Source organism: Pinus tabuliformis, chromosome 8 (genome assembly GCF_031772625.1).
Source record: "Pinus tabuliformis cultivar Carrire ecotype Pingquan chromosome 8, CPIR1, whole genome shotgun sequence".
Taxonomy (NCBI): domain Eukaryota; kingdom Viridiplantae; phylum Streptophyta; class Pinopsida; order Pinales; family Pinaceae; genus Pinus; species Pinus tabuliformis.
This window is the reverse complement of record NC_142294.1, coordinates 491,288,134-491,576,491: the sequence shown is the minus strand read 5'-3', so window position 1 is coordinate 491,576,491 and position 288,358 is coordinate 491,288,134. Positions and strand designations below refer to the sequence as shown.

Genomic DNA, 288,358 nt, shown 5'->3' with positions numbered 1-288,358 from the left:
ACATCTCTCCGGGGTAGCAATGATGTCGTAAGAAGATCGGGTTGTCTATTTCTCAGGTTTTTTTTTCACCTACCATCTGTTTTTAGCGTGCCAACCAGCGATTAACATCTCTCTGGGGTAGCAATGATGTCGTAAGAAGATCGAGTTGTCTATTTCTCAGGTTTTTTTTTCACCTAACAGATACCATCTGTTTTTAGCGTGCCAACCAGCGATTAACATCTCTCCGGGTAGCAATGATGTCGTAAGAACTAGCAATCTAGATACAGCACTAGCAATCTAGATACAGCACGTGTGCAGGGAAGCTTTGCTGTTGAATCCAAGCCTGTACAATACAGACAGTTCGCTTATGATAGCTTATTTCTTTTTAATTTTAATTTAATTCTAATAAAGATAATAAACGGATATCAGAAGTTGTAAAAATTTGTTTTGGTGATTTGTTCAATTCACCTGACTCTTGGGCTCTTTCGTTGGTTCACATGATATTATATATGGAGACATGGCTACAGCTGAGAGGAGAAGAGTGGAAAGACCATCGGGTTCCAAACTATTTGAATTATGGTTCTCACTATACGTGCTGCAAAGACAGAGAAAACCACTGAACTATACCGTTCCATAATTCATGTAGATTTTGAGCGTTGTATCAAAGAGGTTTATGAATTAACCTGACCAGCTTGAACTTGAGAGAAAAATCTACTCGTTAAATATCTAAAGATTACAGAAGTAGTTAAATTGGATTATAATCAAGATATGGCTGAGCAGGACTTTTGGCAAAGTATTCTGGAGTATTGCACTGATGTGCAGGCTACAATTCCTGTGCTGGAATCGGTGTCCAGGTTAGTTGTTGCGATTTGAACGAAAAAGTTACTAGCACTACTGAAATTTCATGAACTAGAATTTATAATTAAATTGATATCTTAAACCATACAGCTTCTATATTTCTAATTAATTATAAAAATGTTTCCTGATCCATCACATTATCACATTAATATATTGTTAGTTGAGTACCTTACATCCTCATTATTTATCTTTTTTGGCAGGAATTCCGAGCTGATTGATATTACCAATTCTCAGACGATCTAAACAATGTAGACGATATCTTCGAAAAGAAAGGTCTTCTGGATCCCGCTGACTCTATTCCAAGCCTTTGTGAGTCTTCAGACATAACAGATCCGGCTTCGTGTACCCTTTCCAAACCGTTATCGCTCCAATCAAATCCTCCCGAATGGGATATCTCTAACTGGAGCACAATTCTGATGGCTTCAATGGTTAGCCACATAATGGACCCAACGAACGTAGAATTTCCTCCAGAAGATAAAAAGATGGCTGCAGATCATGTCAAGCAAAATACCGAGCTTTCTTGGAATGACAAGCTTCCAGAGATAGAGATCTCAAGCCCTCATCATCTGCCCGGGAGTTTCGTCATATATATATATATATATATATATATATATATAATGTGGAAGGGAGCGTGTAACAAACAAAGATTCGGTTCAGCGAAGAGCGAAACAGGTTTCTGGTCGATCGGCCATTTTTTCAGGAAACGTTCAGTGTATCATGCTTTCACAACGACTACTATCACTGCACTCAATTATGGAATAGGCAATCAAATTAAGCTGTCCCGGTGCACTGTCAGCGATATAAAATTTTAGAAAAGAAAAAACAACATAAAATGCACTGAATGCGTACTGCCCTTGCCATCGTCAACGTCCCAACGAAGACACTTTTTGGCCGGTAATAAAAAATGGGGAACAGATTTGGTGGCCTACTAGTTGCAGGCAATGATACACACTTTAAGCTCTGTAACCAAAAGTGAGTAGAGTAGATTTTTATTATTTAATTAAGTTTTTTTTATGTGGAGGAACGTTATGAGTAGTAAATAAAATGTTTTATAAATATCAATTTGATATTTAACTAAATATATTTAGTTTTTTGTTTTAATTTTTATATCTTATTTTCAAAATTATCACATATAGATACAACAACTAACTACCACATGTATACGTATTTTATATATATATATATATATATATATATATATATATATATATATTAATTATATTGAAAAAAATTACATTTGTTATGGTTGAGGGTATTTATGTCACCCTTGAACACCTTGTATCGTTTGGTATCCTCCTTCACGTTTGCAAATCCTAATAATAGGTTACTTATCTTGAAAAAAGGGTACTCTGGAACGAGCCCATGCTCAATTGTTGTGGACGACTTAGATCCACTTTAGTTGTGGGATCAACATTAGAAATAAGCAAGAACCAATTGTTGTGGACTACTTAGATTCGCTTTAGTTGTGGGATCAACATTAGACATAAGCAAGAACCATGCAACACTGTGTTTCAATCTAAGTTTCTATATCGCATGTCTCTTGTTTTAAATTTTTTTAAATGTTACTTTTCTAAATCAAGCTATAAACCTATAGTACTACAGAAAACGTTGTAGCTCTTCAAATTATTGAGTTTTGGTGTGTTAATTCATTAATCTTTGGTTATTTTCCTTTTCCATTTTGGTTACAAATTTTGGAAAATTGTTTAAATTAGGAAAATTGGTAATCTAACACAATTGAATTAGAAAAAATATTTAATTTATTGTAGTGGTTGTTTTTATTATAAATTTTAGAATATTGAAATTATTAACCCAATAAATTTGAAATAAAATTAATCTCTATAAAAATGAAAATTGGATCCTGATCATCTCACAGGTTCGCTCCTGTATATATTTAATGGTGAATGCAACTTGCTAAACCCCAATGGTGTCCCAGAAGTATTATTGAATATCATAATTTTTTAAATCTGGTTCTGATAACAGTGGATTCTACGGGTGTCAGCTGTGGTTCAAATTAGTTATCGTTAAATGTTTTCTGCAATAATCTGTACAATCTTAAATTGTTAATTTTTCATTGGTAAACATATTTATCAAATATAAATGCAATTAAAATAGGCAGGTGCATTTTTCTAACTTACTGTTTAATAATGTCAGATGCATTTCATGGTTTAACAAGAGATGCATAATATGACTTCTTTTGATAATAAAAAATGCAGGCTGCATACTGGCATTTGCCTCTCAATTGGACTATTTAATGGTTATTGGACTATTTAATGGTTATTTTCCACAAGTAAATAAGCAGTGTTCATTTCATGCATGTGAAACTAAGCTGCCATGTTGTTCCCTTCTATCCATTGTATAAGACTTGTGTAACTGGTTCTGTTTCCTTGGTTAAGTGCAGGTTTCAGTTGGTCAAATAAAAGCTGCAAATAAGTACAATGATGACACCATCTATGCTGGAGAAAAACTTATAATTCCTTGAGAGGGATATGGGAGCTCAGATTATATTTGAAAGTTTGTAGTACAGGTTGTCATGGAATGTGTATGCAGTAATTTGCACAACAGCCTCAAGTCCCCAGTCTTGATTAGATATAAGAGGTCGGCCAGTCCAGTTTGAGTTTTGGATTGTTTATGGTAGGTTATCTATCACAAATTTTAAGGAAATATGTGATAAGCTAGTTGGAAATGTATTTGTTTTGTTTATACAGGTTTCTTTTAGATTTGTTACTCAGGGGTATGATGTCATGTTCTAGAGATACCCTGTCCATGTATCTTTACTATCTCGTAAAATGCAAGTTGAATGCTAATCATGCCAGAGTCCAGTGATTCTTTGGAAACTCATGTAGCAAATGGGTGATTGGTGTGCCCTGCATGACAATGCTACCCTGCATTTATTAATAAGCTTTATCGTTGTATTGAACTCTTGTATTTTGGTGAGTGGTTTGACTCTATTTATCAAGTATCTTTATTCTTTGTTCCACCTTATTGTAGAGCATTTATTAGCGTAGTTGCTGTTCAGCTTTTTGAATGCATGTGAAACTAAAGTTGCCATCTTGTTCCCTTCTATCCATTGTATAAGACTTGTGTAACTGGTTTTGTTTCCTTGGTTGAGTTGAGGTTTCAGTTGATCAAATAAAATCTGCAAATAAGTACACTGATGACACCATCTATGCTGGAGAAAAACTTATAATTCCTTGAGAGGGATATGGGAGCTCAGATTATATTTGAAAGTTTGAGATTATATTTGAAAGTTTGTAGTATAGGTTGTCATGGAATGTGTATGCAGTAATTTGCACAACAGCCTCAAGTCCCCAGTCTTGTTTAGATATAAGAGATCGGCCAGTCCAGTTTGAGTTTTGGATTGTTTATGGTAGGTTATCTATCACAAATTTTAAGGAAATATGTGATAAGCCAGTTGGAAATGTATTTGTTTTGTTTATACAGATTTCATTTAGATTTGTTACTCAGGGGCATGATGTCATGTTCTAGAGATACCCTGTCCATGTATCTTTACTATCTCGTAAAATGCAAGTTGAATGCTAATCATGCCAGAGTCCAGTGATGCTTTGGAAACTCATGTAGCAAATGGGTGATTGGTGTTCCCTGCATGACAATGCTACCCTACGTTTATCAATAAGCTTTATCGTTGTATTGAACTCTTGTATTTGGTGCCTCCAGAATTATTAATTTCCAACCCTTATTGCGATGTGAATGATTAGTATTTGTCATTTGGTATGCATAACAAGCTTTAACTTCTTTTGATAATAAAAAATGCAGGCTGCATACTGGCATTTGCCTCTCAATTGGACTATTTAATGGTTATTTTCCACAAGTAAATAAATAGTGTTCATTTCAGATGGCATTTTCTCTTTGAAACTGTGCCTCTGGACAACAGCCTGCTAACTTAACTGAACATTCATAAAGCTCTGCCAAATCTTAGTAGTTCATGGCCTATTTTAAATTCTATCAAACTTATTCGAACTAACACAGTATTTACTTAAGCGGGGTCATTTCACACTGCTTAGTACAATAGAATGATCTTTCTTGAAATAGAATAAGTACTTCAAAAAGTACCTATGAATTTTACTCATAGTTATTTGACTTTAACCTTAACAGAATCCTCTGCGGAATCCCTATATGTCTTCTGGTACAACGTGTCCCTTGTTTTACCCAAAAAAAAAAAAAAAAAGCAGCAAAAAGGTCATCCTGGCCTTACACAGCCCGACATTAGAAGCTCTGCTGGATTGTTTGAGAAAGAGAAGCCCTCGTAGCCCTTGTACACGTACCCTTCAATTCTCGAATAATAAAACCCTGGGACAAACAGGATTGTTCCCAACAATGCAAACAACATACCTAAACAACAATAAATAGAAATCCCACAAAAATAAAATCAGATATAACCCTCAATCTTCAGCAGTAAGGCAACACCGATATAAGAGGCCAAAAAATCCAAAAACGGATTTGAGAAATAGAAGAAAAATGAAATGCTTTATTTCCGAATAAAAATCATAGACAAACCATGGGTTCTGTCACCACCGATGTGCTGAGAGAACATGAAGAGGCCAATGGCAATGACGATGGTGCCGAGGATTAACAGTGCAACTGCCAATGATATTTCCTTTCTGGGGGGCTTGCTGGGTACAATAAATGTACCGCTAAAATCATTGTTGTTTACATAAGCCATGGACATGGATGGAACAAATCAAACCTCTTATATTCGGCCTTATTATGGCAAATTGCTCTCCATCAGATCTGTTCGTCCCAGAGATATTCAATATCTATATATAGCCACTATGATTGAACTTAGCTCCAAAAGTCGCTTTCTCTGCAAACATCTGCTTGTGACAAGGAGAGTAACGTGCATTAAAGCTTCTCCCAAACGCCTTGTTGGAAGCCTTACCTTGGAAGTTGATCGTTCATGCTTCAAACCTCATTAACTTAAAGCTATCGATGAAAATATCAGCGTAATTTTGGCGGGGTAATAATTTTGTTTAATTACGCCGTAAGGCGTTTCTCCTCTTTGAAATGGGTAGGTCAAATTGACAGATCATTGAGTTGGAAGGTTTGTAATAGTCCTCGTAGAGAGATATTTCAAATAATTTTTCAGTATTGTGCTTGAATATAATGAAAATGGATAGAGAAACACCTAGAGAAATCTTGGGGTAGAGTTGGTGCCTTTGCTTGTGACCTTCTGAATCGCAAAAAAATAATTTGTGATGAGTCATATTATGATTTACACGCAATATTAAATATAAGATAAATATATAAGAGTAGCATGTGAGTGTTAGATTTATAAAGAATATTCTTTTATTATTAATAAAAATATAGATAGTTAGTTTCATTTTAAAGGGTTATAAATATGAGTTATAAATACAAGACTTAATAGGTTGTAAATATTTAAAGTGTTGTAAATATGAGTTATTAATTGTTTTTACTCAAAATCTGATAAATAGCAATTTAGTAATTTCTTTATAATGGAGTGACTTAAATTCATGTTTCTTTAGGTTGAAGGTAAAGCCACTAAAGTGCAAAAATTGTGATGCCAATAATTAGAGGGATTGTCATCATGGGGTGATAAGAAATTTAATATTCCAAGAAGAGGAGGTAGTAGTAGTTTCTAAATAAATTAGCAATGCAACAACATAAATGTTTGCAACAAATTTAGAGAGATCCACCTTGTTGAATAATGCACACACTACATGGATAATGGATTTCCGCACTTTATGCCTTACGGCGTTTTCTTTGCAACATCTGGTGCAAATGCTAGTATTTAATATTTTAGAATCATCATCAGAAGATTTCCTATTAATGATTGTTTTGTGAAGGGAATCTTGAGTGGTGTGTTGCTACCATCAAGACTCTTAAAGTGAGATTAGCTGAAAACTACTATTGACATTAATTTCAAAATGATAAAGAGAGATCTCCCACGTGACGCTATGCTCATCTAAATTTAGTATTTGGTTGTCTTTGTTGTTAATGTTTATTTTTTTTATGTAAATGTTTATTAATGATTTTATAGAACTTACAATATGTTCAATTTCTAATGGTCAAATAAAATTGCATTGAGTGTAAAATGCTATAGAACTACACAACATTTGTTTTATGATTGAAATTTATTTTCAATGGACTAATTTTCAATTCCACAAATTAGTGTCATGTGGCGCAAACTTCTAATCCAAATTCCTTTTATGTTTTAGAAAACATCAACAATTTCAGCCTTCTTAACATTTCCTTGCTACAATTTAACCTTTTTAAGAGAAATGTCATTCTTATGATCCAAGGATATTCACTAGACATGGAACTATTATTACTTTAGAAATTAGAGCATACAAATGCTCACTCACCTTCCCTAGAAAATAGAAAAATGTTATTAAATTTGGCTCAATCATCTAAAATATCATTTCAATATGCATTTGTCATTCATTCATATTGGAATGTGTACTTCCAAGGATTATGTTGCATGTTAATACTCAACATATAAAGATTGTAATTTGTTGTATATTTCCTGAGTCTAATAGCATGTTTAAGCCATCTAAAGAGCCAATTTACAACTTAGATATGAAAGTTGGGAAAGTATAGGCATCATTGCCACCTTTAGTTCTAGAAAAGGAATGGAGGTTTCCATCATGTCATGCACTCCCAAGTAATCATGGGGCATGTTGTACCCCATTTGAACAATCCAAGGGGAAATCCCTAGGAATAGGAATTTAACATTATTGAGAAATTCCTTTCAACTTTATCACAGGTCAACTCAAGCACAAAACACTTGAAAATATTTTGAACTGTCTTATAGTAGGTTCTTCTGTGGTTTCATTAGGGGAATTTTGAGGTATAAAATGGGCCTCCTAAGGAAATTATAAAATAATGGTGGAAATAACAAAATAAGATTAGATTACATCATCAAATTTTAGAGGGAAAAATGAAAAAACTATTTTTTCAACTTATCTCACTATGGGTTTACTCAAATTTTGAGTGGAAACACTCGTTGGATGAAAAGTTCGATTCTTCAACCAAGGAGTACCCATGTTGAATACTTTTGATGGACCTTTCTACACAAAAACTGAGAAATACATGAAATGTGTTATTGCAATTACGTTGTTTCATGTATTTCTCATTTTTCATGTAGCAGGGTCCATCGAAAGTATGCAACATGGGTACTCCTTAGATGAAGAATTAAATTTTGCATCCAACGAGTACTCTTGATCAAAATTTGAGTAAAACCTTAGGGAGATAAGTTGAAAATACGAGTTCAAAAAGTTGTTTTATTATTTTTTTATTTTTTTTATCTTTTTACTTTTTTACTCCAAAAATGGTGAATCATCCCCCATGGTTGACATCATCACCTTGAATCCTATTAGTTCTTATAAAGTTTATTTTGGTTGTACACTTTTCTTAGGAGGCCCATTTTAGACCTCAAAAATCCCCTAATGAAGGGGATGACAAAACTTGATAGAAAGGAACCACCTTTAAAGCTATATGAGGGGAAATAACATAAGGTGCTCCAATATATTAGTTGATTGTTTTTTAATTGACTCCCCTGTTAGAAAATCAGAAAGGTAGAAATATTTTCTTATATAGATAATTACTTGTGATTCTTTTATCTCTATGTTCTTATTTTATCTTTTAGTTCATCAAGCAATTACCAAAACAATAACACAAGGACAACAGATGTAGGCGGACAGTTAGGGAAGAACCCCTATCTAGGGGAAAACCCAGTCAACAATTCTTCTTTCAATAGTTTCTCGAGATAATCCAAGAATGTTGATTTAGACAAATACTTCCTCCACACCAAGTCAGTCCCCAATATTTCTTGCAGATGATAACCCTTCAAAAGCAACTTTGACCTAGCAGCTTCGACCCAGAAGCAGTAGCGGTAGCAGCTTCGACTAGACTAAAAAAAACTTTGATCTCCCTTTGTACACTTCAGAAGTGAGAGAGAGTTGGCCCAAAATTTCAAGTTTTGTGTCTTCTATCTTCTTCCACAAACTCTCACTTCTTTCCAGCTCTCTTTCTAGCCCTTATCCAACTTCGCACTTCCCAGCTTCCAGCTTCAAATATCGAACTATGAGTGAGAGAGTGATGTGCTCCAAGTGAATTCAAACTGCCTTGTATATATAGCCTTCCCAGGAGGTCGAAATACTCTTCTTGAGGCTGGCTTGGTGTGGAGGGGACTAAATTCATTTTTGACTCAAAAATAATTCTTTTTACATGATTTGAAAGCCCAAGAAGGGTCTCTTTAAATGTACAATGACTCTAATGACTCAGAATAAATCCTAGAAGTCCTCAATGGGGACTTTGACCTAAAACATGATGACCCAAGCATGAAACCCATGTTTTAATAAGTCATAATAATAATAATAATAATTTCTTCATTCTTTTGATAAGTACATTTCGTTGTGACTTCAATACATTTATGAAGACTGAATATCTTTACAAATTTCAACACTCCCTCTTAATTAGGGAGGTATTTGTTGGGTGTGGAGCCTGATTATCTTCTGTATTTAAAGGTATAGCCACATTGGACCCTAGTTGGAAATGGGGTGGCAATGTCGCCCGTAAAATATTTGCTGTAGGGGGGGTCCAGGGGGGGCGGCTGTGACCTTTGGGGAGCCCCCCCCCTGGCGGGGGGGTTTCAGGGGTAGCGCCCCCGAAGCTAAAAATAGATGTAAAATTGCCTTGTAAAAGTATAGTAATTTCTAGTCAATCCGGGCCATTCATTAGGCAGATGATCTGACAGTAGAACTTATGTTTAGTTTAGGGTTTTTTGCCCTAGAAGACAACCCCTTTCTTTGTATGAGGGCATTGTATTGAGTCTGTATAATATATGTGTATTCTCCGAGCGAGAAACAGAGAGGTGAGACTGTGAGAGAAAACAGAGGATATTACAGCGGATCTGCTGTAGGTTGTGTCTCTTCATTTTGTTGGATAATAGAAAGGAAGGACTGGCTGTTTGGGGTGGACATAGCCCAAACTGGGTGAACCACGTATATCTGTGTCTCTCTTGTTTTATGCATTTTCTGTGTTTATATTTCTGCAATATTTTATGTGTTCCATTGCTCCGTAATATATAATTATCTAACAACTGGTATCAGAGCCGAAGGTCTATTTGGCTAATAAACTCACAGGAAAGAAGGGTTCCTAGTTAGAGTGGGAGCAATGACGGAAGATGGTAAGTTTAGGGTCGAGAAATTTAACGGCCAAAACTTCTCGCTGTGGAAGATGCAGATGGAAGATTATCTGTATCAGAAAGATCTATACCTACCATTGGGCGAAAAAACAAAGATGTTGACGGGTATGACAGATGAAGAATGGAACCTTCTCAATAGAAGGCACTCGGAACAATACGGTTGTGCCTCGTAGCGTCAGTCGCCTTCAACATTTCGAAGGAAACAATGGCAGAGGGTTTGATTAAGGCTTTGGAGAAACTATATGAAAAACCCTTAGCCTCAAACAAGGTATTTCTTATGAAACGGTTATTTAATATGAAGATGTCAAAAGGTGGATCTATTGCAGACCATTTAAATGACTTTAATACTGTTACAAGTCAGTTATGTTCTGTAGGGGCAAACTTTGATGATGAAGTTAGAGCTCTGTTATTCTTGTGCTAATTACCAGAAAGTTGGAATGGTTTAGTAATGGCCATTAGTAACTTTGTTTCTAGATCTAGTAGTTTAAAGTTTGATGATGTTGTCGGTGCTATCCTTAGCAAGGAAATGCGACGGAAAAGCTCCAGTGAGACATCAGGTAATGATTTGAGTACAGATTCTAGGGGAAGAAAAATGGAAAGAGGAAAGAGCTCAGGATATCGCAGTAAATCAAGGAAAGGTAGATCCAAGTCTAGATCGGGGATAGTGTGCTGGAAATGCGGAAAGAAAGGACACCTAAAGAAAGACTGTAGATCTCGGAAGGGGAAAGAAGGAGATGCACAACAAGAAAGCAATCATGAAGCAAATGTGACAGGTGAGATGTTACAAGATGCTTTGATTCTTTCTTTCGAAAATATTATTGATTCCTGGGTGGTAGATTCGGGGGCTCATCCCATGCCCATGCCACACCTGATAAGAAATACTTTCATGACTATGTTCAAGGAGATTTTGGACAAGTTCGTTTGGGTGATGATAAACCCTGTAAAATTGTTGGAACGGGGAAGGTTCTTGTAAAATAGTAGAATGGAAACCAATGGCTGCTAAAGGAGGTAAGGCATGTTCCAGATTTAAAGAAAAATCTGATTTCAACAAGGCAGTTAGGCAGTGAAGGTTGTGTGACAACTTTCACAGATAAAGCTTGGAAGGTTACCAAAGGAGCACTGGTAATTGCAAAAGGCGAAAAGGTTGGTAAATTGTATTTATGCAATGGTATTTCTAACTCTGTTAATGCTTTAACTTCTAAAGGAGCAGATGCAGCATTATGGCATCATAGGCTCAAACACATGAGTGAAAAGGGGATGAAGATTCTTCACTCGAGGAATTTGTTGCCGGGTTTGAAGAATGTTGATTTGGACTTCTGTGAGAATTGTATTTATGGAAAATAGAAGAAAGTTAGATTTCTTAGAGTTGGGAAAGAAAAGAAGAGCGAAAAATTAGAGCTTGTGCATACAGATGTATGGGGACCTGCTCACATATCATCTCTCGGTGGCTCTCATTATTATGTTACTTTTATTGATGATGCAACTAGAAAAACTTGGATTTATTGTATTAAGAATAAATCTGTTGTATTTGATACTTTCAAGAAATGGAAAGCTTTGGTTGAGATTGAGACATGAAAGAAATTAAAGTGTCTCAGATCAGATAATGGAGGTGAATATTGCAGCAAAGAGTTTGATAGGTATTGTTCAGATCATGGAATTCGCAAAGAGAAGACAGTTCCAAGAACACCACAAGAAAATGGTGTGTCAGAAGGGATGAACAGAACAATCATGGAGCGTGCAAGGTGCATGAGATTGCATGCAGGATTTCCTTTAAAATTTTGGGCAGATGCTGTAGATACTGTTGTTTATCTAATAAATAGAGGGCCTTCAAGTTCCTTGGATGGTGGTGTTCCAGAGGAAGCATGGATAGGTAAAAAGGTAAACTACTCTTTTTTAAAGCCTTTTGGTTGTGAGGCCTTTGTCCATATTGATAAAGAAAATAGAACAAAGCTTGAGGCAAAGTCAAAGAAATGTACCTTTATTGGATATGGTGTTAATGATTTTGGTTATCTCTTATATGATTACGAAAATCACAAAATCATTAGGAACAGAGATGTAATATTCAATGAAAAGGTCTTGTATAAGAATCAGTTGCAGGAAAAGAAATAGGAAAAAGAAAACAAGGAATACACAGTTCTCGATGAAATCACTGAAAAAGTAAAGGTGCCTGAAAATAATAATAATCAACAACCACAACAACGACAAGCACCACAACAACAACAGGCACCCCAAACACCTGAAAGTGGTGTTAGAAGATCTACCAGGATAAGTAGACCCCCTGAACGATACTCTCCTTCATTATATTATTTATTGTTGACTAATTCTGGTGAACCTAAATGTTATGAAGAAGTAATGCAGGTTGAAAGCAAGAAGAAGTGGGAGGTAGCTATGGAAGAAGAGATGGACTCCTTAATGCATAACCAGACTTGGGACTTAGTCAGGTTGCCTATAGGAAAAAATACATTGAAGAATAAATGGGTTTATAGGCTGAAGGAAGAAGATGGAGGAAAACAGAGGTACAAAGCTAGACTTGTGGTGAAGGGATTTGCACAGAAAAAAGGTATTGATTTTGATAAAATATTTTCTCCTGTTGTTAAAATGACTTCAATCAGAACTATTTTAAGTCTAGTAGCTGCTGAAGATTTGCATCTTGAGCAGTTAGATGTAAAGACAGCCTTTCTCCATGGGGATTTGGAGGCAGAGATATATATGCAGCAGCCACAAGGATATGAAGTGAAAGGGAAGGAGAAACTAGTGTGCGGGTTGAAGAAGAGCTTGTATGGCTTAAAACAGGCTCCAAGGCAGTGGTATCTAAAATTTGACAAGTTTCTGTCTGAACAAGGTTATACTAGATGTCACTCTTATCATTGTGTTTATCTGAAAAGCAAAATGATGGCAGCTATATTATATTGTTATTGTATGTAGATGACATGCTTGTTACAGGGTCTAACATGTAGGAAATAAGGAAAATTCATTTGCAATGAAGGATTTGGGAGTTGCAAAACAAATCCTTGGTATGAGAATAACTAGAGACCGGAAAAATCATAAATTAACATTGTCTCAGAATGAGTACATACAAAAGGTGTTGAAAAGATTTAATATGCACAATGCAAAACCAGTTAGTACACCTTTTGCTAGCCATTTCATACTTAGTAAGGAAATGTGCCCAAAGACCCAAGAAGACATGGATTATATGTCTAAAGTTCCATATGCATCAGTAGTTGGAAGCTTAATGTATGCAATGGTTTGCACAAGGCCTGATATTTCACATGCAGTGGGAGTTGTAAGCAGGTACATGAACAATCCAGGAAAGGAACATTGGATGGCAGTGAAATGGATTCTCAGATATTTGAAAGGTACCACAAATCAAGCATTATGCTTTGGTGGTTCAAACATTTCTCTACAGGGATATGTCGATGCAGATATGGCAGGTGACAGGGATAATAGGAGGAGCACTACAGGATATGTATTTACTATAGGTGGAACAACTATCAGTTGGGTTTCGAAAATCCAAGGTGTTGTTGCACTTTCAACAACAGAAGCAGTGTATGTTACTGCTACAGAGGCTAGTAAATAAATGATTTGGTTACAAAGGTTTATGGGTGAATTGGGTAAGGAGCATGATATGGGCACGTTATACAGTGATAGCCAAAGTTCCATTCATCTTGCAAATAACTCAGCATTTCATTCTAGGACTAAACACATACAGCTCAAGTACCATTTCATACGATCAGTGTTGGAAGATAGAGAGTTGAAGCTGGAAAAGATACACACTAGCCAGAATCCTGTAGATATGCTAACAAAAGTTGTAACCAGGGAGAAACTGAGAATATTCTCAGTTTCAATTGGTCTTCAAGGATGACAATGAAGATGAGAAATAGCCAGGTCCAAAGAGGAGTCATTGTCCAACAAATGAAGCAACGGTGGAGTTTCTACAATTAGTCTCCAAGTGGGAGATTGTTGGGTGTGGAGCCTGATTATCTTTTGTATTCAAAGGTATAGCCACATTGGACCCCAATTCGAAATGGGGCGGCAACGCCGCCCGTAAAATATTCGCTGCAGGGGGGTCTGGGGGGGCAGCTGTGACCTTTGGGGAGCCCCCCCCTGGCGGGGGGGTGGTTTCAGGGGCAGCACCCCTGAAGCTAAAAACAAATGTAAAATTGCCTTGTAAAAGTATAGTAATTTCTAGTCAATCTGGGCCATTCATTAGGCAGATGATCTGACAGTAGAACTTATGTTTAGTTTAGGGTTTTTTTCCCTAGAAGGCAACCCCTCTCTTTGTATGAGGGCATTGTATTGAGTCTGTGTAATATATGTGTATTCTCCGAGCGAGAAACAGAGAGGTGAGACTGTGAGAGAAAATAGAGGATATTACAATGGACCTACTGTAGGTTGTCTCTTCATTTTTCTGGATAATAGAAAGGAAGGACTGGCTGTTTGGGTTGGACGTAGCCCAAACTGGGTGAACCACGTATATCTGTGTCTCTCTTGTTTTATGCATTTTCTGTGTTTATATTTCTGCAATATTTTATGTGTTCCATTGCTCTGTAATATATAATTATCTAACAGTATTCATAATGACAAGTACAAGGAATATCTCAGAACACATGAACCACGAATAATTTAGGCACCGCAATGCCACGAACTAGATTCATGACCAAGGAAATCTATCACAAGCCCTCCAACAATTTAGGCACCACAATGCCATGGACTAGATTCCTGACCAAGGCAATCTATCCAAGTGGGACTAACATGGACCAAATCTTTTAGCCTCTCTAGTTACCATCAAGCTTACTTACTAACCATCAACCCCGGGATTTAGGTCTGTATATGAGGTTAGAGCTCCATGACCAACACCACCCTCCCTACTTCGGGAACTAGACATAAACACAAAGTACCATGCAGATGTCCTCCCAGGCAATGTCTCACACACAAAGCCTCAACTTCCCGATTATTCCAATTGGTAACAAATCCTCTTCAATCAAACATATCAACAAAAAATCTCTCCCCACCAAACTGATCGGTAACCCTAAGCATGCAAAACATGGTATCAAACCTTAAAGAGATTTACTTGTACAAACACAACCCCAACTAGTAACAAACTTCCAAATGTACATATATAACCACAAACCTATAGGGTCTTTCAGACATCTTGATGTTTCTTCTCAACTTTTCACACTAGGACTTAGAGCTTTCCAAATCAATCTTAACTTGAGATTCCTTAACCATACATCTTCCTTTCCTACTTTTCACACAACAACATAAATAGACCTGCCTCTTCTTATCTCAGTTGACCTTCAAAATACATTCTCCAATTTCAAGGTGTCCATCATGACTGTGATATGACCTAGGGAGATTCCCTTCCTCTAAGCTCCCTCTTAACTTAGGGAGATTTATTTTTTTCTACGATATCGAAGAATCTTTCATGGATTCCAACTTTCTCATCATCATTATTCATATAACTTTCTTCTTCATGCTTGTCAACGAACATCTTCACCATTTTGAAGATTATGTACCTGCACAACTTAGATAGCAAGTACAACCAAAACTATAGAAGCATGAAGTTAACCATATCAAAATCATATAAAGGAAGCATTCATCTTTAGACATCAAATACTCACACTTGGTTACAAACAAGAGACACATACACTTCAATTTCTTGCTAGGGTTTTTGACATGAACCCTAGACTACTTTATCAAGACTTTGACCATTTCATAACAACTTCTATTACGTCTAGGATTTTGAATGTTCCTTCAAGAGGTATGACATACCCTACTACAACATATTGCAAACCCTAGAAAAAATTCAAACAAATATAGATCTACAATGTATCTAAAAACTTTAGAATTCACATGTTAAACTTCCTACTAGGATTTAGTGCAAAACCCCTAGATTTCATACGTGAACTTTTAACAATTAAACCAATCACAACTCAATTGAAAGTAATAATATGACTAGCTTCCACTAGGGTTTGTTGTAGACCCTAAATTTAAATAATTCTGAACAATCAAATTGATCACAATACAATTTCACGTTTTTATTAACCTTTCATAAATCCCAGATTATCACATTGTTATCATATATTAGAGATTTTCACTTCTACTAAGGTTTAATTACAAAACCCTAGAATTCACAAGTACTATCACATTAGAGAATCAAACTTCGACTAGGGCTTAGTTCCAAACCTTGGGACTCAGGACCATCAACAATTAGGTCAACACATATATCTCAAACTTTATCATCATGCACAAGCATATCATATCATATCTTAGTCAAACCCAAAGACACAAAAATCAATAAAATTTAGACATATAACAAACTTGATCAAACTAGGGTTTGATCAGACAAACACGCACACGCCAAGGATTTCATTTCTAAGACTAAGGGTCTTTCTTATACACTCTGCCAAACCCTAATGATTTAGGGTTTCAGTCCAGAACATAGAAACCCCTAAATTATCAATACTTTAAAGGTTCGGTATTTTAGACATTACCACTCAACCCTGACAAGTTAGGATTTCCAGGCCCATACCAAAATGACATCATCAAAGCATCAGCCAGTTTCTTTAGACTTTATCAATAACCCTAAGTATGTTATGGTTCCACACATAATCATCAACATACCCTTAAGTTATGGTTTTCACAACGAACCTTTCTAGGGTTCCACAAGAATAATCAAAGGTATGAGGAGAGTAGATTTATCTAATGATGAATCACCCAATCAAGAATCTTTAAGATTCAAGAAATATAGACAAAAGGATGATAGTAATAGTTTATCAAGAATGAATATGAAGATAGAAAAAACTTGTATTTCAAAACATACTTCTTGTTTTTTAACAAACTTTGTAATTTCAATGCTTTTTCTTGTGAGGCCTTCTTCCTCGAGTCTTCAATAAGTTTTCCTAAACAAGAAAAATAAAAGTAGAAATGTGATTAGTATTTAATACAAACAGAACTAGATAAGTAAGGAAAACTAAAAATGGAAAAGGTAATAAGATACTTATCTTTAAAGGTTGGTGAGGGCTCCCTCCAAACTTGAGGTATACCTATAACCTTAAGAATAAATAAAAATGTTTTTCCAAAATATGTTAAACCTACAAATACTAAAAATCAAAAATAAAATAACTAAAGCTTAGATCAAAGGACTTAGTAACGTACATCCCTTATATCTAGTTCTTCGGGCTTAGTCTTCTTTAGAGATCCTTCTTCAACAACATTGGCTTGGTCTCTGCTTCTTTTCTTGTTCTTTGGATTGTCAGGACAGTCACTTCTATAGTGACCCATTTTGTGGCATTGGTAGCATTCTATCTTGGACATATCGACGTTCCTTCTTGGCCCTCTTGACTTCTTGGAGTGTCTTTTCTTGTGAGAAGCGGAGTATGCATTTGAAACCTTTTCTTCCTCATTGTTGGATACTAATGATATTCTCATCTCTTCTTAGGTGCAAGCATTCCACAATTTCTCAAAGGTAGGAGCTTCTTTCCAACTATTGAGACCTGAAGCAAAAGAACTCCAACTAGGTGGTAATCCCAATAATGCGATTACTAGCTCCTTTTCTGGTACAATTTCATCTATGGCTTGAATTTCATCTCTAATTCTAAATATCCTTACAAAGAAGGAAGCCACAATATCATCCTTTGTCATTTTTGTAGTCCTTAGCTCATTCTTCAAACTTGCTACTTGACTGATGTTCTTGATAGTGAATAATTTTGACAAAGCTTCATACATTTCTTGAGCATGGTCTATATTGGAAATGTATGGGACAAGATTGTCCTTTATGCTTATTATCATTAGTATCATAGTCAATATCGTTGATTCTATATACTTCAACTTGTCTGCATCACTAGATTCTTCAGTAGGTCTTGACCAAATCCAAGACCTTGTTCTTTTCAAAAATGAGGTCAATTATCTTCTTCCAAGATTTATAGTTTGATGCTCGTTCCAATTTGTTCTCACTCTTTATTGTGTTAGACATTGTCCTTGAAGATAGTGACCTTATACTTTTCTAAGAGCTCATTATATGATCCCTTTATTAATCCTTTAGATTCTTTCTAGTAGATACTCAAAACTGCTTTTTTCCTCCTTCACCTTAGCTCTGAAACCATGTTAGAAAATAAAAAAGGTATAAAGATTTTTTTATATAGATAATTACTTGTGATTCTTTTATCTTTTAGTTCATCAAGCAATTACCAAAACAATAACACAAGGACAACAGATGTAGGTGGACAGCCAAGGAAAAAGCCCTATCTAAGGGAAAACCCAGTCAACAATTCTTCCTTCAATAGTTTCTTGAGATAATCCAAGACTCTTGATCTAGAAAAAGACTTCCTCCACACCAAGTCAACCCTCAATCCTTCTTGCAGATGATAACCCTTCAAAAGGAACTTCGACCTAGCAGCATCAACAGCAGCTTCGACTCAATAGCAGTAGCAGCAACAACTTTGACTAGACTAGAAAAACTTTGATCTCCCTTGATACTCTTCAGAAGTGAGAGAGAGTTTGCCCAAAATTTCGATTTTTATGTCTTATGTCTTCTTCCACAAATTCGCACTTCTTTCCAACTCTCTTTCCAGCCCTTATCCAACTTCGCACTAGAACACACGAATTTAGAAATTGACAACCATAATATATATTTTATTAATAAATGAATAGATGATGTTTACATTTTGTGGGAGGCCCTAGCTATATACTGCCTTGGGTGCCTCTTGGTGAATGGGCATGATATTTGATATTTCCCTTTGCCTAATAACTTATGAGCTAACTAATTTTTTATATAACATTGCCTTCCTCTCAAAAGAATGCTTTGTCTTCAAAGCATACGTAACAATGAATGTTGCTAACGAAACACTTCAGTTTCCCAAGAAGCTCCTTCTTCTGGTAAGTCCTCCACTTGATCAAGTATTCCTTGATTACACGAGATTGAAGCTTCCTTTCTCTAGTAGTTATGATAGCTTTTGGTTCTAAAATGAACCTTCCTTCATCATCTAGGGATGGAAGCATTGTTTGCGCTAATTGATGATCGCCTAGTGCACTTTTAAGGTAGGAAACATGGAAGACGCTGTGAATACGACTTTTCTCTGGAAGGCTTAAACTATATGCAACTTGGCTGACCTTTTTATTGATCTGATATGGTCCATATAACTTCGGGGCCAATTTATTTTTTCCTTTTTGTTTCAAGGACAACTATTTGTATGGCTGGAGTTTGACAAATACCCATTCTCTGACTTTAAATTCTCTTTCGATTATGTTTCGGTTTGCTTGTTGCTTCATACAGTTCCTTGCATTATTCAAGTTTTCTTTTAGGGTTTGGACGATTTTTTGGGTTTCTTCTAGTTGGTTTTTAATAGCAAGAAGATTCTTCTAGACAGTAGCTAGATCCTTCCATTTTGGAGGTTCGTATCCATACAAAGCTTGGAATGGAGTCATTTTTTCTTATGTATGATAAGTAGAATTATACCACCATTCATCGATATGCAACCACAGAGCCCACTTATTTTGTTTTTCTGTAGCGTAGGCTTCCAAACATTTATTGTCAACCTCTGTTTGTCCATTTGTTTGAGGGTGATAAGCGGAACTCATATTTAGGTAGGTTCCTATGTGGTTGAACAATTCCTTCCAGAAATTACCCTTGAATTTGGAATCTCTATCACTCACAATGACTTTCGGAAAACCGTGTAATTTATATATATTTTTGAAAAATATTTCCGTGATTTGTTTAGCTGAATCTGATTTCTTTATTGCCATAAAGTGACAAATCTGGTGAGTATGTTGACCACTACGAAAATCTTGTCCTTTCCTTCAGATACAGGTAATCCCTCAATAAATTCCATTGATATTTCTTCCCATTTCTGATTCGAAATGTTTAAGGGGTGAAGTAATCCAGGTGTCATAATATTTTCACTTTTGTTTCTTTGACATGTGTCACATTCTGCTGCATACTTAATATCGTGATCCATCCCCTTCCAAAAGAATGATTGACGTGTATTATAGTAAATTTTAAAGAATCCTACATGTCCGGCTGACAGTGAATCATGTGACTCCTTGAGTATCTTGGATTTAAACTTGGAGTCTGCATTTAGATAGATTCTTCCTTTGTACCATAGAATATCATTCTTCCATTCAAATTTTGAGTTGTCTGGAAGGTTATTGATTATCGCAGTTATTTTTGGATCCTTTGCATACTCACTTAGAATCTCATTAAGCCATTCAGGAACAACAACCGAGGTTGCAAGTAATGATGGTTCTTCGTCCTTCCTAGATAGGGCATCTGCTGCTACATTGTCTTTCCCCTTTAATGTATTATCTCCATGTCAAAAGCGGCAATTTTTGCAATCCATTTTTGTTGTTCTTCCGAAAGTGTTTTTTGTTGAAGGAGGTGTTGGACACTGTTATGGTCCGTTTGAATGGAGAACTTACTTCCCAAAAGATATTGTCTCCACTTAGCTAGTGCATGCATAAAGCGAGCATTTCCTTGTTGTATGTGGAATTGAGACATTCTCTTTTACTGCACTTCCTTCTTTCAAAAGCTATTGGATGCCCTTCTTGCATTAATACTGCTCCTATAGAAAATCCAGAAGCATCACACTCAATGATAAATGATTTAGAGAAATCTGGAGTTGCCAATACCGAGGCGTTATACATAACTTCCTTCAACTCTTCAAAACACCTTCATGCTTCCTCATTCCATTGAAATGAATTCTTTTTTAAAAGGTTTGTTAGAGGTGCAGTTATATGTGCATAGTTTTTAATAAATCTTTAGTAATATCCCATCAATCTTAAGAACCCTCTTATCTTGGATATATTAACTGGTTTGGCCCATTCCTTTATAGCTTTGATTTTATTAGGGTCCACTTTTACGCCTTCATGTGATACGATGTGTTCGAGATATTCTACTTCTTCCTTTCCAAAGGTGCATTTGGATTTTTTTACGTAGAACTAATGCTCTTTCAGTAGTGTAAGAACTTTATCTAGATGTTGTAGGTGCTCCTTCCAAGTTTTACTATAAACTAAAATATCATCAAAGAATACTAACACAAACTTCCTAAGATATGGACGGAATAATTCATTCCTAGTGGCTTGGAACGTTGTTGGTGCATTGGTTAACCCAAATGGCATTATTTTAAATTCATAGTGACCTTTGTGTGTTCGGAATCTCATTTTTGGTATGTCTTCCAACTTGATTCTGATTTGGTGATAGCCTAACCTATAGCCTAACCTTAAGTCCAATTTTGAGAAGTATTTTGCGCCATGTAGTTCATCCAACATTTCGTTTATAAAGGGAATTGGGAATTTGTTTTTAATCGTTATTTTGTTTAATCCTCTATAGTCAATGAATAGCCTAAATGAACCATCCTTCTTCCTCGCCAATACCACTGGAGCAGCATACGAACTCTTACTTTTCTAGGTGATCCCACACTTTAAAAGGTCTTGGATTAATCTCTCAATTTCCGTCTTTTGGTGATGTGTGTTGTAGCATTTTTTGGTTTTGGTAAGTTAGTATCAATTAGTCAAAAATGGAAATATATTTCAAAAAATGTTAAGTTAGGATATGTACAAAAAGAATATTAAATAAAAAATGTTAGGGATATTTTATGAATAAGTCCATATCAAATAAATTGTTAGAATAGATGCCCAAAAAAGTGGAGGCAAAAATAAAATGTTAGGTTAGAAAAAAAAAACAAAAAACAAAAAAAAAAAAACTCTGAAAGTGTTGCAAATCCAAACGCCACTACTCTTATTCAATTTTATTTTTGCAAATAAAGGTTGTGTGCAAATTGTTTAAATGCCACACCTAGTTCATCTAATCCAATTGTATAGTTTAATCATGATTGGATTTGAATTAATTTTTTGTCAATAGCTAGCAAATAAAATTGGCTCAACAATTTAATCTAAGACAATGGAGGAAATAAGGGATAGAGGTAGATTAGTCATTAAAAAGAAATATTGAGTTGCTAGCCTAAATGCACTCAGATGAATAAATGAAAATATTAGGAGTATAAAGGATAGGTAGACATATGAGAAATAATTGGAGCATGAAAGGATTTTATCCTAAGTTGTAACATTGGATAATTCTTGCATGCTATGTTGCATTTTGAATTAAGTATGGACTCCAAGTACCAATGTATTTTGCAACATCCTAACATCAAACATTAATTCGCCATAACACCAAACGGTCACATCCGTCGAAATCGTGACCCCACCATCACTTCTGCCTCACATGTTAAATCCCTTCCACCTTACTTTTCATCCTGCATGCCACCCCCAGATCCTATAGCCCACATCCCTCTTCGGTCCTCATTTGTTGTCTGAACTTTATCAACGGGGAGGGGGTCTGAAGTGGGTAGTTTCCGAAACCGCCACCTTAAACCACCTTAGCCTCATTTAAGTCTTTCGGGACTCAAAATCCCGAAACGACTTACCACCTCAAGCTGCTCCCAAACGTGGTTTACATGCGACCGTTTACCACCACCTCCATGTCACCATCCACGTCCGCTCCACGTCATTTCTCCATCCAATCAACTGTCGCATATTCGTTGTTCATTCAATTCACCATCTCCCACGAATTTATGTCCCAAATACCCGTTAATTAATCCCGTTGGATAATTAATGTAGATTTAACCGTTCATTCAATAGCTTCACTCCAATTTTTCCATTAAAAGCCCTGTTCCTCCATGAAAACGGTTACATAGTACATTTTTGTGACCAAATTGATCACTCACAGTTTGCCTCCTTACAGCTCAAAGATGATCTAACACTTAAGCAGCTATTTTGTCCTATTTAGAAGAAAGTAGACATCCAGGTCCACTTGTCTCTTTTTCAGTCATGTTGTTTTTACTTTGAGCACCCTGTTTTAGACCAATTTTTCCATTTATATCATTTTCAGCCTGCAAATTCATTTGATAAAATGCCTCCTAATGGAAAAGAAGTTGCAGAAATTCCAAATCCTCTTGTACATCCACAAGTTGACTTCCACCATACCCCCCTGGTCGACAAGGATCATTTAGACTTCTTCTCAATTTGATTTATATGAAATTTACTGCTGGATGGAAGATCAATTAATTGATCAGACTGATGAAATGGGACTTTGGGACTCCCTCCACAACATTTTCCCTCAAATACACAAAGCACCTAAATTTGTTAGGAAATGCCATGAATCCTATGATCCCAGCCAAAGAGCAATCATTTCACCCACAGGAGAAATCCTCTATTTAATCAACGATCAGTCCATTGAAAAGATGTTGCAGGCCCCTACTACTACACCAACCCATCCTTTTTCCCATGAAATCCTGATAGAAGCCTATCAGAAACTAGATTTTACTAAAAGATCCCAGACCCTTGAACTTTTCTTAGCCATTGATAGTCCTTTGCCTAAAAGAAACCATCCTTGTGACTCATCCATGTTCCCTGATAGAACCAAGCAAATCACCACTATTTTGTCCTATCTTCTTGGTTATAAATCTGATCAATACGTTGATGATTCCATCCTAGGTTTCTTGTCTATCTTTTCTGTTGATTCCAAACCCACCGTTATTTATAATTTCAGCCAATTCCTAGTTGAAGCCATACATGAGCAATTTGTCCAGTTTAACACTGAAGAAACATTTAAGTATGCTTCAGTACTTGTATACCTTTTCATATATTTCTAGGGAGACAAATTTCCATTTACCTTATAGAAGCTAGATGAGGAAGCAACCAACAATCAATGATCTTTTGGCCTAAAATGGGAATGAAGGAGAAAGAAGAGTTTACCTATAAACAGTTCATAGAATTGTTTATTCATCCAGCTATCAGTCTTATGAGAAGCACTCCAGTACCAAGAATCAGTGATGAGATTGTCAAAGTATTGCAGCTGGTTGACCAAGCCACAACAGGAGATTGGTATCTTTACCAAAACTACACAGAAATCAGGGTTTATGGTTGTGAGCTTCCACCCTACAAACTTCCCAAGTACCTCCCCATCAGAATCTTTGCACTGGAATATATTAGGCAAAGGTTAAATGCAGATGAAGTACACTTTGTGGCAGCAAAGAAGAAATCTCAATTCAAGCTCAAAGCTCAGGTTGGTCCATTCATCTGCAATACCAGAGTAGCAGGAGAAGAAGCAGATAGGTTGCTAAAGGAAATGAAGTTTGGTCTCAGTTTCACTTGGTCTTATGACCCAATGGGAGTGATTTCTAAACTCAGGGTGGAAAACAAGTTTACAGCATATCACCACACAGCCAGGCCAAAAATAGAACAATACAAAAATCAGTTGGAGTGGACAAAGAACACCCTCCAAGAAGTTGAAGAGCGGGCAGTTTCCACTTCAAATGCGCAAACTCCACTTGCACATGAAAAGGCAACTAAAAGAGAAAGGCAAGAACAATCATCCCCTACAACTAAAGCATAAAGTCAGGGCTATAGGATTGTGCATAGGAAAAAGAGACCTAGGATCTCTGTGACTGTTGGTGCAACACGAGTCTCAAAAAACCACATTTTATGGACTTGGAGAGACTATGCTTTATACACAGTCTACTTCTCATGAACAGCAGGTAATTCAGACCAATGGAAGCATTCAGAAGGGACAAGGAGGAGGACATCTTTCATGTTTTCAGTGAGATAAAAAATAAGAATGAAGAGTTGAAGTTGAACACCTACACATAGTTCTGGAAACATTCCTCTAGCTCTTAGGCTAGACTTCTTTCAGTATTTGATTCTGAGAAGGGTGAAATGCAAATGGATTTTCTGTAGGCTCAGATTCCACAGCCTAGGACTGTTGCACATTATCAGAAACAAACCTCTTTTGTTAAAATTGCAGGTTACATTAGCAAACATACCGTCACAGCTCAAGTTGGAGAAATTCTCCTCATTAGCAAAGGACACAAAGATAAAATCTTTAGAAGATCTCATGCTGAAGATGGGATATGATCCCTCCAATATAAATGTTGCAGAAGAACTTGTGAAGAAGAAAAATGTTGAGCTTTTAGCATTAAGGAAGCAGCTCAAATTTCCAGCTTCTGAGGACCCGATGACTAAAGAGATTGAAGAAACTGAAACTCAAAAGTCTAACATGATGAAGCTCATCATGGAAGAGAATCTGAAAATAAAATAGATGGAAGAGAAAATGGAGAAATTGGTCAAGGAGAAAGAGGAAGCTTTAAAAAGAGCTAAAACTCCAATGGATATAGTACCCCTTGCAGCAATCCCTGTAACCAGGGTTTCTCCTGCAGCCACAACATCTGCTACAGGTGCAACAGAAGGAGTTGAACAACTTGCTAAAGTTGTTCAAAACCTGTCTATTCAGACATGAGAAATCAAGAAGTTGTAGAATGAACTCAAAGAGTTACAGCATATGAAAATAGTTGCAGACACTTCACATGCAGTTGAGTTGTAGAGAGCAAAAGGTCAGATTGAAACATTGTAGAGGGAACTCAAAGAATCTTACATTGGAAACAAATTGGGTTTGGCAAGAGAAATTTTGTGGGAAGGAATTACTGAAGAAATTAAAGATATCCGGCCTGTTAAATTGGCAACTAGGGCCAAACTCCATGTGGGTCGGCTTATTTATGGCAGCTGATATTTTTATTGGATCCCTCTCGTCGAGAGGTGTAGGATTGATCCAAAGATCATCCGATTCCGATAAGTATTTATGGAGATATGAATTTATTTTGTTTATATAATTATTATCAAGCCAACCAACTCTTGAGTAGGCTCAAAAGCCCAATAGTCATGCCTATTCATCACTTACGTTTTAGTATAAATTGGCAAGGACTTGAAGTCATTTCACACATGTATTCTTGAGGTGATCTCCTCTCCACGTCTTGGGTTTTTGGAGAAGGAGAGAACATAGAATACGCTGGCCTAGATGATGCCCTAGCTCACACGCAGATGATGCCCTAAATTACAATTAGTATGCAAATCTATACGCTGTTCATGATGAATCTCTCTACGCTGTTCAGGAAGTGAAACCCTACGCCGTTCATGGAAACATTTCTTACATATACGCATGGCATTACGTTGGCCATACGCCTAGCATTACGCTGGCCATATGATAAACGCAGTGAAAGGAAGCTTATATACGAAGCCCTTAAGGAACTTCTATACGCAGTCTAGGCTACCACTGTCATCAAGCCACGGTGGTAAAAGAAGGCATAGCAGCAGTTGCAATGGAGCCATCCTAACTCACGCAAAGGATCAATGTAGTCTTGTTCACGTAATGGATACTCGCAGTTCTATTCATACAACGGATACATGCAGTTCTATTCACGCAGTTTTGTTCATACAACGGATACACGCAGTTCTGTTCACGCAGAGGTTATATACACGCAGAGGTTATATATCACGTAGAGGTTATATATCACGCAGAGGTTATATACATGCAGAGGTTATATACACGCAGAGGTTATATATCACGCAGAGGTTATATACACGCAGAGGTTATATATCACACAGTCCATTCTGGGTACGCACAGGACCATACAAAGTATGCATAGTCATACATTGCAGTTATTGTTATATACATTCGCTGGACAGTCATGTACACATCGCAAAAGTTATATATATACATGTAGAGGATGTCGAAGACTCTTATATATACTCACAAATGTCTCTTATGTATATTCGCTGATGCCACAGAGGTTTTTCGCTTTGGTATATGGTCTCGCATTCGTCTCTCTAATGTGGTATGGCATTCACATGATATCCCTGGTTATAATGGCATATGATCACAATACTGTGATGGTATATGATATTGCTCTGGTATGAAATCTGATACAAAGATGTATGGCATCAACGTTATATGACAGGGTCTCGATATGTATGATCTTGCTCCAGTTGTATATAGGGTCTTAAAATGTATGTGGTCTTGATATGTATGGTCTTTATATATACGATGGACTGTACATATGATGGGCAGTAATCACTGGACAATATACGCTATGAGTTATATATATATATATATATATATACACTGGACACATATATATAACGCAGTCTTGGGCAGCAACATGATATATTGTGGATGGGATGTGCAACGAATACATGGAGCATCGGCAGCAGCATGATGGGCAGCACTATGAGATCATGTGCATGGGCAGCACAATGATACATCAGCAGGGGCAGCAGCATGATGATGATGCACATTAGTTTGAGCAGTGTTATGATGGATAAGATCATGGACATGGACAGCCGCATGAGGTAGTATGCAGTGGTGCAACTAGAGAACTAGATGCAGCATGATGATAGGTATCAGTTGAAGCAAAATGTCTTCAACTGATCTCATCATTATAGGAGATGATCTATGCTCAGATCTAGATAAGTCAAAGTGTTGACTTATGTTGTAAATGTACTCTCTCTCTCTCTTTCTCTGCTGAACTTTGAAGATAAAAGAAGATTTGATCAAAGGGTTTCCCCACACATTGTGGGGTTTGTCCCTGGCTCGCGCCATATCTTGTGTCCTCTTGCCTTGGCTTGTCTTCTGCATTTTATATTTATGTTCTATCTGCAGTTTATCGTAATGCTGATGTGATTGCTAACCGTGAAAATTTTAATAAATTGCTCTAGCATAGAACATACCTAATCTTAACATGGTATCAGAGCTTAGGTGAAGACAATGCCCAAGCAAGAGTGAAAGAGCAATCACCAAAGACAGTTGGGACAAGACAGAAGGATCAATGGGTTCCTCATAATTCACCTAGGGTGAAGTCAAAGCAGAGAATGTTATCAAAATGGTGCAGCGGAAGTTTCTGAGGGCCCATCTAAAGATCACTTCATTGGGAAGTTCGGATCTAAGGGTGGAAGGAAAGGCGGATGCCTTGTTGAAATAAGTTCGTTCGTTATGCGAAGGAGTGTCCAAATGGCAGAGACACATCTCTTGATGAAGATAACAATCATTCCTGGGACATATTCAATGATCAAAAGAATGACTGGTAATGCAGGTCATCAAGGAAATGGTCGCCTCTTCCACGAAAGCAAGGAACCCCAAAATCTCTTTTATGTACCTGATCGAACCTGATGTCCATCTCGGAAATGGAAGTCAAAGGTTGCAGGGTGGCACTTATCGATGGAAAGGTACGTGTTTGAAAATAGATCTTTTAAAGATGTTTTTGAGTTTAGGGTTGTATCAAGTTGCAGGAAGTCCACTGGGGACCATGTCCATTGACTCAGCTCTAGAGGTCTGTGAGTCAAATGGTGACTAGGATGCCTGAATTCAAAAGGAAGCATGAAGGTACATGTCTGAAATGTACCAAAGGAAAATATTATAAGGGTACCATTCCCCTCATGCAGCAGGTTCACAGGTTTAGAACAACCCGAGGAGTTTGAGAATCATGATCAAGGAATCTCATGTATACAGGTGGAAGAAAGCCCTCTATGGATTGAAGAAAAACACCTCGGGCATAGTATGAGAGGATTGATAGTTGTCTAATGCAGCTGAGATTCACTAGGAGTGAAATCGATCCAAACCATTACTCGAAAGTTGTGGATGATAAACCTCTCGTACCAGCCCTATGTCTGACAGGTGCAAACCCTCTCATTTATAGGAGACAGAGGGAGTTGGATTCGGAATGTGGGAAGATAAGTTGCAAGCTTGTGACTGCCTCGAGGATCTTAACTTTCAGAAGTTATATGGTAATGATGTCAGACCGGATTTGGGAAATGCCTCTGAGTTTCATAAACTCATCTGTGTTGATGTTCTTGGAGAACCTCCGTCCGGACATCTGTGTTGCAGTTAGCATGGTGAGCTCATATTTGGTTGAGCCTCACTTGATTGGTGCCAAGAATCTTCTAAGATATCTTCAGGGCACAATCTCTCATGAATTGAGATACACTGCCGGAAATATGAAACCACATGATTATTCGAATGATGAGTGGGCAGGAAGTATGGAGGATCACTAGAGCACTTCTCAGTGTTGTTTGGAATCTGCCTTGATATCCTGGATGAGCAGGAAGTAGAAGTCGGTGACTCTGAGCACCACCAAGGCAGAATACATTGCTGATAGTATGGCCTTCTGTGAGGCAGTCTGGTTGCTGAAGCTCTTCAGTGAGCTGTTTGTACACATGATGAATACCACTGTGAATCTCTGTGACAACCAGAGATGGGATTCGATTATTGAGGAATCCCGTATTTGACAATTGCTCCCGCAGACAGACATCAGATACTGTCTTATCTGGGATATGGAAATTTGATGAGCAAGGAGGCTCCATCGCACTGAGATGATGTACAGGTCGCTAAAGCCCTGGGGGAAAGATCAAATTTGTGATTTTCCCGAATGACTTGGAGTCGTAAAAAGACCTTTTTAAAAGGGTCCTGCATGTTGCACACATTGAGCTCTAGGAGCTTTGGGGGGCTTGCAGTTCTATTGGAGCAACATACGACCACAGGGTGACTCACCCTCCCCTGGTGGTGCGCACTGAAACAAGATGATTCGCTCTCTTGTGGGACAAGATGATTCGCTCTCTTGTGTAGCAGGATGATTAGTTCTCCTGTGAGGCCTGGATTGATGTGTTCTCCATGGTGATTATAGCAGGATTGATGTGTTCTCCTGTGAGGCCTGGATTGATGTGTTCTCCATGGCGATTGTAGCAGGATTGATGTGTTCTCCTGTGAGGCCTGGATTGATGTGTTCTCCATGGCAGCCTGGATTGATGTGTTCTCCATGGCGATTGTAGCAAGATTGATGTATTCTCCTGTGAGGCCTGGATTGATGTGTTCTCCATGGAGATTGTAGCAAGATTGATGTGTTCTCCTGTGAGGCCTGGATTGATGTGTTCTCCATGGCCGCCTGGATTGATGTGTTCTCCATGGCGACTGTAGCAGGATTGATGTGTTCTCCTGTGAGGACAGGATTGATTAAGTTCTCCTGTCGAGGCTTCCTACCCATGCAATCTGGGACTCATGGGAAGTACCTCTCATCTGATCAATGAGCAGGGAAATGAAGTTAGGGACCATAGTAATACCGATGGACGCATCGTTGTATCTACCGTACTCCCTACGCTAGGATGTCCTCCATTGATCTGGGATCAATGATACTGGTCTGGGACCAGTGGTAGGAGTTGTACATGCTATGACGCTGACTTCGGGTCGGCTGAGACTGGTCTGGGACCAATGGTACATACTCCAAGACTGACTTCGTTACAGTGCAGTACTGGTCTGGGACCAGTGAGAGTGGTACATACTATGATGCTGACTTCGGGTCGATTGAGACTGGTCTGGGACCAGTGGTACACTCTCTGAGACTGTGATACTGTTCTGGGACCAGTGGTAGGAGTGGTACTTACTTTGACGCTGACTTTGGGTCAGTTGAGACTGGTCTGGGACTAGTGGTATGCACTCTGAGACTGACTTCAGGTCAATGGAGAATGATATGACTCATTCTCGATCAATTCTTCTTCTTCATAGTTTAGCGGAGATGAGAAGAGCAGAGCCAAGCCAGCAGAGCTGAGCAGAGCAGAGCAAAGCCAACAGAGCTGAGTAGAGCCAGCAGAGCTAGGCCGAGCAGTGCAAGGCACTAATGGCAGAGATAGTACAGTTGTACATATGGATCAACGGATGGAGTTCCCCCTAGTTGAGAGGGAGTGTTAAATTGGAAACTAGGGCCAAACTCCATGTGGGTCAGCTTATTTATGGCAGCTGATATTTTTATTGGATCCCTCTCGTCGAGAGGTGTAGGATTGATCCAAAGATCATCCGATTCCGATAAGTATTTATGGAGATATGAATTTATTTTGTTTATATAATTATTATCAAGCCGACCAGCTCTTGAGTAGGCTCAGAAGCCCAATAGTCACGCCTATTCATCACTTACGTTTTAGTATAAATTGGCAAGGACTTGAAGTCATTTCACACATGTATTCTTGAGGTGATCTCCTCTCCATGTCTTGGGTTTTTGGAGAAGGAGAGAACATAGAATACGCTGGCCTAGATGATGCCCTAGCTCACACGCAGATGATGCCCTAAATTACAGTTAGTATGCAAACCTATATGTTGTTCATGATGAATCTCTCTATGCTGTTCAGGAAGTGAAACCCTACGCCGTTCATGGAAACATTTCTTACATATACGCATGGCATTACGTTGGCCATACGCCTAGCATTACGCTGGCCATATGATAAACGCAGTGAAAGGAAGCTTATATACGAAGCCCTTAAGGAACTTCTATACGCAGTCTAGGGTGCCACTGTCATCAAGCCGCAGTGATAAAAGAAGGCACAGCGGCAGTTGAAATGGAGCCATCCTAACTCACGCAAAGGATAAATGTAGTCCTGTTCACGCAATGGATACTCGCAGTTCTATTCACACAATGGATACACGCAGTTCTGTTCATACAATGGATACACGCAGTTCTGTTCACGCAGAGGTTATATACACGCAGAGGTTATATATCACGCAGAGGTTATATATCACGTAGAGGTTATATACACGCAGAGGTTATATACACGCAGAGGTTATATATCACGCAGAGGTTATATACACGCAGAGGTTATATATCACACAGTCCATTCTGGGTACGCACAGGACCATACAAAGTAAGCATAGTCATACATTGCAGTTATTGTTATATACATTTGCTGGACAGTCCTATACACATCGCAGAAGTTATATATATACATGTAGAGGATGCCGAAGACTCTTATATATACTCACAGATGTCTCTTATGTATATTCGCTGATGCCACAGAGGTTTTTCGCTTTGGTATATGGTCTCACATTCGTCTCTCTAATGTGGTATGGCATTCGCATGATATCCCTGGTTATAATGGCATATGATCACAATACGGTGATGGTATATGATATTGCTTTGGTATGAAATCTGATACAAAGATGTATGGAATCAACGTTATATGACAGGGTCTCGATATGTATGATCTTTCTCCAGTTGTATATAGGGTCTTAAAATGTATGTGGTCTTGATATGTATGGCCTTTATATATACGATGGACTGTACATATGATGGGCAGTAATTGCTGGACAATATACGCTATGAGTTATATATATATATATACACTGGACACATATATATAACGCAGTCTTGGGCAGCAACATGATATATTGTGGATGGGATGTGCAACGAATACATGGAGCATCGGCAGCAGCATGATGGGCAACACTATGAGATCATGTGCATGGGCAGCACAATGATACATTAGCAGGGGCAGCAGCATGATGATGATGCACATTAGTTTGAGTAGCGTTATGATGGATAAGATCATGGACATGGACAGCCGCATGAGGTAGTATGCAGTGGTGCAACTAGAGAACTAGATGCAGCATGATGATAGGTATCAGTTGAAGCAAAATGTCTTCAACTGATCTCATCATTATAGGAGATGATCTATGCTCAGATCTAGATAAGTCAAAGTGTTGACTTCTATTGTAAATGTACTCTCTCTCTCTTTCTCTGCTGAACTTTGAAGATAAAAGAAGATTTGATCAAAGGGTTTCCCCACACACTATGGGGTTTGTCCCTGGCTCGCGCCATATCTTGTGTCCTCTTGCCTTGGCTTGTCTTCTGCGTTTTATATTTATGTTCTATCTGCAGTTTATCGTAATGCTGATGTGATTGCTAACTGTGAAAATTTTAATAAATTGATCTAGCATAGAACATAGCTAATCTTAACACGGCCCTATATCAAAATAGTATTTGATCAAAAAGACCTTTTGGAGAAAGCCCAGCAAGTTGTTGAAACTATTTCTAAACAGCTTGAGGATATGTCAAAAATTGCTTCTGATATAATCAAGTTCCTAAATTCTAAAGACAGCTATGAGCTTGAAGAATTAGGGATAAATGACAGGACAACAACTATTCTGGAAGTAAAGAAGATCATCACCAAGAAGAACCTCATCCTTCAGTTGGAAGAAAAGTGCAGGAGTGTGAATACAATAGTTCAACGATTTTTCAGTAGGGTTGAACCCTTGACTAGCAAGGGTTAGCCATCTAAGATTGTAATTAACTACAAATTAATGCCTATTGAGGATTATGTTCGAAATCTTATAGAGGTAGGCAGCTGTTAGGATTCCAAGAAACTCTTCTAGGTTGTAGCTCGGAGATGCCTGGTAACATATAAATTCAACTATTGTTGCAGGTTTAATGGAAGGAATGATGGTTTGTTCAAGCCAGATAACCACTTCTACTTTGTTTCACTCCAGACATGCGTGAACACCCCCAGACTACAAGGATTTATAACACCAAATTCTCATAGTTTAGAGATTAGGTGAAAATGGAGAATACTAACCACACCAGCAGATGCACAAGACCATGTGATGGCCGGCTGCAACTAGTAAAGAAACCTGTAGATCTATTCTACTAATGCACAGACAGGATGGCAGCTCTCTTGCATTAGATAGAAAGAACCCTGAGTAACCAATTCACTGATACATTCAACAATCTAACACAGAGATAAGATGACAATTATCTAGTGCTAAACCTCAAAAGATCAAGAACACAACATATCAGGCACAAGCTTAGAACAGAGGGAAATGGAAAATGAGCATTTAACAGCAAAAGAAGCTTGTATTATCTGAAAATGAAGACGAGACGCTGCAAGTGGAAAAATATCTACAGTCGTCTGGTTTCTGGGTATTTATAGATTTACATTACAAGGGAACTTAGCCATTTGGGTATGGAGGGGCCATAATTGACCACCAACTGCATTTTAACTACCTGATGGAGTCTCTGGATGACGTGGTTTGTTTCAGTGGATGAATCTGAACTGCTCAGGTGTTGTGCTATCCTTTTTAGTTGTTGGAGTGCTCGTACTAGTGAAGTCCATGACTGATAAATGCAGTTATAGGGTCATGCTGCATCCTTTTCTCCCTTGGCCATGTTTTCTGTTAAATATGGTGGTTGGGGGGTCTGACTACGACTAGTACTGGCATGTATGGTCATCTCCCTCTTCGGGCAAATGGAATGGTCAGGGACGTGGGATGCATGGGCCAACAGACAGTTGGGACGAGAGGGAAAGATGACCATCAAATCAAAGAAACGGACGGTGGAGATGGCTCGACGGAGGCTACCGATCGAGGTGAGAGCGGGGTAAGTTGGGGCCATCAAATCTTCGGCAGGCAGATCGGATGGTCATTAGGCGATGGAGCTGCACGGAAGTTTAACGGGTGGGAAGAATTGGTCAGGCGGTAAATGGTATTCATCGCACCACTTTCGAGCGTTGAGTGGTAAAAGGTCGGGCACGCGCGATTCCATTGAGCGATCAACACTTAGCGGCAGATGAGAGAGAAAAATTGCTCTCATCGCATGCTAACGTTAGATCAAGTCGCGAGCGCGATGAAAGCGAATGCCGTCGGATATTGACGGAGATGATCTGACAGTGGGGAATGATCGAGCGGGTCACTTTATCGGGCATGACGGGAGTTGTTAGATCGGCAGGGAAGATCAGTGGCAGAGATGAAAAAGCGATGAGTTATGACAGCGCAAAGTCATATGGTGAGGTTCTATGGTGGGTTTGGGCTTTGCGCCTGGGGCTAAGGCCAAAGGAGGTTAATCTGTCAGGTTTTAGAAGAAGAATAGAGAAATGGAAATGGAGGAGGGTAAGCGGGGTAGAGAGAAAGAAGGGAAGAATGACCAAAAGTGAACACAACCAGATAGACCAAATCCCTTCCCAGCATTAGAAAATCAGCGCTGCATAGAAGAGCTAACAGCAGCAATGCAACTTCAGTGTTAAACATAAAAGGCGCAGCAACACCAAGAGTGGTGTTAAATGCACTTAGGGGCACCTTCTTCATTTTATATGAGATTAGGCATATATTTCTAGTAAAACCCACTTTCACAAAGCATACAGAGATGGATGAAATTAATAGAAGGATAACCAAAATATCTATCCTAGATAAGAAGCGTTGGGAAGTATTAACTGATTTACTTGACTAGAGGGTGATCAAACAGCATTCAACCTTTACAGGAACAATCATCACAAGTTCAACAGTTTTCAATTTTTTCAGCAACAGTCATCAAATAACGCAGCACCAAAATAGTGCCAGATCGGCTAGCAGTTTATATTCTTGATTTTGTAATTATCTATTTTTGTAAAATAGTTTAAGATATTTTCTCAGTTCTCAGATTGTATAAATAACTCTCTTTCACGAGTTATTAAGGGTTGCACCCTTGAAGAAGCATTTCTAAGCATTGAATGTACTTGACTTTTTCGAATCACTAATACAAAAGAAAATGGATTTTGAATTCTGATTCAAACAGTTTTGTTTTTTTGTAAGTTTTTCCAGTTTTATTTCACAGTGTTTTCTTCATGTTTTTATGTTTAACAAAGATAACCAAGTAGGAGTAATTGTATCTCAATTATTCTTATAAGCTTCTGAAGTGATCATCTATAAAGAGAATGAATTATATAAACTGTTTGTTTTATTAATTCCCTCTAAATCATAATATCATCAGCATCTGTTGTAAGCTTAAGCATATTTTGTTAAACCTTCTGAACATAGTTTAAAGGTTTTCTTACTTATGATTATTTAATCTTCAATTTGAAGACTGTGATAGTTATACCACCTCTCTATTTCTGCTCACCACCATGCAAGCTATATCACTGTGTGAATTTTAATAGCAACCCTCTATTTAGATATTAATATTATTCAAAAGGTTAGGCATCATTGTTTTAAATCTATTTCCTACATTGGTCCTCCAAATTAAAACAAAACCCTCAAAACAATTATCTTAGATGCCCTGGCATGATAGCTGACCATTATCATCTCAGAGATACAACATCAATTTGGCACCATTGCCGGGGATTCGAATTTCATTAAGTTTTCTTGGGTTAACGATATTATTCATATTCCTTTAAGGTGATTAAGGGTCTAGATAGGTCAAAATCTTGCACCTGGAAACTCCACTTTATCAAACTGACACCTTCTAAGCACATTAGATCCCATTTTGAATCTGACACAGTTAGTCCTCTATCAGGTCCATAAAAACTTGTGAGAAAGGCGAGTTCCAGAAGAAGACATAAACCATCTTCTTCTACTTCAGCCTTGTAGTCTGAAGATATATTACAATTTGATCCCTATAGTAACATTCCATCCAATCCAGAGTACACTCACCTATCACCTAGGGTTGTTGAACTCCTAGACAGGGGAGTTTATTTCAAATCAGCTTTCCTTATTCATTCACTTGAATCTCATCCAGAACCCCCACTTCCACCGAGATCACCTAAATCTGAGTCTGACCTAGGTGTTCATCTACCTGAATACAAACCTACAGACTTTATTTCCCCCACCACTTATTCATTTCATTCCACCTCTGAACCACCAAAATCTTCTACTTCTAAACAACTTGAAGAGTCCTTTGCTATATATTCAAATCCACTCTTTGAAACTGAAGAGGATATTCATTCTCAGGTCCACAAGTTGGTGATTAAAACTCCTTTAAAATCATTCAAGAAGTCTCCACCTTCTTTATCTCCACCTTCTTTATCTCCTCCTTCTTCACCCCCACATACTAATTCTCCCCCTCTTTCACCATCTCCCTCTTCCTTATCATCATCTTCACAAACATCTCATTCATCATCGTCTACTATGGCATTTCAACCCATTGTATAGACAAGATATGCAGCGTTAGTTTTACCTCCAGTCCTTGATGCTTTCCCTAATGGATATTAAAGCACCTTGTTACACAGTAATTTGTCACTGTTTATCACCGTCCTCGTTTCTCCTCTCCCATACATTGGAGGACTCATTCCGGGACTTGTGAGAAGTGACATAACCTCTTGCATTATATTCCTCTAAGTGTGAGCTTCATATGCCCTGAAGACATCTCCTGCAGTATACCCATAAAAGCAACCCTTTTTGCATTAGCGCGGGTCCACAGTGTACTGCTCGCGCCAATGGGAGAAATCCTCTAAAGAGGGCGCGCCAGTTGGTGCTCTGTCTCAGAGTCACACTCGCGCCAACCCAGTTGGGTAAAGTTTTTAACGAACAAACTTCCGAAGGTTCTCCTAAACCCATTCACCAACTGAATCCATGATGAGTTAGGATGGTTTGGCTTCGAATCTCCATAGAAGGGAAGTGGTTTGCCACCTTTCATGGAAGCTTCTAAGTGATAAAGCCAATCCCATGGAAATTGTGATTGATCTTATCTGCTTCCCCTCTATCTATAAAAGCTTGTCTTTATGCCTTGGGCAAGCTAGTGCTAGTGATAGGGAGAATTCCAGAAGTTCAAGAGATTGAAGTTGCAAGAGCCTTCTTTGCATCCATAAGTCCAAATCGAAGTGAGGATATTCTTGTCACCAAGGAGAGAGAGGCTTGTTTCCCATCCCAACAAGATTTGCAAGACTTGTGTAGCTGATCACCTAGCCAAAGGAGGATTTGACGTCAGAACTATGGTTGTATTCTTCTTTGTTATTTATCAATAATAGATGACTATCATTATGGTTCCACTCTCATTGTCCTTTGTAATGATTGATGTCGAGTTATATCTTTTCTGACTGATATATAATTGCATCTATTGGATTTTATGCTTGTATTTGTGTTGTTCTTTGCATGTGCAGGTGTCCAATCACGGAGATCGTGGGGATCATGACCGACCGAAGCAAAGGAACGAGAGCGACGTCTCTTCTACGAGTATTAGCATTGGAATCCAAGTAGGTTCTCATCATCCACCTTTAATTTTCAATTAGGAACTTGTGTGATAGCATTGTTTGATTGTTGCTAGACCCGGTCTGGGTTAGTAGGGATCGCCTCTGTCCGCAGAGGGGATTTATCTCCACAACAATTTGGCGACTCCACTGGGGAATTAGCTTGTTGTTTGATTTGTAAACTTTAGACGGAGCCTGAAGTACGGCCAGATAGCCTTCGAAACGCTATTGCTTTGCATTAGCGAAGTAGATCAAAGCCACTTCAGTCAATCTCCGGTTTGGTTTGTAGACTAAACAACTTGGAGTTTGTCTTGTCTCTTTGTTTTTCTCTTGTTTGGATTGCTTAGATAGCTTTCTGGGTTGGATTTCTTGTTGTCTCTTGCTTCCTGGTCTGCCTGGATACTGTTAACCAAGCCTTGGACTGCTTGTTTTTATTTTTGACCTAGCAAGCTTGATTGGTGCTCCTTTTTGCATGACAGTCGCGCCAATTGGCGCCACTTGCCAGTGTACAGCCTGCGCCAATCCTCAATTGGCGCTAGTTTTCCGCCTGACAGTCGCGCCAGGCCTGTGAACTTTTCCAGTTTGCTTGTTTGCAGCCTTCCAAGCTTGGGTTTTGTGTCTAGCTACACCTTTTTCAATCACTTGAGTGTGTCAGAGTCTTGTTTGACTGGTTTTGAGTTTTTTTGGCAAATTATTAATTTGATTTCCTTTGATCATTACTTGGAGGTTTGTCTCAGTCTTTTCACAATTTTGCATCTTTTTGCTTTTGTTTTTGCAAAAAAAAATTCTCCTCATTCGCCCGGGGGGGCTAAATTGTGTATGAGTGTTGATCGCCTTTGAGTGTTTTTAGTTTATGATCTTCGGAACTCACACCCGTTTTTCTTGATTTTCACTTGATTGGTTATTAGATTACATTAGAATCATCGTGTGTTTGAGAATTCTCATTTTCAGGATATGAATGAAAAGTGTGCATAGATTACATTTGCATACTTTGGGTGTTTGCCATTTTCCACCGATTTCACATTTTAGCCCTAGGGCATCTAGTGGCTTTGTGCATCGAGCCTTCCTTAGGATTTTTGGTCTTCTGTTGGTCCAGTCAACTTTTTGGTTACTCTCTTGCACTTGTTCAGTGATTGTTGAACTTTTTATTGCGTTATTCGAGTGATTCTCTTCTTTTCGCTTGGATTTCGCTTGGCTTCGTTTGGGCTTAGATCACATAGCTCATAGAGGTCTTCGTGTTTTCTTTTTGGTTTGAAGGACTGCCTTGGTGTTTTGGGGACTTGATTGCGTTCTCATTGAGTGAAGTTTGTCTCTTTTACTCGTCGTTATTATCTCTCAAAATTTGTTTAGTGCACTTTGCCATTGAAAAGAAAACAAACAATCTCTTTTGCTTTGAATTAGTTAATGGAAATTAGAGCTTTTCGTTGTTGTTAGCGATTAGTGACTTTAAAGAAAAGTTTCGTTAATTGCCATTAGTTGCATTAGGGTTGTTGTTGATTGTTTTATGGACATTTTGTTTGATTGAAAAGTTCTCAACTCTCTCGTAGTTAGTATTCATCGAACGAAATGATACTTTTTGGCATATAGCTTGCATTTAGGGAATTGTGAGAGATTACATATGGTAGGACCTGGAAATAGAAACCTAATCAAAGATCAACCGTAAAATGAACTGAATAAACTTAACAACGCATTGGAACTTAATGCACACATCTAGAGGTCTAGGCTAAAGACGTGTTCCGCCGTCGTTAAACCTAGTCACTGTTGTTTCACATTATGGTTGGGTGATTCCTCCTTTTGTGATTCGATAGTGGTCTAACACGGATTTGTGCTCCCACGTACCGTCGAGTATATGGGGAGACCCCACTAAGTTATCATATTTTATCCACAGGAAGCCGTGTCTGCCGCCTTACAAGCCGTAACGCACCGAACACAGCATTCGGGAAGATTGACTGCCGTACGGGAAGTCCTTGGTTTTCATATGATTCCGAAGGTGTATATGCAGTTTTACAGATTTGTTTGGTAAACCCTTGCCTAATTTCTCTAGAGTAGTCACTTTTGATCCTTTTCGGACTCCTTAGAAGAAAAGGCTCACTTGAGCAGTTTGTCACTCCAGGCTCACTAAACATTCGAAGGAGACTAGAGTCATCTTTTTGTCCTTTTCTCGACTCTTAAAACATGAAAAGGTCAAGTTGTGTCCTTGCGTCTTAAAATTTATTTGGCCGCGATTAACATTACCTGGTTAGATCTTGTTTGCGTTAGCTGGAGTAGGCTTCTTTTTGTTCTCGATGGCAACTTTTCCGGGGTTCACCAACCCAGGGATCCCCTCTGACGGGAACCCTGGCCATTTTGCTCCTTTTGGAAATGTCGGTGCTCCTTATATGGCGACATTGTCCCTCCCAGGGTTAACCGTTGGGTTGCTGGTTTGGTTGTTCTCAACCTCTTTGGTCCCTGCCGTCTCACCGTCTAGTCAATCCGTCCCTCCACCTAAACAACATCATGTTGATTCTAAGGTGGATCTCTCCCCTTCTACACCCACTTCTACGTCCTCATATTCTACTTCACCTGGTGAAAGTCTAGATTCGATTAACCAGGTGGCTAAGAAAAAGAAGAAGAAGACGAAGAAGAAGCAAGCTCCTAAGGGAGAGGTTACAAGTGTAGTTACCCCCTCGAGTACACCTGAAGTCGGGCCCCCTTCCGCTCCTCCGCGGAAGGTCAAGTTTCCTTGTCGATTATGCAAGGAGGACCATCTTCTTCGTGATTGTCCTGGCATTCCCAGGGTACTAGAAGTATGGTCTCGCGATCCGGCCCGCCCCTCATCGTCCTCTGAAGCTCACGGCGATGCTACCTTATCAGTCGGGAATGGTAAGGGAAAAGGGAAGATTCGAATCCCCTGTAGACTTTGTGAAGGCAATCATCCCCTTCACCTTTGTCCACTCATGGATAAAGCCTCCGTTGTCTTGGAAAGTCTTACAGCTCCTTCACCCCAACTTCCCGTTGGTTATCAACGTCTCTCTGTAGCCGCAGATCGTTCCCCTGCTGACAAAGAGATTGATTCATATTCTTCTCTTGTCCAGCCTCCTCTTCCCGAACCTGGCTGTGCCCAGCCTGTTCCAGACCAACCATTGGTCGGAAAGAGTGTCGACTCGAGTTCACCACCTGTCGATCACTCTGTTTCAGAAGACCATCACTCCCATGTTCTTCTCGTCTCCTCAGATTCTCCTGAGTCCGGAAATGACTCTCCTAACCCAACTGCTCCCGAGAGTCCTGCTTCAGTTCCTTTAGAGCAGGGGGTCAATCATATGATTCCCCCACCAAGTAGTTCAGTCGTTTCCTTCGATTGGAGTCGTTTGATTACCTCCTGCCTTCCATTCCATGTGCCTTTTTGGTCACGGTACATGCCTATAATAAGGCGCTACCTGGAACTGTGTTGGATGAGGGAGCATCGGTTAGTCTTATGCCTACCACTACTTGGCAAGCCTTGGGTTCCCCACAGATTGTGCCAGCCGCACCAAATCTGAGGGCTTTTGACGGAGGAACTAGTCAACCATTAGGGATCCTTCCACAGTTCCCTGTTACTTTGGGAGGCAAGACCATCTATCTAGACGTATCGGTTACCCAAGGTGCTTTATACTTCAGTCTTCTCCTTGGTCGTGACTATGTTTATGCCATGGGGGCCCTGGTCTCTTCACTTTTCCGGGTGGTTTGATTTCCACACGATGGAAGAATAGTGACGATAGATCAATTATCGTTCGTCCGTCCCCGAGTGCCTCCTGTGCAGTTGTCATCCCCTCTTGGTTTTCATCCACCAGTTGCATCTGCCCCATCATAGATCAACTACGTGGCCACCTATCCCGTGCCTGGATCTCGTGATGTCGCTGTCGTGCATAGTGTCATGGAGGCATTGGACCCTGACTTCCACGATGTTGGCCTTCCATCAGGAGTGGCACTCTTGGGAGCCTCAACTTCCCATTCATTATGGTGAAGTTCCATCGGAGCATAGTTCCTTTCCTATGTCAAGCTCCTCGAAAATGAAACTAGGCTTGGTCAGAGCATAGTTCCTGATCTTGTGTCAAGCTCGTTAAAAAATGAAACAAGGGTTATGAAGATAGTTCTTTTACTTTGTCAACCTCATTAAAAAAATGAAACAACTCCCTTTCCAAATCGAGTCTTTTGATTAAGATCTCGTAAAATACAAGTCGAGTCTTTCATCGATCTCGAGAGTGAACCTTCATTCCATCCACTTTGTTGAATGCAATGAAGCTTGGGGGACATGTACCTCGATTTGCGTCATTATGTTGGGGGCATGCGAGCTTATAACAAGCATATTTTTTCGTTTCAAGCTTGTGTAAACATGAAACCGAATCCAAGCAGAGTTCTCCATGGTTCAAGCTTGTGTAAAAATGAACCCATACTCGATTTACATCTCGTGATTTTCGTTTATCCATTAAAATTAGATGAGCCTTGGTTGTTTCTTTCCATCGCCACCATCTCTTTGGCCGATCATATACTTTCACTTGGTTGTTTATCCTTTCCTGAGGAACCGCATCAATGAGTGGTTTTGTTAGCCAACCTCTTAACCATTACATGTTTTCAGTAATTCCACCATTAGTGGAACCAGTTGCTACCCTTTATATCACTCGTTCCTCCAGGACGAGTCACCTTTAAGCTCTTTTCTGACTTGTAAAATATGAAAAGATTGCCGAGTATTTTTCCCTTTTTGACTTGTTAAAGAGAATAAAAAATGGAGGTCTGCTTTCAGTGCTTTTCCAACCGTTTAAAGATGAAAAGATTGTTGAGTTCCCTCTTGACTCGTTAAATGGAAATAAGAGGCAGTCGTCTTTAAAACTCTTTTTCGACCGTGTAAAAAACAAAAAGATTGTCAGGTCTTTGTCATTTCAGGCTCGTTAATGGTTACGAAACGACGTGATATCGATCGCTTTTTTACTTTTTCAGGTCGATGTCACTACATATGAAAAGTACTCCTCGATCGTAATGATCGGGCGGTTCTTTCGAGCATTATTTTATACTTTTTCGGGCTCGCGAGACACAACTTTATGAAAAAGGACACCCCTGGAGTTTTCTTTTCTGCTGTCTTTTCAAACTCTCTAAACATGAAAAGGCGCCGAGTTTTTCCTTTGTCAGGCTCGTTAAAACCTGATGACATCGGATCCCGTCGGAATGACGCCTCACAAGCATATGCTATCCCCGTCAAGCTTGTCATCAAAAAATAATCGGGGTACTCGCCAGAAATGGTGGGGAAAATGGAACCATAATCATTATTGTGTCGGCAGTATGTCGCTCTTGAACATGGCACTTGTCTGCATTCGTGTCTGGGTGGGAACCTCTCATCTTGTTTTACACTGGCCTCCGTGGGTTTGGGTTATCCTGTTTGACCTCTCATCTACTCATTGCCTCGTCACCATGACCTTTGATCTGTTGATGTCAAATACTGCCAAGTCCACTGTCGTTCCGCTGATATGTTCAAGAGAAGTTGACCTTTGCAGTATTACAACCTCCCTCTGATACCTCACATAATTCTGATTCACCACAACATTCTTCCTCTGTCTCGTGTCAATGATGTGGGAAACACTATGGCCCACCTTTGATCAAGGTCACTTCCTGTCGACTTCAACTCATTATCCAGGAAGCTGATCTAGAGACTCCCTTCCGGTGCCTTGGAGCCTGCATGCCTCAATGGCAGGTTCTTCGTGTTCGACGAGAGGTTTTCATCATTGGCCTCCGATCGAATGATTCTACGGGTGTTCGACGCCAGCTCACTCATTCGCACGCCGTAGATTGTACCTATAGTACCTTGAGGGCCATTGTCATTATTGGTGGTACCTCTCGCGTCTGTTAACAATTTTCATCATTGACTGGTAATCAGACGATGTTCTTGCATGTTCGACTTCAACCCTCATATTCACATGCTTGAACTTGTACTTTGTTCGGGTCGAGATGGAGCACAAGACCCTGGATTTTGTTTGTTGGAATCCAGGCTGCGATTTGTGGCTTATTATGATCATTACATGACTCATTCACTGGATGGCTACGACCATGCCTGAGTCTATTTATTGATCCACACTGGATGGTTGTGCCCATACCTTGGATCTAGATTCTTTTGTGCTCTGTTATGGATGGCTGCGCCCATACCACATATATCATGTACTTGAGATATCAATTGTACTTCTTTACGCAGGTTCTCCGGTGGTAGTGTTTTCAGTTACGCATGTTCTTGTAAAAGCATTTCACCCCTCCCTCTCCCTCGGGCCTCATGCTTTAGGGGACATATGTTACACAGTAATTTGTCACCGTTTATCACCGTCCTCGTTTCTCCTCTCCCGTACATTGGAGGACTCATTCTGGGACTTGTGAGAAGTGACATAACCTGAAACCACTTGCATTATATTCCTCTAAGTGTGAGCTTCATATGCCCTGAAGACATCTCCTGCAGTATACCCATAAAAACAACCCTTTTTGCATTAGCGCGGGTCCACAGTGTATTGCTCGCGCCAATGGGGGAAATCCTCTAAAGAGGGCGTGCTAGTTGGTGCTCTGTCTCAAAGTCGCACTCGCGCCAACCCAGTTGGGTAAAGTTTTTAACGAACAAACTTTTGAAGGTTCTCCTAAACCCATTCACCAACTGAATCCATGATGAGTTAGGATGGTTTGGCTTCGAATCTCCATAGAAGGGAAGTGGTTTGCCACCTTTCATGGAAGCTTCTAAGTGATAAAGCCAATCCCATGGAAATTGTGATTGATCTTATCTCCTTCCGTTCTATCTATAAAAGCTTGTCTCTATGCCTTGGGCAAGCTAGTGCTAGTGATAGGGAGAATTCCAGAAGTTCAAGAGATTGAAGTTGCAAGAGCCTTCTTTGCATCCATAAGGCCAAATCTAAGTGAGGAGATTCTTGTCACCAAGGAGAGAGAGGCTTGTTTCCCATCCCAACAAGCTTTGCAAGACTTGTGTAGCTGATCACCCAGCCAAAGGAGGATTTGACGTCAGAACTATGGTTGTATTCTTCTTTGTTATTTATCAATAATAGATGACTATCATTATGGTTCCACTCTCATTGTCCTTTGTAATGATTGATGTTGAGTTATATCTTTTCTGACTGATATATAATTGCATCTATTGGATTTTATGCTTGTATTTGTGTTGTTCTTTGCATGTGCAGGTGTCCAATCACGGAGATCGTGGGGATCGTGACCGGCCGAAGCAAAGGAACGAGAGAAACGTCTCTTCTACGAGTATTAGCGTTGGAATCCAAGTAGGTTCTCATCATCCACCTTTAATTTGCAATTAGGAACTTGCATGATAGCATTGTTTGATTGTTGCTAGACCCGGTCTGGGCTAGTAGGGATCGCCTATGTCCGCAGAGGGGATTTACCTCCACAACACACCTTCCTAGATATAATGGAGAAATAGGTCCCTCAGCTGAGGATCACCTTCAAGCCTTTCGAGACTTTGCAGATAACATGAACATAGAACAAGAAAATGTTTACATGAGATTGTTTGTTCAGTGTCTTGAGGGAAATGTGAGGACTTGGTTTAGGCAGTTACCTGCAAATTCCATTAGAAATTGGGAAGAAAAATCAATGGGGAGTGAAGAAAGATACTCTTTACTTTTTTACTGAGTTTGAAGAACTTAAAAGAAACTTTGGTGAACCTGTCTATGATTTTATCAAAAGGTTCAACAAATTTTATCATAAGATGCCCCCTGATTGCAAACCATCTGTAGCGGTAGCCAAATCTAGGTTTTCAAAAGCTTTTGAAGACGATTTTGCTGTGATGTTAAGAGAAAAGACTTCAAGGACTCTTGAAGACATGCAAACTAATGCTATAGAGGTGGAAGCAAATAGGTCTGCCTCAACCACTTTAAAAGCTAAAGAGGAAAAAGCCCAGAAAAAACTTAAGTCAAGTCAAGAGGCCTTAATTTCCTCTAAGGCTAAAACTGGAGACTCTAAAATAGATGAAATAACTTCACTTCTTAGAAATTTGTCCAATAGAATTTCCAAGATTGAAACTCAACCTATAATAGTTCAAAAAACGGTCACTCGACTCCAAAATCAAAATCAAGGTCAATACAAAATAAATCCACCGTTACAAATTCTTTAAAGGCCTAGTAATGATCAACAGGTTCCAACTCCTTTATTGATAGATGATCAATAGCCTAATGACAAGGCTATGACTATAACTGAAGATATTAATAATATGGATACCTCTTTTGGTCAGATTGTTATTATTCCTCTCTCATAACAAAAGCATGTTCAACAAGATCAAGACTCCTCACAGGCTTCCAAATACCATGCCTTTTCTGAATTCCTAATTGCAGAACTAAACAAAAGATATGATATTAGGCCCAGACCTAGTCCTGGAAGACCCCCTAAGGAACCTCCAACAATTGAACCTCGTACCAAAATTGTTGAAACTCAAACAATTACTGTTCAACCATTAAATCAGTCAACTGATACTACTCAAATTGAAAAAACTATTTTAACTGCATATAATGTTGAAAAGGAGTTAGAAAGAGTTAAAATCCCTATACCACTTTCAAAAATTTCTAAACACCTTGGATATAAAAATCTAGTCTCCAAATGGATACAAAATACCTCGGTTGATGTTGAAAGTGATATCATTAGTCTTCAAGATGAAAAACCAGCAGTTGTTTTTGGTCCTAGCTCAGATATGGTGGATGAAATAGTACCCCCTTTCTATGTGACTCTTAAAACAAATGATTCTATGTTATACAATTGTATGCTTGATTCTGGAGCATCACATAATCTTATGCCAAAAACTATCATGGATCATTTAAATCTTGACATAACTAGATCCTATCATGATTTGTACACCTTTGATTCCAAAAGGGTGCCTTGTCTAGGATTGATTAAGGATTTAGTAGTCACTCTCGCCCAAATCCCAGTAAAGAGTGTAGTGTTAGATATAGTTGTCACAGATATCCCTCCCAAATTTGGAATGCTCCTTTCAAGGTCTTGTTGTGCCAAATTAGGGGGAACTCTTCAGATGGACATGTCTTATGCCACTATTCCAGTTTATGGGGGAGAGCAACTAAGGCTATATAGAGAGGTCAGATTTGTGCACACTGTTTGCAAAACAGATCAACCAAGAAACCATCCCATATATGCAATTGATCAAGATTTTGGTTGTTTCCAACTTTCTTCAAACCAAACACATGAAACTCAAGCAAAAATTGAAGATGTAATTGAAAGACCTGTACCAAATCAAACTGATGTCTGGAAGCTATTCTTTGATGGTTCTTGTACAAAAGATGGAGTAGGAGCTAGGGTAGTTTTAATCTCACCAGAAAAAGAAAATATTACACAATCATGCAAACTTGATTTTGAAGTTACAAATAACGTGGCTGAATATGAAGCTTTCCTTTTAGGACTGCAATTAGCCAAGAGCTTAAAGGTTCAAAATTTGAGTGTTTTCACTGACTCAGAGCTCATTGTTAAAAAAGTAAGAAATCTTTTCCAGAAAAAACATCCTAGGCTTAGATCTTACCGAAATGAGGTTTGGGATTCAGTTGAAAATTTCTTCAATGCTTTTAATTTGACTTATATCCCAAGGGATCAGAATATTCATGCAGATTCCCTAGTTGTTTCTGCTAGTTCATTTAAAATCCCTGATCAAACTAATGTGCTCTATCAAATACAAGTCAAATACAGGCCATCCATCCTAGACAACCTAAAATATTGGCAGATATTTGAAGATGATGAGCAGTTAAAATCTTTTCTACATGTTATAGATGAATTTTCAGTTCTACAAATTGATGAAAATACAACAGAAACAATTGAGAATGCAAATGAAAATGATAATTCAGATTTCAACTCAAAAATTGTCAATCATGATATCATTTAGTTGTCTAACAATTTCATTCCCAAAGGACTCATTCCTTTAGAAAAATTGTTTGATCAAAATGATGTCCATAGAAACCCACAGTCAATTTCTCCACAAGATGACATAGAGGAAGTAAATATTGGAACAAATGATGACATTAGGAGCATCAAAATCTGTGCATCCTTAGATCCCGAAATTAAAGCTCAATACCTTAAGTTATTTAAAAAATACAAGGATGTTTTTGCATGGAACTATGCTGATCTAAAAACTTATGATACATCATTAATTCAGCATAAGATTCATTTAAAACCAAAAGCAAAACCTTGTCAACAGAAACTTAGGAGGATTAATCCAGCACTTCTGCCAACTGTAGAAAAAGGAAATTAAGAAAATGCTAGATGCCCAGACTATTCTCCCTCTTAGATATTCTAATTGAGTTGCTAATTTAGTAACTATTAGAAAGAAGAATGGAGAAATCAGACTTTGTATGACTTTAGAAATTTGAACAAAGCATCATTAAAGGATAATTACCCTTTACCCAAAATGGATCAGTTACTTCAAATGGTTTGAGGAGCACAAAGACTTTCTATGCTTGATGGTTTTTTAGGTTACAATCAGATAAATGTTGATCCAGCAGACAGAGAAAAGATAGCTTTTACTACACCCTGGGGTACATTTATGTATTCTAGAATGCTTTTTGGCATATCCAATGCTGGAGCAACATTTCAAAGAACTATGGACATAGCTTTTGTGGTTCAGGTAAAAAAATTTGTAGTCATTTATCTTGATGACATAACTATTTTTTCTAATTCTGATCAGAAACGTCTAAAGCACTTGATGAAGGTTTTTGACAGGTGTAGCAAATTTGGAATATCCCTCAATCCTAAAAGTCTCTTTTTGCTATCAAAGAAGGAAAGTTGCTAGGCCATATAATCTCGAAAGAAGGAGTGGTGATTGATCCCAAATGTGTTTCTGCAATAAAAACATTGTCATTACCTAGAAACAAGAAGGAGATCCAAGCTTTTCTAGACAAGATTAATTTTTTAAGGATGTTCATCCCAAATTATGTTGAAATTGTGAAAGACATAATTGATATGCTCCAAAAGGATCATGAAGTTAAATGGACTGTCTCTTCTAGGTATGCATTTGACCAAATCAAGAAATCTCTCTAAAGCCCCAACCTTGGTCAGTCCTGATTATACCAAACCATTCAATATATTTTCCTTTGCCTCTGAAACAACCCTTGCTGTTGTTTTATTACAAAAGAATGAAGATTCCCATGACCAACCTATAGCCTTTTTCAGTAAGGTTATGAGAGATGTCGAGCTTAAGTATGACATAATTGAAAAGCAAGCCTATGCCCTAATACAAGCCCTGAAATCATTCAGGATGTATGTCCTACATTCACCTATTACTGCTTATGTTCCTAACAGTGTTGTCAAGATTGTTTTAACCCAACCTGACACTGATGGGAAGAGAGGTAGATGGATCACTCAAATACTGGAGTTTGATCTAACTATCAAAACTACAAAGCTATTCAAGGGTCAAGGATTAACTAATCTTCTAGCTTGATCAAACTGTAAAGTGCTTGGAATCAACTTAGTTTTGGAAATACAAGGGGAGAATCCACAAGAACCTTCTCAAAGTTCAGATAAGAAGAATCCACAAGAACCTTTTGTTCTGGCAGAAGGGGAGAATCCACAAGAACCTTCCCAAAATTTGAATGAAGAGAATCCACAAGAACCTCCTCACCATCCTGAAGAAAAGAATCCACAAGAACCTTTACCTTCAGATCAGGCCATATCTCTACACATTGATGAGAAATTTCTTTCTTCAAATTGGTATCAAGATATTGTAAATTTCTTGATTCATTTTGAATGTCCAACATCATTTTCCAAAAGTCAATGTAAAGCTCTCAAATTGAAGGTAGTCAAATATTGTATCATAAATGAAAATCTTTACTGGAAGGACCCACTAAATATCCTGTTATTATGTTTGACAGAATCAGAAACTGAAGGAATTATTGATCAATTTCACACAGGATTTTGTGGAGGACATTATGCTTGGAGAGCAACAACATATAAGATATTAAGGGCAGGATTTTATTGGCCCACATTGTTCTTACAAGTAGGAGCAAAGGTCAAAAGTTGTGTCCCTTGTCAAATGTTTGCTAGTAAGAAAAAACTAGTAGCTCTTCCACTAATCCCAACAATAGTCTTAGCACCTTTTCTCCAATGGGGACTAGATTTTATTGGAGAAATTCATCCTACTTCAAGAAATCAACATAGATGGATTCTCACTGCAACAAACTACTTTACCAAATGGGTGGAAGCAATTCTAGTAAGAAATGCTACTGATTCAGTAGTAATTAAATTCATTGAAGAAAATACCTTATCTAGGTTTAGTTGCCCAACACAAATTCTTACTGACAATGCAGCAGCATTTTCCAATGTTAAAATGATTGAGTTTTGCTAGAAATATCAGATTTTGTTACATCATTCAACTCCTTATTACCCTCAAGGTAATGGTCTTGCAGAATCCTCAAATAAAATTCTGGTAAAGGTGATCAAAAAGACTTTAGCAGATCATAAAAAGAACTGGAATTCTCATCTAATTTATGCAATATGGGAAAACAGGATTACTCCAAAGAGGTCTACTAGAAAGTCTCATTTTCAGCTAGTCTATGGGAAAGATGCAGTCTTCCCTACCAACTTGGCCTTCCTTGTTTTAAAATTCCTGTAGGATTCAATTGATGAACCTGATGAATTTTCAAGGAGAATAAATCAAATTATTGAACTAAATGAAAACAGAGATGAAGTTCAATATAAATTGAAAAATTATTAGAATAAGATGAAGAGCCTGTTTGACAAAAGAGCCAGGGAAAGGAACTTCAAGGAGGGTGATCTAGTTCTAAGATGGGATTCCAGAAGAGAAGATAAAGGAAAACATGGCAAGTTTGATAACATGTGGTTTGGACCTTTAGCTATTGCTGAAGTAAAGGGAAATAACACTTTTGTGCTTCAAAATCTTGAGGGACTATATTTCACTTACCCTGTTAATGGAAGGTTTCTCAAACATTACATTCAGTACTGAGAAGTTGAAGTAGATTTCATTACTATCATTGTAAAAACTCCGGTTTATTTTACTTTTCAAGCTGTCAGTGTGATTTTTTACAACAAAGACTCCATAACCCAAGGGGAAGGTAGATGGATCTCCAAGTTCTCTGCATTCTACAGGAGAAAGTAGTGCCCAGTTGGAGCTGATGTTGTAGCATTTTTTGGTTTTGGTAAGTTAGTATCAATTAGTTAAAAATGAAAATATATTTCAAAAAATGTTAAGTTAGGATATGGACAAAAAGAATATTAAATAAAAAATGTTAGGGATATTTTATGAATAAGTCCACATCAAATAAAATGTTAGAATAGATGCCCTTAAAAATGAAGGCAAAAATAAAATGTTAGGTTAGAAAGAAAAGAAAAAAAAAAAAAAAAACAATAAACTCTGGAAGTGTTGCAAATCCAAATGCCACTACTCTTAGTCAATTTTATTTTTACAAATAAAGGTTGTGTGCATATTGTTTACATGCCACACCTAGTTCATCTAATCCAATTGTACAGTTTAATCATGATTGGATTTGATTTAAATTTTTGCCAATAGGTAGCAAATAAAATTGGCTCAACAGTTTAATCTGAGCCAATGGAGGAAATAAGGGATAGAGATAGATTAGTCATTAAAAAGAAATATTGAGTTGCTAGCCTAAATACACTCAGATGAATAAATGAAAATATTAGGAGTATAAAGGATAGATAGACATATGAGAAATAATTGGAGCATGAAAGGATTTTATCCTAAGTTGTGACATTGGATAATTCTTACATGCGATGTTGCATTTTGAATTAACTATGGACTCTAAGTACCAATGTATTTTGCAATATCCTAACTTCAAACATTCATTCACCATAACACCAAACTGTCACATCCGTCGAAATCGTGACCCCACCATCACTTCTGCCTCACATGTTAAATCCCTTCCACCTTACCTTTCATCCTGCATGCTCCCTCGAGATCCTGCAGCCCACATCTCTCTTCGGCTCTCATTTGTTGTCCGAACTTTATCAGCGGGAGGAGGAGGGGTCCAAAGTGGACAGTTTCCGAAACCACCACCTTAAACCACCTTAGCCTCATTTTATTCTTTCGGGACTTAAAATCCCAAAATGACTTACCACCTCAAGCTACTCCCGAATGCGGTTTACATGCAACAGTTTACCGTCACTCCATGTCGCCATCCACGTCTGCTCCACGTCATTTCTCCATCCAATCAACTGTCACCTATCCATTGTTCATTCAATTCACCATATCCCACGAATTTATGTCCCAAAGACCCGTTAATTAATCTCGTTGGATAATTAATGCAGATTTAATTGTTCATTCAATAGCTCCACTCTAATTTTTCCATTAAAATCCCTGTTCCTCCAAGAAAACGGTTACACAGTACATTTCTATGACCAAATTGATCACTCACAGTTTGCCTCCTTACAGCTCAAAGACGATCCAACATTTAAGCAACTATTTTGTCCTGTTTAGAAGAAAGTCGACATCCAGGTCCACTTGTCTCTTTTTCAGTCATACTGTTTTTACTGTGAGCACCCTATTTCAGACAAATTTTTCCATTTATATCATTTTCAATCTGCAAATTCATTTGATAAAATGCCTCCTAAGGGAAAAGAAGTTGCAGAAATCCCAAATCCTCTTGTACATCCACAGGTTGACTTCCACCATACCCCCCTCGTCAATAGGGATTGTAAAATCGTTGAGACTTCTTCTCAATTTGGTTTATATGAAATTTACTACTAAATGGAAGATCAATTAATTGATCAGACTGATGAAATAGGACTTTGGGACGACTCCTTCTCCACTACATTTCCCTTAGATACACAGAGCACCTGAATTTGTCAGGAAATGCCATGAATCCTATGATCCCAGCCAAAGAGCAATCATTTCACCCACAAGAGAAATCCTCTGTTTAATCAACGTTGAGTCCATTGAAAAGATGTTGCAGGCCCCTACTACTACACCAACCCATCATTTTTCCCATGAAAGCCTGATAGAAGCCTATCAGAAACTAGATTTTACTAAAAGATCCCAGACTCTTGAACTTTTCCTAGCCATTGATAGTCCTCTGCCTAAAAGAAACCCTCCTTATGACTCATCCATGTTCCCTGATAGAACCAAGCAAATCACCACTATTTTGTCCTATCTACTTGGTTATAACTCTAATCAATATGTTAATGATGCCATCCTAGGTTTCTTATCTATCTTTTCTGTTGATTCCAAACCCATTGTTATTTATAATTTCAACCAATTCCTAGCTGAAGCCATACATGAGCAATTTGTCCAGTTTAACACTGAAGAAGCATTCAAGTATGCTTCAGTACTTGTATACCTTTTCATATATTTTCAGGGAGATAAATTTCCATTTACCTTACAAAAGCTAGGTGAGGAAGGCAACCAACAATCAATGATCTTTTGGACTATAATGGGAATGAAGGAGAAAGAAGAGTTTACCTATAAATAGTTCATAGAATTGTTTATTCATCTAGCTATCAGTCTTATGAGAAGCACTCCAATACCAAGAATCAGTGATGAGATTGTCAAAGTATTGCAGCTGGTCAACCAAGCCACAACAAGAGATTGGTATCTTTGCTAAAACTACACAGAAATAAGGGTTTATGGTTGTGATCTTCCACCCTACAAACTTCCCAAGTACCTCCCCATCAGAATCTTTGCACTGGACTATATTAGGCAAAGGTTAAATGCGGATGAAGTACACTTTGTGGCAGCAAAGAAGAAATCTCGATTCAAGCTCAAAGCTCAGGTTGGTCCATTCATCTGCAATACCAAAGCAGCAGGAGAAGAAGTAGATAGGTTGCTAAAGGAAATGAAGTTTGATCTCAGTTTCACTTGATCTTATGACCCAATGGGAGTGATTTCTAAACTCAGGGTGGAAAACACGTTTACAGCATATCACCACACAATTAGGCCAGAAATAGAACAATACAAAAATTAGTTGGAGTGGACAGAGAACACCCTCCAAGAATCTGAATTGCAGGCAGTTTCCACTACAAATGTGCGAACTCCACTTGCACAGGAAGAGATAGGGAAAAGAGCAAGGGAAGAACAGACATCCCCTACAACTGAAGCATCAAGCCAAGGCTTTAGGATTGTGCATAGGAAAAAGAGACCTAGGATCTCTGTCACTGTTGGTGCAACACGAGTCTCAGAAAACCACATTTGATGGACTTGGAGAGACTATGCTCTATACACAGTCTGGTGGATAGTCTACCCAGTCCCCAACTCATTCCACTACTTCTCATGAATAGCAGGTAATTCAGACCAGTGGAAGCACTCAGAAGGACAAGGAGGAGGACATCTTTCATGTTTTCAGTGAGATAAAAAAGAAGAATGAAGAGTTGAAGTTGAACACCTACACACAGTTCTGGAAACATTCCTCCAGCTCTCAGGCCAGACTTCTTTCAGTCTTTGATTCTGAGAAGGGTAAAATGCATATGGCTTTTCTACAACCTCAGATTCCACAACCTAAAACCGCTGCACATTATCAGAAGCAGACCTCTTTTGAATTTAATGTAAAGGATGTGCATCCAATTGATCAAATTGAGATGCACAAACAAACTAGACAAATGATTTATTCTACTTTAACTCATACTACCATGAGTTTGTCAAAATTGCAGGTTACCTTAGGAAACATACAGTCACAGCTCAAGTTGGAGAAATTCTCCTCATTAGCAAAGCACACAAAGATCAAATATTTAGAAGATCTCATGCTGAAGATGGGATATGATCCCTCCAACATAAATGTTGCAGAAGAACTTGTGAAGAAGAAAAATGCTGAGCTTTTAGCATTAAGGAAGCAGCTCAAATTTCCAGCTTCTGAGGACCCGATGGCTAAAGAGATTGAAGAAATTGAAACTTAGAAGTCTAACATGATGAATCTCATCATGGAACAGAATCTGCAAATAAAACAGATGGAAGAGCAAATGGAGAAATTGGTCAAGGAGAAAGAGGAAGCTTTCAAAAGAGCTCAAACTCCAATGGATATAGTACCCCTTGCAACAATCCTTGTAACCAGGATTTCTACTTCAGCCATAACATTAGCTATACGTGCAGCAGAAAGAGTTGAACAACTTGTTGAAGTTGTTCATAACCTATCTATTCAGACAGGAGAAATCAAGAAGTTGCAGAATGAATTCAAGGAGTTACAGCATATGAAAACAGTTGTAAACACTTCACATGCAGCTGAGTTGCAGAGAGCAAAAGGTCAGATTGAAACATTGTAGAGGGAACTCAAAGAATCTTACATTGGAAACAAATTGGGTTTGGCAAGAGAAATTTTGTGGGAAGAAATTACTGAAGCAATTAAGGATATCTGGCCCTATATCAAGATAGTATTTGATCAAAAAGACCTCTTGGAGAAAGCCCAACAAGCTGTTGAAACTATTACTAAATAGCTTGAGGATATGCCAGAAATTGTTTATGATATAATCATGTTCCTAAATTTTAAAGACAGCTATGTGCTTGAAGAATTAGGGATAAATGACAGTACATCAACGATTCTGGAAGTAAAGAAGATCATCACTAAGAAGAACCTCAGCCTTCAGTTGGAAGAAAAGTGCAGCAGTGTGAATACAATAATTCAGTGATTTTTCAATAGGATTGAACCTTTGACCAGCAAGGGTTTGCCCTCTATGCTTGTAATTAACGACAAATTCATGCCTATTGAGAATTATGTTCGAAAGCTTACAGAGGTAGGCACCAATGCAGCTTCAGTGTCAAACATAAGAGGTGCAGCAACACCAAGAGTGGTGCTAAATGCACTCAAGGACACCTTCTTCATTTTAGATGAGATTAGGCATATATTTCCAGTAAAACCCACTTTCACAAAGTATATAGAGATGGATGAAATTTACAGAAGGGTAACCAAAATATCTATCCCAGATAAGAAGCGCTGGGAAGTATTAACTGATTTACTTGACTAGAGGGTGATCAAACAACATTCAACCTTTACAGGAACAGTCATCACAAGTTCAACAGTTTTCAATTTTTTCAGCAACAGTCATCAAACAACTCAGCACCAAAATAGTGCCAGATCAGCTAGCAGTTTATATTCCTAATTTTGTAATTATCTATTTTTGTAAAATAGTTTAAGATATTTTCTCAGTTCTCAGATTGTATAAATAACTCTCTTTCACAAGTTATTAAGGGTTGCACCCTTGAAGAAGCATTTCTAAGCATTGAATGTACTTGACTTTTCTGAATCATTAATACAAAAGCAAATGGATTCTGAATTCTGATTCATACAGTTTCGTTTTTCTGTAATTTTTTCCAGTTTTATTTCACAGTGTTTTCTTCATGTTCTTATGTTTTACAAAGATAACCAGGTAAGAGTAATTGTATCTCAATTATTCTTATAAGCTTCTGAAGTGATCATCTATAAAGAGAATGAATTATATAAATTGTTTGTTTTATTAAGTCCCTCTAAATCATAATATCATCAGCATATGTTGTAAGCTTAAGCATGTTTTGTTAAACCTTCTGAACATATTTTAAAGGTTTTCTTACTTATGATTATTTAATCTTCAATATAAAGACTGTGATAGTTATACCACCTCTCTATTTCTACTCACCACCATGCAAGCTATATCACTGTGTGAATTTTAATAACAACCCTCTGTTTAGATATTAATATTATTCAAAAGGTTAGGCATCACTATTTTAAATCTGTTTCCTACATTGGTCCTCCAAATTAAAACAAAACCCTCAAAACAATTATCTTAGATGCCCTGGCATGATAGCTAACCATTATCATATCAGAGATACAATAATGTGGATATCGATATGGTTTGATGTTGACAGGGTCTGACCTAGCTTTGACTTCTATTGTATGCTCAATTTCCCTGTTAGGAGGCATTTTCATAGGCAGGTCTTGAAATACCTTTTCATGCTTTTGAATTAGATCTTGTATCTCTGGTGACTCTTCACTGATCATGTTTGCTGAAAACATTTCTAATTGGTGACATTGTACTACATAAGCTGCTGCTCCTATTTGAATCATCTTCATCATCTGAGATGACGATACGATTTGATTCTCTGGTGCTTGGAATATGTATAACTTGTACCTCTGCCCTTCCCAGTTAAATCTTATGAATTGTACTTGATGGTTGGTAGAATAAGTGCCTAGGGTTTGCAGCCATCGGATCCCTAAGACCACATCTACTCCAAATGGTACAGTGAAGAACGGGAATTCTAAATTAAAGCCTTGTATCTGCAATTTAACCTTATGGCATTTCCCTACCTTTTCAATCTTCTTACCGTCAGCTAGCATCACCTTCATGTTCGGTATGTGAAATGAGAAAATGTTGAGTGTCTTTGCCACGGTTGCATCTAAAATATTATGGGTGCTACCGGAGTCGATGAGAACCACTACGTTGTTATTTTTTATATGTCCTTTCAATTTTAGAGTCTGAGGTTGTGATATACTTGTCATTGCCGATAGTGACACTTGTGGAATACTTATGTCATGTAATTCTAGAGAGAATTCTGGGGCATCTTCTGTTTCTTCTATGTCGAAATCATCACTATTTGAATCATTTGTTGCTTCACAGTTATATAGGTTCTTTGATTCTTTTCCTTTTGCACACCTATGTTTAGGGTCCCACTTCTCGCCACAGCGTTTGCATTTGCCTTCTTTTATCCTTTGCATTTCTACATTAGATTTTTCACCTTCACGACGATGTGATGGAACATATATTGTATTATCCATATCCACAAACTAGGGCATTTTTCGTCTCGAATATACCTTTTCCGGTTTTGACCACAGTATCTATTCGAATTTCTTTTCAGCAACTTTTGCATTTTGTCTTGCTACTTCTATTGACGTGATGTCATGAAGCTCAAGTTCTACTCGTAGATGAGTTTTAACTCTGGAGATCTATGATTGAATTAGACGAGATTATGATAACCCAGGTACTCGTGTTGCTAAGGTCTCCCATTCTCAAGTGTACTCATCCACATTTCCTTTTTGTCGCAATCTGATGAGTGTTAAAAATAACTTTTCTTCCTTTACACCTTGGAATCTTTTAAAGAATGCATCCTTAAATTTTTTCCAACTGATGGTGATTGTCGTCTTCTTCCACCACATATACCAATTATATACTTCTCCTTCCATTTCATGGAAGTGTGCCTAATCTTTTCGTCATCATTGTCGATGTCATAGATCTCAAAGTATTCTTCTGCTTTATTCAACCACACAACCCTTCATTTTTCGTTCCCATCGAATTTAGGCAGCTCGATTTTTGCCATTCCCTGATACGTCGCTAATGGTGGAGCGAAAAGAGGGTATTGATTAGCGAATGAATTCCAGAGTTGCTTATTTGAAAAAGTCACATTATTATTTCCTTGATGCTGTGGATGATTTTTTTGGAGACTCTGCATTTTCATGAGAATCTATTGAATTTGATGAATTGTGCCACTGATTACCTCCATCATCTTGGAGTAGTTGTTCGGGTGTAACCTTCCTCCTTTCACACAAAGTGTTCAGCAACATCATTTTCTGATTATGATTCATTTTGGATTGGATATGGTTCTGCCCGAGCTATAGTTCTATCCGATTTGTCGTATCCTGAAGCTTCTTGATATCGTCGGAATGTCTGATAACCCTACTCTCGAGATCAACTAATTTTTGGTTGAAATCATCGGAGTGGCTAGTAATCCTATTCTCCAGATCAATCAATTTTTTGCTGAAATCGGCCATTGACATCGATGACATTGAACGGGTTTGTGGGGGTGTATATTTGTCCGCAACTTAACTTTCTTCCTTAAGTTGACTAATTTTTTTTTAATTTTTTTTTTAATAATTAAATTAAATTAATTAATTAATTAATTATATATATATATATATATATATATATATATATATAATAACTAAATTAAGTAATTAATATCATATAACTACATGATTTAAGTTAAACACCTTTATAGTTATATACCCAACGTGACCTTATATGATGTGTAGACGTCAAGGACTATGGCCAGTGTTGACCGAGATCGAAAGTTGACTGGAACGCTTAGCACTGTGCAAAGGGTGTAGAAGATTGCATGGAAGTGAACGATTGTGTGGAAGTGAACGGAACAGAGGTGGAACCAAAAGCGTGGTACACAAATGGTTGACGGGGATGGACGCAGGGATGGAGGATGAAAAAAAAACGCGAAAGGCTTCGACGAAGATAGGAAATGATGGCGGGGAGATGGGGCAACAGACTTGTGACAACGCGGATGCTGGACGTTGCAAACAGCGAGTGAGGCAGTGCAGCATGGGACAGCGACGAAGGCAACAATCCACTTGCTCTGATACCAGATGGAACACACGAATTTAGCAATTGGCAGCGATAATATATATTTTATTAATAAATAAATAGGTGATGTTTACATTTTGTGGGAAGCCCAAGCTATATACTGCCTTGAGTGCCTCTTAGTGAATGGATCATGCCCTTTGCCTAATAACTTATGAACTAACTAATTTTTTATATAACACACACTTCCCAACGTCCAGCTTTAGATATCGAACTATGAGTGAGAGAGTGTTGTGCTCCAAATGAATTCGAACTACCTTGTATATATAGCCTTCCAGGGAGGTCGAATTACTCTTCTTGAGGCCAACTTGATCTTCTTGAGGCCGACTTGGTGTGGAGAGGACTAAATTCAGTTTTGACTCAAAATAATTCTTTTTACATGATTTGAAAGCCCCAGAAGGATCTCTTTAAATGTATAATGACTCGAAATAAATCCTAGAAGTTCTCAATAGGGACTTTGACCTAAAACATGAAACCCATGTTTTAATAAATCTTAATAATAATAAAATTATTTTCTTCATTCTTTTGATAAGTACATTTCATTGTGACTTCAATAAATTTATGAAGATCGAATATAGTTACAAATTTCAACATCCCCAAGCCACAGTGAGTGTATTGGTGTGTTATGTTTGAGCCATGAGTTTCGCCAACTCAAAATCAAAATTAATAACTTTTAAAAGTTTCCTTTGGCTTCCATCTTCATTTTAACATTTATTGGAAAGGTCAAAAAGCTGCTGCTTACAGCTTCCGCACAATTGAACGATTACTAGAGTTCATTTGTCCCAGTCAATCGACTGCACTCTCTTATGTTTCAAACTGTACCAGAATGGTCTGAAATCATCTTCCTATTGCACGCAATGTAGCAACTCCGCATGATTCAATCAGGTAACCCTTGAGGTTGAAATGAACACACAACTTCTAATTTGTGACCATAAGGTTTTCGTCTTGTCTGAATTCCTACACTAAAAGAACTGGCTTGTCATAAGATGAGCATATTTTACTTATAGAAGGCAACTTGTGGGTTAACATCTGAAAAATCAACATTTAAAGATTTAGTATGCATTCTTAGCCACAGTTGGAAATAAATTAAAGGGTCAGATATTATTTTCATTGGTTGGTTGATCCCTTGATAAAGTAACCCTTTCCAGAGAATTAAGCAATAAAGATTTAACCATCTAAGAATGGGATATAATATATTGAAGATCTTCATCTTGATCGATTCCAATGATTTAGTTCGAGTCTAACTACACTAGAAACATCAAATACATTTTTGAAATAGCAGAAAGGCCACACCACTGCTCTTGCTTCAAGCTTCGTGATATACAAAAATTTAAACAGATTTACTAAGGATATTCATCTTACACCTTATATTATCTATTCGTTGAGAGTCTATAGTTCTACCAAACATTGTATCTCTCTAACTAATAGAATCTATCTTCTCTCCTGACTCCAATCAAATGGGCATGTGCATTTAATCACATAAATTTATGTATCAAGCCCCATTTGGTCTGCGTTAACAACATAAATGACAAGAGAAGTGATGAAGAGAATATAGCATCATTGTCACTTTGCTGTGCCCACAATTAGTATGAAATCGTGAGAATCATGTTAATTTGCTAATTCCCCTTGAAATAAGAGAACCAGCTGCTCCTGAAGCTGTTGAAACAACACCTGTTGTAACACCTGGCTTTGAAAGATGCAGAAGCCTGCACAAACATGAGTTTGTATAAATGTCATCAGTCCCAGAGAACATAGCATACACCATAAAGTTTTGCAGCATTTTTTATTATGGAACTAGTTAAAAGAGAGTAGAGAATAATACGGGGACAGAAACTCAGAAAATGCTGAAATTGCTGTCACAGCGTCATGATAATTGTCAGAGGTCGATGGTGCAGATACTTCCACCAACTGGAGTCCCGGTGCCACCGGCACAGCTTCATCAATAGCATGGAGCTTGGGAATTTTATGAACAGAAGTTACTGAGACTGTAATCCTGAAGCCCCTTTGAATGTGGTGGAATGCAAATCCAACCCTTAGAAGTTCATGGTCAAGTTTGTACCCTAATGCATAAAAGAATCTCAGGGCATTACTACTCACTTTACTATCCTCCCTATTTCGCACAAGGGCTGCAACCTGCTCAGAGGCAGCACCTTTAAGAGCTCCGCCAATAAGGGAAACAGTCCTACAACAGCAATACAAACAAACCTTCAGAAGAAAAAAATCAATAAGATTGCAGCAGCCTGAACTCAAAAGAGAGATCCCTCTGTTATGACAGTGCAATTCATAAAAGCATTACTAAATTGAAGAACATAACTTCAGTCCAAACGCCTACCCTGTTTGACAATAATAAGGTTATTATGAATCAAAACATGAATTGTATAATTCCACTGTTGTTCTTTCTAATAAGGGTATATGATAAGGCTCTGCCAATGTTAATTCAATACCATCAATTTCGATAATGCCTTCCATTGAGGACGATCCTCAAAAATTGCTTCTAAAAAGAAATAATTATTTTTGCTCCAGGCATGTTTCTACTCCTACTTATCCCGTAATTCTAACTTACTTTGGTTATTACATATAGAGGTTATTTGACAAATCAGCCACCTCTTGGAAAAGAGGTTACCAATTCCAAAAATGGGTAAAGGTAAACATTCTGTATTGTAATTGGTCTATCATTGTTGTTCCTTCTGAGTTTCTGATAAAGATTCCTAGAACATTATCAACGTTGAAAAATCAGAGCACTCCCAAGTTTCAAACAACTAAAAATGAATATAAACAAGTATTTCGCCGACTTGAAGTAAACTTGAGATAGAATTTAGGAATCTCTCACATAGACAGTAATACTCCATAACTTCTTAACATGAGAATAGGCAGTTTATGAGGTATTAATGAAAGAGATCAATACAAGCTCTCTCAAATTACTATCTTTCTATAAATGGGAAAACTTTAGCATTAGATTTTTGTATTCTAAGATGACTTGTAAATAAGCGCAAGCATTCAAAAAAGACAGAATTTTCTAACTTCCCCTCACTTCCTATCATAGTTACCAATGCCATAGTCAACGAGTGTGACAGAGTCACTAGTACTTGTGAATACGCTGAGTATGGCATTTGGCTGTGTACTCACATTCGTACTTGCGAGTATGGCATTTGACACAGTACTCAAATTCATACTTGTGAGTATTGTTGAAGATGTGTTATATTCTTTGCATGTAGACTGTGCCTCTATGCATGATGCATTAGCTGTAGCATGTGGACTGTGCATGGTTCATGGCAGCACAGCTAAAAAAAATGGGGCTGCTAGTTGCTTTTTGCTTCTGTGAGTTTTTGGCCCATCATAATCTTATCCCAGTCAGGGGATTATGGTTGTAATCTAAGATAAGGTAGCAGATTTGAATTTTGGATGCTGCAGAATAGCCAAACATTGTATTGTGAATGGTCAAGTTAATACACTGAATAAGATAGAGATGTGGCTCTAAGTTAGACTGGTTTTCCTGGTTAAGGGCTTCCAACTTAAATCTTTGTGTACTGTGTGCCATTGTTGTTCTTTCTGTTTTGCCTGAAAATCTGTATGCATTTCTTCACTTGCAATGGTTTAAAACTTACAAGAATGTGAGAATGGCATTGGTAGAGTATTCAGATTTTTACATCCTTTATTCATGTTGACTGAGAACGGGGCAGTCGATACTCACTGTACTCATTAGTGAGTACTTGAGAACTATGCTGAGTATCCCCAGCCAACACTCTCCCTACTAATAAGTATCTTTTCCTGCAATGAAAATGTTTATTTTGTGTTTCTCCATACTGCCGAGTCTTCCGGGTATGAGCATGGTAAGTACCTTGAATCAACTGCCTTGGTGATTACCACTCAAGTATGAGTATGGTAACCATGTTTTGCATGTTAAGGTTCAATATCATAAATTTTAAAATTTATCCTTGACCCCCTTAAAAAATCATAATCATGAAACTCGTTATCTCTCAAGTTCATCCTTGAACCCCTCAAATCATCACTGTGAGAAACCAGATTGGTAACAGTTAGTTCAAAAATTTATTGACATCTAAGCTCAAATAGCTGAAATGCTCACACATACCACAAAGGTTCTGGCTGTTCTAAGGAGCACAAAAGTCGAACCTCTGATGGCGATATTCCTGCAGATTGAAATCCAGCAAGCAGTCTTGTAGATTAAAACACCTACATGCTTCTTTAAAAAAAATGACAAGAACAATCTTAAGCAAGAAAATAATGTAGTCTAATTTGAGTGCATGAACTGAGATAAACCTCTAACTGTCACCATGCCAAATGATTACATATACTTACCAATGTTTGTTCCACTCTTGAGAAGCAATTCATGCACTTTCAATTTTTCCTTTTTCACCCCACAAAGACCCTGCAAAAGGACTTCCAATGCGTCCACATGCTGAAAAATTGACACCATAGGAATCAGGATTCTGAAGTTCTTAACAGAAGATGTCAAGAACAAAACCCAGTTAATATTTGTGATGAAATTAATCTATGTACTAGTGCATTAAACAATATATACAAATCCAAATTAGTAGAAAGTGAAACCAATTTCAATGTGAAAATAGAGTCAATCCAAAAACTGAATTTATCAGATAGAGTCATTGGAACCACTTGCTTTTAGTAGTGCATACTTGATTTTGTCAATACTGAAGTATTTTGCAAGCCTTTCACAACTAGAATCACTGGGGAGAAAAATACGATTCAGTTAGACCAAAAAAAGCTAGGTTACCACGATTCAGATACGGATCCAGATCCAGATCTGGATTCGCTAGATTTTTTAAAATCCAAGATCTGGATACGGCAACAATACGTCAAGTACAAAAAATATAATTATATTTTTAAAATTTTTAAAGACCTTTTAGAGTTCAAAAATCAAATCTATTTATAAATCACAACATTTAGAACTGAAACTGTTAGATATATTATATGATGACTGAAACACTGAAATGATGCATCCTCATACAAAAAGGATAATATCATAAATGATAATAGTAAGTACAAAAATGAGTGTCTCATCCATGATCACTCTACTAATATCATAATGTGCAGTAGGTTTAACTACATATCCTCAAATGGATCTACATTCTCTTCTGCATATTGCAACTCTACATCATGAATAGATGATGGGAGTCCTGGAATGTAGGACGTTGCATTAGTAGGTTGGACTGGTGGAGGAACAATATCCTCAAGTAGGTTGAGGTGAGTGATGGCATTCAGTGTTAGGTTCAAGTCAGAGATCTTAGGCTCCACATCCCACATCTTGCTCGGACCTTTTCTATACTCTGGTTCAACATGTGATAGAAGACGGAGGTTGGAATGAACATACACAAGATCCTCAGCCTTTGCCGCTCCTCGCTTATTTTGCTTCACTGAGTGGATGAAGCCATATGTACTCCAATTCCTTTCAGTTAATGAGGAACTAGCAACACGTGATAACAACCTAGTGACTAGAGTCGAGAGATGAATGCTATCCCCACCATGGAAGCCCCACCAAGTAATAGGATCAAGATTCCCTCAATCACCCATAGCTACTGGATTTGAAAAGCTACCAGTAAATTGTACAAATCCTCCAAATTCTTGACGTACATCCATTGCAACTCCCACATCTCTATACATTTTCCTCAAAGTTGTCTTGTATCCTTGTGTTGAGAAATCAAGGTGCAGCAATATCAGGGTGACTTCTCTTTGACAACTACTTGTGATGTATTTTTAGTTTTCTTGATTTACTTCTTCTTTCCTCTATTATAATTAGTGTTTTCTATCCTCAAGAAGGCTACCAAAACATAAAGAACAATGAGACAATAGGACACAAGATGTAAGCGAATAGCCAGGGCTAAAACCTCTCCAACTTGAGAGGAAAACCCACCAGAATTCTTTCTCTTCTTATAGACATTTCAATTGACAAATTCCAAGACCTTTGACCCTTTGATCAAGAACCTCTAAGACCAAGTCAAACCTTGCTTTTAGCAACTTTTGCAAATTCTGACTTCCATTAGCTTTTTCTACAACTTCGACCTGCCCAACAACTTCTTCTACAGAAACCCTAACCATAGCACATGTGAGAATGATGGTGTGATCTTGTTCCTTTCTCCTTCACTTGGGTAGATTCTCTCTCCTAGAGAATTCGGTTACCAAAATAGCTCTTCTTGATGACCTAACTTTACTTTTGTAACTCGACTTCACTGTAGTAGCAAGAACCCTAATTCCTTTGCACTTGTGGAGAGAAGTGGCCTAGAAACAATCCCAAAAACTCGATTTTCTCTTCCTCCTTCGTCCTCTTCTCCTTCGCACTTCTTCTTGTCCTTGTGATCAAACTTGTGTATATGAAGTGAGTCTCCCAAGTGAAGTCGATGTCTCCTTTATATAGCCTTCTTTATTGTATCGAATTACTCCTTTTAGGCCAACTTATCCTTGAGTGTAGGCCGACTTGAAAATTGCAACATGACTTGGTTTTAGAGGGTTCTTTGACATGACTTTAACTCAAATAAATTATTTTTACAATATGTAACATGCCCAAATGGGTCATTCATACATGACAATTGTTGATTTTGGGTAGCATCGGACGTGCTCTAGCCATGAAATTTTGTGGAGAGGCTAAGGCACATGAGATCTCCAAGACCTAGAAGTCCTTTGGAAAAATTCCACCCAGATGAAGAGATAATAAAATAATTAATATTTTTAATGAGTCCCTAAGTCTAAACTTAGGAAAATTAAAATATTCATGTGTATTAATATAAAATGGGTGAAAAAGTTCTAAGAGACAAGGATCAAGCCAAATCTAATCTTAGCTGTTGATTAGGTACTTAATCTCAGTCATTGAATTGTCAATAGGAAAATTATAAGAGGAGGCTTGAGGGTCATTTGGAGACACACCAAGAGAGATCAAGAATTTGATTTTCTGGGGGTGGGTGTGCTAAGGAAATCGAGTTAGAGATCAGTTGCAGTGAGGGGCAGTTCAGCAAAGGATTTCAATCCAAGGCTGAAGAATACATATCAGAGAGGCAACAAAGTGAGGGAAGGGCAGTGCAGAGCCTAGGAGGGTTGACGTAGAGGCTGAGGAGGCCAGTGCAGAGGAAGTGGAAGCCGAAGAGGCAGACACAGAGGACGCAGACGCTGACACAGAAAGCCACAGAGACTGACGCAGACAACGCAGAGGGTTGTAGAGGTTGACACTGGGCTGAAGAGGTAGCGCTGAGGAGGTTCTGTGGGGCAGACTAAGAGCAGATCGATCGAGAGAGGGTCACACAGTTCCAGAAGAGTGCTTGGAGTAGCTTTTGCTGTCCAGCACAAGGAACAGCTGGAGTCACTGTGGGATCATTCATCCAGTTGTTGATTTGTCGGAATATCTGTCTCCGGATAGAGGTACTACGGCCGAGGATATTCTCTGAAGGGTGAGCCATTTTTTGCACCCTAGTTGTATTCATAAATCTGCTTAATAATAAAATCCTCATATATGTTGCAGCGGTTTTCCCACATTGGGTTTTCCCGGGGACGATTGTCCAAAAATAACGATGTCCCTTGTGTGATTGTCTCAGTTCATTTCAGTACTCGATCTGTATATCTGTGAAGGCTGCATTTGTGTTTACTTCGATGTTTATGCAATTAAATAACATGTTAATGTAAAGAACAAGTAGGAGATAGTAAACCAGAAATTGCAGTAGGGGTTTCTGATGTGTTAGATTCAGGTATTTTCACATGGTATCAGAGCGATTGCAAATCAAGGAGGACTGAAGACACCAGCCGAAGAAATCTGAGAATTTGCAACAGAGAAGTAGTTGTCTCGAGAGACAGCATTGTTCCAGAGCTGAAGATGCAAGAGGAGTGACGCAATTCTGAGAGGGTGACGTAGAAGCTCACGCGAAGCCTGCGTTAGCATTCTGAGCCAGAAAAAGGGCCAACGCAGAGGTAGAATGGGACATAACAGGTTCATGCAGAACCATGTCATCTTTCTCAGCCAGGAAGGATTAACACAATTAGTCGGGAGGAGCAGATTCAGCCCAAGCCGTGATTGTGCAAACACTGAAGGGATCAAATTTTTCAGTTGCTGGGGCTAAGGAAGTTGTGAAGATTGTGAATTGAGGAGCTAGTGGGACGATGTTTGTGTCTGTGCAGAACAGTGTCTAAGGGGACTGAATCAAGGTAGTGGGAAGCACTAGCTCAACAGATTTCTAGCCAAGAATTCTAGATCCGAGTTGCAGTGGCAAGGAGGATTGGAGAGGAGTGATTCGATAGTTGGCAGGAGGATTTCCAGGAGGGAAATCAGGACTCAGAGGGAGTCTAGCGGAGAAGAGCAGAGATGGAAGTGAATGGATTGAGGGATCAAGACAGATTGGACAGGGCTTCCAATTTTGTCATCTGGAAGGCCAGGATCCTGGCAATCCTGGATAAACATCGCATCAAGGACTATGCCTTGAAAACAATTGTTGACCCAATTGACCCTTATGCAAATGAGAAGTATGAGGAGGATATGGCGAAGGCGAAATGCATGATCCTAGACAAGGTCAAGGATCATATAATACCACATATTGTTGAGAAGTCAACAACAAGGGAGATGTGGGAGACCCTAACCACCTTATACTAGGGCTCTTCCGTGTAGCGGAAGATGTTATTGGAAAATCAGTTGAGGTCATATCAGATGCAGAAAGGAGAGGAGATAGATCACTTCCTTCTCAAGTTGCAAGGAATTCGCAACCAGCTTACTTCTGTGGGGTCTACACTGGATCCAGAGTTTATGGTCAGGACTGCTTTGAATGCAGTCTCCGAGGACTGGGAGACGTTTGTCCAAAGCATTTTGGGTAGAGCGACTCTCCCCAGTTGGGAGGAGATGTGGGTAGCTCTTCGACAGGAAGAGATTAGGAGGTTGACCAAGGTGGGGAGTAGCAGTAGGGAGTTCGATCAAGAAAGAGGAGGAGGAGGATGCAGTTCTAGCATCTGTGGAACAGCAGGGGGTTCAAAAGAGGAAGAAGAAGGACATCTCCAAGGTCAAGTGCTTCAGTTGTGGGGAGCTGGGACATTATGCCTCTCAATGCCCCAGGAAGAAAGGCAAGGGAGAAGCTTCCGACTCAAATGCTACTCTAGCAAAGGTGGAGAAGGAGGTTGATACTGATGACGATTGTGCCATGAGTGCTCATGTGCCTCTAGAGAAGAGGTGGGGAGACATAGAGTTGTAGTCGAGAGGACTACAGAAAAGGGGCAAGATCCTTGAGGTGCCCAAACTCTTGGATCACATCTAGCTACGAGAGCCTTTAACGACAGTAGCATGATGACAGGTGTCAGGTGAAGCAAGGTGTGATGGAGCGACAAGGCAGTGCTAGAGTGTAGAAGTCTGTAGCAGTGCAGTGGAGGTTGCAGCAGTGCGAGAGGCACAGAAGAGGTTGCAGCAGTGCAGTGGCAGCAGAGGTAGCTTCAGTGTCACGAAGCTTCCAGACTGACCAAGATGTTAGTGTTTGGGTGAAGTCAGTTACTTACTTCTCGGTAACTAAGTTACAGTGCAGCGATTAGCAATGGCAATGCTATGGGCAGCATGAGGCAACATGTTGAGAGGGAGTTGCAGTACAGATGTAGCAACGGCAATGGCAGTGTCATGGGCAACAGTACAAGAAGCAGCAGTGCAGTGGATGTGGGGCAGCAGGCCTAGCATCAGCACAAAGGACCGATGTAGATGATCAATGTAATGCTTCCATGGTGAAGTGTTGCTAGAGCACATTCCTCGCTAAGAGGGAGTGTTGATTTTGGGTAGCATCGAATGTGCTCTAGCCATGAAATTTGGTGGAGGCTAAGGCACATGAGATTTCCAAGACCCAGAAATCGTTTGGAGAAATTCCACCCGGATGAAGAGATATTAAAATAATTAATATTTTTAATGAGTCCCTAAGTCTAAACTTAAGAAAATTAAAATATTAATGTGTATTAATATAAAATGGGTGAGAAAGTTCTAAGAGACGAGGATCAAGCCAGATCTAATCTTAGCTGTTGATTAGGGACTTAATCTCAGCCGTTGAATCGTCAATAGGAAAAGTATAAGAGGAGGCTTGAGGGTCAGTTGGAGACACACCAAGAGAGATCAAGAATTCGATTTTTTGGGGTTGGATTTGTTGAGGAAATCGAGTTAGAGATCAGTTGCAGTGAAGGGCATTTCAGCAAGGGATTTCGATCCAACGCTGAAGAATACATATCAGAGAGGCCGCAAAGTGCCTAAAGAGGTAGCGCAGAGCCTAGGAGGGTTGACGCAGATGCTGAGGAAGCCAATGCAGAGGACACAAAAGTCGAAGAGGCAAATGCAAAGGACACAGAGGCTGACACAGAAAGCCGCAAAGGCTGACGCAGACATCGCAGAGGGTTGTAGAGGTTGACGCTGGGCTAAAGAGGCAACGTTGAGGAGGTTCTGTAGGGCAAACTAAGAGCAAATCAGTCGGGAGAGGATGACGCAATTCCAGACAGGGTGACGCAGTTCCAGAGGAGTGCTTGGAGTAGCTTTCACTATCCAACACAAGGAACAACCAGAGTCACTGTGGGATCGTTCATCCGATTGCTGATTTGCCAGAATATCCGTCTCCGGATGGAGGTACTACTGTCGAGGATATTCTCTGAAGGGTGAGCCATTTCTGGCACCCTAGTTGTATTCAGAAATCTGCTTGATAATAAAACCCTCATATATGCTGCACCGATTTTCCCGCATTGGGTTTTTCCAAAAATAACGGTGTCCCTTGTGTGATTGTCTCAATTTATTTCAGTACTTGATTTGTATATCTGTGAAGGCTGCATTTGTGTTTACTTCGATGTTTATGCTGTTAATCTAGGTTGTCATTGATGTCAATATGGCATTGACTGAGATGTCAATATTCCTGAGATGGCTAATGATAGTCAAGAATCTTGATTGACAAGGATACCATGAATGAAGATGTCAAGCCATTAAGAAGAAGTCTTGTCCTAGATGCCTATTGTTCATAATGGATCACTGCACTATCATGAATCATGATGACATGGAAAATGAAGGAATTAGAGATCACTTGATGACATGATGATTAAAGACTTAAGAAGTGGAAACCTCACTTAAAAACACTTGGTGACAAAGAAGAAGCCCATACTGTCCTAATCATTTTTGCACTAAATAACGATCAGTCACATTAAAAAATAGTTTCGCCTCCTGAGAGGCAGATTCTCATTATGAGGCCTAGACCATCTCTTAGAGAATAATTTTGCCTTTCCAATGAGCTATTACACAGCCCGAAACTCCAAGCGATTTGAAAGTTCTGAATTTTTGAAGTTAATTTATTAAATCTGAACATGGAGCCAACCTGAGCAGCCTACACAAGTCGGCCTCCAAACAGAGGACGTGACTGTTCATTTCAAGGACGAAAAGGGTATATAAAGAGAGGCTCGTACCTCTGTTTTCCTCAAGTAATTTCGGTGAAAACACAGAGAAAAGGCACAGAAATTACAGGAGGCCGAGAGGACATAAAAGTTTAATGTTTGGGCTAATTTTTGTGTTGGGTTATCACTCAAAGCTAAATATACATAACTCAGACCTGTTTTATTTGCCTCAAGCTCGGATCTAGGACAGTCTTCATTGCAGCAAAACCTGTGACAAAGTCTTGTGAGAGGCCAGAACTGTGAAGAGGCTTGGACAGTCAAATCTAGAACTCGGACCAGTAAAGACTGCCCTCCAATTCACATCTCTGTGATAATTTGAAGCTGTTTAAGAAGACCAGTGTCACTTACAAGCTCAGATTTGTTCAAGGCTTCAAGCTCAGGAACAGTGGACAGCTCGGTTGAAGAAGTGAAGACCTCAGAACAGTTCTATCTTGGACCTGTGTGTATATCTGTGGAAGCCAAAGTTTTAAGGACTGCTTTGTGTGTTTGTGGCATCATATGACAGCCACATCCAAGCTGTCACCTCACTGAAATAAGGAGACAGCAGCAGTAAGGGCAGAGGTTCTGGAGCATTGTTGAGAACTTAGGAGTTAACTCAAGGACAACCATCTTGAAAAAAAAGGCTTGGACTTGTTGAAGCTCAGATTACAGTAGTAGCATCACACTCTTTGGACTTGTTTTGGGCATCATATTTAGAGCATACATCCTTGCGCTTGGAGCTGACATAGAAGGTTTCTTTGGAGCATCCATTGAAGACATTTTTGAAGCTGCCTTGGGAATATGTTTGAGGACTTGAAGCAGACTCTTGGAACGAATTTTTGAGGCATATCTAAAGCAATCTTGTAGCAGATCTGGAGCAGCCTCATTGAAGAATTTTTGTGTTGACTTGAAGACTGTGTTGGAGCAGATTTGTTGAATACTTATTGAGCTGATATAGAGCAGGCATCTTTGTCTACATTTGGAACACTATTGGAGACAATCTTGAAAGGATTATTGGAGTTAATTTGGAAGCAGCTTGGAGCACTAGTAAAGGGTGTTTTGGAAGCACTATCAAAGATATCCTTGGAAGTCTATCTCTTGGACTTTTGAGCGTTCTTAAATATTTGGAGCACACCTTGGAAAAGCCTTCATTTCTTGGGACAACTAGTTGAAGATCCCTTGAAGTCTTGGAGACACCCTTGGAGACCATGATGCATTGAAGCAATCATGAGATGACTTTGGAGATCTTTGCTTGGGTAATATGAAGAGCAGTGGTGACACCTTCTGAGAAAGTGATTCGGAGAAGGAATTGTTGAGGATATTGGCAGGGCTCGGTGAAGAAGACATTGGGAGACGTGAAGTACAACTAAATATATCTTGACGAAGTAAAGCAAGGGTTGGAGCCCAAGAGGTTGGATCCTGGAAAAGACAAGGTTGGTGCCTTGGAGGATAGGGTTGGAGCCCTAGAGGATAGGAGTCCTCAAGAGACCAGGTTGGACCCTATACTAGAGATAGGGTTGGAGCCCTAGAGGTTGGTGCCTCAAAGTGACAAAGTTGGAGCCTTGGGAAGTCCAAGTCGGTGCTTGGCAAACTACAGGTTGGAGCATGGGAGATAGAAGATTGGTGTCTTCATCTAGGTCTGGAGACCTACACATTATTGTATTGAATTTATTGTAAAGAAGAAATTAATAAAGGTATGTATTCTTATTGTTCATTTTGTGTTCTAATTATAAGTGACCTAACTAGTAAAAATAACAATTGAAAAGGAACACTGATTCAGCCCCCACCCCCCCCCCCCCTCAGCATTTCGAACATATGCAATTAAATAACTTGTTAATGTAAAGAACAAGTAGGAGATAGTAAACCAGAAATTGTAGTAGGGGTTTTTGATGTGTTAGATTCAGGAATTTTCACAACAATGACTCATAAGCCCTATAAGCTCTCAATGGGAGCTTGACCTATAAAATAAATTCCTCTTGAGCATGAAACCCCCAGCCTCAAGAAAACAATAACAATTTTATTTTTCTCTTTACATTAAATACATAGAATCATGATTGCATATGTCATTATGAAGACCAAACCTAGTTACATATTTCAACACTCCCTCTTAACTAGGGAGATGTTCATAATCCATACAAGGTACTTCGACATTCTCAATCTGAAGAATTCTCATAAGAAGAGTCAGATTGGTAACCTATTTGTGTAGCATCATATCATCCAACATTGTCACATAGCAAGGCCTTGACTAACAACTCTATCTCTCCACAAAATCAAAGCACAATGCTGGCGAGACCAATGACTTATAGACACCATCATCATTGTCTCTCAAGGCACATACCCCACCTATGTGTTCACAAGGTATGTCTCTACAAGACTATTCTTATCTTAGATTCTCAGTCCTCAAAGAATATCGGTCCTCTTCGACTACTCTTGTCTTGGATGCCCTACCACATCCTCAAAGAGTATTGGATGCCATATGCTTACCCAATCCTCCATTCTTTCTTCCAAAGTGAAGACAAGAATGATGTGTTTATCTCTCTCTCTTAACTAGGGAGGATATACCCATTCCTATGAAGGAATGTACCCAAGATCCCTCTTAACCAGCGACTTTCTTTCAACAACAGCTCTCTGCTTTTGGTGGAGATTATGGAACCTTCTGCTGCTTGTAGAGCTCCTTCATTCGATGTCATGAATTTCATTTTTTAATATTATGTAGCCTTCATATTTTGGGACTTCTTCGTAGGGCATCGGCCACCCATCACTTTCCTTCTCCAACCATGTCAGTCATGTCATCCTTCCTTTCATTGGAAAGTGATCTACTAGACCATATCTTGCTTTTCTTCATACAACTACCTTTTCCACATCATGTTTCCTTTAGGATCTTTCATCCCATCACATGAGTACTAGTTGTAGGTGACATCCACAACTCTCTTTCGGTAGCCATGTATTAGCCCATCCAAATATGTTTCAAAATAAAAAATGAACATCAAATCAAAATTACCTTTTGTGATGGCCCTTCATCATGGAATCTGCTTGTTGCAAAATCAACATCTTGCATACATATTGACACATCTCCAAGATATTCAATTTGTCAAGGGTCTTCTTTCTTTTCAGACTTTTACCAAGGTCTTCATATCTTTCCCATGGAGATATCATGGCCAATTCTCCTAGTTATCGGATGTTGATTTTTCTATGTGACCATAGTTGCATCTTTCACGATCTCTTCTTCCTTTCTTCACATATTGCTTCCCAAGAACTTCCATTCGTAGTTCCTTCATCTTTGTCAACCACCTCATTTTCCATATGAGGATACATTATGTTGATTTCATTTAGTTAATATGTGAATCATGCCTTCATGCATCTCTAGAAGAGAGCCCTTTTCTTCGATCATACTCATGAGGTAGAGTATCCATCCATGCTATCTGCAACTATATGATGACCTAATTTATTAAACATATGCATACATACTTCTTTTCTTCTTTTGGTCATCTAGACTTCCTTCAGTAGCTTCTTTTCCTTGATTTCAATCATCTTGGCATGTTGCATTCCTTTGTCATAATACCATCATTCTTCCAAACAATAAATCCCATCCAAGGTAGAATTCTCAACAAGACAGTTAAAAATGGAAACTAGGGCCAAATTCCACTTTGGATAGCTCCTTTGAGAAAGAGATTTGCAGCATTGAATTCCTCTTTTCGAGAGGACCAAAATCGACCTAAAGATCATCAAATTTGGTTAAGGAGAAATGTGTTTTTGATTTTATGCACTCTCATATGTGAAATGGTCAAGGTCGGCTTCACCACCTTCAAGTCCAAACGACATGTCTTTTGACCCTCTCCAATTCCTATATATAGAGGTGCTTCCAACCTCATTTGATATCTTTGTTTGGGTACAAATTTTTGTGGAAGAGAGGGTCGCAGTTGTTTGGGGTTTGCCATAGCCAACAAGGAGGCTCGGAGGACTGTTTGGAGGCAGTTTAAGGCTTCGAGTGCTCTTCTATTTCAGGCCGCAGTTCAGAAAAGAAGTGACAGTTCTTTCTGTTTTGTACATATCTCAGTTTGGGCCGCAGATAGGGTTTCCACTACAGCATGTTTGAAGGCACTTGTGGAAGGGCCGATGTATCCTCCATCTTAGCCACAGTCAAGGAGGGTAGGCCGCAGTCAATACAAAGGGTGTAACCTTTGTCTGTGAGCAGTCTAATGCTACTACAGGACTGAAGACTTAAGCCCCATATTGCAGACATTAGACAACAACTCATTGACCTTGTTTGACTGTCCATTCTTGGACTATCTTGAGCTTATTCCATTCAGGAAAGAAGACCGCATCATATGATCAAGGACCGAGTTCCTTTAGGATATCATTCTGTCATTGCTTAAGCTACTCCTGATCTCTGGTTAGTATTTGTCTGCTGCTACTTGAGGACAAAATTGCATACTTGATTGGGCTGCCTCCTTGGCATTTGGACAGTGGTTCAAATCATCATTCATGGCAAGTCAGTTCTGACTTTGATTGTACTCTCTCTGTTGATCATTTGATTTTGATAATAAGAAGAATTGTTCAAGGGTTTTCCCCATCTTGGGGTTTTTCCCTGGCTTGAGCCAATCCTTGTGTTCTCTTGTCTTGGCTTGTCTTTTGCATTTACATTGGATGTTCTTTCAGTCAATGGTAAATATGATTTGTAATGGAATAATAGAATTAATAATGGGCTAATGAAGTGATTGACTTAAGAAAGGAACATGTTAATCCAAATTTAACATGGTATCAGAGCTCAGGAGAGGACATGCCCAAGCAAGAGTAAAAGAAAAAGAAATCACAAGGAGAAGTTTATTGACAAATCTCCTCCCTCTGCAAAATAAGACAACATGAAATGGACTATGAGTGCACATTTTCTGTGTCTGTCTTGCTGGAAGAAACCTTTTGGGAAGCCCTTGTTGTCGCGCAGATTGACACGACAACGCTCAGACCAGGGACTGTCACTCTGATCCCCGATCTCTCCGTTTAAGCCTGTCTCCCGCGGCTAAGGGGGGTAGACCCTACGAGGTGAAAGAGACCAACTATCGACCAGTTGGTTTGGGAGACACGAAACGCTAAAATGATTTTATTAATTTAGCGGACCAGTGCCTAAAGAGATTGATATTTAAACGATTACTTGTTAGATGATGTAAAATTATAAACCATGAACAGCAATCATTTATCATCAAATAACTAGAACAGATGTAGGATATTCGATAAACACACAGAGTTCTTATAATGACCAGAGCTCAATAACGATATTCAATAAATAAATTTTTTGAAGAGATGAATGCTTCTAAACAACAACGCAAATCATGAATCGTTAACCAGATACCATATGCAGCTAAACTTTAAGATGTGCAGACTTGTCTAAAACTTTCATTCCACATCAATAAATTTGAATCTCAGCGTGAAAAATATGACGTGATAATTTCCCGAGAAAAACCGAATCTGGCAAAATTTCCCACAATATTTTTATTTGCTAGATCTAAATCTAAACTTAAATTTTTATTTTTTTTAAAGTAAAATTAAAACTAAAATCTAAACTAAATAAAATTTATTCTAAAGTCTAACTTGAACTAAATCAAAAAGAAACCTTTATTATTTCTTTTTCACCTTCTTTTTTTTTCTTTTTTTTTTATATTTAAATGAAATCTAACTATTTAGCCAAACAAATAAAAATCAAACTAAATTAAATCAAAATTCTAAACCTAAACAAAACCTACAAAATCTAATCTAAAATAAAAGGAAACTTTTGATATATATAAAAAAAATGAGCCAAAGCTTAAACGAATTAAACTAAGCCTGATTTTAAAATAAAATTTCAAACCTATATAAAAAAAAAAAAAAAAAAAAAAATCGAAAGGCTTTATTTTAAAATTTTATAAACTTAAATGAAATAAAGAAACCTACACTAGATCCCACTTATGAAACAAAATGAAATTCAAAATTTAAGCCAAGATGACTTTACCACTCGACGCAAAGAAAATGACCTACGCTAAACTTCAAATTGCATTTGCTGAATCAGAAAAAAAAAATGACTGTAACAACTCACCCAATGTATTACCTGGCTTGTAATGATAAAACGTGTTTACTTATAGTGTGTTTTGCAAGAGACGGCAGATCTTTTCCCTTTTATGCGCAGGTCGAAACCGTTCGCGTGATGAGGATCAACTGGCCTGAGCTTTTCTGAGTTGAACAACTTCGATTTAAATCTGGTTTTGCTACTGCGATATGAAGAGATCGTCCAGAATAACTCCGCGTATGTATTACAGCCTCAGACAGGACCGCATGGTGGTTTTCAGAACGCAGAGAATCGTTGAATAGTAAATCGCTTGAAGGGATCGAGCTGCACACGTCTTAACTCCCAATTTCTTCGTCTATCTCGTCTTGTATTATGCGTCCTGAGACCAAAACAATTGCACAGTCCTTCCAAGATGTATCAAATGACTAGTGAAATAAAGAAAATCGTGATCTCTTATGGCCTTTGCAGGTGACGGCGGGAGAAACAGCGATAAATGGTCCGGTTGCAAATGAAAAATGCATGAAGAAAATAAGGAGCGGACAGATGCAGGCAGAAGGGGGACGATTTTTTGCAAGGAGATTGGAGGATGAGGGTTTGAATGACAGATTTCGCAGCGAATGGAATTGATGTGAAAATTTTTTAGATCTGCAAAACCCTGACAGCGAAATGACAACCCTGCAGAACTTAATTTTTCCTCCAGATCTTATCTCAGGCGTGTAACCTGCAAAATAGACAACAAAAGCCCGGCAGATATATGCAAAGTTTTAAAGTAAAACCCTTCGAAACTTTCAGAGAACACCCTGCAACCTGCTGAAGAAAAGGGCAAATCCCTATATTATGTATAAACAAAAATGAAACCCTAGATCAACCGAGTAATTTACAGATTTTGGCCCCTTAACAGCCAGATTTAGCAATAACCACAGTAATATTATCAAAATTTAATTTAAATGTAAAATGCTTCAGAAAACCCTGCATGCATTAATAAAAAACATTTCGAATGATAAGCCCGGGATCAAGAACTGGCTGGGCTCTTTCAGAAAACACAACCCGGGAGTTGGCTGGTTCAGCCGAGAACTTCCCCTAACGCCCGGTAATCTAAAAAAAAGGATTTCCCGCACAGCTTAAAATCAACCATCAACCTAGAAGGAGAAAACAATAGTGAAACCCTGATCAAATGGAGATACCTGCCAATATATTTCAGAATCTAAACTATCATTCAAACCCCAAAGATCAGACAAGATACCTGTGCCTAGATCAATCTTCATTAAGCTATCATTAATGGCTGAAAATAAAATTATGCAGAACAAATAGAACAATCTTACAGCGTTTTCAGAAGAGTAACACCAGCAAGATTTTTAACCCCAAAGTCTTCTTTATTGCACAAGAAAAATGAACTACAAGAGAGCTTCTTCAGCACAAGACTCACAGATCCAATCTGATTTCAAATGACCCCTAGCACCCTATTTAAAGGAAAAGATCCCAACGGCTAGTTCGAGTGATCCATGTTGAAATGATCTCGACTGTCGATGGGGATCAAGACATCTCTTGATCTCATCGGTTGAATTTGTTAATTTATTAAAAAAATGATATTTTGCATGTATTTACTCAAAATATTATTATTTTATTATTTTTTAGGGTTTTTGCTTTATTTTAAAAAAAATTATTATTATTTTTTTTTTCAGTTATTTATTTATTTATTTTTAATTTTTTAATTTTTAATTCATTTTTAAATGGATCCTCGAACTTAGCCTTTGGAAAAAATTCCCTAGGACCTAGGACTTAGGACTTATGAGGGATTAAAACATTTCCTAACCCTCAAGACACTTTACATCATGACTTTAACAATTTTACATCTCAAAGGGGAAAACCCATTTGACATAGGCCCTCATAAATCACCCAGTTCTGCGACACAACTATAATCTAGCAGATTAACACACTAGGATTCTCCTAAGATTCTAGTGACAAAATCCATCCCAGCTTTGGGGTTAGGCTGAAGGAAAACTCTACCGATCATGGATCGGTGAGACGAAAAACCTTCCGAGACGTAGATTATCACTTAGAAAATTAGGTCCACCTAGGAAATTTACAAACATGACTCATATCTGCTAAGATTATTTACAGTTTATACATGCAGACTGGGTTTACAAATAAATTGATCAAGCTGCTGATGACTGCAGAATGGCACGGACACGTTTATCAAGTACTACCCCTTTTTGCAAAGAAAAAGGGGGTGTAGTGCATGGGTAGTTGACCGGTAGTGGTCAACATTTGGCTCTACTTGGGGACACGTTGCTGCTCTGTAGGAATGTGAGAATCCAGAATCTGCATCCATACAACACAAAAATAAGTAGCATCCATCCAAAAATCATCATATACATTAAGCACAGGAAAGATAAAAGCTCTTCATTTATTAACTATCTAGAAAAGTAAATCTAATCCTAAAACAGAAATAAAAATGCGGAAAAAACAAGGAGAAGGGTTAGAAATACAATACAAAGGATGCCCCATGGCATCAGATGTGTTAAATATAGTGTATACTGAGTATTTGCCTGCTTTCAGGCAAATCTGTCGGCTGCTTGTCGGATGTGCCATGTCCAAGTTTGCATATGGTAGGACTTTTTCCTATCCGAAAATCAAGCTGCTCGCGGCCGTCTGATGCATCAAATCTTCGTCTCATTCTCTTTCTCTTGCGCTTTTTCTTTGTGGCAGGTTGTATCACTGATGACATGGAACTTTCTGTTTCAAAACTATCGGATGAAGTATGTAAGATATGCGTGATATGTCTTTCTTTATCCTGCATCTGATCTTTATCATTTTTAAGTCTATCTGGATCACCTTCAATTAACCATCTTTCAATCGAACCAATGACCTCCTCATAATAAGATGGAGCTTGTTGCGGCAAATGAGAAGGCTCCTGATCTATTGATGTTTCCTGGTTTCTTTTATCCTCTGACCATTGTTGAAACTTTTGAACCTGTATTTTAATGGCATCCATCTGACTAGAGTGTTCAACCTTTATAGCACTGATTTGCCTGGCATGGTGTTCTTCCATATCTTTTATTACTTTATCGTTCTTTTCCTTTATGTTCATCAAACAATACTGCATGGAGTTTATTTCTTCTTTATGATTTGCTTGCATGGTAGCCAACTGATTATTATGATCAAACGTCATGATAGTCATTTCTTCATCCATAGTTAATAACTTGTTTTGCATAGAATTAATTTTCCTATCATGATCAGCTTTCATGGTCATCATATTTTCTTCTAAGCTTGACATTTTGCTTTGCATGAATCTAATTTCTGTGTCATGATTAGTCTTCATGGCCTCAATTTCTTTAGCATGCTGATTTTGCATAATCTCCATCTCCCTATTACGTTTTTCCAGGTGGGTGCATAAAGTTCTCACATCATTGACGTAATTAGTTTGATTAATCTCCATATTTTTTACCAGCAGCATTAGTTCTTGTATAATTTGCTTTTGATCTTCCTTTTCGTTGTCATTTGTCCCTGCTTTTCCACTATCATGGACTTGATCTGAAATAGTACAGGTGGACGAAGAATCGTCTTGGAATATTTCACCGACAGCTGGACCTTTTATCAAATTACTTTCATTCTGTTGCTCAATTTTAGGGGCAGAAGGCAAGCTGTTTGGATTACCATATCTATCTTTAAAAGCATTGACAATGTCTTGTAAAGAAGTGAAAGAATCCTTAGGAAAATTGTTAAACCAATTCAAAGCATCACCCTCTAAAGAAAATACAAAAAGACGTATATTGATATCTTCATGATTAAACTGAGGGGGTCTACAATATATGATCACTATACGAGCAAACAAGCCTAGATGCCTTTTAAAAGCAATTGAATCACCACCCGAGAACACAGGTAATTTGGAAATGGCCTCCTCCGGAAAATCATGGAGACGATCAGTAAAATGACATGGTTTAAATGAATAATCCATGATGAATAATAAGGGATCAAATGGATGATAGAACGAGATCTCTGCTCAAGAAAATCAATAGATGAAAGAAATGGAGTCGCCACTTGAACAATGAGTTTAATTCTAGGATCCAAAAAGGAAACACAAGCAGATATGAGGAAGGCTTCTTGTCTGGGAAAAATGAAAAATGGAGTCGCCACCCAAACAAGAAACAAACCGAAGAGATGCTGCTGATATGACGAAAAATAAGGCAATAAAAGATCCAAATGATAACCCCAAAGGTTGAATCTGCCAGCTCAAATGAGAGATGAGAAAGATGAGAAGATGAATGATAAATTTCGTTGAAACACCAGGGCCCGAAAAACTCTGTCCCTGGCAACGGCGCCAAAAAATGTTGTCGCGCAGATTGACACGACAATGCTCAGACCAGGGGTTGTCACTTTGATCCCCGATCTCTTCGTTTAAGCCTGTCTCCCGCGGCTAAGGGGGGTAGACCCTACAAGGTGAAAGAGACCAACTGTCGACTAGTTGGTTTGGGAGACACGAAACACTAAAATGATTTTATTAATTTAGCAGACCAGTGCCTAAAGAGATTGATATTTAAACAATTACTTGTTAGATGATGTAAAATTATAAACCATGAACAATAATCATTTATCATCAAATAACTCGAACAGATGCACGATATTCAATAAACACACAGAGATCTTATAATGACCAGAGCTCAATAACGATATTCAGTAAATAAATTTTTTGAAGAGATGAATGCTTCTAAACAACAACACAAATCATGAATCATTAACTAGATACCATATGCAGCTAAACTTTAAGATGTGCAGACTTGTCTAAAACTTTCATTCCACATCAATAAATTTGAATCTCAGCGTGAAAAATATGACGTGATAATTTCCCGAGAAAAACCGAATCTGGCAAAATTTCCCACAATATTTTTATTTGCTAGATCTAAATCTATACTTAAATTTATTTATTTTTAAGTAAAATTAAAACTAAAATCTAAACTAAATAAAATTAATTTAAAATTTATTCTAAAGTCTAACTTGAACTAAATCAAAAAGAAACCTTTATTATTTCTTTTTTCACCTACTTTCTTTTTCTTTCTTTTTTCTTTTTTTTTTCTTTTTTTTTCTATATTTAAATGAAATCTAACTATTTAGCCAAACAAATAAAAATCAAACTAAATTAAATCAAAATTCTAAACCTAAACAAAACCTACAAAATCTAATCTAAAATAAAAGGAAACTTTTTATATATATAAAAAAAATGAGCCAAAGCTTAAACGAATTAAACTAAGCCTGATTTTAAAATAAAATTTCAAACCTATATAAAAAAAAAAAAAAAACAAAAAATCGAAAGGCTTTATTTTAAAATTTTATAAACTTAAATGAAATAAAGAAACCTACGCTAGATCCCACTTATGAAACAAAATGAAATTCAAAATTTAAGCCAAGATGACTTTACCACTCGACGTAAAGAAAATGACCTACGCTAAACTTCACATCGCATTTGCTAAATCGAAAAAAAAAAAGACTATAACAACTCACCCAACGTATTACCTGGCTCATAATGATAAAACGTGTTTACTTATAGTGTGTTTTGCAAGAGACGGCAGATCTTTTCCCTTTTATGCGCAGGTCGAAACCGTTCGCGTGATGAGGATCAACTGGCCTGAGCTTTTCTGAGTTGAACAACTTCGATTTAAATCTGGTTTTGCTACTGCGATATGAAGAGATCGTCCAGAATAACTCCGCGTATGTATTACAGCCTCAGACAGGACCTCATGGTGGTTTTCAGAACGTAGAGAATCGTTGAATAGTAAATCGCTTGAAGGGATTGAGCTGCACACGTCTTAACTCCCAATTTCTTCGTCTATCTCGTCTTGTATTATGCATCCTGAGACCCTAATTGCACAGTCCTTCCAAGATGTATCAAATGACTAGTGAAATAAAGAAAATCATGATCTCTTATGGCCTTTGCAGGTGACGGCGAGAGAAACAGCGATAAATGGTCCGGTTGCAAATGAAAAATGCATGAAGAAAATAAGGAGCGGACAGATGCAGGTAGAAGGGGGACGATTTTTTGCAAGGAGATTGGAGGATGAGGGTTTGAATGACAGATTTCGCAGCGAATGGAATTGATGTGAAATTTTTTTAGATCTGCAAAACCCTGATAGCGAAATGACAACCCTGCAGAACTTAATTTTTCCTCCAGATCTTATCTCAGGCGTGTAACCTGCAAAATAGACAACAAAAGCCCAGCAGATATATGCAAAGTTTTAAAGTAAAACCCTTCGAAACTTTCAGAGAACACCCTGCAACCTGCTGAAGCAAAGGGAAAATCCCTATATTATGTATAAACAAAAATGAAACCCTAGATCAACAGAGTAATTTACAGATTTTGGCCCCTTAACAGCCAGATTTAGCAATAACCATAGTAATATTATCAAAATTTAATTTAAATGTAAAATGCTTCAGAAAACCCTGCATGCATTCATAAAAAACATTTCGAATGATAAGCTCGGGATCAAGAACTGGCGGGCTCTTTCAGAAAACACAACCCGGGAGTTGGCTAGTTCAGCCGAGAACTTCCCCTAACGCCCGGTAATCTAAAAAAAAGGATTTCCTGCACAGCTTAAAATCAACCATCAACGTAGAAGGAGAAAACAATAGTGAAACCCTGATCAAATGGAGATACCTGCCAATATATTTCAGAATCTAAACTATCATTCAAACCCCAAAGATCAGACAAGATACCTGTGCCTAGATCAATCTTCATTAAGCTATCATTAATGGCTGAAAATAAAATTATGCAGAACAAATAGAACAATCTCACAGCATTTTCAGAAGAGTAACACCAGCAAGATTTTTAACCCCAAAGTCTTCTTTATTGCACAAGAAAAATGAACTACAAGAGAGCTTCTTCAGCACAAGACTCATAGATCCAATCTGATTTCAAATGACCCCTAGCACCCTATTTAAAGGAAAAAATCCCAACGGCTAGTTCGAGTGATCCATGTTGAAATGATCTCGACCATCGATGGGGATCAAGACATCTCTTGATCTCATCCGTCGAATTTGTTAATTTACTAAAAAAATGATATTTTGCATGTATTTACTCAAAATATTATTATTTTATTATTTTTTAGGGTTTTTGCTTTATTTTAAAAAAAAAAAAAAAAAAAATTATTATTTTTTTTATTTTTTTTTCAGTTATTTATTTTTAATTTTTTAATTTTTAATTCATTTTTAAATGGATCCTCGAACTTAGCCTTTGGAAAAAATTCCCTAGGACCTAGGACTTAGGACTTATGAGAGATTAAAACATTTCCTAACCCTCAAGACACTTTACATCATGACTTTAACAAGTTTACATCTCAAAGGGGAAAACCCATTTGACATAGGCCCTCATAAATCACCCAGTTCTGCGACACAACTATAATCTAGCAGATTAACACAATAGGATTCTCCTAAGATTCTAGTGACAAAATCCATCCCGGCTTTGGGGTTAGGCTGAAGGAAAACTCTGCCGATCATGGATCGGTGAGACGAAAAACCTTCCGGGACGTAGATTATCACTTAAAAAATTAGGTCCACCTAGGAAATTTACAAACATGACTCATATCTGCTAAGATTATTTACAATTTATACATGCAGACTGGGTTCACAAATAAATTGATCAAGCTGCTGATGACTACAGAATGGCACAGACACGTCGATCAGGTACTACCCCTTTTTGCAAAGAAAAAGGGGGTGTACTACATGGGTAGTTGACCGGTAGTGGTCAACAGCCTTGATCAGTGACTAAATTACAATCAAATGAGTAAAGATCAAGTACCCATGATCCCTGTGCTAGAAGTCGAAGAAGATAGTCAAATTGCCATTTAAAGTTGAGCATCTTATCAAAGGAAGCGTTCTGATATGAGAAGTGATCCAAATCCATTCAAGTGACCAATCCTGACCTGCTAATGGACTATAGCTCGCATCTGTTTCAGGTCTATGACTCGTATACTTCAGAAGGGATCTGTGTCAGAGATAATCCCTCCATTCAAGATTCATTTTCCCTGCTACATATAAATTCAGATGATCACAGTACCTTCAGAATTTGAGTATCAAGTTTCTCCGAGAACAGTATAGAACTCTATGTCCCTCTTTTAGAACAATCCTTTAACAACATCGGGACTTTGCATACAAACTTCAGGAGCCAACAGAACTTTATAGAGGAACATCATCAGAACTTCGCATAGGAACTTTAATGGTTAACAGACCTTCACAGGGGAACTTCAACTGGTCAACAAATCTTTGGATGACTTTCTCAACACAGAGCTTTAAGTGTCAAACCTTCGGATGCCTTACATCAGAATTTCAAATCTCTTGTAGAATGATATTCACAGAAACTTGGTTGACTATCCTTAGAACAAAACTACAGAGCCTTCTTTATAACAGAACTTGGATGCCTTCTTTAAACAGAACTTTCAATGCCTTGACTTGACGTGATAGTAATATGAGTTTTTGATGTGTCCAAGGCAAAATAACTGTGATATGAGGGGACCGCTTTGTAATGACTCAAGTCTCCTATCTTTATCCGAAGAACAAAGTTCATAGGCTCTAAGATACTATTAAAATACTATTAAAAGGTATACTTCATGTTGCCAGATGTTACAGTGAGTATGCTGCTCCAAGTTGTTCTAAGGTGACAAATGCTACAATTGCTTGATCCACGCATTACACAGTTTATATGATCCAGTGTCAAAGTTTTGTTATATGAAGTGCTCAAATTGCATAGAGTATATAGCATGTACAGCATAATATGTATGTGATGCAAGTGGTATGCATTTAATCCAAGCCATCTCCTAAGGTACGACAATGTATGATGTGAAGCATTATCCAAAGTTGCTATTGTATGGTTGATTTATATAACTATTGCTAAGTAATGATGAGAGTTTGTGTACACCCTTATAGTATGTATGCCATTAACAGTGACAAAGACATGGCTGACAATATATATGACATGGCAGACACCCTAGATATGTATGTCATGGCAGACAATATGTATGTATGATATGGCAGTCATCTTTATGATATGTGTGACATGGCAGACAGGATCCTCATATGAATATGGCACATTATATTAATCGCAAATAGTATCCTCATATGAATATGACATATTACATGGCAGACAGGATGCTCATATGAATATGGGCCATATTCATATGGCATATTACATAGCAGACGGGATCCTCATATGGATATGGCAGATCATATTACATGGTAGACAATGTTTTAAAAACTGATTGGTCTGAACCGGTAACCAGTCAAACCAGCCGGTTAGCAAGCCTGCCAGGTCAAACTGGCAGGAAAACCCGGTTTGACCCACCATTTTGCGTAAAAACTGCCCTAACCAGTCCTAATCGGCCGGTTTAGGAAAGCACTGGCCGGTTTGTAGTCAAACCAGCCGGTTCGTGGTCAAACCAATCGGTTCCGTCCTAAACCAGCCGGTTAGCTGCCACAGCCGCGGAGGACCCACGCAGCACATTTTTCCAAATTTTTAGGCTGTTTTGGAGTGAAAGTAAGGGTTCTTTCCTTCCAAAAACACCCTCTCCAAGCCTTTAAAAGGCCCTTCTCCCTCCCATTTGTCTCACACATCTCATTAGGAGTATTTGTGAGTTTGATTGGGAGCTTGAAGAGTGTTGAGTTTTTGTGGAGTAGGGAATAGCAAAGAGTTTAAGCTAAGTAGTAGTCATCATGCCTCCGAAAGCCAAGGATACTGCATGGGCTCATTGTGATATGATTGATGGCAAAATGATCTGCAAATATTCCCAAAAATTTATTGAAGGAGGGGGTATTAACAAGTTCAAGCAACACTTGGCTGGGATAGGAGGCCATGTAAAGCCATGTGGAGCACCAAATTAAGTAATAGGTCATATTAGGGCAGAACACCTTCAGAAGTTTGAGACTCAAGTCATTGAACCAATAGAGAAGTTTGTGACTCAAGCAGTTGCAAAGTTTGGGAGTCGAGACTCAACCAACTGAGTTTGATCATGACGACTCATGAGAAGTTTCAAGTGATAATGTTGATCACTATTATAATCTATGTAGACTTGTAGTAGGCCACTGGCCCCATAGTTTGTAGGCTTTGTTTTTGCACTCTAGAGGCCATTTAGAGCCTCATTGCTTATGTATTTTGTCAATCATATGTATTGCACTCGGTGCCCTTTTGATATATTCACCTTTACATGGTATATAAATGAGCAATCTTTGCATATTTTGTCTCTATTGGCTTGGAATCATGGTTTTAAATCTTAAAAATAGTTTTTTTCATTAAAAATTAATTATTTAATGTATTTTTTTAAAACCGATTTGTTTAGACCTGACCAGTCCCAATTCGACCGGTTCCGGTTCGAAACCCGGTTCATTAGGTGGACTGGTCCAGTCACCGGTTCCGGTTTTTAAAACATTGATGGCAGACAGGATCCTCATATGGATATGGCACATCATATATGTCAGACAGGATTCTCATTTGGGTATGGCACATTATATTAACGGCAGACAAAATCCTCATATGACATTATATTAATCATATGGCAGACAAAATGTTCATATGATGAGAGATCTCATCTTTCATAATGGCAGACTTACTATTCGCTTAGCATGGTAGACATGATACTCCTGTGTTGGAAGAATAGGCTAGTCATAGAAGGGCTAGGACTAAGAGGAAGTTGTCCAGATTTCAAAAGATAAGTATTGTACATCTCTTTTATTGTCTTTTATCATCACTAATGTTTCTTGATGATGATGTAAAGTCCTTAATGATGATGGTGATGATATGAACCCATAGAATGATAAATGATACGTACTCCTTGTTGATAAGTACTCCTTGCTGACTATGATTGATGTCATGAATAATGTGATTGGACTCTTTAATGGTGATTTGAACTCCTTGATACTTACTCTTTGATGATGATAATCTAGATAATGATGAATTAGATGATATAGTTGATCTATTTGGCCTATTTGGCTTTGATGATGCTATCAGGGAAAGGACCCTCTTCATGCAATGTAAGTGACAAGTCATCACTCATTAGAAATTAGAATTTTCAATTTAGAATTTCCTTACTTATAATTCTAGTTTTTTAAAATTCAATTATGTAACTTTTATTTCAAGTTTAATTATGTCTTAAACTTTTAAGTTTTTGAATTTTTTATTTCTTTATTTTGTTGTAGATATTTGGTGGCGAAGCCATGGTGCAAGGGCACCAAATTTGCAGAAATTGGCCATAAGAATCTTGAGTCAAACATGTAGCTCTTCGGGGTGTGAGCGCAATTGGAGTGTATTTGAAAAAATACACATAAAAAGCGCAACAGGTATAACTTTGAGCTCCAGCCTTCAGTTGAGCAATTACACTTATTGTAATTTTTAATTTTTAATTTATGACCTTCAAGTGTCAAGAGTCAAGACTCAAGACTCATTGGTTTTTTTAACACTCTTACAAGTTGGAGTTTGCATGCCTCAATGATTTAGTGTATGTGCATTACAATATCTGACTTCGAGTGACGCAAATAGAAGCACCAATGGATCCAGATGCCATTTCCTTAGACAATATTGATGTATTGTCTCAGTGGAGGGTTGAGTCTGAGGAGCCCATCTTGGAGGAGTCACCTTCATGGTTAGAGCCAAATGATCGATTAGAACAAGGGCAGCAAGAGGAGGAGGAGGAGCACGAGGAGGAGGAGGAGGAGGAGGAGGACACTATGGGAGTGTTGACCACTACCGGTCAATTGCCCACAGCAGTACACCCCCTTCTTTTGCAAAAAAGAGTAGCGCTTGATCGACATGTCCGTGCCATTCTACAGTCATTGGCAGCTTGATCAGTTTATGTTGTAAACCCAGTCTGCATGTATAAGTTGTAAATAATCTTAGCAGATATGAGTCATGTCTGTAAATTGCCTAGGTGGACCTAATTTTCTAAGTGATAATCTACGTTCCGGAAGGTTTTTTGTCTCACCGATCCATGATCGGCAGAGTTTTCCTTTAACCTAACCCCAAAGCCGGGATGGATTTTGTCATTAGAATCTTAGGAGAATCCTAGTGTGTTAATCTGCTAGATTATAGTTGTGTCGCAGAACTGGGTGGTTTATAAGGGTCTATGTCAAATGGGTTTTCCCCCCTTGGGATGTAAAGTTGTAAAAGTCATGATGTAAAGTGTCTTGAGGGTTAAGAAATGTTTTAATCCCCTCATAAGTCCTAAGTCCTAGGTCCTAGGTGATTTTCCCAAAAGCTAAGTTCAAGGATCCATTTAAAAATAAATTAAAAAAATAATAAATAAATTAAAATAAAATTAAAAAAAAATATATATATATATATATAATAAAGTAAAAAACTTAAAAATAATAAAATAATAATATTTTGAGTAAATAAATGCAGAATTTCAATTTTTTGATACATTAAAAATTCGACGGATGAAATCAAGAGATATCTTGATCCTCATCGACGGTCGAGATCATTTTGACGTGGATCACTTGAACTAGTTGTTGGGAACTTTTCCTTTAAATAGGGTGTTAGGGGTCATTTGAGATCATTCGATCTTGGAGTCTTGTGCTGAAGAAGCTCTCTTGTAAACTTTTCTGGTGCTAATAAAGAAAGACTTTGGGGTTAAAATCTTGCTGGTGTTACTCTCTGGAAGTGCTGTGAGCTATTTTATTTTCTGCATATTTTGATTTTCAGCCATTAGTAACAGCTTATTATAGAGTATTGTTGAGCACAGGTATCTTGTTCACTTGCTAGGGTTTGAATGGTATTAGGCTTTCTGAAGTAATGGCAGGTATCTCCATTGCTTTTTGAGATCTGGTATTATTTTTTCTCTCTTTATTGATGGTTGAAGTGAGTTGTGCAAGAAACCCTTATTGAAGAAGATCAGTGGGCGTTTGGGGAAGTTCTCGGCTGAACCAGCCAACTCCCACAAGCATTTTCCTGCAGAGCCCAGCCAGTTTTGATCCTGGGTTTTATCATTTAAGTTATTTTCTAATTTGCATGAGAGATTTCTGAAGTATTTCATAATAAATCTGGAACTTTGATCATATTACTGTTGTTTATTGATAAATCTGGCTGTTTAAGAGTCAAAAGTTGTAAATGCTGATCTAGGGTTTTTATTCTGTTTATGCACATATTTTTTTTGGTGATTTTCTATTCCAAGTTGCAGGGTTGCTGAGGAGTTTCAAGGTTTATCTACATTATTTTGTTGTGCAGGGGTTTTGAATATCGGTTGTTCTCCAGATCTAAAGGGTTTTCATTGCATATGAGGAGGAAGTTTCTCAAGGGCGTTTGTGACCTGGGCAAATCCCTTGCCGATTGGCCAACTAACTGTTCTATTGCTGCCCATCCTTCTCTATTTTCCACGCATTTTTTCTTATCTATCTCATCATCCGCCCCCCTTCCAGACCATTGGCTGCCCTTCAAACAACAATCAGTTCCACATCATTAGCCATTCATGCGTTCACTGCTACGCCGCCATTCAGACTTCTTTGCATTTACGTGCTGCCATCCCTCAGCCTTTCTCTGTCGCATCTATTTTTCAGCACCCCGTGTACCCACGCTGCCTCCAAACATCGTCCACGCTAGCCACCTGCGTAGTTCTATTATTCCTCACGCCCACGGTTTTCTCTGCTCGGTTCTCTCTGGCTTTCGATCCCTGCAAAAGGCATTGTCAGTTTCAAACGCTGCCCTGTGGATGCAAATCGCAGTCCCAAATCGCAGTCTGAAAATCGCATTTCCAATCCTAGCCGCATTTTTTCCCTGCGTCTCCATTCCACGCTGCTCTCTCAGCCTGCAGCCATCAGTCCCTCACGCTGTTGGCAATCTTTCCGCAGCTCTGCAAGCCGAAATCTTCTCACTGCCTCGTTCTGTTGTCGTCGACCATCCTCCAACCTCTCATCGAAGTTCATCCCGCCGTCAAACCTGCACGCTGTGAAACAAAAATACATCCTTGCGTTGAATGCGTTGTGTTTGGTTAGCGTCAGCATAGTTTAGTTTAGTATGCAATAGTATATTACATTAAAAAAAAGGAAAAGTAAAATACGATTTCATTTGTTTTAGAATAGATCATTTAAATTTTAGTTTTTTTTATTTTAATAAATCGTTTTCCTACGTATGCTATAGCTAGGGTTTATTTTACTCTTTTTTTAGGGTTTAGCACTTAGCATATTTGTTCTTTTCGTTAAAGTTTTAGTCTCATTTAAATTAAAAAAAATAAAAAAAATAGAAAAATATATACATAAAAAAAGAAAAATAGAAATAAATAAATTTTCATTTTCTTATATAGATTAGATGTTAGATTAGAGTTTTAGATTTAATTTTTATTTTTATAGTTTAGTTAATTTTCATTTTACCTAAAAAAAAAAATTTAAATTTAAATTTTTTTAAAGGTTTCCTTTTTATTTTAAATTTTTGGATTTAAAGTTTCATTTACTTAGGCTTTAGCTCTGCTGTATTTGAAAAACATAAAAATATTTTGGAAATATTTTTTGGTCTTGGCTCAGGGGTTTATCACGCTTTATTATCTTTGCTAAGGCTAAAATTTTTGATGTGGAATGAATGTTTATCATTTTATGTGAGTTGGCATGCATGAATGATCATTTTGAAGATTAGCTACATGAATATGATATCTGGTTAATGTTCATAATTACGTGGTTGTGTATCAAGCTTTATCTTTCGAAGTTTTAAAATTGCTAGATCATCATCGTGAATTTACTGGATATCTTATGATAAATGATTGTTGTACATGGTTTATATTTCTACAACATCTAGTAAGTAATCGTTTAAACATCAAGTCCATAAGGCACTGGTCCATTAAATTAATAAAATCAATTTAGTGCTTGTTCCATCGTGTCTCCCAATCCAACTGGTTCACAGTTGGTCGTCCATTTCCCTACAGGGTCTACCCCCCTTAGCCGCGGGAGACAGGCTTAAACGGAGAGATCGGGGATCAGAGTGACAGCCCCCGGTCTGAGTGTTGTCGTGACAATCTGTGCGACAACAGGGAGCATCGGCATCAACACCATCTGCTATAGAAATAGGAGAGCACAGCTCCATACCTAGCACTCATTATTTGACATTAGGTGCAGAGGCAGGGCCAGGGCCTTCTGCTACTAGGGGCAAGCCTGGCAAACAACCCATTATGTTTTCTCGTAAAAGGGGGAGAGGGTAGTGATTTCAGATAGATAGCTGCTAGTTTTATTTTTTTTGCTACATATAACTCATGATGATGACATACTCTTATATATGTGATGTTATTTTGTATTGGTTCTCCACATTTGAGTCCTTGATTGGACAATTATCAGGGATCAGCAGGATTTGGTATCGCCTTTGATGTATCATTTCTATTTGACATCATATATATCAGTGCTTTCTTCATATTTATGTGCCATTGTGTTTATTTCATGTTGTTATTGCTTTATATGTTTAAAAATCTTAAGAAAAAAATGAATATATTATGCAATTTTTATGCTTGCCAATATTTGCCGATTTTCACCGATATTGCTGATAAGATGTTTTCTGGACCCTCGCCGATATTTTGCCGATACTGATATTATCAACACCGATTCCAGCAGTCATAGGGAGCAACAACAGCTCATTGTTTGGTTGAGCAGATTCCTTGGTTGGACACAGGGGGTTTTGCAGCAGAATCTGCGTTGAGTGTAAAGAGAAAAGCACACACAGCAGAGGGAAAATTTCTCTCAGGGGATGTCGAGATTTAGGGATCTTATTTTTCTAGTTGCAGATTCGCAGTAGTTGTGAACAGATCTTCTCACTCCAGAAAGGAGTGCGAGTATCAAATCCATCAGTCGAACAACGGGAAAGAGGGAGATTTTCAAGTTTATTTTCCCCAGTTTTTTGAGTTTCACAGATTTTGCAACTTTGCAGGGATTGTCATACAAGAAATGGTGTTGATTTCTCTTGAAGGTCTTTCTCCTATTTGGAGACTTTTATCACCACCATCAAGAATATCAACATTATTCTCAAATTTGATGAGCTCCTGGGAAATTGTATCCAAAAGGAGGCCAGAATGATTTCAGGAGGGAGAATTTCACATCATGAAGAAGGAGAACCTACTGCATTTTCAGCCTATGACAAGGGAAAGAAAGGTAATAAAAAGAAATATGCTTTCAAATCAAATAAAAAAAATTTAGATGTTGTAGCTCCTAGAAACTGCCCCTGTGGATTGAGGAGAGACCAATGCCGAGGACATCTTAATGAGTGTTTGCAGGATTTGCTGAAATTGTTCACTTACACTCAACATTTAACACATTTTAAAAAACATAATTGGTTCAAAACCTCTTTCAAGAGGGCAAATGTAATTGATAGTAAAGCAAACTCATAGAAGAATTAATATCCAACTCTGGTGGCTAAACTTACAGAAGCACATAGTTCATTTTCCATTGTAGTAAGTGAGTTAGAAGACTATGAAGAAATGAAATCAAATACATAGGGCTAAATGTAGAATCCAATGCACCAAACTTCAGCAAGAAACGGATGAGTGAAACAACGAATAACATATCAGATTACATGGAGCGCATATTAAGGATGTTAAATCTTACTAGCCACAAGCATCTTAAATCAGCATTTAGACTTAGATGAATCCATGATCACATAAAGATACACCCAGCAGCTACAATTACATGTCATCTGAGAAGAAAACAAGATAGATGGAGTAAACACAAAAGAAAAATACATACTACAGCTTCATGTGAGCCAAAATCACCAAAATTTTTATTAATCTTCAGACAGAGCATACATTTTCCATTCTCTTCATTCACAGTGCTAGAGCCCCTTTGAAAATACAAAATTTGGAACCTTTGATAATGTATCATAAATTGTTTTTATAGGGCCTCAGGACGAGAACCCCTTACAAAATATTCCTTCTTGATCTCCTAGTGATTCATCATAACAAAAAGATGTGAGCGTGCTAGTAGCACAATTGTACTAACTAAACCCTAACTAACTGGAGTTCATTTCTTGAAATAAAATATTTACAGAAAACATAAAATAGTGAAGTGTCATGATTGACACGATCAAAAAAATCTTCATTCATGGTAGACCAGTTCAGGAGGAAGAGTTGTTGGATCGATGATCTGGAGTAGTGGAGGGTTGATGAACTGGTCACATCTCTGCCATAGTGCTGGACTCGGTTGAGGAGAGCGAAAGAAAACCTAATAAGCGACCTTAAGACCTGTGAGCCCTGTATAGTTTGGCCTAGAGTGAAACAAGGTCTTCACCAGCCCTAGTAGTTGGAAATCTCTCCTTAGATAGTTCACCATTGTCTTGCCCTTTAAGGTGGAGGTCTTTTCGTGGGAGGAATCAACTCTACTCTTAGTCTCTACTAGCATTTGACTGTACTATTCCCATGGGATTAATCCTCCTACGAGATCCCAACAACTAGGCAGTCTTGCTTGGACCCTCTGCTCTCTAAATCAAAAGCAGCTACATCCTTCGATACTCTCTCGACATTCTTCAACTTTGGCTTTGGCATCTTCTTTTTGGACCACTTTGGAGACCTCCATGATTGCAGACACCCGATCTACCACATCTGTGGCCCTCAACTAATTGAGTGGTTTTTCACTGACATATTGGATGAATCTTTTCGTTGTTTGAGCATTGTTTTCACCCTCCTCCTTGGCAGCTAAGATGAAGAACTCATAATCCTTGATTACAACTTTTTGTTCTACCATTAGAGTGATATACTCCCAGTTATTCTTCATATCTTCTATCACTTCATCCCATATTAGTTGTTTAGCCTAGAGGAGAGACATGTTTCCTTTCAATCTGCCTTTTAGTTCAGTGATTTCTTGATTTGTTGTTTGCAGATTTTTGCTGATCAGTTCTGCATTGGTCTTGGCAGTCTCCAACTGCTTCTCCTTTTGTGCAAGAGCATATTTGGCATTGTCTAAATCCACTTGTACCTTCTTGAGTTCTCCTTCTGAGAGTTGCAACTCAGTAAGAGTTTTAGTGAGTTGTTCTGTAGGATTCTAAGGATTCTCTAGTACGATCACTACACAAATGCGGGAACCAATTTTCTAATGAAGCTCAACTACCTTTTGCTTGGAGCCACCACTTCGTTATTCTTGTCTATTATCTCCTTAGCCAACATCTCTTTTTCTTCCTCCACCTGTGCTAGTTCTTTGGACTGCACATGTTCACTAGCAGGCATCTTTAGCTTATGCCTCAGTTCTTCGATTTTAGCTTGTGAACCTTGGATAAGAGTTTCTAAGACAACTTTGTCTTATAGATTCACTCCCAACTTCACAATCAATGCCTTGAAATTCTCGTTTTTCATGTGTAAGGCTCTAGAGTTAGCCCTCTCTTGTTTCAGGTTCGTTGTAACCTTCTCCAACAACTTTTCAGCTTTACTAATGGTCATGGCATTCCTGCTTAGCTCACTATACAACATTTCTCCCACCTGCATGTGAAAGTTGATTTTATCAGGCAGAGGGACACTTGTCAGGTCTAGAGACACATCCAAAGCCTTGAACTGTGAGCCTGATGGGAAGGAATGTGCCAAGGGGTGGCGTAGTGAAAACTTTATCTGATTCCTCTCCAGGTCCATGACAACCAAGAGTCTGGTCTGGTAAGGGACCGAATGCAATGTCAGTTGTTATTGCATCTCTTCCCTCACTTTCTTGTTACTTTCCTCTATCGCCTTCCCTGTAGGCCAACTGGATTTTGTCATTGTTGAACTCACTATAGAACTCATAAGGGCTACCTCTGTAGATGAGGAAGCAGAAGCTTGTTGTGGGTCTTCTAGGGTCACCTGGAAGCCTGGTTGGTCTAGCTTTATCTCCATCAACCTGGTTTCAATCTCCTCTTCCTCTACTTCTTGGGTCCTGGCCCTTTTGCTAGTGTGAACGTCCTCCATCTCCACATCTCCAGTCTCATCCACACTCCTTTTCTGTGTCTTGTCCTTTGTTGTTGGAGTCTCAATCTCCATTTATGTGTTAATAGGCCATGAATCAAAGTTAGCTTTCCACTCAATCTCTGGCCTGTATTCATGATCATAGGTTGAAGCATTAATTCTTTTTCTTTTCTTTGCAATGACACCATGAGGGTCATAATGCCAAATATCTCCCATTTCAAAATTCATTTCTTTCAGCAAATTTTCAATTCGCTGAAAGACCTTATTGACAATCAAAGGGCCTATAGGCTTGGCCAATTTGAACATATAACCTTTTTTAGCAAGGACAAAGTGGATTTGATCCACATGTAGGCTTTGTCTGATAAACTCAAGGGCAAATATTCTCATTGGCATGAACACAGGTAGACGATAAGGAGGGAGCTCACACCCATAGACCTTGATTTCAGTGTAATTCTCAAACAAATACCAATCACCCACCCTGGTGTCCTTACTGAGCTGAAGGATCTCTTTTTGTTGAGGCAGGATTCTTGGTGGGGAGACATTATGAATGATTTTATATGCAATAGCCATATAAGAGGATATGAATTGAGAGTAGCCCTCATTGTTGGGTTTCTGCCTAACAGCAACATCCCAATCAAAGACATACTTTCTCTACTTGTTTGAATCCATTAGACTAAGACCCAAGCACTCAAATTCATCAACATGAGTGTATAGGAACAAATAAAACATTAGGGAATAGTATTTGAAGAATGACGTGGTAGAAAAGTGGTGCAGCTGGAATTTGATGGACTCAGCCAGGAAAGAAGGTATATCAAATAGATGGCCTGGCTGCATCATCTCTCTTAGAAACCCTACGGTGGCTTTAGTAGCAATATTGCCATCATCTTCCCCAAACAAATGGGCAATTACAGTGATGATGGGTTGCACTGCCTCTGTAAATGTAGATATTTGGAAAGTATCGGTAACAGGCAAGGATTGGTGGCCAGGGGCCAAAATCATTTGCAAGAAGGCTTGTTGTTCCCCAGTTGAGAGGGCAGTGTAACTATAAAATAAGGTGGTTTCAGTGAATTTTACTGGCTCAGTAGAGACTAGGTATACTAAGACTTTTTGAATCAACTCTGGGGTCACCTCCAAGATTTTGGCTCCAATAGAAGATATGAAGCAATTCTTCTTTTCAACGTAAGACACAGTTAGCCATGAAATAAACTTGGGGAAATGATAGACAGAAGACACAATTTGCTAATAAAGCCCTAATTCAACTACTTTGAAAGGGTCTTCCCCATGACCTGGTGGCCATACAGGTTGAACTAGAGGTCCGACTGTGGTAAGACAGGATGGGTTGAAGATTTGTGCCTCCGTGTTCATCAGTGGCTCAACATAGGACGAGGGTTTGACTACCCGTGCTTTGGGGGTCTTTGGGGTCGGTTTCTTCATTTTTAGCATGGAGACAAAAATTTCATGTGGGAAGCTAGCGAGTTACCTAGTTGATCGGGTGAGAGTTAGCTAATGGCGTTGGTGAGAGCTCTGGGCAGTGCAGTGAATCAATGGCATCGCGAACCAGTCGAATGGCGGGAGAACTCGGCTACAGGGAGAACAAGTTTAAACTCAAACGGCTAAATGGGAGGGGCTTTTATAAGCGAGGAGAAACAGTCATATGACGCCATACAAGGTCAGTAGGGAGAGACATGTGGAGGAAGATGATAGGAGGGGTGACAGGTGGACGAATGGGAGGGGGGACTTTAACATTACCTTCGATGCTCGCTTTCTAGCATTGTCGGCGATTGGATGCATGGCAGGCATGGTCCCCACCTCTCTCCAGCTGGTGAGGGAGCAGAAGGCAAGATCAAGTTGAGACCCCCAAGAGTTAATCTGGGTCGTCAATCGGCTGATCCCACCCCACTGACTTTTCAACTTTGGGGGGGTGGTGCCCATGTATTGGTCGCGCAAGGCCCCCCCCCCCAAAGTGCCTCCAGGGGGTCAATCTAGCAGAGATGAACGACAATCCGCCCCGGAAACTGCTTGTTAATTTTAAGTATGTTCTATGCTAGAGAAATTTATTTAAATATTCAAAGTTCGCAATCACATTAGAATTAAAGTAAACTGCAGATAGAACATAAATATAAATTGCAGAAGACAAGCCAAGACAAGAGGACACAAGATGTGGCGCTAGCCAGGGACAAACCCCAATGTAGGGAAACCCTTGATCAATTCTTCTTTTATCTTCTTCAAAGTTCAGCAGAGAAAGTGAGAGAGATAGTACATTTACAAAAGAAGTCCATACTTGACTTTTGATATCACATGAGATCAGTTGAAGACATATTGCTTCAACTGATTCTCTAAGGTGACTCCTTCACCTATCATAATGCTGCCTCTCGTTCATATTACCGTGTGACACCTTGCTGTGCTGTCATATGTGTTGAACCTGACGACTAAGCTGCTCTCATCTTCATGCTGCATCTTCCATGGTCTTATTCATTATCAAGCTGCCCATGCTCATGATCTCATTCATCATCATGCTGCCCATGGTCATATCATCATGCATCATTATACTGCCCATGCTCATATCATCATGCTGCTCATAATGCTGCCCATACATCATGTTGCTCATAATGTTGCCCATACATCATGCTGCTTATGATCTCATACATCATGCTACCCATAATCTCATACATCATGCTGCCCATGATCTCATACATCATGTTGCCCTTGTTATCCTTCTGTTGCTTCATTATTTAGTTCATATACATATCAACCTTAGCCGCTTGCTATGGCTTGCAACCTAGCAAAGCATCTAGGCTATAGTTCCAGTATCCTCTACACAAACATGCTATCATCAGCTTCCTTGCACACAGTCCTATCATGCCCAAACAGTGCTTGAATAGGCTACGTTGTCACCTACAACAATGTGTTATTACCAACGTATAAGTGTCTCTACAACCTGTGCATAAGAATCTCCATGAACTGCGTATGACTGCGTATAGAGTGACTGCGTATAGGGTCTCCATTGCTGCGTATGACTTGCGTATTCATAACAGCGTGTAGAGTCTTCGTTGTTGGATCAGTCTTCATGACTGCGTTGGTTCATGACTGCGTTTCGATGTTTCCATGGCTGCATATAGATGAGTCTTTATGATTGTGTGTAGATGATTCCATGGCTACATATAGATGAGTCTTAAGACTGTGTATGAGTCTTAAGACTGTGTATAGAGTCTCCAAGAACATCGTATATATGTCACCATGATCTACGTATCATTGTCTCCATGACTGCGTGATAGGGTGTCTTCATTTGCCGCAGATAGATATCTTTATGACCTGTGTATATGTCTCCATTGCTTGCGTGTAAGTAACTCTATGCCCTGCGTATGAAGTCTTCAAGACAGTGAGTGAGAGACTGTGTTTATTCCTTCCCTTACTACAGCTTGGTGTCTCTATTATAGCATATAAATTAGGGTTGCATATAAGACCTTCATCACTGCGTTTAGGGCATCATCCAGTGTATATTCTTGGTGTCCCTCCTTCTCCAAAAACCCAAGATGTGGAGAGGAGGAGAACACATGAAGAGGATGTGTATTCCAAATGATTTCAAGTCCTCTATATTTGTACTGAAACGTAGATGATGAATAGACATGTCTATTGGGCTTCTGAGCCTACTCAAGTTGCTCGTCGGCTTGATAATTTTTCCATAATCAGAATAAATTCATATCTCCATAAATACTTATCGGCATCGGATGATCTTTAGATCAATCCTACACCTCTCGACAAGAGGGATCCAATAAATATATCAGCTGCCATAAATAAGATGACCCACATGGAGTTTGGCCCTAGTTTCCAATTTTAACACTCCCTCTCAACTAGGGAGAACTCCATCCGCTAATCCATATGTCTGACTGTACTGTCTCTGCCATCAGTGCCCTGCACTGCTCTGCTCAGCTAGCTCTGCTGGCTCTGCTCAACTCCGCTAGCTCTGCTCAGCTCTGCTGGCTCTACTCAGCTCTGTTGGCTCTGCTCAGCTTTGCTGGCTCTGCTCAACTCCGCTAGCTCTGCTCAGCTCTGCTCTACTCAGCTTGGCTCTGTTGAACCATGAAGAAGAAGAATTGATCGAGAATGTTTCATACCATTCTCCACTGACCCGAAGTCAGTCTCAGAGTGCATACCACTGGTCCCAGACCAGTCTCAACCGACCCAAAGTCAGCATCATAGGGGGTACCACTCCTACCACTGGTCCCAGACCAATATCATCAGTCTCAAAGTGTGTACCACTAGTCCCAGACCAGTCTCAACCGACCTGAAGTCAGCGTCATAGTATGTACCACTCTCATTGGTCCCAGACCAGTCCTATACTGACCCGAAGTCAGTCTCAAAGTATGTACCACTGGTCCCAGACCAGTCTCAACCGACCCGAAGTCAGCATCATAGTAGGTACAACTCCTACAACTGGTCCCAGACCAGTATCATTGATCCCAGATCAATGAAGGTCATCCTAACATAGGGAGTATGGTAGATACAAGGATGTGTCCATCGGTACTACTATGGTCCCTATCCTCATTTCCCTGCTCATTGATCAATGAGAGGTACTTCCCATGAGTCCCAGACTGCATGGGTAGGATGCCTCGACAGGAAAACTTAATCAATCCTGTCCTCACAGGAGAACTAATCATCCTGCTACACAATTTCCATGGAGAACACATCATCCAGGCGTCACAGGAGAGCTAATCATCCTGCTACATAATCATCATGGAGAACACATCATCCAGACCTCGCAGGAGAACTAATCATCCTGCTATATAATCGTCATGGAGAACACATCATCCAGACCTCACAGGAGAACTAATCATCCTGCTACATAGTCATCATGGAGAACACATCATCCAGACCTCACAGGAGAACTAATCATCCTACTACATAGTGGTATCCAAACAACTCACTAAAGAGCTTTTGTAACCAGACTGCCTCTCAGGTAGCCATGCTAGCGGCAATATACTTTGCCTCGGCAGTGCTCAAAGCCACTAACTTCTGCTTCCTACTCATCCAAGATATCGAAGCAAATCCCAAGGAGAACCAGCACTGAGAAGTGCTTACCTGCCCACTCAGCATTTGAAATATTCCAGGCAGTGTATCTCAATCCATGAGAGATTATGCCTTGAAGATATCTCAGAAGATTCTAGGTACCAATCCAGTGAAGCTCAACCAAATATGAGCTCACCATGCTAACTGAAAAACGTATGTCCGGACGGAGGTTCAACAAGAACATCAACGCGAATGAGTTTATGAAACTCAGAGGCATTTCCCAAATCTGGTCCGACATCACTACCATGTAACTTCTAAAAGTTAAGATCCTCGAGGTAGTCACAGGCTTGCAATTTATCTTTCCACATTCGGAATCCAACTCCCTCTGTCTCCTACAAATGAGAGGGCCTGCACCTGTCAGACATAGGTGTCGGTATGAGAGGTCTATCATCCACAACCTTCGAGTAATGGTTTGGATCGATTTCACTCCTAGTGAATCTCAGCTTTATCAGACAGTTGTTGATCCTCTCATACTATGCCCGGGGTGATTTGCTTCAAGCCATAGAGGGCTTTCTACCACCTGCATACATGAGATTCCCGATCATGAATCTCAAAATCCTCGGATTGCTCCAACACTGTGGACTTGTGGCATGAGGGTAATGGTCCCCTTATAAGATTTTCCTTCGGAACATCTCAGACATGTACCTTCATGTTCTTTTTGAATTCAGGCATCCTTGTCACCATCTGACTCACAAACTTTCGGTGTTGTGTCAATGGACATGGTTCCCAGTGGATTTCCTGCAACTTGATACAACCCTGAACTCAAAAACATCTTTGAAAAATCTATTTTCAAGCACGTACCTTTCCATCGATGAGTGCCACCCTGTAACCTTTGATTTCCATTGCTGAAATGGACACCAGGTTCTTCTTGCGATCAGGTACATAAAAGAGATTCTGTAAATGAATCGAGTTACCCTCACTCAATTGAGGGTAACATTCCCTGCACCCTTTTTGGGATAGGTGGTATCGGCTCCAAGTGTAATCCCATGATTGTTTCCATCTCTACCAAATTAGAAAGTGCACCCTTCTATCCAATGAAGTGCCTTGAAGCACTACCATCAATACGCCAGATTCCAAAGAATCTGAAGGAGAGGGCCAATACAAGATAACACTTCTTTATCTTATCAAAATAAATATGTGATGCTTTCTTTGAAGAGTCGACCATTTTTCCTTGATGAACTGCATTACTTGTCATTCTTTTGAAGATGTTCCTATTGTCTTTGGTGATTGCTCTTTCACTCTTGCTTGGGCATTGTCTTCACCTCAGCTCCGATACCATGTTAATTTTAGGTATGTTCTATGCTAGAGCAATTTATTTAAATTTTTATAGTTAGCAATCACATTAGAATTAAAGTAAACTGCAGATAGAACATAAATATAAATCAAAGAAGACAAGCCAAGACAAGAGGACACAAGATGTGGCGCTAGCCAGGGACAAACCCCAATGTGGGGAAACCCTTGATCAATTCTTCTTTTATCTTCTTCAAAGTTCAGCAGAGAAAGTGAGAGAGATAGTACATTTACAATAGAAGTCCATACTTGACTTTTCATATTGCATGAGATCAGTTGGAGACATATTGCTTCAACTGATTCTCTAAGGTGACTCCTTCACCTATCATAATGTTGCCTCTCGTTCATATTACCGTGTGACACCTTGCTGTGCTGTCACATGTGTTGAACCTGACGACTAAGCTGCTCTCATCTTCATGCTGCATCTTCCATGGTCTTATTCATTATCAAGCTGCCCATGCTCATGATCTCATTCATCATCATGCTTCCCATGGTCATATCATCATGCATCATTATACTGCCCATGCTCATATCATCATGTTGCTCATAATGCTGCCCATACATCATGTTGCTCATAATGTTGCCCATACATCGTGCTGCTTATGATCTCGTACATCATGCTACCCATAATCTCATACATCATGTTGCCCTTGCTATCCTTTTGTTGCTTCATTATTTAGTTCATATACATATCAGCGTTAGCTGCTTGCTATGGCTTGCAGCCTAGCAAAGCAGCTAGGCTATAGTTCCAGTATCCTCTACACAAACATGTTGTCATCAGCTTCCTTGCACACAGTCCTATCATGCCCAAACAGTCCTTGAATAGGCTACGCTGTCACCTACAACAATGTGTTATTACCAATGTATAAGTGTCTCTACGACTTATGCATAAGAATCTCCATGAACTGCATATGACTACGTATACAGTGACTGTGCATAGGGTCTCCATTGCTGCATATGACTTGTGTATTCATAACAGCGTGTAGAGTCTTCATTGTTGGATCAGTCTTCATGACTGCATTGGTTCATGAATGCGTTTCAATGTTTCCATGGCTGCATATAGATGAGTCTTTATGACTGTGTATAGATGATTCCATGGCTGCGTATAGATGAGTCTTAAGACTGTGTATAGATGATTCCATGGCTGCGTATAGATGAGTCTTAAGACTGTGCATAGAGTCTCCAAGAACAGCGTATATATGTCACCATGATCTACGTATCACTGTCTCCATCACTATGTGATAGGGTGTCTTCATTTGCCGCAGATAGATATCTTTATGACCTGTGTATATGTCCCCATTGCCTGCATGTAAGTAACTCTATGCCCTGCGTATGAAAGTCTTCAAGACAGTGAGTAAGAGACTGCGTTTATTCCTTCCTTCACTGCGGCTTGGTGTCTCTATCACAGCATATAAATTAGGGCTGCGTATAAGGCCTTCATCACTGCGTTTAGGGCATCATCCAGCGTATATTCTTGGTGTCCCTCCTTCTCCAAAAACCCAAGACGTGGAGAGGAGGAGAACACATGAAGAGGATGTGTATTCCAAATGATTTCAAGTCCTCTATATTTATACTAAAACATAGATGATGAATAGGCATGTCTATTGGGCTTCTGAGCCTACTCAAGTTGCTGGTCGACTTGATAATAATTCCATAATCAAAATAAATTCATATCTCCATAAATACTTATCGGAATTGGATGATATTTAGATCAATCCTACACCTCTCGACAAGAGGGTTCGAATAAAAATATCAACTGCCATAAATAAGATGACCCGCATGGAGTTTGGCCCTAGTTGCCAATTTTAACACTGCTTGACCTTTAACAAAAGACCATTCCCCTTTAGTTTTTGCATGTTCCACTGTTGCGCCTGCTCAAGGAGAGATTTTTCTAATGTGACCTCTTGCCTAAAGACCTTTAGTGTACTGCTAGCACCAAAATTTTATCCACTTTGTCCAACCTAGACTGATCTACATATCTTTGTACCAAGGATGTAAAATGAAACCTTTCGACACCCATACAAAAAGGTATGGCAGATAACAACACTAGACATGTCAAAAGTTAGATGTTTTAACTGTCTAAAGCATGGTCACTTTGCTCGTGATTGTAAAGAAAGAAGAAAAGCACCTAGATTCAAAAGCAAATATGATTATAGAAAAAACTTCTCTAAAATCAAAGAAAAGGCCATCCTAAGAAAACAAGAAATCCAAGGTATAGAAATAATGCAGCGGAAACTCAATCAGAATATTTTCTTGTTTCAGCTCTTTCCAGTTTTTCTTCTGCAAATTCATTTGATATATGGGTAGTTGATAGTGGTGCTTCCAAACATTTTACCGATTACAAAGAGCACTCTTTAATCTAGTTAAGAGGGAGACTAATTTAAATGTTATCCTTGGAGATAATTCTACTCACTAAGTTAAAGCTTATGGTTCAGTTTCATTTCAGTTAGATGATGGAAAATCTATTTTTCTGCAAGAAGTTTTGTATGTACTTGGTTTGAAAAAGAATCTTGTATCCATATCTACTCTAGAAGATAAAGGAATGAAAGTTGCTTTTATTAATGGAAAAGTTCTAACTTGACCTTTGAACTCGAGTATGAGAAAAGCCTTCACTCTTGGATCAAGATGTGAAGGGATTTGCAAAGTCAATGGTAAACCCATTCATGCACTGGTCCATGATACCGATCTTCAATGTGAGCTATGGGACAAAAGATTTGCTCACCTACACTAGATAACCTTACCTCACGTAAGGAAGATGGTTTCTAGAATGCTTGAGATCATAGTTGATCATGGAGGAGTTTTCCCAAGATGTGCAAGTGGAAAGCATATAAAGGGACCATTCCCTTCAAGTAGAACAAAAACTAGTCAAGTACTTCAACACATACATTCTGATTTATGTGGGCCAATGCTTGTTACTTTTTTTGGTGGCTACTTGTATTTCATGATTCTTGTTGATGATTTTTCTCGCAAGACATATATATTCTTTTTGAAAAAGAAAGGGAAAGCATTTGACATGTTCAGATATTTCAAGGCTCTAATTGAAAATGAAATTGGAAAGTTGATCAAAGCCTTCAGATCTGATTATGGGGGAGAGTTCACCTCCAATGATTTTAATGATATTTGCAAAGATGTCGGAATAAAGAAAGAAACCACTCCATGGTACAATCCACAACAAAATGGTGTGGTTGAAAGGAAGAATAGAACCATTATGGAAGTAGTCAGAGCCATGCTACATGATCAAAACCTGCCAAAGTTTATGTGGGGAGAAGCTGCAAATACTATCGTTTATGTGCAAAATAGAACTCCTCATCAGGACTTAGATAATAAGACTCCTAAAGAAATCTTCACTGGTTAAAGGCCTAAAGTGAGTCATTTGAGAATCTTTGGTTGTCCTGTATACTTTCATTTTCCAAAAGAGAAAAGGAACATACTGGAAGCTTAAGGAAAGAAAGGTACGTTTGTTGGCTATTGTGATAATTCAAAAGCTTATAGAATTTATGTACCTAGTCAAAGGACTATAAAGTTTAGCAGAGACGTAACATTTGATGAAGATGTAGCTCTCAGAAAATAAAGAAACTCTCCTCCTCCTGCCATTGCTAAAAGGAAAGTTGTTAATGAAAAAGAGCCTGAATCTGAGTCTAAACTGGAACCTGAGAATAAGCTTGTTGATAATCCAATGGGTTCCATGGATCCTCTAGATCCTCCACCTCATGATCCTCCTACTGGAAAGAGACCACTATGGCTATGAGATACCTTGCAAGATGTTGAACAACATGTTGCCCCAAGAGGAACGTTTAGAGAAAGTAAGAAGCCAAGTCGGTTTCAAGGGTATGTTGTTGCCATAACCAACATCATTCAAGCAGAACCATGCACGTTTGAAGAAGTTGCAAAAGAACAAGTCTGGAAAGATGCCATGACTGAAGAATATGAGTCCATCATCCATAATGATGTCTGGGAAGTGGTTCCTAGACCTCAAAGTAAATTTGTTGTCACTTCCAAATGGTTGTTTAAGATTAAACATGGTGCAAATGGTAGTATTGAAAAATATAAGGCTAGATTTGTAGCTAGAGGTTTCTCTCAGAAATGTAGGTTTTAACCCTGTACAGAAATTACCTGCATACGAATTCTTAAACAAAGAAAATAAACAATGCGAGAGCATAATCCATAAAACACATATGCAGAGAGATTTTTCCCTGGATCCCAAAACCGGGACTACCAGCTTGATTTTTCACTATTTTCCTTTCAATGTTACAATACATATTTATACATGCCGAAGCATCCAATACCATGGACCGAAAACCATCGCGTCCAATACCATGGACCGAAAACCATCGCGTCCAAAAAACATGTGCGAAAATCATGCACAAAACCATAGGTGGGTCCACCCAACCTAACATATGGTCCAAAACCAAAATTTTCCGGGGTGCTGCCCCGGACCCCATAAAGTGGGGTTACGGGTGCCCTTCAAACCCCCTATTAACTACGTGGAAAGAATATAACACAACCCAACAATCTCCCACTTGTTTTCTTTCCACAGGGGGCCACAGGAGAGCTTAGTCATTTTTTCAGCCCCTGAGATTCCCATTGCTTCTCTACACCAAGAGAAATTCTCAGAGCTCACAGATTTTGTCAATGCATCTGCAGTATTCTTCAAAGTGTCCACCTTTACCAGCAACACCTTTCTGTCTTCTATCATATCCCTCACAAAGTGATACTAAACATCAATGTGCTTTGTCTTTGAATGATAAGCAGGGTTCTTTGCCAAGAAAATTGCACTTTGGTTGTCACAGTCTATTCTTATAGCTCCCTGTACTAACCCCATACTTGAACACAATCTCTGCAACCAAACTGCTTCCTTGCTTGCATGAGTGGCTGCCATGTATTCTGCCTCTGTAGTTGATAGTGCCACTACAGATTGTTTCTTACTCATCCAACTGACTGCACCTCCAAATAGGTTAAACACATACCCACTTGTAGATCTTCTCTGATCCAGATCTCCAGCCCAGTCTGCATCAACAAAGCCATGAATATCCAACACTCAGTCCAATCCTGGTCTTCCTTGGTAGCACAAACCATAATCACTAGTGCCACGCAAATACCTGAAAACCCGCTTCACTGTTGTCCAGTGCTTCTTCCCAGGTTTTGACATAAACCTGCTCAATACTCCCACTGCATGCGCAATGTCTGGTCTAGTACAGACCATTGCATACATCAGGCTACCCACTGCACTTGCATATGGGACACGGGACATGTCCTCTTCCTCTTCTTGTGTCTTGGGACACTGTTCAGCAGATAACCTCACACCTACAGGAGTAGGAACCTTCACCGGTTTACTATCCTGCATATTAAACCTCTGGAGTATTTTCTCGACATACTTCCTCTAGTTTAACCAGAGCTTCCTCTTTGACCGATCTCTTTTAATTTCCATGCCCAAAATATAGTTTGCAGCACCAAGATCTTTCATGTCGAATTTGGAGGACAATTGGGTCTTCAAATCCTGGATAATTTCTTTGTCATTTCCAACCAGCAACATATCATCCACATATAAGACCAGATAAATAATACGGTCACCAATTAATTTAAAATACACACAATGATCTGCTTTGCTTCTGGTGAAGCCAAGTCCCCGCATAAATGTATCAAATTTCTGATACCACATCCTTGGTGACTGTTTTAATCCATACAGAGACTTCTTTAACTTGCATACTAGTTCTTTCTTACCCTTCACTGCAACTCCTTCAGGTTGCTTCATGTAGATTTCCTCTTCCAAATCCCCGTGAAGAAATGTTGTCTTCACAACCATCTGTTCTACCTCAAAATCAAAAGCAGCAGCAACAGATAAAAGTAATCTAATAGAAGTTACCTTGGCAACAGGAGAAAAAATATCACCAAAATCAATTCCCGGCACCTGGGAATAACCTTTTGCTACCAACCGAGCTTTGTATTTCTCCACCTTTCCTTCTGCTTTTGTCTTCTTCTTGAACACCCATTTGCTGTCAATGGGTTTGTTGTCGCGCAGATTGGCACGACAACGCTCGGATCGGGGGCTGTCACTCTGATTCCCGATCCCTCCGTTTAAGCCTGTCTACCGCGGCTAAGGGGGGTAGACCCTGTGAGATGATGAGACCAACTGTCGACCAGTTGGTTGGGAGACACGAGATACGATAATAAAAAGCACTCGAAAGATTTGTTTAATTTAGCAGACCAGTGCCTTGTGGAGTTAATGTTTAAATGATTACTTGTTAAATGATATAAAAAGATAGACCATGAACAACAATCATCTATCATCAGCTAAAAACACAATGCTCTTAGAATGACAAAAACGATATCCGGCAACTGAAAATTTTGAGAAGATAAATGCTTAAAATCACCACAAGAATCGTACATCATTTACCAGATATTATGTTCGCATCTCGGCTTGAAAATTTTAGATTTCAGCATAAAAGATATAACGTGAAAGCAACTTTCACTGAAACTGGCAAAATAAAATTTCCGCAAATTTTTTTTTTTTTTTATTTATTATTATTTTTTTTTTTTGTTTTTTTTTAATTTTTATTATAAAAATGAAAATCTAAAAAATTAAAATTTTAAAATCTAAATTCTAAAAAATAAAACTAAACAAAAAAAATATATTTTTTCATTTTTCATTTAAAAAAAAAAAAAAAAAAAAAATCAAAAAATTAAAATTAAAATCTAATTAAAGCTACATCTAAAAAAAAGAATCTAAGATCTAACTAACATTAAAAAAACTAACACATGAAATAAAATTAACTAAACAAAAACTAAAATACAAAACACATTTTTTATGATTTTTTATTTTTTTATATTTGAAAATCTATAAAACCAAAAAAAAAACTTTAATCTATTCTAAACATAAAATTAAATTAAACATTAAAATCTAAAATCTAAAAAGGAACTAACCTAAACTAAAGAAATACATTAAAAATCTAAAAAATTAAAATACATCACCACTTCAAATCCTAAACTAATTCTATGCCAAACCTTTTGAATTTTATTTGAAATACAAATTAAACAAAATGAAAACAAAACTATAACGTAACCCTCATCTAAAACCTACGGAAAAAAAAAACGTGGAAAAATTCTATAATCGACGGAGCGTAACATGATATTTCAATGGCGATTTTACCTGCGGATTTCGAATGGAGCACGTAACTTCCAGAAGGCACGATGAGAGACGGCAAACGACTTTATGCTACAGCAAATGATAAGCTTACCGACGCATATACCTTTCACCTTCTGCCTTTGGTCATGCAGAGAACCCGTCTGAGCGTGATTTACCTGGTCTCCACGATTTGGCAGCGGAAATTTTTATTTGCAGGTTATTTTGACGGCGTGGAAGCAGTCTTCTGGTCCAGAAACGAAACTGACGGAGATCTTGAGCCGAAAATCGTATATCATCAAGCATTAAGCAGAACGTATAACCAAAAACGCTGAAAGGTAACACGATGCCGGACAAATGATGAAATCGAGTTCTGTAATGGCGGATTTATTTTGCGGTTTTGGAGAATGCTAAGGCTCAGATTACACGCAGTCACGAAATTTCATTTCCATCTAGTCGCTGGCCTTATGTCAATAGAAATTTATTTTGAAATGCTCCGATGTGTACAGGCCTACGATATCTCAGGATATAATGCTCGATGCAGTGAGGGTCAAGGAGATTGACGGCGGTCCTGCAAAAAAAAAACAAAACCCTATATCAAAACTGTACAAAGCAAACTCTTGAAACCCTAATAAAAAAAAATTGTGAAAAGCAGAAGCTTGAAAACCCTAAAAAAAAAAAATGATTAATGTACAGATTTAGCCCCTTAGCAGCCGGATTTAGCAGTAAACACAGAAAATTTTTAAAGATAAGAAATTTCAGATTGTCACTGTGAAAAAGCTTCAGAAATTCTCTCATGCAGATCAAAAAGATAAAACCGAATAATAAACCCAGGATCAAATCCACTGGGCTCAGCAGAAAATGCTTGCGGGAGTTGGCTGGTTCAGCCGAGAACTTCCCCGAACGCCCACAAATTCCTTCAGAAAATGTTATTCTGCACAGCTCAAAACAATCGTCAATAAAGAGGGCAAAATGCTGCTAGATCTCAAACAGTAATGGAGATACCTGCCATTACTCCTGAAACCCTAGCAGCACCCAAACCCTAGCAAGTGAGCAAGATACCTGTACCCACAATACTCTAGAAAAGCTATTATTAACAGCTGAAAATAACATATGCAGAAAATTAAAACAATCTCACAGCATTTCAAGAGAGTAACACCAGCAAGATATGGACCCCAAAGTCTTCTTTATTAACCAGAAACAAATTTACAAGAGAGCTTCTTCAGTCTTTGACTCACAGATCGAATGATCTGAAATGACCCCCTAAGACCCTATATAAAGGAAATGAACCTAACGGCTAGTTCGAGTGATCCATGTAGAAATGATCTCGACCGTTGATGAGGATCAAGACATCTCTTGATCTCATCCGTCGATTTATTAACTTAAAATATTATTATTTTATTAGTTAGGGTTTTTGCTTCATTTTTTTAATTTTTTATTATTTTTCATTATTTTATTATTTTTATTCATTTTTTAATTTTTTAAATTATTTTAAAATGGATCACTGAACTAAGCCTTCGGAAACATCACCTAGGACCTAGGACCTAGGACTCATGAGGGGATTTAAAACATTTCTCGACCCTCAGGACACATTACATCATGATTTTTACAAAATTACACCTTAAGGGACAAACCCATTTAATACAGACCCTCATAAACCACCCAGTTCTGCGACACCACGATAATCTAGCAGATCAACACACTAGGATTCTCCTAAAGTTCTAATGACAAAATCAATCCCGGCTTTGGGGTCAAGTTTGAAGGAAAACTCTGCCGATCCGTGGATCGGTGAGACAAAAAACCTTCCGGGACGTAGATTATCATCAGAAAGTTAGGTCCACCTAGGCAAATTACATACATGACTTCATGTCTGCTAAGATTATTTACAATTAATACATGCAGACTGGGTTTACAATCAGAAAGATCAAACTGCTGATGATGGCATGGCACGGACATGCTGATCAGGTGCTGCTTCTTCTTGTCAAGAAAAGACGGGGTGCACTGCATGGGAAGTTGACCAGTAGGGGTCAACATCTGGCTCTACTTGGGGACACGTTGCTGCTTGCAGGAATGTGAGAATCCAGAATCTGCATCCATACAACACAAAATAAGTAGCGTCCATCCAAAAATCAGCATATACGTTAAGCACAATAAAGATAAAAGCTCTTCATTTATTAACTATCTAAAACAGAAACGAAAATGCAGAAAAAAACAAGGAGTAGGGTTAGAAATACGATACAAAGGATGCCCTACGGCATCAGATGTGTTCAATATAGTGCATACTGAGCATTTGCCTGCTTTCAGGCAAATCTGTGGGCTGCTTGTCGGATGTGCCATGTCCAATTTTGCATATGGTAGGACTTTTTCCTATCCGAAAATCAAGCTGCTCACGGCCGTCTGATGTATCAAATCTTCGTCTCATCTTCTTTCTCTTACGCTTTTTCTTTCTGGCAGGTTGAATTACTGATGACCTGGTACTTTCTGTTTCAAAGCTATCAGATGAAGTATGTAAGATATGCATGCTATGTCTTTCTTCATCTTGCATCTGATCTCTATCATTCTTAAGTCTGTCTGGATCACCCTCAATCAACCGTCTTTCAATCGAATCAACAACCTCCCAATAATAAGATGAATCTTGTTGCAGCAAATGAGAAGGCTCCTGATCTGTTGATGTTTGCTGGTTTCTCTCATCTTCCAATTGCTGAAACCTTTGAACTTGTATTCTAATGGCATCCATCTGACTAGAATGTTGAACCTTTATATCACTGATTTGTCTGGCATGGTGTTCTTGCATGTCTTTTATTACTTTAACATTCTTTTCCTTTATGTCCATCAAGCAATGCTGTATAAAATTTATTTCTTCTTTATGGTTCGCTTGCATGTCAGCCACTTGATTATTATGGTTGAACGTCATGATGGTCATTTCCTCATCCATGGTTAATAGCTTGTTTTGCATAGAGTCAATTTCCCTATCATGATCAGTTTTCATGGTCACCATATTTTCCTCTAAGACTGACAACCTGCTATGCATGTTTCCAATTTCTGCTTCATAATTAGTTCTTATGGCCTCAATTTCTTTAGCATGCTGGTTTTGCGTGACCTCAATCTCTCTATTACGTTTCTCCAGATGAGTGCATAAAGTTTTCACATCATTGACATAATTAGTTTGATTGATTTCCATATTTCTTACCAGCATCATTAGATCTCGTATAATTTGCTTTTGCTCTTCTTTTTCATTGTCATTTGTCCCTGATTTGTCACTATCATGAACTTGATCTGCAATATTTTCGGTGGATGACACATTTTGACATGAAGAATCGTCCTGGGATCTTTCAGTTGGACCTTCTATCACATTACTTACATTCTGTTGCACAATTTTGGAGGAAGAAGGCAAGCTGTTTGGATAACCATATCTATCTTCAAAAGCATTGATAATATCAGCCAAAGAAGAGAAAGAATCCTTAGGAAAATTGTTAAACCAATTCAAAGCATCATCTTCTAAAGAAAGGACAAATAGACGCATTTTGATATCACCATGATGAAACTGAGGGGGTCTGCAATATATGATCATGAAGCGAATAAATAAGTCAATATGCCTTTTAGCAGCGATTGGATCACCATCTGAAAAAATAGGCAATTCAGGAAGGGCCTCCTCCGGAAAATCATGGAGACGGTGAGTAAAACGACATGGTTTAAACGAATAATCCATGATGAACAATAAGGGATGATAGAACTAGATCTTTGCTCAAGAAAATCAAAAGATGAAAGAAGTGGAGTCGCCACTTGAACAACAAATCTGATTCTAAGATCCGAGAAGCAATCAACAAACAGATATGCAGTAGGCTTCTTGTCTGGGAAAAATGAGAAAAATGGAGTCGCCACCCAAACAAGAAACAAAACCGAAGAGATGCTGCTGATATATGATGAAAAGATGCCAAAATATTGAATCTGCCAGCTCAACCGAGAGATGAGAAAGATGAGAAGATGAATGATTGAAAGTCGTTGAAACACCAAGGACAGAAAAACTCTGTCCCCGGCAACGGCGCCAAAAATGTTGTCGCGCAGATTGGCACGACAACGCTCGGATCGGGGGCTGTCACTCTGATCCCCGATCCCTCCGTTTAAGCCTGTCTCCCGCGGCTAAGGGGGGTAGACCCTGTGAGATGATGAGACCAACTGTCGACCAGTTGGTTGGGAGACACGAGATACGATAATAAAAAGCACTCGAAAGATTTGTTTAATTTAGCAGACCAGTGCCTTGTGGAGTTAATGTTTAAATGATTACTTGTTAAATGATATAAAAAGATAGACCATGAACAGCAATCATCTATCATCAGCTAAAAACACAATGCTCTTAGAATGACAAAAACGATATCCGGCAACTGAAAATTTTGAGAAGATAAATGCTTAAAATCACCACAAGAATCGTACATCATTTACCAGATATTATGTTCGCATCTCGGCTTGAAAATTTTAGATTTCAGCATAAAAGATATAACGTGAAAGCAACTTTCACTGAAACTGGCAAAATAAAATTTCCGCAAATTTTTTTTTTTTTTTATTTATTATTATTTTTTTTTTTTTTTTTTTTAATTTTTATTATAAAAATGAAAATCTAAAAAATTAAAATTTTAAAATCTAAATTCTAAAAAATAAAACTAAACAAAAAAAATATATTTTTTCATTTTTCATTTAAAAAAAAAAAAAAAAAAAAAAAAAAAAAAAAAAAATCAAAAAATTAAAATTAAAATCTAATTAAAGCTACATCTAAAAAAAAGAATCTAAGATCTAACTAACATTAAAAAAACTAACACATGAAATAAAATTAACTAAACAAAAACTAAAATACAAAACACATTTTTTATGATTTTTTATTTTTTTATTTTTGAAAATCTATAAAACCCAAAAAAAAACTTTAATCTATTCTAAACATAAAATTAAATTAAACATTAAAATCTAAAATCTAAAAAGGAACTAACCTAAACTAAAGAAATACATTAAAAATCTAAAAAATTAAAATACATCACCACTTCAAATCCTAAACTAATTCTATGCCAAACCTTTTGAATTTTATTTGAAATACAAATTAAACAAAATGAAAACAAAACTATAACGTAACCCTCATCTAAAACCTACGGAAAAAAAAAAACGTGGAAAAATTCTATAATCGACGGAGCGTAACATGATATTTCAATGGCGATTTTACCTGCGGATTTCGAATGGAGCACGTAACTTCCAGAAGGCACGATGAGAGACGGCAAACGACTTTATGCTACAGCAAATGATAAGCTTACCGACGCATATACCTTTCACCTTCTGCCTTTGGTCATGCAGAGAACCCGTCTGAGCGTGATTTACCTGGTCTCCACGATTTGGCAGCGGAAATTTTTATTTGCAGGTTATTTTGACGGCGTGGAAGCAGTCTTCTGGTCCAGAAACGAAACTGACGGAGATCTTGAGCCGAAAATCGTATATCATCAAGCATTAAGCAGAACGTATAACCAAAAACGCTGAAAGGTAACACGATGCCGGACAAATGATGAAATCGAGTTCTGTAATGGCGGATTTATTTTGCGGTTTTGGAGAATGCTAAGGCTCAGATTACACGCAGTCACGAAATTTCATTTCCATCTAGTCGCTGGCCTTATGTCAATAGAAATTTATTTTGAAATGCTCCGATGTGTACAGGCCTACGATATCTCAGGATATAATGCTCGATGCAGTGAGGGTCAAGGAGATTGACGGCGGTCCTGCAAAAAAAAAACAAAACCCTATATCAAAACTGTACAAAGCAAACTCTTGAAACCCTAATAAAAAAAAATTGTGAAAAGCAGAAGCTTGAAAACCCTAAAAAAAAAAAATGATTAATGTACAGATTTAGCCCCTTAGCAGCCGGATTTAGCAGTAAACACAGAAAATTTTTAAAGATAAGAAATTTCAGATTGTCACTGTGAAAAAGCTTCAGAAATTCTCTCATGCAGATCAAAAAGATAAAACCGAATAATAAACCCAGGATCAAATCCACTGGGCTCAGCAGAAAATGCTTGCGGGAGTTGGCTGGTTCAGCCGAGAACTTCCCCGAACGCCCACAAATTCCTTCAGAAAATGTTATTCTGCACAGCTCAAAACAATCGTCAATAAAGAGGGCAAAATGCTGCTAGATCTCAAACAGTAATGGAGATACCTGCCATTACTCCTGAAACCCTAGCAGCACCCAAACCCTAGCAAGTGAGCAAGATACCTGTACCCACAATACTCTAGAAAAGCTATTATTAACAGCTGAAAATAACATATGCAGAAAATTAAAACAATCTCACAGCATTTCAAGAGAGTAACACCAGCAAGATATGGACCCCAAAGTCTTCTTTATTAACCAGAAACAAATTTACAAGAGAGCTTCTTCAGTCTTTGACTCACAGATCGAATGATCTGAAATGACCCCCTAAGACCCTATATAAAGGAAATGAACCTAACGGCTAGTTCGAGTGATCCATGTAGAAATGATCTCGACCGTTGATGAGGATCAAGACATCTCTTGATCTCATCCGTCGATTTATTAACTTAAAATATTATTATTTTATTAGTTAGGGTTTTTGCTTCATTTTTTTAATTTTTTATTATTTTTCATTATTTTATTATTTTTATTCATTTTTTAATTTTTTAAATTATTTTAAAATGGATCACTGAACTAAGCCTTCGGAAACATCACCTAGGACCTAGGACCTAGGACTCATGAGGGGATTTAAAACATTTCTCGACCCTCAGGACACATTACATCATGATTTTTACAAAATTACACCTTAAGGGACAAACCCATTTAATACAGACCCTCATAAACCACCCAGTTCTGCGACACCACGATAATCTAGCAGATCAACACACTAGGATTCTCCTAAAGTTCTAATGACAAAATCAATCCCGGCTTTGGGGTCAAGTTTGAAGGAAAACTCTGCCGATCCGTGGATCGGTGAGACAAAAAACCTTCCGGGACGTAGATTATCATCAGAAAGTTAGGTCCACCTAGGCAAATTACATACATGACTTCATGTCTGCTAAGATTATTTACAATTAATACATGCAGACTGGGTTTACAATCAGAAAGATCAAACTGCTGATGATGGCATGGCACGGACATGCTGATCAGGTGCTGCTTCTTCTTGTCAAGAAAAGACGGGGTGCACTGCATGGGAAGTTGACCAGTAGGGGTCAACAGGGTTTCCTTCCAGCCGGCAACTCCACCAGATCCCAAGCCTCATTTTTGTGCAAAGATGCCATTTCATCGACCATGGCCTCTTTCCAGAGTTTTCCATCCTCTGAATCCACTGTTTCCTTCACAGTTCTGGGATCATTATCAGTAACAGACAAAGCAAAATTTGAATTGAAAGCAGATGGACTATACCTTTCTGGTTGTCTTCTTTCTCGAACTGATCTTCTCACAGCCGGAGTTTGTGGCTCTTCATCTTCTAATTCCTCCTCTGCTGCAGAGTCTGATTCTTCCACCTTTGGCTCAAACTCTATCTTTTCAGGTTCCTTTGGTTGGACTTCATGTTGAATAACATCTTTTACCTCTCTGAACAACAGATCTCGGCTGTACACAACCTTCCGTGTGATTGGGTTCCAAAGCTTATAACCCTTTAAACCATCCTTATACCCAATAAAGATGCACTTTTCAGATTTACTATCCAACTTGGTTCGTTTCTCCTTTGGAACATGTACAAATGCATCACATCCAAATACCCTTAGATGTGAAAGAGAGGGTTTCTTACCAATCCATACTTCTTGTGGAGTCTTATCCTCCAACGCTGATGAAGGTGATCTGTTGATCAGGTAACATGCAGTATCCACCGCCTCTGCCCAGAATTCCTGTCCTAACCCGGCACCACTGAGCATGCTTCTTGCCCTTTCCATCAACGTCTTGTTCATTCTTTCTGCGACTCCATTTTGCTGAGGTGTATATGGAATAGTCTTCTGCCGTGCTATACCACACTTCTTACAAAATTCTTCAAATTCCTTGCTGCAAAATTCTTCACCATTATCTGTCCTCAGCACCTTTATCTTCTTCTCTGTCTGATTTTCCACCAGAGCCTTAAATTCTTTAAACCTGTCAAAGACTTCAGATTTCTTCTTAAGAAAATATATCCATGTATTCCTTGAGAAGTCATCTATGAATGATACATAGTACACAGACTTACCCAGTGATGGAACCTTCACATGTCCAAACACATCACTGTGCACAAGCTCTAATATCTATTTCGTCCTCTTACCACCAGAGGGGAAACTCACCCGATTCTGCTTCCCATATACACAATTTTCACAGAAATCAAAATCCAGAGAGCTATTATTCATACCTTCTACCATACCTTTACCATGAAGTATTCGAAGGCCCTTCTCTCCAATATGTCCAAGCCTTTGATGCCACAACATGGTCTTCTCTCCAGAGACCACTAGATTCTCTACTCCATTTTCAGGAACCATAGAACTATTGCACCCATCAACAACAATGCTACCTTGCAGCTTGTACAGAGTTCCAATCCGAACTCCCCGCATTAATATCAGTGCTCCTCGAACCATCTTGCAGGTATCTTTCTCGAACACCGTCTTTACACCTGCATCATCCAACTTGCTTACAGAAATCAGATTTCTAGCCAATGCAGGAATATGTAGAACACCCGGAAGTGTTCTAACCCTTCCACCTTGCAACTTCAACTTTACTTTTCCCCGACCAATGATTCTAGCCTTCCTATCATCTCCTAAGAAGACATCACCACCATCGTATTTCTCATACTCGCAGAACCACTCTCTATGGGGAGTGAAGTGAAAGGATGCACCTGAGTCAATCAACCATGCCTCATGATCTACATGTGTACTTGAAGAAGCCAAGTACCCATCCCCACCTTCATCTGAGGTGGTTTTCGCCTCTGCAGAAGGAGCATCATCAGATCCCTTTCCTTTATCAGGAGCTTTAGATTTACAATCCCTTCTGAAGTGCCCTTCCTTTCCGCATTTCCAGCACACCACCTTTGTAGGTTTTCCTGGAGATTTAGATCTCCCTCTAGATTTAGATCTTCCACTCGATGACTTATTTTTGTTTCTGTTATGGGACCGTCCTCGTACAGACAAGGCATCACCATTCTGGTTGTCCATATTTTTCCGTCTCATCTCCTCTGTCAGCAAGGCTGAGACTATTTCATCAAACTGCAAAGCAGTTGCATTGCTACATATTGCAATAACCAGACTATCCCACGAATCCGGTAGGGAACACAACAGACTGATGCACTTATCTTCATCTGAAATTTTAATATCAACAGATAATAACTGACTTACCACAGTATTAAATGCATTCAGATGCTCTGTCACCGAGTCTCCATCTTTCATCCTCAGGTTATACAGCTTTTTCCGCAGGAACAGTTTATTCACCAGAGACTTAGATTGGTACAAAGTCCCTAACTTGACCCACAAAGCCTTTGTCGTAGCTTCCCCTAATACATTCAGCAATACTGAATCCGAGACACACAGTCGTATTGTGCTCTTTGCCTTCCGATCCAACTTCTTCCATCCTTCATCGGTCACTCCTGATGGTTTAGTACCCAGATCTACCGCGATCCACTGATCTTTATCCACCAACAGATCTTCCATCTTGAGTTTCCACAACTCAAAATTCTGACCATTGAACTTCTCAATCTCTATCTTTCCACTGCTCGCCATCTTCTTTCACCACCAGAATCGATCTCGCAGATCTCCCACTGAATAGGGTCTACCACAGGCCCGAGCGAAACCCCTCAGCAACAAAGGCGTCCCCTTGAAGCCAAAACAGCTCTGATACCAAATGTAGGTTTTAACCCTGTACAGAAATTACCTGCATACGAATTCTTAAACAAAGAAAATAAACAATGCGAGAGCATAACCCATAAAACACATATGCAGAGAGATTTTTCCCTGAATCCCAAAACCGGGACTACCAGCTTGATTCTTCATTATTTTCCTTTCAATGTTACAATACATATTTATACATGCCGAAGCATCCAATACCATGGACCGAAAACCATCGCGTCCAAAAAACATGTGCGAAAATCATGCACAAAACCATAGGTGGGTCCACCCAACCTAACATATGGTCCAAAACCAAAATTTTCCGGGGCGCTGCCCCGGACCCCATAAAGTGGGGTTACGGGTGCCCTTCAAACCCCCTATTAACTACGTGGAAAAAATATAACACAACCCAACAAGAAAGAGGGAATAGATTACAATAAAAATTTTGCACCTGTAGCTCGATATACTACTATTTGATCTGTTGTTGACTTAGCTACTAGCCAAGGATGGACTCTTCACCAAAAGGACGTGAAATCTACTTTTTTTGCATGGCTTCCTCAAGGAAGAGGTATTTGCGGAACAACCACAAGGCTTTGAAGAGCATGCCAAGGAAACTCATGTATGCAGACTGAAGAAAGCATTATATGGGTTGAAGCAAGCTCTTTGTTGATAGCTACTTGATAAAGCTTGGTTTCACAAGAAGTAGTGCAGACCCAAACCTCTACTTCAAGATAGTCCAAGGTATTCCTTTGATTTTGGTATTGTATGTTGATGATTTATTCTTAACAGGAGGAGAACCTGTTATCCTCCAGTCTTAACGCATTACTTTCTGGGCCTAGAGGTCTGGCAAAGAGTTAGTGAAATTTATCTTTCTCAAGGAAAATATGTTGTTAAGCTTCTTGAAAGTTTTGCTATGGTAGAATGTAAGTCCATGCATACTCCAATGGAAATGAACTTTAAGAAATTATGTGGCAAAGCTACAGGACCTAGTCTGGCAAATCCCACATAATATAGACAGCTCATTGGTGCCTTGATGTTTTTGATAAACACTAGGCTTGACATATGCTTTGTTGTAAACACTTTAATTCAACATATGTTTGACCCCTTTCATGCCCATTGGATTGTTGCAAAACATGTGCTCAGATATTTGCATGGAATTATCAATCTCGGATTGAAATACACTGCTAAAAATGTAAGAATTCATGAATATTTTGATGTTGACTGGGCTGGTAACTCTATTGATAGAAAGAGCACTTCTGTGTGTTGCTTTAGCTTGGGATCTGCCATGATCTCTTGGATGAGCAGAAAGCAGAAAATTGTTGCATTGAGTACAGCTAAAGATGAGTACATTGCTGCTAGCATGGCTAGCTATGAGGCAGTTTGGCTAAGAAAGTTTTTTGGGGAACTATTTGAGCAAGTTTCAAACACAACAGTTATATATTGTGACAACAAGAGTGGGATTCATCTTGCAAAAAATCCTGTGTTTCATGATAAGTCCAAGCATATTGAGATCAAGTATCACTATATCTAGGATATGATGCAGAGAAGAAAAGTGAGGCTCCATCACATCTCCACTGATGATCAAAAAGTTGACATTCTTACCAAGCCTTTACCGAAAGGAAAGTACTTGGTTTTTAAAGAGCATCTTGGACTCATGAACGTGACCCTTCTGGGAAGCGGTCACAGCTAATTGAAAACACTAAGCTGCCTTCCCCCTGTCGGAGCTCACAGGATTAGGGAATGATGCCAGAAAGTTCCTGAGGATGAAGGACCTCTTGTATAGTGTGTGCCTCAAGAGTAGGTCTCAATATGCATTTGACCCACAGTCTAGGATGTGGGAAGAGCCACCTATCTAGCCAATAGGTGTAGTGAGACTTGTCTGTGTGACTTGTCTAGGATGCAGGTGTTCCACCACTTAACACTTGGTTGTGTTTGAATCTTGTATGTGTGACTTGTTTGAGTCTTGTCTATGTGATCTATGTGTTCTATCACCTAATTTTTTGAGATGAAAATTGGTTGAGTGTAATCCTTTTCTAGGTGACATGTGATGATCTTTTCCTTTCCAAATTTTTGTCAAGTGGATGATTCTTCTTTAGATTGTGACTTCATTGTTACAGATGTTACAGAGCAGAGTTGAGTTGAAATGAATGAAAAAGTTCAAAGGAAGCAAAGATCTTTGATGCAGAAAGAAATTCCTCCCTAGCTGAGGGAGCGTTAAAATTTGGCAGCTCAGCGATGAATTTTTCCTAGAAGAAATCACATCTTTCAATTCTGTTTGAACCTCCTACAATAAAATTTCATTTTTGACAATTCTAATATGACTTTCCAAAAATAGTAAATCACATCTCAATTTGGAAGTGACACACCTATTCCACCTAGACCTCCAGTCGATTCCATTTGTTTCCTTGATTATAGCAGCATTTACTATTTTTAGCAGTTTTTCGGGTCCTGAACTTCCAGGTTGGTTTTGACCCCCTAAACGACATTTTTTTAAGGTCTGCAGCAAGCCCGTAACCTTAGGCAAGAGCTTGCCGCAAATCCTATAGTACTCAGAGAGATATTTCCAACGAAGTATCGTACGCGTCAAATGGAGATCATATGACCAAGTTACGACCCCAAGAAATTCGTTGCCCTACTAACCCCAACGAGGCCCACAAACTCTTGGCGTTCCACCTCCTAGGGTTAGGGTTTCGTTGTTTAGGGTTTTCCCTTGTTTTTCAATAATAAAAATGCCCTTGAGTCATTGTAACACAGTTCAGAAGCATGTAGCTGCCACATCTCTTCTTAGAGATAAATTACCATCGCCCGAGCTAGTTTACTTCTATTTTGTATGTAAGCACATTTCAGTTATTTGATAGTAATGAAATGAAGTTTTATTTATGTTGCGTCTCTGTGTTTATGTTTATATTTGTATCCTGTTGCTTTCCTGTATAATTCTAGATAGGTGGTATCAGAGCAATCTGCTCTTTCCCTATTTTTCTTTGCATGTCCCTAACGAGGTCAGGGTATAAGGAGTTAGGGCTCAAACTGGTTGAACCTTTGCAAGACTAGCCTCACAAACCCTGATGGCATCCCATGGCAGATGAAAAGAAAGACGTGGGAGCAGGAGATCCTTTTAAAATATTGCTCGAGGAAACCCTCAAGCGACAGAAGAACGCGATGATGGATAATTTTTCCTAGATCCTTCGGCGGGTACCCATAAACGACTCATCTTCATCCAACAGCCACTCTGGAGGTGCCACTCCCTTTAAGGTTGTTAATTTTGAGTTAACATGTTCTTTGCTTGAGATAGTTACTTCATTAGCCCATTATCAAATTCTTTTGGACCATTAGCAATCATATTAATCGTGACCATATTACAGAAACTAATGAAAGAACATTGAATGAAAGTGCAGAAGACAAGCCAAGACAAGGGAACATAAAGATATGGCTCAAGTCATGGAAAAACCCCAAGATGGGGAAAACCCTTAGACAATTCATTTTATTATCAAATACCAAATGTTTAGCAGAGTATGAGAGTACAATTAGAGTCAAGCATGACTTGCCAATAAGATGATCAATACCTCTGTCCTAATGATCAAGAAGCAACCCAGATAAAAAACTTTTGTTTAGCCTTCAAACAGTGAAATACATACTTTGTCCTATACAGAGGTCAATGATAGACAAAGTGGCTCCAAGTCAGTCTCCTGAAGAAGCTTAATACTGAATCAACAAAAGTGAACTTCCTGTTGATGACCGTGAACCCAAATAATTCAAATCTTGAGAAGATAGTAGGTCTAGTTAGGGCATGCATCAGACCTAACATATAGCAACAAAGATGTGAGATAAACCCTCAAAAGAGTTCGTACTTTCTTGTAGAGATAGCGGCTTAGAATGAACTGCTTTACAATCTCCATCAAATATAGGTTCAAGCCCTGCAACCTATGTAGTTGGCACGTGAAAATAAACACTACTAAGACTGGCCTTAATTGACCATAAAAAGAGCCCAGATATGCTTTAATGGCCTCAGCCACCCTTCCTGTGGAACACAGTCCATCCAACAAGTAAATACAGTCCAGCGGCCTAACTAGACAAAGCCTCCCAAGTGCAGCAGCTTATCTAAAGTGGGAAGGTTCCAAACAAACAATCCCAATACATTGTTTGCACTGGCCAAAGCTTCCCTCAAGACCTGCGGTTGTCCAAAAGTATCACAGCATTCATGTAGAAGTAGACCCAAAGACAAATCACCCTTCGTCCTCTTCTTCTAAGTGCTCGGTTGCCTCAAACATTTCTCCAAGAGTTGGATGATAAAATGAGGTAGGACACCTCTATTTATATAAGACGGAGAGGATGAATAGACATGTCGGTTGGGCTTGATGAGCCGACATAGAGGAGAGGCCGACCTTGATAATTTGTATGTGAGAAAACAAAAAATTCAAAATCATACTTTCGCTTGACCAAATGAGATGATCTTTATATCGATTTTGGTCCTCTCGAAGAGAGGAATTCAGTGCTACAATAATCTTCCCCATAGGAGCTGTCCAAAGTGGAATTTGGCCCTAGTTTCCAATTTTAACACTCCCTCTCAACTAGGGATAATTCCACCTGCCAATCCATCCATAATCATGCCATCCAATCGATATGAACCATCTTTGTCATCTCTACTTTGCCTTGCTCTGTTGAACACTGATATGAATAATGAAGAAGAATCGATTGAGAGTGAGTCACAAGACCTTACCACTCTCCACTGACTAAAGTCAATCCAAAGGTAAAACCTCAATCAGACTTGATCCCAGATCAAGTGGTTAAACACCATGCATCCTAGTCATAGGGAGAATAGTAGTACCCGATGCGTCCATCGGTAGTGCTATGGTCCCTAACCACTTTTCCCAACTCATTGGCTAGATGAGAGGTACTTCCCATGTGTCCCGTACTACATGGGTAGGTTGATAACAGGGGAAGAATGTATCACATCCTTCTCACAACCACACGTAGGAAAGGACGAACCACATCCTACAATCGCACATCACAATTACCCGTAGGGAAAGGACGAACCACATCCTAAAATCGCACATCACAATAATCAACCATAGGAAGGATCCTACACGTGGGGAAAGGATGAACCACGTCCCACCAACATGTCAAACAATAATCGTAGGGAATGAGCATCCCACATGAGGGGAAAGGATGAACGACATCCCACTGACATGTCAACAGATGCCTATATGCATCTCTCACTGGGTATCCGTAGGAGAAGGTGAACCACTCATCCTGCTCATATGCCATAGGAGAAGGTAAACCACTCATCTATTGCATATATCATCAACAGTAGGGGAAGGTGAACCACTCACCCAAAGGTCGCTCATAGCTCATTAAGTACCCCAAGCCTCTCGAGAGCTCCCAAAGCTCAATCTTCAGTCAATAATATAGGGAATAGTGCCAAGCTTTTTTCTGAAAAATCAAACTTAGATCAATAGGAGCCTCATAGCTTCATTCAGCAGCATTACAGATGTATATATTAAGCAATCCTCAGCTTCTTGCACATGCTGATCTTCCTTCTTCTCACTGGTCTTTCAGAGCTCAATGTATAGTCGAGACCCTCATAGTAGGGTCTCTCCATGACTCCCAGTCTCCTTTCTGAAGAAAGATAATCTTGATCTTACCAAGATAATAGGGATTTGCCCACTCAATGAATAATGATGAGTCTAGGTGGCTCTCCAATGTACTGAATCAAAAAAAAAATAGATCTTTGACTTCCACCCTTTCTTTAAAGGAAGATATCAGCTTCCTCTTATATGAGAGGATCTCAATAAACAGCATGGCTTCCTTTAAACATCAGAAAAGTATGCTTGTTCGGAGCATATCCATCAAGCCATCTGCACCCTGCTATTCATCCTTCGGTCTATACACCAAAGTCAGCCAATCATGCTGCCTCTTAAGTAACAAGGATATCATTTTTAGTGTCATCAAATATCATATTATAATTAGCTATCATTGTTGGAAATAATACTGAGAGGGGGGGTGAATCAGTATTATCAGAGTAATCAAACTTTTTCTATGCCCAGAAACATATACGCTACTTCAGTTAAGTGAACCAGCGTGTACACGCTACTGTGACGAAGTAAAACAGCGTATAAGCAGAAAACTCACAATTTAGTTAGCTTATTCTTCAATTAAGTGCATCAGGACATTATTCATCATATTAACAGTAAACATGTGCAGTATAACAGAACAGATAAAAAGCCACACACATGAACACCAAGATATAAGGTGGAAACCCAATGTGGGTGAAAACCACCTGCTGCAAGTTGTCTCTATCTTTCTTTAATATGAAACTTCAGTTTACAATCTTTTGTACTGGTGCAGCCTTATACCAGTACGCAGGCTACAACCTGCAGAAGGCTTCAACCTTCTCTCGTTCTCCAAACTTCCTTGGAAGGGAGCTCCAACCCCCTTTGCTCTTGTACTAGCCAAGATACTAGTACGTAGGTGCTGACCTACAATCTTCCTTCTTCCAGGTATCACTTTTCATACATTTTCAGACTTGGATATTCCTGAAGCACAACATTACAATCTGAAGACCACAATTCATTCAATTTCCACAACAGATCATTGAAGCATAAGACAACCAAACTTTGAATCACTGAACCACTAAACCCTGTCAATCACCAGTTACCAGAACACAGAGCAGACTACAGAACTCTGCAATAACAGTCAGACCCCACTGTAAACCCAAAATCAAGCTTCAAAAGATATACGCTACTTAATGAGCCGAACCCGCGTGTACACGCTCTTTTACCGAAGCCAACCTGCGTACAGATCTAAAAATAAACTTTCTCAATTTGCAGCTGTACCAGATATTAGTTAGACCCAGAACGTAACATTGCGACAATATGCAGATCTAGAAATACGCATAATCAACCATATCATGATAGTGCATTTCAAACCATTAGATCCCGATCTATCCTTAGATCTAGTCTTCCATCAACCGATGTGATCTCTCCTTGACTTAGATCAAGCAACTCAGAACCTGCATATCAGATCTCTTTCTCTCTTAGATGTTCAAGCCTTGTCGAAAGATGATATTTGCCTAATGATCTTCTTCTCCTTATATAGCCTTAGGCCTTTCTCAATACCAAGAGTCAAAACCATAGTAACACAATACCATCAACTTTAAAACTAGGGATCGACACGCCCGTCGAGACATAATGGTCCGAAATCATAGGCACAACTTCCAAGGACTAACCACCATGAACCAAAGGAACCTTTCCACATACACGCGCTTTTTCTGAATCGAACTAGCGTGTACACGCGACTTGGGCTTAACGAAACGGCGTGTATGAGCTTCCTTGGCATGCTGTACTGAGATCTGTCTTCTGATTAAGTTGCCATCACCTGTACCAACCTCTGAGCACCTGTACCATCCACTGAGTGAGTTGCCATCAAGGACAACACTTGAATCATAATGCCAACAATCTCCCCCTTTGGACTTGATGGCAACCACCACACCAAGTCACTCTCCCCCTTTGACATCAAGGGCAAAGGGCTATGCTCCCCCTGAGGACATGCTGATACCTCTGCTTGGCTGTGCTGACTCGTGCTCCCCCTGACAGTAGGCCCGATCTGCAAAAGATGTTCTTAAACAAGAACCAAGACTTATACACCATAAGGGACCTTTCTATCATCAAGGACTCAATACATACAACCATAACATATCAGAAACAACCACTTTATATTACAGCATTCATCCCAGGCATAGTGGGGAAACCAACAAAGGCCGTTACATGACCTTGACACCATAAAAGAGACAAGAGAGATACATGACATAGAGACAACAGATCTAGACCAAGACTTAGGAAAGACACCAGTAGCATCTGATAAACATCTTGTTAGATCAGCAACTAGAATTTCTTTCTGAGCTCCTTCTCCTGAAACCAACAACCAAAACATCTGAATGCCAACAATGCTTTATGAGACTTTTGAGCTGCTCCCCCTGAACCTGTGCCTGTTGCACTCCCTGAAACTGTGCCTGAATAATTCTGACATTCCCATTGCTGTTCAGAACTTCAGAGTTTTCCCTTGCTGTTCAGAACTTCATATACGCGCTTTATCCTGTATAAAACAGCGTATGTACGCGGATATTCTTTCTGCAACAAGCGTCCAGAATACACGCAACTTACCCATCATGAATCCGCGTGTATACGCGCATACCCCTTCCGTAACCTGCGTATACCAACTTTTCTGTAGAACAAACAAATTTCAACAACAGGATGAAGCATCAACTACTCCCAGCTTTTGTCTGAGATATTCAAAAGTTTCCCTGGGCAGTGGTTTTGTGAGAATATCAGCAACTTGCTCCTTAGAAGGAACATACTCCAACTTGACCTTCTGCTCAAGCACTTGTTCCCGAAGAAAATGGTACTTGATTGGTATGTGCTTGGTCTTTGAGTGCATGACTGGATTCTTTGAAATGCTGATTGCACTTGTATTATCACATAAGATAGAGACAGGTGGAGTGCAAGTGATTTGAAAGTCCTGCAAGGTCTGCATCATCCAAAGAAGTTGTGTGCAACAAGATGCTGCAGCCACATATTCTGCTTCAGCTGTAGATAAGGCAATCGAACTTTGTTTCTTGCTGAACCAAGATACTAATCTGGAACCCATGAAGAAAGCACCTCCACTTGTGCTTTTCCTATCATCCACACTTCCAGCCCAATCTGCATCTGTGTAAGCATGAAGAGTGAGATCTGTATTTCTAGGATACCATAAGCCATAGTTTTGGGTCCCTTGAAGATATTTGAAGATTCTTTTGACTGCCTGAAGATGAGTTTCCTTTGGGTTGGCTTGAAATCTTCCAACCATTCCTACTGCATGTGTAATATCTGGTCGAGTACCTGCCAAATAAAGCAAACTCCCAATCATGGATCTATAAGTGGGTTGGTGAACTGCTGCTGATTCATCATTTGCACTGAGGCTGCATCCTGTAACCATGGGTGTACATACTGGTTTTGACTCTTCCATGCCATACTTCTTCAAGATCTGCTTGAGGTATTTGGTTTGAGACAAGAAGATACCTCCTTCATTTTGTTGGATTTGCAATCCAAGAAAATATGTCAATTCTCCAAGAAGTGACATTTCGAATTCTTTCTGCATAACCAAGGCAAAGTTTTGACTCATAGTCTCTTCATTGCTGCCAAAAATAATATCATCTACATAAACAACAAGAATTAGCAATTTGTTATTTTCAACTTTTATATAGAGATTGCTATCTGCTGATCCTTTTGAAAAGCCTTGTTGGTGAAGATATTTGTCCAACCGATAATACCAAGCCCTTGGAGCTTGTTTGAGCCCATAGAGAGCCTTTTTCAATCTGCATACAAGGTTTGGATCATTCCCAAGAATGAACCCATCTGGCTGCTCAATATATACTTCTTCTTCTAAGTCTCCATTCAGGAAGGCTGATTTCATGTCCATTTGAAATACCTTGAAGTTTTGAAAGCTTGAGAGAGCAAGGAACATTCGGATGGCCTCTAGTCTTGCCACAGGAGCAAAGGTTTCTTCAAAATCTATTCCTTCTTGTTGTGCATACCCTTTACAAACAAGTCTGGCCTTGTTTCTAATTACTTCTCCATTTTCATTTAACTTATTCTTGAAGACCCATTTTGTTCCTATTACATTCTTATCTTTTGGTCTAGGAACTAATTCCCAAGTGTTGTTCCTTTCGATTTGCTCAAGTTCTTCATCCATTGCTTTGACCCAACATTCATCTTTGCATGCTTCTTTCACATTTTGTGGTTCAATGGAGGAGAGTAGATCCAAGTAGCTTGAAGCTTCTGCAAGTGTCCTTCTTGTTTGTACTCCTGCTTCTTTCTGCCCCACAATCTGAGATTCTGGATGATTCTTTTGGACATATCTGGATGGAGTCTTCTCTTCTATTCTTGTCTGCTCCTCTGGTTCTTCTTGAGATTCTTCTTCTTCTTGAGGTTCTTCTTCTTCATCATTTCGCCTTTGAGAGTAACCTTCATCTTCTTCATGATGAACTTGCCTAGGAATATATCCCTTCTCATCAACCACTATATCAATACTGTCAACAATTCTGCCAAGTCTTTTATTGTAGCACTTGTATGCTTTGCTATGTGGAGAATAACCAAGAAGAATGCCCTCATCTGCTCTAGGTTCAAGTTTGCCAAGTTGCTCATCAGTATTCTTAATATAACATTTGCTCCCAAAGATTTTGAAATGCTTCACGGAAGGAGTTTTACCACTCCAAAGCTCATGAGGTGTTTGAGTGCTGTTTACTCGGACATTTGTTTTGTTAAGAATGATAACAGCAGCATGTGCAGCTTCACCCCAGAAGGTTGCAGGAGTACCTGATTCATCGAGCATAGCGCGAGCCATTTGTTGGATAGTTCTGTTCATTCTTTCCACAACCCCATTTTGCTGAGGAGTTCTAGCTGTAGAGAATTCTCTTCTTATCCCATGTTCATCGCAGAAATCGAAAAATTCATTTGATGTGAACTCCCCACCTCTGTCAGATCTGAGGCACTTGATTTTGTGTCCTGATTCATTTTCAGCCAATGCTTTGAAGGATTTGAATTTTTCGAATGCTTCATCTTTGTGCTTCATAAGCCCTAACCAAACAAACCTTGAGAAATCATCAATGAATAATATCAGATATTCTTCTCCTCGAGGTGTCCTTTTCCTAAATGGACCACATACATCTGTATGGACTAGCTCAAGAGGTAAGCTAGCTGATCCTTCCTTCTCTGGAAAGTTAGTTCTGGTTTGCTTTCCAAACTGACAAGATTTGCATATGGTGTTGTCTGGAATTTTGATATCTGGAAGATCGCGAACTGCCTGATATTTGCATGCTTTCCTTATTTGTGAGAAGCTTAGATGTCCCAACCTTCGATGCCATAACCAGTGCTCTTCATCCTTGCTAAGATAGCATTGTTGTTGTCCTTCTTCAAATATGTACAGATTATTTGGAGTTCTTTTGCCTTTGAGAACTGTTTTACCTGTATCAAGATCACGAACAAGACATCCATTCGATCTGAAAATAACCTCTGTTTTTTGATCACACATCTGGCTGACACTTAGAAGATTATGCTTCAATCCATCAACATACAAAACATTTCCAGCCTTGACCTTTTCTTTCAAAGGAGCAATACCTTTTCCTTTTATAGTTGCAGGAGTATCATTTCCAAAAGAAACTTTCTTTCCTTTTTCTAAAGTAGAATAAGATTCAAGTTTTTCTTTATCACATGTCATATGTTTCGAACATCCACTGTCAATGTACCATAGATTTTCTTGTCCTTCTGCATAAAATGCTATCCCACATCTTTCTGTTTGAGGTTCCTTTATTCTCCATGTTTTGGTGCTTGTGGCTTGTTCCTTTTTCTCCTGAAACCTGCTCCTGCATTCAGAGTCTTTATGACCAAAATTATTGCAAATAGAACATTCAACTTCATTTTCAAGCACCGAAAAGTTGTTATAGGTCCTTTTTGTAATCCCTGTCATACTTCTTTGTTTTTGAGCTTCCCTAGTCATGATTGTTTTATATGCAACACATTGAGCTGCTCTGTGACCAAAGTTGTGGCAAGAAAAGCATTGTCCATTGAAGAAGCTTTTGCGGTTATTGAATCTACCAGCCAACTGATTGTAATTTCTATTTTCATCTATTCTTGAGCCAAACTGAGAAGATTTTACCTGTGGTTGGTTGTAGCTTTTGTTCATCCTTAAGGAGGATTGTCCCTGATAGTTTCTGTTTGTGATTCGTCCCTGCTTTACCTGATTATCTTCATTGTTCTTCCGCTCATTTCCTCTTGCTGCATCAAGATAACTTTTTGAGGTGGATGCTTGAGAGGTTTCTCCATTATAGCCCAAACCTGTCTTGTTTAGAGGAGACCGCTGCACACTGATAATCTCATCCAAAGTTTCAGATCCTTTGACAAATTTAAGATTAATAGCTTTTGTTTTCTCAATTTCTTTTCTGAGACCAACAATTTCACCTTCTAGTTTTTCAAGATGTTTTTCCTTTTCATCAATCTGAAATTGCAAAGTATCAATGATCACATTCTTTTCTTCTATGCCTCTCTTGAGTCTAGTGATTTCATTATAGAGATTATCCACATCTATAGCATCCTCATAATCATCATCTTCAAATGCCATTAACAGCTTATATTTATTACCTTGTTCATCTTCATCACTGTTTGATAAGCCATCACTATCTTCATGGGTGTAGTAGCTTTTCTTATTTGCACTTTGTTTCTTGTTCCATCTAGCAGGTTCTTTTCCTTTATCCTTATAAGGACATTTTGCAGCATAATGACCTACTTTCCACAAGCAAAGCATTTGAAAGGTAGCTTACCTCTGAACCTTCCAGAACCCCTTTGAAGATTTCTGACAAAATTTGATTCTTCTTCCTCTTCTTCTGGAACATGGCTTGCTTCATAGTAATCTTCTTTTCCTGATGCCTTAAAAGCAGCTTCCCTTCTGTCAGATGGACCTCCCTTTCTCATTTCATAAGCGGTTAGAATTCCATGTAGCTGAGACATAGTGAGAACACGGAGATTTTCTTTTTCTTCTATTGCAGATACTTTAGATTCAAACTTGGGGGATAAAGATCTTAGAATCTTTTGAACTACTATAGTTTCTCTTATTTCTTCACCCAAATTTTTCATACAATTAACAATCTCATCTACCCGAAGAAAATAATTAGCCACACTTTCATCATTATACATCTTGAGAGTCTCATATTGAATCCTGAGTGTTTGAAGTTTAGCTTGCTTTACCTGTTCATCTCCTTCATAGCTAGTGATCATTTTGTCCCATATCTCTTTTGCTGATTTGAAGTGCATGACCTTCATGAATTCTGTTTGAGATATACTTCCTAATAGAGTACTGACTGCTTTTGCATTTGTTTCATATGCCTTTTTCTCAGCTGGATCTGTAGGAGTAGCTGAAGGAAAAGCATAGCCTGTTTCTACAATGTCCCAAACTTCTGTACCAAGAGATTGAAGATATGCAGTAACTCTTACCTTCCAATAATTGAAATTTGTTCCATCAAAAACCGGTGGCCTGATTGATGCTTCTTTCTCGTAATTGCTCATGATGAATGATCTTCCTTCAAGCGATCAAGCTTCTCTGAAGGACCTGCTCTGATACCAATTGTTGGAAATAATACTGAGAGGGGGGGTGAATCAGTATTATCAGAGTAATCAAACTTTTTCTATGCCCAGAAACATATACGCTACTTCAGTTAAGTGAACCAGCGTGTACACGCTACTGTGACGAAGTAAAACAGCGTATAAGCAGAAAACTCACAATTTAGTTAGCTTATTCTTCAATTAAGTGCATCAGGACATTATTCATCATATTAACAGTAAACATGTGCAGTATAACAGAACAGATAAAAAGCCACACACATGAACACCAAGATATAAGGTGGAAACCCAATGTGGGTGAAAACCACCTGCTGCAAGTTGTCTCTATCTTTCTTTAATATGAAACTTCAGTTTACAATCTTTTGTACTGGTGCAGCCTTATACCAGTACGCAGGCTACAACCTGCAGAAGGCTTCAACCTTCTCTCGTTCTCCAAACTTCCTTGGAAGGGAGCTCCAACCCCCTTTGCTCTTGTACTAGCCAAGATACTAGTACGTAGGTGCTGACCTACAATCACTTTTCATACATTTTCAGACTTGGATATTCCTGAAGCACAACATTACAATCTGAAGACCACAATTCATTCAATTTCCACAACAGATCATTGAACCATAAGACAACCAAACTTTGAATCACTGAACCACTAAACCCTGTCAATCACCAGTTACCAGAACACAGAGCAGACTACAGAACTCTGCAATAACAGTCAGACCCCACTGTAAACCCAAAATCAAGCTTCAAAAGATATACGCTACTTTAATGAGCCGAACCCGCGTGTACACGCTCTTTTACCGAAGCCAACCTGCGTACAGATCTAAAAATAAACTTTCTCAATTTGCAGCTGTACCAGATATTAGTTAGACCCAGAACGTAACATTGCGACAATATGCAGATCTAGAAATACGCATAATCAACCATATCATGATAGTGCATTTCAAACCATTAGATCCCGATCTATCCTTAGATCTAGTCTTCCATCAACCGATGTGATCTCTCCTTGACTTAGATCAAGCAACTCAGAACCTGCATATCAGATCTCTTTCTCTCTTAGATGTTCAAGCCTTGTCGAAAGATGATATTTGCCTAATGATCTTCTTCTCCTTATATAGCCTTAGGCCTTTCTCAATACCAAGAGTCAAAACCATAGTAACACAATACCATCAACTTTAAAACTAGGGATCGACACGCCCGTCGAGACATAATGGTCCGAAATCATAGGCACAACTTCCAAGGACTAACCACCATGAACCAAAGGAACCTTTCCACATACACGCGCTTTTTCTGAATCGAACTAGCGTGTACACGCGACTTGGGCTTAACGAAACGGCGTGTATGAGCTTCCTTGGCATGCTGTACTGAGATCTGTCTTCTGATTAAGTTGCCATCACCTGTACCAACCTCTGAGCACCTGTACCATCCACTGAGTGAGTTGCCATCAAGGACAACACTTGAATCATAATGCCAACAATCATGAATCAACACCCTTTGACATGGTTATCTTTCTTGAAATAATCTATGGCTCCCTCTGAGGCCATACGTCAGATGGTCATTTAGCTTTCAACAATGAGCTTGCTAAATGATTTCTGCCATGTGCATGAAACTACTCGATAAGGATGATTTTCTCATCCAGCCATTTGTATCCATATGACCATGACAAGTGACTTTTCTCTGCCTTCTGAATTTCATCTTCTTCTTTTGAATTGAGGAAGTATAACATCAACTACTGTATGAGGAATAAATAGAGTTGCTATATCAAGGATATCCAGTTTCAAATCATCTGCTGAGATGAGCGATTTGCCGTAACCATTCCTAACCAGGATATTCCTTTAAGTTGTATTCCTCCAAAAACTTGTCACGCAGCTACTTTTGTACTTCATCAAAAATCCTTTGTGCAAGATGTCAAGGACAAAGAGCTGAAATAGATCTGTCCTGAAATTCATAAGACTGTCTAGAACTTACACATCTTGTTCACAACTTCGATTGTGAACAAGATCCATTGTCAATGCTTCTGTCATTGATGACCTTCCATGCTTGATGTTAGAATTTCTGAATATTATCACTGTTGATGAAAAGTAATGATGTAATACAGATTGTTGAACTGAAATGAAGGGACTGAGCTTTCATACACACATCTGTGATGCCATCTTTCGTAAGAATTCAACCATGTTATTGTAAGCCAAGGCCCAAGATAAGAATGGCAAAGATCAATCATACCACTGAGATGGTATACCACTGTGATGCCAATATAGCTAACACTGAGATGCTATAACCATAGTGATACCAAGCGAAGAGGAATAACATAGTGATGCCAAAATCATGAGAGCGATGACCATGGCCATACGTAGAACAGTGAGAGGAGGGTGAGCCTTTTTTTTCAATCTTGATGTATTACCAGGAATTTTGAACTGTCTTAGAAAGTCGGAAAGTTATAGATGGGGTATAACCTTTGGCTACTTATGGATGGAATTAACACTTTTATGGCAAATGGATTACCTCATTACCTCAGAACCACCTGTAAATGTGTTCAACGAAATCCTTAAAAGAATGAAGTAAGCTACAAGCTCATAAGCCCTTTCAAAATTTGTCTACTCACCAAATCTTTTAAAGTTCCTCAAGGCCATACGTGATTTCAGAGAAAGAACAATGAATTCTTCTTTTGTCAGTGCCAATATTGGTCGGTCTACTGAAGGTATATATGCTAAGTAGAATTGTACTGAGAGAAGGATCCGCAAAGAATAGAGATTGACTTCAAATGATCCTTCTTGCACCTGATCTTTGCTCTTCTTCAATTAGTTGTCACTGAAAGTTCATCAGAAAGATACAGAGTACAAGATCTCATAAATTAAGCTATCCAAGATGTGAATCAGTCTTGTTCACAACTTCGTTTGTGAACAAGACTACTGTATAACACATTCATGGTCATACGAGCTGTAACATAGCTATCATCACTGGTTCAGAACTGTAACTATATAGATTTGACAAGCATCCAAACTGAGCTACACATAATTACATAGGAGAGATGTAAATCCAAGTGCACAATGCCAACTTATCAGAGACCAAACCTAACAGTGATGACAATTTCAACAAGGTTTCTGAGTTTCCATACCATCATAATAACTACTTCACTGAGATGCCGATGTGCTGAGGTATTGTCAAACAGATATCAATACTACAGATCAATATTACTATGATGTCATTGTCATTAGATCTGAGGGATAATGTCAAGCACAGGGATGACAAAACATAGGGTCGAAATCACTATTGTAAATTGCAATTATAGATCCTCAAGGTATGCACAAATAAGTAGTACATGGCAGTCCGGTCCATAGAGCTGAAGTCTATCATCTGCAATGAGAATGAGCCCAACAAATCTCTTCAAACTCAATAGAATATCCATTGCAATTTGTGTTGATCCAAAAGACCAATAATACCCACAAAAAGTCATTTCTTAATTCAAAAATTGAACAATCAGTGAGGGGAATTAGAAAGATGGAACCTGATTGTTTTATAGTACACTATAAGTAAACTCTTAGAGTCTGCCCAGAAATTGATATACAAACACAACGCTTCATAACGGTGCTTGTATCACCATCAAACCGCATAAAGTTTGTTCCTGGGATAGCATACAATCCAAACAGAGAAGCTACAGCAGCATTGGAGTGTACAGGAATGATCTTCGTCCATCTTAGTATGACTTCCAGAACTTGTGGTTATGTACAGGAATTGAACACGGCCTCTACGAAATTAGTTTCGTGCCCAACATATGTAAAATGTTCTGCCTGTAGTGCTTCACCCCCACATGCACAAGCCATCAACTGATACGCAACTCATGAAGAGAGGAAAACTCGTTATGCTCATAGCCTTGACTGGGTATTCGAGTTGCCCCTCCAAAGAGTAAATCGAACCATAGGCACCTTCAACGATACAAACTCATCCTCATAAGAGCAGTCATCCTGTGACTGGCCTCAGAAGATAACTTCATAAGATGATTGCTTTCTTCCTCTCTCTTGCTTGGGCTTATCCTCACCTGTGCTCTGATACCATGTTAATTTTGAGTTAACATGTTCTTTGCTTGAGATAGTTACTTCATTAGCCCATTATCAATTCTTTTAGACCATTAGCAATCATATTAGTCATCACCATATGACAGTAACTAATGAAATAACATTGAATGAAAGTGCAGAAGACAAGCCAAGACAAGGGAACACAAAGATATGGCTCAAGCCAGGGAAAAACCCCAAGATGGGGAAAACCCTTGGACAATTCATCTTATTATCAAATATCAAATGTTCTGCAGAGTATGAGAGACAATTAGAGTCAAGCATGACTTGCCAATGAGATGATTAATACCTTTGTCCTAATGATCAAGAAGCAGCCCAGATAAAAACTTCTGTTCAACCTTCAAACAGTGAAAGACATACTCTGTCCTATAAAGAGGTCAACAATAGACAAAGTGGCTCCAAGTCAGTCTCCTGAAGAAGCTTAATACTGAATCAACAAAAGCGAACTTCTTGTTGATGACCATGAACCCAAATAATTCAGATCTTGAGAAGATAGCAGGTCTGGTTAGGGCATGCATCAGACCTAACATATAGCAGCAAAGATGTGAGATAAACCCTCAAAAGAGTTCGCACTTTCTTGTAGAGATAGTGGCTTAGAATGAACTGCTTTACAATCTCCATCAAATATAGGTTCAAGCCCTGCAACCTATGCAGTTGGCACGTGAACGTAAACACTGCTAGACTGGCCTTAATTGACCATAAAAAGAGCCCAGACATACTTTAGTGGCCTCAGCCACACTTCCTGACACCTGTGGAACACAGTCCATCCAACAAGTAAATACTGGCCAGCGACCTAACTAGACAAGCCTTCAAGTGCAACGACTTATCTAAAGTGGGAAGGTTCCAAACAAACAGTCCCAATACATTCTCTGAACCGACCAAAGCTTCCCTCAAGACCTGCAGCTATCTAAAAGTATCATGGCATTCATCAGAAGTAGACCCAAAGACAAACCACCCTTCGTTCTCTTCTTCTAAGTACTTGGTTGCCTCAGACATTTCTCCACGAGTTGGATGATTGAATGAGGTAGGAGGACGCCTCTATTTATATAAGATGGAGAGGATGAAGACACGTCAGTTGGCCTTGATGAGCTGACATAGAGGAGAGGCCGACCTTGATAATTTGTATGTGAGAAAACAAAAATTCAAAATCATACTTTCGCTTGACCAACTGAGAAGATCTTTCTATTGATTTTGGTCCTCTCGAAGAGAGGAATCAATGTTGCAATAATTGTCCCCAAAGGAGCTGTCCAAAGTGGAATTTGGCCCTAGTTGCCAATTTTAACAAAGGTATAAGTCAACTTTGACATTCCCATGTTTGAAGGCCAGATAGATGTAGACGTCATAGATAGATGGTTAAATCTATTGTAAGGATATTTTTAGATTCATGACTTTTCCAATCGGGAAAATATTACTTTTGCACTCCTCAAAGTCGCCCCCCATGTCAAGGACTGGTGGGAAACCTACTGTGAACAGAAAGACAAGAGAGAACCCTCACTGTTTTCAGCCGCACCCACTTGCAATTCTTTCCAAGACGCCATCAATGAATAAATATTACCCTATTGGGAGCTATGAAGATAAATACATAAAGTGGACCACGTTGCGGCATGGAAGGGACCAAAACGTGCCAAAGTTCACAAATATTTTTCATACCCTTTGCACAAAGTTGGATATCAAGGGTTCTGGAGACATTTGGTACTCAAGTACCGTGGCTGACTAAACAAATACATCCAAGACGAGATGGAGTTCCTGGACATCACCTCGCTTGGCGCCGCCTATCGATATGTTGTCCAAATCAAGCATAAATCTAAATAGAAGAAGTGAGACTTTGGATCTACAAATCTGAAGCAAGGGAAAGGCGCCCCCAAACCACAGAACAAAGGATAAAGCCAAGGTGAGGCGACCTAGGACAACCCGCCAAAACCGCAAGCAAAGAACAACGCCACGAAGACAAAGGACATAGTGTTGATTTTTGTGGCTTGGGAGGTACTCCAAGCCTTGAGGATCGAGGGTTTGGAGTAAGGAGCTACACAAGTGGCCTTGTCGGCTTGATGTTAAAATTTCTAAGTCTATCCGTTGGAAATTTAATCTGTATTCTTCTGGTTTATTTCTTCTACTTGTTAATTCTGAACAAGTTATTTAAAACATATAAATAACAAAAGAAACACAATATAGTCTCAACATCTACATATCAACAGCTGACAGAAAACAAACACACAAGTGACACCGTTGTTTTTGGACAATTCGTCCCCGGAAAAACCCAATGCGGGAAAACCGGTGCAGCGATTCTGAGGGTTTATTATTATGAAATATTTCCTTGAATACAACTGGGTGCCAAATTGGCTCACCCAACAAAGAAAAACAACCGGCAATAATACCTCTCTATTCAAAAACAGGTATTCAGAAAACCTGTCCCACAAAACCCTCTCCAGCAACTCTGAAGCACTGCGCTGGCCCTTCTGGCCTCTGTGTCAGCCTTAGAACCCTCTGAGGCACTGTGCAACCTCTGGGACCCTCCGCGTCACTCCTGTTGCCCTCTGTGTAGATGATGCAAACCCTCTAGCCTCTGCGTTGTCTCTGTTGGGCTCTGCATGGCCTGCTCAGGCTTCTGCGTCTGCCTCTCTGCTTCCGCGCTGGTCTCTCAGCACTATCTCTGCCTCTTTATCCAGTACTCACTGCCCCTCATTGTTGATCATTGATTCGACTTTACTTAGCAAACTCTGCTCTAGTAAATCAAATGACTGATCCCTCTGGTGTATTCTCCAACTAACCCTCAAGCCTCCTTTTATACTTTTCATGTTGTTCCTTCAACAACCGAGATTACATCTCTAATCAACAGCTAAGATTAGATTTGGCTTGATCCATGTCTTTGGGAACCTTCTAACCTAGTTTTATATTAATACCTATTGATATTTTATTTTTCTTAAGTTTAGACTTAGGAACTCCATTAAAAATATTAATTATTTTAATATCTCCCAAACCAGTTAGAATCTTCCCAAACCATTTCTGGGTCTTGGAGATCTCATGTGCTTTAGCCTATCCACCAATTTTCATGGGTAGAGCACATCCGATGCTACCCCAAATCAACACTTGAAACCCAAGTTTAGGGTTTTGCACCCATTCATGTTGGGAACAAAATCATGGAGAGATTTCGACATGTGGTGGATGAGGAAAATAGTGCACATCGAGATGAATCTAATGCATCGAATCATTTAATTCTAAGTTGTCGTTGAACAGTTAAGAATTTTAAAAGTTATGATATTGGCTTGTCGCATAAAGGACAAGTCAGCCTTATCTTGTAGAGATGCCCTTTAGGGCTAGACGTTGCCACATGAGATTGGTATAAATAGAGCTCATGTGTGGAGGCTTATAGACATCCAATGGGCAATCTCATCAAGAAAATACCTCTGAAATTACAACAAAGATCTGAGGCTAGCGTGGAGCAAGAAGGACGAGTTTCAGAGGAGTTTCTCTCTATTTTAGGGTGCAAACTTCTTCCAGGACTAAGCCACAAGCTTGAGAAGAGGTAAGGGTACTTTATGTGCTTGTATTTGCTTCTATTTTGGCTATCGATGTGTAGATGATACAGTAGCATGTGTGGAGAATTGTTGGAGAGTTGAGAAGCCTAGTGAGGGTCCTCTCACGCAGCCACAATCTCTAAGAAGCCACTGCAACCTAAATAGAGGGTGTTAACCCTTGAATAGTGAGTAGACTCCTTGTTGTAGCTTGACCACAAGTTGTAGGCTGATTTGAGAAGGATTCTAAGGCAAAACAGTGTTTGGAAGAGGCCTAGAGAGGGACAGCAATGAAAGATAATGAGTTGAAAGGGAAAACCCAATGATTGGAGCATTTCTTAGGTGTTGTAGTAGTGTGATTTTAGCCCTAACCAGGGCTCAGGTAGCACAGATCCCAAGGACAATAGCACACTAGTAGCATGTTGGAGGATGTGCTCTCTTAATGATGATATTTGCTAAGAGGATGGGTATCCTAGGAGAGGATAGATTGTAGGAGTCTATTGGAAGCCAAGAGGAGGGGTTTCCTAGATGTTTGGATGCCCTAACCTGGAGCAGATGCTACAGCAACATTAGTCACTCGTGGTTTGCTGGATGGCAGTGTGAGAGTGGACCAAGTGTGAACATGGATTGGGCATTTATGGTTTGGTGGAGGACAGCGTGATAGTGCCCAAGTTGGAACCTGGTGTGCACCATTTTCATGGACCTACACGGTTTCTAGAGTGGCAGAAGTTGAGCTCAAGGTTTGATCAGCCAAAGGAGCAATGGACCAACCCTAGATTTGTGTGTGGGGGACTTCTACAGCAGATGACGGGTAGTCCTCCTAGCCCGTGTTCATTGTAGCAGATGGACATCTTGCAGCGATAAGTGGCAGCCCTCCATGCCCTATGTTGGTCTTCATTGGAGCAGGCACGAATACCATAGTGGGCTGAAGTCCCTGAGTAGCTCAGGAGCAGCAGTAGGCATATTGTGAGTTGTTCACAAACGAAGTTGTGAACAACTCAACAAGAGTCTCAAAGTGTTTTGCCCTTGATGGACTAAGGCACAACTAGTGAGCGAATTGGAGAGTCAAGGTTCAGTGGCTGGATGGGCTTGGATCATTGATAGAGATAGTATTGCAGATCAGAAGCCGAAGGACCGGGCAGGTACAGCATACGGCCAAGTTAGCTGTGAGGAGCTCTACATCAGCTAGACGGTCAGAGTATCTTGTTGAGGGTAGATTGCTTGTTGATAGATTGACACCAAGCCCCAGTTTTGTATTCTTGTACTAGTGGATGTATGAGGACCATTATCCCTGTTACAGGAGCCCTTGAGTGTCGTATTACTCAGTTGATTTAATATAACGAAGATTGGGTTGTGGTACATATTTGTACAATATTTTGTAAAAAGTTGTTTATATTTTGTGCACTAGTAGATTTATTGTTGTTTATATTCCGCTGTACAAAGTAGTTCCACTGTGATTCTTCGTTTGGTAGCGTCAGAGATTTAATATTCTATCCCAGATGCCAAGGTAGTGGAAAAACAACATGGTATCAAAGCATGTCTGAACTACTTTAGGAAACAGTGAATTAGAGTGTGCACAGAGAAGCAACTCAGAGGGAGTTGTGGGTGTCTAGATCATGGAGCAGAAGGTTCAACTGAAGACATGGAGATGTGGTCTTGACTGGCTTGCCAGCAAGATTGGCTAGGAGTTCTGGTGGATTGGTGGAGAGGTTGGTCAACAACAGTTTGTTGTAGGGTGGATTGTTGATCATCGACTTCCGTTGATTTGCCATGGATGGTTGGGACAGCTTGAGGATTGCTTTGGCATGGACGTGATTACTATGATTGAGACTGCTTCATGTGATGGACTACAAGATGGCAGGCTAGAGTCTTCATCAGATCGTAATGTTGCATAACCAAGATTGGAGGGCTTTTCACGAGTATTTGATCCAAGAGCATGAGTGTTTACAGCACTGAGCCAGTGGAGATCATATAGGCTCAAAGGAAGTCTAGCCTTAGAGGGAGCAACACTATGAAAGTTTGGGATCTTTAGGTTATGATGTGATGACGCAGAGGCACTACCGAGATTGTCAGGTTCACTCTACAGAGCATGCTGCAGAGATGAACGGCAGATGGCTTAGTGTCGCCGGATGATGATGGTTACTTCCTAGTCTTGGAAGTACCTCTCTTGCTAAGAGGCAGTGTTGATTTTTGTAACTTGGGAGGTACTCAAAGCCTTGAGGATCAAAGGTTTGGAGGAAGGAGCTCCACAAGTGGCCTTGTAGGCTTGAAACCCAAGCTTGGGGTTTTGCACCCATCGATGTTGGGGACAAAATCATGGAGAGATTTTGACATGTGATGGATGAGGATGACAGTGCACGTCGAGACGAATCTGACGCATCGAAGATCATTCAATTCCGAGTTGTCGTTGAAGAGTTATGAATTTTTGAAGTTATGATATGGGCTTGTCGCATAAAGGACAAGTCGGCCTTGACTTGTAGAGATGCCCTTTAGGGCTAGATGTTGCCACATGAGATTATCATAAACAGAGCTCATGTGTGGAGTCTTATAGACATCCAATGAGCGATCTCATCAAGAAAATACCTCTAAAATTACAACAAAGATCTGAGGCTAGCGTGGAGCAAGAAGGACGAGTTTGGGAGGAGTTTCTCTCTGTTTTAGGGTGCGGACTTCTTGCAGGACTAAGCTGCAAGCTTGACGAGAGGTAAGGGTGCTTTATGTGCTTGTATTTGCTTCTATTTTGGGTTGTCGGTGTTTAAATGATACAACAGCATGTGTGGAGAATTGTTGGAGGCTGAGAGGCCTTGTGAGGGTCCTCTCACCCAGCCACAGTCTCTAAGTAGCCACCACAACCTAAATAGGGGGTGTTAACCCTTGAATAGTGAGTAGACTCCTTGTAGCTTGACCACAAGCTATAGGGTCCTTTGAGAAGGATTCTAAGGCAAAACAGTGTGCGGAAGAGGCCTAGAAAGGGACAACACTGAAGGATAATGAGTTGAAAGGGAAAACGCAGTGATTGGAGCATTTCTTAGGTGTTGTAGCAGTGTGATTTCAGCCCTTACCAGAGCTCAGGTAGCATAGCTCCCAAGGACAAGTGCACACCAGTAGTCGGTTGGAGGATGTGCTCTCTTGTTGATGAGATTTGCTAAGAGGATGGGTGTCCTAGGAGAGGACAAATTAGGAGTCCGTTGGAAGCCAAGAGGAGGGGTTTCCTAGATGTTTGGATGCCCTAACCTAGAGCAGATGCTACAACAACATTGGTCACTCATGGTTTGTTGGAGGTCAGCGTTAGAGTGGACCAAGTGTGAATGTGTATTGGGCATTTATGGTCTGGTGGAGGACAGCGTGATAGTGCCCAACTTGGAGCTCAGTCTGCACCATTTTCATGGACCTACGCAGTTGCTAGAGTGGCAAGAGTTGAGCTCAAGGTTTGATCAGCCAAAGGAGTAGTTGAGCAACCCTAAATTTTTGTGTGGGGGACTTCTACAGCAAATGATGGGCAGTCCTCCTAGCCGGTGTTCATTGTAGGAGATGGACATCTTGCAGCAATAGGTGGCAACCCTCCATGCCCTATATTGGTCTTCATTGGAGTAGCACAGGAAGACCATAGTGGACTGAAGTCCCTGAGTAGCTGAAGAGCAGCAATGGACATATTGTGAGTAGTTCACAAACGGAGTTGTGAACAACTCATCAGGAGTCTCGATATGTTGTACCCTTGATGGACGAAGGCACAACTAGTGAGCGGATTGGAGAGCCAAGGTTCAGTGACCAAATGGACTTGGATCATTAATAGAGTCAGTGTTGCAGATAGGGAGCCAAAGGATCGGGCAAGTATAGGGTACAGCTATGGTAGTTGTGAGGAGCTCTACATCAACGAGATCGTCAAAGTATCTTGTTGAGGGTAGATTGTTTGTCAATGGATTGACACCAAGCCCCAGTTTTGTATTCCTGTACTAGTGGATGTATGAGGGCTATTATCCCTGATATGGGAGCCCATGAGTGTTGTATTACTCAGTTGGTTGAATATAATGAAGATTGGCTTGTGGTATATATTTATACAATATTTTGTAAAAAGTTGTCTATATTTTGTGCACTAGTAGATTTACTGTTGTTTATATTTCGTTGCGCAAAGTAGTTCCGCTGTGATTCTTGGCTTGGTAGCGTAAGAGATTTAAGATTCTATCCCAAACACTAGGGTCGTGGAAAAACAACACAATATCAGTGTGTCTGAGCTACTTTAGGAAATAGTGAACCAGAGTGTAAACAGCAAAGCAACTCAGAGAGAGTTGTGGGTGTCTAGATCATGGAGTAGAGGGTTAAGTTGAAAACATGGAGATGCAGTCTTGACTGGCTTGGCAGCGAGATTCGTTGGGAGTTTTGGTGGATTGGTGGAGAGGTTGGTGAACAACAGTTTGTTGTAGGGCAGATTGTTAATCATGGACTTCCGTTGATTTGCCATGGATGGTTGGGACAGCCTCGAGGATTGCTTTGGCATGGACAAGATCAGTATGATTGAGACGGCTTCATGTGATGGACTATAGGATGGCAGGCTAGAGTCTTCATCGGATCATCATGTTGCATATCCGAGATTGGAGGGATTTGCACAAGTGGTATTTGATCCAGGAAGATGAGTGTTTGCAGGATTGAGCCAGTGGAGATCGTGTAGGCTCAAAGGGCGTCTAGCCTTAGAGGAAGCAACCCTATGGAAGTTTTGGATCTTCAGGTTCAGATGTGATGAGGCAGAGGCACTACCGAGATTTTTGGGTTCATTCTATAGAGCATGTTGGAGTGATTAACAACAGATGGTCTAGTGTCGTCGGATGATGATGGTTACTTCCCAGTTTTGGAAGTACCTCTCTCGCTAACAGGGAGTATTGATTTTTGTAGCTTGGGAGGTACTCTAAGCCTTGAGGATTGAAGGTTTGGAGGAAGGAGCTCCACAAGTGGCCTTGTGAGCTTGAAACCCAAGCTTGGGGTTTTGCACACATTGATTTTGGGGACAAAATCATGGAGATATTTCGACATGTGATGGTTGAGGATGACAGTGCACGTCAAGACAAATCTGACGCATCGAAAATCATTCAGTTCTGAGTTGTCATTGAAGAGTTACAAATTTTTGAAATTATGATATGGGTTTGTCGCATAAAGGACAGGTCGGCCTTGGCTTGTAGAGATGCCCTTTAGGGCTAGATGTTTCCGTGTGAGATTAGTATAAATAGAGCTCATGTGTAGAGGCTTATAGACATCCAATGAGCAATCTCATCAAGAAAATGCCTCTAAAATTACAGCGAAGATCTGAGGCTAGAATGGAGCAAGGACGAGTTTGGGAGGAGTTTCTCTCTGTTTTAGGGTGCGTACTTCTTGCAGGACTAAGCCGCAAGCTTGAGGAGAGGTAAGGTTACTTTATGTGCTTGTATTTGCTTCTGTTTTGGGTTGTCGGTGTGTAGATGATACAGCAGCATATGTGGAGAATTATTGGAGGGCCAAGAGGCCTAGTGAGGGTCCTCTCCCCCAGCCATAGTCTCTAAGTAGCCACCGCAACCTAAATAGAGGGTGTTAACCCTTGAAACGTGAGTAGACTCCTTGTTGTAGCTTGACCACAAGCTGTAAGGTGCTTTGAGAAGGATTCTATGGCAAAACAGTGTGTGTAAGAGGCCTAGAAAGGGATAGCAATGAAGGATAATGAGTTGAAAGGGAAAACGCAGTGAATGGAGAATTTCTTAGGTGTTGTAGCAGTGTGATTTCATCCCTAGCCAGAGCTCAAGTAGCATAGATCCCAAGGACAAATTGTAGGAGTCTGTTGGCAGCCAAGAAGAGGGGTTTCCTAGATGTTTGGATGCCCTAACCTGTAGCAGATGCTACAGCAGCATTGGTCACTCGTGGTTTGTTGGAGGGCAGCATGAGAGTGGACCAAGTGTGAACGAGGATTGGGCATTTATGGTTTGGTGGAGGATAGCATGATAGTGCCCAAGTTGAAGCCCGATGTGCACCATTTTCATGGACCTACGCGGTTGCTAGAGTGGCAAAAGTTGAGCTCAAGGTTTTATCAGCCAAAGGAGCAGTTGAGCAGCCCTAGATTTATGTGTGGGGGAATTGTATAGCAGATGATGGGCAGTCCTCCTAGCCTATGTTCATTGTAGGAGATGGGCATCTTGTAGCGATAGGTGGCAGCCCTCCATGCCCTATGTTGGTCTTCATTGGAGCAGCGCAGGAAGACCATAGTGGGCTAAAGTCCCTGAGTAGATGAGGAGCAACAGTGGGCATATTGTGAGTTGATCACAAACGGAGTTGTGAACAACTCAACAAGAGTCTTGATGTGTTGTACCCTTGATGGACTAAGGCACAACTAGTGAGCAGATTGGAGAGACGAGGTTCAGTGGCCAAATGGACTTGGATCGTTGATAGAGGTTGTTATCACTGAAAATATTTCAAAGGAAAAGGAGAGCAGAAATCTTCATCAAATTCAAGCAAGGCAGCTCCTCAATTAAGCAAGGTATTTTCTTCCAAGTTGTTTTGTCTAAAGAAATTTCAAAGGAGAAAATGTCAAAAGAAAGGAAAATATCATCATCAGCACTGTTAGCGCTTGAGATTTCACCCTAGGCTGAGGAAGGTAAACCTTCAAGGCTACATCAAACCATTTCACCTCGTAGCTAGCCCTACGAGGTATGAGAAGGCTCTCTCGGGTCAGATTCGGTAGATCTTTCAATATGATAAGCTGACCAATTAGGAATAAAGATTTTAGGCTAGTAAATTGATAAGGGGGGTTGATTTAAAGATTTTTGGGGTTTTTGGTGGCAATTGGAGGGAGTGCAATTCAGGGTGCGGGGATTGGGCTCAGTTTTTGCAGGGGGATCTTTGGGGCAAGGTAGGAGTGAGTGCTGATGCCTTAATCTGAGATGGATGATCAGGAATGATAGAGGAGGAGCTAAAGAGGGCAAACAACAACTTTGAATCCTCTTTAGACAGTGGAAAACATAGATATTGAACAAAATTAAAAGCTGAGCATGGCATGCATGAATTCAAACTTTATCACTTCATTCGTTCAATTAGCAGCAAAGAAAGAGATGGAACACATAAACACACTTACAATAACATGTAGAGAACACACCATCAACACAACAATCCACAAGAATCCACAATGATGTCTGCAAAACCCTGGCCTTCCTTTTCCTTAAATTGCAGTAATAGATGTACAATATACAATAATGCTTCTCCCACAAGAGTCCAACCATCAAAATGAGAAAGAGAAGGCATAATATAGGAGATCCAACTCCTTTCCCCACCTCTAGGGGTCGAGCTCAGCTTCCTAGGAGCTGTTGCAACTAATTCTAAATCAGTCACTAGATAATAGGCCAGCTCAACAACTTACCTCTAAAACTTAGGAAGCCTATCTATGCATTAAATATTCACTATTTACATCAAAGAAGCTTCTAGAAGTGGTAAAGAAGAGTAAAAGTATCTAATGCCATGACATTTACACAAGAATCCATCATTTACATGCCCAAATAGTCAACCAAAGTGAAAACAGTGCTTTGCTGGCCGAACTGGTCAAAAACTGGCAAATTTTGCTTGACTGGTCGCACCTCTGGCTTGACTAGTCGCACCTTTTTGCAGCTCTGTTTGAGGGCCTTCCCGGAGTCCAAATCAGGTGCAGGATAGCTCGTTGGAAAGGTCTGGAAGTCTACTTTCCAACCCAACCGGAATTTCTGAATTTGGAGTTGATTTGACCCCTCAAAAATCATTTCTCCCAAGACTGCTTTCTGCAACTCAAAAAAGGGGCAGAAAGTCAAAATTTGCATGTATTTTGAGCTTTTGGCTGCCCAAATCTTCACAAAATTTGAAACCCTTCCATAGGCAAGTGTACTTTTACAAGACAAATCCAACCATGTAGAGTTTTCCCCGTTCTGAGCTGTATCGACGACTCGTCTCGTACGGGGTGAGACGAGTCGAGTGGCCAAAACCTGTAAAATTCCAAAAAAATGCCAAAAATGCCTCAAAATCCTCAAAATTTCTTGGTTTTGCTGCTAGAAGAAGGCTAGTCAGTATCATGGTGAGTAAGAGAGGCCTCAGCCAAGATACGGAGTGGGTTGGTCTTCTTCTTCCTTTTGGGAGCCTCGGTCAACCTCCTTTGAAACATTTTCATCTTCGCCTTGCAAACATGCATCCTAGCCCAATTAACCTGTGATGACCGCCCTTTCCACCCTTATGAGGCCTCCTCTGTACCTCAACCTCTGTAGATGATGAATGGTCATCACCTTGCTCATAAGTCTCAGTATCTGGCATGGTTTTTAAAAGAATGTTCAATGAATTAATTTCGAATGAGCAAACAGCTCAATCATAATACAGAGATATTTACAATAATAGAAACATCAGGTTTCTATGTAGAATATAGAAACACTCAGTTTCATCAAAGAAACTGCTAAAAGAATATAAATAGTAACAGCTAAAAGGAATGAGCATTAAATGCTAAATAGGAATATTCTAATATATTCTAATACCCTCCCTTAATGCTCAATCTATTTACAACACCAATAGACCCTCTGAATTTTACAAATTTATCAGGACCAAGAGGCTTGGTGAAGATGTCGGCGGGCTGCTCTGTTGTGGGAACATATTGCAACTGAACTGAGCCGTCTTCAACAAGCTGGCGAATGTAGTGACAATGAGTTTCCACATGCTTTGTTCGTTCATGAAAGACAGGATTCTTGGCAAGTTTGAGCACTCCCTGATTATCACAAAACAAAGAAGTAGGCCCTGTCTGAGAAACATGCATATCTGCCAGCATACATCGAAGCCAAACTGCCTCACGGGATGCCTTAACTGCTCCCCGATACTCGGCTTCTGTTGAGGAGAGAGCCACTGCCTGTTGCTTCTTACTAGTCCAAGTAACAGCACCGGATCCTAGATTAAACACATACCCAGCTGTAGATTTACGGTCATCAACCGAACCGGCCCAGTCAGAATCAGTGTAACCACTGAGAATAGGATTGGAACTTCGAGTGTATAGAAGGCCATAATCAGAAATGCCACGCACATATCGTAGCACACGCTTTGCTGCTTGCCAATGATCAGCTTTAGGAGCAGACATGAAGCGAGAAATGTAGCTTACTGCAAAACTGATGTCAGGTCTGGTAGCAGTAAGATAGATGAGACTGCCCACTAATTGTCTGAATAAAGTTTCATCCACAAGGGGAGAGGATGACTGAGCTGAAAGTTTGAGCCCTGGTTCCATAGGAGTCGTGGCCGGTTTGCAATCCTGCATTCTAAATCTGTCCACAAGATTTTTGGCATACTTGGACTGAGAGAGAAAGATCTGATTTTCAGTCTGCCAAACTTCAACCCCCAGACAATAATGAAGAAGCCCCAAGTCTGTCATCTCAAAAGTTCTGCATAAATCTTGTTTGATCCCATGGATCAAATGTGCAGAGCTGCCAGTAATGATAAGATCATCCACATAGACAACCACAAACAAGATATCATCACCAGTATGCTTGATGTACAGGTTTGCATCAGAAGGGCTCCGCTGAAAACCCTGATCTGTCAGGTACTGATAAATTTTCATGTACCAAGCCCGAGGAGCTTGTTTCAATCCATAGATTGCTTTAGCTAACCGACACACTTTCTGTTCTTGACCAGCAACCTTAAATCCTGGAGGCTGCGTCATGTAGACTTCTTCTTGGAGATCACCATTTAGGAAAGCACTTTTTACATCCATCTGATGAACTTTCCAATTGAACTGAGCTGCTAAGGCAAGAACAAGCCTTATGGTACTCATCTTGGCTGTAGGAGCAAAAGTCTCCTCATAGTCGATGCCTTCCTTCTGTGAAAATCCTCGAGCCACAAGCCGAGCTTTATACTTGTCTATGGTTCCATCAGCTTTGTATTTCACTTTATACACCCATTTGCAGCCTATGGGTTTTTTATCTGCAGGAAGATCAGAAAGTGTCCATGTGTGATTCTTCTGAAGACTCTGGAATTCGGCTTCCATAGCCTGTTCCCACTCAGATGTACCCTTAGCCTCTGAATAGGTTTGAGGCTCAAAAGTACTGTGCAGGTTAGCCATAAGAGCAAAATTGACTGTAGACTGTTGTCTGCTCTTATGTCTAGAAGTTCTGCCTTCAAGGAGCTCATCATCCCGGAGATCACCAATGGTTTTAGCCCACCATTTTGGTCGAAGAGTAGAAGAAGTAATAGCAGAAGTAGAGGAACCAATATCAGGAGGAGGTGGAGGAGACTCAAGAACAATAGGGGCCGCAAGAGGAGGGTTATTTTCTGGAGGAAGCTCAGATAGAGTATGATCAAATACTGATGCTACATCATCCCTCCCATCAGGTGGACCGACCGGAAGAAGAACACTGTGAGACTGATCCTCAGAACACTGCTTAGAAGAAGAAGACTGAAAAAATCCTCTGTCTTCATCAAATACTACATCCCGACTGAAGCTAAGGCGACCAGTGGCTATATCTATCAGCCTATAGGCCTTGTGATGATCACTGTACCCTGTCATCATGAGTTTCTGGCTTTTGGAATCCAACTTAGATCGCTTAGCAGCTGGAATCCAAACATATGCAACTGAGCCAAAAACTTTGAGGTGACTGATCTTAGGCTTTCGGCCAGACCAAACCTCTTCAGGAGTCTTCCCTGTAACAGCCTGAGTGGGTGATCTGTTAAGAAGATAAACAGCAGTAAATACTGCTTCAGCCCAGAATTTGTTTGGAACACTCCTGTGTTGTAGCATGGAACGAGCCATTTCAACAACCGTGCGATTGCGACGCTCGACAACACTGTTTTGCTGAGGAGTGTAAGGAGTGGTTAATTGACGTTTGATGCCATGGATATCACAGAAGTTGGCAAACGCTGAAGAACAAAATTCCCCCCCATTGTCTGTCCTAAGGGTCATTATGTTACAACCAGATTCTTTCTCCACTAAAGTTTTAAACTTCTGAAAGGTACTAAGAACATCAGATTTATTTTTTAAAAAATATACCCACATCTTTCTACTGAAATCATCTACAATAAGTAAAAAATATTTGCAAGCAGTGATAGAAGCTGTATTCATAGGTCCGCAAATATCAGCATGAAGTAACTGAAGTACCTTAGATGCGCGCCAAGATTCCCCATTTTTGAATGAAGACCGATGTTGCTTTCCCGCTTGACAGGCGCTGCATACCCCCAACTGCTGAGTCTGAATATCAGGTAATCCAGACACAAGTCCCTCCCTAGAGAGCTGAGAGAGATACTGCATATTGAGATGCCCATATCGCTGATGCCATAGAGTGCTGATAGGAGAAATACGTGCTGCTAGAGCCACTTCTGAAGAGTCACCGGTGTCAAGTAGCCTGTATAAACCATGATCTTCTAGGCCAACAGCAACTGTTAACCTAGACTCCCTGTCAATAATGGAGCACTTGTGGGTACTGAACACTACATCAAGTTGAGGCGAATTTCTCATAATCTGGCTGACAGATAGCAGATTAATTTCCATACCAGGAACATAGTATACATTCAGAAATATAAGTGTGCGCCCACCAGACTGAATTTGAACTGTACCTCTGCCAGCTACTGTGTACTTTTCACCTCCGCCAAATACCACGGAATCACTGAAAGGTGAGAAGTCAATAAACCAGTCACGCCTGTGAGAAAAATGACGTGATGCGCCAGAATCAATGTACCATGCAGAGGAAGGAACATGATCTGAAGACCTTTTAGCCATAAAGGCGTAAAAGGCAGACTCTGTCTGCTCGGAATGTTCTGCAACATTTGCTGTCTGATGTGGCCCGCCCTGTTTCCTCTGTTCAGAAGCAATCCTCTGCCGGCAATCTTTCTTCGTGTGACCGAACTTGTGACAGTAATTACACTGCACACTTTTCTTCCTAGCAGGATCAAAAGGCTGAGAGGAGCCTTTCTGCTGAAAGGACTGAGAGGACTGATATTTTGCAGAAAATGCATTTTCCGAGGACACTGATGAAGCACTACTACCAAACTGTTGTTTCCACCGATCCTGCTGCAGAAGTTTGGTACATAAATCTGGAAACTTCAGATCAACATTTGTGGTGGTAATGTTGAGCGTTTCAATGAAGTGTTCATAAGATTTCGGTAGACTCTTCAGAGTAATGACTACCATATCTTCTTCCTCCATGGTCCGACCAATGGCTTCGAGCTGATCTCGAATGTCTTTAATTTTGTTGAGATGTTCTTGTAAAGACATATGTTCATCCATCAAGATGGAGAACAACTGATTTTTGAGAAAAAAAGCTCTGCTTTTATCAGATGTCTCATGCAATTCTTTCAACTGTTGCCAGATTTCAGCAGCTGTCTTGCCAGAAGGGATCTGTGGTAACTGATCATCAGCGACAGAGAGCTTGAGAAGCATAACAGCCTCTCGATTTCGATCATCAAATTTATCTTGATCGGTCCCGGCTGTACCTGGACGAAGCTCTTTGCCCAAAATGAGTTGATCAAGACGCCTGTACTCAAAAATGGTCAACATTCTTTGTTTCCAAATGTTATAGTTGCTGCCATTAAAGCGTTGATTTCCTTCTAACATCAGATTGGTAAGTGTGGCCATTTTCACAAAGAAAATACAGAAGTATGACACACAAGAACAATGTAGCTGACTGTTTATCCTGGTGAAAATTTAAAGAACAGACTTTGACCTGCTAAAGAATATCTCTGCTGTCTAAAACAATAGTAATACTGCTAGCACAGAGTACAGTTCTGAAAATACAGTTTTCCACAAGATAATACCGGTCTACCATAAGAGTATACTGATGCAATAACCAAATGTCACAGGTCTGAGTTTGTAATGAAGAATGTGCTGTCTTAGTTTCACACTTCTGCTGAATGGTAACCTACTGCCGGCAAACACCACGGATATATATATTTCTCAGGTATCAAATTGGCCCACAGAAAATACACAAAGATGTAAACAATGGCCCACGTGAGCTATCCAAGCATCACGTTACTTCACGCTCAGCTACAGGTCATATGCTTGAAATAGAACCACGTGAGTTATCAAACCTGCACGTCCCGTCTCAGCTATGTTTATAGACGTGTATATAAAGGCCACAGGTGAATACGCTTGATATTGAAGTGATCACACACGTATACAATGAACCACGGGTTACGTAACAGCGTTTGCAACAATACAGCGTTTGCAAAATACACCGGTTACGTGAAATATAATGAGCCACGGGCGTATAACAGAGATATAATGAACCACAGGCGTATGACAGAGATACACTGAACCACGGGTTACGTAACGGTGTTTGCAAAATACAGCGTTTGCAAAATACACAGTTTACGTGAAATACAATGAACCACGGGTTTTTAAATATACTTCCAAGGGTTTAACGCACACGGGTTTGACGCACGTCACTTGACTTATAAATCCACGGGCGTTTCAAAATCACGGGTTTGACTTATAAATCACGGGTTTCAAAATATATATCCTCAGGTACATAATCCACGAGTTTGACAGCGTTTTAGCAGTAGTTAAAAAATGACAGATGCCCGCAGATCGACTTTTCAAAACACAACTCCGATTTTCAAACAGACAAATGAGATTTGAGAGAAAAACACCTGGATCACGAATGCTGGGAAATTCCACGGTGTGGTCGAGTAGCCGCCCGGTGAAGAAGAAGATAGCCGGATCCGCGATTCCAAGCAAAACTGGCCAGCCAAAAAAAAATCCCGCTCCCACGAAAACATTCACCGCCACAGAGTTATTTCTTTAATAAAATGATCATGCAAGAGAAGAATCCATTTCTGTATCGAGATGGACGACTGTAAGCTTTTATCACAGCGAGCAAAGCCGAGGCTAAGACTCAGTGAAGGCTGCCTGGCTTACAGAGGGCTCGACCTTAGAAAGGACTCAAGAGATTACGATGCAAAGAGAATTACTGTTCAAGAAGAATCTCTTAACCTTGCTCTGATACCATAAAAGAATGTTCAATGAATTAATTTCGAATGAGCAAACAGCTCAATCATAATACAGAGATATTTACAATAATAGAAACATCAGGTTTCTATGTAGAATATAGAAACACTCAGTTTCATCAAAGAAACTGCTAAAAGAATATAAATAGTAACAGCTAAAAGGAATGAGCATTAAATGCTAAATAGGAATATTCTAATATATTCTAATAGTTTTGGAACCAGATGAGCAAACTGAAGGACAAATTGGACTGCTGCCTCTGCCTGCAAAAGCACTGAACTCTATGCTGTTTCAAGGGAAAAAAAAAACATGAGGGGAATGTTAGGGGAGGGAACTTCTTAACAAGGAATGGGAATATATGATAATAACAGGGAATCTTCAAGGGAAACTTTACACATTGTCATGCATATAGGAACCGTTTTAACATTGGGAAATCACTTGCCAAGAACATCTCATATGGGACAAAACATGTATGATAATGAACATGGAAGGGGCATACATGAATCAAGAGGGACCTAGGGACACCATACACCAAATTCACTGAGGAGTTCATGTGTGTTATAAGGCAGATTCTGCTCTTTTTGTTCTTTAAGAGTTACATGCACATTAAGGAGTACATACTCATCATTTTCACATGAAGGGAAAGTGTTTCATGTATAAGGGGATGTCAAGGATATATAGGGGTTTGTACATGCTTTTAAATATACAGCACATTAAATTTACATGACTCTCTTCAGTCTTTACAATGTATCTTTTCTTTTTGTTTTAGTTTTTTGCATGTGTATGGTAGAGGAAATTAGGGTTTGAGTGCTTGTAAGAGGGGTAGGGTTTATAACTTAGGGATGGAAGTAGGGAAACATTTATGTGCAAATGAAATAGGACAGAGATGCAAACATGATTATTAATGAAAGAGTGAAAAAAGGAAGGGATCAATGGGACAATAAACACTTGAAACAGTCACAAAACCCTAGCATTTTACAAACATTAGCAACGGCCATATTAATCCATTCACTTGCAACTTTAAATGATAAAACCATGACACACATCATTATTTTCACCATCCATATCATCATTCATGAATTGAGTGCCTACCTTGATCAATTTAGCAAGCAAGAGGGAAATTTAGTAAATTTGGAGTGATTCTGTAGAAGACAGCTTGAGTGGTCGCACCCTGCCTGAGTGGTCGCACCCTTGAGAAAAATACACTGCAGAGGGGTCACTGAGTGGTCGCACCCCGCCTGAGTGGTCGCACCCTTTCACAGCCTTGTTTGAGGGCCTTCCTGGTGTCGGAATCGGGCGCAGGATGGCTCGTTGGAAAGGTCTTTGAGTCTACTTTCCAATCAAAGTGGAATTTTTCAATTTGGAGTTGATTTGACCTGTCAAAAATCAAATCTCCCAAGACTGGTCAAAAAGTGCCAAATGAGGCTGCTTCAAGGAAGAGTGCTGTTGCAGTCAACTTTTGAATGCCTTCCTCAACCCCAAATTGAGCTCATGATAGCTCATTGGAAAGCTCTCTTTGTCTAGTTATCATTTTACCCATCAATCAAGTCATTTGGCCAACCAAGCTAGGAGAAAACTTGATTTTCCCAAGGTCACTTCAGAGGTGTCTTTGATTCTCCTGAGGCAACGGTATTCTTGACATTTCTCTCAAACCATGACACCTGTGTAAAAAGTGAAGGAGGTTTTTCTTCTTTGGCATGTTATGGACAAAAACCTCTCTCAGTTTCCCAAAATTCATCTTTGACTGATCTGAAACATCATTTGAGTGAAACTTGCCCCGATGTGTGAAACAAGGAATTTGGTCGAAATGAAGCGAAATGAAGGGGATAAGGGGCTTCTAAATTCTTGGGGAAATTTTTGGGAGTAGGGAGGGATGTTAGGAAGCAGGGGAAAGTGGAATCTCAGAGATTGAGTGAGGGGAAGGGGTCCAAAAGGGCAAAACACAGGCCCAACCTAGAAAATTGCCAAGTTGTAGCTAGAAACTAGGATTTGTGGAAAAATGAGGAATTTGGCGGATCTAAGGGATGGGAAGTGTTTTATAAGGTACTTTAAGGATAGGGGAAGGTGTATGAACATCAGGATATGAGTTTTGCTGATGATTTGGCCGCCCAAGAGAAATTACCTTCAAAACCCTAGGAGAGGGAAATGAGCTTGCCTAGGCACAACTGAAGCATGAATAAGGTATAAAATGACTCATTAGACACTGACATGAAAATGACAACCCTATGAATGATGATAGGCTCAGCTGAATGATGACATGGACTGACATTTGGGCAAACCCTAGACCTAATGCCTAGTGACCAAATTTTGCTTGAAAACTCTTTGCAATGACAAAATTTGACCTTGACACTTCAAAATCACTTTGTAAGAGCACATTTGATCACTGTAGGAAGGCTGGAAAGACTGACACTAACAAGTACAACCATCACCAATGTACAAGAATGACAGAAACAAGGCAGCCAGCAGTCAAGAAGAAAGACAGAGCTTTGAGGAGGATAAGGAGAAATTTTGAAACTAGCTACGAATCCACGTTTTCGTAGCGCAGACAGTGTAAAAATCCTGTTTTGCGCTACGAAATCAGTGTTTTCGCAGCGCGCTGCGAAACCCCTGTAGCAGCCTGTTTCAGCTGAAGAAACTCTGTTTTCTGCTTTTACTAGTCAATTTCTAAAAGCTTTCCTGAGCAGCTGAGAACTTAATTTTGCAAACTGAAAGAGGCTTTTCTTCCTAACATGCTGCACTACAAAAACCTCTTTCCGTTTCTTCAAATTCGTTCTGAGGTGGGAGTAATTTATGGTTAAACTTGCGCTACGAAACTGCTGAAAGTCAAGCTTTGTCTACTGGTTTTAGTAGTGTTTTTCAAAATCAGTTTCTGGTCACATGAAAGGCTATCTTGGAATTCTGAAGGAGGTTTCTCTTCATAACATGTCCAGCTACAATAACCTATCTCACTTTATTCATATGTGTTTTCAGTTGGGAGATAAGAAGCTTTCATTGAGACCCTACTTTCAGAAAACGGATTTTTTTCCTGTTTGCCACGTGTTTTTCAAGGACAGTTTCTGGACAGCTGGAGAAATGTTTTCAAAAACCAGGAGAGGTTTTTGTTCTGGACAACATGGGCTACAAAAACCTCCTTCAGTTTCGTAAAATGTGTCATGGATGAAGAGATAAAGGCTCTGCAATTTTCAAGGATCTAACCCTAAAAACAGGGAAACATGTTCCCTAAATTCTAGGGTTTCTCATCAGCAGTTGGGTGACCACGTGGGAGGCTTCATCAATTCGACCTCATGGAGTCTTAGGTGTCAAAGAATGCTTTAAATGTTTAGATAAGTTTGTTGTAATCATAATAAGGAGTTACACTCCTAGTTGTATTAGGTCTCTAGGACTCCTAGTTAGTTGTCCTTTGCATTTAATAGTTAGTTTTGAGTGTCATTAGGTGTCAGGTCAGGTAGAATTCGAATTTTCCTCATCCTAGAAGAGGAATCTAAGTTGTGTAAAGAGCTCTATATATAGCAAAAGAGCTGATGTACAAAGGGTTGGAAAATGTTATAGAAAAAGACTACTTTTGTAAATGCTATGGAGGGATTGATATATACAGAAGCAGTTGGACTTTTCTGAAGCTGAGATTCTTAGTGTACTTCAGTGAGCTTCATCTTTTATCTTTGATATGCTTTACTTCCATAGTCTTAATGCTTATTACTCAGAATTCATGGTGGAACATGCTCTGACTTCCTTTAAGTGTTAAACTATGGTGAATTGAGTTTTTGAGTCCTATCTTTGGATGTTTTTCTTCAATGTTTTAATACTTATTACTCAGAATTCATGGTTATTCATGCTCTGACTTCCTTTAGGTATTAAACTCTGATATATCACTTTAAATTCTTTCCTTTTAAATACCTTGATGTATCATTACTCAGAGTTCATGCCCACATGCTCTGACTCTATGAACTTCAAGTTATTGAGACTTTTTTGAATGTGTCACTCTTTCATTGAAGTATATACAAGCCTCAGTTTTATAAGAAGAGTTATTTGTTATCCTTATCTCTGTCACTGACTCCATAGCCCAATGGTAGAAAGTCTCCATCTTCCAATCTACAAACATATAAAATCACAAACCATAGAGTTAGCCATCTATCCATATCTTTAATCAATATCATTAACCCTTTGAGAGAGCCCTCTCAGGCTAAGGAGGCTAAGCCTCAGCCAAAAGTTTGGTTTGAAATAGTTACTCAAAGTCTTCCTGATCAGCAGCCTATCAGGGGCATGATTTTGTGATAACATTTTGGTGCGTCTGCCGGGAGCCTGAAGTCTATTCATTCCCGAAATCAATGGTTGAACTTCTGAAGGTAGCAGGAGCTCAAACATCTTTGAGGCTGCAAAACTACCTTGGCGACTCCACACATTGAATAAGAAATTGTAAGGTGACTCCACTGCTAGAAGATCAGTAGCTTGATGAAGTTTCAAAATGAGTTCCACTGCAAGAATGAATGCCAGGTATGCTCCTATGAATCGGTCTCATATCCCTGGTTTTCCAAATCCTATGCCAAAGGTTGATTGGTTAGAGGATCTTCCGATATTCAAAGATGAAAAGAAAGACAATGCTGCTCTTCATTTGGTTAGGTTTCATATGCATGTACGCAGTCTTAAGGTTCACTTTCCTGAGGATTGTCTCATGAGGATGTTTATGGCCACTTTAGAAGGAAAAGCATGGTCTTGGTATAAAAGTTTGGAAAATGGTTCATTATCTTCTCTTGCTGATTTCCATGATGTCTTCTATGACATGTATAAAGAATGTCATCCTTCCTTATTGTTGCTCAAAGATTGCTGTAGACATTCTTTAAGTCTTATTCAGTACTTGGAGGATTGTTATGATGATGATGAGTTTATGGATGAAGAAATTTTAGAGGCTCTTCATAACAATGCATTTCAGCACCAAGAAGAAAGTACAACATCTCATGAAATGCAGCATGAAGATCAGCAGGGGTTTACTTATGAAAACCATGTTCAATCCTCTGATATTGATGTAGAGATGCAGCAGACTTCTCAGTCTTCGAATCATAATGAAGATGAAAATGATTACGCACAGCAAGAAGAAATGTTGGAAGAAATTTTTTATGACCCTCAGGCAGAGGAAAAGGTTGTTCATTTTTGTGATTCCTTGCAGCAGCTTGCATCAAAGAATGATCTTTATAATGAGGAAAACTTCATTGTTTGTGAGCATCATTCAGAAAGGCAGTTGGATAGCATATCAAATAAATTTGGTGTGGTTGAAGATAAGTTGTTGGAAGATATAGAATGTTATGAGAATCAGCAAACTAACCATGTGTTTTTTGACCCTATAGCTGAATACATGGAAAAGATTTACTGTTCAGGCTTCCAGTTATATTTTCATCTTGAAGAACAGTTACACCTCATACTGCATTGGTTACTTCAGCATCTGGTTTATTTTTGTTTCAAGCACAGCCAAAGGATTCAAGTGTTAGATCAGATCGATGACTGGATTTATTGGAAGTTTCATGTTCCTTGAGCTACAAGTGGAGCTTGCAGCTGATAGGGTAGGTAGGTAGGAAAGTGCAAATAAGCTCAAGGTGACTGAGCATTTTTATTTTTCAGTAGATATAGACTTCTTTCTCCTACAGTGATCATCAAGCTTAAGCCTGAGGTGAAGGCCCAAGGAACTTAAAGAAGATGTTTGTCAAATAAATTTTTGTTCATGATAAGAGGATAAGGCACTGGAACTGCAGGTTCTTAGTGTACCACAAGGGCACACTATCCCAAGTGGAGCCACTGTTATCACTGAAAATATTTCAAAGGAAAAGGAGAGCAGAAATCTTCATCAAATTCAAGCAAGGCAGCTCCTCAATTAAGCAAGGTATTTTCTTCCAAGTTGTTTTGTCTAAAGAAATTTCAAAGGAGAAAATGTCAAAAGAAAGGAAAATATCATCATCAGTACAACCATCACCAATGTACAAGAATGACAGAAACAAGGCAGCCAGCAGTCAAGAAGAAAGACAGAGCTTTGAGGAGGATAAGGAGAAATTTTGAAACTAGCTACGAATCCACGTTTTCGTAGCGCAGACAGTGTAAAAATCCTGTTTTGCGCTACGAAATCAGTGTTTTCGCAGCGCGCTGCGAAACCCCTGTAGCAGCCTGTTTCAGCTGAAGAAACTCTGTTTTCTGCTTTTACTAGTCAATTTCTAAAAGCTTTCCTGAGCAGCTAAGAACTTAATTTTGCAAACTGAAAGAGGCTTTTCTTTCTAACATGCTGCACTACAAAAACCTCTTTCCGTTTCTTCAAATTCGTTCTGAGGTGGGAGTAATTTATGGTTAAACTTGCGCTACGAAACTGCTGAAAGTCAAGCTTTGTCTACTGGTTTTAGTAGTGTTTTTCAAAATCAGTTTCTGGTCACATGAAAGGCTATCTTGGAATTCTGAAGGAGGTTTCTCTTCATAACATGTCCAGCTACAATAACCTATCTCACTTTATTCATATGTGTTTTCAGTTGGGAGATAAGAAGCTTTCATTGAGACCCTACTTTCAGAAAACGGATTTTTTTCCTGTTTGCCACGTGTTTTTCAAGGACAGTTTCTGGACAGCTGGAGAAATGTTTTCAAAAACCAGGAGAGGTTTTTGTTCTGGACAACATGGGCTACAAAAACCTCCTTCAGTTTCGTAAAATGTGTCATGGATGAAGAGATAAAGGCTCTGCAATTTTCAAGGATCTAACCCTAAAAACAGGGAAACATGTTCCCTAAATTCTAGGGTTTCTCATCAGCAGTTGGGTGACCACGTGGGAGGCTTCATCAATTCGACCTCATGGAGTCTTAGGTGTCAAAGAATGCTTTAAATGTTTAGATAAGTTTGTTGTAATCATAATAAGGAGTTACACTCCTAGTTGTATTAGGTCTCTAGGACTCCTAGTTAGCTGTCCTTTGCATTTAATAGTTAGTTTTGAGTGTCATTAGGTGTCAGGTCAGGTAGAATTCGAATTTTCCTCATCCTAGAAGAGGAATCTAAGTTGTGTAAAGAGCTCTATATATAGCAAAAGAGCTGATGTACAAAGGGTTGGAAAATGTTATAGAAAAAGACTACTTTTGTAAATGCTATGCAGGGATTGATATATACAGAAGCAGTTGGACTTTTCTGAAGCTGAGATTCTTAGTGTACTTCAGTGAGCTTCATCTTTTATCTTTGATATGCTTTACTTCCATAGTCTTAATGCTTATTACTCAGAATTCATGGTGGAACATGCTCTGACTTCCTTTAAGTGTTAAACTATGGTGAATTGAGTTTTTGAGTCCTATCTTTGGATGTTTTTCTTCAATGTTTTAATACTTATTACTCAGAATTCATGGTTATTCATGCTCTGACTTCCTTTAGGTATTAAACTCTGATATATCACTTTAAATTCTTTCCTTTTAAATACCTTGATGTATCATTACTCAGAATTCATGCCCACATGCTCTGACTCCTATGAACTTCAAGTTATTGAGACTTTTTTGAATGTGTCACTCTTTCATTGAAGTATATACAAGCCTCAGTTTTATAAGAAGAGTTATTTGTTATCCTTATCTCTGTCACTGACTCCATAGCCCAATGGTAGCAAGTCTCCATCTTCCAATCTACAAACATATAAAATCACAAACCATAGAGTTAGCCATCTATCCATATCTTTAATCAATATCATTAACCCTTTGAGAGAGCCCTCTCAGGCTAAGGAGGCTAAGCCTCAGCCAAAAGTTTGGTTTGAAATAGTTACTCAAAGTCTTCCTGATCAGCAGCCTATCAGGGGCATGATTTTGTGATAACAGAGGCAGTGTTGCAGATCGGGAGTCGAAGGACTGGGCAGGTACAGGGTACGACCAAGGTAGCTATGAGGAGCTCTACATCAACTAGACGGTCAGAGTATCTTGTTGAGGGTAGATTGCTTGTCGATGGATTGACACCAAGCCCCAGTTTTGTATTCTTGTACTAGTGGATATATGAGGGCCATTATTCTTGGTACGACAGCCCTAGACTATTATATTACTCAGTTGGTTTACTGTTGTTTATATTCCGCTATGCAAAGTAGTTTCGTTGTGAGTCTTGGATTGGTAGTGTCAAAGATTTAATATTCTATCCCAAACATTAGGGTCGTGGAAAAAAAACACATAGGGAAATGGTGTGAGTTCCATAAGAGCCCCATTCACAACGTGGAAAAAAAAACACATAGGGAAATGGTGTGAGTTCCATAAGAGCCCCATTCACAACACAAGTGAATGTTGAGCAAAGCAGTGAGTAGTGGCCGAGTTGAAAGCTTTCTAACAGATGCATGTTTTGACTCTGAATCAGAAACTGACAAAGGGAATGACAAAGGGAAGCAGATTATTGATGCGGAGCCCAGTGCCAACGTTGCCACCACCAAGATCCAGAAGATTGAGCCTGAAGATCGAGTGGAGGGAGAGCAGCTCTTCCACTCACAGATGTGGCTGAAGAGTTCTCCATTGTAGTTCATTGTCAACGACAGAAGCCAAAAGAACCTCATTTCAACAGAGGTCGTGAAGCGGTTGTGCTTACCGACCACACCACACCCGCAGTCGTACACCACTTATTTTAATGTTTGTTGAAGGGATTTCATAAATAGTTTATTGTGAAGAATAAGTAGGTGAAATAAATCAGTTGCTGCAGTACAATTTTAGGTTAGAAATTTTCACATCTTAAATGCGTAAGTTACAAAGGCATACATACCTCTCCTTAGATGCCATTCGTTACCCCTCTCTCCTTAATGGCATGAGTTACACTTCCTAAAAGGGCATGAGTTACACTCCTCAAGGCATGCGAGATTCCTCCATTGAAGGCATGTGTTGTCTCTCTCCATAATGGCTTAAGTTACTCTTACCTATTTGGCATACGAGTTACTATAAGGCATGCTCCTCCTTTATGGCATGAATTTGTTGCTCCTCCTATATATGTGTGAAAATTTCTAAACTGAAATTCTATTACTGCAACAACTGATTTATTTCACCTACTTATTATTCTCAATATGTTATTTATGAAATTCCTTTAGCAAATATTAAAATAAATTCTACTGCAGCTATCACATAATTACCCAGAGAAAAAATACATGCACAAGAATCAATCACATCGACACAATTATTTTGGACAATTGCCCCCAGAAAAACCCAATGCGGAAAAACCAATGTAGCAGATGAGGGCTTTATTAATCTTCAACAGCAATTGCTTTTACAAGGAATGATTTTACAGAGAAACTGAAAGAAAACACCTAAGACTTTCCCTCTGAGACCATCTGACACTTTGGAGACCCTGCTCCCACTTCTGCGTCACCCCTACGTCACTCTGATTGACCCAGCATGGCTCTGAGTGGCTTTGCGTCAGCCTGCGTAGGCTTTGTGTCTCTCCTCTGGACTGTGTCTCTCTTTCTGTGTTGTCTTCCACTGCCCCTGCGTCACCTACTCCTCGATCATTGCTTGTTGTTGAAGCCCTCCTCTTCCTCCACCCTACAACTCCCTCTGAAATCGATCTCCCCTTCCTTGAGAATCGAATTACCTTGAGATACTAAATATCTATCGGTGTGTCTCCAAATGACCCTCAAGTCTTCTCTTATACTTTTTTTGTTCATGAATCAACGACTGAGATTAAGTACCTAATCAACGGCTAATATTAAAATAGACTTGATCCTCGTCTCTCAGAAGCTTCTCATCCTTATCTTCATTAATACCCATTAATATTTTTATTTTCCTAAGTTTAGACTTAGGAACTCATTAAAAATATTAATTATTTTAGTAACTCCTCATCCGGATGGAATTTCCCAAAACGATTTATGGGTCTTGGAGATCTCATGTGCTTTAGCCTCTCCTCCAAATTTGAAGGCTAGAGCACATCTGATGCTACCAAAAATCAACAATATGTACCCCATATCTTCTGCCCTCACTACTTGTGTATTGTGAAAGAAGGATTCGAAATTGAGAGTGTGTTGGAGAGACTTGAAGAAGATTGTGAGGAAGAAATACTTGGAGAGTAAGACCAGAACTTGAAGGTTGATTTAGTGTTTGCATCAATTGTTGCCATTAGTGATCATGCTACAGCTTGTTCAGATTTGGGTGAACTCACTCATTCTCTTCATCTCTCATTGTACTTTGTATCTCTGTTGAACAATTGATATCTAATAGAAGAAGAATCTAGTTGGGTTTTCCCCTTATGGGTTTTTCCCTAGCCATTTGACCTAAATTCTCTGTGTCTCATTATGTTCTTGGTTGTCTTCCATTGTGCATTTGGTTTATGCTCTATCTACAATTGCTTAACTAATATTGCAGCATAAAGAAGTTTTGTAATAAGTGATTGTTTCAGCATAGAACATCAGATTTTCAACATGCTATCAGAGCTTTGTTGAAGACAAGCGCAAGAAGATAAGAGTTGTCATCCTTCTATTTTTCGCTGAAATATCACTTGTTCCTTCTATTTACTGTTGAAATATCACTTGCTAATCCTTCTTGATGTTGAAATTTGTTTGACTAGACTAAGATGTCTTCTTCTTACTTCAAGAATGAAGAGAAGAATAATGCTTTGAATTTTGGTCCATGGAAAGAAATATTGGATATTACTCTTAAGGAACATGATGTACTAGAATATGTTGAAGGTGAGGTAGCAGAACCACCAAAAAATTCGAATGTTGTTATCAAAGTTAGGTACAAGAAAGGAGAAGTCAAGGCTAAAGAGATTATCCTTGATTCTCTTGGAGACCATCTCATCACCTATATCTCCAACTTGAAATTTAAGAAAATGTATGACAAGTTGATTGGAATGTATCAAGTAAACAACTTGAGTCAAATCCTTGCTTTGAAGAATCAACTCAAGGACATTAATGTGAACAAAGGAGAGACCATTCAAGCATACTTCATGAGGATATCAAAAATAAAAAATCAGTCATCAATAGTTAGTGAAATTGTATTTGATAAAGAGTTGATGTTGATTACGCTTGGAGGTTTTTCTCCAACTTTGGAAATTTTTATTACTACCATCAACAACAATGATAATTTTCCCGCATTTGATGAGGTCATGGGAAAGCGCAGTCAAGAAGAGGCCAGAATGATTTCCAGAGAAAGAATTCCCAAGCATGAAGAGGGAGAACCTACCACCTTTGTTGTCCAAGACAAGAAGCAGAAAGGAAGAAGAGGTCATCAATTTTCAAGAAAGAATACTACCAAATCCAACAGTTCCTATAAATGGAACAAAGACTTATGAAAAGCTCAACGCTGCAACTACCCTAAGCATGGCCACTATGCCCGTGACTGTCCAGAAAACAGAAGAGCACCAAGATCCAACTACAACAATCGTAGCAACAACTTTAGATCTTATTATAGAAGAAGAAGAGAAGCTCCTGTTGTTCATAAAAAAAGCCATCATTCTTCCCAAACTTCAAGGAACCCAAGGTATGGTAATAACGCAACTGAGGCACAATCAGAGTACTTTCTCATTTATGCTCTTTCTAGTTCCTCTCTTGCAGATTCTTGTGATAGTTGGTTGGTTGATAGTGGTGCTTCAAGACACTTTACTGATTATAAAGAAGTTCTCTCAAATTTGGTTGAGAGGGAGACAGATCTGAAAATTATACTTGGAAATAACTTTACATATCCTATAAAGGGATCTAGTTTTGTTTCTTTTCATCTAGATCAAGGTAAGACTATATCTCTTCAAGAAGTTTTGTATCTACCTAGTTTGAAAAAGAATCTTGTATCTATATTTGCCTTAGAAAATAAAGGAATGAGAGTTGTTTTCATAAATGGAAAAGTTCTCACTTGGCCAATGAGACCTAGCATGAGATATGCTTTCACTCTGGGATCGAGATTTGAAGGTCTTTATAAATTTAATGGAAGACCAATTCATGTGTTGATTCATGATAGCAATCATTAATGTGAAATTTGGCACCGAAGGTTCACTCATCTGCACTATAAAGCTTTGCCTCATGTGAGAAAGATGATTTATGTAATGCCAGAGATTAGAGTGGATCATGATGGGGTCTACCAAATGTGTGCAAGTGGAAAGCATGTAAAGGGACCATTCCCTTCAAGCAAAAGCAAAACCAGTCAGGTACTTCATCTTATACATTCTGATTTATGTGGACCTATGCCCATAACTTCTCTTGGTGGATACTTGTATTATATAATCTTTGTGCATGATTTTTCTCACAAAACTTGGATTTTCTTTTTGAAAAACAAAAGTCAAGCATTCAAAGACTTTAAAGCTTTGGTAGAAAAACAAACTAGAAAGCAGATCAAAATCTTTTGATTTGACAATGGAGGAGAGTTTACTTCAAATGATTTGAATGACTTCTGTAAAGAAGCTGAAATTAGGAAAGAGACCATTGTACCATGTAACCCAGAACAAAAAGGTGTGGCCAAAAGAAAGAATAGAACTATCATGAAAGCAGTGAAAGCTATGTTTCATGATCAAAAGCTACCAAAGTTTCTTTGGGAAGAAGTTGCCAACACCGTTTTCAATGTCCAAAATAGATCTCCACACCGAGCCTTAAACAACACGACGCTTGAAGAAGTCTTCTCTGCTGAAAAGCCTGAAGTTGGGCACTTGATGATCTTTAGTTGCCATGTCTACTTTCATGTGCCAAAGTAAAAGAGGACCAAAGTGGAAGCTTCAGGTAAGAAAGGTACATTTGTTGGTTAATGAGAAAATTCTAAAGCTTACAAAATATAGGTGTATGGTTAAAGAACTATAGAGTTTAGCAAGGATGTAACAATTGATGAAGATCTAGCTCTTGGAAAGGCAAGAGACACTCCTCCTCCTACTACTAAAGAAAGTCAGGATAATGCCTTGGATGCTTAAAAAGATCCTGAGGCTAAGCTTGATCTTATTAATGAACCCATGGACGCCATGGACCCCTTGTATCCTCCTACAAGTGATCCTCCTACTAGAAAGAGGCCATTATGGCTTCATGACACTCTACAAGATGTTGATAGACATATTGCCCCCATAGGAACCTTCAAAGAAAGTAAGAAACCTTGTTACTTCTAGGGATATGATGTAGCCATGAGCAACATTATTCACGTTGAACCATACACTTTTGAAGAAGCAGTGAGAAATCAAGTATGGAAAGATGCAATAGCTGAAGAATATGAGTAGATCATACATAATGATGTATGGGAAGTATTTTCAAGACCTCAAGGTAAGTCTGTTGTGACTTCTAAATGGTTGTTCAAAATTAAACATGGTACAGATGGCAGTATTGAAAAATATAAAGCTAAATTTGTGGTTAGAGGGTTCTCTTTGAAAGAGGGAGTAGACTATGATGAGATTATTGCACCTATTGCTTGATATACTACAATCTGATCTATTGTGGCTCTAGCTGCTAATCAGGGATGGACTCTTCACCAAATGGATGTGAAAAATGCTTTTCTACATGGTTTCCTCGAGGAATAAGTATTTGTGGAGCAACCACAAGTCTTTGAAGTACATGACAGAAAAACTCATGTATGTAGACTAAATAAAGCTCTTTATGGATTGAAGCAAGCCGCAAGAGCTTGGTATGCCTGCATTGATAGCTTCTTGATGAAGCTTGGTTTTACTAGAAGCAATGTTGATCCAAATCTCTACTTCAAGACGGTCCAAGGTATGCCTTTGATTTTGGTATTATATGTTGATGACTTATTCTTGATTAGTGGAGAACCTATTATCCTCCAGTGTACGAGGGAGATAGCTTTTGAATTTGAAATGAAAGATCTTCATTTGATGCACTACTTTATGGGCCTAGAGGTATGGTAGAGACCTGGTGAGATTTTCCTTTCTCAAAGAAAATATGTTGTCAAGCTTCTAAAAAGATTTGGTATGATAGAATGTAATTCCATGAACATAACAATGGAAATGAATTTCAAAAAGTTATGAGATGAAGTTGCAGGACCTGATTTGGCCAGTCCTTCTGAGTATCGACAACTGATTGGGGCATTGATGTTCTTAGTGAACACTAGACTGAACATATGTTTTGCAGTCAATACTCTGAGCCTATATAAATAAGCCATCACATGCACACTAGATTGTTGCAACGCATGTACTGAGATAGCTGCATGGGACCATCAATCTTGGATTAAGAAATACTGTTGGAGATGTGAGACTACATGGGTACTTTGATGTTTATTGGGTTGGTAACTCTGTTGATGGGTAATCTGATGTTGATTGGGTTGATTGCTTTAGCTTGGGATCTACCATGATATCTTAGTTGAGCAGAAAACAAAAGTTTGTAGCCCTTAGCACGGCTGAAGCCGAGTACATTGCTACTAGCATGGCTAGTTGTGAAGCAGTATGGCTGAGGAAGCTCTTTGGAGAATTGTTTGAGCATGTGCTAGATACAACAGTAATATAATGTGACAATAAGAGTGGGATTTGACCTGCAAATCATGTGTTCCATGACAAGTACAAGCACATGGATATCAAATATCACTATATTCAGGATATGGTGCAGAGAGGCGCAATAAGACTCCATCATATTGCAACTAATGTTGAGATAGTTGACATACTTACCAAGCCTTTGCTAAAAGGAAAGTTCTTTTTCTTGGTATCAGAGAGGAGCTTGGATTGATGGATGTGAACCTTCCTCATGGGAGCGGTCATGGATTATCGAGAACACTAAGCTATGCTCTTCCCTCTTGTTTGAGCTCCCGAGTTGGGAATTGAGCTAGGAGAGCTCTTGGGGTTAAGGGAACTCTTGACTGTAGGTTGTGTGTGATCCTTGTCTTTCTGTTGGCAAGTGGTAATCCCCCCTACCATCAAGTCTGGGACTTGCCAAGAGTATACCATAGTATGCATCCTACCCACAAGTTGCACTTGTTGGGAGTACCACCCATATGGCCAATGGGTGTTGTAAAGCTTTGTTGGGTGCGATCCTTGACAAGTGGTAATCCCCCCAAGCAGAGGTGAGACTTTGTTGTGCACAATCCTTGTCAAGTGATAATCCCCCAAGCAGATATGAGAATTGGTTGTGCATGATCCTTGTCATGTGTTTGTTATTTTTTGGTAGCATCGGAAGTGCTCTAGCCTTGGAAATTGGTAGAGAGGCTAAGGCACATGAGTTCTAAACAACCCAGAAACCGTTTAGTGAAATTCCACCCGGATTGTATTTTATTAAAATAAATAATATTTTTAATCGAGTTCCTAAGTCTAAACATAGGGAAATTAAAATATTAATGGGTATTAATCAAAATATGGGTGAGAATGATCAAGAAGGTGGACCAAGTCGAGTTTTAATCTTAATCATTGATTAGAGACTTAATCTCGGTCGTTGAAGACTCAACAAGAAAAGTATAAGATGGAAGCTTGGGGTTCATTTGGAAATATACACAGAGAGATTGAGGAAATTGATTTTCTGAGGTGAGAAGTTCTCAAGAGGAAAATTGATTGGGGCGAGCTTGCAGTTGAGGGGCAAATAAAATCCGGGAGGACTTTCCGAAGAATAACGAACAAAGAGGCAGAGAGAGCTTGCAGAGAGGCAGCCCAGTAGCCAGGAGCGCTGACGTTGGGCTAGTCTGGGCCCACGCAGCCTTGACGTAGAGCCAGAAAGGTCTACGCAGAGCAGAAAAGTTGCCTATCACGCAGAAGCTTAAACTATCGGGAATAGCCGAAACTGTCGAGAAATGTCGGAACAGCTTGGATCGTTGAAGCCTAACGCAGAGGGCGGAAGAGGTGACGTAGGGCCAGGGCAGAAATAGTCGAGGTTAGCCAATGTTGGGCCAGAATTCTGTTGGGTGAAGTGAGATAAAACTCACTTAGATTTTCCGCCAATATCTTCTCTGTAAAGGACTGCTTGATGAGCATCCTAGATTTGTATTCAGATATTTCTCCTGCATAATAATAAACGCTCAAAACTGTTGCACCGGTTTTCCCGCATTGGGTTTTTCCGGGGACCATTGTGTCCAAAAATAAATGTGTCCTATGTATCTTGTTCTTTGCTTTGTTTTCTGTTTCATGAGATCAAATATTAAGTAGTGTAGGCTGCAAAAGTAATTTACTTCAATATTCAGAAGAATAACTTCATGAATGTAATTTAAAAATCAAGTAGGTGAAGTAGATTCAGATTTGTTGCATTAAGGGTTCCTAAAGTGTAGGAATTTTCACATGGTATCAGAGCATTGATTTTGAAACAGGAAGAGCAGATCCAGTATTGAGCAGTGAGGCTAAAAGTTGCACTTGGCAGCGATTTGAATCCCCTAGAAGGGATTGCGCAGTCCTTGCCGAGAAGCAGATCCGAGGAAATCTCTTTGTGAGTGAGACGACAGAGAGGTACAATTTCCAATTCATGAGTTTGCAGAGGCAAAGGGAGTGACACAAAGCCTCAACGCAGTGCTTGGAGGGCGCAGTTTCTATCGGGGCAGAAATCCACTGGAAAAGAACGAAGACACATAGAAGGGGAAATTTTTCCCTCGAATAATAACTTTCCACTAGAAAGTTTGAATTTCTCACTTGCTGAGCAACTGAGCAGTGCTAAGTAGTGACTAGAGGAGTCAGTTCGACAGTTGGGTGAGATGGCATCGCATGGGCTCAGAGATCAAGACAGGTTGGACGGAGCCTCCAACTATGTCATATGGAAGACCAAAATCTTAGTTGTTCTGGAGGAATATGATCACGAGGCCTACATCAAAAGTGTTGTAGTTGTTCCTACTGACAATGATTAAAGGAAGAATTACAAGGCCAAGCAGGGGAAGGCGAGGAGGTTCATTCTCGATGGAGATCGAGATCATGTGGTCTCACACTTGCAGGGCAAGGATACACCCCGAGAGATGTGGGAAGCCTTGTATTCTCTGTATGAAGGCTCTTCCGAACGGTGGAAGATGTATTTAGAGCAGAAGTTGCAGTGGAATTTGATGCAGAAAGGAGAAGGGGTGAACCTATATCTTCAGCGTCTTCAAGACACTAGAGATCATCTTGCTGCAGTGGGGTCCACTCCTCAGCCAACTGCGATGGTGAGGATAGCCCTAAATGGAGCCTCGAATGAATGGCAAGTTTTCGTCCAAAGCATATTGGGCAAAAAAAATCTACCCTCATGGGAGGAGATGTGGGTCACTCTTCAATAGGAGGAGTTAAGGAGGGACCTAGTGAAGGTCAACCTCAATGGCAGCAGTGGGAGTGGCACAAAGGCGAAGGAGGAGGAGGAGAACGCAGCTCTAGCATTGAAGGGATAGCAGAAGCCGAAGTGAAAGGACATTTCGAAGGTGGAATGTTTTAGTTGTGGCGAGATGGGCCACTATGCATCCTAGTGTCCTTTGAAGAAAAAGGATAACGATGAGAAACATGATCCTAAGGCTGCTTCAGCAAAGATTGACGAGGATGAGTTTGCCATGAGTGCCCACACATCTCCAAGCAGGAGATGAAGCAATATTGAGCTGTAGTCGAGTGGACTACATGTGGGCAGGATCATTGAGGAGTCCACCTCTTGGATCAATTCCTTGCTACGAGACCCAAGATTCAGCAGTAGCGAGATGACTTAGTGTTAGATGATGCAGTGGAGTGTTTGGAGAACAAATGCAGTAGCTGGGGACCAGAGATTGATCAACGTAGAGCAAGGTTGGCAGGAGTGCAGGAGTCAGCAACAGCGCAGAAGATTCAGAGGGTCAGAATCGAGAGCAGTCAGATTCCAACATTCATTGTATTATGCTGAACACAGTTAAGTTCAGTTAATTTTGGATGTTTTTCAGTTGCTTCTCTCAGAAACTGAGTTGCAGTACGGAAGCAGTGTTAGCAGTGGCAGTGCTAGCAACATAGCAGATGTAGCGTTTGAGAGGGAGTTGTAGTACAGATGCAGCAATGGCAGTGGCAATGTCATGGGCAGCAGTACAGAAGCAGCAACAACACAATGTTAGTGGCAGCAATAGTGTAGAAAGGAGATGCTTCAAAAGCAGAGCACCATGCAGGTGGACATTGTAGTTAAAGCACTTTCCTCGCTAAGATGGAGTGTTAGTTTTTTGTAGCTCAGAGGTGCTCTAGCCTTGAAAATTGGTGGAGAGGCTAAGGCACGTGAGTTCTGAAGAACCGAGAAACCGTTTCGTGAAATTCTACCCGGATTGTATTCTATTAAAATAATTAATATTTTTAATGGAGTTCCCAAGTCTAAACTTAGGGAAAATAAAATATTAATGGGTATTAATCAAAATATGGGTGAGAATGATTTAGAAGGTAGATCAAGTCATGTTTTAATTTTAGCCGTTGATTAGAGACTTAATCTCGGTCGTTGAAGACTCAATAGGAAAAGTATAAGATGGAGGCTTGGGGTTCATTTGGAAATACACACAGAGAGATTGAGGAAAACAATTTTTTGAGGTGAGAAATTCTCAAGAGTAAAATCAATTGGGGAGATCTTGCAGCTGAGGGGCAGAGAGAATCCGGGAGGACTTTCCAGAGAATGTAAAACAGAGAGGCGGAGAGAGTTTGCAGAGAGGCAGCGTAGTAGCCAGGAGAGTTGACGTTGGGCTAGTCTGGGCCCACACAGCCTTGACGTAGAGCCATAAAGGCCTACGCAGAGCAAAAAAGTTGCTTGTCACGCAGAAGCCGGAACTATCAGGGACTGCCAAGAACTGCCGGAACATCCAGGATAGCTAACACAGAGGGAAGAAGAGGTGACGCAGGGCTGATGCAGAGCCTGAAAGGTTGATGCAGGGCCAGCGCAGAAATAGCCACGGCTAGCCAGTCTTGTGCCGGATCATCCGAAATTCTGCCAGGTGAAGTGAGGTAAAACTCACTCAGATTTTCCGCCAATATTTTCTTTGTAAAGGATTGCTAGATGAGCATCCTAGATTTGTATTCAGATATTTCTCCTGCATAATAATAAACCCTCAGAACTGTTGCACCGGTTTTCCCGCATTGCATTTTTCCGGGGACCATTGTGTCCAAAAATTAGTGTGTCTTATGTATCTTGTTCTTTGCTCGGTTTTATGTTTCATGAGATCAAATATTTAATTAGTGTAGATAGCAGAAGTAATTTACTTCAGTATTCAGAAGAATAACTTGATGAATGTAATTCAAAATCAAATAGGTGAAGTAGATTCAGATTTGCTACAGTAGGGGTTCCTAAAGTGTAGGAATTTTCACAGTGTTGACAAGTGGTAATCCCCCCAAAGTCTGTGGACGCAGATTTTCTACCACTTGACTCTTATGGTAAATCTTGGTTGAGCGCGATCCTTGTCATCTATTGACAAGTGGTAACTCCCCCAAGCAGAGGTAAGACTTGGTTTGTGCGTGTAAGGAACAAAGTTTCTATACTCAGAGGAATGCTTCGATACCAATGTAACAACCAAAAGACGTATATGCAACGAAAATCTTTAAAATACTTCAAAGATGTAAATGTCCATTGTAAAACATGTAACTATATATTGAATTGATGTAAGATATGAGATGATTACGAATGAGAATGAGGGCCTGCTTATATACCCTAGGCAGGTGCCCTTCCATGAATGATCATGTCTCTAAGACATGCCTCTTCATTACTAACTAAATAACCATTAGTTAATTAATTATTATTTATTATTATTATATTTATATTTATATTTATTATTTTTATATGAATTATATTCATAACATTGCCTCTCTCTTTAAGAAGCTTTGTCCTCAAAGCTTACTAATGAAAGATTGGATCTCTTTTTTCCACTTGTCGTAGAATTGTCATCTTCATTGTTACAAGAAGATATGATGCTCTGAGTGATAGACAAAATTTTCGTACTAAGAACGGATCAGACCATCCTAGATTAATCTTTTGTGGAATCTTCTGATCTCCGAAAATTTGTGATGAATAGTTATCATAGGACTGGATTCTGCAAACTTCAATATTTTTGGGAACATAAATTTGTCATTTATGTTCTGAGTGATACTACTACATATATTGATTAAGTCTGCTCTTGTGATTCAGATGTCAATAAATAGTTCTTCTGGTTGGACTTTCCTTTATCATTTTGGCAGCTTCCTGATTTCCTTCAGGTGTTGTTGTTGTTGAGTTGGCTACTTAATCTTCATTTGGAATGCCTATTGTTTAAACTGCAACTTCTAAATATGTTTTAACTTCTCTAGATTTCTCTTCTTCTTTACTTGTGATATCGACTAGATCAGTGTTTATTTCTTTATCTTCAACTTGGACTAGACGACTTCAATACTTCATTTTGAAGTTGTTCTAACCTGTCATTTACTGACCTCCTGTCATTTTTAAGCTTTTTTATTTGTGTAAGGCTTGGTTATGACTCCTTAGACGTGAAAGTTTGCCATTTTTTTAATTGTTGACTTTTTCCTTAGAATCTTTCACTTTAAATTTTAAATTTTTTATTTGCTCTAATAATTTTTTATTAAGGGTTTTTAGGCACAGATTTTCTTTTTCTTTTTCTAATATATTTTCCTTTAGTTCCTTGTCAGAACTTTCATTTTCTTGTTTTAGTCTTTGTTTCTTAACCTAGGATTTTTTTCTGTGAAAGTAATTTCCCACTATCCGTTAGACGCCAAATTTCTTCGTTGCTTTCTGTTGATTTTTCATGAAACAAATCTTCGAGATCTTTATATTTCTTCTCTAATGCTTCGTTGTTTTGTTGAAGTTTTGTGATTTCTTCCTTTAATCGTTTTATTGCATCTGCTCATTGTCTTGATGTTCTTCTGTACTAAATAATCTTTCACACCTTGGACAACGTAAATTGAACTTTTTTTTAATATATGTATATCCAATTTCATCTAGACAACTTGGACATTTAGTCCAAAATAGTGATTGTTGTGTGGGACTCATCTTGACTACTTCCTTCATTATTTTCGAATTAGGCTCCATTTTTCTTGACTTGATAATCTTCCTTGGTAATTTACTTTAATTTAATTTTTTTTATAAGAGATATATATATATATATATATATTCTCAACACTTTTTTTCTCTTAAACTCTCTTCTTTCTTTTATAATTTCTTTTTACTTTATTTTGTTTTTTTATAAACTTTTTTTCTATATATATTTACAATCCTCTTTTTTTTTCTTTTTGAAAAGTTACAACCCTAGTGAAATGTGGCTATTCACTTCTTTGGGGTATAATATAGAATATATGTCCACTTATGTGCCTTTGACTTGGTTAATTTTCTCCACTAAAAAATAAAACTTACCGTTCACATAAAGGGATTTTGTATTCCTTTTGTTCTTCTTTTACCTTGAAAATACCATGGCCAATTACAATGGGCTGCTAAAACCATGACCTTGTAAACCACTTAATGAAGAATCAAGATAATCTTATCTACTCTTCCTTCTCTTACGTATAGTTTTAAAGATATTTGGAGATATTCCCTTTTGGCTTTATTATGAACTTTTTATCAATCATGTAGAACCTTTTTATATATATGAATGTTCTCCTTCAAAACTCACATTCGACTATTTTTTTAACTAGAAACATTGAAATGTCAATGGCCAAAGGCCTTAGTATTATTATTTTTTTTCAATTAGATAATTTTATTTTTTTATAATCTTTTTTCCAATTCCTTTTTTTTTAAGTGGCGAAAGCCCTGACCGAAAATGGAGAAACTCCAACCCGTGTAGCGAAATGCTTTAGTTACGATGACAAGTTGATAGCGAAAAGCTGAGATCTACCAACGTGGCTCTAATACCAATGTATCGAACAAAGTTCGTATACTCAGAGGAATGCGTCGATACCAATGTAACAACCAAAAGTCGTATACGCAACGGAAATCTTTAAAATACTTCAAAGACGTAAATGTCCATTGTAAGACATGTAACTGTATATTGAATTGATGTAAGATATGAGATGATTACAAATGAGAATGAAGACCTACTTATATACCCTAGGCAGGTGCCCTTTCATGAATGGTCATGTCTCTAAGACATGCCTCTTCATTCCTAACTAACCATTAGTTAATTAATTATTATTTATTATTATTATATTTACATTTATATTTATTATTTTTATATGAATTATATTCATAAAAGCGTGATCCTTGTCATGTGTTGACAAGTGGTAACCCCGCCAAGCCTATGTCACGATGGGAAGATCAGTGGATATAGGGTAATAGATGAATCTCCCCTATGATGCTTCTTCTTCATTAGATTGTGACATCATTGTTCCAAAGCAGAGATGATCAGAGATGAGTAGAGAAAGCAAAGATCTTTGTTACAGAAAGAAATTCCTCCCTAGCTTAGAGGGAGTGTTGAAAATTGGCAGCTCAAGGATGAATTTCCTTAAATTAAATTCATTTCTGACAATTCTAGAGTGACTTTCTAAAATTAGAAAGTCATGTCTAGCATCTCAAACATGACTTTCCAAATATGGTAAATCACCTTGTATCAATTGGTAATCAAATATAGTTGATGGAAAATCACCCAACCTATCATTAATCAATCCTAATAGTTCATTTTTTGACTTAATCATCAATATTATCATTTATCATTATCCTTGTGATACTATGATATTATTATCAAAAAGAAATTCAAGTCACCTTACCTCCATACTTCGCACCCCTCTCCTTAATGTCTCACATGAATCTACATTACACTCTCATTAAAGACTTGGCATATTCCTCTTTCACACTCATTGAAGGCATGTCATAAAAGACTCCTCTTACGCACTCTTTAAAGCATATGTTACACTCTCTCCTGAATGCGTAAGTTACAAAGACATACATGTTGGGCATTGGATAATCCAGCGCTCCCTGTGTGTTTCGTGACATGTGCTTAACCACCTCTCGAGGATACATTAACTCTGGCAATGTGTCTATTTACTAATACTTGTAGATTTTGGTGTAACGGCAATCATGAAACCAACAAGTGGTATAAGAGGCAAAGATCTCAAGTTCGAATATAATCACAGTCAAAGGGTATACAGATCCCTCTGAATTTCGAATGGATAAGACAGCAAGACAGTTTCAGATCTCCACAAAAAGGTCTTTTTGTATTTCTGACAGTATGGGTAACTGAATGTCGAATGGAATCAGATCCCTCTAGAAGCACGGACCCAATGGCAACAAGTCTAAGGTGGCAGCAAAGACAGAAGCTCGGATCACAGTGGCAATGAAGAGGTTTGGATCAATCAGTCGAAGGAAGATAAAGGGACAACTAGATGCTACCTTACAGTGATATGTACCTCTATCTCGGTGTCATATCAAAGTGCAGTAAGGTGTCATATCTCTGTGATAAGAGACTCGTAAAAGGAAGCAATGATGAAGATCTCGGTATCAAGGGTCTTGGTCTTGGTATTCATCAATTGGAATCTCTATAAGAAGAATTTGTGTGGGTTTTCCTCTCAAAGAGTGAGAGGTTTTGGCCCTGGCTCATAGCCTACATGATGTGTCTCTTGTGTATTTATGTTTATGCATTGGTTACTATTTGATGAAGAAGAACACTAATAACCTAACATGTAGAAGATCCTAATCTAAACAAGTAAAAAGCATTCACAAGCAATCACTACTATAAGAGAAATCACCTTATGCCCTAGATTTCTCAACATGGTATCAGAGCTAAGGTGCTAAAGTCAAACGAAGGGCATCTAATCAAAGAGACACTCAAGGATCGAGTTTCAAGAAAGGCATCTAAGCAAGTCAAAGGTTATCAAAGCAAAAGATCAAGATCTACATTGAAGAATAAAACCCTAGATCAAAGAAGCAGTCTACAACAGCAAAAGTTTTGGATCCTCTAGTCATCATCAAAAGACCACAAAAACCCTCATCAAGTTATCTACAAAGCAAGGTAGCTCAAAGGACTTTAAAGTCAAAGATCACATCATCTTGGAGAAAGTCAAAACCCTAGAAGCAATTCTGATCTACACTCATTCACTACCAAAGTAGTTGAAATATCTTGAAAGCAAAAAGGCATTATCATCATCTTCAAGGTTATAAGGCAAGCAAGGATCATCTCCTTGTCCTTAAAGAAGATCATCCGAGGAAGCAACAAAACATCCTCATTAATCACCATCATCAAAAGGAGCTAGATCAAAAGGCGTTGTCATCATAAAAGGAGCAATCTTCTTTATTGAAGAAAGGCTTTTTCATTTGGAAGAAGATCATCCAAAAGGGAGCACTAATACATCTTCTTCAACCATCATCAAAGTGATCAAGATGAAGATTTCATCTTCACTTGTCAAGTAAGTATCTTTCATTCTTTAATCAAATTTGGTAAAATGACTTCGTGTTTGCAAGGAGATCTATAAGTTAGCCGGGTCATCGAAATTCCTTGCATGAAAAAGGAGGATAGACATAGTCCTCAAAGAAAGTGAAGTCATTGAACACATCAATGAAAATGTCTCCTCTAAATACATGGAAAGGGATTCTTATGAAAGGTCCCCTCATATAGCAATATTGGAGACATCAAATAGATGTATATGATAAGCTCGTAAGACTATTCTCTGAATATGAGATAAAGAAGGTCACATGACTTAGATTTGATCTACCTAAATTTGAAGGTATCAAAGAATGAAGGGATATATTCATAAGATCTCAACTACGAGATCTAGGAGAGATGATAAGAAGATAATCATCATTGTTCTAAATGCACTAACTGATGAACAAGGTAACAAATATCCATGGGGATAAGAAAGTTACCTCATTCGACAACTTGTGGTTTCTATGCAAGATAGAAGAAGACAAGTTGAGGGCAAAAGTGTTGAAGGTTAAAAGACTCAAACATTTGTAGGAAGGAAAGGGAAATTTGGAAAATTTGTTCCTCAGAAAAGAAAGAAGAGCATAGCTGAGATTCAATGCTATGGATGTAAAAATTATGGACATTACAGGAAAGATTGTCCTAAAGAGACAATATCAAAAGAGGAAGAGAAGAAGCCCATATCACTGAAGAAGTGGAGGAAGCCGAAGAGAAGAAGTTCAAGGAAAGAGGAAGTAAGAGATCTCTACTATGCTAAGATAGTCTCCCTCACAAAAGGTCTTGACATAGCTTCTAAATCTTATGTTATAGGATATGGCTATAATAAATAATAAGATGCATCGTGGCATCATGGAAGCATTAGAAACAAGAGCTCGTGACATCACCATAGGAAACATGAAGGATGTCTAGAACAAAATCCATGGCAGTCAAATATGAAGGATATAGCTCTTGGGAACCTCATTGCAAACTTAAGGAAAGGAAGAAGTCATCCAGGACAAGGCTCATCATACATCAAGTCAAAAAGGAAACATCTATCGGATAGGGATATACAAGATCCTCAAGATTCTCTGATGGAATCCTCATCGGAGGGTTCACCGATCTAGAGAGGAAGCAAGTGTTTCATCAGGAACTCCAACTTGTGGAGTTCATGGGATGATGGTATGATGACATAAGAGATGTAGCAAATAAAGGGGTTGAAGATCTTTTCAATCAAGGAAGTTGCTGAAAGAAGCCTAGATGACCTAAAGGTAAATGAGGTATGTATGCTTGTATTTAATATTATAATGTCATGTCATATGGTTGCAGGTAACATGGATCACTACTTCTATCTTGATAAGCGTGATCAAGGGAAAGGATCTCCTTCTCTGAAAGGATGCATGAAAGCATAGGTCACACTAGATGAAATCAACATAATATGTCCTCATATGAAGTATGAGGTGGTTGACTACAATTAAGGAACTTTGATTGGAAGCTCCTAGGAATGGAATGTGTGAAGAAAGAAAGGAAGAGATCGTGAGATATGCAACCATGATAAAGGCAATCAACATCCAAAAGACCAAGAAGATTTGACTAGGAAATCTCCTGGAAAGATATGAAGACTTTGATGGAAGTCTGAAAAAGATGAAGACCCTTGACAATGGATATCTTTGGGAGATGTGTCAACATGTATGCAGGATGTTGATACCTACAGGAAGATGTCATGATGAAAGACCATCACAAAGGTAATTTTGATTTAAGTGTTCATTTCTTATTTTTGAACAAATATCTGGATGGGCTTATGCAAGACTGCCAAAGGGAAGAACTATGGATGACTTCCAAGAGGACCATATAGAAGGATGTAAGATCCTTCCGGAAAATATGGCATGAAGAAAGCAACATGACATGAAGCAATGCCAGATGAAGACTGATGGATCACTTTCTGATGAAAGGAATGATGACATGACTAACTCGTGGATGAAAGTGATGGATGGTATGTGCCCTATGAAAGAAGCCACAAAAGATGAAGACTCCTAGACAAAGAAATTCCTGACATCGAAGGAAGGAGCTCTTCAAGCAGCTGGTCAAGGAGTTGTTATAGGTCCCTAAATAAGAGGGAGCCTGGAAGCAAGTTTTTTACTTGGGAGAAACTTGGAAATTCCTAAGCCAAGAGGGAGCTTAGGTATATTTCTTGTGTAGGAATGAGTACATTCCTTTATTGGAATAGATATGTCCTCCCTAATTGAGAAGGAGAGATAGACACGTCATTCTCATCTTCACCTGGGAAGACAGAATGGAGGATTGGGTAATCATCTGGCATTCGATACCCTTTGAGGATGAGATAGGGCATCCAAGATAAGAGTAGTTGTGGACCAATATTCTTTGAGGACTGGCTATCCAAGATAAGAATAATCCAAAGTAGGTCATACTCTGTGAACACGCGAGTGGAGTATGTACCTTGAGAGACAATGATTATGGTGTCTATGAATCATTGGTCTCGCTAGCATTGTGCTTTGATCATGTGGATAGAGTTGTTAGTCAAGGCCTTCCTATATGACAATGCTGGTTGATATGATGCTAGACAGATAAGTTACTAATTTGATTCTTCTTATGAGAATTCTTCAGATTGAGAATGACCAATTATCATTATGAATACCTCCCTATTTAAGAGGGAGTGTTGAAAAGTGTAACTAGGTTCGGTCTTCATAATGACATGTAATTATGACTTTTGTAAATGATGTAATGAAGAAAAAAAAAATTGCCTTGCTTCATGGGTTTCATGAGTAAGTGATTTTATTTTAGATGGCTCCCATTGAGAGCCTTAGAATTGGTCATTAAAAGTCAAAGATTCTAGGGCATGTATGAAGAACCCTTCTTGGGGATATAACAATGTATTTGAGTCTATAATGTGTCTAAATAGCCCTCCAACGACAAGCACACAGTCCTCTTCCTATGTCGGCCTGCAAAATGAAATAATGACTCATGTCGGCTCACTTAAGGAGGCACATCACTATATATAGGAGGCTAGGCTCCTCTCATTACCACAGAACAAACTTCACATGACTCTGAGTTTTTCAATGGAGAAGGCAGAAAGGAATTCTGATAGGATTTGGATGGGTGCAGTAAATGGGTCAAATATAATCACAGTCAAACAGAATATGGATCCCTTTGTATTTCGGATGGATAAGACAGCAAGACAGTTTCAGATCTCCACAGAAAGGTCTCTATGTATTTTGGACAGTATGGGTGACTGAATGTTGAAGGGAATCGGATCCCTCTAGAAGCACGGATCACACTGGCAACAAATCTAAGGTGGCAGCAAAGATAGAAGCTCGGATCACAGTGGCAGTGACGAGGTTCAGATGAATCAGTCGAAGGAAGATAAAGGGACAGCTAGATGCTACCTTACAGTGATATGTACCTCTGTCTCGGTGTCATATCAAAGTGTAGTAAGGTGTCATATCTCTGTGATAAGAGGCTCATTAAAGGAAACAGTGTTAAGGCAGTGATGAAGATCTCAGTATCAAAGCAATAATGAAGATCTCGGTGGAAGAGGAGTCAAGAAGAGGTTTGACAAGAGAACATGTGTCTTGGTCTTGGAGTGGCTACTAGGTCAAGGGTCTTGGTCTTGGTATTCATCAATTAGAATCTCTATAAGAAGAATTTGTGCGGGTTTTCCTCTCAAAGGGTGAGAGGTTTTGGCCCTAGCTCATAGCCAACATGTTGTATCTCTTGTGTATTTATGTTTATGCATTGGTTACTGTTTGATGAAGAAGAACACTAATAATCTAACATGTAGAAGATCCTAATCTAAACAAGTAAAAAAAATTCACAAGCAGTCACTAATAGAAGAGAAATCACCTAATGCTAATGCCCTAGATTTCTCAACACGTTACCCCTCTCTCCTTAATTGCATGAGTTATACTTCCTAAAAGGGCATGAGTTACACTCCTCAAGGTATGCAAGATTTCTCCATTGAAGGCATGTGTTGCCTCTCTCCATAATTGCTTAAGTTACTCTTCCCCATCTGGCATACGAGTTACTCTAGGTCATGCTCCTCCTTTATGGTATGAATTCATTGTTCCTCCTATATATATGTGCCTTATATCTTCTCCCCTCACTACTTGGGTATTGTGAAAGACGGATTTGAAATTAAGAGAGAGAGTTGGATATGCTTGAAGAAGATTGTGAGGAAGAGAGACTTGGCGAGTAAGAGAAGAACTTGAAGGTTGATTCAGTGTTTGCATCAATTGTTGCCATCAATAATCTTCATGATACAGAGTGTTCAGATTTGGGTGAACTTACTCATTCTCTTGATCTCTCATTGTACTTTGTATCTCTGTTGAACAATTGATATCTAATAGAAGAAGAATCTAGTTGGGTTTTCCCTTGTGAGTTTTGCCCAGGTCATTGGACCTAAATTCTCTGTGTCTTATTTTGTTCTTGGTTGCCTTCCATTGTGCATTTGGTTTATGTTCCATCTACAATTGCCTAACTAATATTGCAGCATAAACAAGTTTTGTAATGAGTGATTGTTTCAGCATACAACATCAGGTTTTCAACAACATGCAATGGAAACAATAAAGATCATAGAAAGACAGACATGCACAATCGACACAACAATTTTACCTTGGGAAACCCAACCTTAGGAGAAAACCTTATTAGAAAATCAGAAAGGAAGAAATATTTTCTTATATAGATAATTACTTGCGATTCTTTTATATTTTAGTTTATCAAGCAATTACCAAAACAATAAAACAAGGACAACAGTTGTAGGCGGACAGCCAAGGCAAAACTCCTATCTAAGGGAAAACCCAGTCCACAATTCTTCCTTCAATAGTTTCTCGAGATAATCCAAGACTCTTTGACCTAGAAAATAACTTCCTCCACTCCAAGTGAGCCCTCAATCCTTCTTGGAGATGATAACCCTTCAAAAGCAACTTCGACCTAGCAGCATCAACATGCAATAGCAACTTCGACCTGGTAGCAGCAACAGCGGCAGCGTCGACTAGACTAGGAAAATCTCGATCTCCCTTGATACACCTCAGAAATGAGAGAGAGTTGGGCCAAAATTTCAATCTTGTTGTCTTTTATCTTCCTCCAAAAACTCACACTCCTTTTCAGCTCTCCTTCCAGCCCTTTTCCAACTGCGCACTTCCCAGTAATTCCAACAAACTGACTTGCTGATTTACATGCAACTACAGTGAATAATGCGGCCAAAAGCAAAGATTTAGAGCATCACTAATGTATATTTGTTTCACATAAAAATTTTCTTAAAATTGGCAACTAGGGCCAAACTCCATGTGGGTCATCTTATCTATGGTAGCTGATATTTTTCTTGGACTCCTCTCATCAAGAGGTGTAGAATTGATCTAAAGATCATCCGATTCCGATAAGTATACATCGAGATATGAATTTATTTGTGTTATGGGACAATTCGTCAAGGTTGGCCAGCAACCCAACTACCCCCACTTGTGCTCCACGTTTTAGTATAAATACAAGTGCCTTGCAAGTCATTTGTACACACAACTCTCTTGAGATTTCTTCTTCTCCACTTGTTTTGGGTTTTAGTGGAAAGAAGAATCTCTAAGGGAAAAACACAATCCTAGAGGATGATGCCCTAGCTCATGAAAGCCATACGCTATCCAGAGAAAGGTCTAAAAACGCAGACATGAAGATGATAATGATGCCCTAACTATACGTTGTCCAGAGGAAGCCTAAAACACAGTCATGTTATGAAGAAGATATACTCTAATCCTCTACTCTGTCAAGAAAGACAGCCCTTGTCTAATATGTTGTCCCAAGGGTGACCCTAACCACAGTTATGGAGATGCCCTGAATCCGCAGCCATGGAAATAAAGGAAAGAACCCTAGCCGCAAGACTAAGCGAGAGGAGATGCCCTAAACTTAGTTGCTACGCTGACTAGTGGAGATGCCACTTAAACGTTGTCTTAGAAGAGTGTTCTACACATGGAATGCCCTCGCTGTCATGGAAGGAAAAACCCTCATCCTACACACAGTCATGAAAGGTATACCCTCGTTGTCATGGAAGGAATGCTCTCACACTTAAACGCTGAGATAAAGAAGCCACACCTTCAGCTATCCTTAACGTTGTTCTAAATAAGGAAGCTCTAACTGTTGTTTTGATTGAAACACAGTCATGAATGATAGATCCAATCGCTGTCTTAACGGAAACCTATTGTTGTCACTCTAACGCTGTCATAGAGGAGAAGACATTGGCATTGCTATGTGCTAGGCCGCAGGCCATAGCACTATAACTAGCCATCTTGGTCTTATGATGAATGCTGTAACATTATATACAACATGGTATATGACTACAAGATGCATAGTGTAGAATAGTGCACATAGTAGCAGCGATGGGTACAGGATGTATGGTGCAGCATGGTGTAGCTCAATGATGCTGGACATAGTGATGGTGCAGCATGGTGTAGCTTAGTGTTGCTGGATATGGTATGATGGTGCAGCACAGTGATAGGCTCAACATGGTGATGGAGTCACCTTGGAGAATTAGTTGAAGCAGCATGTCTTCAACTGAGTCCAGCTACCTCATGTATCATCTTCTTAAGAGATGATCTCTGCTCGTATTTAGATAAGTCAAAGTGTTGACTTTTGTTGTATATGCATTATCTCTCTCTCTCTCTCTCTCTCTCTCTCTCTACTAAACGATTGAAGAACATATAAGAAGAATTGATCAAGGGTTTCCCCACATTGGGGTTTGTCCCTGGCTAGCGCCACATCTTGTGTCCTCTTGTCTTGACTTGTCTTTTGTGATTCATGTTTATCTTCTTTCTGCAATTTACTATTATCCTAATGTGATTGCTAATCTGGAAAAGATATCAAGCTAACTGTGAAAATTGAAATAAATTACTCTAAGCATAGAACATACCTAAAATTAACATGGTATCAGAGCTGAGGTGAAGACAAAGCCCAAGCAAGAGCGAAAGAGAAATCACCGAAGACAGCTGTAAAGGACAAAATGGCTCAATGGGTTCTTCGTCCCTCTTCAAATTCACCACGGGTGAAGTCGAAGCTGAGAATAATATCCGAGTGGCACAGCGGAAGCTTTTGATGGCCTACCTAAAGATCACTTCAATGGGAAGTCCAGATCTAAGGGTAGAAGGAAAGGCAGATGCCTTGCTTGCAATAAGTTCGGCCATTATGCGAAGGAGTGTCCAAATGGTCGGGACATATCACTTGATGATAACAATCATTCCAGGGACATCTTCAATGATCGGAGGAATGACAGGTAATGCAGGACATCAAGGAAATGGCCGACTCTTCAAAGAAAGCAAGGAACCCCAGGTATGAAGAATCAAATGTTGTTATATTGGCCCTCTCCTCCAGACTCTTTGGGAATCTGGCTTATTGATTGTAGTGCTTCAAGGCACTTCATCGGATAGAAGGGTGCTCTCTCTAATTTGGTAGAGATGGAAACAATCATGGGATTATACTTGGAGTCAATGCCACCTATCCCGAAAAGGGTGTAGGGAATGTTACCTCTCAATTGAATGAGGGTAACTCGATTCATTTAAAAGAAGCTCTTTATGTACTTGATCGCAAGAAGAACCTGGTGTCCATTTCGGCAATGGAAGTCAAAGGTTTCAAGGTGGCATTCATCGATGGAAAGGTATGCATTTGAAAATAGAATTTTCAAAGATGCTTTTATCCTTGAGTTCAAGATTGGAAATTTGTATCAAGTTGTTGGAAGTCCATTAGGGACCATGTCAGTGGACACATCTCATCTCTAGCACCAGAGGTCTGCTTATTATGGGGCCCCACCCAATGTGAGTCAGATGGTGACAGGGATGCCTGAATTCAAGAAGAGCATGAAGGTACATGTCCGAGATGTACCAAAGGAAAATCTTACAAGGGGACCATTCCCCTCATGTAGTAGGTCCATAGGTTTGGAACAACCCGAGGGTTTTGAGATTCATGAACAGGGATCTCATGTATGTAGGTGGAAGAAAGCCCTCTATGGCTTGAAGCAAAACACCCCGAGCTTAATATGAGAGGATTGATAGCTATGTGATGAAGCTGAGAGTGAAGCGGATCCAAACCATTGCTTGATGATTGTGGATGATAGAACTCTCATGCTGGCACCTTATGAGGACGACCTCTTTCTGACAGGTGCAGACCCTCTCATTTGTAAAAGTAAGAGGGAGTTGGATTCCGAATTTGGAATGGTGAACTGCAAGCCAATGACTACCTCGATGGAAACTTTCAGAAGTTATGTGGTAGGGATGTTGGACCTGAATTGGGAAATGCCTATGAGTTTCATAAACTCATTCTAGCATTGATGTTCTTGGAGAACTCCCGTCCGGATATATGTTTTGCAGTTAACATGTTAAGCTCATATATGGTTGAGCCTCACTGGATTGGTGCCAAGAATCTTCTGAGATATCTTTGAGTCACAATCTCTCATGGATTGAGATACACTAGCGGAAATGTGAAGCTACATGATTATTCGAACGCTGATTGGGCAGGCAGTGTGGAGGATCGCAAGAGCACTTCTGAGTGCTGGTTCTCTTTGGGTTCTGCTACAATATCCTAGATGAGCAGGAAGCAGAAGACGATTGCTTTGAGCACTGCTGAGACCGAATACATAGCTACGAGTATGACCTCGCGTGAAGCTGCCTGGTTGGGGAAGCTCTTCAATGAGCTGTTTGTACACATGATGGATACCACCGTGATCTTCTGTGTCAACCAGAGAGGGATTCTATTATTGAGGAATCCCGTATTCTATGATTGCTCCAAGCATATAGACATCAGGTACCACTTTATCTGGGATATGGTACATTGATGAGCAAGAAGGCTCCATCGCATTGGGACTGATGTGCAGGTCGCCGACATTCTATCGAAGCCCCTGGGAAAGGTCAAATTTGTGACTTTCCGAGAACGACTAGGAGTCGTGGAGAGACTCTCTCCTAAGGGTCCTATATGATATGGACATTGAGCTCTGGGAGCTCCGAGGGGTTGGGGGTACATCATGGAGCAATGAGCAACCATAGGGTGAGTGGTCCAGCCTTCCCCTAGTGGTTTGCTATGTAGGCAAGATGAGTGGTTCATCCTTCTCTTGCCAAGACACAATCATAGGGTGAGTGGTTCAGCCTTCCCCTGGGATACCCCTTGTGACATGTAGGCAGGATGAGAGGTTCATCCTTCTCCTGCTGAGACATCCTACCCATGCAGTCTGGGACTCATGGGAAGTACCTCTCATCTAGCCAATGAGCAGGGAAATGAGGATAGGGACCATAGTAGTACCGATGGACGCATCGTGTTACTACCGAACTCCCTATGCTAGGATGATATTGATCTGGGATCAATGAAACTGACTTGGGGTCAGTATGAGTGGTTTGAGACACTCTCTTGTGATATTGATCTAGGATCAATGAAACTGACTTCGGGTCAATAAGAGTGATGTAACTCACTCTCTTTTGGAACTAATCTGGGATCAATAAGGATGATATTGCTCACTCTCTTTTGGAACTAATTTCGGATCAGTAAGAGTGTTATGAGACACTCTCTTTTGGGATTGACTATGGGTCAGTGGAGAATGGTATGAGACATTCTCGATCACTTCTTCTTCTTCATGGTTCAACCGAGCAGAGCATAGCAGTGCAGGGCACTGATGGCAGAGATAGTACAGTCTGGCAGATGGATCAGCGAACACAGTTCTCCCTAGTTGAGAAAGAGTGTTAAAATTGGCAACTAGGGCCAAACTCCATGTGGGTCATCTTATTTATGGTAGCTGATATTTTTCTTGGACTCCTCTCATTGAGAGGTGTATGATTGATCTAAAGATCATCCGATTCCGATAATTATTCATGGAGATTAGAATTTATTTGTGTTATGGGACAATTCGTCATGGTTGGTGAGCAACCCAACTGCCCCCACTTGTGCTCCGCGTTTTAGTACAAATACAAGTGCCTTGCAAGTCATTTGTACACACAACTTTCTTGAGATTTCTTCGTCTCCACTTGTTTTGGGTTTTAGTGGAAAGAAGAATCTCTAACGGAAAACACAGTCCTAAAGGATGATGCCCTAGCTCATGAAAGCCATACGTTGTCCAGAGAAAGGTCTAAAAACGCAAACATGAAGATGATAATGATGCTCTAGCTATACGTTGTCCAGAGGAAGCCTAAAACGCGGTCATGTTGTGAAGAAGATATGTCCTAATCCTCTACGATGTCAAGGAAGACAGCCCTTGTCTAATATGTTGTCCCAAGGGTAACCCTAACCACAGTTATGGAGATGCCCTAAATACACAGCCATCGAGATAAAGGCAGGAACCCTAGTCGTAGGACTAAGGGAGAGGAGATGCCCTAAACTTAGTTGCTACGCTGACTAGTGGAGATGTCACCTAAACGTTGTCTTAGAAGAGTGTTCTACACATGGAATGCCCTTGCTATCATGAAAGGAAAAACCATCATCCTACACACAGTCATGAAAGGTATACCATCGCTGTCATGGAAGGAATGCTCTCACACTTAAACATTGAGATAAAGAAGCCACACCTTCAGCTATCCTTAATGTTGTTCCAAATAAGGATGCTCTAATTGTTGTTTTGATTGAAACACAGTCATGAATGATAGATCAAATCGATGTCTTAACGGAAACCTATTGTTGTCTCTCTAACGCTGTCATAGAGGAGAAGACATTGGCAGTGCTATGTGCTGGGCCGCAAGCCATAGCACTATAGCTAGTCACCTTGGTCTTATGATGAATGTTGTAACATTATAGACAACATAGTATATGACTATAGGATGCATAGTGCAGAATAGTGCACACAGTAGCAGCGATGGGTACAAGATGTATGGTGCAGCATGGTGTAGCTCAGTGATGCTGGACATAGTGATGGTGCAGCATGGTGTAGCTCAGTGATGTTGGACATAGTGATGGTGCAGTATGGTGTAGCTTAGTGATGCTGGACATGGTATGATGGTGTAGCATGGTGCAGCGCAGTGATAGGCTCAACTTGGTGATGGAGTCACCTTGGAGAATTAGTTGAAGCAACATGTCTTCAACTGAGTCCAGCTACCTCATGTATCATCATCTTAGAGATGATCTCTGCTCGTATTTAGATAAGTCAAAGTGTTGACTTCTATGTTGACTTCTGTCTCTGCTGAACTATTGAATAACATATAAGAAGAATTGATCAAGGGTTTTCCCACATTGGGGTTTGTCCCTGGTTAGCGCCACATCTTGTGTCCTCTTGTCTTGGCTTGTCTTCTGCAATTCATGTTTATGTTCTATCTGCAATTTACTATTATGCTGATGTGATTGCTAATCTAGAAAAGGTATTGAGCTAACTGTGAAAATTGAAATAAATTGCTCTAAGCATAGAACATACCTAAAATTAACAAATTTGGATCAGAACCACATGAACTCAAAAGTAAGTCAATAATGGTCCATCACCAAATAAGTTTACATCAAACATCTATAAGGAAATATGTACAGAAAATTGATCAAATGTTGCTCTCCAACCAATCAACCAACTATTTTATCATAAGAGAGTTTCCACTAAGCTGAGGAAAGGATAGAAACATGGGATCACATGCTATCCAGATTACAACAAAGCTTTCTAATCCCAAGAGATCTATCTAATAACGATCCCAAAACCTAAAATATCAACCATGATAAGAAGGGCTCTCTGCTAGAACAAATAGACTCCTTGTTAGACACATCGACCACAAAAAGGGAAGAGTTGTTTCTGCTCAACTGTTTCTATCCCATCAACTCATGCTAGGCACACCTACTAGATCATCACCTCCTTGATATTGAGATGTGTCTTCATTGGTCTACTATAACGCTATAAATATTCAGTAACCTGATAAATATAGAAATGAACCCTGGCATGGCTTCTCTACTGAACTAAAAGTGTATAATTCTTCATTATGGCTATGCAATATTTGACCAAACTGTTGTACTGTGGAAACTATTATATAGGAACAACCACAAGCTAGAGAACAATGTCATCAAAACCTACCTTGCAAGAACTCTGAAAGTGCCAAGCACCTCAAGTTCTTTGTTCCTGTAATGACCGAAAATGAACCTCTATGATGGCAACATTCATACCCTGTAGTGATCAAAAGTAAGTAATTCCCCCAAAACCCATATCTTCCTTAGCTTGGAAGAAACCAAATCAAATGAGGTGGAACAAAAACTTAAATGAAGAACACTGCAACCAACGGGACAATAGAATGAAAACAATAAAATGATAATGAATTTATTAATATGTATATCAGAAATCAATTAAAATATAGGAAATCAACCTGTGTCTCTATGATTCCTTGCACTATGCACTCCTTGGCTTCTACTTTGGGCTTCATGATATACCTGGACACAAAAGGAGATAAAAACGAAAATTTTAAGAGAAAACTCTAAAAAGAAAAGTCAACATATGACGTAGTTGAACAGGCAGATTCGGAAAGCAGAGAAAAATCCATTCCCTTTTTCTTTGAAAAGAGCAGTTTCTAGAAATTGATAAAAGTAATCCTAAACCTTCCAAAGAAACTTGACAAACAAAACTACTAAGATAGTCTCACGTGATTTACAAAAGACTTTAACCTCCTTTTATGAGTATCGATTTCATCTTTAATACTAGAATTCAGAGAGCCATCTTTCCATTGACTTCAATCATAATTCTTGAAAGACAGGCCCATAAGAGTACAAAGTTTACTTTAGGAAAATGTGTGAATTCTGATCATAATAGTTCTTTGAATTATTTGTATACATCATACTGAAACATATCCTTGCCATTGTATCACTGTTTTCAAAACAATGTACAAGTTTTGAATTCATTTCATAAATTTGCACGCTATGAAGAGCGAATCTCTCTGATTTGATCATTCCCTTATTGCTAAATTATCTACTTTTGTGCAAAGCATAGAACACATTACCATTTATTTACAAGTAATTCCAACTACTGAACATAACTGCTTTATACAAGACAATGTTGGAAACCTATACATCTGAATTTCATCATTTCTATTGTCAATGTATCATGGTTATCAAGTACAAGAGAAACCTAAGATAAAGATAGATGAAAATATTGTAATATGATATTAAGAACATTTTAGGTACGGTCAAAAAGGTTAAGTGTGAATGCATTTATTATAAAAGAATAATCTTAAATTCATTGCAAGAAGAATGACCAAAAGGATTTTAGTGGCATTTATCTCAACAATTAAAGTTGATTAAACTTAGTATCTCTTCTAGCAATTTCTTCTTCACTTGTTATTTTCTCTTCCAAAACTTTTAAGAACTCATTAAAATACATATTTTCAGGACTGGGAGATTCCATTCCACTATTTTTCACCATCCTAACCAGAAATACCTTGCAATCTTCCTGAGTGAAGTGCTCAAACACAAATCTCAATCTCTCCATGTGTCATCAAGAATGGAGACCCTCAAGAGGATCACCTCATACTAGTTGTCCCATTTGATTGAGGCAACAAGAGAAAGCAAAGATCCACGATAAAGTATACTATTGAGATTCTTCAAAGATTTGGGATGATGGACTGCAAATCCATGGACACTCCCATGGTGACCAATTTCAAGAAGTTGAGAGGCTCTAATTCAGATTTGGTGGATCCCATGATGTACAGGCAATCAGTGAAAGACGAAGAACCATTCTTCCAAGTGGATGTCATGAAATTGTCAGACTAGATGCGCAGAGATGGGAGGTCTCTAAGAGCAATATGCCTTCTATGACTGGATAGTGGACCATGTCAGACAGCAGATATGCTTCAGTGACTAGGAAGCAGCAATCGCAGAGGGGGCAGCCAGGGTTGCCACAACAGGATTTGTTTCAGAGGGAGCACCCAGTGAGGGTGACCACAAAGCAGTTGTGGTGATGGATCTAGTGAAGAAAGTCGATTAACTTATCGTTGAGCCAAGGCATGATGCACCACATGTGTTGAGGTACTGACATGGTATGTTTGGATATGGATTGAGGTATGTATCAAATGTTGAAGTATAGCTGCAGGACGCAAATCCAAATTTGGCAGAGAGTGTAGAATATAGGAAGAGCACATCAGGATGTTGCTTCACTTTGGGTTCTGCTATAATATCCCGGATGAGTAGGAAGCGGACATCTGTTGCACTTAGCGATGCAGAGGCTAAGCATATTGCAGCTAGTTTGGCGAGTTGTGAAGCAGTGTGGCTTTGGAAGCTACTCGTAGGATTGTTTGATCAGGTGTTGGAGACAACCATGATGACAGGTCAAAGCACATTGAGATCAAGTACCAAGACATGGTACAGAAGGGAGCAGTATGGCTCTAGTACATTTCTACAGACAAGCAGGTTGTTGACATTCTCACAAATCCTCTATCCTAGGATGAAGTTTGTTTACTTCAAGAACAAGCTTGAAGTGGTTGAGAATGCTTCCCTTGGTTAGAGGAAGTGTTGATGTTGTAGCATCAATGGGTAGATATTCTCCTGATGTCAAGGGTATTGACCGAGAGCCATGTATTGTGGCTAGGGAGATTGGCCAAAGAGCATTAGGGCTTGGAGTGCTCCTTCGGTCATAAGGTTCTGACCATATGTCTAGTCAATTTAACGTCTTAAATTGCTCTACATAAATTATCAATCCGGGTATCGTAAACTGATAAAGTGTGGTGCACCATATGTGCTTAGTTAACCTTTTTCTTACTTCGTTGTTTTATAGTTTTTGTTTTGTTTGGGGGTTTTGTTCTTGTTGATCTCCTAAAGTGTCTAATGCAAATGGAAATCCTATTCCTAAGTCTCTAGAAGGCAAGTATGGATACAGATTTTAAGGCAATTATGTCCTCTATAATGATTTCCAAAACTTAACACTTCAGAAGGTCTTAGAATGTACTAGTGATGACAATAATGCTTGAACAAGAATGGAAAATGTGCTGCTATTTAAAACAAGTAAATAATGAACTACTGATCATGAAACTATTATCTTTGTTGTTGTCTAAATACAGAAAAGTTATTTAAGCTACTCAAAGAAAGAAAAATGATTTAAGCTACTGCACTCAAAGAAATTAAAAATTGCAAGGAAAGTAAAACTAAAATCAAATGACACATTCATAATTCGATCCCTCGCCGGTAGTCCAGCTATGGCTTTCGGAGGTAACCGACAATGATATGAACAATTTAATATCTAATTGCAGAAAAGTAAAAGTAAAATCAAATTACACATTCATAATTCGATCCCTCGCCAGTAGTGTAGCTATGGCTTTCGGAGGTAACCGTCAATGATATGAGCAATTTAATATCTAACTGCAGAAAAATAAAACTAAAATCAAATTACACATTCATAATTCGATCCCTCGCCAGTAATCTAGCTATGGCTTTCGGAGGTAACCATCAATGATATGAGCAATTTAATATCTAATTGCAGAAAAGTAAAACTAAAATCAAATCACAACATTCATAATCTGATTCCTCGCCAGTTAGTCTAGCTATGGCTTTCGGAGATAATCATCAATGACATGAGCAATCTGATATCTACTTGCAGAAAAGTAAAACTAAAATCAATTCACAACATTCATAATCTGATCCCTCGCCAGTTAGTCTAGCTATGGCTTTCGGAGGTAATCATCAATGACATGAGCAAGTTGATTTCTAAACTAACTAACAAAGCAAGTAAAGAAGACTGAAATCAAAACAAAACTGGAATTAAAAAAAACTAAGAAAAGCAAAGTCAGCAGAGAGGTTAATCTCATCTCACTAGTTAATGCAAAAATATGTAAAGAAAAATTAATCTACAATCAACCAGTTGAACACACTTACATGAATTAAAATTGCATGAATGGAAAATCTAATCTATCAAACTTGTAAGTAATCAAATGACATAATGAAATCAAAGCAACATTACAAAATGAAATCTACTCTACCTTATATTCTAATATGCTCCATGACATCTACTTCACATCTCCTTCCATGTTGAGAACATCAAAGCTTTATTTAAATTCTTCAAAATTACAAAGTACAACAAAGCTCTCCAAAGCTTTCCAAAGCCATCTCACAAGCTAACAAGCTTAGGAACTAACAAGCTAAGACTAACAAATGAAGGAGAGAGATCTCCTATTTATACAAAAAAATGAAAAGCCATCTCATTAATGAGAGTCCATGAATCTCTCCCTCTACCTCTAGAGTTCTAATCAAAATAGGCACTAATAAGACACATGTCTTCTTAGAGTTTCAATACAATTAGGAGATGTGACACATATCCTCATGATCCCATGATTCTTTCCACTCAAATTCGAATTTGGCCTTAGAGTGCCACATAAGGGTCTTCTAGAAGTCTCCTTTTGACCTACACATGTCAACAATCTCAACCCACTTGTTAGGTATAAGCATATGCACATTATTTTCTAATTTTTAACCACAAATTCACTTAAAAAGGCTAAGAATTAATAAAGATTGGAAAAACATAAATGTGGCCCAATGATAATGAAAGTGGGATGAATGTGGTGACATAGTAGTGAAATGGAAGTGATATAATGGACATAATAGTGAAAGTGTAATGGAAATGAATGACATTTTCAAGACTCAACATACCCCCCAACTGAAGTTATTGCATGTCCTCATGCAATATATATTACATTAACTCTTTTGATCCTTGAGCTTTAGCTTAACTTTGCATGATATCATTTGATAACTTCATATTTTTGCAAAGTGTTTTACTTGAATTGCAACATGGTTGGTTCTTGTGTTACAACCAATTTTTTTTTTTTTTTAATCTTTGAACTTTGCATAATGATATTTTGATTATTGTTGCAAAATATATCTTTATTGGATTGCATGATGGTTAGTTCTTGTGTGACAACCATGATTTTGTTTGTATCCAATTTATCCTTTAAGCACTTTTTGAAAAGCCATTGTATGCTCATAATAACAATGTAATAGTTAATATATGTTGGAAGTATGTGGGCTCCTGAGTATGATATGGACATGGCAAGATATGAAGATGAATGTATTCCCCCCCCCCCAACTAATGGTATTGACAATTTTATGAAATGAAGAAGAGAAATGTTTTTCCAACAATTATCATTCTAGCTTTTTATGGAATTCTATGGTCAAAAGTTAGAAAATGAAGTACCTTAACTTACCCTTTGGAATGGATGAGTTGTATGTGTGGTGGCTGCAAAATTCTTATCATATTCTTCTTCAAGTGGCTGAACAAGAGGAGTCATGGATGAAGAGATAAGATGACTTTTTATTGCTTCTACTAAAACTTGTTGAATCTGCTCCAAAATGTTGAAAATAATAGTCTTCATGTCTTAAAAACTCATTGGCACAATTCTTATTATGTGAAAAGATGTTCTGATGTCAAACATAGTAGGAAATTGTTGACTTAGTGGCCATTAATGGTGCCACTAGTCAACAAGAGAACTCTCACCATTGATGACAATTAGAGTCAAGATGCCCAAACACATCTTGCTAGGTATGAATGATTTTTCCAATGTCGAGTCACCTAGAAGATCTGACGAACAATGGACATTAATGTATTCCCATTGTTTATCAACATGAGAACTTGCCATTAACGCATGCAAGCCTCAAGGTGTCTTTACAAGGAACTTAGACTCAAAAGACTATAGACGCAATAATTTGCATTGAAGCGGGGCTTATTTGCGAAATGAAAATGACAAGAAATGGAAGATGGCAATGGAGAGTAGGAATGGAAATGGGAAATAAGCATGTGAATGAGCCTCTTGTTTTTATTTGTGGGTTATGAATGGACAAAAAGAGATGGAAAGTGTATGTGAATGAAAATGGAAAATATGGAGTGAAATGAGGTGAATGGTTTATTATGAAGTATGGATGTGATGGAGACAATAATATCTGAAAGTTTTTCAAGTGTCTGGATCTGATTTTGCATCAGCACATTTCCTCTTTGTTGTTGATCATCCTCTTATGAAACAAATTGGTCTCTTAGAGAGACACCATTCTCTTGTAGTCATTTGTCCTTCCTCCTGGAACCTGCAAAAAAAACTAATACTTCTTCTGCAATGGAATGTAAGGTTATCAAAGGAGAGAGGTGATCAATCTCTCTAATTATGATATTTACACACAAAACTAAGAATTTGTATTAATGAAACAAGTCTTCAAAGGAAAAATCAAAAGAATTTATACCTGCTTTGGAATTGGTGCCCCAAGTTGAATGTTGCTTCTTTTCAGCAATTTATTTCATTATTTGCCATTTCAAACTCTAATGATGGATTTCTCATTGTGTAGATCTTGTTGAGATCTTTCCAACGGTACTTAAATCATCAAAATATGATTTTGTATGAGAAAGATAGGCTGATTTGAACAATGAGGTTTTTATGGCTGCGGAATTAGAGAACAGCTGCGTAATTGGACTTTAGCTGCAGAATGTGCACAGTTTCTGTAGCTAAAAATCTTGAATAAAAAGTTAGCCATTCATCTTTCATCATCAGTCCAAAATTAATCAATACCTTCAGAAAAGTGAGCAAATAACTTATTCATTTCATTGATTCAAAATTATTATTTTTTCTTGACATGCAGCGACTTAGTGTGGCGACTCAGTGTGGCGACTTAGTGATAACACACAACTTGACTTCCCTTTGACCGGAGTCTTTTTCATCGAATTGGATCAAATGAAAGTGGCTGCATTCCGTAGCTAAAAGACAGTCAACCATCAGTTTTGAAATTCAGCACGCAATCCTCCAATTTTTGTATGATCAGTAGCAAGATCAATTGGTACCAAGGCATAGTTCTCAAGGCCACTGATTAAAGGAATTCTAGAAACTGGATTCAACCATATGCTAATTATTGATTTACTCAAATTACTTAAAACCAGAGCATATAATCCACCCTCGCTGTAAGCGCAGTTTGATAAAGATGAGCTTGATCGACGCTTTTCATGGGATTACAGGTTGACAGAGGTTGTTTTATTGCAGAGTTTTTGGCTGAAAGTATGGTCAGACTGCCAAGCACGTCACAATAAAGTTAAACACGTACATTTGTCAATGGAGACAAAATCCATGAGTATCAACACCTATGTCAATATTTTAGCAAGTAAAACGCCGAGTCATAGGAATAGCTGTTAGATGGGTGCTTGGAGAAGTGTCGTTATACATTAAAGTCAAAATTAAATGCTAAAAAGCTCCATGCCACGTCTATCAATCGGTTGTGAAGAGCCGTATCCAATCGGTTCACGTAATGGAGTTACTCACTAAACAGAGCCGTCTTCAATTGGGATTGCTGTCAACAGGCGTGTGATGAAGTATGATTTCATTAAGGACGGGAGGCGTGTAACCAGGAGTTGAATGCCACCGCACAGTTGATACCCAAATTGGAATCCCCTACCCCAGACAGTCGAATTAAATCAAACATCAAACTATCAGTTCATCAATTGAAATTCCGTTTTTTTTCACGCGGTAGGCAAAAATGCGCTCCAAAGAACCAAGGATATCTCCCAAACCGCCACGAATTTCTAAAAACCGTTTCTGGGTTATCTAATTGACCCTACTAGCGAAAAAACCCATGTTTTAGTTTTTTCAAATTCGCCTCCGTTTGGCCAAATCGTGCTCTCAAAGTTTGACGTTTTTCTCTATTTATGTTTTTTTGAGTTAATGTTTTTACTGTTCTACATTTTATGAATTTGTTGAATTCAGCTGTAAAATTTTCGAATTCAGAGGTAGAACGATACATCTTTATTTTCCAGCGGTAGTATGCACAATGTTGAAACACATAATTTGGTTTTAGCCTCAGGGATATAAATGAAATTCGTGAAGTGGAATTCTCTGTAAAATCGATTTCAAAGAAAGATTATTTTCAGATGCAATCAACAGCAAATGTGGTGAGCGAATTGCCAATAAGCAAAACTCAAAGAAATCTATGAGGCCTTCAATAGAGATCATGAACTCAGCATTTTTTCTAGGAGTATTGGTGACCGCGACACGCCTTAAGCCTTTGTTTTTAATCCATTTGCACAGTTTATGTAGGCCATCCATAGGTTTCAGATTTTATTATTATCGAGAAATTTCCTATGTTGGCTTTCCAAAAACTTTCCAAAACCAAAAGATTCCTATATGAGTAAGATGCATAGTCCAAATGAATGCAAATGGATTGCTTACAAAGGGCTGAGGATGCACTGAAACGAAATCATGAAGAGGCCAAAACATCAAATCAATGTGTATGCAGATTTTTCAGATTTTGACATTGGGAGGTTTCAAAAAAAATTCCACATAAATTGGATGCCACATACACTCTTTTGAAAGCCACACAAGGGGTTTTTTTTTTTTTTTCAATTGGCCTCATCTTATTTTCTTTACAACAGTCCATGCAATTTGATATGTTGAATTTGCACTTTTGATTTTTTAAATGTTTTTGCAGGTTTGTTTCAAGACCAAAGCTCAAGCAGGAATGCAGATTTTCTACTGAGGCCACAGTGAAAGCTAGGATTGAAGATAGCCATAGATTGTTTTTCTTTTTTTCTCTGAAATTGTAAATTTTTATAAGAAGGATTAATGATTTTCAATTTCAGGCAGCAAAGGCTTCAAGGAAAATATGCTAAAAACAAGACTTTGACTGAGGTCTTAGGCTGGTTTTTTATCGATCTGAGCTGGGTGACTAGGATAGGATCCATGTCGGGACAATTCTAGAGATGCCCATATGGTCGGTTTCTTCATTGGACGCCTGTAACATGCTAAACCTTGAAATCAACTGTGGAATCAGGCTACATTCCGCAGCTAAGTTGCAAAATCTTATTAAAACAGGATACAGTGTTTTGAGGACCACTACAAACCATAACCAGTCAATCTTGGACAGTTGAACCTATTAAAGCAGTTGGGTTTCATTATTTTTTTATTTATTATTATTATTATTATTATTATTATTTTGAATCAATTGAAATGATGAAGTTTATTTTGTCTCCTTTTTTTTTTGTTTTACATAACAATTCTTTTTCTGATCCTCTAGATCACACAAAGTGCAGGAGGAGAGCATACTCAAGAATTATTAAAAAAAAATTACATAACAATCCTTTTTCTGATCCTCCAGATCACACAAAGTGCAGGAGGAGAGCATACTCAAAAATTATTAATTTTTTTTTTAGATGTAAGAAATAAGGTCTCCTAATTACACTTCCCCAACAACGGCGCCAAAATGTCTAGTCAATTTAACATCTTAAATTGTTCTACATAAATTATCAATCCGGGTATCGTAAACTGATGAAGTGTGGTGCACCATATGTGCTTAGTTAACCTTTTTCTTACTTCGTTGTTTTATAGTTTTTGTTTTGTTTTGGGGTTTTGTTCTTGTTAATCTCCTAAAGTGTCTAATGCAAATGGAAATCCTATTCCTAAGTCTCTAGAAGGCAAGTATGGATACAGATTTTAAGGCAATTATGTCCTCTATAATGATTTCCAGAACTTAACATTTCAGAAGGTCTTAGAATGTACTAGTGATGAAAGTAATGCTTGAACAAGAATGGAAAATGTGCTGCTACTTAAAAGAAGTAAATAATAAACCACTGATCATGAAACTATTATCTCTGCTGCTGTCTAAATACAGAAAAGTGATTTAAGCTACTCAAAGAAAGAAAAATATTTAAGCCACTGCACTCAAAAAAATTAAAAATTGCAAGGAAAGTAAAACTAAAATCAAATTACACATTCATAATTCGATCCCTCGCCAGTAGTCCAGCTATGGCTTTCGGAGGTAACCGACAATGATATGAGCAATTTAATATCTAATTGCAGAAAAGTAAAACTAAAATCAAATTACACATTCATAATTCGATTCCTCGCCAGTAGTCTCGCTATGGCTTTCGGAGGTAACTGTCAATGATATGAGCAATTTAATATCTAATTGCAAAAAAGTAAAACTAAAATCAAATTACACATTCATAATTCGATCCCTCGCCAGTAGTCTAGCTATGGCTTTCGGAGGTAACCGTCAATGATATGAGCAATTTAATATCTAATTGCAAAAAAGTAAAACTAAAATCAAATCATAACATTCATAATCTGATTCCTCACCAGTTAATTTAGCTATGGCTTTCGGAGATAATCGTCAATTACATGAGCAATCTGATATCTACTTGCAGAAAAGTAAAACTAAAATCAATTCACAACATTCATAATCTGATCCCTCACCAGTTAGTGTAGCTATGACTTTCGGAGGTAATCATCAATGACATGAGCAAGTTGATTTCTAAACTAACTAACAAAGCAAGTAAAAAAGACTGAAATCAAAACAGAACTGAAATTAAAAAAAAACTAAGAAAAGCAAAGTCAGCAGAGAGGTTAATCTCATGTCACTAGTTAATGCAAAAACATGTAAAGAAAAATTAATCTACAATCAACCGGTTGAACACACTTACATGAATTAAAATTGCATGAATAGAAAATCTAATCTATCAAACTTGAAAGCAATCAAATGACATAATGAAATAAAAGCAAAATTACAAAATGAAATCTACTCTACCTTACATTCTAATATGCTCATCTACTTCACATCTCCTTCCATGTTGAGAACATCAAAGCTTTATTCAAATTCTTCAAATTACAAAGTACAACAAAGCTCTCCAAAGCTTTCCAAAGCCATCTCACAAGTTAACAAGCTTAAGAACTAACAAGCTAAGACTAACAAATGAAGGAGAGAGATCTCCTATTTATACAAAAAGATGAGAAACCATCTTATTAATGAGAGTCCATGAATCTCTCCCTCTACCTCTAAAGTCCTAATCAAAATAGGAACTGATAAGACACGTCTTCTTAGAGTTTCAATACAATTAGGAGATGTGACACATATCCTCATGATCCCATGATTCTTTCCACTCAAATTTGAATTTGGCCTTAGAGTGCCACATAAGGATCTTCTAGAAATCTCATTTTGACCTACACATGTCAACAATCTCAACCCACTTGTTAGGTATAAGCATATGCACATTATTTTCTAATTTTTAACCACAAATTCACTTAAAAAGGCTAAGAATTAATAAAGATTGGAAAAACATAAATGTGGCCCAATGATAATGAAAGTGGGATGAATGTGGTGACATAGTAGTGAAATGGAGGTGATATAATGGACATAATAGTGAAAGTGTAATGGAAATGAATGACATTTTCAAGACTCAACACCATATTGCCAAGGGCTACTTGGCTAGTGGGTAGAGTGAGTGCCCCATAACATTAGGCAAGTGTTTTACCATTCAAGTATCATGAGACGACATGAAGGAATGGTAAATTGGCCCAAGGTTTCACCATTGGTCAAGGATACTAACCTCGTTCCAAGTGACGACTTGGATAGTTAGTGAACCAGGACTAACCTTGTGTTTACTCCAGTTAGGGGGTACCTGACCATATCACCAAAAGGTATTTGGCTAGTGGGTGACTAGATCAATTTGCAATGGATATTTGACTAGTCGGTAACTAGATCCTTTGCATGATGTTGATGCACGATGCTTCCACAGGGTTCTAAGATAGAACATGAAGCAGATGGATACATTAACATAATGAGCTCATTCAATCTTTTCTTGGGATAAAGAAATTGTTCAACAAAGAGGAGAGTTGAGGAAGTCAAGGTGAATACCTCCCTAGCTAAGAGGGAGTGTTAATTTTTGGGTAGTTGCAGTTGATATTCCCCAGTTACAAGTCGGCCCATGAAAAGGAGGGAAATTAAAATTTAAAATTCGAATTTTATTGCTCAAGTTGGCCCCAAAGTATAGATCGGGCCGAGGTAAAGGACACATCGCTTGGGGCTCCTACAAACACTATATAAAGATACTCAACCTCCTCATTTTGGACTCACTCACAACAAAACATTTCTCTCTCTCTCACATGCGAAGAGGACAAAGGAAGAGGTCGAGTTTCCTGAGCAAGACCAAATTTTCTGAGGCTTTGACCAAGTTGTTCTAAGGTCAGTTTGACCGAGTTTTCTAAGGCTTTCACTGAGTTGTTATGAGGTCAGATTAACCGAGTTTTCTGAGGCTTTGACTGAGTTGTTCTGAAATCAGTTTGACTGAGCTTTCTAAGGCTTTGACCGAGGTGTTTTGAGGCTAGTTTGACCAAGTTTTATGAGGTTGTGATCGAGTCTGTAATGGGTAGTTTGACAGCATTTTTAAGGCAGTTGACCAAGCTATGTTTTGCACAGTTTGACCAAATTTCTATGCTAGCCAAGTTTGAACTGTGGGATTCCTATGTTTTGTTTTACCTAATTTGATTTATGAATATCATATTGTAACTTTATTGAACTAAAGAATTTCTCCTAGAAAAGATTGTTAGGTTTTCTCTCAAGTTTGGATTTCCCAAGTGAAAATTTGTATCTCTTTGTGTTCTTGGTTGTCTCTTTATGATCCTACTATCATTGTCACAATACTATTGAGATTTTCTATGTATACTTGCTTCATGATTTATGTGACATAAGACTACTTGATTAAGAAATCATTGCAAAGTAATTATCAGGGTAAAAGATCATATTCGTCTTTGAAAATAATCAACAAAGAAGTCATTATATACAAAGGGGCATCCCCTTAAATTTTTTCAGTGAGAACCCGTCCTTTTGATGGACAATAAACTTGAAAAAGTAGAATGCCACCCTCCCAGACTTAACTAAATAATGACACATTTTGTATTCTCAATAATTGCTCAAGAGTCAAAGGCTACATTAATAACAATAGCCACATACAATGAACTCTTACAAATGGAGGGAGGGTGGCCATCAAGTTTTGAACCTGCATCATTGTCAAAACAATCACTAGAATTGCTACTAGACCACAGCTCGATGGACACAAGATCTCCTCATATGGTTATTCATGAAGTGGCTTATAATACCTAACTCACCTAACTACTCTTAAGTCTTAACTAACAACACTTTATGATTACGAACTATTTATTGAAGTCACTTTAGCATATTGTGACTATATTACATTAAACTATAAAATTAGAGTGTTTATACTCAAACACTCTCCCTTACTCCAATAATATTACTTTTACCTATTACCCCTCTTTACATCGAGATTCAACAACTTATGAATATGATTACAAAGGTAATATAAATAATTGTTTTAACTTTTAGTTTATCATATTTCCATATCCTGGTGTTGCAAATCTGAAGTTCTATGTTGTAGCAATCACTTGTTACAAAACTTCTTTATGAGGTGATATTAGATAAGCAATTGTAGATGGAACATAAATCAAATGCACAATAGAAGACAGTGAAGAACAAAATGAAACATGGAGAATTTAGGTCCAATGACCAAGGAAAACCACAAGGGAAAAACCCAATGAGATTCTTCTTCTACTAGAAATCAATTGATCAACAAAGATACAGAGTACAATGAGAGATCAAGAGAATGGGTAAGTTCACCCAAATATGAATAAGTTGTAGCATGAAAATCACTGATAGCGGTAGCAGATGCACACACTGAATCAACCTTCCCTTCAACTGAATCAACACGGAAGCACTGAATCAACCTCGGCTCACTAAGTTCTACTCTTACTCTTCAAATCTCTCTCTCATAATCTTCTTCAACTCTCTCCAACTCTCTCTCAAGTTTGAATTCTTCTTTCACAATGCACAAGTAGTGAGGGGAGAAAGGATGAGGCACATATATATAGGAGAAGCAACAAATCCATGCCATAAAGAAGGAATAATTTGCATACCAAGAGAAGTGTAACTCATGCCCATTTAGGAAATGTAACTCATGCCATTAAGGAGGTATGCATGCCTTTGTAACTTATGCCTTTAAGGGAGAGTGTAACATATGCATTAAAAAGTGTGTAAGAGGAATCTTTTTATGACATGTTTTTATTGAGTGTAAGAGAGTGTAAGAGAATCTTTTATGACATGTTTTAATGGGTGTAAGAGAGTGTAAGAGCATTAATGAGAGTGTAAGAGGAATATGTCATGCCAATAATGAGTGTAAGAGAACATTATTGAGAGCTATGATTGAGTTACTTGAATTTCTTTTTGATAATAATATAATAGTATCATAAGAATAATAATAGTAATAATATTAATGATAGTACTGATGATTAAGTCGAAATTGAACTATTAGGATTGATTGATGATCAAAAGGGAATTTCCATCAACAATACTTGATTACCAATTGAAGCAAGGTGATTTACTATTTTTGGAAAGTCATACTTGAGACTTTCTATTTTTAGAATTCTATTTTTTAGAAATTCTATTTTCAGACATTCTATTTTTAGAAATTCATCCCTGAGTTGTCAAATTTTCAACACTCCCTCTCAGCTAGGGAGGAATTCCTTTCGACAACAAAAAGATCTTTGCTTTCTCTTCTCATCTTTGTTCATCTATGTTATGTATCATCTGGAACAATCATGTCTCACTCTAATGAAGAAGAATCGTCAAAGGAGAGATTCATCCATCACCCTATATTCACTTGGGGGGTTGCCACTTGCCAACACATGACAAGGATCTCGCACAACCATCTCTACTTAGGTGGATAACCCACTTGACAAGGATCTCAAACAACCAAGTCTCATCTCTACTTGGGAGGATCCACTTGTCAACAAGTGACAAAGATCTCGCACAACCAAGTCATATCTCTGCTTGGGGGGATCCACTTTTCAACATGTGACAAGGATCTCACACATCCAAGGCTCATCTTTGGTTTGGGGGGTCCACTTGTCAACACGTGACAAAGATCTCGCACATCCAAGGTTCATCATTACTTTGGGGGATCCACTTGTCAACACATGAAAAGGATCTCGCTAATCCAAGGCTCATCTCTGCTTGGGGGGGTCCACTTGTCAACACGTGACAAGGTTCATCATTGCTTTGGGGGATCCACTTGTCAACACATGAAAAGGATCTCGCTAATCCAAGGCTCATCTCTGCTTGGGGGGATCCACTTGTCAACACATGACAAGGATCTCGCACATCCAAGGCTCATCACTGCTTGGGGGGATCCAGTTTTCAACACATGACAAGGATCTCGCACATCCAAGGCTCATCACTACTTGGGGAGATCCACTTGTCAACACATGACAAGGATCTCGCACATTCAAGGCTCATCATCCATGACCACCCTCTATAGGAAGGGTCATGTCCGTCAGTCCAAGCTACTCTCTAAAAACCAAGAACTCCCCTTTTGACAAAGGCTTGGTAAGAATGTCGGCCATCTGATCATCAGTCACAATATGATGGAGCCTCATTGCTCCTCTCTACACCATATCCTGGATATAGTGATATTTGATCTCAATGTGTTTGGACTTGTCATGGAACACAAGATCTTTTGCAAGTTGAATCTCACTCTTATTGTCATAGTATATTATTGTTGTATCTAAGTCATGCTCAAATAGCTCTCCAAAGAGCTTCCTCAGCCATATTACCTCACAGCTAGACATGCTAGTAGCAATGTACTCAACTTCAATCATGCTAAGGGCTACAAACTTTTGCTTCCTGCTCATCCAAGATATCATGGCAAATCCTAAGCTGAAGCAGCGCCAAGATGTGTTTTTTCTGAAGTAGAGTTGACAACCTAATTAGCATCAAAGTACCCATGTAATCTTACGTCTTCGACAGTATGTCTGAATCCAAGATTGATGGTCCCATGAAGGTATCTCAACGCATGCTTTGCAGCAATTTGGTGTGCATGTGTATGGCTTAATCATATATTGGCTCAGAGTATTGACTGCAAAACGTAACTCTGGTCTAGTGTTCACTAAGAACATCAGATCTCTAATTAGTTGTCGGTACTCAAAAGGATTTGCCAAATCAGGGCCTGCAGACTTACCACACAACTTCTTGGAATTCACTTCCATTGGAGAATTCATGGACTTGCATAATGTCATACCAAATCTTTGATTGCTTCCACGATAGTTCTATTCTTTCTCTCAGCCACTCCATTTTGTTCTAGGTTATATGTAATGTGGTCTCTTTCCTAATTCCAACTTCTTTGCAGAAGTCTTGAGCTCTTGCCACTTCATATCCACTCAAGTCATGAGATGGCTCGACATCTTCCTCAATCTCGATACAAAGGACTTGGTTCTCACATTCGTCAAATGTACTTGTTGAACCTAGAACAAGAGCAAGAGCAATAGTAGCAAAGTAAATAAACATAACGAAAGTATACCTGGTGATGAGGCAGGCTTTCTTTCTTTTTTAGATGTGAGAGAGGCTCCTTCATTATCCTTACACCAGCTTCTTCTTGGAGTTTACTCTTCCTGCACTATTCTGCACCTTAATGATCTTCAAGATCTGTTTTTCTTGAACGCATCCTTATCAAGAAGTTAGTGAAAGAACCATTCAAATACTCACGCTGGAAGAATAACCAATAGTCTATAAAGATAAATCTAAACAAGAGCAGTGACACAAAGAAACAACATAAGACTTGGATTGAAGGAAGTTGTTAGCTCCCTCTTGATCTGGCCTCTATAAGTTACCACTGTCCATAAGTCATATGTCATTGGCAAAAGAAATGTATCTTCTTGAACAGTCTATAAAGATAAATCTAAACAAGAGTAGTGACACAAAGAAACAACATAAGACTTGGATTGAAGGAAGTTGTTAGCTCCCTCTTGATCCGTCCTCTATAAGTTACCACTGTCCATAAGTAATATGTCATTGGCAGAAGAAATGCATCTTCTTGAACACCACTTGGCAAACTCCATCATAATCCACTCTAATATCAGGTATTTCGGAAACCATTTTTCTCACACAAGGTAATGTTTTATAGTGAAGATGAGTCAGCTTTCGATGCCACAGTTGATATTGATAATTACTTATCATGAATCAATGCATGGATAGGTCTTCTATTGATTTTATAAAGATCTTCAAATCTTGATCCCAGAGTGAAGGCATGTAATAATAATTATAAATATTGACTTCATTGTCTACAATGATATTAACTATAATCCATCTTTGATCGCTGCAAAAGAGGTTAGTTTAGAAAATCATTCCATGTTTTGCAAAAGTCATGATTCGTACCTACAACCACTATTGCTAGTAAACTTTAATATCAAAATTACCAAAACCTATAAAATTATAACCTTTCTCATATAATGTGAGGGAGTCAAGATCCCCCTATCTTTAGCATTCAATTTCTATAAGTTATTCTTTCATAACCTTGCACGCATTATATTTCTTTTCAAGACAATGCCTTATTGCACATGCATAAACAGAAGTAACTACTATTTACTTTTGCATACATCAACAAGTATCAAAACCACAACTATTAAACACGTGCAACAACTTAATTAGTATTTGCAAAATTACTATTATATCTTGGGTTCCTTAAAATCTTGGAAGAACGGTAACAATAAAATTTCAGTTATAAAATTCAGTGATAAAATTTCCAGTAGTAAAATTTCAGCAGTAAAGTTTCAGCAGTAAAATGAGAGTTGTAAATAGAGTGGATACCAGGCTATATTTCAGTAGAAAGAGTTGTAAATAGAGTGGATAGCAAGAGATATTTTGGCATAAAGTGAGTTGCAAATAGAGTGAACAGCAAAAGATATTTCAGCAGAAAGTGAGTTGCAAATGGAGTGAACAACAAGAGATATTTCAGCAAAAAGTGGGTTGGAACAGCACTTGTCTTCTTGAGCTTGTCTTCACCAAAGCTCTGATACCATGCTGAAATTTTGATGTTCTATTTGTAACAATCACTTATTACAAAACTTCTTTATGCTGCAATATTCGATAAGCAATTGTAGATAGAACAAAAATCAAATGCACAATAGAAGATAGCCAAGAACAAAATGAGACACCGAGAATTTAAGTCCAATGACCAGGGCAAAACCCACATGGGGAAAACCCAACCAGATTCTTCTTCTATTAGAAATCAATTGTGCTCCTATCTCCTTTGTTTTCAAATTTGTTTTTTCCTTTGCTAAAGAACACTTTTTCTTCATTTTTTTAATCATCAAACTCACATTTTTCGCTTGCCATGAGGGTCAAAATCATTTTTTTTAAGATTATGGTGGAATATTACTGAGGGTAAATATTTTTAGGCCAGGAAGGTAACTCCCCATTGTGTGATTTGAATTTATGTGAGCATCATTATATGCATGGAGAGGGGTGACCTTTGGGATTAAAATACCAAGGTCTCTTCCCATTCTAACTATTTGAATTTCTCTATTTACATATTTTTACATTTTCAACCAATCCTTGAGGATTAGGTTTCCCCCCCTTAATCTAAAGGGGGTGTTTGTGAGTCCAAGCATTATTCTGAATCTTTCAATTTTTTCTCTTCCAAGTGCTTTGGTGAAGATGTCTACAATTTTCTCATTTGTTGAACAATGTTGTAGGTGAATAGTCTTGGTCTCTACATGATGTCGAATCAAATGATATTTTGTGTTGATATGTTTGGTGCGATCATGGAATGTTGGATTCTTGGCCAATTTAATTGCAAAAGTATTGTCAATTAGAAGAGTAGTGTTCACCTGTTTCTCCAGCAAATCTTTAAGAAATTTCCTGAGCCACACAATCTCCTTGGTTGCTTCTATAACTACCACATATTCTACCTCTGTTATGGAATCTGTTTGAAATTATTGTTTGCGTGACCTCCAAGAGACATCTCCTGATCCAAGACTCATAACACAAAATGAAGTAGACACTTCATTCTCCTTATCTCCATCAAAGTCTGAATCAGAACATCCAATCAAGCTGAAATCATCCAATTGTGAATATTTGAGTCCAAAGTCTTGAGTTCCTTTTAAGTACTTTAGAACTCTTTTTGCAACAAACCAATGTCCTTCACAAGGCTTTTGCATAAACCTAGAAAGGATTCCAACAACAAATGAAATATCTAGTCTAGTAGTGGTGAGGTAGATAAGACTTCCCACAAGTTGTCTATACTTAGTTGCATCCTCAAATTCATTTCCTTCTTTAGATGTGAGCTTTAGATTTTGTTCCATTGGAGTGGATAAAGGATAGCATTCGGTCATGCTAAACTTGTCCAACAATTCTCCAATGTACATTTTTGAGAGAGAGATATATCTTGGATGTTGAATCACTTCAATGCCCAAGTAGTAATGAAGGTGTCCCAAATCTGTCAACTCAAATCCTTTCTTCAATTCTTTCTTTATGGATGCAATACAGTTTTCATTGTTCCTTATTATCAATAGATCATCTAAATATACCACAAGATATACAACACTTTTGCCAACTTTCTTGACAAATAAAGTTGCATCATCAAGATTAAAGAATTTGAAATTTAATTTCAAAAGATGCTCAGTCAATTTTTCATACTAGACTCATGGTGTTTTTTTTAGGCCATACAAGTTTGTTCTTGTCCCTTCACAACAAAACCTTATGGTTGAGACATGAAGACATTTTCTTTCAAGTTTCCATTCAATAAAGCAGTCTTCACATCCATTTGATAGACTTTCCATCCATTTTGAGCTGCTAAGGCAAATAGAGGCTGGATGGTGGCCCATTTTGCTATGGTTGCAAAGGTCTCTTCATAATTAACACCTTCTTTCTGTGCAAATCCTATTGCCACAATTCTTGCTTTATGCTTGTCAAGTGAGCCATCTGATTTATACTTGTTCTCGAAGACCCACTTGCAGCCAATTGGTTTGGTTCCAAATGGAGGGTCCACTAATTTCCATGCTCCATTCTTTATGAGAGCATCATAATCCTTCTGCATCACTTCTTTCCATTCATCATGAGAAGCAACATCTTTAAAGGAAGTTGGTTCAAAATTAGTAAAAAAATTTAATTCACATCCATATCATCTACATCACCTCCACTTTGTATGGTGGAACTTCTAGTTCCTGTCTTTCCAACCTCATCAGGATGAACACTTTCAAGTGTTTTAATGATCCATTTTGGAGGATCTTCCTGAGATGGTCCAGGCTGCTTTGTTGATTGAGATGGGGTTGCATCAAGATTTACCCTCCAATCCTCTCAATCACATCACTCAAAGGGTCTTCCTGATCTAAAGAAGTGGTTGGAACTTCATGAAGGGGAGACAGTGCTTCAGAAGGAGATTCCATAGATTGATCCAAGATAGAGATCCCCCCTTCAAGATGTGGAATCTCATTATCAAATTCATAATAAGTTTTTGCATGATTAAATATATCCAAACGATTAAGTTGTCGCTCAACAGTATTGTCGATCTTGGAAGATTCAAGAAAAATAACATCTCTAGACAATATAAACTTCTTATTTACCTCATTGTAGAGATGATATGCTTTGGTGGTATCTGAATATCCCAAGAAGATGCACTTTCAACTCCTTGCATCAAGCTTGCTTCTTTTTTCCTTGGGAATCAATGCATAGTAGAGGGGATCAAAGATCTTGAAATGCCTAACCAAAGGAGTGTGGCCATACCACATTTCATAGGGAATCTTGTTTTTGAGAGCATGAGATGGACATCCATTTTTGGTATATACTATATACTACACGTAGAACTACATCAACCCAAAACATCATTTTTACATTTTTGAAGAACATCATTAAGCAAATCATATTTAAAATAGTCATGTTCATTCTTTTAGCTACACCATTTTGTTGACGACTGTATGGCACAGTTGTTTGATGTTCAATCCCATGTTGACAAAAATAGTTTTCAAATTCATTAGAAATATATTCTTTTCCATTATCAATACGAAGAGAGCCAATATGTGATTGTGCATCATTTTCAATCCATGCATGAAAGTTTCTGAAAGTTTCAAAAGCTTCTGATTTACTTTTTAACAAGTATACCCAACACATTCTGGTGTAATCATCAATAAAAGTCATCATATATTTATTTCCATTTGCAGAAGGAATAGGCATAGGGCCACACAAATCAGAATGAATTAGTGCAAGCTTTCTACGTGCTCTAGAAGCAAAATCATGAAATGGTTGTTTGCTATGTTTTCTTAGGATACAAGCATCACATTGCTTCAATTTCCTTGGAATAGTTGGCAAACCAAAAACACCATTTCTTTTCAACAAACGAAGACTGTCATAATTAAGATGTCCAAATCTTGCATGCCAAAGAAGACTAGATGGCAATGTACCTTCACTATACTGAGAACTGTATGCAAAGTTTTGTGCACAAGCAAATGTTCCATGCAGCTTTAGTAGTCTTTCATCCTCTATTCCAGTGATGACAACTATGTTGTCTGATGCTTTCCTTATCTCTACTTTGCCATGAATCATATGGATGGAGTGTCCTTGTTGGTGAATTGAATAAGGGCCAGCTAGTTTCTCCACAGTGCTGGAAGGTAGAGTACATCATGCAAAAGAAAGTCAGGAAGTCCAAGCAGTTTAAGCCTAATGGTGCCATGTCCAAATGGCATGAGGCTTGACTCGTCTGCGAAGTATATTGCTCCATCCACATTGTCACTAAAGTCTTCAAATTCTTTCCAAAAGGTTATATGGCAGGTTGCACCTATATCAAGAAGCCATGCATCTTTCCAAGAAGTAAATGAAGTATGAAACAGATCTTCAATTACTCCAATATTGTAATGGGCAACAATATAATGAGCAAATTCAAGTGCTTTACCTTTCGCTAGATCTAGTGTTTTACCTTTGCCTTCTTTGCGTTCTTGCTTGATTCTTTCCCAAGGGATTTTGCATGTGGATGAATCATGTCCATCTATATTACAACAAATACAGTGGAGGTCAGATTTTTCTCCTTGAAGATGATTACCCCCTGCTTCTACCACCTATTCCTCTAGAAGAACATTATGACTAATTCTTCTCTTTCAGTGGAAGGCAAAGTGCTTCTTTAGGGGACTGAGAAGCAAACTTCCTCTTCCCAAAAGCCTTCTCCTGTCATCCAAACTTCTCCATGAGAGTGTCAAAAGTAATGTCCTTGAGTTGGGCACTTACTTGTAAGGATTCAAGATAGTGAGAGCAGTGTTGCAGGAACCGACCCCCCCCCCCCACCGGTTCAGGTTGCGAATTTGTGTCCCAAGCAGATCCTCTGGCGGAACCACGATTTTGAAAATTGGAACTGCAGTACTTCCTTTTTTCACAATTCCTAGGAAAAAAGGAACCGCGACGATCCGTCAACTCGAACCACGATTCTTTGGTTCGCGGTCAGTTTCGAGATAGTGCTAGACGATTCCACAGGAAAATCTTTTTTTTGTACTAAAATAAGGTTAGACTTGGGGTTCAATTGAGTTAATTATGAGTTAGGGAAAAGAAAGGATGAAGTTAAAAGGCATTTCACCCCCTTTTCCTCATTCTTACATCTTTGGAGAGCTTCGAGAAAAGAGTTTGGAGAAGAGAGCGTTGGAAAAGTAACTACGTTCGGTCTTGATATCAATTTGTATTTTATGTAAATGATGAAAAAGAATTGTATTTGTGCAAGCATGGTTTTCATGCTCAAGTCTATGTTAAGAATGTTCTTCATGCTTCTAGGGATTGTTGAGACAAGAAGAATATTTGTCATACATTAAAGTCCCATTTGGACTCTTTGTAACAAAAGAAAAATATTAATTTTTGTGTCATTTTGACCTCCTACACCAAGTAGGCCCCACCATGATAAGTCAGTTCTGTCGAGGCCCCTTTTCGCTCTACTAAATGACTATATATAAGGAAGATTGCGTCCTCATTTGATGACATGACAAGGAAGTCCAGTCTATGCAAAAGATAAGAAGGTAATCAGAGCGAATCCAAGGGAAGAAGAGAAGCTTAAGGAAGAAAAAGAAAGCGTGGATTTCTAAACTGTTTTGCTCATGCGTGAAAGTATGCTAGGGTTTATGTGCGAGTTGTAGAGCTAATGGTTGCAGGTCTGAATTGCAGACTTGAAGTAGAGGGTCGAAACTTTGAATTGAAGCAGAATTTGTAAGTTTTGACCATCATTGACTTGATTGAAGAAGACTTTTGAAGGGCTGACTTGGTGATTGGAGGAGGTTTCGTCTTTGGGTCTTGAAGGTCTCATTTTGATTTGATTCAATAAGAAGAGGATTGTTCGAGTGTTCCCCAATTGTGGGGTTTTGCCCTAGCTTGGAGCATATATACTGTGTTCTTTTTGTCTTTGTGATCTTCTAAGAAACCGGATTCGGCCTTAACCCTCTACATGTCCCGAATCGAGCGAATCAGACACGATTCGGTGGGACACGTGTCCTTCAATTGTGTCTGTCGTGTCCTAATTATGGGACACGTGTCCCCTTGATTGGCGTGTCGCGTGGCCCATAAAGGGCGGTTTTGGGCCATTTCACCCTCACTTTTCACTGTCTCACCTGCTATGGGTGTCTGGGAGCAAATAGCAAAGGGTTTAGGAGCATTTTGGAGGCGATTCAAGCAAAAGATAAGTGCATTTTGTTTTTTTTTTTTTTTTTGCATTTCTATTACAACAGTTTGTATATGCATTTTTTTTTAAGTTTGTCCATTTTTTCTTTATTTTTTTACAACATTCATGGCTAAATCAAGGGCAGCAGGGAAGGGGCAAAGGAAGGGGAAGAATGTCCCCATTGGAGATGTCCCTCCCATTCAAATTTCATCAAGGTCTACAAGTGTTCCCTTTATTGGAATTGGGGCTGCAACAACAACTTCAAATGTTGAGAGAAGATAGCAGGCTTAAGATAACAAATATCCCTTGCGGAAGTATGTCACAAGAGAGCAAAAGTCGGGCAACAAGTTGAAGGAAGGAGGCAATGTTGCTTGGAAATGCAATTATTACAATAGTCATTTCATGAGAACATATTACCGTGTGAAATCTCATTTGTTGGCTTTACCAGGTTGTGGAATTGCAGCATGTACACAGGTGTCTTTAGCTAAGAGGAAAGAAATGGAAAAAGAGGCCAATGTTGGAATGGCAAAGGTGGTTGCAACATCTAAGAAAACAAGAATGATGATCCCCTTCCATTCTTGAGGAAAAGCGGCAACAAATTTCCATTTGAGAGTTTTAGTGGGGGACGTGCAGCAAAAAATACATTGTGGCACTTGGTCCAATGGACAAGATTTTTCAGAAAGAGAAATAGGAAGAGCTTGATCTCACCATTGCATTATTTTTTTTTCAGAACTTCATATCCTTTAATGTTGTACGCTCACCTTTATTTATTGAGATGTGTCGAGCTCTAACTCGAGGGGCTCCATCAGGGTATGTGCCTCCTGGGTCAGAGAACCACATTGTTGACTAAGGCAAAGAAAGAGGTGGACAAAATGCTTGAGCTTATTCAATCAACATGGCCAATATATGGGGTTAGTATTGTTTCTTATGGATGGACAGATCTAGCACGCCACCCACTCATCAACTTCATGGTGTCTTCCTTGAATGGTCCAGTTTTCTTGAAATCAGTGGATGCACTTGGACAATACAAGGATGCACAATATATGGGTGAGTTGTTCATTAAAGTTATTGAAGATGTAGGTGTTGATTCTTGTGTGCAAATCATTACAGATAATGCACCTGTTTGCAAGGTTGTTGGCATGATCGTGGATGCTAAATATCCAAAAGTATTTGGACATCTTGCATTGTCCATTCCTTGAATTTAGCACTTAAATCTATTGTTTTTCATGTGCTTTGGATTGGAGTATTATTGAGGATGCACGGCATATCCGCAACTTTGTACAAAATCATACAAATGCCCTCACAATCTACAAGGAGTAAACCAATCAATCATTGTTGAAGATTGCAAATACACGGTTTGCCTCTTCATTCATCATGTTGAAGAGGTTGAGGGAGGTCAAGACCGCTCTTGGGGCCATGGTTATTTCAAAGTTTTGGTCTTTTTGGAGAAAGACGGATCAAGTAGCCTCAAAAAGAGTGAAGGACACAATGTTAGATGATGCTTGGTGGGAGAGGGTAGATCTACTTATTAAGATCATGGACCCTATTATTTCTTTGCTACAATTTGTAGATATAGACCAACCCATCTTAGGAGAGGTTTATGAGGAATGGGATTCTATGATTGAGTCTAGGAGGAGCACTATTTAACAAAGTGAGTGTCCTGACTATGAAACATCATTAGAGGCCTTCTTCAGCACCATACAGGATATTCTTGTCAGCAGATGGGACAAGAATCACACGCCTTTGCATTGTTTGGCTCACTCATTGAACCCAAAATACTACATCCATGAATCGCTGAATGGTGGACCTTCCCGCAGATTCCCTCACATGGATGGTGAAATTTCATAGGGAGGAAGGATGCATTGAGGCGTATTTTTTAGGATAGAGCATCCCTTGATGAGGTGGAGGATGCCTTTACAGAGTTTTCCACTGGCATTGGTCGATTTGCAGGATATGACGTGATTAGAGACAAGGGGGCTAAGAAGCCCTATTCTTGGTGGGCAACTCATGGGGCAACAAGCCCACCTCTACAGCAGTTAGCCATGAGGCTCATCTCTCAGCTGACTTCATCCTCTTGTTGCAATAGGAATTGGAGCACATATGGGAATTTGTATAGTTTCAAGAAGATCAGGTTTGTGCAGTCCAGGGGAGAGATAATGGTGTATGTGCACACCAACCTTCGTCTTATTTACAAGCGAATGGATGAATGGTTGAAGGGAAAAACAAAGATGTGGGATGTCTTTCCTGATGATATGGGTTTAGACAGCAGTGTTGAGTTGGCATTGGCCAACTTGGATCTTAATGAGCTAATGCTAGAGCTTGTCACTTTTGATGATGGTGATATTGTAGAGGGGTCATCCTCCACACCAGCAGATGCAGAGATGACATTGGATACAGAGGAGGAGGATGCAGTAGAGGAGAGCAGTGGTGACCATGATGATGACAGTGATGTTGATTTTGATGATGATGATTGATGACTCATGAGCTACCTATTGCCTTGAGGCTTGTAGTTGTTTTGTATTTTCTATTTCTATTTTCCATTGGCATTGCTACTACCTATGTAACACATTTTGATTTTGATGACTTAATGAGAAAATTGCAGTATCTTGTCTTTCTCCTATTGGATCATTGATGAATATGTCACAATTGTATTTGTATGCATAATGTTACTTTGTAAAACTTACATCTAGATGAAGATCTATGTTTGAATCAATGAATTTGTATCATGAATGAGAATTTGTGTAAGAAATATCTAATTTTTATAATATATATATATATATATATATATATATATATATATATATATAATGTGTCTTGTTCCGGGGGGTCAACGTGCCCGTGTCGGACACTTGAATCCACGTGTCCTTCGTGTCCCGTGTCCCCATGTCAGGTGACTTAGGTGATCTTCATGTTTTGGTACTTGATTGAGGAAGAAGTAAAACTAAGTAATAAAAAGCCAACAAATATCACAAGTAATTTTCAAGTAAGGAGAATCAATCTTAATCTACAAACATTAATTTTCCAACATGGTATCAGAGCTAAGATGAAGAAGAAGGCAGCTTGAAGATCACTCTTGTTAGCATAGTTGATACCTCTACAATAAGTTCCTTCATCAAAAGCTCTTCGTTTTGACTTCCAATTTAATGCAAAATTATATGGGTAAGGAGGCAAGTTTTACTGTGGAATGGTACCTATGATGTTGGGCACAAAACAAGATCTGAATTCCAGTGATACAAGCATTCCAAGTAAGGTCAAAGTCCTGAAGCATGAAGGACTGTTATAAGATATGTAAGGTCTGTGAAGTCACAAGGTATGTGAAGTCACTACAATTATGTTACAATATAAATGATGCAAGATTCTGAGTGGATGCAAGTAACCTATTAATCTGAGTTACTGTGGAGGCTCTCCTGTCTTAATACAAAGTTCTATGTAAGTAAAAACTATGATCCAAGTATAATGGTAATCCATGTTGTTGACCGCAAGGCAAGATAAATCTTTTGTAAAACACTCTTTCATGATGACATGAAGGCACGACAATATGATCCGAGTTCTCTTCTCTATCCATGATTCGAGTTAAGACTTTGAGGTATGTCATCTATGGCAGTAATACAAGACACAAATGACAGTTATCTGAGTTAATTCTAAGGGGTTTGTCCAAGATGATTTTGTGGTATATAGATACTACAATAATGACAATAATACACTTAGATATGCAGAAAGCCATATAGTCTTGGACAATGATATATTTGAAAGAGTGACACTGATCCGAAGTCATCATGTTTATCTCCCATTTGACAAAATATTTGATGTAAGGTTGTCAGTAAAATGATACAAGCTATGAAGTCGTTCTATGATTCAAAGAGGGCATAACATGACAGTAGTACGAGCTACACAATTGATGTGTGACATCTCCTCCAAGGTTTGGCAGTGATACGAATTCTCTTCAAGACTCTCAAGAAGACCGAGAAGATGTAAGAAGAAGTTGAAATGTAGTCCATGTGAAGGAGGGCATAATCTGGTCCATTCTAATGCAACTTTTCTACAAGACTTTTGTCAAGAAGAATCAAGTTCTCAAGGAGTAAGCTGGGTTTTGTATTTTGAAATCTAGTCATGCTCATGGAGGACTTGTTCTTGCAATGAAGTAGCCAAGTTTGAGAGAAAGGGATCATCTTGATCAAGGAATTTTGTAGAGATGTAGTCTGTATGGAGGTCGAGTAGGCCTAGTAGGGCTATAAGAAGAAAACGTTCACAGGTGTGTATTTCTCAAGTGAAAGCTGAGTGAAGGAAGGCCACTTTCCTCAGGTCTGAGAAGAAGAAACATGACGTTGGTTCATTATAGGACAAGGGAGACTAGATGATCAAGTTAGAAGGCAACTTTGGGCACGTGTTGAGGAGCAAACTCATTGCTATAATACCAAGAATTTATGGGCATTGTAGTGTTCATTTTTGGGTAGAATCGGATGTGCTCTAGCTCCAAAATTTTGTGGAGGGTCTAGAACACATGAGATCTCCAAGACCTAGAAATCGTTTGGTGAAATTCCACCCGGATTGTATTTTATTAAAATAATTAATATTTTTAATGGGGTATCTAAGTCTAAACTTAGGGAAATTAAAATATTAATGGGTATTAATGAAAATATGGGTGAGAAGCTTCTAAGAGACGAGGATCAAGTCTAATTTAATCTTAGCCATTGATTAGAGATTAGATCACGGCCATTGATTTCTCAACAGGAAAAGTATAAAGGAAGCCTTGGGGTCAGTTGGAGAATATACACAGAGATATTGAAGCAGTCGATTTTCTGAGGTGATAAGTTCTCAGGAGGAAAATTGATTGGGGAGATCTTGCAGCTGAGGGGCAAGGATAGTTCAGGAATACTGACAGAGAAGCGGAGAGAAGCTTGTGGAGGCAACGCAATAGCCAGGAGGACTGACAATGGGCCAGTCTGGGCCCACGCAGCCTTGACGCAGAGCCAGAAGAGCTAGCGCAGAGGAGAAAGTTGCCTTCCACGCAGAAAGTCAAAACTGTCGGGGAACAGCCGGGAAAGCTGACGCAGAGCCTGTGGGATTGATGCAGGGCCAGCGCAGAAGTATCCGAGGCTAGCTAGTTTTGCTGCCGAATCAGCCAGAATTTGTCAGGTGAAGTGAGGTAAAACTCACTTGGGTTTTCTGCCATTGTATTTCTCTGTCACTGGTTTGCCGGGAGGGCAACTGGCATTTCTATTCAGAACTCCTACTTAATAACAGAAGACCCTCAGAGTTGTTGCACCGATTTTCCCACATTGGGTTTTTTTGGGGACGTTTAGTCCAAAAATAAGTGTGTCCTTTGTGTGGTTGTCTCATTTATTTTTCAAAACTTGATCTGTATATTGGTGTAGGTTGCAGTGTATTTGCATTAATATTTTCTAAATAATTCCGAAAATAACTTGTTAAAATGAAGAACACAAGTAGGTAATGCAAATCAGTTTACTGCAGTAGGATTTCTGACTTGTTAGATTCAGAAATTTTCACATGGTATCGGAGCAATTGCAGATCAAGGAGGACTAAAGCCATCAGCGAAAGGACAAAGGAAAAATCTATGCATGAAGACAGCTATCCTGAGAGACAGCTAAGTTTCAGGCCAAGAGAGCAGAGGGGTGACGCAGTCACCAAGGGAGGCTCAAGCAGAGCCTGTGTCAGCCTTATTGGGTGACGTTGTTGCTGCAGAGGGTAGCGCAATGGTTACTGGGTCAGCGCAGAGACTGTTGAGTCTCGATTTTCTAGTTGCTGGGGGTGTAGCGCAGATTTTATCTAGAGTTGCTAGTGGGGTGTTGATTCTATTGGTGTAGAACAGTACCTAGTGAGGCAGAAGCAAAGTAGAGGGAATCAGTTCCTTAGAAGATTTCTTGCCAAGAAATCTAGATCCAGTGCTAAGCAGCAGCAAAGAGATATCAGAGAGGTTTGGTTTGACACTGGTTGGCAAAAGGATTTTCGTGAAGGAAATCAAAATTCAGAAGGATCTTATTCCTTAGAGGATTTCTAGCGCCAAAGAAATCCAGATCCGAGTTTTGCTAGGGCAGCAGCGAAAGAGGGAGAAGAGAACCAGTTCAACATTTTTTGGCAAAGATGGCAGCCACATCTCCAAGAGGGAGGTGGGTTGATTTAGAGTTGTAGTTTGAAAGAGCTACAAAAGGATAGGATCCTTGAGGTACCCAAACTCCTAAATCACATATGGCTACGAGAGCCCTTAATGATAGTAGCAGAATGACGAGAGTCAGTTGGTGCAAGTGATGATGGAGCAACAATGGTAGAGCTAGAGCGCCAAAGTCTGAAGCAGCGTAGTGGAGTGTTGCAACAGTGCAGAAGGCACAGAGAAAATACAACAGCAGCGCAATAGCATCAGAGGACCAGCACAGGCTAGCAGAAGAGGTAGCTTCAGCATCAAGGGGCATCCAGACTGACAAGCATGTCAGTTTTTTTTGGGTGGCTTTTCAGTGGCTTACTTCTCAGCAACTGAGTTGCAGTGCAGCAGTTAGCAGTGGCAATGCTATGGGCAACATGATGCAGCATATTGAGAGGGAGTTGCAGTACAGATGCAGCAGTGACAGTGACAGTGGCAATGTCATGGGCAGCAGTACACATTGCAGCAGCGTAGTGGATGAGGGCAGTAGGTCGAGCACCAGTAGCACAGAGTACCGATGTTGTGGATTAGTGTGATACTTCTATTGGAAGTATTGCTAGAGCACATTCCTCACTACGAGGGAATGTTGATTTTTGGGTAGCATCGGATGTGATCTAACTCCAAAATTTTGTGGAGGGGCTAGAACACATGAGATCTCTAAAACCGAAAATCGTTTGGTGAAATTCCACCCGGATTGTATTTTATTAAAATAATTAATATTTTTAATGGGGTTCCTAAGTCTAAACTTAGGAAAATTAAAATATTAATGGGTATTAATGAAAATATGGGTGAGAAGCTTCTAAGAGACAAGGATCAAGTCTAATTTAATCTTAGTCGTTGATTAGAGATTAGATCACAGTCGTTGATTTCTCAACAGGAAAAGTATAAAAGAAGGCTTGGGGTCAGTTGGAGAATACACACAGAGAGATTGAGGAAATCGATTTTCTGAGGTGAGAAGTTCTCAGGAGGAAAATCGATTGGGGAGATCTTGCAGCTAAGGGGCAGGGATAGTTCAGGAATACTGACAGAGAGGCAGAGAGAAGCTTGTGGAGGCAGCGCAGTAGCCAGGAGGACTGACGCTGGGCAAGTCTAGGCCCACGCAGCCTTGACACAGAGCCAAAAGGGCCAGCGCAGAGGAGAAAGTTACCTTCCACGCAGAAAGTCGGAACTGTTGGGGAACTGTCGAAACAGCCGAGAAAGTTGACGCAGTGGGCAGAAGAACTGACACAAAGCCTGTGGGGCTAACGCAGGGCCAGCGCAGAAGTAGCCAGGGCTAGCCAGTTTTGCTATCGGATCAACCGAAATTTTCCAAGTGAAGTGAGGTAAAACTCACTCAGGTTTTCCGCCATTGTATTTCTCTGTCACTGGTTTGCCAGGAGGGCAACTAGCATTTGTATTCAGAACTACTGCTTAATAATAGAAAATCCTCAGAGCCGCTGCACCGGTTTTCCTGCATTGTGTTTTTCCAAAGACGTTTAGTCCAAAAATCAGTGTGTCCTTTGTGTGATTGTCTCATTTATTTTTCAGAACTTGATCTGTTTGGTGTAGGCTGCAGTGTATTTGCATTAATATTTTCTAAATAATTCTTAAAATAACTTGTTAAAATGAAGAACACAAGTAGGTAACGCAAATCACTTTACTGCAGTAGGATTTCTGACTTGTTAGATTCAGAAATTTTCACATGTAGGAAGGCTATAAGGCCTATTTAGGATGGTCGAAATGCCTAGCAGAATGCTAGTGCAAGGGTGCATCCTCCAGAAGCAATTACACATGAGATCAAGATCCAAGGAGAAGATCATTGCTAGTTTGTGGCTACCTAAGACTAGGCTCAGATCTGAAGTAGTTTGGAGGCCTTGCAGGACGCTTTCAAGGAAAAACTAATGCAAAGTGACGTGGTTTATTGGTTATGTTCTAAAGTAATGAGGATTGAAGTATCGAACCCTATTTAGGGTAGTTTCCTAGCATGTGCAGTCCCTAAAGTCTATGATCTCGATTTGCGTAAAATGGAAAGGTTGAGATCATTCAATAGGGTACTATCTTTGCAACAAGATCACCAATCTGGAAATAGAAAGCGTGAGGGTTTGTATGGAAATATGGACGCATTATGAAGCAGAAAGATGAGTAGAAGCAAGTATGTTGTGGACTGTCGTGAAGAGGAAACAAAAGGTTAGTTCAAGATCTAAACACCAGTGGTTTGTACACTTGTCGAGGATTCCTTCCATGGTACGTACAACTTAAGGGTATGCCCTATACACAGTATTGTTATCACTTAAGGATGAAGAGAAGTCGACCTACAATTTTAAGGAGAGAAATATCTTCAAAGAATGAGAAGATGGGCAGCTAAGATGGGCTTGTGTAATAAAGCTAAAAAGGCAAACTGATGGAGAAGATTGGAAGTCTGCTCATAGCTAATGAGCAATAGTGTTATGAGGAGCCTAGATCAGTCAAAGTATTGACTGTAAAAGGGCAGATCCTTTAGCCCTAGATTTGTGGTTTGAGGGTCAAACCACTAGTGTGAGGGAAAATTTATTTGAGTTTATGGATCTGTGTTGACTGATAGACACTGATTGGAAAGGTCAGCCAAGTTATGTTCAAGATTGACTGAACAATAGATTGGCTAACCTTGTACTATGATAATTAGTCAATTGAAGGAACTGTATGATGGACTATCTTCAAGGCAAAAAGCAGTGTAAGTGCAAGAAGTAATGTTGGACACAGTTCAGGATGCAGTAGGTGAAACCCTCAAGTACAGGATCATAGATTGTTAATAGGCACATTTGGAGCCCTAATTCAAGAAGTTGCAAGATGAGCAAACTTAGTGATAAGAGGGTTGGTTGAGAAAGCTACAACAATGCAGTTAGCTAATGTTAGGGAAGTTTGAATACTTTCGACACAAGTTGAGGCTTGTTGATGCACTCTCCCTGTTTGAGAGGGAGTAAGCATGGATTTCTACTCTCAGGTTGAGAGGGAGTAAGGTTGTACATGGGTTCTCCTTGTGTCGAGTACTGTGACAGAATAGGATTGATATCCTAAGTCAAGTACATAGACATGGATAAGGAGAATGGTGGATTGTATAAGCATCTTGGACGGACATTCTTGAGACCTCCATCTTGGACTATGATGGATTAGGATAGAGATACAAAGTCAAGTACATGGACTTAGATAAAGAATGGTCTGGTAGACAGAGTCCAGGTATCCTAGGTGGGGTATGTACCTCGGTGAGGCGACGTGGTGTACCATGAAATGCCTCCCATCAATGTGCTTTGATCTTGTGGAGAGATAGAGTGTACCTGTCAAGGCCTTGGCTATGATGATACTATCATCATTGATGCTTATCAATTTGGATCCTTTCTTATGTGAACATTTCAACTTGAGATAGACCTGTTAAGTCATTGTGAATACCTCCCTAGTTAAGGGGGAGTGTTGCAAAAGTAATTAGGTTTGGTCTTCATATCAATTTGTATTTTATGTAAATGAAGAAAAAGAATTTTATTTGTTCAAGCATGGGTTTCATGCTCAAGTCTAGGTTAAGCATGTTCTTCATGCTTCTAGGGATTGTTGAGTCAAGAAGAATATTTGTCATATATTAAAGTCCCATTTGGACTGTTAGTAATAAAAGAAAAATATTAATTTGTGTCATTTTTTCCTCCTACACCAAGTCGACACTGCCATGATAAGTCGGTTTTCTTGAGGCAATTTTTTGCTCCCCTGAATGACTATATATAAGAAAGATTTCGTCCTCTTTTTTATTACATGACAAGTTCAATCTGTGCGTTGACCACTCAAGTGTCAACTAGATGATTAGCAAAGACCCCATATGCAAAGTACATTTTTCATGGTCAAAGCAGTCAGAAGTCTAGAAGATCATCATCATCTTTTAGAAGATTGTCAGAATTATGTAATCCAAATTCTGTGGCCCTATGGTGTCATTGTAAAAATGTTCTAGTATGATGAAATTGAGCCATGTAACACACTTAGGTAAGCTTATGATTTTTGCTAGAGAGTTTCACTCTAGGGAGTTTTTTTTCCTAAGCTAATTATTTATGTTTTCTAAACATCAAATAATTGGTTATGTTTTTCAACCCCACATACCCTAAAGCTAGAGTGGGGCTTGATGGTGAAGTTTTAAGTGAGTCCTAGTGTATAAGTCGATGTAATATGCCATACTAGATCATGTCTAAAGTCTCACGGAATTTGTTTGTGTCTAAGTGTCTATTTTAATTATCAAAATTTCCCACTGGTCAGGATTTTAATAATTATTTTGATGTAAATTGTAAAATTTAATCTCTATAGAAGTTGAAGGCGGTATGAGTAATCAAAATTAGACCTCAACACCTCATATTTCTATCCAGACATACTTTGAGGGTTGAAAAATATGTCTATGCCCTCATTTTATTATTTTCATTTTCCAGCAAAAAATGGCAAATAATTAGCCGGAAATTAGTCAGAAAATTAAAATGAGAGAAAGATAAAATTCTCTCCAAGTGAAAAATAATTAAAAAAGGTTGTGGACTTTACAAGGAAGGAATCAAGGAAAACATTAAGGAATCTCCACGATTTAAACAAGGAAAAATCCCACAAAAATTCGTTGGTCCACAAAAGGAATTATTCTCCAAGAAAATCGATTTTTTAATGAGACGGTCCAAGTTGGTTAAGTTGAATGAGAAGATTTCAAGAAGAAAAATTGGAAATTATTTTTTTGACCAGGATCAAATTTTTTGGTCAATCCAACTCCATCATCAAGGGAAATCGAAATCAATCAAGGGACGAGATTAATCTGGCATGGATCGAGCTTTCAACTAGTTGTTTTCTCCTAGGATCAAGTCAAATTTGTGCAATTCGTTGGACCTAGCCATTTTCACTTGGAGAAGGATCTAAATCTCTCATTTTTTCTATAAATTGAGCTTTAAGCTCCTCATTGTAATATCTTGGATCATTTTAATCGAGCTCTTGGCTAAGGAAGCTCCATATTTTTTTTAATAATATAACGAAGTCTCTGGAGTTAATTCATGGTAGTTTTCCCCTTCAGCTCTCTATGGTAAAAAAAATGAATGTGTTCTTAATGCTCTACTAGTAAAAATATAAATTTGTTCTTTCACTAGCCATTTGTGGATTTACTATTTGCACAGGTATCTTGCATTAGTTCTTGAATTTAGAGAAGCACTTTGAATTAATCGATCTAGCAGGTATCTCTAGATCTTTTGATTCATTGTGTTATCTAATTCCTTGTGACCTAACAAATTTCATCTTAAGTGTGTAGATGTTTTATTGGTGCTATTAATTGTTATTTCTATTTGCCTTTGTGGATTTATTAGTGTATAATTATCTTGCACTGGTATTTGGACTTGGAGAAATACTTTAGATTTGGGCAGATCTAGTGGGTTTTCGGTTGAACCCCTAGACTTCCCTCTTATTGTACTATCCAATCCCATTTAGATCTAACAATCATTTTTTGAAAGTGTGTAGAAACCATCTTGTGATTCAGATCTTGAGCACTTGGGGACGTTCTCGGTTGAACTAACCAACTACTCAAGCAATAGAAGCTGAAGACCCTGCTTTGGTTACCACAAAGGACTTATCTAACAAATTTTGCAGGGGTTTCTTGGTCATAACTCGTGAAAATTATTTATGTCTAATCTATTTTCTCAACTATTGTGCTTTTATTGAATAGATCTAGCTAAACTAGAGCTTATTTCTATTGATCAAGGAGCGGAGTTGTACTCATACTGCTTAGATCTAGTAGATCTGTAAATTTGTAAATAATTTTTGTATATATCTACGACTAACCCTTTGAATATAATTTTGTTCATCTTGTAGATCTTGTATATATTTTTGGATTATCTATTTCTTCCCTTGCAGATCTTAAGACAAAGGTTTGGATTTTTTGATAACATTGTTTTTCAAGTGGAGGGATTGAAGAGAAAAAGGCCTAACCCTTTCCTCCTCTAGACTGCTAGGGTTTCTAGCATTTAAATTTAATTTTGGGAAGCCCTCTATCTGTTTGGAGTGTATCTTCAAGCCGCATGCATTTTTGGGCTCTCCTTTGCATCTAAATCAAAATTTTCAAAGGGTTTTCATTTTAAAACAAATTTTATAAAATATTTCTCTCAAACCGATTTCAAAAAAAAATATAACCCGGGGTTCCAACGACTTTTGCAGACCTAAAATATAATTTTGAGGGCGCCGCAAGCATAAGAGGCTTTATCCTTCACTTGGTGTTAAAGTGATTAACCCTTGGATTATTTTTGCAGAGATACGACGATTTTTTTAAGGGGATTTTTCATTAAAATTTTGCAAAGAACCATTTGTTTGAGGCTCGGATTTAATTTCTAAATTTTTCTTTAGGGAAGCCGCAAGCATTTGGGCCCATTTTTTCCTTAAGCCAAGAGCCCAAAGAAGTTGTTCTCTTCCCTAGCCATGAGCTATTAAGGCTCATTTTCTTCCTTGTGAGCAAAAGGAAAAGGATTTTCATAGAATTTTTGTGGAATTCATTTCAGAGGAGTCACAGGCACTTTTCTCCTTCGTTGCGGGCCCTAAAGGGTTGATCTCATTCTCTACTGCAAAAGCCCTCTTGGTGTGGACACTGGCACCTTGAACGAATCCAAGCAAAATTTTGGAAGTCGTCTTCATATTTTGAGCCTACACAAAAATTCTTTTGACATCCAACAATTTGAGTGAAACCCCTTTGCAACAAAAGCAAATAATTTTTGTGAAAGGGAACTGATTAAGTTTGAAATTTAACATTTAATTTCTTTCTAGAGGTAGGGTTTTTCCTTAATCTTTTGCATATTGAGCTTTGATGTCATTTCTTTTTTTAAAGCAAATTCAACTTTTGGAGAAAAAATTCATATTAAAATCTTTGTAAAAGCACTATAGAAAACTTTCTTCCATTGGTATCTTGAGGAGGGGTATTAAAAAACCCACTTTGTAAATCCTCCTTGAGATTTATTTTAAAATCCTCTTTTTCTGTCTAAGAGGGTTTTCTCTTTGTAATATACTAATAAAATATTTTTCCTTAGGGGAGCTTGGGATTTATTCCCATGGTATCATACCTCCTTATTTAAAAGGGAGGATTTTTTGTGGTTGTGATTAACTTAGTTTAATTTTCTCTCATTGATAGTTTAGTCTGTAGATCTAATTTCTAATATGTCTCTTACATTCATTAGATTGTAGATATAATCCATTGAATTGCTAACTTGGTCATTGCTAGATCTTAACTTCATCTAATTGCTATTATGATCTCATTGGTTATTTAATCTAGTTGCATTTGAGTAACTCTTGTCTTAAATTCATTTGCATCTTAGATTTGATTAGTCTCTTTGATTCATTTTCTCTTTGTAATATACTAATAAAATATTTTTCCTTAGGGGAGCTTGGGATTTATTCCCATGGTATCATACCTCCTTATTTAAAAGGGAGGATTTTTTGTGGTTGTGATTAACTTAGTTTAATTTTCTCTCATTGATAGTTTAGTCTGTAGATCTAATTTCTAATATGTCTCTTACATTCATTAGATTGTAGATATAATCCATTGAATTGCTAACTTGGTCATTGCTAGATCTTAACTTCATCTAATTGCTATTATGATCTCATTGGTTATTTAATCTAGTTGCATTTGAGTAACTCTTGTCTTAAATTCATTTGCATCTTAGATTTGATTAGTCTCTTTAATTTTTGTATTCCTTTAATTACATCTAATTAGCAATCTCATTTGCCATCATTTACTTGTGCTTCATTGTATAATTCTCACTTGCTTTATGTTGAGAATTCAATAGCGCAATGATTATGATTAATTCTCTTTACTTGATAACTGCTTGTGATTCCTTTTTACTTACTAGATTTGTTCCTTATTATTTTGTGTGAAGCATCAAACAGCTAACAAAACAAGAACAATGACACAGTATATAGGCTACAAGCCAGGGCCAAAACCTCTCCTCTTGAGAGGAAAACCCTTAAATCTCTTCTCTTCCTTATAGATTCTTCAATTGATGAATTCCATGACCTTAAGACTGAGACCAATAACCTCCAAGACCAAGACCAAACTCTTCGAATGATATGCCAACTTCGATCTAGTCAAACCCAATCAAATCTCTTCCAGTAGCACCTTTTCGACTTCCTGCTGCAAGATTTTCAGCCTCCTACTGCAGATCTAAAATTTCAGCCTCCCTGCAACTGTTGCTGCCACATGTGGGAACTTTGATCTTCTTCTAGAGCCCTCCTTTGACCTTCGCTTGCCTTTCCCTGACTTCTGGAGCTTGAGAGTGACCCTTGGTGACCTTCGCTTGACCTCTTTGCCTCCTTTTCTCCAAGATCGAACTTGTAGATGGATGCCCTAGGTCTGCTGCAGAAACCCTAGTCCTCTTTAGCACGTGTGAGAGAAAGATAGCCCAAACACAAGTCTCCTTCGTCTTCCTTCCTCTTCCTTCGCTAGAATGGGTGGTGAGTGAGTGTGCTTCAAGGAGGCCGAGCTCGCTTCTATCTGTAGGCTCTTCAAGGGTGGATGTGGCTCTTTCTTTAGGCCGACTTTCCAGCTGCCAAGCCGACATGGTCTTGGAGGCTATTTTGACACTTTTAAAGACAACTTGGGGTCTTCAACTTATGACAATGACTCGTTTGACTACTTGAACTAGGACAAACACTAGAAGCACTCAATGGGTGCTTGAGCTATAAGATAAAAGGCCTTGAGAATGAACCCATGCTCCAAAATAATAATAATTTTCTTTCATTTCATAATTTACAAGAATCAAAAATAAATTTCATACTTATGAAGACCCAACCTAGTAACACGTTTTTCAACATTCCTTCTTAACTAGGGAGGTATTCATAAGAGGTACGTGGACATTCTCAATCTAAAGAGATCTCATAAGAAGAGTCGGATTGGTAACCCATCTATCTAGCATCATATCAACCAGCATTGTCATATAGCAAGGCCTTGACTAACAGCTCTATCTCTCCACAAGATCAGAGCACAATGCTGGCGAGACCAATGATTTATAAACACCATCATCATTGTCTCTCAAGGTACATACTACACTCGAATGTTCACCGAGTATGACCTTCTTTGGACTATTCTTGTCTTGGATAGCTAGTCCTCAAAGAATATCGGTCCATGACTACTCTTATCTTGGATGCCCTACCTCATCCTCAAAGAGTATCGGATGCCAGATGGTTACCCAATCCTCCATTTTGTCTTCCCAAGTGAAGACAAGAATGATGTGCCTATCTCTCCCTCTCAACTAGGGAGGATATATCAACCAAGCCAAGCTTGTCTCTCAAGTACACAAGCTTCTTGTTAGGAAGAGATTTCGTCAATATGTCAACTACCTGCTCATCAGTGGAGATATACTGTAGTTGCAACACACCATTTTGTACTAGCTCCCGAATATAGTGATACTTGTTGTTTATATGCTTTGTCTTTCCATGAAATATTGGGTCCTCAGACAATCGTATACAATTGGTGTTGTCACAATGTATCACTGTAGGGTCCATCGGTCCTTCAAATAGGTCGGATAGTAGCTTCCTTAACCAAATCGCTTCTCTGCTTACTTCACAGGCTGCAACATACTCAGCCTCAGCACTACTCAAAGCAATTGTGTCTTGCTTTCTGCTCATCCATGAGATCATAGAGGATCCCAAACTGAAACATCCTCACATAGTGCTTCTTTCATCTTGCTTGTTGCCTCCCCAGTCGGAATCTATATATCCAATCAGGTGGACATCATTCCTCCTATCATATTTCAGGCAGTAGTGGATAGTTCCTCGCAGATATCTCAATATATGTTTTGTTGTTGTCCAATGATCATGCTTTTGCTCCACTTGGAATTGACTGAGAATGTTTACTGCAAAACGTATGTCTGGTCGAGTGTTCACCAAGTACATTAGTGAGCCAATCAGTTGTCTATACTTGGAAGGATCCACAGGGCCCAATTCAAAACTCCTTAGTCTCTTCAAGTTTGTGATCAACGGAGTAGTCATAGGTTTGCAGTCCATCATGTCAAACCTCTTCAACATCTTGATCATCTACTTTCCTTGACCCAAATAAACTTCGTCAGGTCCTTGCCATACTTCTAGTCCCAAATAGTAATGCATCAGCCCTAGATCCTTCATGTCAAATTATGCTGCTAGTTGCTTCTTACATTCTTCAATTCGACCTTCTACACTTGTCAAGAGAAGATCATCTACATACAAAAGAATGATTACAATTTCTCCATCTACAATCTTGATATAAAGGTTCGGATCAGCAAAACTTTTTGTGAAGCCTATTCTTTCTAGGTATGCATCCATTCTATCATACCATGTCCTTGGTGCTTGCTTGAGGCCATATAATGCTTGCTTCAATCTGCAAACATATGCCTTCCTGTCTTTGACTTCGAATCCCAAGAGTTGCTCTATATAGACTTCTTCATCTATTGTGCCATTCAAAAACGCAGTCTTGACATCCATTTGGTGGATGTTCCATCCCATCGATGCTGCCAGAGAGATCTGTTGACCACTACATGTCAACGACCCATAGCAGTACACCCCTTTTTTCGCAAAAGGGATAGCGCCTGATCGATGTGTCTGTGTCGTCCAGTTATCATCATCAACCTGATCATCATGTTATAATGTAAACCCATTCTACATGTATATGATGTAAATAATCTCAGCAAAACCATGTCATGTATGTAACAACCTAGGTAAAACTACATTTCTAGTGACCATCTCCATTCTAGGAGGTTTTTTGTCTCACTGATCCATTCTTGAATGGTCGGTAGAGTTTTCCCCTCCAGTCTTACCCCAAAGCTAGAATGGATTTTGTCGCTAGGATCTTAGGCGAGTCCTAGTGTTCTAGATCGAGTCTATGTAAAAGTGATTTGGGAATAATCCTAACTATTTGGTTAGGTTATTTTATTACAAATTGCTTGGTCTAATAGATTATATTTGCGTCGCATAAATGGGTAGTCTGTGAAGGTCTATTACAAATGGGTTTTCCCCCTTATGATGTAAAAAATACGAAATTCATTATGTAAAGTGTCTTGAGGGTTGGAAAAATAATTTATCCCTTCATAAGTTAATTAATTAAATTTTCTGGCCCAAAATTAATTAAAATCTTAAGCAAAAAATTTAATTAATTCCAGGTCCTCGGTAAATTTAAATTCTCCAAAGGCAAAATTCGTTGGTCCTAAAAAATTCAATTTTAAAAGGTCCCGGGACTAAGGTAAATTACCTATTTTGCTAAATTTTAAACCTTTGATCCTTGGGGGTTAATTCAAAGTCAAATTTTTGGGGAAATTAACTCAAAAAATTTATTTTTGAGTTAATTAAAATGCATTTAGTTAAAAAATTCTAATTTCCCAAAATATCTAAATATTTCGACAAATGAAATTATAAAAAAAAAAAAAAAATTAATCTTCATCAACAGTGGAGATTGCTTTAACAAGGATCACTCGAACTAGTCGTTGGAGGATTTATCTTTAAACAGAAAGTCATTTGTCAATTGATCCATCTGATCCTTGAGTCATGTGCTTACCAAGGAGCTCTGGTGTAATTTTTTTTTGGATAATAAAAAAAGACTTTGGGGTTAAATTCTGCTAGTGTTACTCTTCATGGGAATACTATAAGATGTGTTGTTTTCATGCATAATTTTTTTCTAAAGCCATTGATGATAGCTTCTAAAGAGTGATTTGAGTACAGGTATCTTGCTCAGTCACTGGGTTGGAATAATACTTTAAATTTTCAACATAATAGCAGGTATCTTTATTTGTCTTCATTTTATTATTATTTTCTCGCTCTATTTTTTATGGCTGGATTGAGTTTTGCAGAGAAATCTTGATTTTAGATCCTCGAGCACTAGGGGAAGTTTTCAGTTGGACCAGCCAACTCTCGATTTGTATTTTCTAAAGAGCCCAGCTAAATTAGCTCGGGGCTTATCATAAGATTTTTATTGGTGATGCACGAAGGGTTTCGAATTAGCACCTCCTTTAAAATTTAGAAAATCTTTTAATTTTTGTGCAGTGTAATGATAGATCTGGTTACTTCGAGCCTTCAACTTGTAATTATTGTAATCTAACTGGTTTTTTTAGTTTTATCATTGTATATATTGTTTATGGGTGTTTTGTTTTTCTTTTTGCAGCGGCAGATCTTAAGGGAAATTTTCTTTGACGCCAGATCTAGGCCCTGGAGGGTAAGATCCGACCTTAATATCATTTTGCAAGGGCATTATTCCAAATTATTTTCAGTTTGAATGTTTCAAAATTTAGATTTGAGAATTTTTATAAGTTTTTCGAGGACAAATCTGAAGCAGAGGCATATCATTTCATTTGGGATACCATAGACCATATTCCGTTGTGCCCTTAAGATACCGAATAATTATTTTGACGGCAATAATATGAGATTCTTTTGGTGCTGCTTGGAATCTTGCTACTTGTCCAATTGCCTACATCACATCAGGCCGGGAGGCTGTCACATATAAGAGACTACCAATCATGGATCTATACAACCTTTGGTCCACATCCTTTGACGAATTTTCTAAGCTTAACTTGCAACATGTTACCATGGGGGTAAGGACTGGCTTGCAATCTTCCATCTGGAATTTCTTGAGCATTTCTTTGATGTACTTGGTTTGATATATGAATATTCCTTTATCCTGCTAAGAAATCTAAAGCCCTAAAAAGTATGTCAGTTCGCCAATCATAGACATTTCAAACTCACTTTGCATTTTTGTGGCAAAGTCTTTACTTAATCTGTCATCACTGCTTCCAAAGATTATATCATCCACATATACTTCGATAATTGTTAGGTTATCTCGATCCACTTTCACATAAAGATTGTTGTCAGCACTTCCTTTCTTGAATCCCTGTTGATGTAGATATCCGTCAAGACGAGCATACCAAGCCCTAGGAGCTTGCTTGAGACCATATAGAGCCTTCTTTAATTTGCAGACATAGTCTTCTTTGTCAGAGAGCAGAAAACCTTTGGGTTGTTCAATGTAAACTTCTTCCTCCAATTTACCATTTAGAAAAGCTAACTTAGCATCCATTTGGTAGACCTTGATTTTTCTCGAGTAAACATAAGCAAGAAACATCCTGATGATTCCATTCTGGCAATTGGAACAAATATTCCTTCAACCTGTGCATATCCTTTGCAGACTAATCTTGCCTTGTTCTTAGTAACCTGTAATCCTTCAACTATTTTGCTCCCCCTGAACCTTTAATGAAATTGTCATCTTGTTCAAACTACCTTCCTGTCAATCGTAGACTTGTGCCATATACTGTTGCATAGACTCTTCCTCTACAAACATTAAGGAGTCAACAAGCCAGATTGTTCAAAACAGTGAGTCACCTAACGGACCATCTTGACTTGAGTCATTATCTGAAGCAACTGCTAATTCCTCATGACCTTTTTCTTTTACAAATCCTGAAAGCATAACTGTTGAAACCTTGTTATCTATTTTGTCTTCATGTACCTGTTTCCTTTTCCAACCCTTCTTATTCTTGCAATCTCAAGCCATGTGCCCATAGTTATGACACTTGAAGCATTCAATGCTGTCCATAGGTGATTCCATCTGATATTTGCAACTGCGAGTGTTATGGCCATAGTTATGGCATTTGAAACATTCAATGTTTGGCCCATCTAGCACGTATTCTCTTCTGACAAAATCATCGTGAAACCTGTCTCATGATCCTGCAAACTTGCTTCTAGGGTTTTGCAGATAATGATTTTACATGTCAAAAACTTCACAATCCCTAGCTATATGTCCATAGTTAGCACATAAAAAGCAATAACCATTAAAATAATGTGTGCACCTGAATGGTTCATTTGAATGCGATGGTCCTTGATAGTTGTACCTGAAAGATTTTTCATTCTTCTTTGGAGGCGGTGTCGTAGTTCGTTGTGGTCCTTTGTTCTTTGGAGTTGCAACATTCTTCTTTGGCTTTTCACTTTGATCAGCTTCCTTCTTAGAATCATCCTGCAAAGATGTGGAGCCTGTACCTTCATCAACTGGAGCTTTACCATCTTTAGTTGCCTTCATTTTTACTCCTTCATTTGTCTTATCTTGTAAGTGTTCTTTTTGCGATCCCTTGAGTTTGTTGATCTCATCACGGGTTGCGTCAAGTTCTTCTTGCTTTTGAGCAAGATCTTCCTTCGTTTTGCTGCCTCCTCAACCTGTAGCTTGAGAACCTGTATCTGTTCCTTCTGCTTCTCATTTTCAATCCTGAGCCTGCTTATTTCTACTGAAGATGTTTCTAATTCCTTTTTCTTTTGGTCAACAATGGATATGTATCTTTGATCAAATTCCTTCCTTTCAATTTCTACTTCCTGCATCTGTTGTGTGATCCTGCTAATCTCTGCAAACGCTGTGTCGATTTCTTGTTGCTTCTATTGGACTTCTCTCTTGAGGTCTCATGTCACTGTATTCTTGATTTCTTCCAATTGAGTTCTAAGACTACTAATCATCTTCTCAGACTCTTCATTTTTTTTTATGAGTTCTTTTGTTGTCTTCAATTCTGCTTCCAAAAGTCTTGTCTTTTCCTTTTGACATTTGAGTTCCTTGATCACTTGATTTTGAAACTTTGTTTTACTCATTTCTCTCATTTCTTCATCATAATCAAAAGGATCCAAATTTTCAATAACATCTTGACCTAATTGCTTTGTTGAATAGAGATTATGAAGCTTTTCCCAAAGAGCTTTAGCTGTTGAACATTGACCAACTTTTGTTTTCACAAAATTTGGCAACACATTCAAAATTACATTCATGGCCTTTGAATTGTACCTTTTTGCTTCATTGGTAGATGTGTCTCCAGAAACAATTGATTCCCATACTCCATGTGCCTACAAATGTACTTCCATCCTGGACTCCCATATCCAGTAATTATCTACATCAAAATCAAGGGTTGGTACACAATACTCACTTTCTTCAGATTTTTTTGTACATGTACCTTCCTTTGAAATCCTTGTAACCTGCTTCTTTGACTTTCCCATCTCTATGCTCTGAAAATTGACTTCCAGCGGTTAAGTTGTTACTTAAGGAACCAAGCTCCGATACCAATTGTTGGAAATACTGAGGGGCGTGAATCAGTATTCCTTAGCAATTAGCACTTTTAAATCTTTTCAAAGCATTAGTTAATCTTCAATTATTATTAATGTTTAGGCAGTAATAACAGTAAATAATAGAACACAGTAGGCACAAGAATTTTAGGTGGAAAACCCCCTCCGGGTCAAAAACCACCGAACGCTTTTCTAAAAAAAAATTCAATCTTCAGCCCCAACTGAAATGAAAGCAACAACTTCCTGGAATTCTAGAAAAGCATTCTTCTCCAACTCCCACTGGAAGGACGCCCCAACGCCCTGGTTTCTTCAGTAATCAACTGAATGGATGCCCCAACACCCTAGCGAGCGCCCTAGCACCACACTACCACCTTGAAGTGTTCACAGGCCCCAACCTGTAGGCGACTTCATACACCTGCCTAGCACCACCCTACCACCCTATAAAGACAAAAATTAAATACAAAAGTGTGGACTCCTCTACTAGGGATAATGATCCACGATACAATATGATTTACAATGATTTTGACCGAACACCCAATCACACTATGACCTACAACCCAACCATGACATCATCCCAATAGAAACTCCTATACCTCCCAATAATGCCTTTTCGACTATAGGCAGATTGACTCTTTTACAATAATGACTCTTCCAATGATGACAATTTTACAAATGACTCTTTTACAACTTTACAATGATGACTCTTGGCCTTGACACTTCTTCACAATATACAGATGGTTGTCATGTCTTCAAAGGATGTCCCGTTCAATGCTTCCTTTGATTCGATACTTCTGCTCTTGAATTCTTGCTTGAAGTTGTACTTGAATCTTCTTCTACCTGCATGCAAAATTTTTCCGGTGAAACCAATCCCAAAACAAAACAAAATACCCTTCAACTTACCTCTGCCTGCAAAACACATGTAAGTGCATAATAATGAATAAATACAAATTAAAATTACAATGTGTACCTGAAGTGTGCTTGTCACTTTTGTTGTTGACTTGTTGCAGCAGTAGACAAAGACTCCCACTCTTGATATAGGCATGGACTCTATGCAAGACTATATCCAAAACTGACGTAAAGATATATACAATAAAAACTGATGACAGACCTTAGACTTGTGATGGACCAAGTTCTAAGTACAACAACAGAGACCACTCTATCAACTATGACGAGACAAGTAACATGAACTTACAACATCATATAGATTTAGCAGACTTGGTGTAGCATTAAGAATATGTAGCATCAAATGTGTAGTATCAAGAATAGGACATCCGAAAAACTAACTGTGACATATAGAGACATAGAGATATAACCGAGACATTGTATGTACATAAGTTGTCCTACAAAAACATATGTCAGAGATGATACTCATATTACTAATCTACATACCTTGTTGTAGGAGACTTACCATTAACTGTTGTTGTATGGTCCTTACTGCAGTGATCCTTGAATGCATGCTTTTTCTTGCCTTCTAGGAGCTTGATATTGAATCTGTTGTATCTATGTAATTTCAGATCTCCAGGGTCTAAAATTTCGTCCTATGGTGGCACTCTGAGTCGTCTTTCCAACCCCACAAGTCTGATCAAGATTGGATTCTTCAAGAAAAAGTTATGCCCAATCTCCCACGATGACCTGATTATAGACTAGTTCAGTAGAGCGAACTTTTACGAAGTGCCACGTCTCACTGTTCCGACCTTCGGCCCTGAAAACACTACTCAACAAACAACAGTTTGTCCTCTTTCTGTGACTATTTACAAAATTTGAATCCAAAGAACCAAGGGCTAAACACATACGGTGATCGACAATCAGCGATCAGCGAAACCTGATGTCGCAACTCCAGAGTTAAATCCCCGATTGCGATACGTCGATAAAGGGGCTCTGATTTTGTGCTAGTGCGTGGTCTAGAACAACCTAAAGTAACCGGGGCGCTAATCTATTTACAAAGGAAAATAGCCCCGGGGATAGAACAAAATGCGCTAGCGCCTAAACGCTAAGCACCTGGTCACCGCCCTCGGTCCTATGGAGAAAAATGTTGAAAAGGGGCTAAAACAAAGGGGACCACAGATCCCCGAACTCGCCTATTTCGTAATGTTTCTAAGTGTAAAGAGCCAATACTGAAGAACATCCAATACAGTTTCATGTCAGTGTAACTATGCATATCATGGCTCCGATAGTGTTCTACAGGATGTCGAAAGGGACGAATGAGTTGGCAACTGCGTTCAAAATATGTCATGGCCACCATAAGGGATCGCTCCCGGCTCTTGTAAGTGACGAATTAAAGTTGTTAGGACCAAAAGCGACAGGGAACCGGTCAAAAGAATCTGAGGCATAATATGGCAAAAACATGGCTAGACCAGAGGCCATCCAAGGAAATGGCATGGAGATACTTTCACAGGACCATAATTTCAGTTTCAAATGTTATGTTGTTCTGTTTTATTTTGTTGTTTTGTCATTCTGTTGTAATAATTTGAGGCGATAGAGCTTGCACACTGAGACAGCTAATCAAGCAGACAGTTGGAGGCTCAAGCCTGAGATATTTTTGTAACTGATTTCTAATTCCTCCTCTCCTTATAAAAGGGAGGAAGAAACACTTATCAAAGGTTTAGAATTTTGGGAAAGACTTCTCTCCTACGAGACCTTTCCTGTTTTCTTAAAGGCTTGTTTAAAGCTTGTTGTATGTTGGTTTTCTTCAAGAGATTAATACAAAATTCCAGTGATTCCAACTTATTAGTTTTGCAGTATGTTCCTCTCTCTCTGTATTATCATATGTGTCAAATGCTCTTCTCAAATTACATGTAAAGTAGCAGCTAGATGTATTTCCTTCAAATGCAGATTCATTTAAGTCAAAACATTGGTGGATAATGCCTGCATTGTTGTAGGAATTGAATCTTTAAACAGCGCTCCATGTATCTCAACATTTCATAGATATTCCCCTCACTTGTTTCTCTCTGAGTCTTGATATATATAGAATTCTTAGATCTTAAGCTTTGTATAATGGACTCCTCTTCTACTGTCTTCTCCCATTACCTCTGTTTCATAAATTAAATCGCTGCATATTCCTAATCTGATTTGGCCAGCTGTGAGTTGAAGATTATTTCCTGAATACTCCTGTGTACAAGCTGCTTTCTATTTGGTATCTTTATGAATGATTCTAAATCAAACTCATTTGTATTTTTGTGACAAACCGAAGTGCTAAAAGTCTTTACTATAAATCTATCAAGCACTCTTTAAGATGTCCTAAGCACTGGTCTACAATCAACCCAGAGGTTGTCTCTAGGAAGCTTTCATATCTCCTGAAGCACTTGTGCTACAAGTGTTAGAAAAAGCGACAAGATCTTTTTGGCGTCGTTGTCGTAGACGAAATTGAAATACTTTTCCTTGGGTACAACAAATCTTTACATTTCCTCTGTCAAGTGAGCAAGGGAAGTGTGGGTTGAAGATCTCTCACCTTGGCGACTCCATTGTCTGTATTTTTATTTGATTATTCTAGCTTATAATAGGCCCCATACCCGCTCAGATACCTCTCAGCAAAAAACACCATCTGTATCTGACCCAAAAAGAATAATATTCAAAAGGATTTGGAAAGAAAAGACTCCAAACATTGATGCTACTGTCTCTTCATTTCCTGAAACCTCCTCATCTAGTTCACGGAAGGTCGTAATTCATTGTTTTGAATTTCCTCCTAGGGTCCTGGTATATCCTCCAAAATGTGGTCACTTGCTCAGTATCACATCCCTAGAGGTCAAAGAAGAAGTTGAGGAGATAAAAGATAAACTCCAAAGCAACCCTACCCACAGTGTGAACAATTTCTCATTCCACTGTCAGTCAGTTGTCTTACCATTGGTAATACCTCAGGCTCCTCCAATAATTCAAGCACCACCACCTTTGATCCAAATGGTTGTCCCAGGTTTCTTGTTAAACAAATATGCTCCCTTAAACCTGCCTCAACCTTTAAATGCTATGCCATAAGACTATCTCAAGCTCCTACCCAGGTATAATGAAGAAGTTGATGTAAGAGCACAAAGACATAGAAATTTTTTGTGCCTTTGCAGAAAATCTGAATGTTGAACACCAGGATGTAGTGTTGAGGCTTTTCATCCAATCTTTGGACGGGGAAGTCAGGAAATGGTTTAAATCCTTGCCAAATGCTACCATTAACACTTGGGAAGAAATGGAGAACTCCTTTATGCAGAAATGGGGTGAGAAGAGAGACCATGGATACATTCTCACTGAGTTTAATGCTATCAAGAAGAAATCTGGTGAGGATATCTCAGATTTTATTAAAAGATTTAATAAACTATACAACAATCTGCCTGTTGAAATCAAACCTCCACAGGTCATTGCCCGAGTAGTCTTTGCTGGGGCCTTTGATTCAAAATTCAGTTTTACTCTCAGAGAAAGGAAGTCTCCTACCTTGGACCAGATCCAAACTGATGCCCTTGAAGTAGAAGCAAACTTTACCTCCACAAGGAAGTCAAGAAGCAGAACTGAATTTGGAGAGAAGAAAAAGGGAAAAGATGAGGCATCTTCCTCAAGTGGGAGAGAATTTCAAGAACAGAGGATAGAGGAAATGGATAAGTTGATAAAGAACTTATAGGGCAAGCTAATAAAAATGGAGCTGGAGAATAAAAGCCTTCAAACACAGAACTTCCCAGCTACTAATCGAGGTTTTAATCCCCAATACATAAGGCCTTCCCTACAGATAATGCAAAGGGAGAGGAGAGAGCAACAAGACCACATTCATCCTCCATTGTATATAGAAGATGATCCAGAGGAACTAACACCAGATACAAGTGATGTTCAGGGGAACTTGTATTCCTCTTTCTCTGATGAGGGACAAGAACTCAGAACATATGAAGAGGAGGAGGAGCTTGAGGCCACACTGGATGATGACGAGATCGATGACTACTACAAACAATTCGTTGACTTCATGCAGGCTCAGCTGCACAAGAAGTACGATCTACGATCATCTAGAAAGAGATCGAGAGCACAAGATCAGAATGAAGGTACTTCCTCCCAGGAGCCTCCTAAGTCTGCTGACAAGGGGAAGGGACCTGTAGATCCAATTATTCCAAGAAAGAAAGAGTCCTCCGATCCGAACGGCTATAAGCCTAAAGTCGTCAAAGAAGGTAAATCACCTCCCCCTACTAGAATCATCCATGAAAAAGAAAAGGAGCCTGTAGAAATTAGCATTACAGAGAAAGGCCCTACCATCTTTAGCCTTCAAAAAGAGCTTGAAAAAGTCAAGATCCCAATCCCATTGTCTGAGCTCTTGAAACAACCCACCTACAAGGCCCAAGTCTCTCAGTTTTTGTTTCCTTCCGCTTCAGTCCAACCACTTGATAGTTTAAACCTGCAAGAAGAGAGGCCAATGGTAGTCTTTGGACCTCATGTTGAGGAACAAGATCCCTCCACTCCACCTTTTTATGTCACTCTGGTAGTACATGACCTCCTCCTCCAACCTCATGTTGAGGAACAAGATCCCTCCACTCCACCTTTTTATGTCACTCTGGTAGTACATGACCTCCTGCTCCATAATTGCATGTTGGATTCAAGAGCTTCTCATAATTTGATGCCACTATCAGTGATGGAACAACTGGGTCTAGAGATAACCAGACCATATAAAGATCTCTTTTCTTTTGACTCTAAGAGGGTCAAGTGCTTAGGGATGATCAAGGACCTGGTGGTGAATTTGGCCCAGATCCCAGCGAAAAGTGTGGTGATGGACATTGTAGTTGCGGACATCCCTGCGAGATTTGGTATGCTTTTGTCCAGGTCTTAGGGATCAAAGATCAAAGGGTCCATCAAGTCGGATCTTACTTAATGCTACCATTCCTATCTTTGGTGGAGAGGAAAAGAGACTATATAAAGAATCCAGATTCATAAAAACAGTCACAAGAGCTGATTGTTCAAACAATGCACCTGTGTATGGAACAGAAAGGGACATCTCCTGCTTTATGCTAGAAGAAGATGAATTTATTCTAGAAGAAACACAGGTACAACCTGCAATCAAATCAGACCAATAACTCAAAGATTGTAGTAAGGTATGGAAGTTGTATTTTGATGGTGCCAATTCTAAATAAGGAAATGAGGCAGGGGCATTGTTGATATCTCCAGAAGGTAGCTTAATTCCCCTCTCCTTCAAATTGGAGTTTGAGGCCACCAACAATGTGGCGGAGTATGAGGCATTGCTACTGGGCCTGCAAGAAGCAAAGAATCTAAACATTGACTGTCTGACCGTGTTTGGAGATTCAGAACTAGTAGTGAAGCAAATCAAGGACTAATGCCAAACCAAGCACCCCCGACTGAGAGCTTACAGAAATGTGGTTTGGGACTTGATCGACAACTTCTTCTCAGCTTTTAATGTCCAATTCTTGCATAGGGAAGGAAATCGAATGGTTGATTCTTTAGCTATAGCTGCTAGCAACTTCAAGCCACCACAAAATCTTCTGTTGGGGTATGAAATTGAAGTTAGATACAGACCCTCAGTGTCGGACAATGTGAAGCATTGGCAAGTGTTTGAGGATGATGAGCAAATCAAACGCTTCATGGAAGTCATTGGGGGATTCTCAAACTCTGTGATTGACCAAGAAGAAAAAGAAGAAGAAATGACAGAAGAACAGTCAACTGCATGGGAGGAAAACATCGCAAGACATAGAGTTTTGCAGCTGAAGGAAAATGCCATTCCACGGGGTCTAGTTCCTTTGGAAAGGTTATTCAAAGCCAATGATGTGGCTTCTAAACCTGCTGAACAGGAAGTCGATGAACAGGTGGAGGATTGCAACATAGGCTCAGAAGATGAACCCCGGATGATTAAGTTGTCAAAAGGGATCCCTCATCAATACAAACAAAGGTACTTAAATCTCTTAAAAGCCTATAAAGATGTTTTTGCTTGGTCTTATGATGATTTGAAAACTTTTGATGTAAATGTTATTCATAATAAGATTCCTTTAAAGAATAATATGAGGCCTTGTAAGCAAAAACTCAGACAGATCAATCCGCTTCTACTCCCATCCATTGAGAAGGAAGTGAAGAAGTTGCTTCAAGCTAAGATCATTGTACCATTAAGGTACTTAGAATGGGTTGCCAATCTAGGTCCTGTCAGGAAGAAGAATGGAGAAATCAGACTGTGTGTAGATTTTAGGAACCTCAACAGAGCTTCTTTGAAGGACAACTACCCATTGCCTAAAATGGATCACATTTTACAAAAGGTAGTTGGCTCTACTCGGATGTCCATGATGGATGGTTTTTCAGGGTATAACCAAGTGGCAGTGCATCCTAAGGATCAAAAGAAAACTGCATTCACTACACCTTGGGGGACTTTCATGTACGCAAGGATGCCATTTAGCCTAATAAACGCAGAAGCAACTTTCCAGAGGGCAATGGATATAGCATTTGTGGGAGAGCAAGACAAATTTGTGCTGGTTTATCTAGATGATATCATTGTTTTCTCCAAAACAGATGAGGAGCACAATGAACATCTAAAATTCACCTTTGAGAAATGCAGAAAGTATGCGTTGTCCCTAAATCCCAAGAAATTTCAGCTCGCTTTGAGCGAAGGCAAGTTGTTGGGGCACATTGTAGCGCAGGAAGGGGTAAAGATCGATCCTAAACAGGTGGACACCATCAATCACATTTCCCTACCAAGGAATAAAAAGGAGGTCCAAGTCTTCTTGGGGAGGATTAATTTCTTGAGACTATTTGTACCTAACTACGTAGAGATAGTGAAGGGCATTACGGAGATGTTGAAGAAGGAGAACGAAGTAAAGTGGAGCCCAGATTCCTGAGAATCCTTCTCTAGAATCAAGAGAGCTTTTGCAGAGGCTTCAGTGTTAGTCAGCCCGAACTATTCAAGGCTATTTTACATCTTTTCTTTTGCCTCCCCAGATATTGTAGTTATTGTGTTACTACAGAAAAATAAGGACGGCCATGAGCAGCATATAGCTTCCTTCAGCCAGGTGCTGCGAGATGTTGAACTGGAGTATAATATATTGGAAAAACAGGCATACACTCTAGTCAAAGCTTTGAGGACTTTAAGAGTTTATGTTTTACATTCAAACATCGTGGCTTATGTCCCGACAATAGTTGTTAAGGACATCTTGGTGCAAGGAGACAGTGATGGTAAAAGGGGTAAGTGGATTGCAAAAATCCAAGAGTATGACATGGAGGTAAAGCCCACTAAACTCGTTAAAGGACAAGGGTTGGCCAAAATCCTATCGGAATCTAACTGTCAGGCCTTGGGGATCAACCTCTTAACTGAAGAAGATGAAGAGGGGACACAGCCCATGATCAAGACTTCAGTCCAAAAGATTCATATCAAATATGAAACCTCTGCCTGGTATCGGAATGTCATCCACTATCTCCTATTTTTGAGGTGCCCAACAAAGATGGAAAAATCCAAGTACAAAGTGTTGACCACTGCGTGTCAACTTCCCATAGCAGTACACCCCCTTTTTTCTTCGCAAAAGGGATAGTGCTTGATTGACATGTCCGTGCATTTGACAGTCATCGTCGACTTGATCATATTATGTTGTAAACCCAGTCTGCATGTGTAAAGTGTAAATAATTTTAGCAGATCCAAGTCATGTATGTAAATTGCCTAGGTGGACCTAATTTTCTAGTGATAAGCTACATTCCGGAAGGTTTTTTGTCTCACCGATCTATGATCGGCAGAGTTTTCCTTCAGCCTAACCCCAAAGCTGGAATGAATTTTGTCATTAGAATCTTAGAGGAATCCTAGTGTGTTAATCTGCTAGATTATAGTTGTGTCGCAGAACTGGGTGGTCTATGAGGGTCTATGTCAAATGGGTTTTCCCCCTTGAGATGTAAAATTGTAAAAGTCATGATGTAAAGTGTCTTGAGGGTTAGAAAATGTTTTAATCCCCTCATAAGTCCTAAGTACTAGGTCCTAGGTGATTTTTCCAAAGGCTAAGTTCGAGGATCCATTTAAAAAAAATATATATAAAATATAAAAACAAATAAATAAATAAAAATAGTAATAAAATAAAATAATAATAGGTCAAATTTTTGAGTAAATAAATGCAGAATTTCAATTTTTTAATGCATCTAAAAATTCGACGGATGAGATTAAAAGATGTTTTGATCCTCATCGACGGTCGAGAACATTTTGACGTGGATCACTCGAACTAGATGTTGGGAATTTTTCCCTTAAATAGGGTGCTAGGGGTCATTTGAGATCATTCGATCTGTGAGTCCTGTGTTGAAGAAAACTCTCTTGTAAACTTTTTCTGGTGCTAATAAAGAAAGACTTTGGGGTTGAAATCTTGCTGGTGTTACTCTCCTGAAGTGCTGTGAGCTGTCTTATTTTCTGCATATTTTTATTTTCAGCCATTAGTAATAGCTTGATGTAGAGTATTGTTGAACACAAGTATCTTGTTCACTTACTAGGGTTTGAATGGTAATAAGATTTCTGAAATAATAGCAGGTATCTCTATTGCATCTGGAATCTAGTATTGTTTTTTCCCTCTTTATTGATGGTTGAAGTGAGCTATGCATGAAACCCTTATTGAGAAGATCAGTGGGCATTTGGGGAAGTTCTCGGTTGAACCAGCCAATTCCCACAAGCATTCTCTTGCAGAGCCCAACCAGTTTCGATCCTGGGTTTATCATTTAAGTTTGTTTTATGAATGCATGAGTGTTAAGATATGGTATGTTCTATGCTTATAACAGTTTACTTCTTTTTCTTATTATATTCCACCAATTAGCAATTACATGTACATAAAGTAAAGTGCAGATAGAACATTAAACGATCGACAGAAAACAAGCCAAGACAAGAGACACAAGATGTGGCGGCTAGCCAGGGACAAACCCCACAATGTGTGGGGAAACCCTTTGATCAAATCTTCTTTTATCTTCAATAATTCAGCAGAGAGAAATAGTACAATAAATCTGATTCATATCAGCAGTAGCAAACCCTAGATCAATAGCATCAGCATTAGCGGCTTCATTATCAAACTAGGGCAGACCATATCTCACAAACCGACAGTCGAATTGACTTCATTCCACCACCAAAAGTTTCGGCTTCCAGAGGAGGTTCAGATGAACCTACAGCGCAGTTCAGATGAGGAGATCTTCTAGGCCACGCAAGTCAATCTTTGCTTCTGCAGTAGCAGCTTCAGTTTCAGCAGTTTCCGGCTTCAAACTAGGGCAGTCGATATCTTGCAAACCGTTCGTCGGATTGACTTCATTCCACCACCAAAAGTTGCGGCTTTCAGAGGAGGTTCAAATGAACCTACAGCGCAGTTCCAAAGAGGAGATCTTCTAGGCCACGCAAGTCAATCTTTACTTCTGCAGTTGCAGCTTCAAATTCAACAGCTTCCGGCTTCACATGTGTGAGAGAGAGAGACCCATTTCAGCGCAATAGAGAAGAGACTCATATCTGCGCAGTAGAGAGAGAGAGATGTGATGAGATGAGTGAGTCTAAATGAGGAAAAGTCCTCTTATATTTATACACAACGTTGGTGGGTGAATAGATGCGACTGTTGGGCTTTTGAGCCTACATGAGTTGTAGGTCGGCTTGATAATAATTCCATAATCAAAATAAATTCATATCTCCATGAATACTTATCGGAATTGGATGATCTTTATATCAATCCTACACCTCTCGACAAGAGGAATATAATAAAAATATTATTAGCCATGAATAAGATCACCCACATGAAGTTTTGCCCTGGTTGCCAATTTTAACACTCCCCCTCAACCATGGAGAACTTCATCTGAAATCTGTCTATCGGTCGTTACTATTCATCCATCAAATGCACTGCCTTGTACAGCGTGACCCTTGCCCTGCTCTGCTCTATTTTGCCTGTTCTGCTTTGTCTTCTTCTGCCCTGCACTGATCTGTACTGTTTTGTTCTGTTCTGCTCTGCTCTCGCATTGTTCTGTTCTACTCTGCTTTTGTCCGAATTATGAAGAAGAAGAAATGATCGAGGATGTATCATACTGACTCAAAGTCAGTCTCAGAGTATGTACCACTGGTCCCAGACCAGTCTCAACCAACCCAAAGTCAACGCCATAGTGAGTACAACTCCAATGGTCCCAGACCAATATCATCCTCCACTGACTCAAAGTCAGTCTCAGAGTATGTACCACTGATCCCAGACCAGTCTCAACCGACCCGAAGTCAGCGTCATAGTATGGTACAACTCCTACCACTAGTCCCAGACCAGTATCATTGATCCCAGATCAATGGAGGTCATCCTAGCGTAGGGAGTACGGTAGTTACAACGATGCGTCCATCGGTACTACTATGGTCCCTAACTTCATTTCCCTGCTCATTGATCAGATGAGAAGTACTTCCCATGAGTCCCAGACTGCATGGGTAGGATGCCTTGACAGGAGAACTAATCAATACTGTCCTCACAGGGGAACACATCAATCCTGCTACAATTGCCATGGAGAACACATCAATCCAGGCCTCACAGGAAAACACATCAATCCTGCTACAATTGCCATGGAGAACACATCAATCCAGGCTGCCATGGAGAACACATCAATCCAGGCCTCACAGGAGAACACATCAATCCTGCTACAATCGCCATGGAACACATCAATCCAGGCCTCACAGGAGAACACATCAATCCTGCTATAATAGCCATGGAGAACACATCAATCCAGGCCTCACAGGAGAACACATCAATCCTGCTACAATCGCCATGGAAAACACATCAATCCAGGCCTCACAGGAGACTAATCATCCTGCTACACAGGAGAGCGAATCATCCTGTTCCACAAGAGAGCAAATCATCTTGTCCCACAAGAGAGCGAATCATCTTGTTCCAGTGTGCACCACCAGGGGAGGGTGAGTCACCCTGTGGTCGTATGTTGATCCAGTAATAACTGCAAGCCCTCAGAGCTCCCAGAGCTCAATGTATGCAACATGCAGGATCCTTGTACAAGAGTTTCTTACTGACTCCAAGTCGTTTGGGAAAATCACAGATTAGATCTTTCCTCGGGGCTTTGACAAGGTGTATCAACCTGTACATCATCTTAATGCAATGGAGCCTCCTTGCTCATCAACTTACCATATCCCAGATGATGTCTATCTGCTGGAGCAATCGACGAATACGGGATTCCTCAATAATCGAATCCCACCTCTGGTTGTTATAGAGAATCGCAGCGGTATCCAATGTAAATCCAAACAGCTCACTGAAGATCTTTCGCAACCAGACTGCCTCACATGAGGTCATGCTAGCAACAATATATCCTGCTTCGGTGGTGCTCAAAGTCACCGACTTCTGCTTCCTGCTCATCCAGGATATCGAAGCAGATCCCAAGGTGAAACAACACTCGGAAGTGCTCTTACGATCCACCACACTGCCTGCCCAATCAACATTAGTATATCCAAGTAGTCTCACATCTCTTGGCAGTGTATCTTAATCCATGAGAGATTGTGTCCTGAAGACATCTCAGAAGATTTCTGGCATCAATGCAGTGAGGCTCAACCAAATATGAGCTCATAGTGCTAACTGCAAAACATATGTTCGGACGGAGGTTCACTAGGAACATCAATGCGAATGAGTTTATGAAACTCAGAGGCATTTCCCAAATCTGGTCCGACATCACTACCATATAACTTCTAAAAGTTAAGATCCTCAAGGTAGTCACAGGCTTGCAGTCCATCATACCAAATCTTTCCAATATCTTTACCACATATTTCCTTGAGATAGGAAAATTTCCCTTGGCTTCTGCCATACTTCAAGTCCTTGGTCCTTCATTTCAAATTCAGAAGCCAGCTACCTCTTACATTTGTGAATGAGAGGGTCTGCACCTGTTAGAAAGACGTTATCCACATACAACACCATTATGAGAGGCTTGTCATCTTCAACGTTAAAGTAAAGGTTAGGATCGGCTTCACTCCTATTAAATCCCAGCTTCATCAAGTAGCTATTGATCCTCTCATACCATGCTCAGGGTGCTTGCTTCAGCCCATAGAGAGCCTTCTTCAACCTGCATACATGAGATTTTCAATCATAAATCTCAAATCCTTTAGGTTGCTCCACATAGACCTCTTCTTTCATAGAACCATGCAAGAACGCGGTCTTGAAATCCATCTGATGTAGGTTCTATTTTTGTGAAGCCACAAGGTCTATGATAGAGTGGATGGTCGTATACCTGGCAACAGGTGCAAATATCTCATCATAGTCTATACCTTCCTTCCACGAGCAACAAAACGAGCCTTATACTTTTCCGTACTTCCATCTGCTGCATGCTTTATCTTGTAAAGCCATTTTGAAGTAACAATTGTCTTGTCCAGGGTCTGGGAACTACTTCCCAGACATCATTCTCCATAATAGACTCATATTCTTCGGTCATAGCATCCTTCCATACTTGATGCTTGACAACATCCGAGAATGATGAAGGCTCATCTTGTATGATTGTGCTCATGATGGTCAAGTATCCCTGATACCTGTTAAGTTTCTTACTTTGACGGAAGGTTCCTCAGGGTGCAGCATGTCCTTCAGCATCATCAAGTATCCCCCTAAGCCATGAAGGCCTCTTCCTAGAAGAGGAAGGCTCATGTGGATGAGAATCAATCAAATCCATGGGTTCTTCTACATCAGGCATTGATTCATCATCCTTTTCTTTCGGTTCCCTGGTGTCGGCTTCTTGAGAGCTCCTCAAAGTCGGAAGATTGTTCACCTTGCGGTGAACTTTTCTTCAAGAGTCTTGGAACCCAATGCTTGATGAGGGCATCAATTTTGTACATATAGGACGGTGATTGTAGTTTCAGCCCATAGAAACTTCAGAAGTCTTTGATCATGGCCCGGACAGCTTCCATCATCGTGCGGTTCTTCCTTCCCACCACACCATTCTGCTCAGGAGTATGTGGTGTAGTAGTCTCCCTCTTAATGCCAACCTCAGGTATGCCTGAGTGAACCAATTGTAATATATCAGAGGTCTTGCTTTGGCTTGAGGGGAATGGTCCCCTTTTGAGCTTTCCTTCAGCACATCCTAGACATACACCTTCTTTCTCTACTCAGAATTCGGGCATCCCTATCACCATTTGTCTTACACCGAGTATAGCTTTATAATGAAGGGGGGGAACCTCTAATGCCAAAGATCAGACTGAAGAGATGTGTCATAAGACATGACACCTAGCAGACTTCCATCGACCTGATATAATGAATCAACACTAAACCCAAGAGTAAAGGCATCTTTAACATTATTTTTCCATATACGTACCTTGCCATCATTAAAGGTTACCTTGTAGCCTTTGTCTTCCATTGCCGAGATGGACACTAGGTTCTTTTTAAGGTCAGGTGCATTTAATACATCCTGGACTTTCTAGCCTTCTTGAATGGTTGTCCTCTTCCTCGATCCCTAGCTCTCCTCTTACCTTTGCTGTTGAATTTGTCATTCCTTTGATTTGCCATCAGAGGGATTTTGATCATCGTCACGATGAGAGTCCTTTCTATCAGGGCATTCCCTTGCATAGTGACCTGCTTTATTGCAAATGAAACATCGTCCTTTTCTTCCACCCTTAAATCCAGCCTTTCTTTTCGATTTAGACCCAGAATTATTTCTTTTCTTAGCATGAGAAGAAAAAGCAGCAGGAGGACCTTTAGGCAAGGGCATTTCCTGCTCTTCTACCCTTGTTTGTTCTTGAATGCATCTAGCCATTAATTCCTCGAAACTAGGAATTACATTATTGTTCAGAAGAGTAGTCCTGAACACATACCATTCAGATGGTAATCCTCCGAGAGTTGTGAGTGCCATTTCTCTGTCAGTAATGGTTTCCCCAATAGATAGGAGATCGTTCTTGATCTCGGTGATTCTTAAGAAGTATGCTTGCATACTTTCATCTTTACCCTTCTTGATTTCCCTCAACTTATTTCTAAGAAACAAAACTTGATTTGCATAATTAACTTTAAATAAACTCACCAGTCTGTCGTAGATTTCCTTGGAGGTGTCTAGATCAGAGATGTAGGCCACCAAGCGCTTGTCGATAGTCCCGGATGATCTTCTTTGATTTGACTTCTCCATTTTTCCATTTGTTCCAGGCAGCAGCAGATGCATTTGATGAAGGCTCAACAATATTGCCTCTTACATGGTCCAGCACTCCTTGATCTTCAAGGGTTAGATCGATAGACATCTTCCATCCGTGATAGTCAGCTTTCTCACGGAGCTTGTCTTCGGCAGGAAAGAGTGTTGAGGACCCCATAGTTCTTTTAGGATAGCCTTGCCAATCTTCTCTTCAATGATTGCTCTTGCTCTTGCTTGGGCTTTGTCTTCACCTCAGCTCCGATACCATGTTAAGATATGGTATGTTCTATGCTTATAACAGTTTACTTCTTTTTCTTATTATATTCCAACGATTAGCAATTACATGTACATAAAGTAAAGTGCAGATAGAACATTAAACGATCGACAGAAAACAAGCCAAGACAAGAGACACAAGATGTGGCGGCTAGCCAGGGACAAACCCCACAATGTGTGGGGAAACCCTTTGATCAAATCTTCTTTTATCTTCAATAATTCAGCAGAGAGAAATAGTACAATAAATATGATTCATATCAGCAGTAGCAAACCCTAGATCAGTAGCACCAGCATTAGCGGCTTCATTATCAAACTAGGGCAGACCATATCTCACAAACCGACAGTCGGATTGACTTCATTCCACCACCAAAAGTTTCGGCTTCCAGAGGAGGTTCAGATGAACCTACAGCACAATTCAGATGAGGAGATCTTCTAGGCCACGCAAGTCAATCTTTGCTTCTGCAGTAGCAGCTTCAGTTTCAGCAGTTTCCGGCTTCAAACTAGGGCAGTTGATATCTTGCAAACCGTTCGTCAGATTGACTTCATTCCACCACCAAAAGTTGCGGCTTTCAGAGGAGGTTCAGATGAACCTACAGCGCAGTTCCAAAGAGGAGATCTTCTAGGCCACGCAAGTCAATCTTTACTTCTGCAGTTGCAGCTTCAAATTGAACAGCTTCCGGCTTCACATGTGTGAGAGAGAGACCCATTTCAGCGCAGTAGAGAAGACTCATATTTGCGCAGTAGAAAGAGAGAGATGTGATGAGATGAGTGAGTCTAAATAAGGAAAAGTCCTCTTATATTTATACACAACGTTGGTGGGTGAATAGATGCGACTGTTGGGCTTCTGAGCCTACATGAGTTGTAGGTCGGCTTGATAATAATTCCATAATCAAAATAAATTCATATCTCCATGAATACTTATCGGAATTGGATGATCTTTATATCAATCCTACACCTCTCGACGAGAGGAATCTAATAAAAATATTATTAGCCATGAATAAGATGACCCACATGAAGTTTTGCCCTGGTTGCCAATTTTAACAATGAGATATTTCTGAAGTATCTCATAGTAAATCTGATATTCTGACAATATTACTGTGATTATTGACAAATCTGGCTGCTTAAGAGTCGAAAAGTTGTAGATGTTGTAATTATTTAGCTGATTTAGGGTTTTAGTTTTGTTTTCTGCACATATTATTTTTGGGTGTTTGTCTCTCCATTACAGGTTGCAGGGTTTCTAAAGATTTCCGAGAATTTATCTAAGCTGCTTTGCAGTCTAAGGGTTTTTTGAACGTTTTAAATCTGGAAGAAATCCTACGAGGGTTTCATTGATAATTCTGAAGCACAAGAGTGAATATCATTTTCTGGAGTTCTGAAATATTTTTCTGAGGGCTGCAAAATCGTTTTTAACCTCCCTCCATCTACGCGTTACGTCATTGCTGCGTGTAATTTTGAATCTTCATCTTGCAGCCCATCCCACGCCGCTGCCATCAAACCTTTCTTTCTACACGCAGTTGCAAGCAATCCACGTGCTATCTGCTGCTCTCTCACTGAACCACGCAGTTGTTTACCTGTGCGTCCAGCTTCAAAGCGCTGCGCTCAAACCCTCTGCGTTATTTCTCCTGCCATCGAGCACCCTTACGCAGCCGCCACAAATCCGTTTATCACTGCTTCAAGCCCGTCACGGTGCCATTCCACAGCGGTTGCCATATTCCTCCTGCGTGCTGCTTTTGCTGTTCGATCAAGCTCTGCCATTGTATCCGTGCTGCCCTCGTCCAGCTCTGTCGTGCTTCCTTAGCCGCCTACGCAAACAGCCAAAAACAAAACGAAATTCTGATATGCGTAAGTTCTTTCTTTTATGCATGCGTTGGTAAGTTTCTTTGGTTTACATTTTATTTTTTAGAACTAGATTGCTGTAGGCTTTAGTTTGTATTTCAATTTTTGATCTTTATAAAAAAAAAAAAGGAATGTGTTATTTTTTTTTTCCTTTAGTCTCTTATGTATGTTGTAGTTAGCGTGTAGTTTAGAATTAGCGTTTTGCTTCAGCCTTTGTTTTATTTAGATCTTAGATTTACAATTTTATAATCATAAAGAAATAGATATATATATATATATATATATATATATATATATATATATATATATATATATCAAATCATAAAAATGGTTATTTTTTGTAGATTCCAGATTAGAGTTTAGTTTTAGATTTAGGATTTAGGATTTAAGTTATTTTGTTTAGTTTTTCATTTAAAAATATAACAAATAAAAAAATCATAAAAATTATAAAATTTTAAAAACCATAAAGAGTTTCTTTTCTTTTAGTTTAGATTTTGATTTAATTTAGTTTAGATTTAATTTTGTTTAAAGTAAACTAATATAAATAAATAAATAAATAAAATATAAAAGGTTTCTTTTAATTTAGTTTAGATTTTAATATTATTTAGATTTTTGATTTAAAGTTTCATTTAGTTTTTTTAATTTTGTTTTATTTGAAAAATATAAAAATATTTTTGGAAATTTTTTGCCAATTTCAGTCTTGGCTCAGGAATTTGTTATGTTTTATCTTTTCTGCTGAGGCTAAATTTTGATGTGGGATTAATGTTTATCATTTTCATGTGATTAAACATGCTTAAATGATCATTTAGAGATTAGCTATATGAATGTGATCTCTGTTTAGCATTTAAAATTACACGGTTATTTAAAGCTTTTAATCTTTCGAATTTTATTTGCTGGAATATTGTTAAGCCATCGAGCATTTATCGATTATCTCGCATTTGGTAAAGGTCAATCTTTGTTTGAGTTGTTTGATGGTAAACGATTGTTAATGAGTTCATATTTCTGCAGTATTTGATAAATAATCGTTTAATCATTTATTTCATAAGGTACTGGTCTATTAACTTAATAAAAACAATTAAGTGCTTGTTTTCCCTCGTGTCTCCCAACCCAACTGGTCTGCAGTTGGTTATCCATTATCCTATAGGGACTACCCCCCTTATCTGCGGGAGACAGGGTTAAATGGAGAGATCGGGGATCAGGATGACAGCCCCTGGTCTGAGCGTTGTCGTGACAATCTGTGCGACAACACAAAGCATTGAGGGCTCAAGCCCAAAAGTTCGTTATATCCAATGGGCAACTGTACTGGAAAAACCTAGTGGGAATTCTACTGTTGTGTTTGGTTGAGACAAAAACTCAAAGAGTGATGGATGAGTTCCATAGTGGCGTTTGGGAGGGGCAATACAACTGGAAGACCACTACGCATAAGATATTGAAAGCAAGGTTCTATTAGCCCACACTATTCAGAGATGATCATTCTTATGTTAGGTCCTAACAGCAGTGTCAAATGTTTGCTGAAAAGTAAAAATTAGCTCCACTCCCCTTGATCCCTGTTTGTGTAGAGGAACCCTTCAGGAAATGGGGACTAGACTTCATCGAAGAGATACATCCTCCTTCCAGCGACCAACACAAGTGGATCCTCACTGCCACAGACTATTTCACCAAGTGGGTAGAAGCAGTCCCAACCAGGAAACTATGGTAATGAAATTTTTGGAGGAGAATATCTTGGCCAGGTTTGGTTGTCCTGTGAAGATTGTGACTGATAACACCCAGGCTTTTAAGTCTGCAAAGTTTAGCACCTTTTGTCAGAAATTTAACATCACAGTTGGCCATTCCACCACCTACTATCCTCAAGGAAATGGGTTGGCTGAGTCTTCCAACAAAACGGTGGTGAGAATCCTAAAGAAGACAATTGCAGAAAGCCAGAGGAACTGGGATTCTCAACTAAAATTTGCACTATGGGCAAACAGGGTCACTCCAAAAAGATCCACAAGTAAATCGCCTTTCGAGTTGGTCTATGGAAAAGTAGTTGTATTCCCTATACAGCTTGCTATGTCGGTTGCTAAGATGCTACAAGATGTGGAAGAAGAACCCAACTCCCTGACTAGAAGGATAAATCAATTAGTGGAGCTCTAGGAGACCAGAGAACAAGTAAATCACAGGTTAGACAACTACCAGCAAAGAATGAAATCCTTGTTTGATAAGAAAGCTAAAGACAGGCCTCTCCAACCAGGGGATCTAGTTCTGAGATGGGATATGAGAAGAGAAGACAAAGGGAAACATGGTAAATTTGATCCCTTATGGTTTGGACCCTTCAAGGTTGTTGAGACTAAAGGAAACAATACTTTTATGCTGGAGAACTTGGAGGGTGAAATGCTTGAGCTTCCTGTAAATGGGCAATTCCTCAAGCTTTATTTCCAGCATTAAGAGGTTCAATTCTCACCCATTGTACATACCAGTGAGCCATTGTAAAATATCAGCAATGCTTTCAGTTCTTTATATTTTTGTTTTTGTTTTTTATACATGAATAAAATGACTCCATGCCCAATAGATAGAATAGAATGTTGCTAGTCTGCAGGTTCTCAGCACATTGCCACCAAGGCATTGTCCCCAGGTGGAGCCAATGTTGTCACCCTCTGCATTATTTGTTTTTAGCTGTCAAAAGGGTGCAAAAGAGCAAAAAAAATTGTAGTCGTCTTCCAAGCCACAGAAGCACTCAAAGCTAAATCAGACCCCCTTAATTAGCTAGTGCTTAGCATAAGCTTTCCAACGGTACGTGTAAGTCTGAAAATGGACTTCTGAATCAAAAGTTAGAGCTAATTGAAGTTCTGCCTCTCCAAACTAGAAAACAAAGGAAAAACTTGTAAAATTCTAAGTTTGAGTTGGTGCCCTTCTGACACATGTCCAATCGGCAATCGGCAATCGAAAGCGGCGGCATATGGTACATTGAAGATCGAAGGTCCCGGCATATTGCATATCGGCAATCGAAAGTTCCAAGGTGCAATGCAACAACACAAGCATTTTGTCGATTAGCGATTAGTGATTAGGCATATCAGCGGGATCCAATCAAAGTAGTCAACAGCCAAGTATATCGGCGATCCCGCATATCGGAAGTCTCGACACATCGACAATCGCAATATCGGAGGTCATGGAATATCGGCGCCATCAAACATGAGAGCTTTGATATATTGGAGGATCGGCAGCATGACATATCGGCGAGGTCGCATATCGGAGGTCTCACAATATTAGAGTTCAACGCCATATCGGCAATTGGCGTTTTCAAAAGTGTCAACCTTAACAAACTTCTAATCAGCGAACGCCGATAATGTAAATTGTTGGGGGAATGCCTTGAAACGTTTAACAAAGGAAATCAGTCGCAAAACTAGAAGAGGGTTGGCCTTTTCTCTCTCCTCTAAAGGGTCACGCGGCTGAATATCATTGGTTCCAATAAAGCCACGTGGCGTCTTACGTCATCATGACGTGGCAATACGAAGGACACGTGGCATGCAGATCTGGCATTTTCAAGGGTCCAAAGAGAGCAAAACAGGGTGACATGTGTCACCACTCACGGAGTGCCACGTGGCACATGATGACATCACATCGGAGATTGCTAATCAGCATTCGCAGTTTAAGGCATGTTGCTACACCAAAGTAAAATCCCCGATTGCGATATGCCGATAAAGGGGCTCCGATATGGTGGCAGGCCTACAGTCACGCGAGGTGCCAAAGAACCAAGGGCTAAACACATAGGGTGATCGGCAATCAACAATGGCAAAACTTGATGTCGCAAATCCAAAGTCAAATCCCCGATTGCGATATGCTGATAAAGGGGCTCCGATTTTGTGCTAGCGTGTGGTCTAGAACAACTTAAAAGACCAGGGGCGCTAATCTATTTACAAAGGAAAATAGCCCTTGGGATAGAACAAAATGCGCTAGCGCCTAAAGGCTAAGCACCTAGTCACCACCCTCGGTCCTATGGAGAAAAATGCTGAAAACGGGCTAAAATAAAGGGGGCCACAGATCCCGGAACTCGCCTATTTTGCAATGTTTCTAAGTGTAAAGTGCCAATACTGAAGAACCTCCAATATAGTTTTATGTCAGTGTAACTATGCATATCATGGCTTCGATAGTGTTCTACAGGAAGTTGAAAGGGACGGATGTGTTGGCAACTGCGTTCAGAATATGTCATGGCCACCATGAGGGATCGCTTCCAGCTCTTGTAAGTGAAGAATTAGAGTTGTTAAGACCGAAAGCGACAAGGAACCAGTCGAAAGAATCTGAGGCATAATATGGCAAAAACGTGGCTAGACTAGAGGCCATCCGAGGAAGTGGCGTGGAGATATTTTCACAGGACCATCATTTCAGTTTCACATGTTAATGTTGTTCTGTTTTATTTTGTTGTTTTGTTATTCTGTTGTAAAGAAAAGCATCTATTCTGTTGTAATAATTTGAGGCGATAGAGCCTGCACGCTGAGACAGCTAGTCAAGCAGACAGCTGGAGGCTCAGGCCTGAGATATTTTTGTAACTGATTTCTAAGCCCTCCCTCTCCTTATAAAAGGAGGAAGAAACACTTATCAAAGGTTCAAAATTTTGGGAAAGACTTCTCTCCTACGAGACCTTTCCTGTTTTCCTAAAGGCCTGTTTGAAGCTTGTTGTATGCTGGTTTTCTTCAAGAGATTAATACAAAATTCCAAGTGATTCCAACTTATTAGATTTGCAGTATGTTCCTCTCTCTTTGTATTATCATATGTGTTAAATGTTCTTCTCAGATTACATGTAAAGTAGCAGCTAGATGTATTTTCTTCAGATGCAGATTCATTTAAGTCAAAACATTGGTGGATAATGCCTACATTGTTGTAAGAATTGAATATTTAAACAACGCTCCATGCATCTCAGAATTTCATAGATATTTGCCTCACTTGTTTCTCTGAGTCTTGGCCAACTATGAGTTGAATATTATTTCCTGAATACTCCTGTGCACAAGCTGCTTTCTATTTGGTATCTTTATGAATGATTCTGAATCAAGCTCATTTGTATTTTTGTGACAAACTGAAGTGTTGAAAGTCTTTACTATAAATTTGTCAAGCACTCTTTAAGATGTCTTAGGCACTAGTCTAAAATTAAGACTGAGGCTGTCTCTAGGAAGCTTTCATATCTCCTGAAGCACTTGTGCTATAGGTGCTAGAAAAAGTGACAATAGAACCCTTCATTGAATATACTTTATCCCCTTTGACCCATCCTCAAGATTATGATCACTCCACGACCTTCCCTCTCTGATGTGACCATCACATTGAGCGACCTATTTGTTGCACTCCTTCTTTCTCTCACCCTTTGTTCCCCTCTCATCACAACCATGTGACATCTTCAAATCATGATATTACAAACAGTGATTGTGATGAGTTCTTGAGATTGATCATTCTTTCCACCATTGTGTACCTAGAAGGAAAGCCCGTGACCTTTAGGTTGACTTGTTTTCTTTCTCCTAGGACTTCCCTTTACCTCAAATGGAGATCATATTTTCCCGCCTCCCACCCACTTCATCTGCCATGTGACTATGTCCACATTCGACTTGGGAGTTGTTGCATGAGTAATCATACTGACAAGCATATGTATATTGATGTGATGATATGTTGGTTGCACTGGCATTATGATTACACTTAGTATCAGCCTTACTATATGCATGTTAGAGTAGGATGCATTACATGTTGATTTCTGCATTAGAACTAACATCATATGATATTTCTCATGGTAGATAGATGCATATTTTCATATTTTATTTTATGTTGATTTTATGGCCTAACATATAGCATGTGCGATCATGAGACATTATGAAAGCATGTTGCCCCGTGTTTTTCCATCTATTATATGTGCAAGTGACAGGTCTACGATAACCAAGAGATTGTTGGAGTTCTCGTGACCTCCCGTTCGAGTAGCTTCGCCCACTTCAAGAGAGATCACGTCCCAGTTGGAGCCAGATGTTACCCACCATTTTGTGGGTAATATCCCTAGGAGAAATTTGTTTTCTCCAAGATGGTCCTCAGCTGGCAGCCACGAGTCCCTTACAACCACTAGCTAACTCATTGTGCCATTTCTTCGCTACTCGAGCCAACCATGTGGTCCCTCGCCCATCTTCCATGATCGTATGTTTGAAGGTGGGCCTCCCAAACCTAAAGGTATGCCTTGTCATTTGGTAATTAAGTATTGCAGTTTGCTTATCATGGACACTTTTGGGCATGAATTAATGGGGTGATTCAGCGGAAAGAATGGGCTAGGTCTGTGCTCTTGTGCCCTAGACCCCTTTTGGGTATTAACCTTGGATTCTAGTCCCGTGGGATCTTTTTTACTAACCATTTGGCTCTAGGGATGGAATTTCATGGGAAACCTCGATTTTGGTTGTGTGGTCCCTCTCACTTATCCACTTATATTACCCTCTTTTCATTCATTATTACCCTATTCATCATTTCTCCCACCTGGGTCCACATTCCTCCACTGGGTCCGCATAGGGTTAGCAAGCCCGTTCCCTTTGCCCACACCTTGGTTCATGGCTTAGAATGAAGCCCGAAGGTTGATGCAGCTAAAAAGAAAGATAAAAGCATGCATGATCACATTCCACAGGAAAATGTACAACAAAATGCAAAAGATGGTTGGGAAAAACACATTTAGCACGTGGCCAAAAGCCAATACATGAGCTCTACCCCATATACATGGCAACCACCCTAGTTCCTACAGGTTCTATGAACCTCCATCATATAGGAACCCATGATTGTCCCAACCCTTGGTAGGCAATGAATTGTCCCACCTTAAAGGGGGGTATTCATTGCTATATCTTATACATCATGCTTGTACCCCTTAAGCCTCGAGCAGTTAATCAAAGAAAATCATAAAAAGGCAAAAGGCATATAAAGAAGGGTGAAAAAATCAAGGTCGAGCACCTCAGGTACCATGATTGCTCCCTCCTATACATTATAAACCCAATTGTGGGCTTCCCTCTTATTAGCTACCCCTGTACCCCAGCATGTGACCGAGGGTCGCCCCTTCTCATCCCCTACTTCATTCACCTATCTGTCACATGCCACCACCTTTTGAAGGGTGTACCTTGACTATATTATCCCCTTAGAAGTAGAAGCCACCTAATAGGATTATTGGTTAACCCCATTTAGAGTTTAGGAGATACTGGCACATCCTGAAGCCCGTATGGAAGGGCAGGCCATTGTGAAGTCCCCACCTGTGGTCCATGATCAGTAAGCTCATTTACTTGATTTCTCTAATGACTTGTTATACTCGAAGGCTAGGGGATGCATTGGACCTTATGCAGCGTTGCATATGGTCTCCATTTTGGGTTTGGTCTCCCTATACGGGGTCCTAATCCTCCAAAGGACTACATTGGCACATGTAGGGTGTGCGTTGAGAGCAATGGGCCTCCACAGCAGCAGACAACACTCCATGGATCCCCACAGCCATTTAGATATTGCTCGTGGTTCACTTATTGGGCGAGGAAGATGAACCTGATCCATCATGCCCAACTAGCCCCAATTTTACACCACACACTTGGCAGATGATCCAGGCCTTGCACAATCATGTGGCACCACCTACATCATCATCGTAGCCCTTACAGGAGACCTACATGCATCTTCGATTTGTTTGGAGACCCATGAGGACACTTGTGTAGTCCCACATGTCATTTGGAGCACCACAGTTATTACAAGGGGTCGACCCCTTGTTCACTACTTTTGAGGGTCATATTCTTCATTGTGGCACCCATGTACCTCATTAAGCCTCTTAGAGGGCCCTACAACATGTATAGATTATTACTTGACCTCTTGAGAGGTTTACCTTTTCATTTATGAGCTAGTTTGGTGGGCTTGTTACCAAAAGTTGAATTATTAAAACATTATTTTATTTTTGGGGCTTATGTAGGCCAAGGAGGCTAATTTGAACTCCTAATTTGTGTATAAATACAAGTGAGATGAGCTCATTTGTTCATCATCATTTTGGTTTGGATCTCTTATCTCTCTTGAGATTTTCGCACTTTTTCTATGGATGAATTGGAGCTTTATGGATGAGTTTTGATGTGTGGCTATTGGTCTATCTTCTCTTGGAACTTCTTTATTATCAATTATGAATGGTTGGATATACTCTATTACATGCATGTGTATACTTTTGATGTTATTCTTGTTTACTTTTGTCATATATGTTGGACTGGGATTTTTGATGTTCTAAGGCTAATTGTTGCATGCATTTATTGCTTAATATTGTGGAATTTGTCTCTATTATAGCATTCCTTCAATGTATGGGCTATGTAATGTGAGTGAAATTTCCTAGGGGTAAAATTTGACCTTGACAAGCCATTCCTCTTACACATCGAAGTATAAAAGTTGCAAGGTTGCTTCCTCTTGACCTGGAAGGAAAACGAAGTGATCTTGAGGCCTCCTTGATTGGGAACCAAGAAATCCTACTCTTACTCAACATAGACTCCATTCTCGCAAAGATTAAGGCATTGATCTACCAAGGGTGGTCACTAAAATTCATATCCTTCTAGACTAGCCATATTAGGGTACCTAGGGCATCCATTTCCTGACAAGCTAGCCATCAAACAAACTCGATCTCCTAGGGTCTCATACACTGGACTTTCCTCCAGCTCTCCTACAATTTTGAAGTCATTCCGACAGTGAAGTTGGGATAAAAGTCAAGCCCTAGCTCCGAGATCAAAACTCGGCCTGCCATCCCCAAGGCTAGTGCCTCATAGGGTCAAGACAACATCTTCAAGTGAAATTATTTCCTTGACCCTTTCCCTACCTTGTCTAGGGTAAGAATATCATTGGTTGCTTCATACTTTCCTCATACCCTAGACCAGGTGCACTTGGCCCTATGTGGTCCTACTCCTCTTAATGCTTATTCTTCAAGAAACATCCAGGATACTGTTGGAATTTCTAAGCCTATCTATTAGAAATCCTTCCTGTACTTTCTGATTTATTTCTTCCTACTTGTTCTGTTAATTAACAGGTTATTTACCATGCAAATACTGAAAATTAATACAAGTACAGTCTCAACACATACAAATCATCAACTAAAGGAAAAACAAGCACACAAATGACACCGTTATTTTTGGACTCATGTCCCCGGAAAAGCCCAATGCGGGAAAACCGGTGCAACTATCTGAGGGTTTTATTATTAAGCAGTCTCAGAATACAATCTGGGTGCTAGAAATGGCTCACCCAACAGAGAATGCCCTCAGCAGTAGTACCTCTCAGTCGGAGATAGATATCAACCCCACTCTACCCCACGAAATCTCCCAGTGTCAGCCTCTAGGGTCTGCGCCAGCCTCTCTGGCCCAGCGTCAACCTCTCGGGGCTCCTGCACTCATTCTCCCGATACTAACTCTGCCTCTCTGCTATGTATTCATTGCCCCTCAGTTGCAACTCAGATCACTTCACTCAATTTCCTCAACAAACCCTGCCCTAGAAAATCGAGTTCTTGATCAACTCGGTGTGTTCTCCAAGTGACCCTCAAGCCTCCTCTTATACTTTTCTCGTTGACAATTCAACGGTCGAGATTAAGTCCCTAATCAACGGCTAAAATTAGATCTGGCTTGATCCATGACTTTTGGACCATCCTAACTCAATTTTATATTAATTCACATTAATATTTTATTTTTCCCTAAGTTTAGACTTAGGGACTCCATTAAAAATATTAATTATTTTAATATCTTCCAAACTGGTTAGATTCTGCCAAAACCATTTCTGGGTATTAGAGATCTCATGTGCTTTAGCCTCTCCACCAATTTTCGTGGCTAGAGTATATCTAATGCTACCCCAAATCAACAGATACCAATTCTAACAAGCATTTAGGGATTGGGGAACCATTTCACAAGCCTATTCCCATAAACCTAATCCTCAAAATCCTCTCATCCTTTCCCTAGAATACATAATACCTTGCTTAGTGAACAAACAAGCTCTATCTTTCAAACTTTTATGGGAAAGGGTTTGTTTCGGTCACTCATATCCATTGACTTATCATTCATTAGTGGCTCCATACATATTGGGTCTCCTCCCATCGGTGAAAGTCCGTAAATAGAAGGGAGCTTTAGCTGAGGTGACAATGGGCTAAGTCTCCATTTGTTGCCCTTGGCCTAGCATTTTCCCTTTAGGGATCCCCTTAGGTCCCCTGCTAGTTTGAGTGGTAACAAGTACTACTCCAATGATGGAGATGAGAGAATGCATCTTTCAAATATTACTCTAAGTCCACAGAACTTCTTCAACACATCATATAACAACTACAAAGATAACACTATATTAGACACATATTTCATCAATAATGTAGAGGAAATGTGTAGGAGGCTTTGTTGAAATTTTGATGTTCTATGTTGTAACAATCACTTATTACAAAACTTCTTTATGTTGCAATATTAGATAAGCTAATCTAGACAAAACATAAATCAAATGCACAATAGAAGACAACCAAGAACAAAATGAGACAATGAATTTAGGTCCAATGACCAGGGCAAAACCCACAAGGGGAAAACCAAACCAGATTCTTCTTCTATTAGAAATCATTTGTTCAACAGAGATACAAAGTACAATGAAAGACCAAGAGAATGAGTAAGTTCACCAAATCTGAACAAGTTGTAGCATGAAAATCACTGGTAGCAGCAACAGATGCACACACTGAATCAACCTTCCCTTCAACTAAATCAACACTGAAACACTGAAGCACTAAATCAACCTTGGCTCACCAAGTTCTACTCTTACTCTCCAAGTCTCTCTCTCACAATATTCTTCAACTCTCTCTAACTCTATCTCAAGTTCGAATTCTTCTTTCACAATGCACAAGTAGTGAGGAGAGAGAATGAGGCACATATATATAGGAGGAGCAACGGATCCATGCCATAAAGGAGGAGTAACTCGCATGCCAAGAGGGACAGTAACATATGCCCATTTAGGAAATGTAGTTCATGCCATTAAAGAGGTACACATGCCTTTGTAGCTTATGCTTTTAAGAAAGTGTAACATATGCATTAAAGAGTGCGTAAGAGGAATCTTTTATGACATACTTTTATTGAGTGTAAGAGAGTGTAACATGCCATGTCAACAATGAGAGTGTAAGAGGAATACGCCATGCCAATAATGAGAGTGTAATAGAACATTATTGAAAGCCATGATTGAGAGACTTGAATTTCTTTTTTATAATAACATAATAGTATCATAAGAATAATAATATTAATGATAATGTTGATGATTAAGTTGAAATTGAACTATTAGGATTGACTGATGATCAAAAGGGATTTTCCATTAACAATACTTGATTACCAATTGATGCAAGGTGATTTACTCTTTTTAGAAAGTCATACTTGAGACTTTATATTTTTAGACATGTTATTTTTAGAAATCCTATTTTTAGAATTTCTATTTTTAGAAATTCATCCTTGAGCTGCCAATTTTCAACATGCTTATTCTCTACACATCATGTACAATGCTTTATCTCACAGTGCTCATTGAAATTAGAACATATCTAGCCATTTCATTTAACACGCCTCACATACATCATGGAGATGATCCCTATGAATGGATATTGCCCCAACGGAGACAAATTAAGCCATGATTTGCATGGCAAGAGGAGCATGAAGAGTACAATCACTAAATGATATAAATTGAAAATTCATATAGTTTGGAATGTCAAACAAGAACAGCCCCTCTCGGGCTGAGACTGGAAGGGTGTTAAATTTGGCAACTAGGGCCAAACTCCACCTTGGATGGCTCATATGATGAAGATGATATTTTTGTTGGATTCCTCTTTCTGAGAGTTGTAGGATTGATCTAAAGATCATCTCATTCTGACATGTATAAATGGAATTATGAATTTATTTCTTCTATGGACAAATTGTCAAGATCGGCCAGCAAACTTATGTAGGCTTAGAAGCCCAAAAGTCATGTCTTTTCATCCTCAACGTTGCATATAAATAGCACGAGCATCTACCTCATCTGGACACTCATCATCAATCACATATCTCTCTCTCTCCTCATGGGTCGTACGTATTTCTGCGTAGCTTCTCTCCTCCACATGTGCGAAGGGTTGACTGTACTTTTCTGTTTTCTATGTTGACCAAGTTGCAGCAAGTTTGACCAGGTAGCAGTTGACCTTGTTTGACTACATTTTTCTTGGGAGATATTTTGTTTGGGCAGGTTGCATTTCTTGGCACAGATTTCAAGGTTTTCTGGGTTGTTTGACCAATGTTGACCGTAGGTTTGACTCTATGTTGACCGAGTTTGACCGACTTTTTCTAGACTGTTTTGGGCTAATTCGGACTGTTCTGAAGGTCGAATTGACTGGGTTTGACCGAGCTGATTTTGAAAAATAATTATGCTAAGTTGACCAGCGTTGACTTTCTGGTTAGGGCATCCTGTTGACTGCAGTTTGACTGGACATATTTGACTGTGTTTGGGCAAGTGAATTTTGTATATTGTACTCTCTCTCTCTGTTGAACTTTTGAAGAATAATAAGAAGACTTGATCAAAGGGTTTCCCCACATTGGGGTTTTTCCCTGGCATCCGCCAAATATTGTGTCCTTTTGTCTTGGTTTGTCTTCTGCTTTTTATTTATGTTCTATCTGCATTTACTATCATGTTAATGTGATTGCTATACTGGAAATTGATATTGGGCTAATAAGAAAATTGAAGTAAATTGCTCTTAAGCATAGAAGATACCATCATTATCTAAAATTAACATGGTATCAAAGCTGAGATGAAGACAAAGCCCAAGCAAGAGTGAAAAGAGCAATCACTGAGATTGATTGGACAAGGACAAGATTCAATGGCCTCCGCATCTTACTTCAAACCTGATGATAAGCTCAATGATAAGTTTGATTATCATGCATGGAAGATGTCTCTTGATTTGACTTTGGAAGAGCAGGATGTTATGGACTATGTGCAGTGAAACATCACTGGACCTCCTTCAAATGCACCGACTGCCACTAAGACAAAGTATAAGAAAGGTGAATCAAAGCAAAGAATATTATCAGGGATTCTATTAACAAGCATTTGGTTGTATACATCTCTGATTTGAACACATCTAAGGAGATGTATGACAGGTTGGTTGGCAGGTTCAAGGTTAGCAATGCAAACCAAGTCCTCTTTCTCAAAAACAAGTTGAAGGACATAAAGAAGGGAAGAGGTGAAGATATCCAATCCTACTTCATGAGGATTATCGAGATCAAAAATGATATTCTTTCAATTGGAGAAGTTATTGTTGATGGGGAGTTCACTCTTATTGCCCTTGGAGGTCTCCCTCGTGAATGGCATGTGTTCAACACCATTATCCTCAACAATGACAAGATTCCAGGTTTTGATGAATTGTTGACTAGATGTATTCAAGAAGAAACGAGGACGATGGAGAGAGACATGCCTTCAAATAGGAATGAACCTATTGCATTCTCCACTCATGCTAAAAAGAAGAACAATGCAGGTTCAAAGAAGCAATGTCAAGGAAAAGCGGGATTCAAAGATGGAAGGAAGGGAAGATGCTTCATTTGTAATAGGTTTGGCCACTATGCTAGGGAGTGTCCTAATAGAAGGGATACACTTCGGGATGATGACAACAACAACCACAACAATTTCAAGGGCAACAACAATCAAAGGAATGGCAGATTTAACAACAAAGGAAAAAAGGAATGCTCCCGCTACTCAACGTGGAAATGGTCGACCTCCCAAAAGATCAAGAAACTCTACATATGACGAATCTAATGTTGTAGATGACAAGCAAAAAGAATTTTATCATATACTTTCCCTCTCTACTGCCTCTCCTCGGGATACCTTCGAAAATTGGTTGATTGATAGTGGTGCCTTAAGGCACTTTACTAGGTATAAGGAAGCTCTTTCAAATCTGATAGAAAAGGATACAAATTTGGAAATAATTCTTGGAGACAATGCCACCTATCTCGTGAAAGGAGTTGGGAATGTTACTCTTCAATTGAATCAAGGTAACACCATTATCTACAAGAAGTATTATATGTACCTGATCAAAGAAGAACCTGGTATCTATTTCAGCGATGGAAGACAAAGGATTCAAGGTGGCATTCATTGATGGAAAGGTACGTGTTTGGAACAGGAATTTCAAAAAAGCATTTACTCTTAGATTCAGAGTTGATAGCCTATATCAAGTTGGAGGAAGCCCATTGGGAGATATGTCTTGCGACACATCACTTCAATCCGAATTATGGCACCGAAGGTTTTCTCATCTACATTATAAGGCTCTACCCGATGTGAGGAAGACGGTAACAAGTATGCCCGAATTTAAAATAGAACATGAAGGTGTTTGTCAGGGATGTGCCAAAGGAAAACATACAAGGGGACCATTCCCCTCAAGCAATAGCAAGACTACCGACATTTTGCAAATGGTTCATTCTGATCTATCTGGTATGTTGCCTGTGACATCTTTGGGAGGATATTTATACTATGCTATCTTTGTGGATGGATTCTCTCACAAAACTTGGATTTATTTCTTGAAGAGGAAGGACGAAGTGTTCATATGGTTCTGTTCTTTCAAAGCCTTGGTTGAAAATCAAACAAGGAAAAAGATCAAAATATTGAGGACCGATAATGGAACCAAATATGAGTCAAATGAGTTCAATGACTATTGTCGAGAAGTTGGCACCAAGAGGGAGACTACTACTGCATATACTCCTGAGCAAAATGGTGTTGCTGAAAGGAAGAATCGTTCTATTATAGAGCCACTCGTGCCATGCTTCATGATCAAAGTCTTTCGAAGTTTCTATGGGCCGACGCTGCCAACACTGTTGTGTATGTTCAAAATAGATGCCCTCATCAAGCATTGGACTCCAAAACTCCCGAAGAAGTTTTCACCGGTAAGAAACCTGATGTTTCTCACTTTAGAATTTTTGGTAGCCTTGTGTATTTTCATGTGCCGAAAGAAAAGAGAAGAAAATTGGATGCATTTGGGAAGAAAGGAACATTTGTGGGCTACAATGAAACTTCTAAGGCATATAGAATCTATGTTTCTGGTCAAAGAGAAGTGGAGATAAGTCATGATGTCACCTTCGATGAAGATGTTGCCCTTGGGAAGATTAGTAACCTTCCTATTCCAAGGAAGGACAAAGAAGCAAATACAGGAAAGCAAGGAGAACCGCAGGATGAGTCGATGCCCGATGTTGAAGGACCAATGGATCCCATTGATCCACATCCTCATGAGCCCTCATCCTCAAAAAGGAGACCCTCATGACTTAGGGAAAATCTCAAATATGTCGAGAATCATATTGCGCCAAGGGGAACTTTTCGTGAAAGTAAGAAGCCAAATAGGTACCAAGGGTACTTAGCTGCCATGAGCACCATTGTTCAATCTAATCCTTGCACATTCAAAGAAGTTGTGAAGCACCAAGTTTGGAAGGATGCTATGAACGAAGAGTATGAGTCAATTATGAAGAATGATGTCTGCAATGTGGTCCCTAGACCCAAGGACAAATCCGTTGTCACCTCAAAATAGCTCTACAAGATCAAGCATGGAGTTGATGGAAGTGTTGAAAAGTTCAAGGCCAGGTTTGTTGCTCGAGGCTTCTCTCAAAAGGAAGGTGTGGACTATGATGAGATATTTGCATCAGTTGCCCGATATACCACCATCCATTCGATTATAGCCCTTGTTGCCTCGCAAGGATGGAACCTACACCAGATGGATGTCAAAATCGCCTTCTTGTGTGGTTCAATTAAGGAGGAAGCCTATGTAGAACAACCTGAGGGGTTCAAATTTCAAGATCGTAAGACACATGCATGCAGGTTGAAGGAAGCACTCTATGGGTTGAAGCAAGCTCCCTAGGCTTGGTATGAGATGATTGACAACTATCTGATGAAGTTGGGTTTTACAAGAAGTGAAGTTGATCTGAACCTTTACTTTAAGGCTGAGAATGATAGACCTCTCATCTTAGTACTTTATGTGGATGATCTCTTTTTGACAGGTGCAGACCCTCTTATTCATCAATGTAAGAGGGAGTTGGCTCCCAAGTTAGAGATGAAGGACATAGGACTAATGCATTATTTCCTAGGATTGGAGGTCTGACAAAAGCTAGAGCGATTCTCCTTTCTCAAGGAAAATACATTATGAAGTTACTTGAAAGATTTGGGATGGTGGATTGTAAGTCTGTGACTACTCTGATGGAACTTAACTTTAAGAAATTATGCAAAAGTGTTGTTGGGCCCGATTTGGGAAATCCTTTTGAGTATCGTCAACTCGTGGGGGCCCTGATGTTCTTGGTGAACTCTCGTCCGGACATATGCTTTGCAGTGAATACATTGAGTCAGTTTATGGTCGAGCCTCATCACATACATTGGATTGCTGCCAAGAATCTTCTGAGATATCTTTGGGGCACAATCACCTATGGACTGAGATACACTACCGGGAATGTGAGGCTCCATGGTTATTCTGATGCTGACTAGGCTGGCAGTGTGGTGGATCGTAAGAGCACATCAGGATGTTGCTTCTCTCTAGGTTCTGCTTCGATATCCTAGATGAGCAGGAAGCAGAAATCAGTTGTTTTGAGCACAGCCGAGGCTGAATATATTATTGCTAATATGGCATCCTGTGAAGTTGTTTGGTTGAGGAAGCTCTTTAGTGAGTTGTTTGGACATGTGCTAGATACTACCGTGATCTTGTACGACAACCAAAGTGGGGTTCGTCTTTCTGATAATCTTGTGTTTCATGACTGCTCCAAGCATATTGATATCAGGTACCACATTATCTGGGATATGGTACAACGGGGAGCAATAAGGCTCTGTCACATTGGGACTGATGATCAGGTCGCAGATATTCTTATGAAGCCCTTGGGAAGGTCAAATTCTTAACCTTTCATGACCGACTTGGAGTCGTGGAGAGACCCTCTTATGAGGGTCCCATTTGAGTTGGCTATTGAGCTCTAAGAGCTCCAGGGGGCTTGGGGTACTTCTTGGAGCGATGAGCGACCATAGGGTGAGTGGTTCACCTTCCCCTAGTGGTGTGTTGTGTACAGGGTGAGTGGTTCACCTTCCCCTAGATACCCCATGATGGTTGAGATATGCATAGGATGAGTGGTTCACCTTCTCCTATGGCATATGAGCAGGATGAGTGGTTCACATTTTCCTGTCGATACATCCTACCCATGCAATCCGGGACTCATGGGAAGTACCTCTCATCTGACCAATGAGTTGGGAAATGAGAATAGGGACCATAGTACTATCGTTGCACGCATCGTGTACTACCATACTCCCTATGCTAGGATGTTTGATATTGATCTAGGATCAATGGAGACTGACTTCGGGTTAGTGGAGAGTGGTATGATACACTCTTGATCATTGGAGACTGACTTCGGGTCAATGGAGAGTGGTATGACACACTCTCGATCATTTCTTCTTCATTATTTCTTCATGGTTCAACAGAGCAGAGCAGAGTATAACAGGGATGTCAGAGATGGTACAGATTGACAGATGATTTGGCAGGTGGAGTTCTCCCTAGTTGAGAGGGAGTGTTAAATTTGGCAACTAGGGCCAAACTCCACCTTGGACAGCTCATATGATGGAGATGATATTTTTGTTGGATTCCTCTTTCCGAGAGGTGTAGGATTGATCTAAAGATCATCTCATTCTGACATGTATAAATGGAATTATGAATTTATTTCTTCTATGGACAAATTGTCAAGGTCGGCCAGCAAACTTATGTAGGCTCAGAAGCCCAAAAGTCATGTCTTTTCATCCTCAACGTTGCATATAAATAGAAGGAGCATCTACCTCATTTGGACACTCATCATCACTCACATATCTCTCTCTCTCCTCATCTGATTGGGTCGTACGAATTTCTGGGCAACTTCTCTCCTCCACATGTGCGAAGGGCTGACTGTACTTTTCTATTTTTTGCGTTGACCAAGTTGCAACAAGTTTGACCAGCGTTGACCAGGCAGCAGTTGACCTTGTTTGACTGTGTTTTTCTTGGGAGAAATTTTGTTTGGGTAGGCCGCATTTCTTGGCACAAATTTCGAGGTTTTCTGGGTTGTTTGACCAGCATTGACTGCAGGGAATTTGACCACAAGTTTGACTCTGTGTTGACCGAGTTTGACCAACTTTTTCTGGACTGTTTTGGGCTAATTCGGACTATTCTTGAAGGCCGAATTGACTAGGTTTGACCGAGCTGATTTGGAGGAGTAATTCTGCTAAGTTGACCAGCGTTGACTTTCTGGTTAGGGCATCCTGTTGACTGCAGTTTGACTGGACAGATTTGACTGTGTTTGGGCAAGTGAATTTTGTATATTGTACTCTCTCTCTCTACTAAACTCTTGAAGAATAATAAGAAGACTTGATCAAAGGGTTTCCCCACATTGGGGCTTTTCCCTAGCATCCGCCAATATTGTGTCCTCTTGTCTTCTGCTTTTTGTTTATGTTCTATCTGCGTTTACTATCATGTTAATGTGATTGCTAAACTGGAAATTGATATTGGGCTAATAAGAAAAATTGAAGTAAATTGCTCTTAAGCATAGAACATACCATCGTTATCTAAAATTAACAAAGGGAAATCGAATGGTAGAGTCAAGCATTTGAATTCACGACTCCTAGCCAAAATACACATAAACCATTCAAATTTTACAAGATCTCCTTCCCATAATCATCAATCAACGTCGACCTAATAATTTGATTAATTTGAAGGGTTTCGCAGTAGATGAAGATCAGATTTGTCCATTTCCATCACAAAAGATGAATTTAGATAAGTTTATGAAGATGGCTAGTGTAGTTTGTACTAGTGGAAAGGGTATAGTACACAAAAAGAAGAAAGCAATTCATAGAGCCACAACAACAAATGACAAAAGACTCCAAAGTACCTTGAAAAGGTTAGGATTGAATACTATTCCTACTATTGAAGAGGTACATAGTTTCAAGGATGAGATGGTCATTCATTTTGTAAACCCAAAAGTTCAAGCCTCTATTTCTGCCAATACAAAGAGCTCAATCTCTATATGGCTCCTCGCCCAGCCAAACCCACTATAGCAGACCCTAGGAGATGCTAAGATGAAGCAGACAACACCATAGGCTGAGGCAGCGCTACTTGTTATTGTTGAAGCTGAACAGTCGTGGACATTGAGGACAAGCATTAGGGTTCCAAAGCTGATATGGATGGCAGAGGGGATATTTCTGAGGGCTACCAGCAGGCAAGGATGGCAGGGATCTGGCAGAGTGACATGCAGAAAAGGAGTTAAAAAAAACAAGCCAGAACTCCTAAACTTGGAACCTATGACCTGTGCTCTAATACCTATTACCATGACAGGCCAGGAAGGTAACTCCCAATTTTGTGATTTGCATTAATGTGAGCAACATTATTTACATGGAGATGGGTCACTTTTGAGATTCAGATACCAAGGTCTCTTCCCATTCTAACTATTCAAATTTCTCTACTTACATATTTTTACTTTTTCGCCCAATCCCTAAGGATTAGGTGTCTAACAAATACAAAGTTACTGTATTTGGAGGGTATGTTGTTTAATAAACTAACCTTGGCTCCATCTTCTTCTACTTTGACCCTTGAGCCCTGCTTCTGTACGTTTTTCTATTAATGCCTGGACAGCATTAACATGTATGGGCATAGAACCACTGTTTGTTTTATGTCTTGAGAGCATTAAAATTAATGCAAAAAAAATCTTTCACTAACAGAAAATTTGCATTATGACATTTTGTTCCAAATAATCTTATCAATTGCTCCCACACTTCCTTGGAGAATTTTGTCAAATCAATATAGTGGAGCTGAGTATTGAACATAGCTAAACCAATATTGCCTTTTGCTTTCTGATCTCTAAATGTTCACTCCACTAATTTCTCATAACCTATGGTTTTGTTTATATGCTGCTAACAATGCTCCATACATTAATGTTCAATTTTCCAGTTGAAATGTTCTAACATCGGATGTCCCTCCAATTTTCAAAGAATTGTTTTTTTGCTAACATAACAGTAATTCGAAATACACTGCATGTTTCTACCTGGGAAAAATGATCTTTAAAAGATAAACGCAACACATCTTTAACGATTGATCATTTTCACCTCACAAAATCACACACGGCCCGTCTAAACAAAATAAAGCTTTATCGTCTGGGTAAAATAATCTTCTGAAAACAATTTTCAGCCAAAAATAAATAAATAATAAAAGTACCTTACTGTGACCAGGACTTTTCTGGGCACGAATTTCTTTATTTTTACCCGCGGAGCAGCTCTCTAGTGGATCTTCTGTAGATTGAATATTCTACCAGATTAAGGTTCTGTTTTTCTCTGCGTCTAGGGTTATCCTGCTTCAGAAGGATATGAGTCGCGCATCTCTGCTACGTCATTTTCCTTCTCGATCTATTCTCCTAAGCGCCATTGTCGTCGACGCTCTTGGTAATCGAATAACATCAGTAAAATGTGTGACAGGTTCTACTTCTCACTAGTGTGAGTCACCGGTTTGACGACGGGATTTTTCCCGTTTCTTACGTCACTTATGAATACATCCGACTTATAAAAAAATTATTTGCCAAACTTGATAAATAACACGTTTAGCGAACTTGAGAGGAACACCCAACTTTATTTGAATTTTGGAAATAAAATGAAATGATATTTTTAATTTGAATTTTGGAAATAAAATGAAATGATATTTTTAATGTCCACGAGATTAAAAATAATTAATTAAAAATAGTTTATAGGATTATTAATTTTATGTTTTTTGGTTTTTAGGTCTTTCAAGGTCATTTTTTGACTAATTATTAATTAACTTATAGTTTTTAATTATTAGGTCTCGTACCATTTACCTTAATTTATTTATTTTTACGAATTAAAATATTATAATAATTTTGACCCCTGTCCTTAAGTCAAACTAGCCGTTGGAGATGTTAGCTGTTGGAGGCTCCGCTCAGACTATTTAGCATGATGAGCTAGATCTGTTTCTTCAACTTGTCCTGACGATGAACCACACTAGTTGGTTCGAAACGCGTCGACAAATGAGATTCCATGTGATTTTCGTCGAAATCTTTCTCTAACTTGATATGGATCACAGAGGCCTAAACTCTATTAATTAAAAATAGTTTATGGGATTATTAATTTTATGTTTTTCGGTTTTTGTAATTCAATTTTTTTCTTGTTCAAATTGATAATGTGCTTCTCAACTTTCCAACAATCCCCTTACTGAAAAGACAATGCCAAGAAACCAATGCTAGCATATTCCTATAACTTTATCTGATGCCTTGAATTCAACACATTCCAAAATGAAATGTTTTTTTGATTCCACTGCCCCAGACGTGCAAAATGTACACACCCATTCTTCCCAAGTTTTTTTAGGCATTTTCCACCGTTCTGTTTCACACCGAAGTTGATGCGAGTTGGTTCTTAATTGAGCAATAAGAACCTTTGCCCTCCATGGAATGCTAGCTCCAATGAACTCTTTTTGTTGTAGATCACACGTAGGTTTGAATTCCTCAACATAGTACTTCTTCTTTCTACCCAACTCTTTTCCCCATACCCATTTACGAAATTTCTCCATAACAAAATCCTTTTACTCCTTGCTATTTGTGGGACAGGCATTGAGGTAGATTTTCCATTTTTGCATCCATATGTAGTTTTGTTTCATCAATGTTTTCTTTCTTTCACTCATGCCTTCATTGAATGTCGAATAACATTGAAAGACATCGAATACTCATTTTTCTAAAATTTGATTTTGGATCACTTTCTTCTCTTTTGCGATAGAGGGATGGATTTCTATAAACTTAAGATTTTGATTTTGATTTTATTGTATTTTAAAGAGGTAATTTAAGTGGTTAGGAGTGAAACTTAACGGCTTTACGTTCAAAAAGCTTTATAATTAAGGTCAATATTTTATTAGTCTTTGCTTCGTTAGAGGTTATAGCATTCACCTCGCGGTCAAGTTCCATTCACTGTGCATTATTTGGTTGTGTTTTTGCAATTTTAACTAAAGTTTCGAGAAAATGCTTAATATTTCTATTTTTGCATAAATTCAAAAATAATTTTCGAATTTTCAGTAAATGTTATTTTTAATTTTTGATTGGATGAGGAAGCTCTGATGAGACATAATTCCCGTAGTAGAAGGTGTTTTATTTTGTTTTTCCCCAATGTCTAACAATTCATTTTAAAATTAAAATAAAAGTAATTTTGTGAGTGGTTATTGTGTTGGTGAGTGCTCTGACATTGTCACTATTATGTTAGCACTTTGTTCAATGATATGAGAAATGATGCGGTTGCAGAACATTGTTATATTAGTGCCCTGCTCAATGATGCAAGAATTGATGGGGTTGCAAGTTGTTTGCATAGGCCCTGGGGGGCTGAACAAATGTCTAATTAATGTTATTGTGTTTCCTTGTGTAGAGGATGGAGTATGTGCGAGAGAACTAAGCTCCTTTGCATAGTGAGTGTTGTGACACTAATGAACAATGCAGTAATTGATATGGTTTCATTGTGCAAAACTTTTACTGCGCTGAGGATAGAGTATGTGTGGGAGAACTGGGGTTTTTTGCATAGACGAGGGTGCTCTGACACTGACGGGGGTGCAGAGGGAGCTAGTATTGTTTTTTTTAACAATTATTGTAGTCATTGGACTGTAAAAGCTACTCTTATTATGAAATATTAAATCATTTGTGTTTTCAATTCGTGTGACATGCGGTTGCGAGGCACTATTATGTTAGTGCACTGATCAATGATGTGAGAATTGATTAGGTTGTAGGTCTTTTGCATAGGGGGTAGCTGAACAAATCTCCAATTGATATTATTAAGGAGTATGTGTAGGAGAACTGGGGCTCTTTTGCATAGACGGGGGTGCTAAATAAATTGTGTTTTCAATCTGTGTGAAGAAGAAGTGTTGTGCGGTAAAAATAATGTGTGGAAGGTTTTTTGCAAGGTTTATTAAAATAATAAATATATAAGTCTCTTTTTTAATTATTATTTAGGAATGTTTTTCGCAACTACAGAAGTAGTTGTGTGGAAGGAGTCGTGCAAAGGTGGTTGTGTGGAGCTAGTTGTTCGAAGGTTGGGTGTGTGAAGTTTCAAATGTCAATGGCTTATCGAAGGGCATTATTAAGTGTGGAAGTAGTTGTGCGGATAAAGTTGTGTGGAGGTGGTTGTGCGTGTATGAATGTTATGCGAAAATTTTGTGCAAAGTTTATTGAAGTAATAGATATACAAATCTCATTTTTTAATTCTTATTTAGGGACATATTTCACAATGTATGGTCATTATTTAATATCATTTTTGAATGTCAATGACTGAGGGTGTTATTGAGTGCAGAAGTAGTTGTGCGGACGAAGTTGTGCAGAGGTGGTTGTGCGTGTGTGGAGGTTATGTGGAGAACAAATGCATGTGCGGAATTTGTGCGAAACGAGGGAAGTGATTGTAATGTTTTTTGATATTAGTAGATTATGCACAAGAGAAGTGCTTATTTTATTATTAATAGATTCTGCGAAGTTCAGAAGTGCATACAATGGAAGTTTGAGAGATTTTTGCACACAATGGACTCTGTTGTTCGGAGTTAGTGTGTGCGAAGAACAAATGCCTTATCCAACGTTTGATAAAATAATAAATATACAAGTGTCTTCTTTGGTTATTGATGATGATGATGATGATGGTTAACGTCCACTCAGACCAAATTGGTCTATCGGACCTACAATTTTCTTAATTTTTACTTGTTTGGCTCCTCGTCTTTCTTGGCGAGATTGGTGTTGTAGATTTCTTTCTTTTCTCTACGGTCTTCCAACTTCCTTTGTCTTGCATCTCCTTCATCTCTTCTGGTTCTTGGGACATTGGTGTCTTAGCTTCGTGATCTATTGTGTTCGTTCTTTTGAAAATATTCGGTGAAGAAGTTTGGTTTAGGAGATCTGCTTTGCTGTTAAATGAAGATTTATTTTCTGCGGTATTCAAATCCTCATAACTGTTGATTTGTTGGGGCGGGCTTTCTCCTTGCTTGTTTTGAGAGTTGTTTCCTTCTTCCTTGATTTCTTGTGACTCATTTTCTCTAGAATATTCTTCTTCTTTGATGACAGTGTAGTGTTCTTTTTGTGCTCCTTCCCACCATGTAGATCTGTGGTGGTTTTTTCTAGCAAAATTTTTCTCAGAGGCTTTTGGGCAATTTTTGGCTAGATGCCCCGTCTCAAAGCACGATCGACATCTGAAGAGGACACTTTCATAATCAAGCTTCTGGTTCCACACATAGTCTCTACTTGTTAGGTTTATTTCAGCTGGGAATCCGGCGCTGAAATCCATTTCCACACAGATGCGTGCATAGGTGGTTCTGGCATATTCCTCTGTTTCTGGGCACCTGCAGTAAAATTTCCCAATTGCATTTCCGATGGCTTTTAGCGAGGAGAGATTCCAGAGATGCAAAGGTAGGCTTGGCAATCTCACCCAAACTGGTGCTGAGGTTATCACTGCTGTAGAGGGATCGAATGATGGGTTTCATGGCTTCATGAATAGACCTGATTTTTCCCAAAACCAAGGGCCGGAATCTAGAATACATTGTCTGCTTTCAGGATTTTCAAAATCTACTATAAAGAAACCTCTAGCACAGGGGTAGATATTAATTTCATCAGAAATGATAGGCTTCCATACCTCCGAGATCCAATTGTGGAGTGCTATCAGCCGCGGCCAAAAACCATTGAACCGGCAAATTAGGGCACTTTCGGAGAACTTCAAAGCTTCATCGAGTGAGTCCTGGACCACTTGGATAGTGGGAGCTGGGGCTTCACTCACGATATGGGCAGGAGATTGCCCTTCAGAGGCGGATGAGCCACCAGTTATTTTTGCGAAGCTCGGAGCCATATTTTACTTGCTCGTAGAACGCAGCAAAAGCCTAGCAAGATCTGCGTGCTAGTTGGTTTATATGTTTTCCAATAAATCGCAGATATATATATAAGAGGAGATCTGAGAAAGCCCGATCTGCGGAAGAGATCTGAGATCTGCGGAAGAGGAGATAGGAAATCCAAATCTAGACACAGTGGGTTGACTATGGTAATTTGTCGTTTTCCTCCAAGACTTCAGAATTTGGAAATTGGCTTCAAGCTCGGAAGTGAAACTAATAGGTGGAAAACCGCAATGTGACAAATTTCATGAGTCAACCGCCACCATGCGACATTTGGAGGAAAACGATCAAGAAAGTAAATAAGATATATTTGTCTGACAACGGAGGGTGAGGAAGAATCCCATATCGGCCGGCCCGGGAAATAGCAGCATGATCAAGAAAAATCAAAGAGAAAAGAAGGGACGTATTTCACAATGAATGCTTCCTGCCCACGGTATTTGGGACCCACATTTATTAATATCAGCGTTAGATGTTAATGACTGACGAAAGGGCGTTGTTGAGTCTGGAAGTAGTTGTGCAGACAAAGTTGTGCAGAGGTGGTTGAGCCTGAGAGATTTTTGCGCACAAATGGATTTTCTCTGCAGTTTTTCACATACGCATTTGTGTTATGTTGAAATTATACGAAAATCATGTTTCTGAATTTGATGTTTTAGTGCTTTTGTGGTTTTCTGAATGCGTGAGCAAGTGTGTAGTCGGTGAATTGAATGTTAAGATTACTTGTATTTACCTACAACTTTGTTTTCTATTAGTCATAGGATAGACATCAAGACGATAAAATGTCTGGATGGCGGCTTTATGTTTATAACATGTTTCAGATGCAAAATAGTGGCAGGTGGTGATTTCTAGGGAAACGAGATTGCAAACATTTTTAATAGTTAGTATAGTGAGAAAAAAATGATATTTGCAGTGATAGAAAAAACAACGGATCATGTAGCGTTTGCTCTTTGCAAATTGTGTTTAAGAGCTTGGAGTGTTTTCCAAGCTTCTATTGCCTTACATAAATTGTTATCTTCGAAGTTGAGCTTGCATCTTCAATGGTGTTTCAATGCCATTTCTGTTAAATTGTGGACGATAGCAGCAGTGTGGAGATACCAAACTTGTAAAATATTGCAATCTTTTAAATTGATTCACCTTTGTTGGTTTCATGTTAGCATTTTACAGTTTCTTAGCTAATTATCATGATTTCAATTAGTTCGAACTTGTTTTGTATGGTAAATTTTTGTTTCATATGACATGTTTAACTTTGTTATTAAATCAATGGATTGTGATTAGCTTTGGTTTATTTGATTGCTAATTATTCAACGTGTCGTATGTACCAATTTTGACGCAGGTAATAGTATATGCATTTGTGTTATGTTGAAAGTATATGATATAGTTATGGTATTTTATTTATTTTTAATCGTTTTGATGTTTGTTCCCTTATTAACATAAAACACTGAATTTATCATGTATATCGATACGCACAAGGTATGAACGTTTCACATCCTTGTTCCACACATAATTTTATGGCAAAGCAGTACTTATTGGGATCCGTTAAAATGAGACTTAATATAGTATTCCATAATAGTAATAAGCCTCTTCGAGGGGGAAACCTCCTTTACATTACACAAATGAACAATTCTTGGATGATTCAAATGACACAACCTCCTTTCTATATATAGGAGTCTAAGGGGTCACAATATAATTAGAGTCGACATAACAATAATAATGTAAGGGCACCACAATAACAATGGTGGGCTTCTATGGGGCACAACAATAACAATAAGGGGACTACACTAATAACAATGAGGGAATAGTGGGCTTCTATGGGGTACAACAATAACAATAAGGGGGATACAATAATAACAATGAGGGAATACACTAGTATTATAGGGACCTAACATGTCCCTCTCCTTCAAAAAAAGTGTTGTCCTCAATGCTTGAGTAGTTCTGGATGCTTTTGTATAAAATGTTTATCCTCCCATGTGGAATCTTCCGCGGGTAAGTTCTTCCACTCAATGAGAAACTTTGAAATTGATCGATTCCATAACTGTCGAGTTCTTATTTCCATGACTTCCTCAGGTTCCAATATGATTTTTTCTTCCTCGTCAAGTTCTGGTAATATTGTTTGAACTGGGAGATTGTCACCTATAACTTTCTTTAAGCATGAAACATGGAAAACTGGGTGTACTCTGGAAGATGTAGGAAGCTCCAATTTGTATGCCATAGTACCAATTTTTTGCAACACCTTGTAAGGACCATAATACTTTCATGATAATTTATTATCCCTCTTAGCTTGCTTGAGGGACATTTGTTTGTACGCTTGTAGCCGTAAAAATACCCAGTCACCTACGTCAAAACTTCTTTCGCTGCGATGTTGATCTGCCTGTTGTTTCATTCTATTCTGCGCCAAAGTGAGGTTATCCTTTAAGAGTTGGAGAACTTGTTGTTGATGCTCTATGTGATCTTCCACTGCTTGAATCTGATGCCAGCCTAAGCCTGCAATACCCACATTATGCAATTAAAATTGCATGTCACTGGTCCCAGACCTTAATCACCTGTTCCATGGTGAAAACCCCCCTATTACCAAGGTTTAATTCTTTAAGCGGAAATATTTCAACCCTTCTTAACCTTTGGTTAATTCTTAATATCTGCTTTTCTTAACCATACCATGGTTAGACTTTGGTAAAAACTGACATAAACCATAATACCTTTGACCCCACTATTTCTATTATAACTCTAGTATAATAGAAATATTACACAACTGCTTTAAACCTTACGTTTCCACCACCTTGCACATTTATTAATGCTTTACCTTTATCGGTTCAATCTTCCACCGTCAATTTCACTCCCTTAGATCAACGGTTGTTGCGTCATATCTCATTCACCCTCCGGAACTCAAATAAACTTCATTCCAATCCATAAACTTCTTGGGTCTGCTCAAGCCATTAACCAGCGCACATGTCTCCGCGCGATCATCATCCTATCATGAACCAAAGAACAGTCCCGATCGTCGGAATTCAACGAGGATTTAAGCTCATTGAATAAAATCTCATCGCGTCTGTTTTCCGCAAACATTATCGCGCTAACTCTCCATCGTTGATCTTACCTTTCAATCTGACGGTTGTTGGTTCACCCGATCAACAAACCTAATCGGTGATCCTCCACCATTGATCAAACCCATTTGACCCAACGGTTAACAACGATATTGGACGGACCACTTGCACGAGGATTACCCGCCCGATAAAGTGGTTTTCTCTCTCCACCTAAGTGCTACGTGTCGGTCAATAAATGGAATCATATGACCACCCCGAATTACCACTTGCCACTTTTTCTTCACCCGACAAACAGCTTCGCTGATAAAACTGCCTTTCTTCCTTGACTATCACACGAGCTTGTTGGCACGCGTTGATTGTTAGATCAATGGATCTATTGATCAGACGATCCAGATCTATTATCGGGTTTCTCCACAAATTTTGTCAGGGTTCTTTCTTCTGCCAATATTATTCGTCGATCTGATGGTTCCCGTTGTGTTTATTTGATCTCCTCTGTTGACTTGATCTCGTTCGTTATTGGTGGAATTACGTTATAACACAGAGTTATCTCTGCCATACTCTGTCCTTCAAGATTTCGTTTTCACATGCATATCTTATGCAACAACACTTCATTTATAAATAATTACAATTTAATCACACATGTACTCTACACAGGTTAGAAAACGAATTTCTATATTCGTAAATAAGTATTTAGACAATTTCTTCTCTCATGCATGATTTCCAACATCAGTGGCCTTTGTTTCACATTCTACCCCTAGGCTTACAGTCAACCTCTTCACACTCTAACTCCCTAACTAACTAACTTGACTAACTTGACTATGCCTTTTAGACTTACATTTATACAAAAGGATTCTATAACCAATTCTGGTTCAGATCCTTAATAATTTCAACTAAAACCTAAGAATCCTCTCAATCCTGTAAATCATGAACTAATTCATAATTCAAGATCTACAATTAATTTCCAAAGCTATCAATTCCTATGATCTCTCAACTCTCCTGATTCTCTCATGTTCCCCTTCATTCGAGAACATTTACAATATGCCTCACAATATTTAATTAATTCCTATTTTCATTAAAATCACTCTAAAGCCTAAATAATTACATTAATTTGACACTTAGGAAACCAACTTCCTTAAAAAACAAGACCCCCTATGTCTACTAAAGTACAATGATATTTCTGAGCTGAATTCTCCTACATCAGACTCCCAAGGTAGAAAACATTCATGATCTCCTGATCATGTGTCTTCATGTGTTGATAGAAAACCTCCAGGGTCCCAAACTTTAGTTTGTAACTGCCCAAATGCCTTGCACCTTTGCTGCTGCTATATATCTGTTGTCTTCTGGTTCATCTTCCTCTCTTAAATCGATTTCAAATTTTGATTGATGACCCCTCTTGTTGTCATTTTCCTCAACCTGGACTATTTCATCATTAATTGCCATAGTTCTTCAATCTCCATCTCCAGCGCATCCTTGGGCTGGTCCATACTCTGCCATTTACTGCTATCTCTTTCTCTCTGCTTCAGGTTGTTGTTGTTGTCCACTAACTTTGGCACCTTCACATTCTGCATCTCATTGCACATTGTCCATTCATATTTAAACTGTTGATTACTTTCCTCAGCCTTTTCTACTTCAGCTTCTGTTATTACTCTTGATATTTCTCTAGGTACTGCTGTAGATATTGCTTCCACCCAAACTTCCTGAATATCCTTGAAGATATCTTCCTTTGCAACATCTAATTTCTGCTCCTTATCTGCAACAAAACCTGTAATCATAAAACAATTGTTAAAATAAAAATCATAAGGCTTTTGTGCCTTTTCTTCCTTTGGCAACAATTCAGCTTGTTGCTCTGACTTTTCCTCCTCTGTCAGCACATCAGTATGCTAATTTGAATTCTCAACAGAATTCATGATACTGTCAGCTAGTCTCTCCTCCACACCATCTGTTTCAATGATGTCTTCCTGTCCTTGTCCACTGTAGTGAACTTCTTCATTCTCATTCAGTTCTGATTTTACAACTTGAACACTTACTTTTTGGTTTTCTAACCTTTTCTCCAAAAGACTTAATTCATGCCATAAATTTTCCATCTCACTTGGAATTTCTCCTAAAAGCTCTGTACAATCCTCACTATCTTCTTCTTTGTCACAAGTATAACTTCTTGTTGACACTACTTCTTCATTCTTGATTAGAATAAAATTATGATCCTCCATCTCTGTGATAGTTTTAGATGTTTGTCCATCACTCTCCCTTTGGCCATTTAAGAAAATCAATTCCTCATTGTTCTTACCAATAGTAAATTTCTTATCATAAGACATAACTGTCTCATCTCTATTGAAGATATTTCCTCCACTAAGCAAGGAATTTATGAACTCCTTCTACTATAATAACTCAACTTGATCTTCATTTGAAAGACAGTCATCATCATACTTTTCTTGGCAACTTTCAGCTTCATTCAAGACAATTCCATAAGATGGTTTGTCTTCTGCAATACCTGCATTCACACACAACTTGTCAGTTGTAAAACCACAAGACCTCATGATCTCATTTGATGATTCAATCATCAAGTCCTCTTGTTGTTCCAAGTTCTTTACATGACTCAGAAATATTTCAGTGGTCTTCTCTTCAATCTCATCAAGTCCTTCACTTGATTGCTTGATATCCTTCTATACTTCTTCTTGCTTTTGGCCATCCTCATTAGTCCAACTTCCTCTACTTTTAGTCCTTGCAATATGTTGAAAAGTAAAACCTTTTCCCAACTGTGTACAGGTATTTACATGAGACCTATCTATCTCATCTTCTTTCATAACGGAATTTAGATTCTGCCTTTATTCTTCCTCATGTATGTCAATATCAGCAAATTGTTCTTCTTCACATGTTTCACCTGCAAATATACACAAATTATCATATTTAAAATAATGTGACCCTTTGGTCTCACTTGAAGTTTCAGTCTTCAAGTTTTCATCTTCACCCATAACTTCACCCTGTTCTGCTTCACAAATGGAAACTTCCATTTCCAACTCAGCTTCTCTGAGTTCTTCCACCAAGCCCTTCACTTGCCTCTGTTGTAGCCTTCTCTGTAACTTATGCCACTTCACTGGCTTTTTCTTTAAGACCCAACCTAGTCTCTGGCTTTCATCAAGTATCATCCTCAATACATTGAGTTGTTCTTTCATCTCAGCAATCTCTTTTTCAATTTCCTCTTCACTCATTCTCTCACCATTTACCTTGGCGTTCTCTTTCTTCACTTTTCTTTTGTTGTAGTCTTCCTCACAACCTCCATTATGACTATCAATGGTCATCTTCTTCTCCATCTCTATGAGTTATTCACTCACTCACCATGAGCTACATTAAAGCCTCTGCAACAACAAGTCCTCCCTGCTGCCACTTACCTCACCAGGCTCCCCTTTGTACTTGGTCTTTTGGAAAGCACTTGGTTCTCTATCTCTGGAACCCCTAAGAACTTCTCTCTGCTCCTTCTAAGCTTCAACTCATCTGCATCTTTTTAGAACACAACTTTCCTCTTTATCCAACCTCTGTTGGAATTCCTCAAGGTTCTGCCACATTCTGCTTTCATTCGAAAACTTTTACCAGCTTATTTTATCCCTTAGCAATTCTACCCACATCCTCTGTGGAATTGCCTTTGTGAGCTGCAACAATACTTTTGCAGTAACAAGTCTCCTTCTTGCTACATATGCCTCACTAAGATTCTCTCCTATGAACTCAGTCTTTTAGCATTTCTCTGGTTCTTTCCTCTGGAACCAATTGAGCATTCCTTTCTCTAGGTTGCTGCAACCTTATCACCTTCTTATGCTGCTACCTTCAAGATCTTTGCATGATCTTGTTCTACCATTCTCCTGCACTTTGAATGGATTGTTCTCTGTTTCTTGCATCTGTAAATTCTTCTGCACTTTATCCCTATGTGCCTATTGCTTGTCAGATTAAAATCTGATCACCTCTTGCCTGCTTTCATCACCATTCACCTATATACACATCTTAAAACATAATTATGTTTTAAATTTTCTCAAAGAAATTTTCACACATAATTCCTTTGTGCGACTGTGATACCAAAAATGATGCCGGCCTAAGCCGACAATACCCACATTATGCAAATAAAATTGCATGTCACTAGTCCCAGGCCTTAATCACCTCTTCCCTGGTGAAAACCCCCCTATAACCAAGGTTTAATTCTTTAAGTGGAAATATTTCAATCCTTCTTAACCTTTGGTTAATTCTTAATATCCACTCGTCTTAACCATACCATGGTTAGACTTTGGTAAAACACGACTTAAACCATAATACCTTTGACCCCGCTATTTCTATTATAACTTTAGTATAATAGAACTATTACATAACTGCTTTAAACCTTACCTTTCCGCCACCTTACACATTTACCAATGTTTTACCTTTATCGGTTCAATCTTCCACCGTCGATTTTACTCCCTCAGATCAATGGTTGTCGCGTCATATCTCATTCACCCTTCGGAACTCAAATAAACTTCACTCCAGTCCATAAACTTCTCGGGTCCACTTAGGCCGTTAACTAGCACGCACTTCTCCGTGTGATCACCGTCCGATCACGAACCAAAGAATGGTCCCGATCACCAAAATTCAACGAGGATTTAAGCCCGTCGAATAAAAGCTCATCACATCTTCTTTTCCAGAAACATTATCACCCTAACTCTTTGTTGTTGATCTTACCTTTAAATATGACGGTTGTTGGTTCACCCAATCAACAAACCTAATCGGTAATCCTCCAACGTTGATAAAACCCATTTGATCCAACGGTTAACAACTATATTGGATAGTCCACTTGCACGAGGATTACCCACCCGATAAAGTGGTTTTCTCTCTCCACCCGAGTGCTACGTGTCATCCAATAAATGGAATCGGGTGACCACCCTGAATTACCACATACCACTTTTTCTTAACCCGATAAACAGCTTCGCTGATAAAACCACCTTTCTTCCTTGACTATTGCACGATCTTATTGGCGCGCGTTGACTGTTAGATCAATGGATCTGTTGATCGAACGATCCAAATCTATTCCTGGGTTTCTCCACGAATTTTTTCAGGGTTCTTTCTTTCGCTCATATTATCCGTTGATCTAGAAGAGCCGACAGTTCCCATTGTGTTTATTCGATCTCCTCCTTTGACTTGATATCGTTCGCTATTGGTGGAATTACGTTATAACACAGAGTTATCTCTACCATATTCTTTCCTTCACGATTTCGTTTGCACACACATATCTTATGCAACAACACTTCATTTATAAATAATTACAATTTAATCAAACATGTACTTTACACAGGTTCAAAAATGAATTTCTACATTCGTAAATAAGTATTTACACAATTTCTTCTCTCAGGCCTGATTTCCAATATCAGTGGCCTCTGTTTTACAATCTTCCTATAGGCTTACAATCAACCTCTTCACACTCTAACTCCCTAACTAACTAACTTGATTAACTTGACTATGCCTTTTAGGCTTACATTTATACAAAAGGATTCTATAGCCAATTCTGGTTCGGATCCTTAATAATTTCAACTAAAACCTAAGAATCCTCTCAATCCTATAAATGATGAACTAATTCTTAATTCAAGATCTACAATTAATTTCCAAAGCTATCAATTCCTATGATCTCTCAACTCTCCTGATTCTCTCATGTTCCCCTTCATTCGAGAACATTTACAATATGCCTCACAATAATTAATTAATTCCTATTTTCATTAAAATCACTCAAAAGCCTAAATAATTATATTAATTTGACACTTAGGAAACCAACTTCCTTAAAATACAAGACCCCCTATGTCTACTAAAGTACAATGATATTTCTGAGCTGAATGCTCCTGCCTTAGAACCTTAGAATTTGCTCTTAGAGATGACGTGATTGATGGTGGATTATATCCATAAAGTGCCATAAATGGGGTCATTTTTGTTGCAGTATGGAAGGAAGTGTTATACCACCATTCAGCCAGAGGTAACCATTTGACCCATTGTGTTTGTTTATCAGATACAAAGCAATGAAGATATCCTTCCAAACATTTGTTTACTACCTCAGTTTGCCCATCTGATTGAGGATGATAAGATCAGCTATGAGCTAATTGAGTACCCAGACAAGAAAATAATTTCGTCCAAAAATTTCCAATGAAAATACGATCTCTGTTGCTTACAATAATCTTTGGGTTTCCATGTAGCTTTTGAATCGTTTTCATAAATGCAGGAGCAACTGTACTAGCTTTAAATGGATGAGATAATGCAAAAAAGCGTGCATACTAACTACCACCGTGATGACACTCTTTCCTTCGAACTTGGGTAAACCTGTGATAAAATCCATTGAAACCTCCTCCCAACGTTGACTTGGAATGGATAAAGGTTGTAACAAACCTGGGGACTTAATTGTCTCAACTTTATTTTGTTGGCAAACTAAGAATTCTACCACAAACTTTTGAATATCAGCTTTAAGGCCATCCTAAAAAAATTCCTTCGTAATCTCGTGGTAAGTTTTTAAAAATCCTGAGTGCCCTCCTAAGGGAGAGGTATGCAATTCCAGAAGAATCTTTTGTTTGAGTTGGGAATTCTTACAAAGGTGTAAGTGATATTTGTACCATAATGCATCATTTTTCTAGCTAAATGTATCATATGTACTAAGATCTTGCTGCAACTTTTGAATGAGTGCCCACACTTCCTCATCATTTGTCCATTCATCCCTCACTTTGGTTATCCAATCTAGTTGGATAATAGAAATGGCACAAAGCAATGCTTCCACATCCTCATCCTTTTTTGAGAGTGCATCCGCAACAACATTTTACTTCCCTTTTTTGTAGATGATTTCAAAGTCATAACCCAACATCTTTGTGACCCATTTTTGTTGTTCCTCTGAAGATAATATTTGTTCTAAAAAGTATTTAAGACTATCATGATCTTTTTTACCTTGAAGTGCCTTCCCATTAGGTAAGGTCGCCTTTCTTAAGTACATGTAGTATTGCCAACATTTCCTTCTCATAAATATCTTTGTGTAAATACTTTCCTTTGATTGGACGACTTTCAAAAGAAATGGGTCTTCCTTCTTGCATTAAAACAACACCAATTCCATTTCCTGAGGCATCACATTCCACAATAAAGGTTTTTGTGAAGTCTGGCGTAGTTAAGACTGGTGCTTGGCACATTGCCTCTTTAAGATGCTCAAAGGCCTTAGTTGCTTCTAGAGTCCAAGAAAATGCATCTTTCTTCAATAATGTTGTTAGAGGTGCTTCTATTCTCCCATAATTCTTAACAAACTTGCGATAATACCCTGTCAACCCGAGAAATCCTTGCAGATGCTTTATGGATGTGGGGATTTTCCATTCCTTAATGGCTTTAATTTTGTTAGGGTCTACCTTAACACCCTCATGAGATACAATATGACCTAGATATTCCACCTCTTGTACTCCAAAAAAACATTTGGAGGTTTTTGCATATAATTGTTTCTCCTCTAATAGCTTGAGCACCCTGTCAACATGGTCAACATGATCCTTCCAAGACTTGTTGTAGATTAGTATATCATCAAAAAATACTAACACAAATTTTCTAAGGAAGGGTTTGAAAATGGAATTCATCAAACCTTGAAATGTATAAGGTGCATTGGTAAGGCCAAAAGGCATGACCAAAAATTCATAATGACCTTCATGAGTTCTAAATGTTGTTTTCGGAACGTCTTCAATCTTCATTCTTATTTGATGATATCCTGAACGAAGATCCAACTTGGTGAAGTAAATTTCTCCATGTAATTCATCAATGACAAGAATTGGAAATTAATCTTTAATAGTGAGCTTGTTGAGCTCCCTATAATTCAGACACATGCGCCATGATCCATCCTTCTTGTGCACCAATACTACTGGAGTAGAGAAAGAACTTTGACTAGGTTGAATTATACCTGCCTCTAGCATTTCTGCAACCATACATTCAATTTCACTCTTTTGGGCATAGGGATATCTGTAAGGCCTGATGTTTGGAGGAATACTTCCTGGAATCAAATGAATAACATGATCATGATCACGAATAGGTGGGAGGCCTTTGAGAGTCTCAAATACCTTGGAATGATTATCCAAGGCTTTTTGGAGGTCTGGAGAAATAGATGATTTCGATGTTTGAACCTCTAGAGAACATAATTGTGTAATTACGCCCTGTTGTTATTTCTTTAGAAGCTTTGTCATGCTATTAGAGTTGATTATCTTTCCTGGTTTCCCTGCGATACCCCTTAATTCAACTTCATTTCCTTCCCAAAAAAATTTCAAGAAAAGTTCTTGAAAATTAAAAGTTATCGTACCCAAAGATTGTAACCATTGGACTCCTAGTACAACATCAACACCACCCATTGGAATGGAAAGAATTGGACTATTCAATACATATTCTCCCATGGATAGCTTGATATTATGGCACTTTCTAGAGAAATTTATGGTTCCTCCATTTGCAACCATCACTTGACACTCTGGTGCTAGATATAGGAAGCAATTTAATTCCTTTGCTATCTTACAATGAATAAAATTGTGGGTACTACCTGAATCAATCGACACTATTTCCTTTTTCTTCTTGATATGCCCTTCTATCTTGAGAGTTTGTGGAGTGGTAATTCCTGCCAATGCATTACAAGATATGGTCGGATTCATTTCTTCTTTCTCTGGGGTTGATTCCTGGTGTATATCCTCCTCTTTTGATGTTTCTTGTTCCTTTTCTTCCTCCTCTTCACAATCTATGTAGAATAATTTCTTCTCAGCGCACTTATGACCTTTAGTGTATTTGCTATCACAAATGTAACAAAGGCCTTTTGCTCTTTTTTCCCTCTAATTGTTGTGGTGTCAACCTTGTAGGTTGTGGAAGACTAGGACCAGTAACACTTCCATCTTTATAGTTGTGATTGGCAGACTTCCTTGTTGCCATAATTTTGATTTCAACTTTTCTTGCCACCTTGAATGCTTTATCCAAGGAATCAGGTTCCTAAAGGCGAACCTCATGTTAGATGTTATCTTTTAAAGCCCCTATGAAGACATCATTCCTATGCTGCTCTGGAATATCGGTTACCCTAATATTCAATTTTTGGAAGTCTTCAATGCACTCCGCCATTGAACCCTTTTGTTTGAGATTTATCAATTGGCCAAAGAAGATGTTTCTCTTTGTATCTTCATAATGTGCTATCATTTCTTTCGTAAAAATTGACCAGGTTACAAGTGTTTTATGAGAACAAAGCCATCTATACCATACAAACTAATTGGGTTCTAAATATAAAGATGCAATACATACCTTTTATGAGGGTTGCACATCCTGTAGATCAAAATATTGCTCCATCTGTATTATCCAAGTTACCGGATCCTTGCCATCAAACTTCCTCATCTCTATCTTTGGAATGTGGTGGTTCTTAAACCCCACATGGGAGTCTCTAAAATTGTGATTGATATTTCTTTTGTCTTCATCATGATTTTCATGGATTGCCTTGTCACCAATGGGACACCTTTCTTCTAGTAACTTTGCCAAACTTTATTTCAATCCTTCTATCTTGAAATTCATCATTGATTCCATGTTTGATTTTAAACCATCATTCAAAACTACCATGTCCCTTTTTATACCATCTATCTTAACATTCATCATGGCTTCCAATTCATTTTTTGTTACCTTTTGTGAGAGCGAAATTTGTTGCATTTGGTCTTGCAATTTTGATATATCATGTTGCATTTCTTCCTCTTCTTCATGTGTCATAGTGGAGCTTGCGGGTTGCTTACTAGGTGTTTCCATTTTCTTTCTTCGGGGCATCAATTAATGATAATTATGCTTCACTATGCCCTTTTTAATCACTTCAAACTAATTTTTCAAACCAAACTTATGCAAAT

General features: G+C 38.9%; 1 protein-coding gene across 1 annotated transcript; it reads right to left on the bottom strand.

The window, feature by feature from the left end:
* Positions 1-60,040: 60,040 nt before the first annotated feature.
* LOC149236221 (mediator of RNA polymerase II transcription subunit) lies at positions 60,041-271,103 on the bottom strand. Its single transcript, XM_089372332.1, has 6 exons — positions 270,787-271,103; positions 189,456-189,519; positions 63,191-63,290; positions 62,964-63,021; positions 60,696-61,055; positions 60,041-60,579 (listed from the first exon to the last, which is right to left on the bottom strand). Exons 2-6 carry the CDS (start codon positions 189,510-189,512, stop codon positions 60,477-60,479), a joined length of 678 nt encoding a protein of 225 aa, XP_089228458.1. The 5' UTR covers positions 189,513-189,519; positions 270,787-271,103; the 3' UTR covers positions 60,041-60,476.
* Positions 271,104-288,358: the final 17,255 nt, after the last annotated feature.

Bases quoted from the DNA above. Each gene is read 5' to 3' on its own strand.
- LOC149236221 (XM_089372332.1), bottom strand. From the start codon at position 189,512: ATGAAGCCCAAAGTAGAAGCCAAGGAGTGCATAGTGCAAGGAATCATA. The intron at 63,022-63,190 runs GTAAGTATATGT...TTCAATCTGCAG, and splicing joins CAAGAGTGGAACAAACATTG to GAATATCGCCATCAGAGGTT. The intron at 60,580-60,695 runs GTATTATTCTCT...ATGTTTGTGCAG, and splicing joins TTTTCTGAGTTTCTGTCCCC to GCTTCTGCATCTTTCAAAGC.